This window comes from Halichoerus grypus, chromosome 12 (genome assembly GCF_964656455.1).
Source record: "Halichoerus grypus chromosome 12, mHalGry1.hap1.1, whole genome shotgun sequence".
NCBI classification, from domain to species: domain Eukaryota; kingdom Metazoa; phylum Chordata; class Mammalia; order Carnivora; family Phocidae; genus Halichoerus; species Halichoerus grypus.
Genome location: NC_135723.1, coordinates 4,540,127 through 4,826,600, shown reverse-complemented (window position 1 = coordinate 4,826,600; position 286,474 = coordinate 4,540,127). Strand labels below are relative to the sequence as shown.

The 286,474-nt window shown below is 50.3% G+C and overlaps 1 protein-coding gene and 2 long non-coding RNA genes across 12 annotated transcripts; 2 read left to right on the top strand and 1 right to left on the bottom strand.

Moving 5' to 3' along the window:
* Positions 1 to 110,678: 110,678 nt before the first annotated feature.
* GRB10 (growth factor receptor bound protein 10) lies at positions 110,679 to 285,764 on the top strand. Of its 10 annotated transcripts, XM_078059933.1 has the most exons (19): positions 110,740 to 110,877; positions 144,023 to 144,177; positions 166,056 to 166,152; positions 167,936 to 168,025; positions 194,030 to 194,120; positions 219,328 to 219,523; positions 224,799 to 224,940; positions 254,205 to 254,361; positions 259,349 to 259,464; positions 260,396 to 260,464; positions 261,531 to 261,668; positions 263,105 to 263,215; positions 267,028 to 267,126; positions 273,743 to 273,820; positions 274,667 to 274,783; positions 275,619 to 275,685; positions 275,889 to 275,976; positions 284,023 to 284,116; positions 285,244 to 285,764. In XM_078059933.1, exons 4-19 carry the CDS (start codon positions 167,975 to 167,977, stop codon positions 285,388 to 285,390), a joined length of 1,761 nt encoding a protein of 586 aa, XP_077916059.1. In that variant the 5' UTR covers positions 110,740 to 110,877; positions 144,023 to 144,177; positions 166,056 to 166,152; positions 167,936 to 167,974; the 3' UTR covers positions 285,391 to 285,764. The 10 variants fall into 10 exon arrangements, with proteins under 10 accessions (XP_077916065.1, XP_077916059.1, XP_077916062.1 ...); XM_078059936.1 differs by lacking the exons at positions 166,056 to 166,152; positions 167,936 to 168,025 and adding an exon at positions 216,144 to 216,324; XM_078059931.1 differs by lacking the exon at positions 166,056 to 166,152.
* On the bottom strand, positions 177,851 to 182,800 carry LOC118542611 (uncharacterized). Its single transcript, XR_004920681.2, has 2 exons — positions 182,634 to 182,800; positions 177,851 to 178,278 (listed from the first exon to the last, which is right to left on the bottom strand). It is a non-coding gene; the product is annotated as an uncharacterized LOC118542611 (long non-coding RNA).
* Positions 275,986 to 282,645, top strand: LOC144379710 (uncharacterized). Its single transcript, XR_013443052.1, has 2 exons — positions 275,986 to 281,166; positions 281,287 to 282,645. It is a non-coding gene; the product is annotated as an uncharacterized LOC144379710 (long non-coding RNA).
* Positions 285,765 to 286,474: the final 710 nt, after the last annotated feature.

Below are 286,474 nucleotides of genomic sequence, written 5' to 3'. Positions count from 1 at the left end.
AAGCATTGCTTGCACCATGTTGCTGGAATCAGACGAACAAAAAAGGATATAAATCAAGGTGATGAATACTGGAATAAGAACTCCCAGAAACCAGGGTTCAGCTCTTGGGTCTCTTTTAGGCTGACTGCTGTGCTCTCCCTTCTAGGAATGAAGTGTTCCTCATTATCCTGAACAATGAGACTTCCCTATATTTCAGATAGAACCCAACTTTGGGCAATACACCTCTCCCACACCAACACATAAATAATTGCTTTGATATCAGTTGTTCTAGACTTAAGATTTCATTAAGCTTTACTGCCGGTTCTCCTCTGGGGTCTTCTGATGTCCATGCAGGGGATTTCAGGGCCTCAGCATGGTTGTGTCTTCCCTGACCTCCTTTCCCCTTGACTGCAAAGATCTCTCCAGACTTTTGATATGTTGCTCACATAAACAGAGATGCTTTTGTCTGGCTACCCCCTGAAAATACCCCCTGAGAGTGACTGATTCTTACCAGTCATTTACACATGACCAAGAAGTAGTTGGCCTGAGCTATTCCTAATAGCTGGTTCTGATAGAGGTCCAGGGATAGTGCAAGTGGATTTTTGGGGTGTAGAGAGAGAAAAGCAGGGAGACACTTAAGGAGGAAAGAGGATATGGAGGGGAATTGCTGGAATCACAGACCAAACTTTGTATATTACTTTGCAAATTAGAGACAGATGGGGAAGGGGGAACTGGACAGTGTCTCTAATACTTGGTTTTATTTAAATCCCATGAGCCCTGGATGGCTATGACTGATCTGCAAATGTTTTGAGGTCCTAGAAAAATGGTATGAGTGGGTGAAGTGCCTCTCATCTGAACATGCAGACTTGACCCTCCCCTGTGGCTCAGGTGGATTCCCCCAGCCCAGGAAGCCTTTCCGATTCTCCCCCACAGAGTTGAGTACCCTCTTCTGTTCTATAGCACCCCATACTGGCCTCTGTCACTCATCTTATTTTCTTCTGTCAATTCTCTTGTGTGTCCCCTCTCCCTTGACAGACCCTTAAGAACTGAGCCATCCCAGCATCTAGCATCAATTTTATGGACGGGGGAACTGAGTACAAAGTAGGCAGAATGAGAGGGTGGGCAGGATGCAGAGATAAGAAGGAGAGATAATGCAAGAAAGCATAGCTTTTAAGTGCTTCGTTCACCTTAAAATCCCAGCAGACAGCAGGCAGATGCTGCTTTTAAAAACCACAACCTTTGGAATTTAATGATATCCAATTGAATATGCTGAGCCACCCTCAGCACCTTCATTATTTATAATGGTAAAAAAAAAAAAAAAAAAGAAAGAAAGAAAAAGAAAAAAGAAAAACCCTTCAAAATCAAATTGCACCTGATGTTCTATAGTTTGTACTTGCATCTATCTCCAAAGTGGATTTGATTAACAATCGCTACCAAATCGTGGCCTGAGCAATGCTTTGAATCTTAAGATGAGTGTAATTAAATGACTGTGTTATCCAAATCCACCTTTGAGTCATGCAATTCAGTGAGAACTAGCAACTTCTGGCAGTTGGTAGCAACAAGACAGATAAAATCAGATATTCCTGTCAAATCATGATGGCCCTCCTTAATAATTAGGAAGGGGATGAGAAAGGCTGAAACGATCAGGTTACTGAGCATGTGTAAAAGGATGAATGTACCATTGAAATTAAAGAGGCCATATGGAGCTGGGAAATTCCTAATTATACCCTTGATATTTAGCACATCAGGAAAGGGTGGAAATTCAAGTATCTTTAGCACCTAAAAAATGTTGGAGAGGGCCTTTTGCCAAGCTAAAGTGAGGTAGCCGCTGGGGCAGGCCCCCAGCATCCCTGAGGACACAAGGGTTCAGCCACCAATCCAGGAACAAGAGTGAGTGGAGAGGAGAGGCCCATTCACCTACCTGTCCACTATCTCAGCCTAGAGGCAGAGACCATATGCATTCCAGTTTGTAGCCCCAGTTGCGTGATAAGCTTGAGGGTAAGACAGAAGTCAGAGGTATGAGGATCTAGACCCATTCAGACCACCACTGACTTGAAGGACCTGCACACATCATGTGTCATTGTTGACATGCAGTGTCTTCAGTTTATGAAACGTGAAGCTAGAGCCATGAGACACCAGAAGCCAGCAGGGTTCTCTCTGGATCCCACAGTCCACATTGGGCTACTGTGTGTAGGAGCCTAAACCAACTGGTTACGGTATATGGCATGCAGGCACTGTTCTCAGCCTTTAGACACTTAACACCCACAGCAACCATATGGGTAGGTCTTCTTATTACCCCCACTTTGCAGGCAAGGAAACAGAGACACAGAGGAGTCAAGTCATTCACCCGAGTCACACAGTTATTAAATAGCACTGCTGGAACTTGGACCAGCAGTATTTGTATGGTGAAGGGGACACACTGCACATACTACAAGTTTGCTGCTTCGGCAATCCATTCAGGAGTTAAATATCCATTAAACATCCAGGATGTACAGTGCACTCTGTTAGGTCCTGGTTACACTGTGGTGAACAAAACGCAGAGATTCCTTCCTTCATGAAGCTTATAATCTTGTAAATGTGCCAACATTAAACGTGAAAGCTGCAAAAAAATATTAACTTAAAGTTTAAGAGGCAATTATAGTTCCTTCAGAGGATCCCACAGCCAGAACTGGGGCTTCAATAAGGTTTCCTGAACAAATGACACTTCACCTGAAATCTGACCCTACTGAACCAGGTAAAGAGGTGAAGGAAGGGTTTTTGGGACGTAGGGGATGTATACACAAGATCCTGAAATGAGAGGCTATTATGCTTCTGAAGGTCCCATGAGATACCCATAATCAGTGAACAGGGAGAAAGTTGTCTTGATTTAAAAAAAAAAAAAAGTGGTTGAGAGGGCTGTTTACAGAAGTAGAAAAGTAGAAGAGCCCACACATGCTGGACTTCATGGCCATATTGTATTTCAAGAATACAAGAGAAATCATAGGAAAGTTCTGAGCAGGGATTTCAACTGTGAAAATTGAGTTTGAAACTCTAGGAATCAACAGTTGTTGCCGTTATTTCATAGATGAGAAAACAGACTTATAGAAGACAAGAGACTTACCACATTAATTCTCATTGAGCTGCTAGAGAGCTGCCTTGACGGCCCTTCCCTACTGGCAATGGATAGTTTTTCTTTGTCTCTTCAGCAGATCTTCCATTCCTGTGCTCTAAAAAAGGCTGAGTTCACACAAGGAGTAGAGCACGTAACCAGCCCTGAGTCATTCAATGTATTGAAATCCTGTAGCTATAGAAATTGCTTTAGAAATAATTGCATAACATAACCCCACAGAGTCAGAGTGAATCTCAGAACTGCTTCCTGGAAAGCCTAGGTCAAAGATTTATTCTAATTCTCACAGCAAATTTAAACCTAGAATGATATGGCCCTAGAACAATTAATTGCGAATACATTGGTGGTAGGTTTTTAAAGGGCTCTAAGTCATGTTAACAAATAGTATCCATTCATTAACACCAGCAAAGATATATTATGGTTTCTACTTCATCACATAAAGGAGTACCTGATTACTCTCTTGTTATACACAACTAGAAAACTAGACAAAATGTAAGAAATTGCTTTCTGGACATTGGATAATAAGCAGCACAGAACTGTGTTTCCTGAACAACGGGGAAGAAAGAAGGTTAATCTTATCATAATCCTGTTTTTCTTTGTGGAGGAAATATTTAACTATAGCTCAGGGAGGCAGACATGAAACAGTGCCTGGCAGTCTAACTGAGTAGCAGAAACAAATTCAAGTTCAGGAAGGCCAAACCAGCTACAATTTGCAGGGCAGAGTACAAGAAAGAAGTAAGTTAAACGGAGAAAAAGTTCAGTAACTCAGAGTTAAGGACTCCTCTTAATTGTTTGACTTAATACAAATTCAAGTATGCATAAACTTCAAGAGGCCGGGCATAGAACAACTACTGAAAAAAGCACTGGGTAAGTATAAACCAAACAACTCCCAGAATTCACACAGTGCTCAGTTTTCATCAGCTAGAGTAGAAAAATCTTGATGAATACACGGAACATTCAGCAGTGATTCTGAAAGTTTTAGGACTTAGAAGTGGGACAAAAATTCAGATGTCCAGAATCTAATAAAAAAATTACTAGATACACGAAGAACAGAAAAACATGAAATATAACACCTAGTAGAAACAGAACCAGAAATGACCAAAAATTTATGTAATTAGTAGATAAGAACCCTAAAATAGCTATTGTAAATTTAAAAAATATGCTCAAAGATGTAAAGGAAAACATGAACATAATTAGGAAAGAAAAAAAAAAGACACAGGAAAGAACCAAATGGATCATCTATAGAAAAAATAAATAAAATATAGAGTAAAAATAAATCACTAGATGAGATTAAAAGTAAATCAAACACAGAAGACATAAAGAAATAAAGATCAGTGAACTTGAATAGCAATGGAAACTATTGAAGCTAAAGCAAAGAAGAAGAAAAGAAGACAGAGGAAGAGAAGGGAAAGAAGAGGAAAAAAGCTTCAGTGACCTGTGGAACAATGGCAAATGGTCTCACATATATGTCATTGGAGTTTCAGAAAGAGAGAAGAAAAAGAAAGGAACATAAACATATTTGAAGAAATAATGGCCAAAACTTATCCAAATATGATGAAAACTATATACCATAGATCCAACAATCTCAACCAACCCAAAACTAGATAAACACATACATATGCACGTGTGTGCACGCACGCACACACACACACACACAAAGTACACTATGGTTAAATTGGTTTTTAAAAATCTTAAAAGCATCCAGGAAAAAAAGAAAAGAAAACATACGTAGAAAAAAATAATTATTACAAATTTCTTGTCAGAAACTATGTAAGTCAAATGATGTAATGGCATCTTTAAAATGCTTAAAGGAAAATCAGTTCATTGTTCTAGAACACTAGAACACTCGGTGAAAATATATTTCTAAATTAAAGGTGAAATTAAGACTTTTGCAAACAAATAACACCTGAGAAAATTTGTTCACCTTCAGACTTACCCTGATATTAAAGGGATTCCCCAAGCAGAAAGAAAATGATACTAGATGGAATGTAGAGCTACACAAAGAAAGACTGCTAGTAATTTCATTTTCTCATATCAGGAGTTGCTAGGTTGTTTTTTTTTCCTAATTTGGAAAATTTCCTTAAAAGTCAATTGACTGTTTAAAGGAAAAATTATAGCAATGTCTCTTGGGATTTATAACATATATAGAGCAAAATTTCTAACAATTTAGCGTAAAGAATAGGAAAAGGGTACTAGATTATACTGCTATAAGATTCTTACATCATATATTACTTAAAGATAGACCATGCTAAAATAAATAAGTATATTGCTAAACCTAGAGCAGTGGTTCTGGATCTTCAGCATAATCTAGAATCATGTAAAGTTTCTGTTTCAGTAAATCTAGGGTATGATCCAAAAATTTGTGTTTCAAAAAAATCAGAGATTGTCAGATTGCATTAAAGATTAAGAGCCACCTAGATGTTATTTATAAGAAACACACTTTAAAGATAAAGACATAGATATATTAAAAGTAAAAAGGATGGAAAAGGCTATACCGTGCAAATACTGATCACAAGAAAGCTATATCCAACAAGGTATATTTTAGAACTAGGAATAGTATGAGGAGCCAAGCAACATCATTAGTTGATAGTGGATCAATTCACAGTGATAGGGGATCAATTCATCAAGAAGACATAGAAATCTTAAATATAGTTGTACCTGATAACAGAGTTTCAAAATACATAAAGAAAAAATTACAGAACAGAAGGGAGAAATAGACAAATTCAGGATCATAGCTGGAGGTTTCATCATTCTTCTCTCAAAAATTGAAAGAATAGATAGACATAATATCATTAGAATATAGAAAACATGGGGCGCCTGGGTGGCTCAGTCATTGGGCGTCTGCCTTCGGCTCAGGTCATGATCTCAGGATCCTGGGATTGAGCCCCGCATCGGGCTCCCTGCTCAGCGGGAAGCCTGCTTCTTCCTCTCACACCCCCCCTGCTTGTGTTCCCCCTCTTGCTGTGTCTCTCTCTGTCAAATAAATTAAAAATCATAAAAAAAAAAAAGAATATAGAAAACATGAAAAACACTATAAACTACATACGTTTCTTACAAAGGTAAAGAATCAAAATGACATTGAATTCTTAACAGCAATATCAGAGACTAAAATATCAAATTTCTTAGAATTCATTAGAATTCACCTCTATCTATAATGAAATATCTGGATTAGAGTATCCCACAAAGAACAATTTTAAAATACAAAAGCAACTGTTGAATGAGCTAAAGAATAACAACAGAATCCAGCATCTGGAAACACAAGATCTTTGCAAGAGGGGTCAAAGATTATGGTGAGCTCTCATTTGCTACAGCTTTTCCCTCATAGCTTGGGAACAGAGGCAGAGACGAAACCAAAAATGTGTCCTATTGTAGACCGATTAGTCAGGGAAGAAAAGAACTGATGTTCAAGGCTATTAAGAAGCAAAGACTTTAGGGAAGTGAGTTCCTACACAAAAGAAAATAAAAAAGAAATGAGTTTGACATTCCACATGCAATTTCCTCTAAAGGCATTTAATAACTACTAAGCTATGCGTCCTAGAACAAAACAGATCAAACCAGAACAATGACTTCTACATCAAAATATTTGGAGGTCTCCTGGAGCTAAGGAGACAAAAACCAGATTTTAGGGCCTGCCAAGGATAAAAAACACTGATAAGCATTTGAGAATCTCAAACAAGACCCAAGAAGAGTTACACCCTAAGAGGAAGGACAATATTGAAATAGGCCAGCCTATTACAAGGTGACTTGCTCATATATGATCTGTCAGCCAGAAAAAAATTAAAATGTGCCTATAGAAAGTTAACAGCTTCCAGAGCCTTGGCAAACTTTTTAAAACAATGTCCACTAGTCATTCAAATATTACTAGAAACAGATGCAAGGTGATCCCAGTATTTGAGCTAATTCATGGAATTTAAAGTAATTATGGTTGTGTTTGCAAAAATAGAGGAAATATGAAGGTTTTCACAGAACTATACTAAAATGAATGAAATAAAAATTTTAAATTTGAAAAAAACAAAAAATAAAATAAAAATTCAACCCAGAAAAGGACATCACTGAAATGAAGATAGGTTAGTAGAAAAATCCAGTTTGGGACATAGAAAAAATAAAGTATAGAATATATATATGATTTATACATGATAAATAGGTCATGTATATATGTATATTCATATTATATATATGATATATATTCATATTATATATAATTGAATATATAATATATTGACATATATTGAATATATATTGACTATATATTCATATATTATGTATATAAAATATATATAATTGAAATCTCAAACAGAAATCAGTTCTCCTCAAATTGGTCTGTATATTCAATGAAATCTCAATTGACATTCCAGTGGATTTTTTTGTGAAAATCGATAAACTGATTCCAAAATTCGTGTGCAAATGCAAAAGGCTGTAAATAACAAAGGCATTTTTTTTTTTTAAGATTTTATTTATTTGCGAGAGAGAGAATGAGAGACAGAGAGCATGAGAGGGAGGAGGGTCAGAGGGAGAAGCAGATTCCCTGCTGAGCAGGGAGCCCGATGTGGGACTCAATCCCGGGACTCCAGGATCATGACCTGAGCCGAAGGCAGTCGCTTAACCAACTGAGCCACCCAGGAGCCCAAAAAAGGCATTTTTTGAAGAAGAAAAATAAAGCCAGAGCACCAGCTAGCAAGACTTTTATAAAGCTGCATTAATTCAAATATGATATGGAGGCAAAGATAGAAAAGTGTACCAGCGGAACAAATAGAGTCCAGAAACTGATGGACACACATTTGGCTAGTAATGTACAAATGTGTCATTGCAGCGCACCACCACAAATCAGCAAAAGATAAGTAACTCAATTAAAAATGGGCAAAGTTTTGTCCAGATCCTTCACCAAAAAAAAGGTAACCAAATGATTAATAGCATATGCTAAAGGATGCAACATTATTAATTAGCAGAAAATGCAAAATAAAACCATGAGATATTAAAGAGGGCACATGTTGTAATGAACACTGGGTGTTATACGCAAATAATGAATCACCGAACACTACATCACAAACTAATGATGTACTGTATGGTGACTAACATAACACAATAAAAAAAATAAAAATAAAATAAAAACTGAATTTCCCACGCAAAAAAATGTATGCATCATCAGGGAAATCCAAATCAAAACCTCAATGAGATACCACCTCACACCAGTCAGAATGGCTAAAATTAACAAGTCAGGAAATGACAGATGTTGGCGGGGATGCGGAGAAAGGGGAACCCTCCTACACTGTTGGTGGGAATGCAAGCTGGTGCAGCCACTCTGGAAAACAGTATGGAGGTTCCTCAAAAAGTTGAAAATAGAGCTACCATATGATCCAGCAATTGCACTACTGGGTATTTACCCCAAAGATACAAAAGTAGGGACCCGAAAGGCTACGTGCACCCCGATGTTTATAGCAGCAGTGTCCACAATAGCCAAACTGTGGAAAGAGCCAAGATGTCCATCAACAGATGAATGGATAAAGAAGATGTGGTATATATATACAATGGAATATTATGGAGCCATCAAAAGGAATAAGATCTTGCCATTTGCAACGACGTGGATGGAACTGGAGGGTATTATGCTGAGCGAAATAAGTCAGAGAAAGACATGTATCATATGACCTCACTGATATGAGGAATTCTTAATCTCAGGAAACAAACTGAGGGTTGCTGGAGTGGGGGGTGGGGTGGGAGGGATGGGGTGACTGGGTGATGGACACTGGGGAGGGTATGTGTTCTGGTAAGCGCTGTGAATTGTGCAAGACTGTTGAATCTCAGATCTGTACCTCTGAAACAAATAATGCAATATATGTTAAGAAAAAAAAAAGAAGAAGAAGAATGTAGCAGGAGGGGAAGAATGAAGGGGGGGGAAATCGGAGGGGGAGAAGAACCATGAGAGACAATGGACTCTGAAAAACAAACTGAGGGTTCTAGAGGGGAGGGGGTTGGGAGGATGGGTTAGCCTGGTGATGGGTATTGAGGAGGGCACGTTCTGCATGGAGCACTGGGTGTTATGCACAAACAAGAAATCATGGAACACTATATCTAAAACTAATGATGTAATGTATGGGGATTAACATAACAATAAAAAAATTAAAAAAAAAAAAAGAATTCCTCATATCAGTGAGGTCATATGAAAAAAAAAAAATGTATGCATCAGAATGAATAAAAAAAAATTTAAACCAGGACAATACCTAGTGTTGGAAGAATATAGATAAACTGGACTACTCATTAATTGCTGATGAAAATATAAATCAGAATAATCCTTCTGGAAAACAACTTAGCAGCATCCACTACTACTCTACCAGTGCAGCCCTATCACTCAGAAAGTCCTGTGTTAGTTATATATTCAGCCAAAAATGCAGGAAATCACATACTAACAGACGTGTACAAGGATGCCTATAAAAGCTCTGCTCATTACAGCCCCAACCTGGAAACAACCCAAATGTTCATCAAAAATAGAATGGGAAAATATAGTCTGCTGAATTCATACAATGGAAAGAATAAACCCAACACGACAACATGGGTGAATATAACAAACATTTTACTGAGAGAATGAAGACATAGAATTACGTACTTACCTTATGATCCCATTAATACTTCTTTCTACAGGAGGCAAGATAACATGGTGACATGATCAGAACAAAGGTAACATTTGAGGGGAGGGATGACTTGGAGGGGATAAAACATGGCTTCTGAGGCCCTGGTAAGGTTCTAGATCCTGGTGTGGGAGAGGACCACATACGTGTCAATATTTTGTGAATAAACAGCAAGCACTACTTAGGATTTGCTATAATTACTATACAATTTCTTCAATAGAATGTTTATTACAAGTTTTTGAGAGCAATTCTTTTCCAACCCAGCATTCTCTCTCCAGACAATCCAGCAATTCTAGTTAAAAATAGAAAATAAGGTAATAGTAAGAAAATAAGCTTGCAGAGTCTCAAAAATCTTTCTATTCTTCCCTGGAACCTCTGGAAAGCCATGAGAAAATGTGTTTGACAAAATGACAGCAGAAATGAGGGTCTGGCAAGCTTGCCTGTTAAGGACCAGACAGTAAATATCTTGGGCTTTGAGACCATATTGCCTCTCCTCAACATTCAACTCTACTGTTGTAACCTCAAAGCATCCACAGACAACATACAAGCACAGGGATGGGCCTGTGCCCCAAACAAACTTTATTGACAAAAACAAGCAGGGGGCCACAGTTCTCTGACCCTTTGATTCATTCAAGAAAGAAGAGGGCAAAAGAGAAGAAATGGGAATATCAAGATAAGAGCAAAGAGAAACCCCAAGACAGAATCTGTGTAATAAATTCAGCCATCAACCAATGCATACTGGAGCAGGCCAGAGGCAAACAAGACAAGAAAATTAATAACTCCAGGAAAACAAGACTGAAGGGAAAGAAAAGTAATTATGCCCCCTCCCACCTTCCCTCCTGCTTTCTTTGCTGTTCATTTATTCAACAAATAGTTATAGTGCACATGCTAGTCTATGCACCATGGATTCAGCAGTGAGTATGGATGAAGAGGTCCCGGCTTGCACCAACTGATGTTCTAGGGGGGACAGGGATGGCCAATGGAAAAGAAACAGACAGACAGACAAGAGAAATTCCCACCGTGTTAAGGCTAGAAAGAGCTCTGTGCTCCTCTTGCCCAGAAGCCTCATCCCTACTGCTCTGTTCCAAAGTGAGGCAGAAGCACTCTGGACACAGATGTCCTCTCCCGGCCACTGCACTGAAACTTCCTACTCTGGAACTGACAAGGAGACATGCTGTCTTCTCCTGAGATGGAGAAAGAGCCTTCCCGAGTCCGCCCAGTGTGACCCAGACCAAGCAGGGACTCTGAAGGAGTTTGCTGAAGGCCAACCGTAAAGGCAGGGAAAGACAATCCAGTGTCTTGACTGGAAACGCTCCATCAGGCTGCTGGCCCCCAGCCACTCGGAGGGAGCCAGCCCACCCACCACCACCACTGGGATCAGCAGGCTCCACTGTGCCTTGGAGTCAAGCCAAATCTAAATAGGCATGTGTGGACACCAACAGAGAGCCCTGCTCAGGACACATTCCTGCAATGCACACAGCCCAGCCAGCTCCTCTTCACGGGCTTTCCTCCTCCACTGACGAAGAGGACCTGGGACCCTCCTGTCCCACCAAGTTCCTCAGAGCCTGAAAACAAACAAACAGTACCACAATATCAACACACAATATCAGGAACTTTGTAATTTAGAACAGCTTAAATCTAGATTTTGAAAGGGGCTGGAGAGTATGGATTTAATGAAATATTTCACAAATTTGAGTCAGTTTTTCCAGATGCATTGTGGTGGGCATGTTGGTTTCCTCCAGTACCCTGTCTTCATTCCTCCCACCTCACACAATTCCGACGTTCCCAGCCATGCCCTGTGGGGCATCTCGGCCCCACCCTCAATTCTAGGGCTCACTGCACTGTTAGGTAACCTAGAGGAGTTAAGCAAGTCTTGGTAAGTCAAGATAGTTGGTAAGATACAGTTAGTTATGATGTCTTGAATTTCAGATCATTTTTATGTTCAACCAGACAACTCCCTGCAATGGATTGGGAACTCTATTACTATTTTATCCACAACAAAGTTTAAACTAAGCCCAGATTGGTTAAGAAACTTGGCTAATATCAAACACGTAGTGGCGTAAGTTAAAATAAAAGGTCTTCTACATTCTTGATTTTGGGCTATTTCCACCTCTCTAATATGAGTGGCATGAGATAGGCACCATGTTTCTTATCCTCAATGTCTTGCATGGTGCCTAAAACATAGTTGGCACTCAGTGAGTATTTCCAGAAGGGAAGGGAAGGAACAGAAGGAGGAAGGAAGGAGGGAAGGAAGGAAGGAAGGAGGGAAGGAAGGAAGGAGGGAAGGAGGGAAGGAAGGAAGGAGGGAAGGAGGGAAGGAAGGAAGGAGGGAAGGAAGGAAGGAAGGAGGGAGGGAAGAGGGGAGGGAGGAAAGGCAGTTAAAAAGTTGACATCGATTTATAGGGTGAATAGTGAATCCATGGTGATTTATCCTTTAAAAATGTCTTCTCTCCAAATAGATGAAGAGATAAAGAAAATGTGGTATATATATATACAATGGAATATTATTCAACCATAAAAACCATTGCCATTGTCAATGATGTGGATGGAACTAGAGGGTATTCTGCTAAGTCAAATAAGTCAGAGAAAGACAAATACCATATGATTTCACTCCTATGTGGAATTTAAGAAACAAAACAAAGCAACAACAAGAAAAGGAGACAAATCAAAAAAACAGACTCATAGAGAACACACTGAATAGAAGATGGGGATTAAGGGGTGGTCCTGTCATGATGAGCACTAGGTGATGTATGGAAGTGTTGAATCACTGTATTGTACACCTGACACTAATGTTACACCGTATGTTAACCATACTGGAATTAAGTTTAAAACTTAATAAGCATGTCTTCTCTCCATTTTCTCTCCTCCTTCCTTATTCTTTGACAGGTGAGCTTTATCAAGTTTAAAATCTGGCAACTATTGTCAATCAAATGCTACCTTGTCTTTTCCATCATCGTCTCCCCCATTAACACCCAGAGAAGCATCCAGTTTTGAAGGAGCTTGAAGTGTTTTATCCAAAGAAAATATCTGGAAGCAACTAGAATGTCTGTCATTTGAATCTCATTGATTATTATAATTTTTTTAAGATTTATTGTATTTATTTATGAGAGAGAAAGAGAGAGAGAATGCATGCATGGAGGGGAGGGGCACAGGGAGAGGGAGGATCCCAGCAGACTCTGCACTGAGCACACAGCCCCACGCAGAGCTTGATCTCACGACCCTGAGATCCTGACCTGAGCCGAAACCAAGAGTCGGACGCTTAACTGACTGAGCCACCAAGGCACTCCTATAGTATTTTTAAGCATTTTTAAACTATGTATCATCTTGACCTTTCCCACTGTGCACCCCATTGACTGTAATTACCCAGCCAAGCCACCTGTCTTGCTAGAGCTGACTGTTACATTGGGTGGTGGGTCGGGGTTTTGATATCTATTGTTGGTAAGATCTTTAGGTTGCTGTTTGTTTAGTTGTTCTTTTTTTTTTGAGAGAGAGCATGCACGCGTGCAGTGGGTGGGGGGGAGGGGCAGAGGGAGAGGGAGAGAGAGAATCTTAAGCAGGCTCCAAGCCCAGTGCAGAGCCCAACGCAGGGCTCAATCTCACAACCCTGAGATCATGACCTGAGCTGAAACCAAGAGTCAGACGCTTAACCAACTGAGCCTCCCAGGTGCCCCCCTCGTTGTTTTACTTTGACCCATGAAAACTCAGGGTTCTTTTTATAATACGAATGGCACCTGAATAAACCTGTATGGGCCTGTCTTCAGGAAGACGGGTGCTGGGAAGGTGGTAGGAAGGCGTCTAGTGGGATGTCAGGATATGGAAATTGACCCCCTTCAATTGATTGTCCCAGGATCCTTGGAAAGGCTTCACGTAGCCCCAAGGAAACACCCAGCCAGATAGAAAGGCCAGATGGGGTGTGGATGAGGGCGGCAATGATGTGATTATAAGACTCATAACAAGGGGCGCCTGGGTGGCTCAGTCTGTTAAGCGTCTGACTCTTGGTTTCGGCTCAGTTCATGATCTCGGGGTTGGGATATGGAGCTCAGCATGGAATCTGCTTCTCCCCCTCCCTCTCCCTCTGCCCCTCCCCCCCCTCGGTGTGCTCAAATAAATAAATCTTTAAAAAAAAACTCATAACAAGCTGAGCTATTTGCTGCTTGATGATATCTGCTCTAAAAAATGCTGATTTCCTAGAGTTCAGTCTAAAAGCTCAACAAATAATTATGGTAGTCTTATTATGGGCCAAATAACAGGCTAAGAAATTTATAAAATATCCCATTTAAGAACTCCTCAAAACACCAATGGCAAGAAGTAGGTATTTCCTTCCATTTTCCAGAGGAGGAGGCAAGGCTTGCAAAAGCTGAGGAATTTGCTGCACGTGACATAGTTAGGGAGGCATAGCTCCGAATGAGAGAAAAGCATTGTGAGTATTGCTTATATTCATCCAAACACATTTGTGCATCATGTTGCTAGAGGAGGCTCATCCAAATCAGAACATTCAGCTCTCATTCTATGAACTTATAGGGAAAGAAAGAAAGGAAAAAAAGAGAAAGAAAGACAAAAATAAAAAAAAAGAACCACACACAACTTTTTCTTCTTTTTTCTTGGATAACTTTTATAATGAAAACAAGACAAACCACTTTGCAGGACTTCAACTTGACATCAGTTGAGATAACACAGGCAGGCAGAGCCGTAAAATGTGAGCTAAAACAAGAGCCATAAAAGAGATCACACTCCCTATCCTGGCAATCGTGCTGTGGGGAACAGACCTCAGAAATGACCCCAAATCTATCTGCACGGGGATGTTTATGAGATATGATTTACAAGCTGGAATTGACAAACACACCCTGCCATGAGTAATGAACACAGGCGCAGCATTTTCTAGTTGACAAAATGCATTCACACATGCCTTAATCTCTTCGGGCTGCTATCATGAAACACCACAGACCAGACCGAGTGGCTGATGCAACCAACATTTACTTCTCACAGTCCTGGAGGCCAGGAGGTCCAGGGTGCTGGTGGACGTGACGTTGGATGGGGGCCCGCTTCCTGGTTTGCTGATGGCAGCCTTCTGGTTGTCTCCTCAATTGGCAGAGAGAGAGAAAGAGAGACTCTGATAAGGGCACGAATCCCATCATGGGCTCCACCCTCATGACCTCATCGAACCCTAATTAACCTTCCAAAGGTCCCACCTCCAAACACAACACACTGGGGGTTAGGACCTTCAACATATGAGCTTCAGGAGGACACAAGCATTTGGTCCATAGCAACATCTCTGTGTCCTGACCCTCCCCAGGCCCCTGTCAGGTGTAGGTCAAGGATGAGCAACATCCCCTCCTGGTCTCAGACCAGAAGTGATACCACAATGAGGAAACGAGGTGGGGGGCGGGGAGGAGGGCAAGAGAAGCCAGGTGTATGGTGTGCTCATCTTGTTCTTGACTGTCTGAGGGGCTCTCTGAACCTTACATTATTGGGTGACCGCCGCCTGCCTCAGCACACTAGACCCACTTCTCAACATATGGTCTGGTGACATCTGGTGATTGTGGTTCAGTGTACTCCTTGGCATTTCAGGAATTTGTGTCTTTAACATTCTTCTCTTTGCCTGTGACACTCAGTGCCTGGTTAATTCCTTCTGGTACTTGAAACTGCACCCAGGTAACACCTTATCTGGAACGCCTTCCCTGGAGGACATCCTCCCTTGGGTGTGGGAACCTATAGGGTTCCTGCTGTGCTGTGAGCTAACAGAGGCTGGTTCCCTGCTTCCCCCCCGCCTCCCAGTACCCAGGGATTTCAGCTCCCATGGGGCTCTGGGATCACACTCTGTCTTGGATTTCCTCCCACTACATTGCCCCAGGGCTCCATCCTCCCTGCCCTTTTCTATCTTCCGGTATGCCCTCGGGCCCCTCACGTAGATTCATCATTTTATATACAACCTACCCTAACAGCTCCAGCCCAGAAATCTCCACGAGATCCCAGGATTCATAGCATCCCAGCGTCTAGTCAATTTCTATCCTCAAGGTCAAAACCAAACTAATTCATGTGCCTCCAAATCTGTTTTTCTACAGTCACCCCTCGTCATGGTAAGTGACAGCTGACTATCCTAATTCCTCGAGCCCCAAACCTGGAAGGCAGGGAGGCAGTGTGTGTGTGTGTGTGGGGGTAAGCCCACAGGTGGCCTGGGTTTGAGTCCTGCTCTCCTGTGAGCTGGCTGGGAGACCTTGGACACCTTTCTGGAGAGCTGGAGCGAGCTGCATCCTCAGACTTGTGTAGGAGGAGGATAACGCTGGAGCCTTCCTCTTGGGGTTCTTTTGAGGATGTAACTAATTAATATTTGAGCACTGCTCAGAGAGCTGTCTGGCACCTAGGGGGCATATAAATAAATTCATGATTATTTTTACTGTGACATCTCTCAGACCCTTGCTCTGTTAGTTTCCAGGGGCTGCTTCAAGAAATCAGCACAAATCTGGAGGCTTAAATACAGCAGACACACATTCGTCACCATTCTGAATGCCAGAAATCTGGAATCAAGCTGTAGGCAGGGCACGCTCCCTCTGGAGGCTCTAATATGAAGCTTTTTTTTTTTAAATAAGATTTTATTTATTTATTTGACAGAACGAGAGACAGAGAGCATGCACAAGCAGGGGAAGTGAGAGAAGGAGAAGCAGGCTCCCCACTGAGCAGGGAGCCCGATGTGGGGCTCGATCCCAGGACGCTGGGACAACAATCCAACCTGAAGGCAGATGCTTAACTGACTGAGCCACCCAGGTGCTCCCCTTTGGAGGATGTAGGGGAGAATCTTCCTCGCTTCTTCTGGCTTCCGGTGGCTCCTGCCATTCCTTGGCTTGTGGCGGCATCCCTCCAGTCCACACCAATGTCTTCACGTGACCCCCTCTGCTCTCTCTACCTGTGTGTCTCCTCTTTGCAACTCTTCCAAGAATGCTGGTCATTGGATTCAAGGCCTACCTGGATAATCCAAGATGAGCTCATCCTGAGATCCTTAACTATCACATTTGCAAGCATCCTTTCCAAAATGAAGTCACATTCATAAATTCCAGGGATTAGGATGTGGACGTGTTTGGGGGAGGTGGGCTTATTTGACCCACCGCACCTGCAACAATCCCGCTAGGTCCTTCAGGATCTGCTGCCAAACTAAGACAATCCAGTTGAGCCCCTCACATGCAGAGGGGAATCCCAGGTCCCCATTCCTCCCAGCAGGTGCGCATCTGGCCCCTGCAGCCTCTCCTCACTCGTGCCCCCTGCCTTGGCTTCTCCTCCCACCCATTGCCTTCCTTGGTGAACCTAAGAAACATCAGCAACATGCCCATCTCGGGGCTTTGCACTTTTTTCTATGATGATGAGCTTCCCCTGAGACCTGCCAGTCTCCCCCCTTGCTTCCTCTGGGCCACGGACCCAATGTCACTACACCCAAGAGAAGTGTTCCCTGACATCCTGTGTCATAGGATCTACCCTGGCTCTCCTTGCCTGCCTACCCTGATCTGTGTGTCTTCACGTATTTCTTAGCAGCTAACAGCATTACTGAAGTACTTTACCGTTGTTAGAAACTCGGTGAGGGCAGGGCGTTTATCACTGTACCCCAACACTTGCAAGAATCCCTCGCTCGTGGAAGGTGCTTAATCAGTTTTTGTGGAATGATTTCAACGAACACTCACATTTTCTCCTTGTCTACTTTGGACTCCCCAGTCCAGAATCACAACCGTGGCGCCCCAGCACCCTCAGTTCACCCACAGAGCCCCCACAGCTGGTCTCCCCGACCTCCCATTCTCACCTGGTGACCCTGCTTATACTTCTTTGAGGGATGAGGTGATGCGGTTGCTTCCCCCGTGACTTGACCACCCTCCTTGCCCGGGGGCCCACACTCTCTGCCTGGCCCTCTGGGACCTTACGTGGCTGGTGTGTCCCCTGCCTTGCTGCTTGCTCACCCCATCCACTTCCAGATTCTCTGGGACTTGCCTTCTTTAATATTTCCCTCTTGATCAGGAATCATGGATACCTCCCTCTCTACTGGATCATACACAGCTTCTAAACAACTCCTCTTTCAATCCCATGCTTCTTCCCTCCACCACCCACTCTTATTTACGACGACTCTTCTCAAAAGAAGTGTCTATACATGTTGTCTCTGCCTCCTAATCTTACATTTCCATTAACATACTGCAGAACGAGCTTCCACACCCCCCTCTTCACAAGGTCACCAGTGCCCTCCACTTTGCCAAATCCTTGTGGCCCCACCTCAGTGCTTACCTTACCTGGTCCTCAGCAGCTTTGGGGAGTTCACCCTCCTGCCGGGAGAGCTTCTCCCATGCCCTCCACGACGTCATGCTCACCAGCCTCTCCTTCTGACCTTTTCCATGGCCCCTCTCCTCCTCCATGGCCTCTGACTACTGCAGTAGCCCAGGAATCCAGCCCAGCCATCCCTGAGGTCTCAATGTTGACCCTCAAAATCATTTCAAAAACTTATGTGTTCTGTCTGGCAAGCTAAGTCTAATTCTATACCAAAGAAAAGCTCATAATCATGGTCTTATGCCACACGAGCATATCCTGTGGTCTGTAACTCTTTGGGGAAGGAACAGGAAGCCATGTATCGGAGGAAGTGTCCTCCCTGACACCAGAAAAGTGACTGAAACTTTCTGGGTCTTAGTTTTCTCAAGTGTGGGTTATCTTGAGGTTTTTTGTTGTTGTTGTGTTTTTTTTTTTTTCTTTATTTTAGAGGGGTGGGCAGGGGAGGAACAGAGGGAGCAGGAGACAATTTCTAGCGGACTCGGAGCAGAGCACAGACCCTGACACGGGGCTCGATCTCATGACCCTGAGATCATGACCTGAGCTGAAAACCAAGAGTAGGTCCTTTGACTGAGTCACCCATGTGCTCCTCGTGAGGTTATTTTAAAGAAAAACTTACATAACAGTTCTCAGATGCCCAGAGTCTGGCCCATTGCAAGCTAGCAAGTGCCCCTTTCCATTGTGCTTCACCTGTTTTTTTTCACTCTGCAGACCTGACCTCATCTGTGTCAGGCTCCAAACTGGATCCCCTGTTGTGACAGGAGGCACGTGCCTGTGGAGGTAGGAACTCTCACGGTGGGGTTCTCCTGCCGACTCCTGCGTGTCCCTCAATGACGGGGGAGCTGTCTGGTGACCAAGCACAGACTATGGAAGGTAAGTGAGCTGCTTCCCTTGGAGGTGGGCGACGGGGAGCAAAGCAGAAGCCGGTTTTAATCATGTGTTTGCCTCAATCTGGTCCACATGTGTGGGTCTGTTTCCACCCACCCCCAATTCCCCAACCCAGAGAGTAGGTAGTGTGTGACAAGTCTGAATGTGGCCCCTGGACATCTCCCCCACTGCCTCCTCCAAGGGCATACGTTTCGACAACTCCAATATTTGGCACTGAAATTAAGCAGTTCAACTGTGCATGACCCTGGGGGCACCCGGGTGGCTCAGTCATTTAAGCATCCGACTCTTGATCTCAGCTCAGGGCTTGATCTCAGGGTTGTGAGTTCAAGCCCCCCATTGGGCTCCACACCAGGTGTGGAATCTACTTAAAAATAAAACAAAAAACAACAACAACCAAAACTGTGCATGACCAAGGAAGAGGCATCTCCGGAAACATCCATTCATCTCTCTTTATTAAACAACATATCCATCCCTACCCTGGGTGCTGAATGCACAAAGACAAATAAGGTGAGGTCCCTCCTTACAAGAGGGGGTGGCCGAGGATGCGTGCTGAATTAGTAAATCATATCACTGCCTGTGATACATGCAGGTGTCACCTAGGGAATGGTGACCTTGCTAGCTGTGGTCAGGGAAGCCCTGCAAAAGAGGTGATATTTAAACTGGAGAGTGTCATTTTCCAGGTGGCACATGGGGGCAGAATTCTTGACAGAATTCCTGAAGTCTGAAGACAGGAGAACGAAGGAGCAGGCCCCTGAGGTCAGGAGGGCAAGGCTGCAGCGATCCAAGATTAGGAAGGCAAGAAAGGGAGCACCGGGCTGTGCATGTGCCCACGTGAGAACAAAGTCCAGACACTGAACTTCAAATGTGTCCTCAGGTGGCCCACATAGCGCTCTCCCCTTGGGTTCACGCAGCAAGAATCTGACTCATCATGAGAGCCAGAGACTTAGACTTATAGACTCCGGCTTCTAAATCCAATTCTTCCGCTAATACTTGAGCCCCCCTGCCCACCTGCAGTGACCCCAGGCACTTGGTCGAGCCAGGACAGTGTGTCTCCTTCCAGGACAGTATCAGGGTAGATCTGGCTGAAAGGGGAACTCGTGAGAGATTTGAAAGGCGGGAGCACAGCAGCGGCCATTCCTTTGAGAAGGTCATCATGTTTGGTCGTGGGGTTGGGCTGGTGCAGAGACACCCAGGACCCCCTCCCTGCCTGCTGGCCCTGCCGGCCAAGGGTGACCCCAGGCTCAGCAGCAGAAACTCGTGAAGACCGGGGGGCCAGGGCTCCCAGGGGCATCAGCACCCTGCACCTGCCCCACGAGCCCCTCGTGGCCCCCCTTGTGGACTGGGCGTGGTAATGTCCTCTTAGAATCCCCTACAGACTCCGGCCATCTGCCAGGTGCCTAACGCAGGCCCTTCCAAACCTTCACTTCTCCAGCTTCCTGCGTTTCTGGCTTGAGCCTAATTCCAGGAACAAATGCCTTATTTCCATAATGCTCAGAGCAGCTCCGCTTCCCTGGTGCACCCAGATGGACACGGGGGCTGTACCACCTGAGTTGGCACCTTTCTCCTTCTGACTGCTGGTCCCAGTTCAACTGCAATGTCTAGTGCAGTCCTTGTCCCTGATGGCCAGTCCTTCCAGATTCAAAGGTCTTCGTCCAGAGATGCTGAAGCCGAGGGTCTGGGGACGGCCTGGAAGCCTGAGTTCATTTCACCAGGCTCTCCTTGCCCCCTGCCCCCCACACCAAGTGATTCTGCAGGATACACGGGTGTTCCACATGGGCCCAGAGAGCCCAGCTCCCTGCTTTGCATCACACAGCTCAGGATGCCACACCACATCGCCTTGCTCTCATGTCGGCACCCAGCTGTGTTCCTCTGTTCCTTGTCAGCCTTCCCTTCCAGATGTTAAACAGACCCCTCACCTCTGCATCCTAGGAAGCCTTGCTGGTGTGTGGCGGTTGCAAAATACACGAGAAGATGAAGAAGGCTGGAGGGGTGGAGACCGTGAAGAAGAAGCTTGGGCCGGTCCTAGGGTGGGGTCTGGCTCTGCATCCGCCCTGCGGGGGGCGAAGGGAGGGCATTTGTGGGGCTGGGACATTTGTCCGAGTCCAGTGTCAGGGGCGGGCAGGTCACATCCGTTTCCTCATCCACCGTCCAGGAGGCCTGACTTCACGTGTGGGGAAGGAGGGCTCTTGGGGGTACGCATGTCCCTGCCTGAGCCCAGGAGCTCCAAATTGCAGGGCACCTAGCTGGGGCCTGGGTATATCCCCCACCTGGCCACTGGAGTGGCCCAGGGGGACAAAGGCCCTGGGGCAGACAGACACGCCACTCATTTTAGACAAGCCAGAGAAGTGGATCGCGGTATGTACCTCCCCTCCCCCTGACGGGGGCTGTGAGGACGTGGCGGGGGTAACAGAGCTCCACGCACCACGCCTGGCACGTGGCAGGTCAAAGTCCATTAACTTGTGGCTAAAGGCAGATACCCCAGATCAGCAGTGCCGGCTGATGGACCTACTGGGAGAACCCGGTGACTGGCATTACTCAACATTCGAGTGGAAATTTGAGGATTTCCGATTTCTGAGCTTGGACATTTCTCGAAGACTGTGGTCACTACGTGCACGGCAGGGCCTGAAGAACCGCCCTGTGTCCTCAGGCAGACACCCCCGCCCTCACCCCGATGTGCCTGATTCTCCCCAGCAGATAAGGCTGGAATGTTTCTCAGGAAATACCCGTAAGCACAGTGGAAACTGGAGTTTCTGGGCAGTCTGTGGGGTGGGTGACTCAGGGAGAGGGACAGCGGTGGCTGATGGAGCCGGGGCCGAGGGCTCCGTGGGTGTCCCCATGGCAGGGACAGGGGGGTGGGCGTCCACCAGCCGTACTGCAGAGCAGCTCTGTCCTTCCTCCTGCCCGCTCCCAGCGCAAGTGACAGGGTGGTTCCAGCCCCTCGAGCATTAGAAACAGAGCCAGGCCTCCCTGTTCCTCAGTTCAAATGTCCCATGGATTAGGAACCTGCTAAAGCAGTCGTTTGGGCTCCAGCTCCAAGCCTGTGGTGGAGGCCTGGGGTGGTACTTACTCACCATGCCGTCCCCAACGGGCCCGGTCCCTTGGAGGACAGGAGCTGTCCAGGTGAGCCCCCGCAGGTTTGGCCTTGGAGACTGGAGCTAGGACACCTTGCTCACCTCCTTTTAAAGTATCAGGCTTCTCCTTACATTTAAGTTTCCGTTTCCATGTGGCGCCATATTGTGGCCTCTATCCCAGCTGGATGGGTACAGGATGGGTCAGGCGCAGTGCTCAGTCCCCGGCCTGATGAGCAGCACAAAGGCCCCACGTGGCTGCACCTGGCGTGGCCGCCACCCACACGGCAGGGTTTGGTTGCGCCATGAAAGCCAGGGCACCTCACAAGCCGATGACTTGAGGTCCCCTCCCTGCAACAAGGCAGGTCATTGAGAAGCCCCTCCTCTCTCGTTTCGGGTATTTTGGGGCTGCTTATCTGTGGCCGCAGATGGATCCCGGTTCTGGCCAGGACTGGACTGCAGTCGGTACAAGCAGCCTCGGGACTGGGGAGACCTTGCCTGAGTTAGAGCTCAGCTGCCATCTGTTGTCCCGTGCTGTCCCATTCTCCCCAGTGATGCTGACAAAGTTGGCTGCATGGAGGCGTGGTCTGTGGACGCCCAAGCCCTGCACAGGCCAGCCAGTGTCTCTTCTCTGGGGAGAGGCAGGACCGTCCCCTCCATGGAGACCCTCTACCCCAGAGCAGCTCCCACTCTAGCTGGCATCTTGTGTGTCAGTCCCTCCCTTGGTCGATGGAAGGCAGGGTGAGCTCCCAGTAAAGCTGCTTCAGACCCTGAATACATTTTGGCAGCACATATTCACCCAGAGAGAACAGAAACAACAGGACAGGTTTCTAAAAGACCTGACTTGTGTAGAACAACCACTTTGTTATGGTCATGAATTCTTGAGCCAGGAATTCATAAAGGACATGGGTGGGGGGCAGGCTCTCCTCTGCTTCTTGATGACTAGATCCTCAGCTGGGAAATCTGGAATGACAGGGATGACTCAGGTAGCTGGCCTGGAGGGTCCCTTCCCAGATGACTCCCTCGCTCATCTGTCTGTTGTCAGCTCTAGGATCGCTGAAGGTGGGCTCCTCGGGGACCAGCACACCCACCCTCAGCCTCCCACAGGGCCCAGACTGCTCAGAGTAGGCAGCCAGTTCTGAGAGGCACATCCGGAGAGGGCTCTCTGGAGAGAACATTCAAGAAGCTGTGTGGACCTCTCCGGCCAAGCCCAGGAAGCCACCTGACACTTCTGTCTTACCTGCTGATTGAAGTGGCCACAAGGATTCTCAGACACAAGGGGAGGTTGACCCAGGCCCCACTTGCAATGAGAGGAATGCTCAAGCCACACTAGAGGACAGCGTATGGGATGACAAACACTGGTAAACCATCTTTGGGAAACATATAATCTACCACACCTTGGACCTAACAGTTTCTCCTGAGTGCAGCCCAGGAAGGACCCAGACCCAGGGCAGGGTCTTCCCTGGCTATGGGGAGAAGGGACACACATACATAAATGTCTCCACCAGCACCAAGGATGTGTCAGCTGCTTTCCCTGAAGTCTTCTTGCTGACTGCTCCAACTATAAGGTTCTGCAAACCTGCTGTATTGTCTTCCTGCTAGGGAGACACAGAAGGTCCTAGAGCTTTAAAGGTAGGGTTTTGTGTGTGTCAGGGGGTGGGGGGGAGGTGGCTCATTTTGGTTTTCAGAGTACTGAGTCCATTTCCCTTCAGAGTCAGATCAGAGTCGCCCATGTCTCTGTGTCCCCAGTGTGGCCAGGAGATGTGTGTGTAGGGGGCTTGGTTTGTGGGGCAGGTGATCAAAGAATGGGGGCTCAACCCTGAGATTAAAGTGTCAAGACTGTACCTTCCCCTCTGCCAGCAATCCCTATTGGAGCTCTAACACTTGTCACCTGAGGCTCCCGGGGGTCCAGTGTGAGAGGCTCTGGGGAGCCATGACTGGCCGTGTGTGTTTGGACTCGCCAGCTCTGGAGAAAGACAACAAGGCATTGTATGTGGATCCAGAATTGGATGCTCCCCTCCCAGAAATGTCAATTTCAGGGGAGATACGTGTGTTTACTCTTTGTGCTGGATTTCTTCCATTTGCCTCTCCAGTTCCACTCTCCTCCCTTCCCTGCGGCTCCCTTTTCAGCTCCAGGAAGCTGCAGAGGGTGGGCCACATCAGCAGACCTTCTTGCCAGGATTCCTGTCTGGTGCACACCTGCCCGAGATTAGAGGAGGAAGGAGCGTGAAGCCAGACATTTCTCCCTGGCTTCCTCCTTTTGGCCCCATCTGAAAACAGACTACAGCTGCCCTGCAGCCCCATCCAGTCTGGACCTAAGAGTGGGGAGAAGGAAAAGTCTCCTCAAGAGCAGAGCTGTGGGCAGAATGTGGCTATTCACTTCATGTGGCAAGACACGAGTTCTGGGGTACAGATGTACGTGGACCTCAAGACCTTGGCCCATAGATTAGCTAGTTGGACCAGGCCTTGGAAGGGGCAAGACTGGAAGAGTGAGGTCAAGGAATGCTGCAGTGCACGCATATCTCCATGCGTCCTGCTGACACCCACCAGAGATCACGTGTCCCAGAAGAAGCGCTCAGCTGTTGTGGGGCCTAGGGGATGCCAGTCAGGCTCTCTCCTTGGCCACCCCTCACTACACTGTGGTTCCCCCTGAATGGGGTGGTCATGAGAACAGAGTTAGCAGCTCTGCATGAGCTCAAAAGCATGAGCTCTCTCCTGAAGTCTCATAAAGTCTTGACCAGCTACAGCTAAAGCCAAATGCCCTGTCAGCAGCCAGTCTCAATGTTGGCTCTCAAAGACGCCATTCCTTTACTAAGTCCTTGAGGCCTTGAGAGAGGGGAGATGGGGATGGCAACTTAGGGAAGATTTCAGAAAGCTGTAGGTGGGGTCTACCCTTCTTTCCCAGAGAGAGATTGAGAAGCACCCTTTTGCATGTGGTCATTGTCCCTTTGAACTGTAAAAACTCTGGGATCCTGTTATAAACTTGCGTAGTCAGACTAAAGTAATCTGCTTAGTGTTTCATTTAGCTGAGTCTAGTCAAGTTTTTGAAAAAGTTATCTCCCCCTAAATAAAAAGAAGCATAAAACAATCAAAAAAAAAAAAAAAAGACGCCATTCCTTGAGGACACCAGGCTGTCAGGTAGTGAAAGGTCGATGACAGGGACACCTTCTACTCTGGAGGGATAATCAACTTGTCTTCGCCAGGAGCCTCACTGCTTTGGATGTGAGTTTGCCTTCCCTGCCTCCAGTGTCTCTGTCAGGACCACCAACTAAAGACCTACAGAGTTTTCCTTTCTCTTTTCTTTCTTTTCTTTTTTTTTTTTTGGCCAATAGAGTTTCTAATCATTTGACACGATATCCTGTACCAAGTGTTGTGGGTTGAATTGTGTCCCCTTGAAAGATGTGATGTCAATCCCCACTATCTGAAAGTGACCTTATTTTGAAATAGGGTCTTTGCTGATGTAATCAAGTTAGGAGGAGCGCCTACTCGAGTAGGGTGGACCTTAATCCAATATGGCAGCTGACCTTATGAGAAGGGGGCACACACACAGGGGACAGCCCATGTGAAGACAATGGCAGAGGTGGGAGTGATGTGTCTCCATGCCAACGAACACCAGGAACTGTTGACCACCAACCATTGTTGGCTGGCAGAGAGGCTTGGAACAGATTGTCCCTCAGAACTCCAAAAGGAGCCAATCCTGTTGACACCTGGATTTCAGATTGTGAGGGAAAATTTCTGTTGTTTGAAACTCTCTGGTTTACTTTGCTACAGCAACTCTAAGAAATCAACACACCAAGGAACCCATTTAACAGCAAAATAAATAGAACTATAAGCATGTGGTCCCAGGATCCCCTGACCTAACCACACACCCTCTACCCAGAAGCAATGGCCTGGTGGAACAGAGCCATGGCTTGTGAAAAATCCAGCCAAGGGACAAAGTCCTGTGTGAATAGGTCTCTTTTCTATAAGGCTGATCCATGTGCTGATCAATGGCCAATATATGGGGCTATGCTTGTAATAGCTAGAAGGCACACATCGGGAAAGTAAGGGAGGGAGATGGAATGGACCCTTTCACCATCTCTTCCAGGGCCACCCTTTTGGAGTTTGTGCTTCCTGCCCCGGTAAACTGAAGCTCTGCTGAGTTAGAGATCCTGATTCCAAGTGTGGAAATGCTCCACAAGGGGACATGACAGAGTAGGGAGTCCACAGGACTGGAGAGAGCAACCATCACTTGGCCATTTGGGGCTCCAGTGGAGTGCAAGGAAAGCCAGAACTTACCTTCCCAGTGGGGTAATTTGCTGGGATTGCTGTGGGAACCAGGGCTGCTGCCCCACCATGGGACAGCCTGGTATGTGTCTGGAATAGCAATTCCCATTATGGGAACCTTTGACCAGGGGGATGGGAGTTGGTAGGCAAATGTTTCTCCCACCCTCTCCCTGGATGGACTCTCCTGAGACCTGGTGGTACTTAGAGCCTCACTAAAGATGGTCTGGAGACTGAGGGAGCGGTTGCCCTTGATACAGAGTCATGGCTAGTTTGGGAATGCCTCTCCTCTCTGCCCCTCTCCTACAACTCCCTCCCCAGCGGTCTCATTCCTGCCTTCCAGGCTGGTCATCTCTAATCAATTACTAAAACTCATACTCATTAGCTTTCTCAGGGACCAGGTATAAAATGGTGAATGGGACATGACAGTTTGGGAAGTGAAGCATGTAGGAGTTAAATGTTCTGCATAGTGAGGAGGTCAGTGATTTTTATTCACATAAAATCATGTTTTCTTCACCTCCTTATTGAACTGATATTTCAGGTGTCACATTTCGAGGTGACATCATTGGCTTCTTCATTTATGTTCCCCTATACCTTGGCCACTTTTCTCTCCCTTGTCCCCACCCAGGCTTCCAGGATACTATTTCCAGCCCAAACATTGGTGACACCAAGACCCTCCTTGTCTGGTAGTTGATATAATCCTCCTCCAAGGTGGGAGGCAGGGCTGCTGGTGGGAAACGGTGCCACCTCAGGGCCATTGTGGAGGGGAGAGCCAGCCAGAGTCTCACCCGCAGCCTGTCTGGGATCCATAGGGCAGCTGGAAGCCAAAGCTCGAGCACAAGTTGTGGGGCCATAAGCTCAGGCAACCAGGGTTGTCTTCTGTCAAAGGCAACATTCCTGTCCATGGAAAGAAATGGCTTTCTCTCCTGGCCCTCCTGGGCTGGAATATGGCAGCCAACCCTATGAGCTCTGTGACCCCAGACAAGCTTCCTAGCCACCCTTCTCTGGACAGTCTTGACAGAGCTGATGTAAGCCTCAAGGAGATGATGTGCATAAAGCACCCGCACACATAAATAACTTCATAAATATTAATGTCCCTCCTCAAGCAGGAGTGAAGCTAAAATGTCAGGGAGCAATCTTCGATTGTAGGTAGAGTGCGACCAGAAACAGTGTGAATCCCCACATGTTCGACTGGACGGTGTCTGCCTTCCAGCATCATCGTGAAGATGAGCGCAGTGCATTATTAGAGTGTGTTGCCCATACCTTCCAGTAGATGCTCGTTTGCTGTTAACCAGTGGTGCGTTCTCTCAACGACCCTGCATAAAAGTGGCTCAGAAAGAACAGGGGAGCCCTGGGGCTGGCTGAACTGGCTGAGTTCCCAGAAGAACAGATTTCGGTTCTCCTCTGCCATTAGGGCCACGAGGCATCACAAGGAGCGACTGGAAAAAGGTTTGGGGGAAGTCCCCTTAGCTTCTGGACCAGGACAGCAGTGAGTGGCCCCGGGCAGGATGAAGTTCAATCGGACAGTGTGGGACCAATCCTGGCTCCACAGACTGCCAGCTGTGCACCCTTGGGGAACTTATATAATCCATTTACCCTAATGTCCTCACCTGCAAAAAACCATACTGATTTCTACCTCAGGAAGGGCATACTAATTTCTACCTCAGAAACACCAGAACAGACTGAGTTTCTGGTAGAGTGGAGGACGTATGCAGCCTCTCACAAAGAGGGCAGTGCAGTTCTGCTAGCGGATGGGGAAAATGAGCCCTGTGTGAGGTTTTGTAAAACCAAGCGCAAGGAAATGAAGATCCCTCCCAAATCCCCTCAAAAATTTCAAAATGAGTAGTTGGGAGCTTTGCACTTCCAAATTTACTCTCTAGCTCCTGCAAAGCTTAGCTGAAGTCATATGGTCCCATATCCCTTACTTAGATCCTGCAAATATGATCAGATTTTCAAGGCACTTTTGCATCCTCCAAGATGGCAAAAGACTTTTGGGAGTTTTGTGATTCACAGGTTTCCTTTAACATCTGGGGTCCCTCTGACCCCAGAGGCACCCTCCCCACCCCCCCACCCCCACCCCAGGGCTAGCCAATTCCTAAAGGCCGCAAACGACTTGTCTGCAAACACTCCTTCCTGATGGAAACCAACCAATCCCAAGTGCATAGTTCCAGCCACCTTCTTTATTGGGTTCTTGCACTCTGGGCCATGATGCCCCCCTGACCCCTGTAATCACCCTGGATCTCTGTGCCAGACCGTGGGACAGCCCCTCTGCCCCAGGACCCACTGAAATTATTCAAACTAGCCAATTCTAAACCTGCTCACTCTACCTTGCCCATCCCTACCTGTGGAAACCACAGGATGGGCTCTTGTCCGCATTTCCCTGGGCTCCCTCTGCCTCCCAGCTGACGCTGGCACCTCCCCGTATGGCCCTGCATGGTGGTACCTCCTGCTTCTTGGGAACCGTGAGTATTAACTTCTTCTTTACTGATGGTCATTTCCATGTCTGCCCGTACCTGATTAAGACAAATCCCAGATATCCCTAACATAACCTTAATTAGATTCTCTGCTCTTTAGAGACAGAAGGGCACATATGTAATTAAAATGAAACTAAGAAAACCATAATGTGGGAGTGGCTAGACTTTTCAATTACATCCTGCTTCTGAGTGCCAAATATCACCGCTGAGCTCGGGGCCTGCAGAGACCGCCGCTGTGTCCTTTGTCACCAGCCATTATCATTTCTTTTTTTTTTAAAGATTTTATTTATTTATTTGAGACAGAGAGAATGAGAGAGAGAGAGCACGTGGGAGGGGGGAGGGTCAGAGGGAGAAGCAGGCTCCCTGCCGAGCAGGGAGCCCAATGCGGGACTCGATCCAGGGACTCCAGGATCATGACCTGAGCCGAAGGCAGTCGCTTAACCAACTGAGCCACCCAGGCGCCCCAGCCATTATCATTTCTGCAGGAACACGTCCTGATGGCGTTCTGAGCCGGCTCTCCTACTGGCTGTGGGCTTCCGCAGGACCGAGTTGCGAGGTTTATTCAACTTGTGCCTTCCTGATGGCTGGTTTGGAGCCCAGCACTCCATACATCCAGAATATGTGCTTGTGAATTGAACGCTTGAATGACCACGGCTCCACCCCCAAGCCCCGAGGACACGGGTCACTGTGCTTCTAGATAAGGACGGAGCTTTAACCACAGAGTCGTTACACGCTGGTGGGTCATACTCACGAGTCAGGTGTGTCAAGGTGATTAGTAAAGTACCAAAGTTTGCAAACCAGAATGGATTTACAGTTCACCATTTCCTGAGATCCTACTGTTGACCTGCACCCCATTGCACTCTCTTGAGTGATGGCTGCTGCCTCTGGAATGTATGTAGCCTCAGATTGCTCAGGGGAGTGTGGTCCATAAGTGGGCACCATCAGTCACATTGCCATGGTGGTAAAAGGCTGAGAACCGTTGCTTTAGAGGCCATTGGCCGTGTTCTTCGTCACTGAGACAGGTGTGGACCCGAGATGGCAGAAAGGCCCAAGAACCACTGGGTTCACGTAGAATAGGCTACTTGGACACTTGGTCTTCAGCAGGGTATTTCTCATGATCGTGCTGTCGTTACTCTTCTCGATGCTCTGTAGGCTACAAGCACAACAAGGAAGAAAACTCTGAAACTGGACACAAGATTGGTGCAAGCACTGTGCACTTTGGCAAGCACTCACATGGGGTTTTCCAAAGGCTGTTTCTGTCCCTATTTACTTGCCAGATCAGCCCTTTGATTAGGACGTATCCTGAGGAAATGTATCTGAGATCCACAGGGTGAGGCCGTGGTAGATTCTAGTATCCAAGAACTAGCTGTTACCCTTTAGAACAGTTGATTACAAATGGCCTAGCATGCCAGCAAAATATTAATACCTTTGATTTCTCTGTATTGCTGTTATTTTCTTTCTGGAAACAGAATTCAAATCTTGCTTGTTTAGTAAGTCATTACTGCAATTTATTTATTTTTATTTTTTTTATTTTTTTTATTTTTTACTGCAATTTATTGATATTGCATGCTGGTGAAATTGCTTTTTGTTTAGGTTTTACGTGACTAACTTTCTAGCTCTTAAGAACACCGCTCTTATGGCAGAAAAACCTATAACACAAAGGGCTTGTGTCCCCACTGGGAAACTTCAACGGGAATCTTACCCTCTCAAGATTACGCTGACCTCATGTGTCTTGAATAAATAATGATGTAGTTCTCACTCGATTCCTGTTTTCTTTTTTATTTGTTTATTCAAGGGATATTATTGCATCTATTGATAACCCACTGTGGCTCACTGTCTTTGCCACTACTCATTGCTGAAGGGAAATAAGGTGGTGATGCTCAATTCTCTGTAGGGAAAAATTAATTTTAATTTTTGATCCATTGCAGACCAATATTTTTATAAAGTATAATAGAATCATAAAGTATAATAGAAATGAATAAAATAAAAGACCTTCAAACGATACACCCCGACTTACTATTAGATTCAATGGACATTTCATATAACTATCATTAGAACAAACATGACATAATTGCTCTAAAAGTGTCTGAGAACTTGCAGAATTTCTGCAGCTTGGAAATAGACTATTTCTGGACCAGCATGGGTGCCCGCGTTCTGAGGAGCCTGGAGGAGAGGTCCTTCTACTGACTTCCTGTCCCAGCAAACGGCAAGTCCGCGCTCCAGACCAAACCCAAGGAGCCATCTTTGGGATATTTGACTTTCTCTGGTTGGGCCTCAGTTGAAGTGAGGCAAGCATCAGTGGGGCTGTGAGTCACGAACAAGTTCTAGCCAGGAGACTTACGGTCGCAGGGGGTTTTTTGTTGGGCTTCCCGGGCTGATTGCTGCAGGTGTGGGTCAGGGTTGTGTTTTTATATACCTTGTGCCCATTGTCCCTTTGTATATTCAGTCTCAGGAGATTTGAGTGTGGGGGCAGGCAGCACAAATGAGAGTGAGTATGGTGACACAGATTTGGGGACAGAGAGGCTGGCCCAGCATTGGCAACCCCACTGGCAAGATGAGGCTGTTTGGGTGAAGAGTTTCTAAGAAGATGAGTGTTCATTTCTAAAACCATGATTGGGGCAGGGGCGCCATGATCTCTGAGTATGTATGTGTGTGGTTTGAGCAGGGAGCAGTGTTTACTAGGCAGGAGGCCTTGGTATGATGGGGAGCAGGGACAGAGAGGTACGAACAAAGGCAACAAGACAAAAGCAGTCTGAGTCTGTGATGCAGAAGCTCGGGCATTCTGGGACAAGACCACCGTCCTTGTAGTGCTTCATTCCTTATCCAGAAGACAGGGTTCCACGTGTGGGTCTAAATCCACTGCCTCCTCCAATGTGGGCAAAAATATATTGCATTGCCTCTTGGACCCACCTAATTTTGAAATTCACAATAATATGTTATGGAGTCACTGTGGATACTTTGGACCGCTCTCAGTCAATTTTTGCCAGAATCTGCTGGATCTACCATTTCCCCGGGACCCGAGGAAGGAACAAGAGGTGAAGGGGAAAAACCAGTTTTGGCAGAGGAGATAGCAAAGGCCCACGGGCATGAAGCAGTGTTGTGACTTCTGCGAGCATAAGTTGGGTGTAACTGGAGTCTAGAGTATGTGAGGAGACAGGGTGAGTCTAACAGAGCCATCCAAAACCAGATGCAAAATTGTGCCATAAAGGACATGAGCGAAGATATTGGGCTGAGCCACAGATTTTTCCAGGAAAGGACTGTGCTTTTGTATGTTCCTAAAATATTAACTTGACAGTCCAGTCCCTAGAAGTGTTAGCGACTTTTGCCAGGTGTCTGTTCTGCAGTGCTCCCTCAGCCCAGAGGATGGGCTGTAAGCCCCCATCAGCACCCCGGTGTGAACTGTTTCTCACCTCCGTGAGGATCGACAGGAAGGACACTGTGTGATGTGCAAGGACAAGGGTGGAAGGCATGATTTCCCACAGAGGAGCAAATAGGGCCACAGACAAGCTCTATATAGTCATTTGGGTCCTTTAAGCAAAAAAGAGGAATTCATTACTAAACCCAGCTGACTGGAGACAGCCAGGGCGCAGAGTATGTAACCCATTAAAGAAACAAAGACCCTTGTAAATACCCTTAAAGGCAACGGAGTTATGTTTAATTCAAATCAATTCTCTTTATCTATTCAACAAGGCTTTTTAGAAATTTCAAGATTATACTTTTAAAATCTCTGATCAACGTACTATCTGTGGAGAAATGCAACATCACTTCACTGGTAGACTACTTTCTATACTCTAGCCTTTAATTCAACTCAATTGTGCTTAATCAGAATCGACAGCAGAGAGCAGGGACTCTGGAATCACATGTACCTGCGTTTCATCGCCATGCCTCGCTCCGGGAGCTGGTCAGAAGAGCCAGCCTCTTGGAGCCTCCAGTGTCCCCTTGTGTAAAAGGAGGACAATAGGGGACTCATCCGTAGGGATCCCATGAGGGTCATGTGAGGCAATGTGCCCTACGTGCCTAATGGCCCAGTGCATTTCAACTACTCTTATTAAGGAAATTTTGCTCTGTTTTTAAGATTCTTTGCTGGCTTCCTGGTTCTGAAGTCCAGGCTTTCATTTCTATGCTAATATTCTTTCTACCACTTATAAAAGAGGTGTGTCTAAATCTCGCTACATCATTATGAAACATGGCTCACAGTAGAGTCATGTGGGTGGTAGCCAGACACTGTGTCTTTGTTTGGTCATTTAGTGATGTAACCCCTGAAAAATCCTCTCTCAGATCATTCTGTTGGGAACAGTTTCCAAGCCATTAAAATGTTTTTCTTCCAAGTCTTCCCGCGTGGCTAACAGGGGAATGGAGACAAAAATGCAGTGTCACTCAGGCTTTGCCTAAAATGAATGGAACCCTCCTCAGCAAGGCACAGTGTGAGATCCATCAGGAGGGTATAGGCTGGGTGTGGTGATGGACTTAGGGTAACCCCGAGTGACAGGGAGCAGAGAGGAGGTGTGGGAGCTTCGAGGGCCCAGGCCCTCCATCACCTTTTCCTTCTTTAGAGAGTCTTGTCACATCCTCTTCCAGTTAGAACGTAGTGACTGTGGGAAGGGGTGTCACTGACGGTCACACAGAGAACCACCGTTGAACCCGGGGAGGAAGAGCAACATGTCTCGTCTGTGAAAGAGAGATAGGACCCGAATTTGTCTGGAATAATTGAACTTGTTGTGTCAGTGAAGGTCCTATTCAAGAAAGAAAACTGGTAGGATAGATTATAGATGATTAAGAGAGAGAGAGAGAGAGAGAGAGATAAAATAGGTAGATAAATATATAGATAAGATAGATAATAGAGATAAATAGATAAAAATAGAGATAAATAGATATAAATAGATTCAAATAGAGGTAGATAGGAAACCTTTTTTCTATCTATCTGAGAATAAAAACTGATAGGATAGATTATAGATTATAGAGAGATAGATAAATAGGTAAGATAGGTAGATAGATACATAGATAAGATAGATAATAGAGATAAATATAGATAGATATAAACAGATTCAAATAGAGATAGGAAGGAAACTATGTGTTTCAAACATAATTGACATACGATGTTCTATTAGTTTCAGGTACCTGACAGTGACTGCATGTTTTTCTGCACTACCAAATGATCCCCACCTTAAGGCTAGTTGCCATCTGTCATCATACAAATATGACGATATTATCGACTACATTTCTTCTGCTCTATGTTACATTTCCATGACTTCTTTCTGGAATAACTGGAAGTTTGCTCCTCTTAATCCCAATAGCCTACCTCACCCATCGCCCCCAATGCCTCCCCACTCTGGTAACCACCAATTTGTTCTCTCTTTTTATGAGTCTGCTTCTGTTGTTCGTTTTTTTGATCCCACATATAAGCGGATTGATAGAAAACTGACCACCACATATCACACTGAGTTTAGCAAGAAAGCTCATCGAAGCCTATGAAAATAACATTTCTACCTCAAACTGCCCATTTACATCAGTGGCACCACTGAAATTCCAGTTTTATAGGTTTTTTTTCTCTTCCTGGTCCCTCAGTTATAATTTTCAAGTAGCCCACAATTCCTGCGGATTTTTCTGAGAATTATCATCCGTGTCTCCCTTTTTCTCCAATCCCATATTCTAGCCTCACGCAGACCCTGGAGCCCCAACACTGCAGCTCTGTCATGTCCTCCTCATTGGAGTCTGCTCTGGTCTCATTAACTCTGTACCAAAATAATGAAACACCTTTCCCCACATTTCTTCTCTGTGTTGACAGATCTACTAAGCCTGAGTTCCTTATCCCAACATTTTCATCCCTCCATCATTACTGACCGAACCCTTCCTGGCCTGTGGTCCTCAGAGATCCCCCTTCCCTCGTCACCAGGGGAGCATGCCTGTCCTTCCAGCTCTTTGTCTGCACTCCTGGTGGTCCTCAAGACTGCCTCCTACGGATCTCTGAGCTGGTGTCGGTTCCCCACTCTTTTTCTGTCTTATGCTGGGTGTTGAGGAGTTACCAGCAGAGCGACCACCTCACAGCAAAGTGCAAAGTTAGCGAAGTCAGATTGACAACCCAACAAGAAGTGAGTGTCTGACAAGAAGTGGGAAGGAATGAGGGAGAGTTTCCTGTCAAGTTGAACCTCATGAAATTGCTGTTTTTCTGGGTATAAAAAAACCCAAACAATCAGTTGAACATTGACAATTTCAGGTGGCATAGATGAGTCTAGAGGTGGTCCATGGAGGAGGTCGGGGGTAGAGGGCATGGGGAAGGCAGAAGGGTGCCATCCCACTGGTTCACCTCCCTGTGGCTGGAGCAGAGACCGCCACCCCTGAAACAGTGGGCATGAATGCCATGACATTCGTGGTGGAGTTGCCAGCAGGTTGTCAGGTGGAAAACTCTAAGCAGTGGTGCTGGTGTGGGGTGCAGGGACAGAGGGAAACAACCAGGTCCTTGGAGGAACTGAGCAGACAATGTGCAAAAAACAAAAACAAAAACAAAAACTAACCAACTACAACACACAATGTGCATCAATATTTAACTATTCTCCCTTTGGGGAGAGATGAGGGTTTTAGACTGCTTTTATTTACTTGCTTACCTACTCATTTCTTGCTATCAATAGGAATATGCAATGAATATCCTATATTCATGATTATTTCTTTAAAATGAGAGCCTGGAAATGAAATTGCTGGGTCCAGCCATATAAAATATGGCAAGACTGTTTGATGTACATTGTCAGTCACCCACCAGAATGTCCTGGGACATCAGCTTTGCCACGAGCCACATGTGAGGGGACCTGTTGTCTTCATCTGTTGGCAACAGGATTAGCCTTTGTCACTGTGATGAGCAAATAATAGTTTATTACTTTTTAAATGATTTTTTAATCACCAATGTGGCTGAACATTTATTTTGGACATCTGCATTTCCTTTGTAATTTTATTTTTTATAATAAAGGCAGTTTATTTAATATAGAATATGATTCCAACTTTATGCCTTTTTGAACTCCAAATTGACTAGATTAAGAAAATAAGACTGTTATCATAGATGCTGCCATAGAAAATAAGATTGCCGAGGCTGAATTCATACTAATGTTGATACTAGGTGACATGCCAAGTTCTAGATATTTCTCTCTCTCTTTGCATTTTGTTTTCATTGTGTAGAAAGCTCATCAGGAAGTTAGGATTCACCAGCTGATGTCTGGAAAATGCTTTACCATCCTTATAAAGATCCCCTGCTTTACACAATTTTATTAATTCATTTGCCCCGATGTTCAAATGGTGTATATTAAAATACACAGAGAGTGAGGATATGAGAGAGAAAGAGAGAGACAAAGACAGAGCAAGACACACATACACAGAGAGAGCAATTCTAAGAAACAGAGCATTTCCTTAGAACATCAAATCCCTGTGCTGGCCCATGTGACACATAGTGCTTGTAGAACTGTAGCTTTGCTGCCTAGATTTCTGGTTTGGTTGCTGGGATGAATATTCATCATCCATGAGCTCTATCCATCAGCACTGGCTTTTAAAGTACATCAGATGGGTCTGTAATGGCCCAGATAGGAGAGCGAAAAGTACAGGAGAGACAATTGAGCACAATTTACTTAAAGTGATTTTCCCCCTTTAGGGATTTTGTTATGTGAATTCTAACTATCAGAAAGAATGTTCTGTCTGTTGATCTGAAGTTACAAACACAGGATATTTACTCTGCAAACTGCAGGAAAGGATGAATAGAATGGAAGGGACCTGGGTAAATTTTTTGCCAAATTATAAAAATATTTGCATAAAATCATCCACCATCAACACTTTTCTCTAAAGAAATAATGGATTTAACAAGACAGAAGAGAGAGAAATTAAGGAATCTATCCCATTTACAACTGCACCAAAAACCATAAGATACCTAGGAATAAATCTAACCAAAGAGGCAAAGAATCTGTACTCAGAAAACTATAAAATACTCATGAAAGAAATTGAGGAAGACACAAAGAAATGGAAAAACGTTCCATGCTCATGGATTGGAAGAACAAATATTGTAAAGATGTCAATGCTACCTAGAGCAATCTACACATTCAATGCAATCCCCATCAAAATACCATCCACTTTTTTCAAAGAAATGGAACAAAGAATCCTAAAATTTGTATGGAACCAGAAAAGACCCCGAATAGCCAGAGGAATGTTGAAAAAGAAAAGCAAAGTTGGCGGCATCATAATTCCGGACTTCCAGCTCTATTACAAAGCTGTCATCATCAAGACAGTATGGTACTGGGACAAAAACAGACACACAGATCAATGGAACAGAATAGAGAGCCCAGAAATGGACCCTCAGCTCTATGGTCAACTCATCTTCGACAAAGCAGGAAAGAATGTCCAATGGAAAAAAGACAGTCTCTTCAACAAATGGTGTTGGGAAAATTGGACAGCCACATGCAGAAGAATGAAACTGGACCATTTCCTTACACCACACACAAAAATAGACTCCAAATGGTTGAAAGACCTCAATGTGAGACAGGAGTCCATCAAAATCCTAAAGGAGAACACAGGCAGCAACCTCTTCGACCTCAGCTGCAGCAACTTCTTCCTGGAAACATTGCCAAAGGCAAGGGAAGCAAGGGCAAAAATGAACTATTGGGACTTCATCAAGATAAAAAGCTTTTGCACAGCAAAAGAAACAGTCAACAAAACCAAAAGACAACTGACAGAATGGGAGAAGATATTTCAAATGACATATCAGATAAAGGGCTAGTATCCCAAATCTATAAAGAACTTCTTAAACTCAACACCCAAAAAACAAATGATCCAATCAAGAAATGGGCAGAAGACATGAACAGATATTTTTCCAAAGAAGACATCCAAATGGCCAACAGACACATGAAAAAGTGCTCAACATCGCTTGGCATCAGGGAAATCCAAATCAAAACCTCAATGAGATATCACCTCACACCAGTCAGAATAGCTAAAATTAACCTTGGGCAGAACCTTGAAAGAAATAAAATGAGAATTTCAGGAAGAGAATAGAAAAAAAAAAAGATCAAATCACATCAGTAATATAGACTAAAAAGTTCCCAAGGAAGAAGGGATTCATGTAAAAATTAAATAAGGACAAAGAAGAAACAGGACAATAGTAAAGATAATCAAAACAAGACAAAGAAGGGGCGCCTGGGTGGCTCAGTCGGTTAAGCATCTGCCTTCGGCTCAGGTCATGATCCCAGGGTCCTGGAATCAAGCCCCACATCAGGCTCCCTGTTCAGCAGGAAGCCTGCTTCTCCCTCTCCCACTCCCCCTGCTTGTGTTCCCTCTCTCGCTGTGTCTCTCTCTGTCAAATAAATAAACAAAATCTTAAAAAAAAAAAAAAAACAAGACAAAGAAGGTAGGGAACGAGTCAGAAAGTCATTGAAATGGAAGATACAAAGAAGATGCAGCTTCTATATGCAATTTAAGTCCCTGAAGAGGAAAAAGAAAACAGTGGAAAAGAATTACTATTTAAAACCATAACTCAATAAAACTTTCAAGAAATGAAGGAAAACCTAAATCTTTGTACTAAAAAGACCCAGCAGGTACTTGTGAAAATTGATCCAAAACCATCAGCTCTGACACATATTCTAATGAAATTATTGACTTAAAACATAAAGAAGAGAGCCCAAGGCCTCCAGGCCAAAAGATCAAATAACTTCAAGGACAATATAATTACAATTACAATATAATCATGTAGCTTAAAGGAAAAATCCAAGTCAAGCAATAATGGAGCTGCATTTTTAAGAAGTCAAGGAAGGAACATGCAGACCAAGTATTTTGTATTCAACCAAGCTATTCCTCAAATAGAATTGTAGAAAAAGATTGAAGCATGTATAAATCAGGAAATGCTATTCCCATGAAGCCTTCTTGGCTGATCTTCTAGAAGATAAGCTTCCTCTTACCAAAAGATAACCAAGGCAGACTTCGCAAGCTGTCAGGTAGTGAGCATTTAATACATTTTAATTGTAGATCTAAGCCTTAATCAAAGGGGCTGAGAAGGGGGGAGGAAAGAGGAAAGAACAATAGTCTCATTGATTGTTAGTTAAACAGATGGGAGTCAAATGAGGGGATTAAAAATGAAATTAACCAGTTAATAAAAGTTTACGCACAATACAAATGTTCTTAAATAGTAAAACTATATAAAAATAAAAGTATACAGACAAAATATCATGCAAAGAAATAACAAAGGTATTACACAATGTAATTACAACCAAAATAATATGACAGAGTTGAGACCAAGCATAATTGTCCTATTAATAATTGTGAATGGGCTTAATTGACTCATTAAAAAATATTTTAAACTTGGCTTATGAAACAAGATACAAGTCTGGTACACAAGAACCCCTCCCTTACCACCAAAAAAGTGAGTGACTCAGAAAGACTAAAAATAAAGGGATTTTCTTTTTCTACCAGGAAAATGGAAACAAGAGTGTGGAGGTTGCAATCATGAGGTCAGCAAAATATAATTCAAGCCAAGAAGCACTAAACTTGACTAATAAGGACACTTGTTGGTGTCAGGGCACTTGACTAAGGACACCGCTATTCACAAAGAAGATGTAACAGTTATGAACATCTACAGGCCAAGTAACATAGGAGACATCTTTATAAAGTGGAAACTATAGGAGGTGCAAGGAGGCAGGAACATTCTAATGTGGGAGAACCCAACACTCAATTTTAATAAAAGGCAGACCAAGTGGACAAAAAATAAGTAAGGATATAAAAGATCTAAATGACACAATCAATAGGTGGATCTTATTTACATGTCATCTTTTACATCCTTACAATAGAGAATAAACCTTTTCTTAAGCACACATGCAACACTGACCAAAATAATCATATATTAGGTTATAAAGAAAACACCATAAAGGTCCATAAGGTAGAAATATTACAACACTCTCTGATTGCAAGGTAATAAAATTAGAAATTTATCACAAAATAAACAAAAGGCTCTTCCCTCATCTACCTGGAAATTACAAAAACAAAAAATCCTTTTAGACAACTATTGGGTGAAAGGGGAAATACAAGCAGAAAGTACACAACTTCTAAAACGCAATGACAATGAAAACACTCCACATGAGAATCTAGAAGATACGCGCAAGTCGGTTACCAAAGAAATCATTGCCTTAAACACAACAATGCAAAAGAAAGAATGAAAATGAGTTTATTACATTTTCAACTCCTAAAGTTAGAAGAAGAACAATAAAGTCAACTAAATGAGAGGACAAAGAGGGGTAAAATAAAGATAAATGTGTAAATTAATGAGACAGAGAGTAGAAAACCAGTAGATTCATTGTTACATCAAAATCTTTTTAAAGAAATGAACAAAACAAACAAGGCATTAGCCAGCCTAATTGAAAAAAGGAGAGGAAGGAAAAAACACAAAATGGCATTCAAAATATGATACGACAAGAGGGAAAACAACATGGAAACAGAAGAAATTTTTAAAAATACAAAATATGATTTTATAAACCTCTATGGAAAGAAAATGAAGACCCAGATGGAATTGATAATTTTTTAGGATAGTTTGCCAAAATTGTTTGAGATTTGGCCGTATCTAAAAAAATGATGTGTGCATTTCCTTAATGACCCAGCAATCTCACCTGTAAGAATTTACCTGCAAGATACAACCCCAAGGATGCAGAAAGTACACATGCAAAAGGTGACTCATGAACCATTGTTTGTAACTGCAACTTATTTGAGACAACATAGATACACATACATAGGAAAGTCTTCAGTCTGTAGTCACAGTGGGGTACTAGGCAGCTGTAAAGACATAAGAGAATGAAGAAGAGCGCTGTGAACTGAAATGAAGTGATTTCCAAGACTGTTAAAATAAAAAAGTAAATGGATAAAGACTAGCTACAGTATGTTTCCTGTTGTGTAAAAAGGAAGGAGAACAAGAGATACACATAAATGTACTTATTTGTGCATGAAGAACTATGGAAGGGATAAACTAGAAAGTTAAGAGACAGGATAATGATGGGAGATGGGGGCGGAGCAGATGGAAAAGGACCGGGTGGTGGGCACAGCACAGAAGGAATGGGATAGTGAGTGTTGCTTTTTCTGTATTTTGGACTTTTGCAACTGTGTTAATGTTTCACACATATAATAAATTTAAAGATCAACAAAGATGTTAGAAAGCCCTAAAAGGTATACAAAGTGAAACAAATCAACTTATCGGTGTTTCAAAGTAATAACAGAACCACACTGAGAACAATAAACCAAGTAATTTTTAAATAAAGTATGTTGACTATATATCCTCAGACTGAACACAAAAAATCGCAAAGAAAGATTGAACTTTGATGGGAAGTTTGGTGTGGCTTAGTTTAACAACTAACTAAAAGGATTTTTTTTTATATTCTGGAATATTCTGAGATCAAGCAGTAAGTAAATATGTAGTAGAGAGTGGGAACTAGGTTTCTTACTGTTCAAGAAAGCAATTACAAGTGTGAATGTAGGGAGAGTTGGTATTTACTGGAGTGTAATTGAGTATTATAGTATCATGGAATCGGAAGAATCAGTAAGAATTCATGGTCTAGATTATCTGTCTGTCTCTATCATCTATCCATCTATTGATCTACCAATCTATTGATCTACTGTCATCTATCTATCTATATATTTATCTATTGATCTATCAATCTGTCATCTATCTATCATCTATCTATCATCTATCTTTCAATCTACCATCTATCTTCCCTAACTCTGTCCACTAAGAGTGAAAAGCAATGATAGTCCAGCAGCAATAATCACACTTAGTACAAAGATCTTGATTTCTAAATATATTTATCATTATAAAGAAAAAAGTCTTGGGGTGCCTCAGTGGCTCAGTCAATTAAGCATCGAACTCTTGATTTTGGTTCAGGTCACAATCTCAGGGTCATGAGATTGAGCCCCATGTCGGGCTCCATGCTCAGTGGGGAGTCTGCTTGAGATTCTCTCTCTCCCCCTCTCCTAATGCCCCTCCCCCTGCTTTCTCTCTCTCAAATAAATAAATCTTTAAAAACAAAAAAGAAAAAAAAAGTTTCCTTGGATAAATAAGTTCATTCCAGATCTGAAATTGGGAAAATGGAAGGCAAACACAGAATATCTTATTATTCAGGAAAGTAAGGAATTGCTCAAAAAATGATGGAGAAATTTCAAAAGGGTACACAGCCAGCTTTAAGAGACTCTATTGGAAAAGTGGGAACAGTTTAAAACTTAGAGTCAATGTTAGTAATGGATTATAACCTACTGAAGGAAATAAAAATCCATAAATTAATACCAATAAAAACGAGTGAATGAATGAATGAATGGATGAATGAAGGGGAGAATGGAAAAGTATTTCTTACAATAGAATAACAGTTAATGAAAGTAGAAGGAATGATGGAATTAGAATTGTAGTAATAATTGATTTAGGCAAGAATCAGGAGTGGCTAAAACTAGTGGGTAGAAGTTTTTTGAGAAACACAACATTTACATAGTCTCAAAGTGTCTTTCCACAGAATAGTTATCAATTGCAAAGGGGAAAATCTCACAACTTTACAGTAGAGAAAATTGTCAGTATGTTCCTTAGTCAGTGTGATCAAAGTCAACTTCACCAGTATTGGGACAATCTGTTGTCATGTCTTCCTGATAATATGCAATATAATAAATAAATATAGTAAGTATATGCAATATAGTGCAATATATGAGAAGGATATCATCACTTTTGTGTAATTACTGCCAAAAATGGATGATTTCGGGTCAAATTATAAAGAAACATCAGATAAATCCACTCAAGGGATATTCTATAAAATAGCAGTTTTAATATCTTTTAAAATGTTGATATCATGAGTTTGTTTCTTGGTTTATCTCTCTCTTTTTTCTTTGCTTGTTTATTTTGTTTCTCATATTCCACATATGAGTGAAATCATATGATAATTGTCTTTCTCTGACTGACTTATTTCACTTAGCATAATGCTCTCTAGATCCATCCATGTTGTTGCAAAGGGCAAGATTTCACTCTTTTTTATGGCTGTGTAATATCCCATTGTATACATCTTCTTTATCCATGCATCTATCAGTGGACACTTGGGCTGCCCATAAATCAGCTATTGTAAACATAAGGGTGCATGTATCTTTTTGAATAGTGTTTTTGTATTTTGGGGCTAAATACCCAATAGTATGATTACTACTATAGAATACACCCTGATGATCACCAGAGGGGAGGTGGGGGGGGGGGAATAGGGGATACATGAGATGGGGATTAAGGAAGGCACTTGTCATGATGAGCACAGGGTGATATTGGAAGTGTTGAATGAGACTAATATTACACTGTGTGTTAACTATATTGAAATTAAAGTAAAATACTAAAAATGTTAATACCATAAAATACAAAGCATGAGGAGTACAGATTAAGGGACTGTAAAAAGACATGGTAACTAAAATATAAGGCATGAAGATCCTGGATTAGAACCAGTACCAAAAACATTGTTTTCTCTTGCTATAAACAACATTCTTACAATTGGTGAGGCTTGAATAAGATCCACAGAATTTGTGTAAATTTCCTAATGTTTATCATGGTACTGTAGTTATGTAAGAGAATGTCTTTGTGTTTTAGGAAATACACACTAAAGTACAGGGCTAAACTAAATGCTTATTTTCAAATGGTTCAGAAAAGAGACAGAAATAATAGAAAAAAATATGTCAAAATATTAACATTCGTCCAATCTAGGTAAAGGGTATATGAGAGTTCTTTGTAGAATGGCAATTTTTACATAAGTCTGAAATTATTTTGAATGGAAAAGTTTTGAAAAATGATCAAAAGTGATTGGAAAATATGTTAAAACAACACCATGGGAGAAGATATTTACAACACATGTAACTGACAGAGGGCTTGTGTCCAGGATGTTATAAAGAGCTCTTTCAAATCAGTAAGACAATAAACAAGGTAAAAGAAAAGTGGGTAAGAAACTTGAAGTGACATTCAAAGAAGAGATGCTCAAATGACAATAAATACATGAAAAAGGATTCAACCTTATTAGTAATGAAAGAAATGTAAATTAAAATTGCCACTATACACCCACTAAAATGGTCCCATTTAAAATCCTGGCACTGGGGCCCCTGGGTGGCTCAGTCGTTAAGCGTCTGCCTTCGGCTCAGGTCATGATCCCAGGGTCCCGGGATCGAGCCCCGTATCGGGCTCCCTGCTCAGCAGGGAGCCTGCTTCTCCCTCTCCCACTCCCCCTGCTTGTGTTCCCTCTCTCGCTGTGTCTCTCTCTGTCAAATAAATAAATAAAATCTGTTAAAAAATAAAATAAAATAAAATCCTGGCACAACCAATCTCACCGAGAAGGTAGAGTACCTGGAACCCTCAGACATTGTCGATGGGTGCAAATATTGGCAAAACCACATTTGAAAAACCAACATTGTCAACTGAAGCTGAGCCTATGTGTACCTGATGCCCCAGAAAATCGACCTGAGTTACAACCCTGTAGAAATGCATTCACATGTTCACCAAAGATGTGTACAATTCACCAACGGAAGACTGGATATTTTATGGAATATGCATACAACATAATACTATTTGGCAATACAAATAAACACACCGCAAACAGGGATGAATCTCACAAACACATGAGTAAGTGGAAAAAAGCCAGACACAGAAGAACACGTAGTATAGGATTGCATATACGTAAAAGTACAAGAACAGGAGAAAATAAATGATTGTGATAGAACTAAGGGCTTGCAGCCCTTTGGGAGGAAGGAGGAGCCACTCAGCGGTTTCTTGGGTGCGGCTGATGTTCTATTTCTAGAAGCGGGAGGTGGTTACATGATTTTGCTCAGTAATTGGTAATGGGCTGAGCTGAAATTTTTGTGTTCTTCCCCCTCTTCTGTATGCGCGATATTCAGTAAAAAATTAAGAAACAGGGAAATTCATGAGACACAATAATAACAAAGGTAGCAAAAATAAGTTTTAACAAGTGATTCTGCCACAGAGGCAGGAGACTGAAGATTACGCAGGTAAAAGGCAGTCGCACCCTTTCCTCTCGTATAGCATCAATACTTAAATCAACACTGCAGATGTACTAAACATGAATTCCACCATTCAATTCTGTATCCAATGTCCAAAGGCTTCGCTGAGCTTAGGGGACATTGTAAACTCCAAAGAAAAATATCACATTAATAACGACACTTGCGGGGGGTGGGTGGAGTGAAGCCCCACATGTGGATTATACAGAGACCCCTCCCCACGATGGTGGTATAGCCAGAGAACCACCAAAATTCCATAAGCTCAGTCAGACTCGATTTGTCACATAAGGGATTTTTGTGTGTCTGTGGTGCTCCTGGCATTTTGTGACGTGCATCGATCTAAATTTTTTTCTAGAGTCTGACGCTGTTCTATTTGGTGGCATTCTTCTCCTCCGGAATGGAAAGAGGCTCCAACACCCATTTGTTATGGAAACTTTTATTTTAAAACACAGAACAGTCATTTTTCCCAGTCAATAGCTACTTCCATCAAATGACCTGTTTCTGGACTCACCAGCGTTTCCCTATCCCGTCTTCTCTAGGGTTCCTCTTCTTGCCAAAGAGAACAGTCTTTTTTTTTTTTTTTTTTATGTAGAAGAACATTCTTAATTTACTCCTTCAGATCTTAGTTGGTAAACTCTTAGTCTTTGAAAAGCAGAAAAGGTCCTGGTTTTGCACTCTCATTTGAGGAATGACCGTGTTCAAAGTTTGAAGTTGGTAATTATTCTGCCTTGGCCCCTTTGAAAATGATACTTCATTACTGCTGATTAGAAGTCTGATGGCAGGGTGTTAGAGCTTTGTGGTAATCTATTTTTTTTTTTTTAATGTGTTAGCTCAAAGATGTTCTCTTTATTTTTGGTGTTCTGCCATTTCACAGCCATGTGTGTGGGTGAGGTTTTATTTTTATTTGCCCTGGTTAGAGCTCGGAGTGAACTGCTCGAAAGATCCTGTCTTTCTACAAATCTAGAAATTTCTCAGTGATTATCTTATGAAATATTTATTTCCTGTTATTCCTTTTCTGCTCTTTTTATGAAATTTCTAAAATACATAGGGTAGTCTCTGAATCTGTCCTTTATGTCTCTTAACTGTTCTTTCCTTAAAACAAACAAAAAACCCTTTATTTCACTAGTTTGAGTTCTGGGTAAATTCTTCATTACTATTGTCCAACTGACTAATTTTCTTATAGCATCCATTTTACAATTTGTTCTAATTTTGTATTTAATATTTAAAAGTCTACATTTTTCATTTCTTAACAGTCAAACAATTTTATATCCACTGTTCTTTTTCTCACTCTATTTTTTCCCCAGTTTAGTGAGGTATAGTTTACATCACTCATTTTAAATTGGCAGGTTTTGGCAACTGTAAAGTCTTGTAACCACCACCACATGCAAGACACGAAGCCTTTCTAATAACCCGCCCCACCCCAAATTCCCCGATGCCCCTTTGTAACCAATCCATCCCGGACTCAGCCTCAGGCAACAATTACTCTGCTTTCTGTTAGTAACATTTGCCTTTTCTAGAACTTCAGAGAGAAGAAATCGTGCATTACATAGTCTTCTGCTTTTAACTTCCTTCACTCAGCATAACATTTTTATGATGCGTCCATGTTGCTATATGTATCAGTGATTTGTTCCCTTTTTAATGCTGAATGATATTCTACAGTATGGATATAACTTGTTCATTCATTCATTCATTTATTGAATAGACTCTTGGGATGATCCCAGTTTGGGGCTATTATAAACAATAGTGGTATGAACATTCACTTATGTCCTTGTGTGGACATATTTTCATTTCTCTTGGGTAAATACCTGGGAGTGGCTTTGTTGGATCAAGTGGTAAGTGTATATTTAGCTTTACAAAGCCCTGCTTAACTGCTTCCCAAAGTCGCTGCCTCATTTTACACTCTAAACATGATGTATGAGATTTCTATTTGCCCCATATCCTTGCCAACATTTGATATTGTTGGCCTTCCAAATTTTAGCCACTGCAGTGCATGTGTGTTTCCTTGCAGTTTTAATTCATGTATTTCCTGACACTTAATGATGCTTTACATGTCTTAATATATTTATTGGTTATATATATTCTGGATAAAAATCCCTTGTCAGATATATGCTTTTTCAAATGTTTTCCCCCACTCTGTAGCTTGTCTTTTCATTTTCTTAACTGTCTTTTTAAAAGCAAATTATGGGGGTGCCTGGGTGGCTCAGTTGGTTAGGCGTCCAACTCTTGATTTAGGCTCAGATCACAATATCAGGTTGTGAGATCAAGCCCCACATTGGGCTCTGTGCTGGGTGTGGAGTCTACTGAAGGATTCTCTCTCTCCCTCTCCATCTACCCCTCTCCCCGCTCATGCTCTCTCTCTCTCTCTCTCTCTCTGTCTCTCTAAAATAAATAAATAAGTCTTTAAAAAAATTAAAAAATAAAAAGCAAATTAGGAGGGCGCCTTGCTGGCTCAGTCGATGGAGCATGCGACTCTTGATTTCGGGGTTGTTAAGTTCAAGCTCCACATTGGGTGTAGAGATTACTCAAAAAAATAAAATCTTTTTTTAAAAAAAAGCAAATTATGTAACTTTGATGAAGTTTATTTTATTAATATTTTTTCCATAGCTTGACTTCTGTGTTCTCTTTAAATGAACACTGCCTAATAATACAAAGTCACGATGATTTTTCTCCTATGTATTCTTCTGGAAGCTTTATCATTTTTTTGTTGCATTTAGGTCTATGATAAATTTTACATTTATTTTTTTATTTTTTATTTTTTTTAAGATTTTATTTATTTATTTGACAGAGACACAGCGAGAGAGGGAACACAAGGGGGAGTGGGAGAGGGAAAAGCAGGCTTCCCGCTGAGCAGACAGCCCGATGCGGGCTTGATCCCAGAACTCTGGGATCATGACCTGAGCCGAAGGCAGACGCTTAATGACTGAGCCACCCAGGCACCCAATTTTACATTTATTTTTAATGTGGTCTAAGGTAAAGATCAAGGTTCATTTATTTTCATATAGATATCTAGTTGTACCAGCATCATTAGAGGTAAAGAATATTCTTTTTGGGGATGCCTGGGTGGCTCAGTTCGTGAAGCATCTGCCTTCGGCTCATGTCATGATCTCAGGGTCCTGGGATCGAGTCCCGCGACGGACTCCTTGCTCAGTGGGGAGTCTGCTTCTCCCTCTCTCTCTGCCCCTTCCCCTGCTTGTGCTCTCTGTCTCTCTCTCAAATGAATAAATAAAATCTTTTTTTTTTTTTTAAGAATATTCTTTTTGGTCACAAATCAGTTGGCCATATACGTGAGACTGGATTTCCAGACACTCTCTATTTTGTCTCTCTGATCTAGATGTATGTATGTCAATACGTTGATTCCATGCTGCCTTGAATTCTGTACTAAGTCTTGAAATTAAATAATACAAATTCTCCATTTGTTTTTCTTCTTTTTAAAAGTTAATAGGCATATGAAAAGATGAGTCATATCATATGTTATTAGGGGAATTACAGATTTAAACAACAATGAAATCCTAGGACACATCTGTTACAATGGCCAAAATCTGGAACATGGATGACACCAAATGCTGACAGGGATCTGGGGCAACAGGAACTCTCACTCACTGCTGGTGGGAATGCAAAATGGTGCAGCCACTTTGGAACACAGTCTGGCAGTTTTTAATAAAACTATACATATTCAAACCATATGATCCGGCAGTCACGCTTTTCTGTATTTACCCAAAAAAGCTAAAACATATGTTCTACCCAAAAATCTGAACACAAATGTTTGTCGCAGTTTTACTCATAACTGCCAAAACTTGGAAGCAACCAAAATTATCTTTCAGTAGGTGAATGAATAATAAAACTGTGGTACATCCAGACAATGGATGGATAATAAATGGAGTATTAGTGTGAAAAATAAATGAGTGATCAAATTTATGGAAAGACAGGTTGGAGTCTTAAATGCATGTTACTAAATAAAAGAAGCCAATCAGGAAAGGCTACATACTGTGTATGATTCCAACTATATGATATTCTGGAAAAGGAAAAACTATGGAGAAAGTAAAAGGATTGGGGTTACCAAGGGTTGTGGGGGAGGGATGAATAGGAGAAACACAGAAGATTTTTAGGGCATGAAACTACTCTGTGCGTTACTATAATGATGGACACATGTCATCATACACTTGTCCAAACTCATAGAGGGTACAACACGAGGAGTAAACCCTAATGTAAACTACGGACTTTGGGTGATAACGATGTGTCCGTGTAGGATCGTCAATTGTTAACAAATGTACCACTCTGGTAGGGGACATTGTTAGTGGGGGAATTGTGTTGGGGGGAGAATCAAATTGTGTAAAAACTCTCTGTACTTTCTGTTCAGATTTACTGTGAACCTAAAACTACTCTAAAAAATAATGTTTGTTAAAAGGGGGAAAATAAAATGGGAAAAATACGAAAAATTGTTTTGCCTATTCCAGGTGCTTTGAATTCTTACACAAATTTTAAAATCAACTTGTCAATTTCTTCAGAAAAACTTCCTAGAATTTTGATTAAGATTGCCTTAAATCTATGGGTCAATTTGGGAAGAATTGACATCCTGACCATACTGAGTCTTACAAATCATGAATATGGTCTCTCCGTTTATTTAGGACTTCTTAAATTTCCAAAGGAATGATTTTTTTTTCTCTAACAGTATGTTTCATTGATATCTGCTCTTGTTTCTATTATTAATTGATTCATGCTCTTATTTTTATTACTCCCTCATCTCTACTTATTTTGGCTTTAATTTCTCTTCTTTCTCTAATTTCTTAAGATGGAAATTTAGATCATTGATTTTAGGTCTTCCAATATAAGCAAAATTTTTCTCTAGACTGTGTTTTAGATGTATCACACAAACTTTGTGTGGTTTTTTTCATTATTTAATCCAAAATACTTTCTAATTCCTTTTCTGGCTTCTATTTTGACTCATGGGTTATTTAGAAGTATGTTGCTTAACTTCCAAATAATTGGAATTTTCTATATCTTACAGCTATTGGTTTTGAATTCTGTGATAGTAAGAAAATATACCCAGCAAGATTTCAATCTTTATAAATTTAAGCTTATCTTATGGCCCAGCAATGTTTGGCTCTGTTGAATATACCATGTGCACATGGATAATGTGTTTTGCCACTAGATATGGTATTCTACAAACATCACACAAGGTAAGACGGTTGACGGTCTTGTGCAATGCTCAGGTAGATCCTTGTATCATATCACTCGTACGCAATTGCAATCTGTGGAAAGGCCAGTCTGGTTGGATCTCACTCATCTGGTATCTACTGATTGTCTTTTTTTCTTTTTCTTTTCCTTTTCCTTTTTTTTTTTAAGATTTTATTTATTTATTTGTCAGAGAGAGAGAGAGAGACAGAGCCTGAGCAGGGGGAGGGGCAGGCAGAGGGAGAAGCGGCTCCCCGCTGAGCAAGAAGCTGGATGCGGATGCGGGAGTTGATTCCAGGACCTCTGGATCATGACCTGAGCCGCAGGCAGACGCTTAACCAACTGAGACACCCAGGCATCCCTCTTTTCTTCTTTTTAAAAAATGCATCCTATAGTCCCAATTCTTTGTTGGGCAATTTTGGTTTTTATCCTAGATATTCTGAATTTAAGTTGTGGGAACTCAGAAATACAGATTTTCTCTGATAAGTGTTCTTGCTATTGTTGTAGCAGGCAGTCAATTTGACTGCACTCTGTTTCTTGTATGGTAGCCCGACATTAGTCCAGTAATTTTGTGTGTAGCCGGGCTGCCTTTAATCTGCTCCATGCCTGTCTCTGTAGGGGTAAACCCAAGTTGTGTGCAGGGAGAAATTAGAGATTCCCCTTTCCAACTGTTTTCCTTCCAGGAGTCCTCTGCCCATCTCCTGACTCCATCAGCCACCGTGTCCACATTCAGTCCTCTGGTTCACTGGACCAGTACCCCTCCAGTGTCCCACACCATCCCAACTGCACTTCCCCACAAACTACACGTGGTGAAAACAGGGACACTCTGGAGCTTTTCCACGTGAGCATGGGCTCCCTACCAGAACCTGATGTTTCTTTTTTTTTTTTTTTTAAAGATTTTATTTATTTATTTGACAGAGAGAGAGCGAGAGCAGGAACACAAGCAGGGGGAGTGGGAGAGGGAGAAGCAGGCTTCCCGCCGAGCAGGGAGCCCGATGTGGGACTCGATCCCAGGACTCTGGGATCATGACCTGAGCCGAAGGCAGACGCTTAACGACTGAGCCACCCAGGCGCCCCAGAACCTGATGTTTCTGTTCGATCTCCGTCTCCCGGTTGACAATTGTGATCTGTGCGGAAGATTGGTCCCATGGGATCATCCTCAGTTATGCTAATGGGATCGTCCTCAGCTATGCTAATGGGATCATCCTCAGCTATGCTAATGGCATTGTTCTCAGCTATGCTAATGGGATCGTCCTCAGCTATGTAATGGGATCGTCCTCAGCTATGCTAATGGGATCGTCCTGTCCTCAGCTATGCTAGTGGGATCATCCTCAGCTATGCTAATGGAATCATCCTCAGCTATGGTAATGGGATCGTCCTCAGCTATGCTAATGAGATCGTCCTGTCCTCAGCTATGCTAATGGGATCATCCTCAGCTATGCTAATGGAATCATCCTCAGCTATGGTAATGGGATTATCCTCAGCTATGCTAATGGAATCATCCTCAGCTATGGTAATGGGATCATCCTCAGCTATGGTAATGGGATTGTTCTCAGCTATGTAATGGGATCATCCTCAGTTATGGTAATGGGATCATCCTCAGCTATGGTAGGCAGTGGAAGTCCTCTCTGTCTTTATTTCATGATTTGTGTTCATTTGATGTTTATGCTTCCTTAACTTAACTCTTGGAGCATCACGTGCATACCCACAACAAATTCTTTATTACACCACTTAAAAATTCATGTTGTATGAGGTGAATTCATGTTTTATTTTGTTGTGGTTGGCCTTTATTTTTAGCAGTACATTTCTTTACTTATTTTGGAAATTTGGTTTAGAGGCTCATTTTGAGTAGGAGATATTTTTTCCTTCTTTTCTCTCTCTTCTTTCACGTTTACTTTCTTTTCCAAGATTTTGTGGTTGCTTTAATCTGTCACTCATGTGTCCCTGGTAAAAACCAGGTCTTCTGAAGCTTTGGAGGGGCATGTCCATGGTATTGTGCTTAACACATACCGGTAGGTTTGTTTGGGGTTCTGATGTGTCGTGCTGCCCTCCAGTTTGCCATCCTAGGCTGTGGGTTCCAGTCCTAAGCCTGGCTCTGGTTTCTGTTTCCAGTGGAGGACTTTTCTTCTTTATTACTCTATAGGCACCCCATTTTCCGTCTATATGGCCTGTTTGTAGGCTCACAGCCCTTCTGACCAATGGGCTGCACGCTCTCTCCTGCATTATTATTCTACTTCTGTTCCATAGAGATGTTTGTCCCCATGATTTTTAAACTGTCTCTTTCTGCACGTTATTTATCATTCAGGAGTGGTACATTCCCTGTTTAAGTTTAGTGCACTGTGGCAATTGCTAGGGGTGGAGGAGAGGGAGGGAATGAGAAGTTCGTGTTTAATGGGTATGGACTTTCAAGGCTGGGAAAATGAAAAAAGTTCTGGAGGTAGATGTTGGTGATGGATGCACAACAGTGTGAATGTATTTAATGCTATAGAGCTGTACATTTACCAATAGTTAAAATGGTAAATTATGTGTCATGTATATTTAACCCAATTAAAAAATGGAGGGGTGCCTGGGTGGCTCAATTGGTTGAGAGTCTGACTCTTGATCTCGGCTCAGGTCTTGATCTCACAGTTGGGAGTTTGAGCCCCACACTGGGCTCTGCGCTGAGTGTGGAGCCTACTTAAAAAAAAAAAAAAAAAATGGGGAAAAAAAAGGTGTTGAATTTAATCATGACATGACCATTCAGTGATGAACAATGTTATATGGAAAACGAACATGTTTTAAAAAGCGTTCTGGAGTTAAATTAAGCAAGGTGACATAGTCACATTAAAAATGCTATTAAACTTATTAACATAACAATAAAAAATTTTTTAAAATGCTATTAAACTTGAAACAGGATTTACTGCACTATCTAGAGCAGGAATCACCTACGATGTTCTCATCAGTGTGCAGGATAAAATGTTACAAAAACAAGTAGGGCTGAACACAGGCCTCTGGAGACATCATATCATGTTTACATTCATCGATTTTTCACCCTCTGAGTGCATATTCAAGCAGTTACTAATCCACATAACTGGGCCATCTTCCCAGCCATCCTTCTTAGTCTTGTCTACAGAGATATGAGGCCCTTGTCCCAACATCTTATTGCAATCCAGATACAAAGACTTTTCTAGCAGCCTAGGGACTACATCCAAAAAGTCACGCGGTCTCCCTGTTTTTTCTGCGTGAACCCCTCTGGGCAGCTAATGGCGGCCACTTTGTTTGCTATACCCAAGTGTGGTCACAAACATTTACCAAGAGCCTGTGATGTGTAAGTCACTATTGTTGCTGCTGGGAAGACAGCATAATCCCTATCTTCAGGGGATTCCTATTGTAGTGAGTACATAAACTATCATACATAATTAACTTTGTCATCTTGATAGGATGCACTTTAGAGTCACCAACCAGTGTTTGAGAGTTCCTTCTACTTTCGTTTGTGTGTGTGTGTGTGTGTGTGTGTGTTGGGGGGTGGTCGAAACTCTGTATCCCCGAACTGTCCACATGCTGCACATGGCCTTGTATCCCCAGTTCCTTAGACCACGCCAACAGGCTCACGGATCTTTGGGACCTGCCCTACAAGTCTCTGACCCCATGACTTGCCACTTTCTCTTTTTTATCTCCTAGCTTCATTTAGATTTCCTCTTACCCATTTTATTTCTACCCAGTGTGAAGCTCTGAGTCCTTACCTGAGATGGGGCATGCAGAAGAGAGGCAGAAGCATTTTTCTCTATCAATATTAACACCAACTTCTCCATCCTTCATTTTCCTTGCTTTTTAAAAATATTTTATTTATTTGTCAGAGAGAGAGAGATTGAGAGAGAGAGAAAAAGCAGGGGGAGTAGCAGAGAGAGAGGGAGAAGCAGGCTCCCTGCTGAGTTGGGAGCCCGATGTGGGACTCCATCCCAGGACCCCGGGATCATGACCTGAACCAAAGGCAGATGCTTAACTGACTGACCCACCCAGGTGTCCCTCCTCGTTTTAAGCAACACTGAAAGCATCCCCCACCCAAGTATCCTGAATATATTTATAAGCATCAGTTCATCTTTGGCTTTAGAATTTGTGATAACACTTTTCCATCTTTTGCCCTTTAAAGGAGAAAGTGCACCAAAATAGAGATGTGGATTCTATTCTTGGCAATGCCATTTATTTGAAAAATAATTTGAAAAATTTGAATTTGAAAAATTACTCTGTTTCTGACCCTCGGGTTCCTCCTCTGTAACATGAAGATCATAATAATTATGCTAGCTACCTAAGGGTGTTAGCTTGAGGGTCAAATCACAAATGTTAAAATGACCTTTGGAAACGATGAAGGATTACAAAAATGTTACCTGTTATTTTAATAAAATTCTTCCCATTATTTAAGCTTTAGAACATAGAAATTGAAATTCACAGCAGCTCATCTGATAAATAAATAAGTCTGAATCTAATTAAAGGGTAATGTTCCGCTATTTGGATTCCTCTGCCTTTAAGACCAGGAAGGCAGGTTTCTCTATTGGCATTCTTGGCTCGGCTTTGGAGCTGTGTTTATTCTGTGCTTCATGGGGGACAATCTCAAAGACACAATATCATGGGAATTGAACTGAATCACTGGAAAATGTGATGTGAGGAAAAATAGGCAAGTACACTTTCCCGGTTGTATTTGCTCCATTTTGCCCCTTTGACAAAGTGAGCTAGAAATTAGCAAATGTAAAGTTCATGTTCAGGCCATATGATTTATTTTGAAATAACATTATACTGAATCACATCACAGGTCCCCTATCCATGACATTTAAAAGGATCTATCTTTTCGTTTTCAGAGATAAAGGCCAAAGGAAGTGCTCACAGCCTCATCTCCCCATCAGGAGCGTGATGTCCCCAGATAAGAGCAGGTCACCCCCCCAAACCCTGTCTGCATTGAGACCTACACAATGATGCAATGTGTCTAGGATTTTGTGTAATTCTCTTGGCAAGTGAAGTTCTCAGCTGTTTCAGACAATTCCTTTGGTTTGGTTTGGTTTGTGACCTTCAGTTCACCTGCAACAGGCTTCCTTATCAAAATAACTCCGCCAGGTCTCCTGCTGGTTTAATCCATGGCTCCTGCGAACGTATCACTCAATCCCATTTCTAGACATGTGGCTTCTGCTTATCTTGCTTTTCTTTTGTGCACAATAGTGGGTCCCCAACAGCAAAGGCAAGTTAGTGCAAACCTAATGGGGAGAGAATTTGTAACAGACACTCTTAAAAACCAGAGGACAAAAATCAGAGAGCGCATAAATATGAATTAAGTTCACTAAGAAGACAGGATGCTAAAAAGGATTACCGATGTCAGTTCCCATCTTAAACACGTAACAAACAATTCTGTAAAATCACTTTGTCACCATTTCTTCCTTCCCAGCAATGCTGCCAAGCCTGGCCCAGAAATTTCTATGACATATGTACCTCTAGCTTTGTTCTGATGCAGGTAATATGCATGGTACAGAGACATTCTTACCTGTGTATACGGTCTTCCATCAAAATGTTCGTATTCTGCTAGTGTTATGAATCCGAATTATTGAATCCTGCTTCTTGGGTCCCCCCGGAGGCGTAGGCTTGAATATTTGATGTCGGAATGGCCTTGAGAATTGGCTAATGCTCTCAGCATCGCCGACTCTGTGGGTAGTTCTCAATTTCCCCGGCAGCATGCTGTTCCGGCAACTCGACCCACTGCTGCGTGTCTTTAGCCAAGCGACTGAACAAGACTTAGTTTTCTTAGCAGTGAAAAGAGGGAAACTCACAGGACCCCCTTCGCGTGCTTGTTGCAAGGGCCGGAGGAGATGATGAGTGTACGGTGCGTGGCAGGCTCGGCCACACTGTGCTGCCTGTTAATTATTGTTCCCGATGAGCAGCGGCATCTCGGCCCAGTTCCATCGATGACGATTCGGCGGCAAAGGATATATTCTCAGCATCTCATGAAACCATCTCAGCCGTTTTCAGTTGCTAGGAAGATTTTATTTATTTATTCATGAGAGACAGAGAGGCAGAGGCAGAGGGAGAAGCAGGCTTCCCGCCAAGCAGGGAGCCCGATGCAGGACTTGATCCCTGGATCCCCGGATCATGATCTGAGCCCAAGACAGACGCTTGACGACTGAGCCCCCCTGGCGCCTGAGAAGCATGTCCTCTTGCCCCACTTTTTTTTTTTTTTATCTCTTCCAAGCTTGGTTTCTAAAGGCCTCTCGCCCAAGGCACCACTGCCATTAACTTCTGGTTCCAGTTTGCGTAGGGACTCTTCCCAGTTGGAGGGAACGATGTTACCTGTACTGGTGCTGAAATCCTTGTGCTTGTGGAAAAGTTACACAGAAATGGGTCCCTGTGCTTTTCTTAGGTGGAGAATTTGATGTTTGTGTTTATCTTTTTCTGTCCCCAAAAAAGTAAGATTCTTCCAGCTTATTTAACAGAAAACCTCAGCTCAGTGTGTTTAAATAATAAGGACTCTCTTTTTTTATGTGACAAGAGGTGTGGAGACAGCAGGGCCTCGGGCTTGGCTAATTCAGGGCAGAGTCAAAGATCCTTGAAAGGAAACTTTCTCCCTGGATGCCCTTCCACCTGACAGTGGCCGCAGAAGGAAGCCCCCTGAGCCTCAAGGGTGCTTAGTGATAAGGCGTTTCCAGAACAACCGAGCAAAAAGGGCCCCTCTCTTCCGCTGCAGCAGCAGCTCCAGGACCCTTTCCCGTGTGGAAGAGACATTTGGGGGGCATTTCTGCAGAGTCTGCTAAAAGCAGGCCCCCCTGGTCGCTAAGAAATCTAGTGCTGCATCTACATGGATGGGGGGAGTGGTGATGATCCAGAACAGCTGGAGAAACAGGAGACTCTCAGAGACTCGGGGCAGACCTGACGCTGTAGCTCAGGCTGACTGACCCGGCACCAACACGGAGACCCAGTGGCCCTCATGGGTCCCCGACATGGATGCAAGGACCACATAGGGCCTGGCTGACGCCAGAAGGATGCCTGCAGTCCCCTCTGCCCAGCGTGACAGGTTAGTGCGGGAGGGCAAACAGCCAGCAGTTGGAGTCATGTCGTCATTATGAAGCATGGCTCAGGCATTTTCCAACAGTCTGTTTTGACTTCTTTTACTTGGAGTTAAAAGAAGCGATTGAGATACGGCCTGAGCAGGGCCGGTCCCGGAGGCTCCGATGACATTTGGGTTGACTCTCCTGGGACCTTGTGGGACATGCAAAGAGCCTGCATTCGTCTGCACGGATCCTTCTGTGTTGTCCACACCGGCCAGGGACAACTTCCAGCTGTCAGCTCTTAGGACTGGCTGCGCCACGTTCACCGGGGGACATGGTATCACCGCCTTAGGCGTGTTGACCGTCCACCCGCGCAGGTGTCAACAGTAACAGTTGCAGGTAAGGATGTGTTCAAGCACTTCACCCAATTATGCCTTTTGTTGTTACAATCATGTAGCCAGGTAAGCGCTACTGTTAACCCATTTCACACTTGAGAAAACCGAAGCAGCAGGTGGTCGGGCAATAACTGACCCAGGGTCCCAGGGATGGTCAAACCGGCTAATCCAGTCTGTGCACTTGAGCAGTGTTTAACTCGGGCTGCACATTCAAATTGCCCGAGGAGAGGTTTCTAAATATCTGGGCCTGAATTCCCCCTCAGACTCCAGAAACCTTGATGGTGGTTGGTGGTGACGGTGGGTGGTGAGCCCCATGTGCGGTGGAGGTGAGCGGCACCGGTCTGACTCATCCGCGTCCTCTTCGGTGCCCCGTGGTTCTGCTGGCTTCCCGAGCATTCCCGCACTTAGCTTGTCTACTGGATGCTCTCAGCAGCCGACGTCAAAGCCCCAGGGAAGGGTCAGCATCTTTGCTGCCTTTTTCTCAGATGCAAGAGTGAAGTCTAAGCTAAGGCGAGTCAGCTAGAGGGAATTGCATCGGGGGAAAGAAGCACAATCACTGTGATTCTAAATCATTTTCAGGCCAATTGCAAATGCTCCTCTCTTTTCTTCATAAATTTCCTTTCTCCTTGCGATTTTTAACAAGGTCATTGGTCTTTTCTCCATTCTGTTTGAGCTTCACCCTTCATTCTACCTTTAGACTTTATTCAGGACTCGGCTTACTGTTTCATTAAAACAAAGCATGTCTCATTTCCCATTATATATTAATATCAGTATAATAGAGTTGAACTGTAAGGGTTTTTAATCATCTCACTTTTGATCATTAAATCCCATTTCAGTTCATTTATGATGTCAATAATATGAAATATAAAAGGTGCATTGCTGGAGTTCAGCCTCACAAGGAAATTACCCTCCACCATGATTTCATTTCATGGTTCCCTGTATGTTTACCCACGTCATAGATGAATAGATGTAAGTGTAGATTGTTAGAGTGCATGCAGACCCACCTCTGCAGCCCAAAACTGATTACAGAATAGATGTGTCCTGGGGGGTGGTATTGGAAGCTAGTGATCACCCCCTCTGTCAACCCAGGGTCATTTTCCTCAAGTAAGAGAAAGGAGTTGAGAAATCCTGAAGTTTTCACATTAGAGAGTATGTGGGACAAAACAATGAAAAGAAGAGAATAAGAAGGACTATTTTGTGGTAAAAGGTGAAAGGACCTGAAAATGGTTTCTGAAATATCGTACGGCTCGATCCATGAGAAGCCTGTCCAGAATTGGGAACAGTTCCTGCAGTTTCCAACGACTCTTGGATGTGGTGTCCAATAAGACGCCAGGTCTAGCGTGTAAGCGCCGCCCCCCCCCCCCAAGAGCCATACAGATGCTGTTGGGAGCAAAGCCAAAGGACAGGTAACTCTGTGTTTACTTCCTCCTCTGCTAAGGTGACTTCTGGATGGGAGTACTGGAAGTGGTGGGGTGACAGTATTTGAGTGTGGACCCTGTACCACTCGCCTCATCAGAACACGGGAGCTGTGTGGCTCGTCCATCCTTCCAATGCCGGTTCATAACACTAGTGACACCCATCCAGGAAGGGAAGCGGATGGCCCAGGGATGCATTGCTGGAACCTTCTCTGTAACCCAAAACATGCAAAATGTTCATCAGTTCCTTGGGTGGGGAAATTGAAAGCATCCTTCTTAAATGACACAAAATTAAGCTCAGGTTTTTAAAAAGTGACAACTTGAGAGTAAATACACCAAAATAAATCAAAACTGTGGAATTATTTTATGGTCCGTTTCTTATTTTTCTCTCAAATTTAAAAAATAATATTTAGTGTAATATTTTCAAAGCAAAATAAGGGAGGCCAAATAGAAAGAGGAAGAACATTTCTACCGTAGAGGAATTGATAACAGGAAATCAGCAGGCTAATCTGGGACTCCTGTCCTCATCCCAGACCCTGACTCTCTCCTGACCATGCACATCACTGCTCTGAAGACCTCAGCATGCGAGTTGGTCCCTGGAACCTTCCCAGGGGCTGCAGACACCTCTCAGCCAGGTGGTCCCCACTGAGGGCTTTGTGCCTGTATGTGGCTCAGAGTCTCTACCAGGCCAGCCCCAGCCCCATTGGGAAACCTGACCCCTCTGACATCCAACACCACGTGTCAGAGAGGGTCAGAGACACCCACACTGACAAATAACCTGCAGGATCTCTCCCTCCCTCCTTCCCACCTGACGGCAGCAGGAACCCCTTTCGCTTCCCCTCTGGAGTGACCTGCACCCGGGCTGCTGGGCTCATCCTGCTCTGTGGGGTGTAGCCAACCTGTCCACATCTCTGTGTCCTGCTGACCTTCTTCTCTGCCCAAACCTGGGTGCGGAAGTCAGAGCTGTGCCAATCCCAAGGTTAAGGTTCACAAAGGGAGGTGAAAGCCACTCCTGCTTTCTCCCATCCAGCCAGCCAGTAATAAAGGGGACGGCCCGCTGGCTCCCCACATACATTTCTCAAATGTCCACGCCCTGAAAGACGGAGGGAAAGAGGGAGGAACTGGCATCCCGGAGCTCAACCTTATCCACTCACAGACCTGCATTTCCCCCAACTTAACAGCCCACACCCATGGACACCCCTTGTACCTTGTCATGACCTCAACCACCGTACCTTGGAAACCTGAAACCATCGTATTTCTACCAATGTGATGAAGTCCCTTAATCCCTCCCTTCTCCTAGGCTCCTGTCCCTACTCAGAGGGTCTTCAGACCCCATCCTCCTCCCATATCCTCAGTCCTCTGCCTTTGCCTCCACCCCCCATCCTGTCATCTCCCACTGATCAGTGCCTTGACCTGCTCCCCCCACCAAATCCTGAGCTTCCTGAACCTGCAACCTGTGGTGTGTGCCCATATCTGGACAAGGGTACCATCCATGTCCCCTGTTGTCCCCACTCCTGGCCCCAAGCAGCAGAACCTGGCGTGGGCACGTCCCACAGACTGCACTCCGTGGGCCCTGGCCCCGGCCTGTGGTGGCCCTTCCATCACAGCCCTGGTCCCATTCCTTGTCCTGGCTGGGGGGCCAGCTCCCTCTCATTTCTCCCAGACTGTGCCATGTTCTCCAAACCTGCCAAGCTCCACTGTCCCCATTGTCAGCTGGGAGCTCTCCTCCTCTTGACAAGACAGTAAAGGCCACCATGTGGGAAAGCAGACCCTGGGCTCCTGTTCCCATGATGACGAGCCTCGAGCTTCTCCTCCTATCTACCCCTGCTTCCATTTCAGAGAAACAGGCACGTCTCCCCTGCTCAGCCAAGACCCCTGTCTTCCCAGGGACGCTTTTCTCTCTCACTTTGCTCTGATTAGCATTTATATTTGAGCTCCTCTTGCCTACTGTCTTTTCTCTATCTAACTAGAAACACTCTGAAGTCTCTCCCATTCTTTAACAAGCAAACCAAACCTGCTTTGGGCTCCAGTTTCCCATCAGTCCCCTGCCCGTATGTCTCTTTCCTTTGCCACCGAGCATCCAGCAAGACCAGATCCTGGACCGCTTGCACCTGCCCTTGTTCACATGGCCCCAGCGCTGCTCTAGAACCACTTGTCAGGAGCCACCTGGGGCCTCCCCTCACACACACAGCTCGGAACGTGTCCTGCTCAGGTCCACACTCTGTGTTTTAACTGATGGTGCCTCCTCACTACAACTGAGGATGTCTGTATTATCCACCAGCCTACCTGGGGGCCGCTCGCAGTGCGTGAGAAGCGCAGGGCCTGAGTATCCGTTGAGAGAACGCAAGGAGAAACGTGAAGGTGCTGGGGCCTCTTTCTTGAACTTGTTCCCCCTTTGGTTTCCCTGATATCATTTCCTTCTGGATTTCCTCCACTCGTTTCTTCTCAGGCTCCCTGACTGGATCCTCCCCTGTCTGCGCCTGGCGTTCTCAGCCTCCATGCCCCTTGGTGCAGGGGGTAGTCAGGTACAGGGGCCATGACAGGTGCCTGAGAGGCAAGCTCCAAACTCACCCCCACATGCCCGAGCAGTGACGGGCCACGCTGAGTCCAGGATACAAGATTGCAGTAAGAAAATGAAGTAATGGTAAACAGTGCTTAGTGCAATGCTGAGCAGCTTGTGGTGTCTCAATAAATAGGGAGGATGGAGACAATGACCCTAACGTCCCTCAATGACCCCATACACCCCCAACATCTCAGCTTCTACCCATGGTTCGAGAGCTCCCAAATGTACGTCTTTAGCACAGACTGCTCCTCTGAGCTCCAGGCCTGTAGCAAAAGTTTCTAAAACAGAGCTCACCACTTTCATCCCCCAAATTGTGCTTCCTCCTACAAGACCATTCACAGTGAATTCTACCAACATCCACCCAATTCGTGGCCAGACCAGGTAGTAAGAAAACAAACAAACAGAAGATTTAGTTCACTTATTGAAGAAATGATCAAAATAGCTATAAAAGACATTTTAGAGGCAGGACGCCTGGGTGGCTCGGTTGGTTAAGCATCTGACTCCTGATTTCAGCTCAGGTCATGATCTCAGGGTCCTGGGATCAAGCCCCACACTGGGCTCCATGCTCAGCGTAGAGTCAGCTTGAGATCCCCTCTCTCCCTCTCCCTGCTCTCTCTCTCAAATAAATAAAATCTTGAAAGAAAAAAAGACACTTTAGAGTACAGGAGAAATTTTCCTGTGGACTGGATGTTGGATTATATTTAAGATTATTGGCAATTTTCTTGTGTTATGTTGTTAGTATAGTGGTCATATAGGAGATGGTCCTTGTCCTCAGAAGATGCAGGCGGAGGCGTTCTGGGATGAAGGGCTTTGATGCCTGCAAATCTACTTTCAAATTGTTCATAAAAAAGATGTGCAAACACACACACACACACACATGCTCACACACATATATAAATGAATAAAGCAAATGTGCCAAATTCTTATAAACTGTTGAATCTGAGTGGTGAATACACAAGCGTTCATTACCGTCAACTTCAACTTTTCCGTACGCTTGATCTTTTCCATAATAAAAAATGTTGGGATAAAAAGCAGAATAAATATGTCTGAGAGGAAAGCATCTGCTGTGGTTAGCATATGTCCCCAGTGGACCAGGACTTTTCTTCCTCATTCTAGATATTATGATTTTAACCAAGCAGGAAAAATATGCAGATTTTTAAGTTTTTGGTTCCTGCTTTTAATTGGAGGTTCCATTCAGGTCAAGACAAAACCCATCGATAGACTATTCCTTATGGCAGCTACTGGGGAGGTAGATACTCCTGATCCTCTCTCACTCCCATCCGGCTTCATGCTAATGCTAGTATGTTCTTGAGGTAGGGCCAAAGGGGTGTTTTATCACTGTCATCCTTTGTTTTGTCTGTCTGTCTGTCTGTCTTTGCTGCCCATCCCAGCAGTGCCCCAGGCCCCAGCACAGGCCTACTTCCTCCTTGTTCTTGACCCTGAGCTCTTTTGTTGCTTTCAGGAATTTCTGAAACGTGCAACACACATCAGGCCTTAGTCTCCCAGAAGCTATTCTTACGAACCCACGCTTCTCTTTTATTCCCTGTGGAACATGATGCCATTTTCCTATCTTTTATTCATGTGCTATTTAAATCTGAGCTCACTAGAATTCCTTGGGCTGCCTTGCCATTCTCATTACTTGCAAGCCCCGTCCCTGACCTTTTAAGTGATTCTTATTTTTTTTTTTCAAATCGCACTAAGAGCACTTAACGTGACATCTATTCATCTTGCATAACTGAAATTTCAAACAGCATCTCTCCATTGCCCCTTCCGTAGCCCCTGGCAAGCACTCTTCTACTCTCTGTTTCTGTGAGTTTGACTGTTTTAGATTCCTCATGTAAGTGGGCTCGTGCAGCATTTCTCCTTGTGTGACCGGCTTATTTCACTCAGCATAATGTCCTGCAGGGTCATCCATGTGTTCGAGCGAGTGGGACTCATGCCCAAACCAGTGAGGAGCCAGGAGGAGATGGCATTCCAGATAAAATGCTGGGACTGGCTCCCCCACCTGTGTTCTTTCTGTTACTAATCTGGGTTCTCTTTGCCTCTCTTTCTACTTCAGCTCTGTGCTCGTCACTAAACTTCAATGTGTGTCTGACCCCCTGGCATTGAGCACAAACCTGGTCCTGCCCACCCATATTTTGAACTTGGCTCTCTCCAGTAGGCTCCATCTTAGCTCCTTTCTTTAGTGCTGGGTATCCTTGGAAGAAACTCCATACCCCCTTCCTGCTTCCAGAAGAAATCAAGCCCTGACCTACTCCCAGCTTCCACCGGGCAAGACAAGCACCACCTCTTTCTTCCCTGTCTTGCTTGAAAGGAGGAAATGAAGGACTCATATTACATATTACATACTCATGTCCTTTATCTTCTTTAAAGGGCACAGTTAGAATGGACACCCATTGAGCAAAGTCCATGGTTCACAATATGGTTCACTCTTGGTGTTGTGCATCCCATGAGTTTGGACAAAGGTATGAGGACATGTATCCATCAGTATAGTATCATACAGACTAGATTCACTGCCCTAAAAATCCTCTGTGTATCCCCTATTCATTCCTCCCCCCCGCACTGAATCTCCACAACCCCTAATCTTTTTACTGTCTCCATAGTTCTGCCTTTTCCAGAATATGGTTGGAATCATATAGCATGTAGCCCTTCCAGATTGGCTTCTTTCACTGAGCAATATTCATTTAAAGTTTCTTTGTGTCTTCTCATGGCTTGACAGCTTATTTCTTTTCAGGGATGAATACTATTTCATTGTCTGGATGTTGCACAGTTTATTATTCATTCATCCGCTGAAGGACATCTTGGTTGCTTCCAAGTGTTGGTAATTATGAATAGAGCTGCTATAAACATCATGTGCAGGTTTCTGTGTGGACATAAGTTTTTAACTTTTTTTGGGTAAATACACAATCAATCACTTGGTCATATGATATGTTTAGTTTTATGAGAAACTGCCAAACTGTCTTCCAAAGTGTCTGTGCCATTTTGCATTCCCACCAGCAATGAATGAGAGTTCCTGTTGCTCCACATCCCTGCCAGCATTTGGTGCTGTCACTGTTCTGGATTTGGGCCATCCTAATAGGTGTGTGAGGATATCTATTGTTGTTTTACTTTGCCTTTTCCTGATAACGTACAACATAGATCATCTTTCTCCATTCTTTTTTGCCACCTGTACATCTTCTTTGGTGAGGTGTCTTTTCTTATTGTTGAGTTTTAAGAGTTCCTTGTATATTTTGTTCTTATCAAATGACTATCTTTTGCAAATACTCTTTCCCAGTCTGTGGTTCATCTTCTCTTTCTCTTGACCCTGTCTTTCACAGACAGATTTTTTTATTTTAACAAAGTCTAGCTTATCAATTATTTCTTTCATGGATGATGCCTTTGGCGCTGCGTCTAAATGTCACTGCCAGACCCAAGGTCATCTGGATTTTCCCCTATGTTATCTTCCAGGAGTTTTATGGTTTCGCATTTTACATTTAGGTGTGTGATCTATTTTGAGTTATTTTGTGTGAAAAGTATAAAGTCTATGTCTAGATTCATTTTTTTTGCATGTGATGTTCAGTTGTTGCAGCACCGTTTTTTGGTAAGACTATCTTGGCTCCATTGTGTTGCCGTTGCCCCTTTGTCAAGGACCAGATGACTATATTTCTAAGAGTCTATTTCTGGGCTTTCTATTCTGTTTCATTGTTGTATTTGTTTACTCTTGCCAATATCACACTGTTGCTTTATAGTAAGTCCTGATATCAGGTAATATCAGTCCTCCATCTTTGTTCTTCTTCAATATTGTGTTGGCAATTCTGGGTCTTTTACCATCCATATAACCCTTACCACATGGTATACCTCTCCATATAAACTTTAGAATCAGCTTGTTGATATCTACAAAATAACTTGCTGGCATTTTGATTGGGATTGTGTTGAATCTATAGACCAAGTTGGGAAGAGGTGGTATCTTAACAGTATTGAGTCTCCCTATCCATAAACATGAATATCTCTCTGTTTATTTAATTTTTTAATTTTGTTTATCAGAATTTTATACATTTCATCGTATAGATCTTATACATATTTTGTTAGATTCATACCTAAATATTTCATTCGGGGGTGCTAATATGAATGCCATTGTATTTTTAATTTCAAATTCTACTTGTTTATTGTTGGTATATAGGAAAGTAATTGACTTTTGTATATTAACCTTGCATCCTACAACCTTGCTAAATCACTTATTAGTTCCAAGAGGTTTTTGTTGTTGTTGATTCTTCCAGATTTTCTACATAGACAATCATATCATCTATGAACAAAGACAGTTTTATGTTTTCCTTCCCAATCTGTGTATCTTTTATTTCCTTTTCTTGTCCTACTGCATTAGCTAGGATTTCTAGTACAATTTTCAGAAGGAGTGGGGAGAAGGGAAACCCTTTTTTTTTGTACCTCACCTTAGTGAGAAAACTCTGAGTTTCTCACCATTAAGCATGAACTTAGCTGTAGATGTTGCTGTGGTTGTTATTGTTGTTTTTAGTTCTAGGTTTTTTTGTAGATATCCTTTACCAAGTTGAGGAATTCCCCTCTATTGCTAGCTTACTGAAAGTTTTTACATGAATGGTAGATTCTGATTTTTAACATGTACTCATTTGATAAATATTATCTATGACATGCCAGGCTTTGTGCTGACAATGGGAACATAGTGGTCAAAAGAGTGACTCATTCCTTGTCTTCCCCATGCATTGGTTAAGTCATTGTGAAGTTTCCTTCACACACATCACATACATATGCTACACATGCTCCATCCGAGGGACTACCTGTTTTAATGCTAATTCCATTGTATTCCTAACAAGTAGCTCCATTTTCACAGTTCTTTTTTAAAATTATTTTTTATTTAAATTCAATTTAGTTAACATATAGTGTATTATTAATTTCAGGGGTAGAGTTTAGTGATTCATCAGATGTATATAACACCCATTGCTCATTACATCAAGTGCCCCGCTTAATGCCCATGATCCAGTTATCCCATCCTCCACCCACCTCCCTTCCAGCAACCCTCAGATTGTTTCCTATAGTTTAGAGTCTCTTATGGTTTGCCTCCCTCTCTGTTTCTATCTTCTTTTATTTTTCCTTCCCTTCCCCTATGTTCATCTGTTTTGTTTCCTAAATTCCACAGATGAGTTGAAATCATATGGTACTCCATGGTTCTTTTTAATGATGTCCAAGAACTTTTTGTCCAGCAGCAAGGTTATGGCTTTTCTTTCTGTGACATTGCCATTTTTCATTTTGTAAGTTTTCTTTTCCATAAATGTGCACTTGGGGATCTCTTGACAGACCTTATATCCCTTGCATTTATTCTCAATCCTGGCCCATGAGTATGCATTGAATTGTTAGTTTCCTGACACCTTAGTAATAGAATGATTACCATTATAGTTTCCCAGTAAATGGCTTATATTACTCTTGCCTGAAAGCCACTTCTTGCTATAATAAGACAATTTAACATGAGTGTGGGGCTCAAATAACCTTCATAGGCTTGACTGCAATTAGCTTAGCTGCAATTAGACTGAAGGTCTTTCCTCTCTGCAGTTGGATGGAGTACAGCAGGTGAGGACTAACAGTTTTTTCCCTCTCAGAACATGGATTCATCCACCTAATTCTAATATTTTGGTCACTGACTATATGCCAGGAATATTAGGGATATAGCAATAAAAATGGATAAAAAAATTTTTTAAAAATCCCTAATCTCAGGAATTTATTTTCATGGTGGAAGTAATTACAAAAACAAAATGAAAAACATATAGAAATAAAATATAGGCTATGTTAGCTAGTGATAAGTACTGTGGTGAAAAATAAAACAGGAAATGGGGACAGGGAAGGTTACTGAGAAGATGACATTTGAGCCAAAGCCCAGAGGTGTGCCATTATTGATGGGGGACATCAAAAGATGAGGGAAGAGCAAGGGTGGAGGCTAAGCAGGGGAGCTTGCCGGGCACACTCAAGGCATAGCAACATGAGGGGCAAGGTCACAGAAGTCAAGGGGTGTGAGCTTAGGAAGGGATTTATGGGCCGTTGTAAAGACTTTTGCTTCACTTCAATATGAAGGGACGCTACCAGAGGGTTTTTAGCAGGAAAAGACATGCTGTAACTGGCAATGTAATGGAACCACTCTGTTGCAGTGTAGAGAACAGACAACAGGTGAGCATGTATGGAACAGAAAGAGTGCTCATTCCTACCCAGTCTCTCAGCTCCATCCTCCATGTTTTCTGCAACACGCATTTTGGGCATGGCACCCATGCTGGAGCCTTGGGTTTCAAAGCCAAGACTTTTTTCTTCCTCTGAGCTAACACTTCCTCATGCTGGGCAGTCCCTGAACAAGGCTGTTAGCAGGGCCTAAAGAGTGCCAAAGAGGTCTTCTTGGATGGGCAGAGGGAAGGACTGACAGCTCAGTATCAACCTTACACCAGCTTTGACAAATTCTAGGCATTTCACATTTGTTATTTAATTTAATCCTCACAACAACTTAATAAAATTCAGAATGGTTGGAGATTCAATGCAGACTTTGGTGAGCAAATTCCACCCCTTTCCTCTTGGGGTCTCACTGATCTGAGTAAAAGCGTAGCACATTATTAACTTATTAAAAGTATGGGGCTCCCTTGAGAGGTAGATTAGGGGACAAAATTGGACTTCACAACTCAGTCTCCAGTTGAGACCTCAGGAGCTGACAAACCCAAGATTACCCGTTTGGTCACAGGCTAAATTAAGCCCTGCCTCAGGGGGCCAACCACAAGGTAAAGGTGGAGCCACTCATAAGCAGAAACTTCAAGCCATTAAAAATGTGCTGCAAAGGCTGTTGGGATCCCACCACTGTTATTCTCTGACTTAGGAGGAGTGCAAAGGCAACAAGGAGGAGCGAGACTCCTCTTGCTGGTCCAGAAGGGATGAGAGATGCAGGTGAGTGAAGTCAGGTTGGAGGGACATGCCGCTGCTGCTTTTAATACCCACCCTATCCGGGAGACCCCACCCCTTCTCTTTGAGATGCTCACGTTTTCGTGTGAATATGCCGAGGAGAAGAAGAGGGTCATCCCCACCTGCTGCCCTAGGCACAACATTAACTGCAGGTCAGGACAACATGTGTCTCAGTTACTGGCTGGTGGTCAGAGGTCATGAGAGCCAATGTCAGGCAGTTGCATTCTTCCAGCAATGGGCACACTACCAGAGTTCTCAGGTCTAAAGTCTCGGACCCCCAGATCGGGGAGCATAACCAGGGTCACAACAACGTGGACATCCTGACTAAGCTCTGGGAGATGAAACATTGGGCCTTCTGTGAGGGTCCCAGGTCACTGCTATGGGCTACATTGTGTTTCCCCCAAATTCATGTGTTAAAGGGCCAACCCCCAGTACCTCAGATGTGACTATCTTAAGAAATAGGATCTTTACAGAGGTAGTTAAAATGAGGTCATTAGATTGAGCTCTACTCCAGTCTGACTGGTGTCCTTATAAGAAGAGGGGATCAGGACATAGACATACACAGAGGGATGACCACAAGAGGACACGGGGCGAAGACAGCCGTCTGCACGCCCAGGAGAGGCCTCAGGAGGAACCAACTGTGCCGACAGCTGGATCTCAGACTTCTAGCTTCCACAAGTGTGACACAATAGGTGTTTTTCAAGCCGCCTGGTCTGTGGAACTTTGTTAGGGCAGTCCCACCAGACTAACACAGCCCCGTGTGACAATGATGCTCAGTAATTTGGGTTTTTAAGCAGCCTGGTGGTTCTCATACCCAAAAAGAGATGAAATCCACATCAACATGACTCAGAAATAGGGCCGTGTTTGTGCACAGGATTGTGACCATCCTTGCCGCAAGTCTGGTCTTGCGGTCGCGATATCTACTGCTGAATTTCATCCATCCAGAGCGGCCTTCCCCCTACTGGCCATGCGACTCTTCCCTCCACCATCCAGACTCTACTGGGACCCCCCCCCCATCATCATACATTTAACACGCCATGTTATGTCTTCTCTGCAACACGTAGACCCACTCAGTGTGATAAAAAGCCTCATCCTTATTCCATGACATCAAAGAATGTCTTCATCGGGGACTTATTCTTTCACTCATTCTCATTATTCATGTTTGAATCCTCTTCGATCTGTTAGAATCTGCACCTTCACAGTTACTGTTTGTGTACATGTGGCTAAATGGCACATGGGCAGCGGTCCCGACACGCTGGTATTCTGTACCCGTGGCAGACATCACTAATTGATCTGTCTTCCCCAGCCTAAGTGGCCCTGCCCATGGAGTAGAGCAGTTGAGGAAAGGGAAAAGTTCTCCACCGTCCATGGTCGGTTTGTGAGAAGAGAGTTGTGATTCACGAATCCTCATCTTCTCCTTCAGCAGACTGCAGTTTGCACTTCCGCGTGCACACGTGCACACGCTCACATGCATGCACACTGATGAGCCTGGCCTCCAGCAAGAAGATAAGCATTTTTGCTGCCTGGTGTCACTGGACTTGTCCACTGACCTTACACATGTCTCCATGATGTCTGGACTGCCAAGTGAAATTCTACCCCTCCCTGACTCCCTTTGGAAATTCCCTAATTGCCACAAGAAAAACCTGCATTCCCTCCCCAGCCCTGCCAGCCCTCAGCCTTGAGATTTCCTAATGGAAACCACTCACTTCTGTTGGAATCTCAGGGGTAATGAGCAGTCTGGGACTTGCCTTAGTAGGAAGGCAAAGCCATTGCCAAAAACGTTGTTGATGTCAACTCATGTCTTCCTCGAAGGCAGCATATGAAGGAGTTGTTTCGTGTTGACTGTCTCCTGTATATTTATTGACTGAAACATTTGAGCTGTTGCTTTTCACATTTGTAATTTTAGACCACAGATGCCTAGCATGTGTAATCATACAGCAAATCTCACATCTAATGAGAAAAATGTCAAGTATATTGTTATCCACCGTAAAAGCTGTGAAAAATATCTCCGCCATATGCAATGTGCCTTCTGCTGCTGCCTCTGTGAATTTAACTGGTAACAATATGAAATTCACAGGAGGGCAGACATTTAAAAATGAAAACTTGGTTCAACTTCCTCTTGCCTTTACAAAACCACCCCTCAAAGAAGTACAGGTCACCCCTCAAAGTTGTGCTCGCATACCTCGCCTGGATTCCTACAGCAGCCTGCTACCCCGTTTCTTGCCATTTTGTGTCTTCCCAATACATCTTCCACATTGCTGCCAGAATTATTTGCTAAAGCTTAGGCCTGGAATATGAGCCACTACTTAAAAGCCTTATGTGGCATTCCCTCTCCTCACCACTGCCAACCGGATGCTCTGTGACCCAGCCCCCTGCTCCAGGCTGTCCTCCCAGCGCCCACCCCCCATACCCTCATTCTAACCAGGCTAGGTCACTGGTTACTGACTGAACCCACCATACCTCTCCCCACACTCCATGTTGTCTCTAAAGGGCCATGTTTTTCTCTCCTCTTCTGTGCGGCAACTCCCACGTATCCTGCAACATTGACCTCAAACGTCACCTCCTCCGTGATGCCTGCCCACAGAATCAAATGGCCCTCTGTCTGTGTGCATGAGGCAATATATACCACCTCTATGGGAGGGCTCGTCATGTGGAATCCTAATGCTTTGTTACCAGCATCTTCTGTTCAACTCTGAGCTCCATGGACAGCATTGCATTATGGTTGCTCCTCATCCCAGCCCTGCCCAGCTGACCCCAGCCGCGACAGCACAGTGGCTGTCCTTCACATTGACCTGGATGATAAAACTCACTGTGGCAGGGGCAAGAATAAATGAGGTTTCTTACCCAGGAGCTTGCTGTTTGACTTTGGTGACACAAAACTTTGCCATTAGGCGGGCTGTGTTTATTTCTAGGCTGCTCTCTGTACTTTAGCTCTTTCTCCTCCTGAACAAAATAACAGCCCTGTCAGTCAGAGAGCAATTGATAGTGATAAAAATTCTGCTTTTAGACAGTGAGTTCACTTGTTCTTAAGTCATTCTTTGCCACAAACTGCAGGCTCATTATACAAGGGAAATGTGGTATCTCTGAGAAGCCACATGCTTAGAAGTTTATAATTTGCCTCGACTGATGACGAAGGTTTTCGCTGCTTGTCTGAGTGTGGCTGGGGTGGGGACGTGACAGTAAACAAAGCTTCATCTTACTCACTGGAACTGATCTATGGAAACCGGAGAGCAATACCTGTTCTCTAGACAGGCACCTACCACTTGCTTGGGGCTTTGGAGGGAAAAGGAGCAATTCTCTCCAAACAGACTCCCTGCCTCTGAGTAGGTGTTCACTGTTCAGGACACCTCATCCCCACTGACCTTGGGGCTTCCCATTGCAAAAAATAAATTCACCGTCCATGACTTTTGCCAAGAAAAATGGAACATATGGTAGAATATCGGGTTATCTCAGCAAATGCAAAGAAAGGCACATAGGCAGGCTTCAGGTGGGGATGGACCTAGGAGATGGCCAGCAGGAAATGGAATAGAGCAGCCTTTCCCTCCCCACCCTCCCCTCAACACCCACTTTGGCCAAATAAGACCATCCCTGAGGACGTAAGTTCACAAACCTCCATTCAGAGACTGACCAGACTCTCTCCATCCTACTTCTGATTCCCAAGCACTAGCATACCCTGTCAGTTTCTCTCAGGAATCTATTTTGGTCCAGGAGACAAGTGCATGTGATATACAGAGAGCCTATCCCCTCCATAGGGAGAAATGATGTGGACTCCACAGACCCCCAGTAATGGCTATCCCCTCTTATCCTCACCTTTTACCAAACCTTCTGGAGCAAATGATGGGTAGAGTCAACAGGTTTATTCTCACCTGCTCTCCATATTCAGTCATGGCTGTCTGGTTTTGGGTGAACTATGTGTCCCTTAAAGATGTCGGAATCCTAAACCCCTGTATCTCATTTGGAAGTGAAGTATCTGCAGATGTAGCCAAGTTAAGATGAAGTCATTTAGTAGGGACTTAATCCAGTATGACTGGCATCCTTATAAAAAGGGGAAATGTGGACCTAGAGCAACCAGCACATGGAGAACGCCATGTGAACATGAAGACAGATAGCCATGGAACGCCAAGGGTTGCCAGAACACCATCAGAAGCTAAGGGAGAGGCATGGAACAGGTTCTTCCTCACAGTCCTCAGAAGGACCCAACCCTGCCAGCACCTTGATACCAGACTTCTGGCCTGCAGGACTGAGAGATAGTAAATTTCTGTAGCTGAAGTCACAGCCTGTGGCATTTTGTTATGGCGGCCCTAGCAAATTAACACACTGGCCTTCAAGAAGAAGAAGCCAGGCAAGCTGGTCAGGGCAAAGGTGATCTTTCTGATGCCCCTACCACAGAAGGATAGGGAATGACTTACATTGACATAGATAGCCCCTGAATTGGAGGGAGATTTTTCCCTCCTGAAAGGACAATATAGTTGAGTTTAAGAGTACAATTAGATAGAGAGAGAGAGAGAGAGAGAGAGACTGAATGTTTGTGTTCTCCTAAAATTCATACATTGAAATCCTAATCTCCAATGTGATAGTATTTGAAGATGGGGACTTTGGGAGGTGATTAGGTCATGACGGTAGAGCCCTCACAATGGGATTAGTGCCCTTATAAAAGAGACCCTAGAGAGCTAGCTCTCCTTCCACCATGGGAGGATGCAGAAGATGGCCGTCCATGAACCAGGAAGCAGGTTCTCACCAGAAACCAAATCAACAGGGGACTTGATCTTGAAGTTCCAGCTTCCAGAACTGTAATAAATAGATGTTTTTGGGGGGTGCCTGGGTGGCTCAGTCGTTTAAGTTTCCAGCTCTTGATTTTGGCTCAGATCATGAGCTCAGGGACCTGGGATCAAGCCCTGCTGAGGGCTCTGTGCTCAGCAGGGTGTCTACCTGAGACTCTCCTCCCACTGCCCTTTCCCCCACTTGTGCTCTCCCTTTCTCTAAATAAATAAATAAATAGATAAAATCTTTAAAAAATGTTTTTTGTTTATGCCACCCAGAGTATGGTATTTTTTTTATAGCAGACCCAACAGACAAATATATATATATTTTATAATATAATAGGTTATATATTATAATATTGTACCTATATTTATATTATATATAATATATTACATATTATACATATAACATAAACACATTATATTAAAATATAAACATAAATATTATTATGTTAAAATATAAACATAAATATACACATATATTTACCAGAGAAGTCACTTAGCAATATAGAACTTCAAGGTCAAAGAAAGCTTTTTGTTTTAGACATTTTTCTTTCTCTTTTGGCAAAACTATTGGTTGGAACCTTTTGTGGAATTCCTTCTTTGTCCACAAAACAACTAAAAAAACCCAGGTTCAGGACTTCCTGTCTACTGAGCACGTGCAGTTCAGGCCGAAGCAGAAAGAGTTCTGTCTGTAATGCCCTGGAGCTGAATGTTCAGTATGGTAGCCAATGGCCACATGTGGCCATCTAAATTCCATTTCGTTAAAACTACATATTCATTCCTCATTCCTGGATTGAATGCTCATTAGCCACATGTGGCAAGAGGCCACCTAATTGCAGAGCTCAGACATAGAATATTTTCACTGATGCTGGAAGTTCTACTACATAGTACTGCTCAAGAGAAGCAAATGATGAAGCAGAAAGATGAAATTAGAACCATGACTGGGTTTCCAATTCCAGCTCTCCAGTTTCATGACCATTCACCTTAGGCAAAACATGTTATCTTTTTCATTTCTTTCCTCTCTCCGCTAAAAGAGAGAGAAAACCAGCTTCCTTACATAATAGACTTGACTTGGTAACTAAAAAAGATGTATACAATCAGTTTAGTGCAACGAATATGAACCAGGCATTATAAGTCTATAGACCAAAGACATATTGAACACATCCTCTTGGATGTGCATGGAGTGGGCAGTCAAGTAGAGAGAGAAGTTTTAAAAGAATTATATTACAGGCAGTAACAAATATACATAAGATATTAAAATAGGATGAAATGATGACACAAAGATGGAATGCTTAATTTGAGGGCAGTGCAGGAAGACTTCTGCAGGAAGACACCGTGTACAGAGCATTTCTAAAGGGGAAAGGGTTGAGGATGAATTAGAATTTTATAGGCAGAGAAGGTGCACCTGACATTTCTGGCATGAAATGCATATAATAAAAAAAAAAAAAAAAAAAAGAAATGCATATAATAAAATCCAGGTCTCTTCTCTCAGCCCACTCCTTTCCTGCAATCACTGATCTAAGCAAGAAGTGTTAAAATTTTGTTTTCCAGAACACAATATTCAAACAAAATCTTAAGTGAAAACGTAATATAAAATATGTAAAAGCAATGCTGGGGGTTCCACTTTTGGCCAATATGGAGTAATAGATATAATATTTATCCTCCTGATGAAAAAAAACAGGAAAAACAATAATAAAATATAAGAAATAACAGTTTTCAAGATGCCAGCCAACACTTAACAAAGGACAGTGATCACCAAGAGACAGGAAACAAACCAGATGAGCTCTAAAATTATAGCACACAGGGAGGGACCCAGGTATCAGAAGACCTCCCTAGTTGGAGGAGACAGGGCTGCAAGGCCAATCACAGGACAGAGTGAAGGAGGGAGAGACAGAAGACGGAGAGAGAACTCACAAGCACTGATGAGTGAATGCAGGGAAGAGATTACCTGAGGCCAGGGTAGGAACCCTTAAATGATTACAGGGAATGCTATGTGGCACCCACACAGGGAAAAGGACAGTGCCTGCTCCCCCAAGCCAGATCAGAAACCTCAAGACTCATGGGGCATTGGGTACAACAATCAGTAATAGGAAAAAATGAGAACCTAGTTAAAGCTGACCCTGGTCCTACCTAAGAAAAATCTTAAGAACAAGAACCGAAAGAACCAAATGTTTTTAATAATTTTAGTTTTCAGTAGCCTAATTTCTTCCCAGGATGAAGTTGAAGAATATTTATGACAGTACAAAAATATCAGTCCTCCACAAGGTGAAATTCACAATGTCTGCATTCTAAACAAGATTTCCAGGTATGCAAAGATGCCAGAAAATACAACTCATGATGAGGAGAAAATTCCACCAATGGCAACTGAACTGGAACACACACACATAAGAATCAGCAGACCAAGACATTAAAAGTGATTATAACTGTATTCCGTAATATTCAAAAAGTTGAATAGAGACATGGGAGAGACTTTTAAAGACCCAATTGAAGTATAATATCTGAGATAAATGATACGCTGATGGAATTAATGGCATATTAAGCATTATATAAGAAAATATCAGTGAGTAGAAAATTTCCAAAATAAAGCACTGAGAGAAAAAAAGAATAATAATTTAAAAAGATGAATGGAAGTGCACCTGGGTGGCACAATCGGTTGAGCATCCAATTCTTGGTTTCGGCTCAGGTCGTGATCTTAGGGTTGTGAGATGGAGCCCCTCATCTGGCTCCGTGGTCAGCACACTCAGCATGGAGTCTGCTTGAGTTTCTCTCTTCCTCTCCCTCTCCCACTTCCTGTGTTCTCTCTCTTTCTTGCTGTCTCTGAAATAAATAAATCTTAAAAAAAAAGATGGTGTATCAGTGCCCTACGAGACAATTCCAAGCAGCCAACATAGATCCCCGTGAACTCCTCCAAAGAGAGGACACAGAGTGTTGAAGATTTCCAGATTTTTTTAGGGAGAGGGGCAGAAGGAGAGGGAGAGAGAGAATCTGAAACAGGCTCCACTCCCAGCACAGAGCCCAACATGGGGCTTGATCTCACAACCCTGAGATCATAACCTGAGCCAAAATCAAAAGTCCAACACTTAACCAACTGAACCACCCAGGCATCCCAGAAGATCTCCAAATTCGATGTATCTATAAAGCCATAGATCCAAGAAGCTTGATGAACTTCAAGTACAAGAAAGATGAAAAATAACTAAGCCAAGGTACATCATACTCAGATTGCTTAACATCAATGATATAGGAAAAAAAAATTCTTAAAACCAGGCAGGAGGATAAAGAACATAACACAAAGAGGAACAGAGATGGGGATGACAGAATTCTTGTCAGGAAAATGTAAATGGCTAGACAATGGAATGACATTTTTAAGTATGGGGAAAATACCTGTCAATATAGAATTCTATCACCAACAAAGATAATTACTGTAAAGAAACAAAATTTAAAACTTTTCAGTTATAAAGACCTGCAAAAAAATGATACTAGATGGAAATATATATCTACACATAATAATAAACATCATCAGAAATAATAAACATGTGGGTAAATTCAAAAATGACTTTTTTCTTAATTTTTAAATATCTCTAAAAGATAACTGACTGTATGCTAAAATAATAACAATGTAGTGTGGGGTTATGACATATGTAGAAGTAAAATGTATGACAAGGACAGTTTGAAGAGCTAAGAACAGCAATGCTAATATCAGAAAAATAGAATTTAAGATAAAAATTGTCACTAGAGACAAAAAGGACATTTTATGACAAAAAGACAGATCCATAACAAATATAAACACACATAAGCCTAACAAAAAAGCTGCATAATACATGAAGCAAAGATTGAAAGAATCCCAGGAAGAAACAGACAACTCAATAATAATAATTGGGGATGTCACTGACCCACTTTCAATAATAGATCAGACACCTGACCGAAGATCAACAAGAACACAGAGACCGTGAGCCGTACTCTAGACCAACCAGACCTAACAGCCATCTGCTGAGTGCCCCACCCAACCACCAGAGCATACACATTCCACCCAAGTGCCCATCAAACATACTCCAGGGTGGACCCTATATTAGGCCATAAAATAAATCTAAATAGAATTTAAAGGATTGAAATCATGCGGAGTGTGTCTTCTGACCAAAATAGAATGCAATTAGAAATGAATAACAGATGGAAGTTTGAGAAATTCACAAATATGTGGAAAATAGACACCACATCCCTCAATAATGAATGGGCCAAAGAAGAAGTCACAAGGGAAATTAGAAAATACTTGAGGAAAGAAAATGAAAACACAATACATCAAAACTATGTGAGGCAGCTAAGTCAGTGTTTAGAGGGAGATAAGCAAACCTTTCACCTTAACACATGGAAAAATGAAGAGCAACCTAAACCCAAAGCAAGTAGAAGGAAGGAAAGAATGAAGATTGGATGGAAATCCAGTAACTGAAAGAGAGGGTAGGAAACAATTGAGAAATCAACAAAAGCAAAATTTGCTTCTTTGAATAGATCAACAAAACTGACAAACTTCTAGCTAGGCTGACCAAGAAAAAAGAGAGGAGACTGGAATTTCTACAATCATGAAGGAAAGAGCGAATACTACTACTGACCTTGGAGAACTAAAAACGATTATAAGGAAATTCTGTAAACAACTATATGCCAACAAAGTAGACATTCTAGATGAAATGGACAAATTCCTAGAAAGACACAAATTACCAGGACTGACTCCAAAAGTAGAAAATCCAATAAGCCTATAACAAACAAACAGATTGAATTAGTAGTCAGAAAACTTCCCACAAAGTAAAGTCCAGATGGCTTCACTGGTGAATTCTACCGAACATTAGAGGAAAAATTAACACTAATATTTCACAAGTCCTTACAAAAATATAGAAGAGGAGGCAACACTTCCTAAGCCATTCCATGAGACAAATATTACCCTGATACCAAAACTAGAGAAAGACATCTCAGAATATACAAAGAACTCTTAAAGACAACAACAACAAAGCCAATTTAAAAATGGGAAAAGGACGTGGATAGACATTTCTCCAAAGAAGCTCTACAAATGGCCAGTAAGCACATGAAAAGATGCTCAGCATCATTATTCATTAGGGAAATGGAAATCAAAACCACAAGGAGATACTACTTCATACCCATTAGGATGACCTTCATCGAAAACACAAACAGTGTTGGCAAGGATGTGGAGAAATTAGAACTTTCATACATTGCTGGTGGGAATGTAAAATGGTGCAATAGCCAAAAAGTTTGGCTATCCCTCAGAAAGTTAAACATAGAGATTCCAAATGGTTCAATAATGCCACTCCTAAGTATAAACCCAAAAGAAATGAAAACACATATTCACACAAAAGCTTGCACACAAATGTTTATAGCAGCATTATTCACAAGAGCCAAAAGTACAGGGTGGGGGGATGTCCATTGACTGATGAGCAGATAAACAAATTGTGGTATGTCCATACATGGGATACTAGTTGGCCACAAAAGGAATGTGGTACTGACCCATGCTACAGCATAGACGATCCTTGGATTCATTATGCTAGATGAAAGCAGCCAGACACAAAAAGCTACGTACTGTGTGATTCTATTTATATGAAATTTCCTAAACAGGCAAAACCACAGAGATGGAAAGTAGATTAGTCGCCACAAACTGGGAGAAGAAGGATAGACGGAGTGTTTGCCAATGGTTATGGGGTTTCTTTTTAGGGTGTTGAAAATGTTATGGAACTAGACAGTGGTGAGGACTGCACAATTTTGTGAATGTACCAAAAAAAAACCCCCACTGACTTGTACATTCTAAAATGGTGGATTTTATGGTCTGTGAATTCTATCTTGAGAAAACCAACCTTTTTTGAAAAGAATAGCATAAGGGCCAGAAAGAGAGAAATGAAAGTGTGCTATCGCAAGGTTCTTATATGCAGCACGTATTCTGTTATTGTTTCTTTATAGGCTTTATTTTATCCTCCTTGGTTGTCATCAATTCTATTCAGCAGTTGTGTCCGGTGTTTTCCAAGGCTACAATAGGATTGTACCTCTCTGTCCCCTTGAAATTAGTAGTGGTCACATGACTTGGGCACCTGGGGTGGTTCAGTCAGTTAACTGTCCAACTCTTGGTTTTGGCTCAGGTCATGATCTCAGGGTCATGGGATTGAGACCTGCATTCGGCTCTGCACTCAGTGGGGAGTCTCCTTAGGATTCTTTCTCTCCCTCTCCCTTTGCCCCTTCCCTTGCTCTTTCTCTCCACTCTCTCTTTCTAGTAGGTAAATAAATAAATAAAATCTTTTAAAAAAAAAGAAGTGGTCACTTGACCTGCTTTGGTGAATGAACTGGGAGCAGAGATGGCATGTGCACTTTCTTCTGGAAGCCATAAAATTAGCACATGATTGGCCACAGCCTTTTTGAAGGTGTAGGAACAGGAAGCATGTGTGGAGATGAAGCCTAGGTCAGCCTGCGTCCCTGAATGTCTCCCGTCAGCAAAGCCCCTTGCCGTGGTAGGCATGTGGTATGAGCAAGAAATTAACTTTTGTTGTGTTAAGTCATCAAGATTAGGGATTGTTACTGCATGATAACTTAACCTATCCTGACTAATGCAGCCTCCATAACAAATATTTTTTATCTTCCTTGAGTGACTTCATATTTAGTATGTTTAAAAAAATCACATAATATTTCAAAGAGTGAAAGTTTTACTATTTTTTTCCAACAAGATCCTTTTGCAGAACATTTGGAAAGTTTCCCACCCTTCTCTATTAAATAATCACATTGTAATAAGCATTTTGATGCTTACAGCTTTGTCTGCCTGCTTTGCATTATTTCCTTGGGTTATATCCCCAAGTGATATTACTGGACCAAAACATCCATAATTTTATGGATGTTGATTTGTAAATCTTTCACCTCATTACCTACAATATATGAATGTACCTGTCCCACCATGTCTTTACAAGCATTAGGGATTACTGTTTTAAATTATTAAAGGTATTCAAATTAGTGTAAAGATTCATAAAAATCTTTCTCATTTTATTTTATTTTTTTTAAAGATTTTATTTATTTGACGGAGAGAGACACAGTGAGAGAGGGAACACAAGCAGGGGGAGTGGGAGAGGGAGAAGCAGGCTCCCCGCGGAGCAGGGAGCCCAATGCGGGGCTCGATCCCAGGACCCTGCGATCATGACCTGAGCCAAAGGCAGACGCTTAACGACTGAGCCACTCAGGACCCCAAAATCTTTCTCATTTTTAACAAACCTAATACGCTAAATATATATTTGCATAAAGAGTAAGTCAAGGGGCACCTGGGTGGCTCAGTCAGTTAAGCAGGTGCCTTTGGCTCAGGTTATGATCCTGGGGTCCTGGGATCAAGCCCCGCATCGGCTCCTGCTCAGCGGGGAATCTGCTTCTCCCTCTCCCTCTGCCTCCCCCCACCCCCCGTGCTCTCTCTCTCTCTTTTGCTCACTCTCTCTCAAATACATAATCTAAAAAGAAAAGAGTAAGTCAGGGGCAATTACTGGAAACATTCTTCTCTAATGCATTTACAATATGGTATGGGGCACGGGTGTGGCTGTCTGTGAAGTGTCTTAAGTGTTGGTTAAGTGTGTGACTCTTGATTTCGGCTCAGGTCATGATCTCAGGGTCATGAGATTGAGCCCCGTGTTGGGCTCCGCACTGACTGCGGAGTCTGCTTAAGATTCTCTCTCCCCCTCTCCCTATGCCCCCACTTTTGCTCACGCACTCTCTCTCTCTCAAAAAAATAAAAAATAAAACTTTGATTTGACTCTATCAGCTTCTCCTGTGTTCAGGAGAAGTAGGAGAATTGCATTTTGACATCAATCAAGGCAGACGGGGTATAGGTTCTATGAAGGGGGGGGACTGGCAGAGGGGAGTTCTCATGCTCCACACTTCATATAAGTCAAATGCATGACTCGCTTAAAAAGCAGAGGGAGTAGCCTGGCTTGAGTGGTGGCGGGGGCACTCAAAAGAGCGTCAGGCAGAACGGAGTAGAAGACTCAAACTGTGCAGGCAGGGTGCTCTGTCCCATGAGGTCACCTCTCCCTGCCATGGTATTGGCTTCTTCCGTAGCAGGTTCTCCCACAAGGTGGGAAGATGGCCACCAGCGGACTCCCAGTTTAGCAACACAGGGAAAGCGAAAAGCTGTTGCCTCTCCATCAGGGGAGCAATCTAAAGAGAGACCCTGCTAACCCAGCTGGGCCACACACTCCTCCCCAGCAACTTCTCCTGATGCCCGCAGGAGGCAGGATGCTGGCACGGGAGAGCAAGTCCCTCGACGGAATAGGGGTGCTGGACAGGCCAAGGCAACCGAAGTCCTTCATGTCATGTATCCTCTCAGCAGTCCTACAAACTATTCATAACTGACATCAGGGAAAATTCAAGATAACCACGGAGCATCTTCTAGTAGCAAACGTAGACGCGCTTGAAAAATTAAAGAATGGACAACATCAAATGATGGAAAAACTAAGTCAATAGGAGAGACTAGACAAACCTTCCTTACAGAACTCCAGATGATAGAGGGGAGTATCTCTGTAGGTTCTTCTCCCTCTAGGAGGTGGAGCTTCATTCCCTTCCCCTTGAGTGCGGGTGGGCTCAGGGACTCACCTCCTGTGATAGGGCACAACCAGGGAAGCACCGTAACTCTACAGAGGACACACTTGGCAGGTGCCACCCTTAACCCCAGGATCAAGGTCAACCCCAGCAAGGACAAGTCATGTTGACGTCATAGACCTCATATAGGACGCGATGAGGACACTTCACCTCTGTGGGATTCATTCCAGACATCCACAGCCCAACATAATCGTGAGAAACATCAAAACACACAACGTGACAGACATCATACAAAATTCCGGACCAGCACTCCTCAAAGAGTGCATGGTCTGCCTCAAACTAGAAAAGGTTCTGCAGGTGCCATGCTGGGAACATGGAATGGCTGCCCAGCAAGAGGCTACCCAACAGCCCTTACAGATTTGTCCCCCAGGGGGATTGAAAATGATGAGACCCAAATTAAGGGAGGACATGGCAATTGCTGGCCTTGACCTAAGTGATATCCTTGCAGCCTGCCCACTCCTGGGGCTCCCTGGACAAGAGCTTCTTGGAGGCAGGTAACATGGTTTTCTATGTGTCTGCATCTCCACCAGTTTGTAGAGAGGGCTGGGTGCATGCTGGAGTTACCAGGTGCTCTGGTGCGGACTGTTACTTCTGCTCACCCCAGTAAATGATGAACGCTTATTCGCAGACTGCAATTGAAAAGGCAGAGGGGGACCAAATCCTAGGATCAAGTCCCTTGCTGCTCCTCTGCCACGTGCCACCAGGACCCTGTGCTCTCCTTCCTTCCTTCCTTCCTTCCTTCCTTCCTTCCTTCCTTCCTTCCTTCCTTCCTTCCTTCCTTCCTTCCTTTCCTTCCTTCCTTCTTCCCGCCTTCCCTCCCTTCTCTCTCTCTTCTTTCTTTTTCTTTCTTTCCTTTCTCTTTTTCTTTCTTTCTTTCTTTACTTCTTTCCTCCTTCCTTCCCTCCTTCCTTCCCTCCTTTCTTTTTCTTTCTTTCTTTTTCTTCCTTCCTTCCTTCTTTCTGCCTTCCCTCCCTTCTCTCTCTTTCCTTTTTCTTTCTTTCTCTTTCTTTCTTTCTTCCTTCTTTCCTTCCCTCCCACCTTCCCTTTCTTTCCTTCTTTCTTCCTTCCTTCTTTCCTTCCTTCCTTCCCTCCCACCTTCCCTCCTTTCTCTTTCTTTCTTTTTCTTTCTTCCTTCCTTCCTTCTTTCCGCCTTCCCTCCCTTCTCTCTCTCTTTCCTTTTTTCTTTCTTTCTTTCTTCCTTCTTTCCTTCCCTCCCACCTTCCCCCTTTCTTTCTTTCTTTCTTTACTCCTTCTTTCCTTCCTTCCCTCCCACCTTCCCTCCCTCCTTTCATTCTTCCTTCCCTCCCACCTTTCTTTCTTTCTTTTTTCTCTTTCTTTCTTTTTTTCTTTCTTTTTCTTTCTTCCTTCCTTCCTTCCTTCCCTCCCTCCCTCCCTTTCTTTCTTTCCTTCTTTCCTTCTTTCCTTCTTTCCTTCTTCCTTCCTTCCCTTTCTTTCTTTCTTTCTTTTCCTTCTCTTTCACCCCTTAAACTTTGCTAGAATTCTTCTATTGCATATGTAAAAATGCAACTATCTTTTGTCCCAAACGGTGGCAGTTGTCAGGAATACATGGGCTCATTTTGCCTCTTCCTTGGGAAGAGAAAACCTTGATTCTTCTTACCTGGAATCAGTAACAATAGAGGCCAACGCACAGTCCTCTGGACTATGTTTCCAGCGAATGAAATCAGGGATTCCGTCACAGTGGAAGTTGGGCTACCCAGTGTTCCCAGCAGATCTGGATATCCATCTTTCTTCAGTAGGGGTTTTTAAAAAGCTAGTCTCCTGGTCATGATGGAGAAATTTACTGATGTTCCTGTGAAATTCTTCCTTTGGAATTTATGCAGCAAATCACATATCGACTTATTGTCACTGGGAAGACCAAGATTTATATTCCCAAAGATAAGTAATAACCTTGACTTTGACTCAGTCAATATTTATCTCACAAGTCAATAAATGTCCAGCAATAAATTTCCACAAAGGCCAAATGACTTCTGATCCTGGGCTGTGCTCTGTACTGGGCCCCAAACATCCCTAGCAAAGTGGTGGTCAAACCCATGAGGTGTTCTCAGGGGCACTTTATCTTTAATGAAGTCTGTCTGCTTATGACAGCAGAGCTTTATCCAAATAACTTAATGTGGGTGGAAATTACAGATAATGAATCTTTTTGTCCTCTGTTCAATAGTTTTGACAAAAGAATCTTCTCCTTTGTCCAGTTTTTTATTTTTTCTTTCTTTTCTTTTTCTTTTTGGGGGGGTGGGGAAGGGCAGAGGGAGAAGGAGAGAGAGAATCTTAATCTCATGAGGCTGAGATCACGACCTGAGCCGAAATCGAGAGTCAGGTGCTTAACCGACTGAGCCACCCAGGCGCCCCAAAGGTCCAGCTTTTTCTAAAGCTGATCCCAAATGCTGACCTCAGACCCCAGCCCCAGCAGGCTGGAGGACAAGCAGGTAAAGGTAGTAGATGACACCAGTCACTTATGTGACTGTCACTGAAGACATTATCTTAGCTGCCTTTTTTAACTTCCCGAAAGCTCAAAATCTTTTTTGTTTTTGGTGTTTATTGCTCGAATGGTTTGTCACCATTTAAAACCCCAGTGTGCCCTGTGAACAGCCCAAGAGAGGTTTTGTCCCTAACTGGAAGTGACATGATGGTCGTGTCCTTACGACGGTGCTCCAGGCAACCTCCTCCTCCTCCTGCCCAACCCCCCCCCCCGTGCTCCCCCCCCCCCCCGGGTGCCTTAGGTGGAACACACAGCACAGTCTATAAGTGTGCACGCACCTACATTTCTGGTCATATGCTGACCACCCTTACTTCCTCCCTCACAGGGGGCAGACGTGGGGTGCCACCTGCCTCACAATCCTGCACTTTACGAGGACATTACAGGGGCCCAAAGGAAGCTGATGCACGGAGAAGTTATTTTCTTGTATTTCTTGATTTTCCCCCCAGTTGACTGAGATATAATTGACAAGTACCATTGTGCTGAGTTTAGGGTGGGCAAGGCAAAAACATAACATACGTGTGTACCATGAAACCATTAGCAGCAAGGTTGTAAAGGTCTGCCATCCCGCATGGTTACTGTTTTGTGCATGCGGGGTTTGTACTGTGGCTGTTTTGGTTTGGGTTGTTAGGCTAGCCTTTGAGGAATGGTCAGTCCCTTCCGTAATATCAGACGTTAAAACGGCATTCCGTCTTTTGTCTTTCATGTTAAGTCATTGAAATTTGGAATGGACCCTAATTAAGACAGTCTCTCACTGGTCCTCATGACTCAGGGTAAACATACAAGTAAAAACCTCTCCATCTAGTGCAGCACTGACTGTTAGTTCTGATTGAAAAAGATAAGAAGGAGAGGCCTAGGGGTGCCTGGGGGGTTCAGTCGGTTGGGCGTCTGCCTTCGGCTTCGGTCATGATCTCAGGGTCCTGGGATCGAGTCCTGCATTGGGCTCCCTGCTCAGCGGGAAGTCTGCTTCTCCCTCTGCCTGTGGCTTCCCCTGCTTGTGCACACGTGTGTTTTCTCTCTCCCAAATAAATAAATAATAAATAATAAAACTAAAAAAAAAGGAGAGGCCTAATCCAGAGTGGCAGGGCAGAAAACGCCTTGGCCAATACGTTTGGGAAGAAGAGCAGGTGGAGACCAGCCAGGGCAGCTGGGGGACCCTGCAAGCAGAGACATCTCTGTGACTGTCCCTGCCCGCTCAGGGGTGGCCTCCAACCCAAACTGATAAGTGGCAACAGGAAAACCACAGGACCTGAAGAGACAGGGTAACCGTAGTCCCTCCTCCCTCTGCCTGACTATAAAAGCGAGCAGACTGCCTTTGAGGGAATCTCTTCCTTGGGGAACCCCCGGAAAGCAGGCTCTGCTGTGGTGGCCGGGGTCCGACATCCTCAGATGTCAGCAGGTCCATGCGCAGCAGGCCAAGGAGCCGGTGAGCTCTGCCTGATGACCTCGGGGTGTTTGTTACGCACAGCGAAGATCCCACAGTCCACACTCAGGAGCCACACTCTCCTCTGAGGACACCTGTTTTTGTCTTCTGATTTATACCTCATTTCCTACTTCCCTCCCCTGGTCCAAGGTCCAAGAAGGGGGCTGTTTGGGGGTGCTTTCCGGCAGCCGGGGGAGGCTGCCCCCACGGAAGGGCGAGTACTCATGAGCAGCACGGGTGCGGCAGACTGAACTGAGCGGGGCGCGGGTCTGGCCGCTGGGCCTCCTGATCCTAAGGCAGGGTTTCATTTCGAGGTCCTAGAGCATCGCCTACGCCTATTAGACACACCCAAAGCAAAGGTAAGTGCAAAATAGTATTTTCCGGTTCAACAGATTTCATGATTTTGTGAGTTCCAATGGCTTTGACGCCCGTGGGCTTCCGTAAGCCTCACACATTCACGCTGGTTTCTCTGTTTCGTGTGGACTTGAGCCGTCTGTCTGGTGACAGGGAGGAGCGTGTGTGGGAGACGGTCCCCACTGTCCGCGGGAGGACAGGACACACAGCGCCGCGGGAATATGCCGGACAGTGTCATGTTACTTTCCATCGGTACTGGAGATGCTACCTTGAAATATTTATCTCTGTGCTTTTCTTTTTCCCACCTCCTTGTGCGTGACCTCTTTCTGGTCATTAGGAACATCCACATCCTTCGAGGAGGAATAGAATCATTTCAGAGCAGCTGAGAAAGGAGGCAATAAAGGAAGGGAGAGAGCGAAGGATCAATAGAGAGAAGTCTCTTATTTGTTTATCTGCGTGTGTTATTTTGTTAACAAGGATCTGAGACCCAAGGGGGAGGCTTAAAGGAAGTCAGGCAAACATGACCAAGAGAGCCCACGGCAGCCAGCTTGGGCGCTCGGCAGCATACTGGGAAGCTCATGGGTTCTCTGGGAGGCTGGAGAACCAGGTCTGGAAGCTCAGTGGCCGCAGGGAAAGCAGTCATTCCTGCTCCTCTGTGGGCAGGGACCGCCCCCCCCCCCCCCCCCCCCGGCTGCCACACTAACACCAGCCTCAGATGGCAGGAGCTTCGCTAGCTGCTGCTAGAAGCAACCCGATCTTGGGGTCTGCAGAGGATTTGATGCCTTTTCTTGTTCTCCTTCAAGTTACAGTCTCCTGCAAATGCATGTGATCGGCAGAGCCCCGGGCCCAGGTCTGCACCGGAGCTGTAAGGGAGCCCGGGAGAGAGAATCCTAGCTCCTGTCCTGGGGGCAGGTCTCCTAACATGGGAAGTTATAGGACCCACATATAGGACAGGTGGACAGGGGACCACACACAGGGCAACCATCCACCGCACCAAAATAAGAAAGGAAGAGATAGAATGGAGAGAGAAGAAGACTCCGTCCCCTGCTCAGGAACAGGCCTCTACTCCTAGGAAAATTCAAGAAGGAGGAGGGAGGAGCATGGACTTTGAGAAAGCTGGGGACAGGGGATGAATCCTGGTGCACCAGGGAGAGGGGACGCAGGTTGTCAAAAGGAAACTGGCCCTTGGGGGACCACGTGGGACAGCAGCGTGGACAGCGTGGCCCAGCAGCAAACAGAGCACAGGGGTCTTGGCATCCAGAGCCTGGGCATGCAGTGGGAAAAGAACCCACGCCAGGACTGGGGTGGGGCCAACCGCGATGAAGCCCACCCCCACTGGGTTCCTTTTGCGAATAGAATCTCACTTGGAAGACAGGCTCTTCCAAAGGAAAACACAAAAGCCAGAGTGAGAGGACAAGCAGGGAAGAGAAACAGTGATGGTGTGAAACGGAATATTACATATCCTCGAAGAGTCTTCCCACAAGCCACTTACTGATTTCAGAGGGAAAAATAATAACTTTGCAGTGGAGAGAGACAGTTGACGCCCTCTTAATCAAGAAGTCCAAGTCAACATCACTAGTGACGAGCATAGCGAAAGTATGTGCCTCCAGACAGGAGCCACAGAGAAGAACAAACATCATCGCTCCATGCTATGCTTGCCAAAAATGCAACACTGAAACCAGCAGGAGGAACCAGACAAACCCAAAGTGAAGGGCGTTCTAGGAAATAACCCACCAGTGCTGTGCAAAAAGGATCAAGGTCGCGAGAGACACAGCAAGACATAGGCCCTGAGGGCACATGACAAGTGATCCCGGGGTTGTATATCTTGCCCCAGACAATGGATATTAGTGGGAGACGTTCTGCAATTCAAATAAGGCTATAGATTACTTAGTACTATTGTATCAATGTTCACTTCGTGATTTGGACAAATGGCTTGTGGTTATATAAGATTTAGGGAAGCTGAGTGAAAAGTATATGGGAACTCTGTATGTGATTTTGGCAACTTTAGTGTAAGTCTGGGTTTATGTCAAAATCAGTTGAAATTGGTAGAAATGTACAAACTGGAACAGAAGAAGGAGAGGAGGGGAGGGGGGTGTCTACACCAGCAAGAACCACCACTGGATGGCTCTGATCGCAGGGCTCCTTCCAGCAGAGACGCCCACCTCCGCCTCTCATGACTGAGAGCCTGAGGAGGAACAGGATAGAGAAGCTGAGACCCCTCTCTTCTTGTCTGATGGAAGGACAGAGGGTTACCCCCAGGGCTCCTTTCCTTGGCTCTCTCCAGACTGAACCTCAAAGGTGACGGGGCAGCTATGACAATCATCAAATTGGCATGCTTGAACCCAAAACATTGGTGCTACTGGTGAGCTTCAGGGAGCGTGCCAGTGGGGGAGGATGTCCAGGGAGGGCAGAGGGTCTCCAGGGGAAGCCCTGCCTGTGAGCCGCACAACCAGAAACGTGGCAGGTGTATGGATAGCTGAGCTCATGGCATTTCTCCTGGCTGCCTATGGCTCGTGGGGTGCACACAAGCAGCCGGAAGGTCCTGCAGACCTGAGTGAGGGGCACAGTGCTGAAGCATCGACAGGCTGACAGGGGCCTGGAGTCATACAAAAGGTCACTGCTGACAGGCATGCAAAACCGAGCCAAGGCTTTGAGCTTCCGGGCAAGATGGAAGAACAGGGACCAGATTTAGGCACCCACCTAAACAGCTAAGAGGTTGGACTTGAGGCAGCACAGGACAGGAATCTCTGAGAAGAGGAGCAAATGAGGGGAGCTCCACAGGTGACAGAGGACACCACCTGGAGAGCTTCCAGGCATCAGTGCAGAGAGGGAAATCTCAGGCCAAGCCCAGCGGTCTCCCCGAGAGGGTGCGCGGAGCTGAGTGCACAGAACGCGGAGCTAGGGAGGACAGTGCTGCAGACGGAGGGGCGCCTTGAAGACTCGCAGAGGGCTTCCCTTGAATCTGGATGAATACTGATCAGAACACACATGAGTATAGGAAATGAACCGAAGCCAGTAAGAGAACCTACCTGAAAGGTACAGAGGAGATAATACCAGCAGTTGATAAAGAGGCAGAAATAGTCCATGCTCCCCCAAGCCAGAGTAGAACAGGTTTATTCCAGAACTGTTATTGTCTAAAAAGGAGAGAGAGGGAAAGAGCTATAGCTCTAGATAAAAAGTTGCTCTGGACCTAAGAAAGCTTTCCAATAAGCCTCAGAAATATCAAACTGTTTCTAAGTAACTTAATGGCATCACAAAACACAGGTCAAACACAGTTATAGGAATGGGAAAAAAAATCTAGCGTGTGGGGTGCCTGAGTGGCTCAGTTGGTTAAGCACCCGACTCTTGATTTCAGCTCAGGTCATGATCTCGAGGTCATGGGTCTGTGCCCCACGTCAGGCTCTGCGCTCAGCAGGGAGTCTGCTTCAGATTCTCTCTCCCTATCCCTCCCTCCCACTCACTCTCTCTCTCTTTCAAATAAATGAAATCTTTAAAAAATATATCTAGTGTGCAAGACCTACATACAATCTACAAAGTCTGCATTCAGTCAAAAATTATCATTCATGCAAAGAATCTGACAAATACTTCTCATAATGATGACAAAAATCAATTAGCGGAAACAAACCCATAATAATACAGATGATAGAATTAGTAGGGAAAAAAAACATTGAAAGACATTAACATTAACATTAAAAGGTTATTAAACCTATATCTCATATGTTCAAGAAAGTAAAAAAGATCAAGCACGCTATGGAGGGCACAAAAGATATTTTAAAAAACCCAAATCAAATTCTAGAGATGAGAAAACTCTAGATAGGACAACAGCAGGGTAGATACTTTTGCAAATAAGAAAACATGGCAAGAGAACCTACCCAAAATGAAACACAGAAACTGAGGCAAAGGGGAAAGAAGAGGCAAACGTGAGCTGTAAGAGGACATGAGTCTCACATACGTGTAATTGGGGTCAGGGAAAGGGTGGAGATATTAGGGGAGGGGAGAAAAAATATTTGAAGAAAAAATGGCTGAAAAATGTTTCAAATCTGCTGAGAACTATAAAATCACAGACTCAAGAATCTCAAAGAGCCCCAGTCATAAGCAAGATAAAGAAAATTACATGAAGGCACATCATAATCGAATTGCTTAAAGCCAGCAATAAAGAAAAATCTAAAAAGCAGTAGAGAAGAAAGGACACATCACGCACAGAGAAGCAGATCTAGGCTCCTTATCAGAAACACACAGAGAGGGGCACCTGGGAGGCTCAGTCGGTGGAGCATCTGACTCTTGATTTCAGCTCAGGTCATGACCTCAGGGTCGTGGAATCGAGCCCCACACCCGGCTCTGTGCTCAGCGTGGAGTCTGCTTGAGATTCTCTCTCCCTCTCCCTCTGCCTCTCCTCCTGCTCGCATGCTCTCTCTCTTTCTCTAAAGTAAATAAATGAATCGAAAAAGAAATAAAGAAACACAGAGATAAAGTGAGAGTAAGAGAAATACTATATGATGTCACTTAGGTGTGGGCCCTAGAAAAGCCAAACTCATAAAAACAGAGTGAGGTGGTGGTTGCCAGGGGCTAGGGTGGGAGAATAGGAGAGATGTGGTTTAAGGGGAAAAACTTGCAACTAGCAATAAACAAATCCTGAAAACCAAATGCACAGTACTGTAAGTATAGACAACAGCATAGTATCATAATCCTCAAACTTGCCAAGAGACCAGATCTTAATTATTCTCACCACAAAAGAAATAACTACATGATGCGATATGGGTGCTATGACTATAAAGACAATCGTGTTACGGTATATAAACGCATGAAATCAACAGTCATACCGCTTACATTTACACAATGTCATAAATCAAATACATCTTCTAAACAAGAAAGAAAGAAAAGAAACACCCAGTCTGGAACTACTGGAACATCTTCAAAATACTAAAAAAAGAAAAACAACAAAAACTCTCTGTGGAATTCTATGTCCAGTGAAAACATCTCTCAAAAATGAAGGCAAACAAAAACTCCCAGACATGGAAAGGTTTTCAAAGCACTCATCACAACAGACGCACAGTACAAAAAAAAAAAAAAAAAAAAAGCCCTTCCTTCAGGCAGAAGCAAAATGACAGCAAAGGAAAATGTGTGTCTACATAAAGGTATGGAAAGTTTCAGAAATAAATATGTGGGTAAATAGAAAAGACTTTTTTTCTGGTTTTTAAAAAGTCTTTAAAAGATACTTGACTGAATCAAAACAAATACAGATTAGATGTATCTCTTCTTTAAGATTTTATTTATTTATTTGAAAGAGTGAGCACACAAGCCAGGGGAGAGGCAGAGGGGGAGGGAGAAGCAGACTCCCCACTGAACAGGGAGCCCAATGCCGGACTCGATCCCAGGACCCTGAGATCATGACCTGAGCCAAAGGCAGATGCTTAACCAATGGAGCCCCCAGCTGCCCCAACAAATACAGATTTCTAATTGGGTTTCTAAAATACATAGAAGTTAAAGTCCTGACCACAGAGCCTACTTTGGGAAGGTTCTAGTAAAGGTGAAGTGCCCCAGTGTTACCTCGATATCCTCATCTTCTGGTCGGGGGAAGACTCTGCACTTGGACTTGAGGAATGTTTGAAATACTGGTTTCCTGGTGAGCTCCGGGAGTCTATGGGAAGGTCAATTACTATTTCTGAACCCATTTTTTTTTTCCCTTGTGAATTGGGGATGGCATTTTTTGACAATGCTACTCCCCGCTGGTCCACAAAGCACACTGAATCGGACTTTCCACGTCAACAAGCTTCTCATGTGAATCACACACCGTGAAGACTGGATACCAACCTGGTAATTCTCTGATAGAGGACAGAAGCTAGCGTTTTCTAAACAACACAGTGTTCTTGCTCTCAGAACTCGGCTCCTTCGGGAGCACTTTGTAGTAAGGGCCAGCATGATTTCCAGACTAGCCGATGACATCAGAGCAATTTTTAGACTTTGCTAACAGGCCTTGTAGGTGAGAGAGGAGGTCTGCTGTGTGCAGAACAATTACCGCAGAGAATGCGGGCGGTGACCAGTGGGAGGGGATGTCTGGCCGGGCTCGTGGCCGGCCTGTCTACCTATGTCCTGCCAGGTCCCAGGCATGACACTCCAGGCTTTGAGGGGTGCTTGGCACCGTGGGCGTCCGGAGCTATCTGGTGGACACTTTGCCCATCTTGCTATAGACCTGTGCCCAGCAATTCTCTATGAATTTATATGAATATATCTCTCCTCCACAGCAGAGAGGGCTAACCGTGGGAGAGAGCGTCCCCAGGGGCCAGGGGACCAGGGCAGGACCTCCCTCTGCGTGGGGGGAGCAGAAAAGAAGGTACCCATTTCTTCAGGAGGTATCGGCTGCTTCTCTTGTTTGGGGGTGCTGAGTTTCACCCCAAAGGGCCTAGGACTCAGCAGGGAGGTGCTCCAAGCTGCAGGTGAGGACTTAAGCTCACTAAGTTCCTTCCATAGTACAAGACAGAGGTCAGCCCTCTGTTCCCGTGGGGTTGCTGCTTTTCTCATGTCTGGGGAAGGACAAGAGGCCTCTGGTCACCTGAGGGTATGTGCTCAGGACCAAGGGTTGTGAGTTTCCTGGAACGTGGAGGCCCCTGTTCTTGGGGTTCCCACTGGTGCATCCTCCACAATGCATGGACAGGTCAGCTGGCTCTTTAGAACTGCCTTTGTTTTCTTTTTTTCTTTTTTAAGATTTTATTTATTTATTTGAGAGAGAGAGAGAGAGCATGAGCAATAGGGAGATGTAGAGGGAGAGGGAGAAGCAGGCTCCCCACTGAGCAGGGAGCCCAATGCGGGACTCGATCTCAGGACCCTGAGATCATGACCTGAGCCAAAGGCAGCTGCTTAACCATCTGAGCCACCCAGGGCAAAAATGTCCCTGCATTTTTATTCTTTTTCTAAAAAAAAAAAAGATTTATTTATTTATTTATTTATTTATTTGAGAAAGAGAGAGAGAGAGCTCCCATGTGTGTGTAGGGGGAGGGGCAGATGGAGAGGAAGAGAGTCTTAAGCAGACTCTGCACTGAGCACAAGCCCAACAGGGGGCTCAATCCCACAATCCTGAGATCATGACCTGAGCCAAAATCAAGATTCAGATGCCTAATGGACTCAGCCACCCAGGCACCCCTGCATTTTTATTCTTGATGGTATGTTTTCAGCCCTGGGCTATGATTCCCTTGGCCCTCCCATGCAGAGCCCAGTTCTGCAATTTGGGGTGGGGATCAAGAATCTATTTATAACAATCACCCCAGGTCATTTTTACCATCAAGCAAATTGGTGAAATGTGATGTAGAAAATCAGTTCCCACAAAACAAGACACACATTTCTTTTTAAAATCACAGGAGAGGGGCGCCTGGGTGGCTCAGATGGTTAAGCGTCTGCCTTCGGCTCAGGTCATGATCCCAGGGTCTTGGGATTGAGTCCCACATCGGGCTCCTGACTCAGCGGGGAGTCTGCTTCTTCCTCTCCCTCTGCCTCTCCCACTGCTCATGCTCTCTCTCTCTCTCTGTATCTCTGTGTCTCAAATGAATAAATAAAATCTTTAAAAAAAAAAAAATCACAGGAGAGCTTCCATCAGAATCTGTGCCCCCCCACCCCATTTCCCAGTCAGTAAGTTCGGGGTGGGGGCCTGGGTTCCCCAGTAATGCTGATCCTGCAGCTTCGGGAATCTCACTTGGAAAACAACTGATTTAGACAGTACTTTACAGTTTATAAAGCCCTTCCATGCAGCCTTTCTCATTGAAGACAGGCAACTACAGAATGGTTCAGTTAAATTTGGTTGGATTTCAGAAGGCCCGTGAACACCATCGGGAACACCGTGATAGGGCAGAAAGAGCCAGGACTTAGAATGGCTACTGTTTACTGAGCACCTCTTTGTTCCAGGCACTGTTGTAAGCACTGGGGTCAGAGAAGTAACTTGCCCAACATCGATCAGCTAGAAAGAAGATCTGAGGGGTGCCTGGGTGGCTTAGTCGGTTAAGTGCCTGACTCTTGGTTTCAGCTCAGGTCATAATGCGGGGGGGTGTGTCCTGGGATCAAGTCCTGCATCTGGCTCCCTGCTCAGCAGAGAGTCCGCTTCTCCCTCTACCTCTGCCCCTCCCGCCACTCTCTCTCTCTCTTTCTCTCAAATAAATAAAATCTTAAAAAAAAACCAAGATTTGAACCCAGACAGCGATGTTGTCTTTAATACAAATGGCAATAAAATGTATGTTACTCAAGGTACTTGTTATACAAAGCGTAAGTTCCAGATCCTGGGTTAACCCAACTTCCTTTAGTTGCAGAGAACAGAGGCTCACTCAAGCTCCTCTTAGGACAAGTCGCAAACCTGGGGGCCCGGATGGGGAAGCTGCGGGAAAGGGAGCCCTTCCTCCCTCCCTCCCTCCGGGTCCTGCACCCTCTGCCTTGGGAAGGTCTTTGCATCCCAGCAGATGTCTTGTCTTCTTTCCTTTGGTTTCCACTGCTTACTCACCTATGATCTTGGAACATGTTTTGTTGCCACACTCAGTGCAAGCCAGGTCAATCTCTCCACATTTCCCAAACAGATGCTAGAAGGCAAGAACTGGAGGGATGGGGCTCTGTGTCATGCCAGGCTACGTCACTGCCCACGCCCGGGACCGATGACGTCATTGCTCACGCCCTAGCCCCCGATTGGCTGCCGTGGGTCAGGTGACTGCCCTTGGTCCAACCAGCTGCGGCAGGGGAGAGAGAAGTAACGTCTTCGGGTAAGTCAGCATCCCAGTCGGTGTGCAATGAGTTTGTCCATTAAATGAATCAGCATGACATTGAAATTAAAAAAAAAAAAAACAATGTTGAGAGATTTCAAGCACATTTCAGCTAATTCACTCCTGGTTCCACTCAGCTCTTTCCTGTTTGCACCTGTGCATGCCGCAGAGCTGGGCGTGGTGCAGGCCCGCGGGGCCGCCCCAGGTGTGGAGTGAGGGACCACTGTCACAGGCACGACCCCGGATGCCGAGCGCTGCGGCCACACGGGCCATTTCCTCCAGGGCCGGGCGAACTGCACACTTGCACCTGACATGTCTCAATGGGTCTAAATGTGGTTTCAATAAATACCCCGAATCTGGACCAGGAAATGCATGCACAGCCTTCAGGAGGTGGACGTGCTAGGGGGAAATGCTCTCCTGAAGAGGCCCCTGTACATGGCCAGCTATTGTCACCTTCCCTCGCCAATAGCTGTGGAGCCCAGTAAAACGAGGGGCCCGGGAAATGGTCCCATTTTTCCCACAAATAGGGACATCTTTGACACTGAGTTAACCATCTGGATCATTATCACGACAGCAGCGCATTTCGGCAAAAAGCGCGTTAAGCCCTTACTCCACGCCAGATACTGGAGATAATGGTGTAGAGAGGGGCCAGATCAGGAACCCTGGAGCTCTGACGAGTAGGGGAAGAGGACAGTAAGCACAGACTCCCTGATGACAGTACAAACTTGGAGGGCACAGCAGCTGTGGGCTCCGGAGGATGGGGTATGACCTCACCGAGTCCTATACCTTCCCATCTCTAAGCCAGTGGTTCTCGGAGGCGGGTGTGGATAGAACACCCACGACTCACCCACCCCGAGTGTCGGAGTCAGTCGGCCTGCATGGGGCCCAGAATCTGCATTTGTAACACATTTGCAGGAGGTGTAGATGCTGCTTATCTGGGGACCATGCTTCGAGAAGCTTTGCTCTGGGCAGCAGAGCCTTGGGGGTCTGACTGCAAGAAAACAGGGGAGCAGCTGGGGCCCCCAAGTCTTCATGATGAGTTCCATGCTGGCCATACTGAGCTTGAAGCATGCACGGAGCACAGAGCATGCAAACAGAAATGTCTGGAAGACGGTTGAGCCGAGGCTGCTGACTGCAGCCATCAGCCCATCAGGGAACAGGGTAGCAGTGGTGTATGGAAGACTCTGGAAGAACTCTCTATCGGCTGAGAAAAGGACAGATGGCCTGGAACACCGGCAGTTGTGTGTCTGTGATGGAGAGGAGGGAGGGGGAGAGCATAAGAACCTCTGACTCCCGTTATCTCCCAGCCACCCTCTCCACCCACCCCCCTTCCATCACAGACACGCACCTGACAATCTGTCCTCAGTACTTTGCCTAATTGTGTTCACCTGAGCTTTGACAGCGCTCGGACGTTGTGCACTTGTCAGGCACCTACTCTCTGCAAGCTCTCTTTACAAGTCCCCTGTGAGCTCCCGGCCTCATCTGGCCCCACAGGTGACCCTCCTGGAGGTTCTGTAGGTCCCAGGCCAGTCCTGGCACCCTCCCTAAAGGGCAGGTGTGGGGAGGCAGTGGGCTGGGGGGAAATGGTGGGAAGGTTGGGGAGACAGCGGGCAGGTGTGGGGAGACAGTGGGTCAGTGGCGGAGATAGCGGGCAGGTGGAGGGGACAGTGGGCAGGTGGGGGGAGAGGGGGAGACTCTGGATGGTGTCACTGGAGACCACCTTCCCTGGTAGTACCTGTGCGGGAATCACCATTTATTGAAAGCACTGAGGCTTTTGTAACAGCCCATGAGTGTTGGAGACCCAAGGCCTGGACCAGGGGGGGTGGTTATGAATCCTGAAAATGGGTTGACCTCCTCCAGGATCAGCTGCAAGAAGAAGCCACACGATGATGAGAAGCAGCTAATCCAGGAGCAGCATTTCAGCCTCGGACAAATGCCTGCCTCAGGTAAACTCAGTATATACATAAGAGAGGCGGGTTCACAGGCATGTCTGGATTAACCGCACCAGCGCTCGTCTGACTCGGTCAGACCAGCTGAGCCTGGGTGCCTGGCAGGGCTGCACTCCCCCGAGGAGCTGCTGAGCTCAGACCTGATGCTGAGTAGCCAGCTTTGGTGTGGCTGTGGGAGGACTCTCCGCCCCGCCCCTCCTGCACGCTGAGCCCCAGCGGATTCAATGTGGTGGCATGCGCGCGCCAGGGCACCTGGCCCAATCCTCCCCCTGGCCACCAGGCTGACAAGAGCCCCTTGCCCAAGCGCAGGTCCCCGCACTGCGGCAGCTGTATCCCATGGCTGACGGATACGGAGTGGTGGTCACTTGGGCTGCTCCAGCTCCAAGCTCCCATGGGGGCCACTGAGCCATCCACCCAGTCTTGCTTCATCCCACCCCCTCCACAGGTGCTCCCATGGACACCTCCAACCAGTCCTGTGCACTAACAGTCACATCAGAGCCTGCCTCACCTCACCCAGGGCAGCCCGCCCACCCGCCCACAGGCTAGCCGAGGATCCGAGGTTCGGGAACCACTTCCTGGTATATACAAACGAAAACCGAAGTGCTGATGCAGAATTGCAAAATTTGTGGTGTATTTTCAATGTTTGCACTTAATGCATTAATACCTTTAGCAAAAGTAGCAAAAAAAAAATGCAATATGATTATGCTGTTCACGGGATGATGATAAAGTTTAACAAGGTATGAATGCACAGCCCCTTCTGCCCAAGACAACCTGTGAGGAAGCCTGGGGAGCCCACAGGGGAGCACAGGCAGGCTGTCCCCCCAGACCTTGCAGCACCCACAGCCTCACCCACCCGTCCTCTGATCGAAGCCTCAGCAGCAATCCCGGGCGAGGATGGCAGGAAAACCTCCTAGGGCCAGTCCTAATCAGTGGCCGGGAAAACCATGAGCCAGTTAGATGGTGATGGCTGCTACATTTTGGGAGTGGTCTGTGACACTCCCTTGGGAGATGAAGTTAAACTGAATTTGGCTCCCTTCCTGAACCCCTGCCCCATCCTGCGCCCTCCCTATAAGCCCCGACCTTTGTGAATTCGCATGGGACTCACGGGATAGCCTCAGACTGAGCCTGCTGACAAGGCAGATGGAAACCACTGGGTAACTGGCCGGTCAGTGCCGAAGGAGCCACGGAATCCTGGAGAATGCCAGCTGTGAGGGGCAGATGCGAGTGGGCAGGTGCCAGCCAGCGGGAAGGAGGGCCAAGGAGAAGCCAGGAGGTCAAGAGCAGGGCCGCACCCTCTGGGACCAGCCAGCTATCCCAGAGCTGCCTCTCCCCCTGCTACTAGGCACATTCCCATGGGACAGCTTTGTTTATGGGGACCTGAGTGAATCTTTTTTACCCTGACCCCAATAAAACAGGGGAAGGCAAACAGCAACATTCTAACGAGATATGGGAAGGAATTTTTTTTTTTTTTAAAGCAGCTTGCCCAAGGGTGTTTATTGCTCACTATTCATAGCAGCAAAAAAAATTGGAAAGACCTCAGATGCCCAAGACGTGACTGTGGAGGGGCGATTCGTAGAGAAGATGCCTGCGAGCAAGCAGCTGGATGCAGACAGAACTTGAACTCCCTCCTAGCACGTGGAGATGGACAAGTGCACATCACAAGTGTTGGGAAAAGGCAAAGGGTTATATAAGTAGTTCGCATTTTAAGTACTTTTAAGTCTTCTTGTAGGTTTGGGAGTACAAGGGAAATTTAAATGAGATGAAAGGCATTTTTCCACAGGTGGCTATAAAAAGAGATGCTCTGTGTCACCCAGCATTGCTTTCTCTCTTTTTTTCTTGGGTGTACAGTTGTACCCCCTTCTCCATGGGGGATGTGTTCTGAGACCCCCAGCGGATGACTGAAACCGAAGGTAGTACCCTACCCGACCTAGACTATGTTTTTTTCCTGTACATGTGCACCTATGGTAAAGTTTTTAATTTATAAATCAGGCACAGAGAGATGAACAGCAAAGAGATGAACAACAAAAACTAGTAATAAAATAGAACAATTATAAGACCCTACGATAGAAGTTAAGTGAACATGGTCTCTCTCAAAATATCTTGTCATCCTGCACTCACCCTTCTTGTGATGATGTGGAGTGACGAAATGCTCGTGGGATGAAATGAAGGGCAGCGAGTGACATAGACATTGTCACGTGGCACGAGGCTGCTCCTGACTTTCTGAGGATTCATCAGAGGAGGATCATTGACTTCCGGACATGGTTGAGGGGCATGACTGTCTATGTACCAACGTGAGGTCCCTTCCCTCTCCGTCTGCCTCTGAGCTGGGGGCATCACCAGGGAGCCCCACTCAGGGAGGAAGGGATGAGGGAGCCCAGCTCCAAGCTCACCCTTGCAGGCAGCCCTGCCCGGCCCTTGGACTGACCTATCAACCTAACAGGGTGGGCATGGGGACAGCCTGTTCTGTTCCATGCAGGAGGTGGAGAAGTACATTCCCTGCACGCTATCATCTGCCTTCCTGGGCTATTGTTCTGAGTGTCTCTTCTTCCCCTAGAAGGAAAGCAGCTCAGACCATCCTTGGGGATATACACCACCATGTACTGGTGCCTCACTTGGAGGGGTCATCCTCACATTTATTGATGATAATCCTCAGACACCACCCTGTGGCAATGGTGCCATTCCTTCCCCGTGTTCCGCGTGCGGGAGAGGGGCGCGGCGACGGTGCTCACTGCAGGCAAGGTTGGTCTACGCATTGCTGAGCCGCCCGCGGGTAGCAGTCATGACAAACCCAGTGCTCAGCTCACGCCCTGGGTCGGCACCTCGCCGGACACGTTAGAGACACGTTATATGATCAATGTCATCCGCTGTAGGTGGGCCCTGCTTTATGCCTGAGGACACCGAGGCTCAGTGTGGTGGGTGACTTGCCCAATACCGTGATAGATGTTCTCAGTGGCTCTTCTGGAAGACTGATTGCCTCCGTGTTGCTGGAATGGATGCATCAATCTCAAAAGACCCTCACGGGGGTGTTCGGTGACAGCCCCAACTCTTGGATCGAGTGGGGGCCCGGAATAGGTGTCCTTTGCAGTTAGCATGGGCATTTTGGCATCAAGTGCCGGAGAGATTCTTTGAGACTGTTGATGAATGTGATAGCAATGGATACGGATAACCACGTTCTCTAAAAAGGTCCCCAAAGCCAAGCGTTATTATTGTGTGCACCTACAATAGAGCATAACTGATGCCAAGGGCATTCCAAAAACACCCAGGCTCTGTCGCAGGCCGGAGCTGTCTGTGGGCACTGGAGGGGAGGGTGACAGCTCAAATTCTCAGCTGAGGACTGACGCTCCTGTCCAAACTCACCCAGTGTTTGCAGGCTTCCTCCCGTACCTTCCCTGGTGGTCCGGAAGCTTATTCCCCAGAAGAGAGCAGAGCACGTGATCACAAAGCTCTCCCTCGGTCACGGATATTCGGAATTGGCCAGAAGCTTCTGGGAGAAGGTGGCCCCTTGGTGCTGCCCCCTTCCATGCACCATCTTAGTGAACAACTCCATCAGCTGGAAAAGGAAAAACAAGAATCAGGAAAACTGAACACTGAGGATGGGTATTGGCTCTGGGGACTGAAGACGTCACAGGCGTGGGTTCCTTGTGCTCCTGCACCTGGAGGCCCACGGGGCAGCTTCCTCCTCAGCTGACCACCCTGGGAAGCTAGGAAGGCTGTCCGTGTAGTGGGGGTGCCATGCTCTCTTTCACAGCCTGTGTACCCCAAGAGAAAGCAGACTCCTTATCTAGACACCCCAGCGAACGTCCTTCCTTCACTCATCTTTGGTTCCCAATCCCACTGCTAAACCAATCCTGGCATCATTGATCACTGGGGCTGGGATTACTCTGATGACCAGACCCAGCCAAGAAGAGGCAGGCGAGCCCCCACCCCGTCCCCCGCTGTGCCATGTCTGAATTACTGACCCACAAGGTCTGCAAACATAATAAAATGGCATTTGTACTCCATCACCAAGTTTGGGGTGCCTTATTATGTAGCAATAGAACATTGAAGCACTATGCACAAAATTCAGCAAAATATAAAAACTTACGAAAACTTCCACGTAAGGTAAGAGCTATTATCCTGACTTCCTAGCCGAGGACATTGGGTTGAGACAGACTGCATAATTTTTTTGCCCCAAACCACACAACTAGTAAGGAGCATCGTTAAAGTTGGAACCGGTCTTTCTGATTCCAGAGCACAGAACCGTATACAGAGCCCCAGCCCAGTTCTCCATCTGCTACGTGCCCCCCGAGGCACTAGGACAGCTGTCTCAGTGGGTGACGATTCCCTGCTTCCAAGGCTCCCAATGGCTGCTGCAGGAAGAGTCCTCCAGCAGCTGATGCAGAGATGTACGCTTTTGGGGAGCGGCTCCCAGCTGCACCCCTTGCTGATAGCACTCCTGAAGCTGCAGCCTCCCTGGACTCTTGGGTCCCTTGGTGGTCTGCTAGCTGAGTCTGGGCAGCCATGCCTGTCAGGGGTGTTCCTGGGGCTGCCACTGCTCTGAACATGCACGGCTCCTTCAAGGGCTCTGTCGTGCCCCCAGAGTCCTGGTAAGGAAGCCTCTGTAAGAGCGTCCCTGCCATCACCGGAACTGTCCTTCCAACTAGTTACGGTGCTCAAGGATGGTCAGCATCTCAATCAGTGTAAGTGAATGTGGTGTTTGCAGACCCAGGACAGACTCCAGAGCCTCTGGTGGGCCGGTGTTCCCAGTGCTTTCAGAGTTACATCGCTTCCTGCCCTTATCCCGCCCCCTCCCCCCTGCAGACCCCTGCAGAAGCTGGGCCTCGTGGGGTCTTGTCCTAAGGGAAACCCGAGGGGGTGTTTCACGGAGGTACTCTGGGCGGACGTTCTGCCTAGACTCGTGCCCCATTTCCAGCCCCGGGTGGGTGTCTGCCTTTACGGCACACCAATCTTGACCTCCTGGTCACTTCCCCCTGGACCAAAGCCCTGTCTCATCTTTGCCTGAGCCCTGAGTACCTGCTCTGGACTTCTGTCCATGGCTGCACTGGCAGCTACCTCCATCCACCTGCCCTATGACAGACGTTCCACGGTCACCTGGAGTTTCATCACCAGGACGGTCACCCGCTTGCAAGACTCCTACCTCTGGCAGACGTTTTTGGATATTCCGCCTTGGTGCATCTGCTCTGACCTGGACCCACCGTCTCTAGGGGTGGCCCCTCCCCTTGCGTATTTCTGGGTCTGTCCATCCTGTGGGTGTCTCTGGTCTCCAGATGGTCACAATTCCCCAGCTCGCATTCCAGCCAGCTCCCCAAACTCCCTAAAAGCAGGGGGTGGATAGGGAGGGCAGGTTAAAATCCCCAACTTGAAGAGAGTGTTTAATATCTTCTTCCACACTGGATTCAGGGACACATGCCTAAGCAGATATGCCATCACATTTTATGATCCTAAAACCAATGAAAGCCCCTTTCCCAAAGAGCGAGAAGTTCACAATGTTGAAATCTAAATTGCAGGATTTTGCACCAAAGAAATCCTATTAGGTCATACACTTAAGTAACTGGGTACATGGAAAATCACACAGTGACAAGAAATGACCATGGAGACAAGAGGAACAGTTGGAGATGGTGGGACTGGGGTCAGAGAGACGTGCCTTTGAATACCAGCTCTGTTGTTAGGTGACTTTGGGAAGTCACATAGCTCTCCTGAGTCAGCTTCCTTGACTATGAGATTGGGACACTAACATTGGCCTCGAAACGGATTGCTAGGATTAACTGCACTGTGTACACAAAGTGCCTGGGACAGTATATACGGTGACGTGTGCATCAGACAGCTAATCATCTGCCAGTGGTGAGGCCGATACCTAAGAAATGTGGCTTGTTTTGAGGATGGAGGGGAAAAAGAAAGAGGAAGGAAAGATAAAAATAAAAAAATTCTCCTGGAGAAACCTGTCCTAGATAGTCATTCCATCTTTAAATTCTATGAGCGCTAAGTAAGAGTGACTCTGGGTTACACTTGCATCTGAATAAGCGAGGGATGCCTGGGGTGGCTCAGTCGGTTCAGCGTCTGGCTCTTGACGTCGGCTCAGATCATGATCTCAGGGTTATGAGATCGAGCCCTGCATCAGGCTCCATGCTGGGCATGGAACCCGCTTAAGATTCTCCCTCCCTTGAAAGGGGAACCCTCCTACACTGTTGGTGGTAATGCAAGCTGGTGCAGCCACTCTGGAAAACAGTATGGAGGTTCCTCAAAAAGTTGAAAATAGAGCTACCCTACAACCCAGCAATTGCACTACTGGGTATTTACCCCAAAGATACAAATGTAGGGATCCGAAGGGGTATGTGCACCCCGATGTTTATAGCAGCAATGTCCACAATAGCCAAACTGTGGAAAGAGCCAAGATGTCCATTGACAGACGAATGGATAAAGAAGATGGGGTATATATATACAATGGAATATTATGCAGCCATCAAAAGGAATGAAATCTTGCCATTTGCAACAACGTGGATGGAACTGGAGGGTATTATGCTGAGCGAAATAAGTCAATCAGAGAAAGACATGTATTATATGATCTCACTGATATGAGGAATTCTTAACCTCAGGAAACAAACTGAGGGTTGCTGGAGTGGTGGGGGGTGGGAGGGATAGGGTGGCTGGGTGATAGACATTGGGGAGGGTATGTGCTATGGTGAGCGCTGTGAATTATGCAACACTGTTGAATCACAGACTTGTACCTCTGAAACAAATAATGCAATATATGTTAAGAAAAAAAAAAAGAAGAAGAAGATAGCAGGAAGGGAAGAATGAAGGGGGGGAAATCGGAGGGGGAGACGAACCATGAGAGACGATGGACTCTGAAAAACAAACTGAGGGTTCTAGAGGGGAGGGGGGTGGGGGATGGGTTAGCCTGGTGATGGGTATTAAAGAGGGCATGTTCTGCATGGAGCACTGGGTGTTATACGCAAACAATGAATCATGGAACACTACATCAAAAACTAATGACGTAATGTATGGTGATTAACATAACATAATAAAAAAATAAATAAAATAAAATAAAATAAAAAGATTCTCCCTCCCTTTTGGTCTGCCCTTCCCCCACACTCTCTCTCTCTCTCTCTCTCTCTCTCTCTCTCTCTCTCAAAAAGAAAAGAAAGAAAGAGAAGAAAATGAATAAGCAAGTAAGCGAGAAAGACTCTGCCCTTTATCATGATACAGATGCTGGGCAGAGGGACAGATGGCTCGCTCCCCCAGCCTCCGCCCGGACAGGGATTCTCACCACCTCTGGCGCGGGCTGCCCGATCCCCCGGTGCGGCTCCAGGATTAGCTGTTCTTTCACTGCGTAGCCTCACAGGACGACGTGCAGGCAGATTAATCCTCTTAAACATTAAACAAGGTGTGTTAATGGTGGCAGCTTCTGCGTGCCACATCAAACATTAACCTCGCGATGCCGCCTTGCAAACAGACCTCCGCTGCCCTTCTCACCCACCGCGGACGTCATGCTCAGACTAAATCTTCAGTAGCTCTAAATGTGTTTTACCAATGAACGAGTTTCGTTCCTATTTTGGATTCTCCTATTAGCTCTGGAATGTTGGTTATTAAAACCATCCAGTGTATTGGGCTGGAAATATATTTCATTAAGTAAAGTTGGTATGATATTAGTGGTTAATTAACTTCTAATTGAGTTTAAGGGCTGACTTGACGATTTTTTTTTTTTTTTTTTTAAGTGGCTGAAAAGGAGCTCTTGTTTTAGAGGCATAACTGGGTTTGCATACCTTGGGATTCAGAACTGTGTGCTACCTGTTGGACCCTAATTCCTAGTCCTTCTAGAGGAGGTGGGGGTCTGAGCTGGTCACTGCCATACGGGCCGTGTGCTGGGGCCAGAGGTCATCCACTAACCAGCCACCCCTCTCCTGCTGGGAGAGCCTGGACCCCCAAGAGAGGGTGCCAGGTGCTGCCAGGGCTTGGGCCCATGACCATGTTTTGGCCACTGAGATGTGAGAAGAAATCTCCTGGAACCTTCTAGAATGAGGCAAGAGAGGAGAAATGTGCCCTGTCTGCCTTTGGATGCAGCCATCAGAGGACCCAGTTCTGGAGCTCCATCTGCACTGTGGTCTTCGTGGCAGTGGGGATAACCATCAGGCGAAGGCAGCAGAGGGAGCGCCCTAGGGCAGGTGGAAAGCGCCCGGGTCCTGGCTGATGGTGGCGAGCCCTGTTCTGTTCCCAACTGCTCAACACACCCGTAGGAGCACAGCATTCTTTCAGTGAAGATGGACGTGTCTTGGAAAGAGCCCCCGGAGGCGCCTGCAAAGGCTTCCTCAGTTTTCTGCCGCTTCATGATGGGGTCTTCTTGCTCCGGCCATGAGCTCTGCCTGAGTGCTCCCTCCCTCTGGGCCAGGGTCTGCTTGGTCTCCTCACAGCCCTAAGACACCCAAACAAGACTCCATGGCAGCTTGGCTGACCCTGAGGCACTCCCACTCGCTCCCGTGGCAGGGCATCGACCTCGGAGGTGACAGGGTCCTGCCCACGGGCCAGGCAACCTGGTGTTAACCCGCGTGCGCCCACGGCGAGGCCTCCTCCTCTGTGTGGCCCCAGAGGGCTGCTGCCCCGTGAGAATGGGGGCCCACGCGTGGCCAGATGTGCTGATGTTTCAAGGGAAGCAAAGACTGATTTTATGGGGGGAATTTAACAAAATTTTAATCACGGTATAGACAGCCCTCTCCCCCCGCTAAATATCACAATAGAAAATGGGTAGGTCATAACCAACTCATGTACACCAGCTTCCCCAATCTCCTGCTCTACCAAGGATCCCCGAGCCCACCTGCAGCCTGCAGCTGTTCACCTAGAACCTTCTCTCTCTACTGTCACAACCCACATCGTCCACACCAGCAAAAGTCCCCCAGCCGCTCTCCTGGCTCCACCCTGGAACCAGATGGAGCTTTCTATGACACAACTGTGATTGTCCAACTCCTCTAGATCACCAGCGGAACAGGCAAAACAAAGCAAAAACTCTGACCCTCACCTCACCACCCCTACAAAACTAACTCAGCTTGGATTATAGATCTAAACGTAGGAGCTTAAAACTGTAACACTTCCAGAAGAAAACTGTTGCAGGCCTTGGGTTAGGCAAGAGTTTCTGAGATGGGGTGCAAAAAACAAACCACAAAAGGATCATTTGATAATTTTTAACCTACAAAATTAAAAACTGCACTTTGAAAGACACTGTGGAAAAAGGAGAATGGGTGGGAGAATGTACTTGTAAAACCTGTATCTCCTAACATACTGGTATCCATAATATATAAAGAACTCTCAGAATTCAATAAGAAAGCACCAATGTGATTTTTTTAAAAAATGGGCCAAAGACATACTTCAGAAAAGAAGTATGCGTAGCGAGTAAGCTCACGCAGAAGTGTCCCACATCATTTGCCATGAGGAAAACCCCAATTAAAATCAGAACAAGATACCATGACACACCAATTGAAATGGCTAAAACTGGAAAGACTAACAATACCATGTATTGATCAAGATGCGGAACAACCCAGACATTTGTGGTGTAGGTACAACTGGTACAGATCCCTCTGAAAACAGGCTGGTGGTTTCTTATAAAGTCAAACGCATCTCATAGGACCCAGCAATCTCGCTTCTAATTATTTACCCGAGAGTAATGAAAACTTATATCCCCAGAAGAACCTGGGTAGCAGTTTTATTCGTAGTTGCCATAAACTGGGGCTTGCCCAAATTTCCATCAGCCAGTGAGTGGATGAACATCTTGAGGTAAGGGTATCTATGGATCGTATCCGGCATTAAAAAGGAACAAGCTATTGATTCATGGACCAACATAGACGAATCTGTAATGCATCATGCTAAGGGAAAGGGCCAGATAGAAAAGGCTATATACTGTCTGATTCCATTCCTATGACAATCTTTAGAAGGCAAAACTAGGAGCAAGGGGGTAGATGAGAGGCTGCCAAGAGTGGGGCGGAGGAGTGATGGCAAGGGGCCAAGAGGGAAGCTTTTTGGTGATGAAACGGGTCTTTATCTTCCCTGACATCGTAGTAACACAACTGTCTACCTTTCCAAAACCCCATGTGATTTTTCCTGAAGGTAAAATAAATCCTGATAAACCCATCTTAAGAAACGTCATTCGGGGAGCCCCTGTTTGGGGTATAGAGTCATTGGGATTCAAGCTACCTTGTGCAAAGGAGAGTTCCTAAGAAAAAATGGATTTCCATGGAAATCTAAAACAAGAGCTGCAAGTTCCCGGGGCCCAGAGAGACGGAAGAGAGAGGGCATCTATTTGGGGCTGCTATCAGCACCTCCCGTGACAAACTGAGCCCAGCGCAGCTGTTCCTCACCTGGTCTGACTGTTCCTCACTTCACACTCCCAGGTGCTGGCACTGATTGGCCCCATCCCTCCGCCCACTGGCAAATCCATGAATGGGAATCCTTGGGCCAAGGGTCACCCTCCCTCCCCAAATCAATTGGTACTCAGGGACCATGGAAATCGGGGTTGTTGGGGAAACAATGGGAAATCGGGCTGGATGGACCCAGGAGGGAAAGCTCTCCCTCCCTCTCATCACCTTTGGGATAAAATAGAAACACCTGAGCATGACAAATAATCCCCTCTTACCTTTTCCAGCCTGGTCTCTTGTCACGTCTCCTGACGCCCCCATGTCCTCCAGCCCTGTCCCCCATATCGTATAACCAAGTTTGACTACCTGGTAGATTCTTTCTCGGCTTTGGTGAGGCCCATGCCCCACCCTCCACTTAGTTCCCCCTTTGCAGAACTTACCATCTTGGGCCCTCCACGGCTCCACGGGGGCATTGTCACCACGGGGAAGCCTTCCCTGAATGCCGCTAGGCTCCCCACCTCTGTGTGCAGGGGGAGGGGGCGGCCTGTATTCATTCCTCGGGTTTAGAGGAGTCAAAGAAACACCGTGTTTGAAATATTGGTGTGCAAGCGGGTCCTGAGGGAGTCTGTCAAAAGTGCAGACCAATCCCAGAGGAGCAAACTCTATAGGGCGGGGGCTGGCCTAGGGGGTCGGCTGTGCAAACAGGTGCCTCAGGGTTCTGTGGCAAGCATGGTGATTGTATTATGATTACAGATCAATCCCCACCCCATATAGGGCTTCCCCACTCCACCTGCACTTGGGTGCTCTCCTGCAGATGGGTAAACTGAGGCTCAGAGAGGCGAGGCCCCAGACCTGTCCATAACGCTGTTGACCACAGGTTTCCAGCTCTGACTGCCAGGGACATGCCTGCATGAAGCCCCCCTCCCCCCAACCTCTGCACACAGCAGGGCCTCGCTGCCCGGCCTCACCCACGCGAGAAGGGAGGGCCACTTCTGGCCAGAGCATTTCACCGTCAGGGCGCCGCTCACCTCTTCTCTTTTCCTTTGCCAAGGCTGCTGGCTGCGTTGGAGATGGTGCCTGGGTCCCAGGGCCTATCATTCCTTTCGTCCATTCATTTGCTCTATTGATACAATTCATTCGCGAGATACTATTTTGCAGTGATGAGTTATTTCAAGGAGTGCCCGGCACTCCCCCTGCTGGGATGATACTAGGGAACAGCAAGGGGTTAGCCTTGTCCCCTGCTTACGGTCAGTGGAGGACACAGATAGTAACCAATTCCTGACTAATTATAATAGGAGTCTATCGGATTCTCTGCTTTCAGCTGAAGGAGGCTTCTAGCACATGGTTGCATAACCGAATTCCTCACTGTCACGAAATCCTGTTTTTTGTCCTGACACCTCATCGCGGCAGTGCATTTCCCCTCAGCGAAGCTCTTGAACACAAAGCCACACAGCCTGGCCCCGGGTAGGCTGGGTTCTCTAGGGTAATTTATCCACTGCATGGCTGTATCCCACTGGGGTTTCTATCCTCCTGAAATGGAGCATGTGGCCAGGGAGCATTTGGAATTTGCAGCAGGAGAAGGCACTAAGGTGCAATCTGCCCACGGAATTGGCTCGGCTCGGGGGACAGCTGTGGCATCTAGAGCTGCAACAAGAGTGACAAGTTCATGAACTTGTATCATAAAGTGATACTGAATGGGCCCTGCCCAGAAGGGAGAGGCATGCGTGGATGTCTACGCAGAGCTGGGAAATGTGGGGAATGAGGGCCTGTCCCAGGAATTCTAGGGATCGGTGTCAGCATGAAAACACTTGAGGACATTTATTTTGATCCCTTCTCAGTGAATAGTAATGTTTGAAAGCCCATCCATGTTGAGGCAGCTAAATTCGATACCTGACCCCAGACTGAAGTGTGTCTGGGAACGAGACACTATAAAGGACATTCTCAGATCCACCGGCAAAATTGGGATATGGACCTAGATTACACGCAAGGATTTTACAGTGTAAATTTATGAATTTGGTACCTATGCTAGGGTTGGGTAAGATAATATCCCTACTTTAGGAATGATGTATCAAACTATATAGGAGTAGGGACGCCTGGGTGGCTCAGTCGGTTAAGCGTCTGCCTTCGGCTCAGGTCATGATCCCAGGGTCCTGGGATCGAGTCCCACATCGGGCTCCCTGCTCCGCGAGGAGCCTGCTTCTCCCTCTGCCTCTGTCTCTCATGAATAAATAAATAAAATCTTTAAAAAAAAAAAAAAAAAAAAAAAAAAAAAAAAACAAACTATATAGGAGTAAAGGACTGCGGTGTACGGAGCTTGCCTACAAATGATGCCTAAAAAAAATACGCCTGTATATACAGGTGCTTTTTGAACATCTATAAGAGCCCCCTGCCTGTCAGGCTTTCTGAGTGGTGCGGGCATTCCTTGCTGAGCGGGGCCTTTGGCAAAGCTGTAAGATTCAAAGCTTAAAGACTTTTGAGAAGATGGCCCCAAATTGAGATTTCTCTTTAATTTTCTCTCCACCCTTTGTCTACAACAGGAGTCCTTGTGTTTAGCTCCTTCATATCATTTTCTCTAGATGTTCATCTTATGGTTTTCTGAGCTTGGAGCAAACCGTAGACGCTTTCAGGAGGCCTATTTCAGTAACGGGAATGGATGACCTTTCATTGATACACTCCGTTCCAAGGTGGGAAAAGCAGGAGCTATAAAAAGTGCCATAAAGCGTTTTGGCATAATGCTTATTCTGCACTGACCAGCTACTTGACCTTCAACAATTTATTCAACCTGGGGAAGATTCGGTTTCCTACTCTATACAGTGGGCACCTCCAAGAGGTCCAGAGTGGGGACTCAATAAGACGATTAGTGAATGTCTGGCACAAAAATGTGTGCTCAGTAAAGGTAAATTATACTGTAGCTGTTTCCACAACATCAAGACCCAGAAAAAGATGTAATTATTGTTACTATCGTACTTGTACTGTAATTTCAATTGGGGAGAGATGTTAATAACCATATCGATGATAATGCTTTCCATTAACTCAGGGGTTCCCTCGTGCCAGTCACTCTATGTAACAGCCATGACCTCATTGAACCCCCAGGACATGACCGTAGGGCAGGCGCATTAGCCCATTTCAAAGATAAGGACACTGAGGCTTGGAGGCATTAAGAAAATATGTAGGGCTTCCCCACTCCACCCGCACTTGGGTGCTCTCCCGCCGATGGGTAAACTGAGGCTCAGAGAAGCCAGGCCCCAGACCTGGCTGGCTGTGGGCGGACACTGCCCACCCCGGTTCTCCTTTCCCGGACTGGGACCGCCAGCCTGCCACGGAGTCCGGGGCAGCCGCCCCTGGTCCGTCGGGTCCTTCTTCTGCGCCCGGGGTCGAGGATTTGGACTGCACGGTTAATGCTTAGAGTTTCAAAGAATTCGTTCCCAAATTGCCTTTTGGGACGGGTCCGACGTGTCCTTCGCTGGCGCCCCAGCTTGGGCGGCCGGGATCCCGCGTTCGGGGGTACCGGGGGTGGGGGTGGGGCAGGACGCGGGATCCCGGCGCCGTAGCGCAGCGGCCCCTCCCCGCGGGTTCGGCCCCCGGCGCCCCCCCCCCCCCCCCCCCGCGCCCTGCCCTGCGCCCAGGCCGCGGCTCCGCCCGCGCTGGCGGCCGCCGAGCGGTCCGGGCTGTGGCGGCGGCGGCGGCGGCAGCGGCGGCCGCGGGAGGAGGAGCAGGAAAAGCGGCCGGGGGAGGAGGCGGAGGCGGCGGAGGCGGAGGCGGGCGGCGGCGGGCGGGGCCGCGCGAGTTTAAAGCCCAGCGAGGGGGTGGGGAGGCCGGGAGGAGGCAGGAAAGGACGCGAGCGGCGCGCCGGCGGCGAGCTCGGCTGGGAGGCCGCGGAGACCCGCGCGGAGCCCAAAGTTTGCGCGCAGCCCCTGGGCGGCGGCGCGCGGGGGCCGGGACCGCCCTGCGCGCCGCCCTCGCCCGCCCCGGCCGCGCCGAGGGTCGCCGGCGGCCACGCGGAGGCGGCCGGGAGCGGCGCCGCGGCAGGTACGGAGTTGGGCGGGGAGCGCGGCGGCAAGTTACTTTGTGGTCGGCGCGGCCGGGCCCGGCGGGCGGGCGGGCGGTCCCCGCGCCGTCATTGTCTGCGCGCGGGCCGGCCGGCCGGGGACGCCGGGCGCCGCGGGGGCGCGGCGGGCGGAAGGGCGTCGCCTCCGGGCCGGGGGCTGCGGCGGGGAGCGGGCGGTGGGCAGCGGGGAGCCGGCGGCGGGGAGCGGGCTGTGCGCGCGGCGCTCCGGGCCCGGGAGCCGAGGGGCCGGGCGGCGCCTTCCGAGCCCTCGGGTCCGACGCCGGCCGCCCGCGGGCTGGGGCTGGGCCGGGGGGCTGCGTGCGCCGGGCCCTCAGGGCCGAGGCCGCGCTCCCGGGGCCGCCCGGACGGTGGGCTGCAGGCGCCCCTGCAGCCCCGGGTGCGCCCGGCGGCCGGGGCGGTGGGGCCGGGCTCTCCGCCGGCCGGAGCGCGGCCGGGCCGCGGAATCTTTTTTTTTTTTTTTTTTTTTTGGTTCCCCTCGTGGCCCCGTTACCCGCCGCCGGGGCCTAACACCCAAGTTGTGGGCTCGCGGATCAGCCGCCCGCCAGCCGTGGAAATGTGATAAGAGCCAGACCGTTCGCAGAAGGAAATTTCTGATGCAACTCTCCGCCTTCCCTGGTCGCCTCTCCAAACGCCTGCCTTGCCGCTGCCCTCGAGCATGTGCGTTATGGAAATTAGGGGTATTCTCGACTTTTGATTGTGTTCGCCTTTTCTTGGGATTGGAAGAAACGCCGACTTTGTCATTTGCTCTGACCCAAACGGTGGGTAGCCACAGGTGACTTTGACCCGGTCCTGGATCTCCGCGACGCATTGGAAAGAAGGCTTTCTTTGCAAAGGTCGTAGCCACTTTCATTCAAGAGAGGTGCAAAGAAAAAGCCCAAACAAGTAGCGCTCGTGAGTAAATATGCATTATTGCACAACTTTCTCTGTGCCCCTGTTTACAAGGCCGGGCCCAGAACACTTTGTTTCCGAAAATGCTGATTCAGCCGTTTGCAGCCCCCGAGGTTCAGAAATGGTGCTCTATTTAACGTTTCGCTCAGTTTTACTAAGAACACATGTTGGTAGCGCAGCAACAGGCGTTGATTGGGGGTTTATGGCACAGAGCTGGTGATTTTTCGCCAGAGTGACCCAGCGTCCCCCTCTCTCTTTCCAAGAGGAGAAATAGGAAGAAGCTAGGTTTCTGTAGAGGAAGATGTGACTTACGGCAAAGGTGAGGTGTCTGGGGGTGGGTGGGGGGTATGTTATTAAGGAGAACCTGAAAGCAAATGTGTTTCCAGGAATGATTCTAAATGACTGTTTTTTTGTTTTTTCCTGTGAAAAATCTGAACTCTAGGATTACTGCACATGATACTTGAGTTGTATTGGGAACACTTGAAAGAGAAGGGCCACACAGGCCAATCCCCAGATTACAGGGAGGGAATGTGAGGACAGACAGAGTTACACACCCTGTGCGTGGCCTCTTGTAACTGAGAAGCCTAGCGCCCGATAGGCCTGTAACGTTTCACGGTGTAAGAGACTTGTTAGGAGCCTCCTTGCTTTCATCCTCGCTGCTGATCCCAGTTTTGCAGGTATGGAAACTGAGGCTCAAGAGGTTAATTGGCATGCTGGGGTCACATGGCCAGCAAATGATGGAGCTGTCACCAGGACCTAAGCTTTGGATTATTATTATTATTATTATTATTTTTCAGTCCTGTGTGTTTTATGCTTCTGCATGAGTCCATCTGCCTCTGAAAGAGAGAAGTGGCCCAGAGGAGGTTCCTCCTTCCAGCCACACATCTGGAGAAGTAGGAAGCTCTGTTACCACTCAGGGGGCTCCCCACCTTCCAGATTTCTGTCCTGTTGCCAGACCTTCCACTTCTATACATTTATTTTGGGAGGAAACTTTGATGTCAAGAGTTTGATAGGGCAAGTTCTGTTTACGGGAATTTCAACAGTGTTTTAATAAAAGCTGTGCATCCCTAGAAGTCATCAGTTGCCCTTTCGCCTGTGGTCTGTACCACTTTTGGGCCAGTGTTGGGCTGGGCAGAATGCCTTTCCTTTGTGAGCCGGGAACCCAGAGCAGGGTGGGTTCATGCCAGCTCCTTGTCTAGGGGTTTATTGGTGGTGGCCGTCAGGATCGGAACCCAGGGCACCCGCAGTGACTGCCCCACTGGAGAGAGCCGAAGTCAGAATCTGAGAGTGAGCACAGAACTTGGATTTTGACGGGGTGGCTGGTCTGAGACTTGACAAGGTACAGAAATCAAACTCCTGCTCGAACAGAGGCAGCTTTTGTGCCTTGGGCTTTGCCTCAAAGCTGTAGAAGAAATTCTGGCTTGGTATATCTGATAAAACCAAATGCTTTGAAGGTGGCCTAATTTAAGGAACCTATTTGCTTGGAATTCTATCCGTCTCTGCAGGGGAAGAAAAACCCACACAGTGGTAGGATGTTTTTGAGCAAGGGTCAGAACTCAGAGCAGAGGGGTCTGTTCCATGGGGGTGGGGGGGTGGGGGGGGAGGAAGCCGGTGCATTTGCTGTGTGCGCAAAATCCCCCTGTCTGTTTCTCAGTCTGTTAAGCCAGCGTGGAATTGCGTGGGTTTGTGGGGGAAAAAATACTTGCCTTGTCTTTGCACTTAAGTAACCAGTCGTGTTCAAAATTTAAATTAAACTTTTTCTGCTAGTGAAGATTTTTTTTTTTCTTTAACGTGTCTTTATTTTTTGCTCAACTATCGAATTATGGGAAATTATGGAAGGAATTAAGACAGTGGAGTGACTTGGTGGGTGAGGCTTGGCAGACAGGGCGCTTTGGGGATCTGGTAACCTACGTCCGAGGTCTGCGCGCTAATGGGTGTGGAACGCATCTCATCCTTGAGCGTCTGATCTGTGCTCGTATTTTAGCTGCAGGCTTCTGGGGAGCTATGTGCTCCCCGCCTTCTCCCTCTGGCGGGGACACCTATCCCTCCACTGCCCTCCCTGGCTTGGAGGAGCTTCTGAACTCCTCTCCGTGGAACAGGCTTTTGTCCCTGCTCCTGGGGGTCACGGGCCCTATTAATTAGAAGGACATGAAAGCAGGGGAGCATAAAACCGGCAGCTCCTGGAAGGGCTGACCGCTCTTCCTTAATGATGGGAAGAGAGATGGTGTGACTGTCCTTTGAGATGGCAACCCAGAGAGCCCTGTCCTGGCGTGACAGAAGGGCGTTGCAGAGGCAGAACCCTGAGCAGTTCGGACTTTCTGCTTTTGGGGTTCACCCACACCAAGGGGATCTCCCTTTTTGCCCGTGCCGTGGCGGAGATGGCCTTGAGACTAAGGGGAGCCTCGCTGGCCCTATGTCCGGGTGGAAACAGGATGCCTGCCGGGTTCATCACCACTGGATGCCACTGGCGAAACTAGAATATGATGCCTATTTTTCAGCCGTTGCATTCATATATGGACTTGACAGAGACCTTCCTTGATTGTTGAGATGCTCGATTTGAGGACTGGTTTGGGCCGGAGCCGCCAGAGTGGACGGTGTGTTTTGGCACCTCCTTTGGGAACGGGTGCCGGGGAGGAATCCCGCTCCCTTTCTGCTCTGCGCAGGGGAGTGGCCCGAGCTGACGTTCGCACGATCCCAGTTTGACCCCGGGATCTCCTCCTTCCTGGTGCTGCGAGCCTGCTGCGAGCCTGAGCAGGTTAACTAAGCTCATCGGTAAAACGAGAGCCAAAGGTGTGTTTACAGCAAGGGCTGTTGGAGTTGTGTGACCCTCCGCGTAGCGGGTGACACTCAGCGAGAGCCGGGACACGCACGTGCATACTCAGCCTTGCCTTTGAGTAGCTTGTGTGCTTGATGATCCTGCTTTCTATTAACCCACAAAGTCTGCTCGAAAGAGGCCTCCGCTTCTCATCCCTTTGCCTGCCGGTGCTTGGCGCATGTTCGCTGCACCAGACCTTGTGGAACAACGGCCCATAAGCTGCTTTGAGCACCAGTCCCTGTAAGGATCCTTTTCTGGCCTGTAACACAGCGGCGGGAGCTCCTCACTGGTGGGGTTCCAAGAGTAAAAGTGGGTGGTGGAACGTAGATCTTACCTGGGGGCAAAGCGATTGCCCCGGGTGCTAGTGAGTAGCAGCCATCCGCAGCTGGTTCCCTGGGACCAGAAGGAGAGAGGCGCAGACCGGGGAGGTGCGCACGCTCAGCTGGGCTGCAGGGTGAATGCAGGGAGACCCCTGGCCTCAGGCATGCGGGGCCAGGTGGCATCTATTCTCAGGACTCCGAGGTTGGTTGGTGTCTGGAGTCTACAGGGACACTTAGCCCGGCTGGGGCAGAAATGAGCGTGGGCCCTTGGTCCTGCCGGGCTGACCGTGCCCCTGGGAAACAGCTCTGCGCGCTGCCCGAGGGCTGTGCCGGGGGGCGGCCCTGCATCTCCCTGAGTCCTGGCTGGGTTTCCGAGCCGGGTCAATGGGCCCGGGCACCAGCCGCTGCAATCTTGCCTAGTAACGTGGGCTCCAAAAGCACTTGGCTTGGAAAGAGCTTGATGCGTGCTGGCCCTCAGCGTTGCATCATTATTGCCCTTTGGAGCAGACCTGGCAGCTGGGACCCTTCCGTGTCATTGTCACCACAAATAGAACTGCAAGGTGACCGTGCTCTGTCTGGCCCCGTCTAGAGCTATCAGGTGCACCATGCTGGGGGGCCTCTGAAAATACGGAACCATGTGTACCTTTTTTCTCGTCCTGTCACATGGGGGCCACCAGTGAGGACCTCCCGGGCTACTGACCACAAGTCGCCTGGATCCCTCCTGAGATGCTTCTCGGGGTGCAGAGACCCTGCGGGCGCTCACGTCTCTCATGAGCTGGGCCTTTGGTTTGCTTCTTTATTCTCTTGCCTGTCAGCCCTGGGAGCGTCTTCTCCCCGCCATTTTCGAGTTGAGAACGCCCCTTGATGTGCAAACTTTTCTCAGATCACGTATCTAATAGTGGTCATTTTAGGAATGCCTACGTCAAGAAGCTCATGGTGATCGGAAAGCTGCTACGAACCGGGGAACTTTTAAGTTCCGGAGTTTGTACGCTAGCCTCACGCGGACAGGAGGGCTCCTTTGGTTGAAGGACGACACCTTGCTCCAAATCTGGGGTCCGGCTTGGAGATCTTGCCACCAGGTGGGAGGTTGAGCTGAGTGATGTGGAGGCCGGCTCAGCGTCCCCTGTGGCCCGGCTGCAGGCTGTGCTGTGTTCCCCACGAGCCTTCAGGCTGCTTTTCCTAGGATGCTGTCCTCTCTCCTCCAAAATTCTGCGGACCTCATGGAAACCCGGCTAGGATGTTTCTAGAGAAATATGAAGATGAGACTGCAGCCTACATCTCCTCAGTAGTGTGTGGGAGCTTTGGAGGAAGGACAAGGCAGGACGGGGCTCCGTGCCCCCCGCTTGGACTGTGTCCACACCGCAAGCCTGGCCCTTCTCCTCACCCTGCGGCCTGCAGGGCTGTGGTGGGCGCAGGCAGCCTCCCCGGGTAGGGCCCCATCCCCTGCTCTCCTGGCCTGCCCCCATACAAGGTCCCTCCATTTGCAGTGTCCCCCGGCTTCCTAATCCCTCAGCACCCAGGACAGACCGTTGTTAAATTTAGTTGGATTTTGTAATTAGAATGATCTATGTGTATAAACAGTCAGCTCCCCAGAAGTAACCAGGCTTAGTTTTTTTCTGTACATATTTATCCATATTTCTAAGCAGATGTCTCCCATTTCTCATAGGATTCTTTGACTTCCCTGCTTGGAAGGTGAGGAGTCCCGTCCCCCGTCTGTCCCGTCCCTGCCCTGCCCTTCTACATCCTGTCTCCCCGCTGACTCTTCTGGCGAGGTGGGCTGGACCATCACGCACTGCTGATGCTCTGGGGGCTGAGCCGTGAAGCTCCCCGTGCTCACTTCCCTGTCTCTCCCGACACTGTGCTTTTTCTGGGAATGCTTTTGCACTTGCTTGGTAGTTCATGGACTTAGCACTCCCTGCCCCACCTGGAATCTTCCTTCCCCATCAACCTGGGGGTGTCCTTTGCCTTTCTCTAGGATCCCATGACTCTTTCCTCGTTTCTTCCCACAGTAGGATGGAGAACATTCCATGCTAGCTTCCAAAAATCAGGGTCCTGCCAGTTCTTGAGACGTGTGTCTGAAAACATCCTTATTCTCCTCTCAGAGATACGGGTGTCCAGGTGTAGACTCCTAAACTGGAAATCGTTTTCCCTCAAAAATTTGAAGGATGCTGCTGTCTTTAGGCAGAATGGGGTTGAGAAGGAGCCTAATCTGATTCTTGATTCTTGGTATGAAATCTTCTCAGTGGTTTTTTTTCTTTTTTCTTTTTTCCCCTTTTTTTCTTTTTTTCATGTCTAGAAGCTTCTGGGATTTTCTCTTTGTATCTTTGTTTGGAAATCCTTTGAAGAAGTGCCTTGTAGGGGGGTCTCCATCTATTGTGCGGGGTACAGCGAGGGTCCCTTCAAGCTGGAAACCCAGTTCCTTCGGGCGTGGGACATGTTTTTGAATTAATTCTTTAATTTCCTTTCTTCCGCCTTTCCCTTTCTCTCTTTCTAGAGTGGCTTTTGTTTGTTAGGCTCTGGGACTGGTTCTCCAATTACTTCTGTCTCCTGTTTTCTGTGTGTTCTGCTGTTCGAGGTTGTGCGGTATGTCAGGCTGACTTTTAATCCTTTCTATCGGATTTTAAATTTCTGTTTCAATTTTTAATCCCCAAGGACCTCTTCTCTGATTCTTTTCTTTCAGTAGACTTTGTTTTTCAGAGCAGTTTGTAGATTCACTGCAAAATTGAGCAGAAAACAGAGATTTCCTGTGTGCCCCTCCCCGCCACAGACGGCCTCCCCCACCCCCAGTGTCCCCAGCAGAGCGGGGCATTTGTCAGTGAAGCTACAGCGACACTCCGTCATCACCAAAACTGATTATTTTTATTTTAATCGCATAACATTCTTGTTTCATACATACGGTATTTGTTAAATTTTTAGGGGGGTATATTCGTTTGTTTTTTTTCTTTTTCCTATTTAGTTTCTTTCTCAAATTTTTATATTATTGTTTTAAAACTTTTCTACATATTTGTGCCTGACTTAGGCAGAAAGCAGAGCCTGTGACAGGCGAGAGCTTACAGGTGTGTTTTGTTTGGATATCCAAGCCTGGGGAAGCAGGGGTGAAGATGGGAGGGAGGCAGGAACGAGGGCGGTGTGTGACGGGTAGCTTCAGATTGTCACTGTCCCCCCATAGTCCTGGGGCTGGGGCGGGCTGGAGAGGGTTTCGTCTTCTGTTCCGTGCCCACCTCTGCCTGCTGGGCCGTGGGTGCGGGCCTGTGGCTGGTGGTGCAGGCCACGTGGGCAGGCCTTCCTCGTCCACGGGGCCTGTCGGGCCTGTGCCCTGGTGGTCGCCCCAGCAGTGGCCAGACAGGCTGAGACAGGTGAGGCTGACAGGGTGGGTCCAACCCACTCTGCTTGGCACCCCCGTCTTTCAGGTTCAAGGCTTTGCTCAGAGGTCTGGGCCCTTCTCTGCCAGCCTGCTTTCAGAGGCATCCCTGGGGAGCTGACGGTGGGCCTCAGGGAACCGCTGCCCGGCTGCCCCATTGTGTGGGGAGCCCCTGGTGCCCATGGCTCGGGACCTTCTTCCTCGTCTGGCTAGACTGTGTGCAGAAGCCTCTTTATTGCTGACGAGGTGGGCTGCTGCAGGCTCTGGGGACACTGGCAGTCCTGTGTCACCTGCCCCTGGCCCACCTGTGCCCAGCGTGGTCCCAGAGGCCCAGAGACCCGCCCGCTGCTTCTGGAAAGCAGCCCCGGTGTTCTGGTGGTGAGAGCAGGGCGTTTGCCTGGCTGATGGCTTTGGGGGAGGACATGGCTCCAGCTGGTCCTTAGACTGGAGTCAGTGCTCTTGTTTGGACCCTGCCCTTCCTGGGCCACCAGAGGTAAATGGGGGTTCTCCTTCCTGACACTTGCGGGCCTGGCTGCGCGCCTGGCTGTGTGTCTGCTTTCTGGCCGGGCGCCTGGCTCTTTTGCATCTTGGATTCAGCTTCCCCTGCTCCACTGCCTTTTAAAAGATCCCCTTCCTGTGGTCCCAGCGCAGCTGAGTGTGTGTTCAGTGGGTCATTTGGCACAGGCCCGGCTTTTCTGGATCTGCCGCCGGGCGGTTTTACCTCTTGCTCTCCCGCACGCGCCTTTAGCTGGGAGCACTGGTATTTTTTATGGGGGGCGTGGCAGAGGAGGGCCCTTCTGTCCTGTGAATCACTCCTCTTCCCCAGGAGGCTGCAGGGCCTGTGAGATCAGGCGGAGGAGTTCACCGTGGGGTTGCGAGCAGAGGGCAGGGCGTGGACGGGACCCCTGCGCCTCCTTACCGCCCTTGACTGCAGAGGTGGGCTGGGGAGTCACCACAGAGAGCAGCAGGGCAGCCTCAAGTCTGGGAAGAAAGCGGGGTTCACCCCTGCCAGTGACTTGCTCTGTGCCTGGGGCAAGTTCGTGTGTCTGCACTTTGATTTCTTCTAGAATTTCAGGGCTGGACTCTGTGCCTCAGTTTACCCTGCAGCATCTCCACCGTGGGGGTGCCCACTGTGGGCTTGAACACTTGGGTGGCGTGTGCCTCCCCTCCCAGCGGCAGCCCAGGCCATTCACGATCTGCCAGAACCGTGAGAAAGGCTCGCTGCCCATCGTTTTGGGTCGAACGCTCCACTTTTGGTCGGCTTTCATGCGGTCGACTTTAAAAAAGTCCTGAGAGCGCATGGTCCTGGTCGCCTTGGAGCCCCTCCCCGTCGGGTGAATATGCGCTGTGTCTTCGCCGAGCCCTCTGGGAGTCAGAGGATCCGAGGCCGGCCGCTCCTTCCGGGAGCTGCACTGGGTGCTTCTTCGTTTGTCTGAACACAGCGTCCCGGTGGGCTCCCCAGCTCCCTGCTCCCTTTCCTAGTGTGGGTGTGGTGGAGTGGCTCAGTGTCAGAGTCCGCCGCCAGGTGGTTCTTTCTGCCCTCCGCAGCTCCCAGCTCTTCCTGCCATGTCCCCGATAGACCGGAGGGTGGCGTGCTCGCTGGCTCTGTGGCCTCGTGTGAGTTACTTCTCGCCAGGCCGGGTCAGGGCCGGGTGTGCGCGTGCGCACGCGCGCATCCGTATCCCGGGCCTAGCGCGCAGCCCGCGCTCCGTGTGTACCCTGTTAGCTTTGTGCCTTTGGCTTCAAGAGGTAGCGTCCCCCTTCCTGCTGTTCTTGCACTGACATTCTGGAGAGGGGTGGGAGTGACCCTGGCAAAGCAGACCTGGCCGCCCCTGGTGCTCACAGCCCCCCCCGCCCGCAGGTGGAAGGAGCGGATGTGCTGTGCCGTGTCTGACTTGTGGTGGGCCTGGCATTCCTCCAGCCCAGTCTCACAGCATGGTCTCACAGGTGGATGAGGGGGATGTTGTGTTTCTGTGAGCAGTGTATGTCCTTGCCCATCAGAGTGGAGGTGGCCGCAGTGGGAGGCCATGGGGCAGTGGGAGGAGCAAGGGGTTTCTTTTGGATTGCCGTGAGGACCAGGGCTTGGGCAGTGGAGGTTCTCACTGAAGCCTTCGGGCCTGACCCGGTCACATGGGCTTTGGGGTCCCAGGTACCTGGACCAGGCTATGCTTCTCCCCCTTCTTCAGAATGCCATCCCCTTGAAGCAGAGCAGTGTGGGGCCAGACCTGTGCTATAGGGTCCTCTGGGCACATGTGAAGTGGTAGGGGAGGGTCTCATTGTATGTATTTTGGAGGCAGGGCAGTATCCCACCCTTGCCAGGATGGCTTCCTTACTTCTCCATGATAGAACACGTCAGGCTGTGTCTGTGGGTGCTAAGGACACCAGGAGCTGGTGTTCTGCATGGAAGTTCCCCGGTGGGGACGTAGCTCTGTGGCCCGTGCCCCAGCTGGTCTCCCACTCTGTGCGTTCTGCCCTGAGCCTTGTCTCCAGAGCTGTGCACTGTGCGGTCTGCGCCCTAGCCCGGTCTTCCACGCTGCGCGCTGTGCGTCCTGCGTCCCAGCCGGGTCTCCCACGCTGCGCGCTGTGCGTCCTGCATCCCAGCCCCGGTTTCCTACGCTGCACGCTGTGCGGCCTGCGCCCCAGCCGGGTCTTCCACGCTGCGCGCTGTGCGTCCTGCGTCCCAGCCGGGTCTCCCACGCTGCGCGCTGTGCGTCCTGCATCCCAGCCCCGGTTTCCTACGCTGCACGCTGTGCGGCCTGCGCCCCAGCCGGGTCTTCCACGCTGCGCGCTGTGCGTCCTGCGTCGCAGCCGGGTCTCCCACGCTGCGCGCTGTGCGTCCTGCATCCCAGCCCCGGTTTCCCACGCTGCGGGCTGTGCGTCCTGCATCCCAGCCCCGGTTTCCCACGCTGCGGGCTGTGCGTCCTGCATCCCAGCCCCGGTTTCCACGCTGCGCTCTCTGCGGCCTGCACCCCAGCCGGGTCTCCTGCGTTATGCGGCCTGCGCCCCAGCCCCGGTTTCCCACGCTGCACTCTCTGCGGCCTGCACCCCAGCCGGGTCTCCTGCGCTGTGCGGCCTGCGTCCCAGCCTCGGTTTCCCACGCTGCGCTCTCTGCGGCCTGCACCCCAGCCGGGTCTCCTGCGCTGTGCGGCCTGCATCCCAGCCCCGGTTTCCCACGCTGCACACTGTGCGGCCTGCATCCCAGCCCCGGTTTCCCACGCTGTGCACTGTGCGGCCTGCATCCCAGCCCCGGTTTCCCACGCTGCACACTGTGCGGCTTGCGTCCCAGCCGGGTTTTCTGCGCTGTGCGGCCTGCGTCCCAGCCCCGGTTTCTCACGCTGCGCTCTCTGCGGCCTGCACCCCAGCCGGGTTTTCTGCGCTGTGCGGCTTGCGTCCCAGCCCCGGTTTCCCACGCTGCGCACTGTGCGGCCTGCGTCCCAGCCCATTTTCCCACGCTGTGCGCTGTGCGTCCTGCGCCCCAGCCGGGTCTCCCATGCTGCGGGTTGTGCGGCCTGCGCCCCAGCCCCGATTTCCCACGCTGCACGCTGTGCAGCCTGCACCCCAGCTCCCCCAACCCGGGGTGCCATGCTGCGCGCCGTGCGGCCTGCGCCCGAACCCCATCTCCCACTCTGCGCGCAGCGACCCCGTGTGGTGGGTCTGGCGTAGCCAGTGCCGCACTATGGATGTGGATGCACTGGGGACCAGCCCTGCAGTGTGGCCCCGTGGTCCTCATCTGCATGCTGTCGGGGAAGGGCCAGTCCTGGGTGATCGGTAAAGGACCAGTGGTCAGCCGCTTGTTGGTCTCGCTGTGCGTTTTGGTGGCCCAGGGGCTCAGAGGGGCTGCGTGTTCTCAGAAGCGCTGCCCCCAGCCCCATCTCCTGCTGGTCCCCCGAGTCCAGGATCCTGTAGCCTCTGGGTGTTAGCTGTAAGCTGTCGGACTCGGTGTTATGTAACCGTTTCTAACTTAATTGTTTAATATGTAACAAGTAATAACTGTACCTAGATAAACCCGTCCACTATCTCTTAGCCAAGTGGTGGGCAGTGGGTGTGGGAGCCAGCTGGAGAAATGAACAGATAAGGGTTTCCAGGGGGAAACTGGACCTTTTTCTCTGCTTAGGACAGATACCGAGGCCTGCCTGGACTTCTTTTATACCTCAGCGACAATATATAGCCGGGTAGAAAAGCCCGGGATAGACACAGCTTGTCACATTGCCCCTTGCTCTCCAAATCCGCCTCCTCCCTGGAGCGAACCTATCTGACGAGTAGGGTGAGGTGTGAGATGTTGGGGAGATTTCACACGCTTGAATTAGCTTAGCCGATCGCTCCAAACACAGGTGGGACTTCCTTGCCCTCGCTCTTAGAACAATCAGATCACCTGTTTCACGCGGTGATTGCCCCTTTGATCATCTGCCATTTGTCGGTTGATGGCAGGAGTCCCTGCCAGGCTGTTGACAGAGGTTTTGTTGGAGGTGCCCACACATAGCAGCTATTGTCTGTAGAGGCTGCCGTCTGTGGGACTGGACTCCTCATTCCCCCCCCTGAGCGAGGAAGAAGCGGTCGCCTTCCCTCACGGTTCTCTGTAAGTGTGAAAGGTGCCTTCCCTCACGGTTCTCTAAGTGTGAAAGGTGGCGAGTGACAGCCGGGATTTGACGGGTGGTGGACCCGAAGTGCTGAGCCTCGGGGTCTGGTTACAAGTCACTGTGAGACCAGGCCCTGCCTTTCGTCTAATGCATGTCTCTGCTTCTGTGCCATTTGCTGTGTTGTCCCTGTGTGTAGGGGGAGAAGGTGTCACATGCCCACCCTTTAGCCTGGGACCCACGAGCTCTATGTGTTGGGTGGGGACAGGGGGTGGGCGTGGGAGAACTTGCTGGTTTTCCTCTCCTCTGGCACTCGAGAGCGTAAAGCTGGTAAAGACCCACAGAAGAAGACTTAGTCCGGATTTGGGGTGCCAGGCAGCCACACGGGGAAGCACGGTTGTGGGGGGTGTTAGTGCACAGCGGACTCAGGGGGCTCGCTGCTGTGCCCTGTGCCCCTGAAACAGGGATGGGACTCACTGCCTTGTAGGACGGGGGGGGGGGGCGTGTGCTAACTGGCGCGGGACGCAGTCCACAGCATTCGTGGTGATTTCACTATTGCTTTGATGGGAAGTTAGCGGGATTCCAGAATGGTGGAATGAAAGTGTGAGTTAGGTCGTTGCATTTTCTAAGGCTGTCAGTCACTCCTTGAGCCATCGCGGAAGCGCCACCCAGACCTGGGTTTCTGAGCTTTTCAGAGAACTTCTTTTGGATTTCTGCTGCAGTCTAATTCACTGATGCTCAACCTTGGTGGTCCCACCAAAGCCGGGCAGCCTCTTTGGGTGTGGACTCGTGATGCAGTAAAAATGCCTTAGGAAAGTCCGCGTGGACCAGAACGGGTGTACCTTCCTTTCAGATGGGAGGTGACGCCCTGATAATGCCTGGGTGGAGGGATGGCTAGGAGAGAGCAGAGTTTTTCTTTTTTTTTTTTTTTTAAAGATTTATTTATTTATTTGAGAGAGCGAGAATGAGAGAGAGAGAGAGAGAGAGAGAGTACATGAGAGGGGGGAGGGTTAGAGGGAGAAGCAGGCTCCTCGCTGAGCAGGGAGCCCGATGCGGGACTCGATCCCAGGACTCCAGGATCATGACCTGAGCCGAAGGCAGTCGCTTAACCAACTGAGCCACCCAGGTGCCCCATGAGAGCAGGGTTTTTCAAGCGGTGACCTCTGAACCTCCCCCAGGCCTTGCCCCGATCCATGAGACCTACTTGCAGAGCTGGGATCTGGAATCCCACATCTTGTAAAGCAGCCAGGTGATTCGTATGGGTCCACAGCTCGAGCAGGGATGCTTGGTTCAGAAGTCACCCCAGCTCAGGAGCAGTGTTCCGGGCTTGGGACCACCAGTTGGGTCAGAAACTTGGCAGCTCCCACCTGCCAGAATTATTGCCTAATCAGAAGGTCAAGGGCAGAGCACTGGGGGTTGGCGGTAGGGCAGTCTGAGCCCTGTGGACCCTGGGGGTCTGGGAGAGCATGTGACAGGAGGCCCTTCTTGTTTCTGTGTTTTACAAGACTTAAAAAATGCTGGCCCAGTCCCAGGGCTCCCCCAACCCCACCCACGCGGGCCACAGAAGCACGCCTGGCAGTTGACATGGCCACACATCACATCCAAAATCTACATGATGCACCGTATTTACTCCTATTTCATAGAATTCATGGGGGTTGGAAATGACTCACAGAGTCCTAACCCCTCCCAAACCTTCCAAGTACCTGAACCCTTTCCACGAAGGCTTATTCTGATGGATTCGGGAAAAATATTCCCCGTCCCTCCTCCCACGTGGAGTGGGCTTTGTTCCTCCCCAGGCTGGTAGGGGCTGCATTAGGGGGACACGGGATGCAGTGACTCCCATTAGGGGGCCAGTAGGTGCGTACTGAACCCGTTTGCTTCTCCTTTGCCTTTTGTCCTCAGTCTCCTGGGGCAGGGAGTCCAGGACTGTCCAGAACTTTCCCGGTCTGTGGGGAGCTGAGCTCCAGATGCTCCCGGCTCTAGTCTTCTATCAGGGAGGGAAGGCCGTCCTGAGCACATGGATGGGACCTCTAGGTCCCCGCCTGTGCTCTTCCTGCTCATCGCGGTTAACTTCTCTGTGGAATGGTGCTGGCCGCTCGGCTCTGGCTATTTGCCTTCACCGCCAAGGGCTGGAAGCTCTCAGCACCTGTTCGGGCGCTCAAGTGGGAGAAGGGCTGTAGGAGTGCACTGGATGGGTTTGCACGAGGACCCTGGGAGCCACTCACCCAGCAGGTGCGTGCTGCTGCCCCACTCCCCTGAGAATAGTGACGTCCCTGGAGGAAGGGACAGCGAGCAGAGGGGTGGCTCAACGATAAAGGAGTGACCCGAATGGATTTTACACTTGTTTTCCTGGAGGGAGCTGGCAAGCGTCAGTATTGACAAAGGTTCAGGATTAACAGTGTCCGAAAACTGTACTCAAACTGGAACGTGCGCGTGAGTTGCCCGGGATCTCGGGACCAGGCCCGTTCCAGCTCAGTGAGTTGGAGCCGCGCTTCATGTGCTGAGGTCTTCATACGTTTGTCCCATTCTCTCTTTGGTTTCTTTTCTAAAAATCTCTGAAAAGGCTGCTTGACCGTGTGAGAGGAGAGCTCTTATTACTCATGCTATTACTTAATCTAGGGCATCTGCCGGAAATTTTTCAGCTGTTAGCCCTCCGTGATTGTAAATGGCATTCTTAAATGAAGCGTCCACACTTTACTCCATTATTAAATATTTGCCCAGAGTCCCACTTTGACATTTACTTGGATTCTGTGGGTTTTATTCGGTGGTTTCTCTTGTGTTTCTGATGAAAGAAAAAAGTTGGAAGCCTTTGGAATCTTGCAGGGTCTGGAAGCCCTACCTGTCTTCATCGTAGGAGTGCAGGATTTGTGTCCCATTGAGCTTGTAAGCCCTAGGGCCACAAGCAGTGAGGAGAGCCCCCGCTGGTGTCCCTAGCCTGAGCTCTGCCCTCTGGGGGAAGCTAGGGCAGGGTTGTTGCTTTCTGTAAGGGCGGGTGACATGGGAGTAGCTTCTGTCTTACTCACTTGGGAGTCTGTTCTGTGTGGCAGTCTGCGCCCTGGGCACCTGCTCTTCTCCGTTCCACTTTTTGAAAAACTCCCCCACTGAAAGCTTTCCTGGGATGGTGGACCCTTTGGAATGTTTGTCTTCTTGCCTGTTCTTGTTGCTTAGCACAGGCATTGATGGAGCCCATGGGGCTTTGGACGCTGTTCCTTTGTCAGCCTTTATCAAGAGTCTCCCGTGCTTGTGATGTTGGACAGCCTTGTGCTTTCCCGAGGGCTAATCGACGCCGCAGAGCTAATATTCCTTGGCCAGATGCGCTTAGAAATGTCGGGGTAGATAAAGCTTGTTTCCCGTGGCAGAACTTTCAGAAAATTCAGTTCGACACTCCAAGGGGACGGTAAATTACGGTGGCTCCAAATTTGGTGTGGGGGGGTGGGGCACAATACACTTTTGGGCTGATTGCGTCACAGGGCTAGTCTTTTATAGAGTTCTTTATTTAAAAAAAACAAACAAACCCAGCTTTATAGAGATATAATTCACATACTACGCAGTTTACCCAATTAAATTTAAAGTGTACAAGTCAGTTACAATGAGTATATGCACAGATCTGTGCAATTAGTGTGTGTGTGTGTGTGTGTGTGTGTGTAGATACATGTAATGTATATGATACCCAGTTACTATACTCACAGGGATGTGCAACCAGCATCAGTCAGTTTTATTTTATTTATTTTTTTTTAAGAAATTTTTTTATTTATTTAGAGCGTGAGCAGGGAGAGGGAGAGGGAGAATCTCAAGCGGGCTCTATGCTGAGTGCAGAGCCTGTCCCCGGGCTTGATCCCATGACCCTGAGATCCTGACCTGAGCCGAAATCAGCAGTTGATCGCTCAACCGACTGAGCCACCCAGGCTCTCCGAGCCACCAGTCAATTTTAGAACAACTCGAGACTTCACGAGGAAGCCCCTGCTCTCTGGTTATAATTCTCATTCCGTCACCCCCGCCACCCCTCAGCAACCACTAACCTATTTTCTGTCTCTATAGATTTCCCTGTTGGGGATATGTCTACGAATGGGTTCATATGGTATGTGGTTTTTGGCTTGGCTTCTTTCATTTAGTATCATGTTTTCAAGATTCGTCCGTGTTCTGGCAGCTGTTGGTACTTCATTCCTTTTTATGGCTGAACAATATTCTCTTGTATGTATACACCATCTTTTTTGTTTATCCATTCAACTGCTGATAGGTATTTGGATTCTTCTTACCTTTTGACTTCTGCAAATAGTGCTTTTACAAACATCGGTATACAAGTACCTGTTTGAGTCCCTGCTTTCAGATTTTTTTTTTTTTTTTTTGGTGCATACCTAGATGCAGAATTGCAGGATCTTATAGTAATCCTGTTTTTAGTGTTTCTGAGGAACCGCTGTACTGTTTTCCATAGTGGCTGCACCATTTTGCGTTCCCATCTGCAGTGGGCAAGCGTTCCAGTTTCTCCATGTCCTCATCAATACTTGATATTTCCCGATTCTTTATATTTCTGCAAAATATGTTGGTGGGATTTTGATGGGAAGAGCATTGTATCTGTAGGCTGTTTGGACAGTGCTATCAAGTCTTCCAATCCATGAACACGAGGTATATTGTCTTATTACGTCTTATTCTTTGTATTCTTTTTTCTTTTTTTTAAGATTTTATTTATTTATTTGAGAGTGAGCAAGAGAGAGAGCATGAGCAGGGGAGGGACAGAGGGGGAGTGAGAAGCAGGCTCCCCACTGAGCAGGGAGCCTGACACGGGGCTTGATCCCAGGACCCCGAGATCATGACCTGAGCCGAAGGCAGATGCTTAACCGACTGAACCACCTAGGCACCCCTAGGTCTTTTTTGTATTCCTCTAGCAACATTTTATAGACTTCAGTGTTACAAGTCTTTCACCTTTGGTTAAATTTATTCCTAATTATTGTTCTTGATGCTACTGTAAATGGAATTATTTTCTTAAATTTCATTTTTGGATCGTTCATTGTATATAGAAAAACAACTTGATTTTTTATCCTATAACCTTAATGAATTTATTATTTCATTCTAATAGTTTTGTGTGTATCTGCAAACTTTATAGAGTTTTCTGCATATAAAGTCCCATCATCTGGGAATAGAGATAACTTCAGTTTTTTCTTTCCGATTTGGATACCATGTATTTATTTTTCTTGCCTAATTGCTCTGGCTAGAGTTTCCAGTACTATGTTGAATAGAAATGATGAAAGCAGGCCTCCTTGACTTAGCCTTTTTTTTTTTTTTTAAGATTTTATTTATTTGAGAGAGAGAACGAGTGAGCAGGAGCTGGGGGGAGGGACGGGGGGAGGGAGAAGCAGGCTCCCACTGAGCAGGGAGCCCACTGTGGGGCTCGATCCCAGGACTCTGATATCATGACCTGAGCCAAAAGCAGATGCCTAACTGACGGAGCCACCCAGGTGCCCCCTCCTTGACTTATTCTTGATCTTAGAGGGAAAGCTTTTACTCTATTGCTTTTGAGTCTGCTGTTGGGGATTTTTCATATGTGAAAAATTTTTTGATGGTTAGAGTTTCCTTTTGCTATCATCTGGATGTTTGGTGTCCTCCCAAAATTCATTATGTTGAAATCCTAGTAGGTGGGGGCCTTCAGGAGGTGATTAGGTCATGAGGGTGGAGCCCTCAGGAATGGGATTAGTGCTTTTGTAAAAGAGATCCCACAGAGCTCTCTAGCTTCTTCTGGCCTGTGAAGGTACAATGACAAGTCTGTGACCTGGAACAGAGCCCTCCGTCGATAATGCTGGTATGCTGCTCTTGGATTTCCAGCTTTCGGAACTGTGAACAATAAGTTTGTGTTCTTTATAAACTGCCCACCGTGTGGCACTTTGTCATAGTAGCCTGAACGGACCAAGACATCTTCTGTTCCTAGTTGAGTATAGCATGACAGAGTGATGAATTCTGTCAAGTGCTTTTTCTTTGTCAAGTGAGATGATCATGTCAGTTTTTTCCATTTATTCTATTAATGTGGTATGTTCTCTTGATTGGTTTTTGTAGGTTGAACTTTCTCTGCATTTCTTGAATAAATCCCACCGGTCAGTTGTGTCATCCTTTTAATCTACTACCGAAGTCGGTTTACCAGCGTTGCGTTTTGTTGAGGATTTTTGCATCAGCGTTCATCAGTGATACTGGTCTATAGTTTCCTTGGAGTGCGTATTTACTCATTTGACAGAAAGAAAGCGAGAGAGAACACAAGGGGGGGAGTGGCAGGCAGGAGGGAGCGGGAGAGGGAGAAGTGGGCTCCCCACTGAGCAGGGAGCCCGACACGGGACTCGATCCCAGGACCCTGAGATCATGACCGGAGCTGAAGGCAGACGCTTAACCTACTGAGCCACCCAGGCGCCCCAATTGTTAAATCTTTTGGATGAATTGACCCTATCCTCAATATAGAATGTCCTTCTTTGACTTTCTAAGAATTTTCACTTTAAGTACATTTTGGCCGATGGTGGTATAGCTATCCCACCTCTCTTTTTGTCACTGTTAACGTGAAATAATCTTTTTCCGTCTTTTCACTTGGAACCTGATTGTGTCTTTTGTTCTAAAGTGAGTCTCCTGGAAACAGCATATTGTTGGATTATGTGTCTTTATATTTTTCCATCCTGCCAATCTCTGCCTTTTGAGGATTTAATTTATTTACATTTAAATTACTGATAATGGCCATTTTGCCAATCTTTGTGTGCTTGGGGGGGCCGTGTACATCTTACAGCTTGTTGTCCTTCGTTTCTCTAGAATCTTCTCTTATAACTAATGCTCTAAGGAAGGCTGCCTCGATGTGAACGTTTGTAGAGTAAGTTATATTTAGAAGAACCTTTTACAAAGCACCGAAACTTGTATTGGTCGTTAACGGTGCTCTTGATAGCATAGTCTTGCGGTTGCTATGCTGGATAGTGGAGAGGTGTTTGCATTTTCTAGCTGACTCCAGAAACTGCTTGGACAAACATCCTGCCGCTGCTTGAGAAGGAGGGGGTGGTGGTGGATTCCTGGCACTGAGCTTACCTGGCTTGCCTCTGACCCTGCCTTTGACCCTCAGGACAACCCTGCAAGCGAGGGAGAGAGTCTTCCTTCTATGGATGGGGAAGTGGGAGACCTCCTGGTCACAGGCCTCATTCAGGGTCAAGCGGGCGTGAGTGGATGGAAGGGTTAGACTTGTCCTCACAGAGCTTTGGATCCCAAGTCCCACGTTCTTTGTTCCCCTGAGAAGGGAGAAGGGAGAGGTGGTGTGTTCCCACCAAAGGCCCACCTGCTTGAATGACTGGGGTTGTGTGTGATAAGAGGAAGGACTTCATCCACGCATGTTGTTTCTTTGCTCTCAGCATTTTAAAGATTTTATTTATTTGAGAGAGAGCGTGTGAGTGCATGAGCAGGGGCAGAGGGAGAGGGAGAAGCTGACTCCCCACTGAGCGGGGAGCCCCACATGAGGCTCGATCCCAGGACCCTGGGATCCTGACCTGAGCTGAAGGGGGACGCTTAACTGACTGAGCCACCCAGGCGTCCCACTCTCTGCATTTTAGATATCAAAGGCAAATTCATTTCACAGTGCCTGGCACATAGTAGGTCTTCAGCAAACACTTAATTTCCTTTCCCTGGGGCAGTTTTGTAGGAAAGATCCTGGGTACTTGACAGTCCCTGGTCTTGGATTCAGAATGATCTAGAAGCAGTGAGGTTCGGGAACACAGGCAATCCTATTTTGCCCTGTGCTGTCACGTGGTAATCCATCTGCCTTTGCTCTCAGGTGTGGTGGCTGCCTCCTAGTTTTGAGCGTGGCCGCCAAGGCCTTGGGTTTGGAGTGGCCTTTTGGAGGCAGGGAACTGATCTTGTACCAGGCCTCGCACGATTGTACTCCTTTTTTATTTCTCACAATGTTCGAGGTCGTTGGACGGTTACGAAGGTGGAGGTCGTCACCTGAACGGATGTACGTCTGCGTGGCCATCTCACTTAGCCTCCGTTCCTTCTGGTGTCAAGTTGACACTTGAATTCATTTGACTTTTTAGGTACCTCTCAGCGTCCGTTTGGGCCTGCAGCGGAGAGCGCGGTAGGCTCGGGGCACTGGTGTCTTTCCCCTTGCACGGTAGTGCGTCCTTATGGATAGAAATAACAGGCGTTACGAAGGCCCTTGCCCCATTTAGCAGAGTCAGTCTTACGTTCTCAGGTCAGAAATAGATCCTCTTTTCCCTTAAGCATGTGCTCAGTCCTGGGAGGTAATCCTGCAGCGGGTGAGAGAGTGGGGTGCTGTTTTCCCCGGGAGACACCGTGTCCCTCCCTGTCCCCCACAGCGTGTCCCTTCCGGCTGTGGGCTCTGATCTCCCATGTTGGACAGTTTAAACCGAAGGAGAGGAGCAGCTGGGACGAACATTACGGAGAACATGTCTGGGTGGAGATCTGTGCAGGTGCCCTGGGTGCCCTGAGCGCAGCGTCAAGTTCAGGCCCAGGTTTCTCACGGGAGAGGCGGAGGGCAGATGGTGACACTCCGCAGTGCTGGAGCCCCGGGGAGGCTGCCCATCCTGCAGAACTCTGCTAGAAAACTGGAAATACTGGACGTATGACATTTTCTCTCTGACTGTCCCTGTTTGGTGGCTTATTCAGGAGGCAGGGAAGAATGCTTCTGAATGCTTCCAGCTGTGCATCTTGCCAGAATCCCACAGGACAGGCCTTTGGGGAGCACAGTTGAGCAATTACTCTTCAGAGGTGACGACCCTTGGGCTCCCCACCTCGGATCTGCCCCCACCCCCGCCCCCAAAGGGAGTGCCCTCATTTATTTTCATGGCCCTGTCTCAGGTGAACAGTTTTGAAACCCAGTATCATTGTTCATGAAATCTTTCCTGATTGACCGAGTCTCTAAGGGCTCTTGTTCCCCAAGAGCCTTGGTTTGCTGTGTGAATGTGGTTGGTGGTGGTGCAGCCTGTCCTGGGGGCCTGTCCAAGCCCAAGTCCTGAGTGCCGGGGGAGGCCGCGGCCCCGGGGGCATCCCCCTTACCTCCTGGGGCTGCTCGGGCCGTGGAGACTGTGGGCCTCACAGGTTTGCTTCTAGGACCCGTTTCACACCCTTAAAAGTGACTGGTGACCCTACAGCGCGTGTGTTTTTGTGACCGTGCATATTGATCTTTGCTGTTGCAGAAACAAAGACACATTTACAAAATATTTATTCCTCCATAAAAAGAAGAATAAATCGGGGTTGCCTGAGTGGCTCAGTCGTTAAGCATCTGCCTTCGGCTCAGGTCATGATCCCAGGGTCCTGGGATCGAGCCCCGCATCAGGCTCCCTGCTCCGCGGGAAGCCTGCTTCTCCCTCTCCCACTCCCCCTGCTTGTATTCCCTCTCTTGCTGTGTTTCTCTTTGTCAAATAAATAAATAAAATCTTAAAAAAAAGAACAATAAATCTGTTATATGTAAACATAAAGGCTATGTCTTAAGAAAAAAATAGCTGTGTTTTCAAATAAAAAATGTAATGAGAGTGTCGTCATTTTACATTTTGTAAATCCCTTTAAGATCCGGCTTAACAGAAGGCGCCTGGGTTCTAGAACCTGCTTCTGCATTCGGTCCCACGTCCTGTGGCCTCCAGGACACCCCAGCGTGCGCTCGGGAGGGAGACGCCCTGGGTTAGTATCCTGAAGGTGGTTTTGATGTTGCCCTTGGCATGTGAGGTCGGTCAAGGTCGGGGCTCCCGTGAGAGACTGCTGCAGGTGGAGATGCAGATGCGGGGTGCGGCAGGGGTGCTGGGATGCTGGGGCCTCTGCCTGGTGAGGACCCTGTGGCTCATCTCTGTGTCTCTTGTGTCCTCTGTAGCTCAGGGACACCCTGAAGATGGCCCCTAGTTGCTGAGCACCGGATGAGGTGGGGAGCCCAGGTCTTCTGTCTTCTGGTGTATTCGTGTACTTTCTGGGGCTACGATACGGATGCGGTGGGGAGATGCTGGTGCCAGCAGCTGGTGCCCCCTCGATGTGCGTTCACTGAGGGGTCAGCTTGGGAGTGGGATGTGGATAGAAGCTCTGTGCAGCCGAGTCCAGGGCTGTGAGACGTCGTGGCGAGGGGCTGGCTGCCCAGATCGTAGGGCAGAGCTCCTGGCCACCGTCCTGTTTCCCCACGGGAAACTCAAGTGTCTGCAGAGGAATCTGAGACAGGTGTCACACCCCCCACGGGCTATAGGGCTCGAGACTGCGCCAGAAAGGGGCCCCCACTACAGATGCCAGCTGAATCCCAGGCCCCCGTACTTCTGACCAGATCAATATAGAATGGGGATGCGACCCTCTTCTTAGTTTGATAGTTTGCTAGAATGGCTCCTGGAATTCAGGAAGGCACTTTACTTATATTTGTAGGTCTGTGATAAAGGCTACAACTCAGGAACGGCCAGATGGAAGAAACACATAGAGCAAGGTGTAGGTAAAGCGGGGCACGTGGACCTTCCATGTTCTCCCCGGGGGCTCCTAGCACCCCAAAGAGCTCACCCACCTTGAAGCTCCCTCCCACCCTAAAGGATGGGGTTTTGTGGAGGTTCCGGTAGGTAGGCACAATTCATCAGCTCATTGGCCATTTGCAGTTAGCTCAGTCTCTAGCCCCTGCCCCTTCCCTGGAGGTCACTCAGCCTCTAGCCCCTGCCCCTTCCCTGGAGGTCACTCAGCCTCTAGCCCCTGCCCCTTCCCTGGAGGTCACTCAGCCTCTAGCCCCTGCCCCTTCCCTGGAGGTCACTCAGCCTCTAGCCCCTGCCCCTTCCCTGGAGGTCACTCAGCCTCTAGCCCCTGCCCCTTCCCTGGAGGTCACTCAGCCTCTAGCCCCTGCCCCTTCCCTGGAGGTCACTCAGCCTCTAGCCCCTGTCCCTTCCCTGGAGGTCACGAAGGCAGGGACAGTTCCACATCCTAACCATGCCTGGTCTTTCTGGTGACCATCCATCTCCCATCCTGAAGGTGTCAGGGGGTCCCAGCCACCTGCTTCATTTGGCCTACAAGACACTCATCACTGGAGCTTCCGGGAGTTGTAGGAGCCGTGTGCCGGGAACTGGGACAAGGACCAAATATTTGTTGACTCTACCATGCAGGTGATGCATGACAAGCCGTAGAGCATATCCAGGCTGTTGAGCACGGGTCAGCTCGGGAAGTGTGAAGGGGAGGCCGGGGACGTGAGGATTACGCGATCTCTGTTGGCAAAGGAAAAGCATTTCAGTCGCTGACGCAGGTGAAGGACAGATTCCTTCGCGGGTTCCCACGCCGGCTTCCTTCCTGTGAGGGCCCCTGTAGGGTGAGGTGGCTCCCACCTCTCTGGGCACTTGGCGTCCCAATCGTGGAAGGTAATAGAATTCTGAAAGGATTTAGATTACCTTTAGTAATTCTTATAGGAGACCTTTTTTTTTCTTTTTTAAGATTTATTTTAGAGGGAGTACGGGAAGGGGAGGGGGCAGAGGGAGACGCCGCTGAGCACAGAGCCTGTCGTGGGGCTCGATCCCACAACCCTGAGATCAGGACCTGAGCCGTAACCAAGAGTCGGACCCTGCACCGACTGAGCCACCCAGGCCCCCTACGGGAGGCCTTTTGAAGTTCCTCTGTCGTGACTGTTTTCATAGCTCGGATCACCAGGAAGAGGAGAATTGAATACTGGAGTATGAAGTGTGGGTTTCAGTTGGTGGAGCTGAGGTCTGGGTTAGCTTTCCAGTGGAAGACCCCGCCTTGTCCCCAGGACTGCATTGACGTGAGGAACACTGGAAATTTTGAGGTGCATTCACCTCTCCTAAGCGGCGGGCTCTGTGTAGCGTGGTTTGCTGGCAACAGCAACTGCCCCCCGCCCATGGTAGGTTTCTGCTCGTCTGACTGTGAGTGGGGCTCTGCTTTGTCCCTTTCCCTGTGCCTCTGGTCCCGGGGGGGCAGACTTTCCCAGACAGGAGGAGGACCTGCTCTCGGGTCAAGGATGTGTGAATAGCTGGGATTCCTTAGAGAAGTGACCAGTTGTGTAGGGCTGTTTCTCACGCGGATTAGCAACAGCTGGGCGTCCCCTGCTAGATACCTGAGGACAAGTTCACTTGGGATGGGTTTCAACATGCTCATGCCAGTTTTTGCAGAACGGATAAAAGCAGTGATTGGCCATGCATGCCACAGACTGCTTTTCTTCCCATGTTTTCCTTGCGGGGTGTGGACCAAGGCTTGGCCACGCTCCTGCATCTTGCGTCGACTGCCCCCAAGAAGCAAGGTTAGGGACCATCTTGTTGAGAGTGCTCATCAGGATGGAGGCTGTCGTGAGCACTCAGTAAATGCTTATGGAGTCAAGGAAAAAGTCATGACTTTCAGGACAAAGATAAACATGGAATGATTGTTAGAGAAGGTAACACAAGCCATTCGGTGCCTGCCCTGAACTCCTGGGCTTACAAGAGCCTTAGGATGGTGTCCCGAGGAAAATCGCCAAGTGTTGCTCGGTGATCTGCCCGTCACTGGACAACCACCTGTAAGCGGGACGAGTGATGAGAGGCCGCCCGCCCAAGGGTGTCTGTGACATAACTGCTTTGTCTGATGTTTGGAAAGCAGAAGACCTTTTCTTTTCTATTCTTTTCTTTTCTTTTCTCTTTTCTGTTTTCTTTTTTTTTCTTTTCCCTTTCCTTTCCTTTCCTTTTTTTCCTTTTCTTTCCTTTCCTTTCCTTTTTTCTTTTCTTTTTTCTTTCCTTTCCTTTTTTTCCTTTTCTCTTTTCCTTTTCTTTTTTTAAAAGATTTTATTTATTTGAGAGAGAGCAAGAGAGAGCACACAGGAGGGGGCAAAGGGCAGAAGGAGAGGGACAAGCAAGCTCCCCGCTGAGCAGGGAGCTTGACACGGGACTCATCCCAGGACCCTGAGATCATGATCTGAGCCAAAGGCAGATGCTTAACCAACTGAGTCACCCAGGCACCCCAAAGCAGAAGACTTCACCCAAATAGCTCTCACTCCCAACCCTGACATAGGAGCGGGTGCCCGAGGCCCTCCTGGCACCGATAAGGAGCCTGAGGTTCAGAGAGCATCGGGGGCGTTTCTGCCACTTGCTCAGCAGGTCTCCTGAGTCCCAGGCAGATGGAACAGGGTCAAGGGGGGCAGACGCAGGCTCCTGGCACATGACAAAGGAGTGAAGCAGTGGATGGGGAAGGACAGAAAGATGTGGCAAGTGGCAAGAGGGTAAGCTCCGTGCTGGTCACCCCGCTTGTCAGGCTGTCATGGGTTGCGTCCATGAATAGGAGATGACTGGTCCATTGCGTCCTGTCAAAGTGGGCTCACTGGGAGGTGGAATCTAAGAGATGCACCTTGATAGGATCATGTAGGAACTGTTCTTCAGGTCCTAAGATAGACTTTGAGCGTGGCCGCAAGGTCCTTGAGAGGGAACGGCTCGTGGGGGCTGCCACCCTGCGACTCTCGAGTGGAACCAGCAGGCGTGGAGGCCGGCTCTGTGTGTCTGACCAGAACATTCTGCGTTCTGCAGAGAGTCCCCGAGCCCATGTGTCCTGAGCTGGTGCCCGTGTGGCCAGAGGAGGTCCGGTTCAGGGAGGAGTGTGAGACTGTTCGGTCTTTGCAGGGTGGGGGTATTTATATCTACAGAGGCATCCCCCCCTCCCCTGCCTTGAGCGGTGTGGTGCTGGGGCCGGGCAGTCAGTACGTCGTCCACCCTTGTCTTAGTCTGCTCGGGCCTGCCCTAACGGAATAGCACAGACTGGGGGCTTAATCAGCACACATTTACTTCTCACAGTTCTGGAGGATGGGTCCAAGATCTGGCACTGGCCGATTCCCTATGTGGTGAGGGCTCCCTTCCTGGTGTGCAGGGGGCCCCTCCTCACTGTGCCTTCACACGGTGGGGGGACGGGGGGGGGGAGGGGAGGAGGGGAGGGGGAGGGTGGGGGGAGGAGCTGTTGGAAGGGCCGAGCAGGGCTTGAGAAGGGCTAAATACAAGGGGATAACTAAAGGTCACTGAAGATTCATACTGCTAGACTTGATAAAAGTAATAAAAGGTGATTAGACTGTAGCAGTTCTTTTCTGTGCCCAGATGCTGGGCCAGTTTCTGGGCTGGACAGACTCTCTGGCATCTCCCTTGTCCTTACTAGAATCTCGATTCCCTGCACTGAAGGAGCATTTTTCCTTACACATGTTTGTAACACTTTATCCCCCAAACCTAGAACCCCCAGTTGTTCCCTGCGGGGGGTATTGAGTGATACTGAGGAGGAAAGGTGATTGTCTTTCGCATGTAAGGTTCTGGAGGTGGGGGGACATGGGACCGTGGGGCGTGCCCCGTGATTTGGGCTGTTCTCGGGGTGGTGATAGGCATCCACACAAGATGACTCTGTTTCCCACAGATTTCCTCTGTGACGAGGGGCGAAATCTTAACCTGTGGTTGGTGGTGCCTCATTCAACATGACTCAAAATCACATAGCGAAGTTTCTCCACAGATAATAGGGTCTTCACTTACTTTCCTCTTTATCTTGTTGGCTTTTTTTCCTAACTTCCTGAGGGAAGAAAGAAAATGCAAAAGGAAGGAAGGAAAACAAAACAAAGAAAATAGGGGAGGCAGAGTCCTTCGCATTTCTAGAAGCTTCTGGGCTGTTCTCGGTTCATGTGACTTGCCCACAGCACTTAATGGCCTCATTGTTTTCCGCGGAGAGCTGTGATTTCTCTGGAATTCCTAGAAAGGGGAGCGGGCAGAGCCAGCCACAGGGCGAGGGAAGGAGACCGTGCTTGAGCGTCACGAGGGACTCAGGTGGGGTTTTGGGGTGAGGGGTGGGAAGGGGGGAGAAGCAGCAGGACCACTGGTCTAAAACCTGACAAAAGCACTTTTGACTAGGAAGATCAATTTTAAAATTATGTGATTCCTGTTCCTTCTTGCAAACATTCAGACCCAGAGTCTGTAGAATAGAGTGAAGGTCCCAGCTGCGCCCTCTGAGCCATCAGATTGGCCTCCCTCCCGGTCACTGATGGTCTGTGTCCTCCTGGGTCCTCTCCTGCCATTAATTCAGGTGGATTCGTGGACCTGTTTGTCACTTTCCCCTTCTGTGAGAGTATCCCCTCCCTCCTCCTCCTCCTCAGCTCCTTTCCTCCTTGATCTCTGCCTCCACCTTGGTGAAGGCTGCCTTTGGCCAGTTCTGTGAGAAGCACCTTTCGGGATTTGCATCATTTCATCCTTGCGGGAGGGAGCCGGAAGGAGAATTGAGCCCACAGAACGGCTGGATGTGTCTGTAGGGCCAGAGGAGTCCTGGGCAGAGGAGCAGGGCTGAGCAGGGTCTGGGTGCAGAGCAGGGAAGGAAGGGGAGGACATCCCAGAGGGCGGGCAGTGTCTGAGCTCCTGGAAGAGGCTGGTGGGTGAGGTGAGTGTGGGTCAGAGGGGAGGTGGGGCCCCTGGGTCGGGCGCCCGGGTCAGACTGCTGTTGGGGGGTGTCCAGGTGCATCTGAAGCCAGCTTGAGAGGGGGTGCGGGGGACAGCAGGTGCTGAGGCTGGTTCTAGGTCGGATGAGCGCAGCGGCCTGGTGTTGGCAGCAGAGAGGGGAGGAGGGTAGTGGGCCGATTTCTCATGCTCCTGTAGCCAGAGCACCTGTGCCACTGGATGGCAGGTGTGGGAGGGAGGGGTGAGGATGGGGGACTCGGTGGGTTGTGCCAAGCAGGGGAGGGGGGACAGGGACAGGTGCATTTGCCTTGCTTCCAGTTATTTTTTTCTCCCCAAGGTTTTTGCTTGCCCTTTGATTTTGCAGAGAGGGCTGGGTGTCATGAAGGAGTTGGATTTTCCTTCCTGGCTTCCAGGGTGAGAATATTGCTTAGGAAGATCTTCCTCACCCAGATTCCGTAACGTTGTTCTTCCGTGCTTTCTCTTATTATGTTTCATGATGATTAAGTCATTCATCTATCGGGAATGGTGGGCGGTGAGGATCTGCCTGTGTCTTACTGAGCACCAATAGCCCCTTATCCTGGATCTTACTTTTCCTTCTTCTATGGTCGCTCAGCTCCACCCGGATCCTGTTCCCATTCTATTGACTTCTGTGTCTGTCTCGTTCCTGTTCACCTGTCCACAGGCAAGCCGTGGGTCCCTGGCAGACCTGGGGTGTCGGCTGGGGGTGCACCCCCCCATTACCTGGGGCAGGAGCAGCGAGGGGAGGGCTTCCCTTCCCAGAAAGTGCTGTGTTTGCGCCTTGGCGTCTTCTTTCTGATTTCTTCTAGGTTCTTCACCAGAGTTTCTGGGTTTTCCTCGGGATCTGATACGTACTTCTTAAGTACGTTATTTCTGTTGCTTCTATGAATAAAACCACTTTACTGCTACACTTTTTAACTGGCTTGGTGCTGTTGCCTGAAAGACTGAGGGCGTGGGGGTCGCTCTGGGATCCCGACCTTATTAAATGCTGACAGGAGCTCGGCCTTCAGCTGGTGGTCCTGAATTTCCCCTGTAAATAACGCTGGCTTCTTAGCTTTTTCTAGACAACTTCTATGCCTGGTTTCTGTTTCGTACCTTGCTGTATCATCTAGGGGGTGACCATGGGGCTTGCTGCATCTGGGCTTGCTGGCCCTAATTTTAAGGGCAAGGTTACCAGTGCTGCCTCATTATGTAGGCCACTGGGCTGCTGGATGTTTCTGGTAGATGCTTTCATTAGGTCAAGAACGTTCCCTCTTTTACACCCCATCTCTGACCTGCAAATCAGGGGAATCCCCCCCCCACCCCCGCCCCGTTATCCTCTGTGCTTGGAATTTCAGGCCCTTATTTTGGACCGTTTTTTTTTTTTCTTCTCTAAAATAAAATGATAAAATATGCTCCAAACAATGTGATCCAAAAGAACAAAAATGAGGAGAAACGTGGCAAATGAGTGCCAAAATTTTTCTATTCTCTTCTTATCCTACAAATGCTGTTCATCAACAAAATAATAAAATAGGTGGGGCAGATTCAAATACCTGTTGGTTCAGTCCTGGCTCTTCCATTTCTTAGCTGTGGGACCTTGGGAGGTACGTACTCATCGTATCCCAGCCTTGATTTCTTCATCCCTAAAATGGGATAATGATTCTGCTTTGAAGGATTGACAGTATTTCCTTGTTCTTAAGTAAGAACCATTCATTTTTACATTTCATTATATGTCTTCTCTGTATTTACTTGTTTCAACTTAATCCTCAAAACCGTTTGATTATTGGTTATTGAGCATCTGGTGAGACGTGTGACCTATGACAGGCTGTCAATCAAGGTGGCTGTCATCGCCATCCATGGGCATCACGGCCGTCCCCTTCATCCTCGGTGGCATCAGCAGGACCATCTGGGAGAGCTGGTCAACCCCGGGATTTCAGCCCCGTGCCAGGTTGTGGAAGCTTGATGATTCGGACATGCTCTTACTAGGATGCTTCGTGGAGCACGGGATGCAAATCCGAACATTCCTGTTGGTCAGCCCCACTCTTTCTGATGAACCCTCTTGCATGTAGCTCTGTGCGGGTACCACACTATTTTAACTATTTTTGCTCTATAATTTAGTCTGAGATGAGAGTAACTCTCCCTTAATGTGCTACAATCGGTGGTCTCATGATTGATCTTGTTAGTTTTAATGCATTTAGATGGATAACTGCACCTCATTTACAAAACTAGCTTTAGTTTCCTCAATTGATTGCTTTGAAGAGCATCAAAATCTCTGAGGTTTCATCTTCCCATTTGGGAACTTCGCATGTTTCCGTTAGTCCAGGTCTCTTCCATGTCTCAGGCAAGTGGCGACGTTCTTTAGTTTACGTAGGGCTGTTCTTCTGTTCTGGGGACTGAGCTAAAACGTGCGTGTGTTGGCTGTTCACCCGTTCTCCGGGCAGTCACCGTGTCCGTGGGCGCGTGCGTTCACCCTGTCCCTTGCTGTCCCGCTGACTTTGGCTGTCGAGGGAAGTCTCCTGTGTCTTTCCTGGCGGCAGCCCCCCGTCTTGCAGCATGTCCAGTCGGGGAGGCCTCGGGCAGGGGTCCTTTGGATAGCCCATGTTTGAGCTTGCTCGGTGGCTCCTGGAAGGCCCACGGTGAGGACTGGTAGGATTGTTGGTTCTGCTTGACCGTGGAGTTGAGAACCCTGTTCTGGGCCCATGCATACATTTTGATTAAGTCAGGGCAGTTTCTGTGATGGCAGCCAGTTGGGATGGGATCCCCTGACCTGGGCCAGCTTGCCATCCCTGTGGGAGCCCCGGAGGGTCTGCTGGTGGATGGGCCATGGAGGGAGGGCCTTCCTGGGCGCGGGCCACGGAGTCCCTGCTGCATTGTGCTGAACACTTCCTGTGTGTTGGGTGGTTCGAGAGGACGATGTTGGCATTTGGGTGTGGCCACTTTCCTTTGTCCTCACATTCCGCCCTCTCGACCAGGGAGGTCACGATGGCATTTCTGGCTGCAGGAGCACCAACTAAAAGTGGTGTGAGCTGTGGAATTTTGGAATTTCGGCTTGATTTTTGCTTCTCTTTTAAAGGCTGTCCTCAGGTTCCGGCACTAGCGTTCTGACATTTTATAATGACTTTTCCTTCACTTCCATTCCATTGATCTCTTTCTCAACTAGTCTTTCTCAATTTGCTGTCACAAGTGGACTCCGCTATCCGTACAATATTGAATTTATTTTTTTTAAATTAAGGGCATTCCGTCCCCTTTTGCAAAGGCATAGACTGTTCCAGAGTGGTGCGGCCGCACACACTGAATATCCTCGTCACGGAAGGTGGGATTTGTTGAGTGTCTAAATAGTCACTGTTATGACTCTAAATATTTAGTGTGCAAAAGCTAGACCGAAGGAAAGATTAATATAAACTCTGGAAGTTTGGGAAGATATCCCAGATGCTACACAGAAATCAAGGGGTCCTTTGTTTCTGCCATACTTTGGAAGTCAGTAAAGACGTTTGGTTTTGCCCAAGTTCATGCACGTAGGATTTCAAGTTCACGTCGTGTCTGATGGGGAGCTTGCAGGGGACGCGCTGTCTTGATTGACGGGCGAAGGGTGCAGAGGGTCGGTGACTGTTCCGTGTCACCACCCCAGCAGTGGTTCCGCCGGTGTTGGTGGCAGTGGCAGTGGCCGTGGGTGCTGACGGGCTGTTGCTCACGGCGCCTGGAGGCTTGTTCGCAGCAGGGGCTCTGTGCCTCTTGCTTGGTCCTGCTGTTGATGAGGACGCATCTCAGTAGATCTGCCAGCTCACCACGTTCAGAAATCATCCTGTCTTTGTTCTGTCTGCTGGGAAGTTCAATATCCACTTTCTTAAAAATAGAAATGGTCGAAGTGGCGATGAGCTTGACAAGCAACTGCGTGTCATTTTTCTCGAGTAGTAGATGAATTTATGTTGCCCATTATAAAATAAGGCAAACCTCCCAAGCGTATGTTGCAAATTTAAAGGCCTATGCAGAAAAGACGCATTTGGAAGCAGTCATGGGGCATTTGGATCAGAATCCAGGGAAGACTAGTTTCTCTGAAAAAGATGGGAAATGTCTCAGAATTTCAGGAGCAGAGGTGTTATGTGACCAGAGTCCATTTTCCCACATTCCAGCCCTTTGTCATTTCAAAGAGCCCCATTCTTATTTGACCATTCACTTTTTTTTTTTTTTAATTTGTGGTCAACATAGCTACTAGAATTTAGAGACGTTGCACTGGACATAATTGCTGTAATCTGTTTCAGACTTGCACATTCTTTGAGAGGGTGAAAGCAGGTGCCCTTACTAAAAATGCCTTTGCATCGACGGGTGATGTTCAGTGTCGAACAGGCGCGTAATCCTGTATCCTGTGTCCCCCTTTCGGTCCTGAGAAGATCAGCATCCCGTCTGAACACCGGCAGGCTTGTGGGTGGCCAAGTGTCTAGCACCTGATCGTGGGGGAATGTGGGACGTGTCATGGTTCATATCTAGTATATTCCTTTAATATTTACCGCATGTTGGGTCCTACATCTTTACAGGCTCATTTCTTCTTAAAAGCTTTAGATGGAAGAAAAAAAAAAAAACTCTAGATGAAGATACTGTCGTTATGTTGATTTTGGAGCTGGGGACTCAGAGGCTTAGTGCCTCCCCTAGATGTCACCTGCTGAGACAGGGTGGTGTCAGGACATAAGAGGCTCTCTGGCTCCCGCGCCTGATCCCTGGCCATTGTGCTCCATGCTGGTTTTCTAGTAAGTTCTAGGTCCATGACTTCTTCCGTAGCAGGTCAGAGGCAGGGCAGGTTTATTTCCACTGTGGAGTGATCAGAAAGAATTAGTTTAGGGCTCTGTTCTCCCCACCAAGGGCACCCACGTCGCAGCCCATGGACCAGCTCAAACACAGAGGCAGCAGCTCTGATGAAGACTCTCCTGGACTCACGCTTGCTCTGTGCTGATCGCCCCACTGAGTCCCTGTGGGAGTATGTTGCATTTGACCTGTGAAGAGTCAGTGGCATTCCGATGTGATGTATTACAGTCCTCGGGGAGGTGGGCTCTCCGCGCACTGTCCTGCAGAGGAAACTGTGTCGGGGAGCGCCCAGGTGACTAAAAACTCACCTCCAAGCTCAGCCAGGCTTTGTCTTGGTCCTGACGCTGTCCTTTGAGCCTAGAGCAATCCTCCTGCTCATCCCTCAGGAAAGATGAGTTGCATGAGGGAATCAAAGCAAGTAGCCAGGATTCAAAGGGCAGGTCCACCTGCTTCTGCCCCCTCCTGTTAAACATGCGTGCACGGTGTTCCGCGGAGGCTTCTGTACCGGGGGGCTGGTACTTGGGCTGAGCTGGGGGGGGGTCTCTGTGGGGTGGGGTGAGGGCTGGAGTCTGGGAGGACCCTGGGAAGGATGTGGGCTTTGATCTGGGCTCGAAGCATGAATTACAGGTGAACTTGGCCTTGCAAGAGGGCAGAGGTCTGTGCATTTGTACCCCGCCCGCCTCGGGGGCACTTGCTTTTCCTGGGGGTGGGGGGACACGTGCAGACTGTGGCCTGGGACCCAGAGCTGCCTCCCTTGCTTCTCTGGTCTCTGGTCTCTGCAGGCATCTGTCTCTGCAGTCCGTTGACATGGCAACTAGAAGCCTGCTCCTCTTGGACTTCTTTCTCGTTCTGCTCTTTGAAGAATTTTTAAATTAAATCTCCTTGAAAAAAAAAGATATCATGTGTGTCTGTTTTAAAAGATTTTAGTCTTGGGTGCAGAGCATAAAATGCAGGTTTGCATAAGTTCCGCGTGTTCAGTGACGGCCTCTTTGACTTTCAGCTTTGGAGTTGAGTGAGCACCATGCTGAGCCGGAGCATGGAGCCGTGGGGAGTGCGGGCGCCGTGACCGTGACCGGCAGCTGGTTCTCACCTGGGTCCTCTTGGTCAAGCTGAGGCGGCTGCCAAACCACCCGAGCCCGGGCAAGCCCCTGACAGGTAAGGTCCATTGGGTTTTCACTGGTGTGTAGGATTCTCTCTTAGTAGGAGAATCGTCTGTTAAATATTGATTAAGCCGAGATCAATAAATGCTTGCCATTGCAGGCCTGGGCATAACAATGGCTCCTTTATTCTGGGGTTTCTGCAGGGAGTCTGTGCACCTGTCTCTCCGTGGCCCCTCTCCGCCCCTTTGCTCACTGGGCTGAGGTGGGTGGCCCGAGACCTCTCCTCGCTGGGCCTCAAGTGGGGCTCTGCAGACCACCCTTCATGCCCGCTGTGCACACGCCTCTCCCTCTCCAGCCCCCCTTGGTATTCTGTCAAGAGGGGGTGATGATACCTCCTGGATTGTCCTGAGACATGCATATGAGCCCTCAGAGGTTCGCAGCTGCTGTGTTTGGTAACAGGCCAGAATGGAAGCGGGGGGAGGGGGTGCGGCTCTTGACTCAGGCCTTGTTTGCCAACACCACTTGTGTGGGTCTGCCCCACCTTAGTCCTGATACTGGGGGGCCCATCAATAACGAAGGTCCGGGGCAGGTGTTGGCGCGTCCTCCCCTCAGTGCTACACCTGGGCATGGACTGTTTCTTTTGTCCCGGTCGGCTGGGGTGTGGGGATCTTATCATGCTCTCTGTGGGTGTATTAGTGGGGGAGCCGAGGCCAGAACAGTGTTCCAGCAAATGCGCCCGCTTGAGCCTTTGCTCCCAGGGAGGACGGTGGGTGTGGGAGAGTGGTCGGTCAGCTCGGGCTGCCGTAGCTAATACCCCAGCCTGGGTGGCTTGAACCACAGATGTGTATTTTGGCTCAGCTCTGGAGGCCAGAAGTCCAACATCAGGGTGTCAGCAGAGACGATTCTCCTTTAGCAGGTGGCTTTAGCCTTTCTCTCTGGCACGAAGACGGCCGCCTTCTCCCTGGTCCTAGCGTGACGGTCTCCCTTCCGTGTGCCTCTGTGTCCTAATCTCTTTTTCCTATAAGGACGTGAGTCCTCTTGGATTAAGGCCCACCTATCACCTCATCTGACCTCAATCACCCCTTTGAAGACCCTTTCTCCAAATACAGAACATTCTGAGGCTCTGGGGTTAGGGCTTCAGCATGGGAACATCTGGATTTAGCCCCTAACAGAGGGGCCCCCGGGCCGAGGAATTGGGGTCCATAGTCCTTGGGACAAGAGTGCTGGGCTTTCTCTCCAGCTTGCCCACTTTATGTGGCCTCCTTCCATGACCCTTGATGCGCTTGGGTTTTCCTAAACTGTCTACAACGCAGAACAAAAGGGTTTGAATCCCTTGATTAATTGGGTTTATTCAGCAGACCCTTCTCGAGCGTCAGCCTCGTGGTAGATGCCGAATGACATTTTACATGTCCTGTTTCAGCCTCAAAAGGTTTCGTGTTTCTTTCTCTCTGGATAGCTAGCATGACCATTGAGTTTTTATTCTGGGGTGTGGTTTTTTTCCTTCCCCTGTGAGCCCTCACAGAGAAAACGTCCCCCACACGGAGTTGGGAGTAGCTTCTGCTCCTGCTCCCCATTCCTCTGAGGCTGGCATCCCGGGAACCATGACCTCCTCAAACTTCTGCCGCCCTCCTGGAGGACCAATGCCATCAGGACGCACTGTTTGTTGCAAAACCGAGGCCCCTGACCCTCTTTGTCACAGCAGAGATGATGAAAAGGAACAGGAGTGCCCTGCGTGGCTCTTGAGGGAGGCTGCAGAAAGAAAAGTCTCGTAGGAGAATGAGCGAGAAGAGGTAGCACATCGTGCCTCATCATGGCTCCGTCCCTTCGGTGTCTGAGACCTGGGGCACAGGTGTTGGTCAGCTGCCGCTTGGCTTGGCCCTGGTTTTGCTGTCCTCGGGGCCCACACAGTTCCTGAAGTTCCGGGGGGGCAGGGTGCAGAAGGCGGCCAGTGTGGGGGGGCGATGGGTCGGGCTGATGCTCCCACCGGTGGGCAGCCATCCTGCTGGGCCCCTGTGCACCTTCCTGCTGCCTCTGGCTCAGCAAGGACCCGGGGAGCTTCCTCAAGGGTCCCTGGCGGGTCATCACAGTGCGGGAGACGCACATCCGGAAAAAGGCAAGAAGTGCCCCTGGCCGCTCCTGTCCCCACTCCTTGGATTGTCTGAGCAGCCTCCACCTCTAGTTCTTTTCTTTCCCTGTTAGCATTTGAATGCGGCTTCTCCTTCAAAGCCACGAGCCCCCGGATGCCGAGAGCCTCGCCGGGGACCTCTTGGCTCGGGCACACAATGAAACTAAGTCTCGTCTCACAGCGAATCCTCCCATTCGGGGCCTGAAATCTGATTCTCCATGGCGGCTTAGGTGTGGGGTCCGCCGGCGTGGAAGGCATGGTGGGGGGGCGTTCCTGCGTCTACCCTCCGGGAGTGGGGAGCTGGGTCTGGGGCCGTCTGTCCCCGGGCTGGTGAGTTTGAGTGCCCAGAGAGGTCAGCAGGTGTAGTGAATAAGGGGTGGATCCCTGGAGATTGCTCCAGGGAGGGAATTTCCAAAAACATTTTATTTATTTATTTTAAAGATTTTATTTATTTATTTGACAGAGAGAGACAGCGAGAGAGGGAACACAAGCAGGGGGAGTGGCAGAGGGAGAAGCAGGCTTCCCGTTGAGCAGGGAGCCCGACGCAGAGCTCGATCCCAGGACCCTGGGGATGATGACCTGAGCCAAAGGCAGACGCTTAATGACCGAGCCACCCAGGCACCCCTCCAGAAACATTTTAGCTGGAAAACCCTTTCTTGACCTGAACTCTCACATGATCTCCTCTTTTGCAGCGTGTGTGGGTCGTGATGTCCTCTTTTGCCGCATGTGTGGGTCCCATTGAGTGCTCGGGGGGCCCGGAGCCCCCTGGGTCTGGGGGATGGCTGGACAGTGGACGTGGGTGCCTTCGAGTCTTCCCTGTGGTCACTGACAGCTCTCATGATGAGCTTCTCCAGGGATGAGTCCGAGGTAGAAAGTCTTATATTTTTCTAAAAGCCAGTGTTTTTTGTTTTTTAAGATTTTATTTATTTATTTGAGAGAGAGAGCAAGTGAGCACAAGCAGGGGGAGCAGGCTTCCCGCTGAGCAGGGAGCCCGATGTGGGGCTCCATCCCAGGACCCTGAGATCATGACCTGAGCCAAAGGCAGACACTTCACCGACTGAGCCCCCAGGCGCCCCTAAAAGCCAGTTTGTATTATTCCTGGCCTCACACTGCATCCTTAGTCCTGGCCAGACAATTTCAAAAACGCACTTCCATGGGACATGCAGGGGTGCAGGTCTGTGGGCCGCGTGCACAGGCTGTTGTGCTGGGTGGTCTGGAGTGTGCGTCCTCTGCAAGGCAGTGCCGACCCCGCCGGGTGCAGGGTGGGGCTCCGTGGCGTCCTCCATGATCCCCTGCGTTAAAGAGAACAAATCTGACCCGAGTTACGCTAACTTGAACATGGCATATAACGTGTTTGACGGAAACCATTCGATCAGTTCTCGCTTTCCGGACTTTTTCTGTTCATTTGGTAAGTTCCGGAGAGCACGCATTTGGTACCAGCTACCGTACCAAACCCCGGGGGTTCAGGAAGATGCTGTGACACAGAATAAGAGGGTCTGGGAGGGACCAGTTAGTGGCCAACAGGGAAGTTAATAAATTACAGGCTTCAGTTTGGGCGGCAGCTCCGACTAGGGCACCCAGCGTCTGCATATGGGTGAGCCCGCGGTGGGAATCGTGATCCTGGAGGGATGGGGTTGTGGGCGGTCAGTGACAGTGCGGGGAGATCCGTTGGGCATTAGGGCCGCCCTCCCTCTGTTCTTCACCGTCACTGCATCCCAAGAGCCCCATATGTTTTGGGGTCGTAGCAGGAGAGAGGGAAAGATTCAGATGTCCTACTTGCCCGATTTCTGTTCTCCCACTCTTGCTCCCACGAGGCCCCAGTGGGACTGCAACTTGGTCGTCCCCTGGTCCCAGTTTCTGGTTGCTTGTGTTGCTCTCGCTGGAGAGTTTGTAGGGTGGTTGACTTGGGTCAGGGCGTCGCATCCCCAGGCCCTGTGCCCACTGCATCGCACCCTCTGCGGGGCTCATCCCCCGAGTGCGCTCTGGCCCAACAGCAGGGGCGGGCCCGCCCCCAGTGGTGCGGCTCGCACACCACCCCACGCACAGCAGGACGGCGCCTTTCTGGGCCTCCTTGGGATGCAGCCAGGGGAGGGCTACTTACTGCCGCAGCTCGTGAGACCTGCTTAGCAAGACCGGGCTCGGCGAAGGTAGAAGCCATTTCTCTACTCCGCTGTGTTGATAGGCCGTTCCTCCCCATTTACGCTCTGATCGACTCCCAGACCTTCTCGGCATCTAATTAGAAATGGAGCGACTTCTGTCTTCCTGTCTTTAAGGGCAGACAGTCCCAGTTGTGCCGCAGCTTGAGGCCAGCATCCGTGCAGAGAGATCTCGAAGGGACTGGCGTGCACACCGTGCTGTGCCTTCCTCTCTGGCCTCCTCCCGCCTTCTGGCCTCGGGAACCACACGCTTCTCTCTTTCCGCTCTCCTTCGTTGCTCCCCTGTTTCACTGTGCTTCTGCCGTCCACTCTGTGCCGAAGGCCTCCTGACGCTCTTTTGGCAGACTTGTTGTGTTCTTTCACGGAGTGCCCATGTTGTTTCTGCCTCCCGTGGGGCGCTTACCCTGGCACGCCCTGATGCTGCTGGGGCACGGACCCCGTCCCTCGCTGCGCGTGCATCGTGCGGCCCCGTATCTCTGCCCTCCGTCGAGTCCTTGCATCTGATAAACACCTGATGGCATTGTTGGCTGTGCTGGGTCTCCGCACCTTATTCCCGGAATAACGGAAGGAGGGATCTCAGGACGGAAGGAATCTAAAGCTCCCTGACCATGAGCTTGAAGGAAGAAAGAAGACCTGCTAGCACCCTGCTTGTGAGTCGCTTGGAGGTGCAGCTCTGCGGTGTCACCTGTTTCAGGAGTCTGTCATTGCCCGGGGGGGGGGGGGGCGTACTTTTATGATGGATGCTCTGAAATCCATGCCGGTTCCAACCGGAGTCCTGTCACCGCGGGTCTGCTGTTGCCTTTTCTTGTTCCGGTCGCGATGGACCTTGTTCTTGGAGTGACAGGCGATTTTCAGTTGTACTCTGGACATCTCGACTTTAGGGGGTGAGAGTCAGGGTCCTGCTTCATCTCCTTAGCAGGCAGTTTCCCCGGAGGAGGCGGTGCCCGCAGTCCGCGTGGGGCTGCGTGTCCCCTGCCTGCTGGGCCCGGCAAGTACCACCTGCGGACGGCGCCTTGTCGCGGTTCCGGGGGACGTCCACACCTTCCCAGAGCGCAGCCTCCCCGCAGCCTAGTGCAGGGGAGACCCCGCGCCCCTCTGGGCCCCCTGGGGGCAGGGTGGGGGAGTGGAGGGTGCACACGCACGGCCTCCTCACTTGTCGGGGGTCACTCCGCTCCCCCTCGACCCTGCTGGTACGGGAGGTGCGGTGAGGGGAGCAAGTGCCGACTCAGCCCACCTCTCCCTCCTTGTTCCCTTAATGCCAGGACGGATTAGAGGCAGAGCTCCCCCCGTGGCCCCTCCTGGCCATACTCCTGCAGGGGAATCGGGTCTGTTTCCGCTGGGTGGGACATTGAGATCCCCTCCCCTTTGGGCAGCGGATGCTGCCCAGGGGATCTGAGTGGGGCCCCCCCCGCCAAGTCAGGGGCTGGGTGGGCGGGGGGGAAAATGAGCCCCCACGTACCCTGCTGAGACCGGGATGGGTGGGGAGGTTTTTCTAGTGCTGTTGGCTACAGTAGGATGGCTATTGTGGACAAGGTTTTTGGTTTTGTTAGACCACCTTCCCCCTCCCCCCATCCTTTGTTTGGGGTTGGGGGCGGGCTTTCTGGAAGCTTTTCTTACCCAGGTCTGTTGGTGGTTCCTGGTTGGAGACTTCTGCAGTGCCCTGTCCGGGATCTGTGGGAAAGGGAAGCCGGGGAACTCACCCCCACGTTCTTCCTCATGCTCCGAGGCCCCCGGGCAGTGGTCCTCCTCCCTCTACCTCTCGGATGCTTCCCTTCCCTTGTTGTGTGATGTCCATCGTGGCTGGACACGGAAGTCTCCACTTTGGCTCTCGGAGCTTTCCGTCCACAGTCTTTTATTCGCACAGGGTGGTTGAATTCTTTTGGAAGAGGGCTGGAGGTTAATTATGTGGCTCCTTAGGAGGTTCAGTCACGAGATGAAAATGATTGTTGGAATTCTGTTGACACCTGAAAGAAACCCAGTGTTTGTAAAGTGAAGCAGGTGACTTCGAAGTCTTCAGCACCTAACTGCATCGGAAGAATCATGACACCTGATCAGTCACCTGTTTGTTTCATGTTGCATGTGTATCTCTTTGCCATTATTCTCCGATTTGGAACCCCAAACAGCCATTTTTTGCTATTATTTCTGTCCATCCGGGTTGGGGCAGGATCTGGTTGGCGCTCAGGGAGCCTTGTTGCCCTGGTATTGGTGATGACCAGTGTATCTGCGAGACAGGAGTTCCTCGAGAGAACCCAGATCATGTAAGAATGTTAAGTATTGACAGGTTTCTGAGAACTTTGGGTATTGGAGTACTTACGTCTAAGGTAACGGGCATTATTTCTTGAAGCTCAGTGTTTTAGAGAAGTGACAGGGCCAAAGTGAATTTGGACAGAGTGCACTGCGGGGGAAACGCAGTTACCAGGGTACTTAGGGTAAGTCATGGGGATGTCCACCCGGTAGCCCTGGATCGGGCACTGACCCGGAAACACCTCTGATGGCCAGGCTTGTGGGAAAGCACGTTTTTCCTTCCATCCCCCTCCCCAGGTTTGATCTCCTCCTGCCGAGGGCTGGGTGTCTGGCTTGGGGCCACATGCGTTCTGGGCTGGGGGAGAGCAGGTATCAGACTGGTCAGGAAGACGGTGTCCAAGGCAAGGCAAGGCAGGGGATGAAGCACCGGGAGAGCCGTCTCTCTCTTCCAGGCTGGCCGCTCTGGATGCGCGTGGATAGCACCGAGTTCTTCTTGCTGCTCGGTCTGGTCTGTGGTGTTGGGGCAAACCGTTGGGGATGCTTTCAGTCTACCCTGACCTTATTTATTTTGCTCACGTCTTCAGTGCTTGAAGATGACTCCTGGAACACAGCAGACTTACTTTTCTCCGCAGACAGCTCAGACTGGCCCGGGAAGGCCCATCCTTCCGGTCGGCAGTGAGTTATCTTGCGCTGTGGGGGTCAGTGCCGGCTGGATCTGGGGCCTGGGTGACTCGTCATCTCAGGTGTCTTTGCTCTTCTGTGAAAGTGGTCAGCGTCATGAGACCAGAACTCCTGAATCTTTGTGACGTAAAAACCTAGCTCTTCGGGCGTTGGTGCTAGACATGGCTTGACTTCACAGATGTTGGAGGGGCAGTCAGCGCAAACCTGGGTTTGATGATTGCTCTATTTCTGCTGCTGTTGGTTATTGAGATTCGTGGCTGGCATACTCTAGCGCTTCTAGATGTCTCGGCACAAGGCTGACTCTTGTCAGGCTCGACCTGTTTGCAGTCGTGGACGCTTCTGTTGCACAGCGTGGCCCAGAGATGGAAGCAGAAGGACAGTGGAGACCTTCGTGTGTGCACCTGCTTAGGTAGAAAAGAGAAAAGAGGCAGTGAGGAAACATGGGTTTTTTTTTTTTTTTTTTTTTTAGGTTTTTTGGTCTTTGGTCCTTATCCAATGACGGTGGCTCATTGAGCTTTTTAAATAGCTTTTATCTATTTGAAAATAGATTATCAATTATCAGTTATCTTTTATCTGCCACAATGTTTCTTATGGCCATCTTAGAAATTGTGCAGAGGACATTCTGCCTTGACATCTGCCAAGGGAATTCAGCTCCCGAGGTAGCAGAGGGCGCTCCTGCTAGGCTGCCTCCCTGTGCAGAGCCCCGGGGCTCCTGTGTGCGATCTGCGGGCCACATGTCGCAGCTGTCTTCGAGAAGATTCCCCATTCTTCTTTCGGGTGGGGGGGGTTGGGGCAGCCTGGTGACATGGTTCCGGAGGGAGTTGCCGGGCCAGTGGGCAAAAGGAGGATTCCTTTTCTTTGAGTTATAGTCTCAGTGAAAGAGGATGGAGGGCCATCATAACGCGCGGTGAGGTTGATGATCACAAGCTCACGCGGATTGAAGGGCTCCACGTCAAGGCTCCATGCTTGCAGAAGCAGCTGTCCTTGGTCCTGGAGACGGGACGGGCGACAGAGATGAGGGGGCGTTCCTGCAGCTCCTTCGTCCTCTTACGGCTTCGTATGCAAGCAACTTGATGTCTGTGGGTCTGGAGAGTGCGCAATGGATGTGGATGGTTCAGCGGGACGTTATTGCTTTCTTAGTTACTGCAGGTTTTAGAACCAGTGGGGGAAAGTGTTGCTCTCAAAATGACAGATCCTGAGAATTGCAAACTGCAGAAGAAAAACTCTTGGTGGTTATCTGTGGAGACCCTGGTAGTGTGGGACTAGTGTGGCCAGCATAGATACAAACCCATTTTTTTTTTAAACAGAACAGTTTTAAAATCCCATTTTACAGTTCAGACATTCAAGAATGTTGTCATGAAAATCCAAGTCTCACGTGAAAGGGGTTATTATGTGTGTTGGAGTTGGGAGATTTTTTAGCATCATCTAGGTTGTAGAGGACCGTTTTGACCTTTTTTAGGGGAGAAAGCAGGAGTTTCTAAAAAATACATGTCACCTAGCTGGTGACGAGGGACCCTGAACCTGCTCCAGGCCATGCAGCGGGGGGGGGGGGGGCAGGGCGCAGGGCGCAGGGCTTGGACGTGGCCTGGGCTCTGCTCCACATATCTCCTGCTCCTCACAAGGACACGAGAAGCAGAGCCAAGGGCTGGTGCCTGTTTCCACCTTCCTTTCAAGTTCACAGAAGCAAGAAGGACCTCATAGTAAAATACGTGGGTTTTACGGGAAGCTGAATGGTTTTACTTTCCTCCATTCCTGTGAGCCTTTAACCTGGCGATGCAGCTCTCTGGAGTGCACGAGGGATGAAGCACTGTGTTTGGTGGCCACAGTTATCCTCCTTCAGCGTCCGAGGGAAGGCCACCGTTGTCTGCAGTTCCTGGGGCTGGGTCGTGGATTTCTCGTGGCCCAACCGTGTGCATGCCTCTCTTCTTTGGAACCCAGGTCATCGGAATATGAGAAAAGACACTGCTTTGGGGTGCCTGGGTGGCTCAGTCGGTTGTGCTTCTGACTCTTGGTTTCGGCTCAGGTCACGATCTCAGGGTCATGGGATCGAGCCCCGCGTGGGGCTCTGTGCTGTGCGTGGAGTCTGCTTGAGATTCTCTTTTTCCCCTCTGCCCCCCACCCCCACTTCCTCTCTCTCTAAAAAAAGAAAAGACACGACTTCACTATGTAGCTTGTCGCCTCCGCAGAGGATCCGGCATCTTTCCCTCGGCGGTGAGTTATTCAAGTCCTACCAAGGACAGAATTTTGTCATTTTTCATCAGGAAAGACTGTTTTTCAGTTAAAGCTAATATATTTAAAGCGAACGTATTCGGGTTGTTTTGAAACATTATCAGAACCTCCTGTAGCTAAACTGTATCCAAGAGATCCAGATCTAGAGCCCGGGGGGCTCAGTCAGTGGCGCATCTGACTCTTGATCTCAGCTCAGGTCTTGATCTCGGGGTCGTGGGATCGAGCCCTGCGTCGGGCTCCATGCTGGATGTGGAGCGTAATAAAATAAATAAGTAAATAAATAAAAAATAAGAGATCCAGATCTGATGCTTGTGCAAACCTACTAACCGACCCAGCCCCGGCCTTGGTGGAGGGACATGCGGTGGCCCTGTGGATCACCTCCTCTTGCCAGCTCCCCGGTCTGATGATCACTGTTGGAGGTACCTGTGTACGTATACATATATATATACACGTCTTCTCTGGTGGACGGATGCTGAGCCATTCCCTCCGGGAGGGTAGAACTTCGTGTGTGGGGGTAGGTTTCCCAGGCGACTTGTCCTGGGTCTGGCGGGTTGGCATGGGGGCGCGCACTCTGCGTGCTAATGCAGCTCAGAAATGGGTATTTGGTGTTAGGGTCTCCGGGGCAGAGCGGTGACTGAGAGCACATCCAGAGCATCTCTGGCCAAGACGGCCTCTCCACAGCAAGAGCTGAGGGCTTCACGGGTCAGGGCTTTTTGCGAGGTGTGAATGGGTGACACACTGAATCAACAGCCTTAGAAATAAGAGTAGTTATCTGTCCCCAGTAATCAAGGTGGTGGACGGCGAGGCAGCGAGTGTGAGTGGGGCTGCGCTGCAGAATTGCCCACTTGCCGTAGCTGTGAAATTGAAGAACAGAACCGACATTTATGCTGATTAGAGCTGTCAGAAACCTCTAAACCGGGACGCACGACTCGCTTTCCCAGCCGTGTGAGGGATGGCGTTAGATCCCGGACCCTTCTCCGACACGCGCTGCCGGATTTGAGCTTTGCCACGTAGAGCGAGCAGAAGCAAGGCTCGCTCTCCTGATCTGTAGTCCATACGCGTCTGGTGCCGTGAGAGCCCAAGAAACTGGTTTACTCTGCTGAATTCACCAACGATCCCGGGAAAGCTCTGGAAGGCAGTGCAGCCTTAATGCTTTCAAGATTTAAAACCCAGTGATCATATTCACTTGTTTTTTGGATACGTAATTCCTGCGCTTGGCATGAAACTTAACAGCTCCAGAGGGCTTTCCATGAAAAATAAGTCTCTCCCCCCCAGGCCTCCCAACTGTCCTGGTTGTCACTCACCAGTGGTTTGCAGTTAAGAAGGACTCTGCAGGGAAGCAGCCTCTGTGCAGTCTAGCTGGGTTTCTCCTGGGGGGCTCCTGGGGGTTGGGGACCCCACACCCCTTCTCCAAAGCCCCAGAGCACTCTAGCTGGGTTACTTCTGGGGGGCTCCTGGGGGGGGACGCTTGGGGGTCGGGGACCCCACACCCCCTTCTCCAAAGCCCCAGAGACTGGGGTTCTTGCAATCTAGCTGGGTTACTTCTGGGGGGCTCCTGGGGGATGCTTGGGGGTCGGGGACCCCACACCCCCTTCTCCAAAGCCCCAGAGACTGGGGTTCTTGCAGTCTAGCTGGGTTACTCCTGGGGGGCTCCTGGGGGGCCCCTGGGGGTCGGGGACCCCACAGCCCCTTCTCCAAAGCCCCAGAGACCGGGGTTCTTGCAGCTCTAGCATTGGACTTGGGGGCTAATTGGGAAGGGAGGAAGCTGCAGGCCTTTTGCAAGAGTCCCAGACAGAATGAGATTAGGAGGATCTGATGCCGCCCACCCTCCATATTCATGTTTTCCCCAGAGGTTTCGGGCTGCAAATTCTCAAGCTTTCTTTAGCGGAACGTCCCCCGTCAGTGATGTGAGTTTCATTGTACGGACAGGCGCTGTACTTTGAGGTGCTGATCCGAAGGACTTGGGTTTGTGTATATTGTATGAAGTGCTTAAATCCAAGCATGGTTTTACAGACCTTCCTTAATTTTTCTGATAAAGTTGAATCACTTTCCCAACGCTTAGAGAACCGGTTTTGCAGCCAGCCAAGACAAACTCGAGGGATTTCAGCGGTGTTAACGCCACTCGTTCGTCGGTGAAGGGCGGGCTGCTGGGGCAGTAGGTCAGGGACGTGGTGGGCCATGTGGGTGGCATCATGGTCATCTTAACCTTTCTCTTTCTTTTTTTTTTTAAGATTTTATTTATTTATTTGAGAGAGAGAGTGAGCGAACACAAGCGGGGGTAGGGGCAGAGGGAGAAGCAGACTCCCCGCTGAGCAAGGAGCTCTATGTGGGGCTCGATCCCAGGACTCAGGGATCATGACCTGAGCCAAAGGTGGACGCTCAACTGACTGAGCCACCCAGGCGCCCCCGTCTTAACCTTTTTCACTTAAGTGATTCAGTCTCTTCATTTTTGTTCTCCTTTTATGTTTGGATGTGCAAAGAGCTGTTCCTTAGAAGGCACCCACAGGTGTTCAGTAATTTGTAATAATTCATACATCTCAACCGTCAAGGATTATCCTAAGTAATGACACCAGTAGTGAAAACAAAACGTTAATGAGTTAAAGGGTGTGTGTGTGTGTGTGTGTGTATGTGTCAGGGAAAGTGAGTTTTTTTTAAGAGGACCCTGATTTTAGGCCTGTGTGTAAATAATCCACATTCTAAATTTAACATTATAATGCTTTTCCTTCTCCCCCGGTGTACCCTGGTCACACAAGGTAGGATGCCCTTCTCTGCAAGAGCTTCCGATCCTTCCTTTTCTCCGACTCCTGGGCCGGCTACCCATGTGGATTCCACGGGTGTTCCCTGTCTGCGGGGTCCTGCAAACCCCCGGGCGGCCCTGGCCAGGTCATCCTCATCTTAAAGCCCGTGTCCTCATCTGTGAAGTGGGGACGGTCCCCTCACGGGTTTCCGAATTATCTGGGGCTCTGCACCAATGTGGGCTTCCTCTTGTCAACTGCACGTGTTCAGCCATCATGGCGGCCTGGGAAGGCCATCCCTTCTGGGAAGGTGGGCATGGAAAGGTGGGGTGCAGCATTCTCACGGAGTGCCTTTGCCTCTGTTTTCATGACCCGAGGCCAGTGTGGTTTTGCCCTGGTAATGCATTTATGAGGGAGGTCGTGAGGCCCCTCTGCCCATGTGTAGTCCCGGCTGTTCTCTGTGGGTACCCTAGCTCTTCTCTCGCACTATTGTTTCTTGACTTCCTCCAGTGCTGGGTACCTCGAGTCTGTTGGGTCGTTCCTTACAGGAGCCTTCGGGAACTGGGGTAGCAATCCTGTCCGGCGCTTAGCACATCACTGCACACGTGCATATTAACCCCAGCCGAGGTGGAGGCCCGTCTCTCAGACCCCAGTGCCCACGGGCTGAGGCAGCTGGAAATTCAAGATCAACGTCCAGCCTTGGCCTCTCCGACCTCGCGCGGACCAGGTCCTGTTCCCCGGGGACCCCGCATCCGAGCTCAGGACTTGGGATTTGGATTTGGGCAGAGCAGAGCTCCAGGGCTGACCGCACACTTGGCCGGTGTGGGTGACCCGAGCAAGCAGCTTCTGCTCAGCCTCCTGGCATGTCTAGTGGGAATAATTACCGTGTCTCCACGTGGATCGTTTGAGGACGCGATGCTCCACACAAGTAACGTAAGTGAGGAGCGTGGCCATCACCAAGTTCATTTCAAAATTTCGCTGGTTTTCTGTCAGCAGGCTGACCAAAGCACTGAGGTGTAAGGTACTGTGGATACTTGAATAGAATATTCCAAACAGGCCTCTTACCAAAGACAGAGAGTGTAAAGTCAAAGGTCATTCTGCTACATAGGGTCAAATCCAGACCCTTGGACCTGAAACCCTGAAGTTCGAGGTGATGAGGTCATTCTCTGCTGCAGGTCATTCTCTGCAGTTGAGTATAGCGCTTTGGTCTGCCTCCCCTCCTCCCCCCACTGCCGTGTTCTAGAAGGGATTCTATCTGCATAGGAAAAAGTAATAGATTTTTAAAAGGCAGAAAACGTACCAGGTGCAGCTTCCCTGTGGGAATCTGGCCCTTAGGATTCAGGTGTGGCCTTTTGAGGAGCTGATTATATTGTTTACTTCAGTTGTGGTAGGTTTCCCTCCCCAGCTTCCAGAATGTGACTCTTCAAAGCTTTATTGCAATTTTCTCTCAATTCTCCCCCCTCGCAAACATCATAAAAAAGGATTAATCATGTAAAGAAAAGAGACAAGAGCAGTGGTTCTCAACTTTGGGAACACAGGGAACTTGAAACAATGCCCGCATCCCCAAGATTTTATTTTCGCCGATCTGGGGTGCAGCCCAGGCACCCGAGGTTCCCCGTGGTTGGTTCCAGGCCCCAGACACAAGGGCCCCACATTCCGGGCTGGAGCATGTGTGTATGCACACGTTCCCAGGTGGTGCCCGTGCCGTCTGTCCAGGGACCCTAATTTGAAAACCATGGGACTGTGGGGTTCCGGTTAAGAGCGTGGATTTTTGGACTGAGCTTCATCCCGTCCTCGGTCACCTCTGTCTCTTTCCCATTACTGGCCCCAGGACCTTGACCACCGCACTTCATGTTACTCCTGTCAACAGTGGGGATGATCCTAGTGTGAGGGCGTGTGCGTGCGTGCGTGTGTTTGCACACATACACACACATCCCTACGTAGTCCGCTGACTGGTCTACACAAGCACGCGCGAATCATTTTTTTTTTTTTTGTCTTGACAAATTGAAATAATCAATAGTAAGAACATCCAAGTCCATTGCTTTCTTTACATGTAGGGGCAAAGGTGGTAGGAGTGTGGGTTTCAGTCTGTTTTATCTGCAGTGTTTTCTATCAGAAGGGTGTTTTTTATTTTATTTATTTTTTTAAATGATTTTATTTATTTTAGAGAGAGAGAGAGGGTGTGAGCAGGAAGGAGGGGCAGAGGGAGAGGGAGAAGCAGACTCCTTGCTGAACCAGGAGCCCAATGTGGGGCCTGATCCCAGGACCCCGGGATCACGACCTGAGCCGAAAGCAGATGCTTAACCAACTGAGCCCCCAGGTGTCCATATAAGGGTGTTTTTAAAGATTATTTTGATTTTGGTATTTATTTGTAATAAAAGTTCTAATTCTATTGACGTCTCCAAATTTATTTCTTTATTAACGTCTATAAAATTACCGTATGATTAAAACATACGGTATTCCTTTGCTTTCCCTTCGTACGTGGAGTTCTTGTTTTCAATGTGAGTTTCTTGTCGAAGTGTAGCGTTGGTCCACTTACTGTAAGCCCCCTGCATGCAGATGCTGTGTTCTTTGGAGGGTGGAGGGTGACTGTTGGCGGTTGCTAACCACACTGTGGCCGTGTGCTCTGCTGTTCGCAGTTCACGAGCATCTTACGTGGCGTCCCCGAGCTTGTCACCGCGCTTGACTTTTGTCCTGTTCTTGTGTCTCTACCCGCTCCATCTCTTTCCCTCCCTTCCTGGCTCTCTTTTTAAAGCATTTCTATTTCAGTGTGCTTTGAGTAATTTTTTTCTTAATGTTGCAATAGTTTTGAATATTATTTTGAAAAGCGCATCAGATCGTTGACATTTTTTGCTACACGTCGTCTGTTTTTGGAATAAATTGTTTCTTTTTTGAATGCTGTCTTCATCTCCTGGTTTCTATTTTCCCTTTGATGTTTGAAGTATTATGAGTTTCTTTTTATGCATTTATTATGATTTAGAATGCGAATATTCTGTTTTCAGCTCCACAAGTGACTATCTTAATATGTCATGAATGTGGGTAAATTACATTGTTCCTGGTAAAGAGCAGGGTCCCTGGCTTTTACGGAAGGGATAGTTTTCTTTGTAAAAAGTCCTACAGTGATCTAAGACTTGCAGCTTCTCTTTTTGATTTTATTTTTAAATTAAATGTTATTAGTTAGCCTGTCCACCAACAATGAAGGTAGTTAGTCCTGTTAGTGTGCAGACCTTCTGGAGTCCCCACTGTGTGCTGTCCTGGGTGCAGCAGGGCATATTCCAACTAACAAGTTCTTGAACAAGAAGGCGTTTACCAACTACAAGTGCGATAGGATTGATGTCAGGTGCTGGCCATGACCCTGGAGCAGGGTGGCGGGGCGATGAGCCGTTCACTGCCTGTGCTGGGTGTCATCCGAATATCCCAAGAGGGGGCAGTGAGGAGAAAGTCGGAAACGGACATGCCAGAGAGGACATAGTAAATTCTCTAAGGACACATACTAGATTTTCCCAGCGGTATTAAATGCACATTTTGGATTTGTGGCTGAGTAGAAATGGGAAGAGTCCATCTTGCACGGTCGGTGACTTCAGGGATGCTGGAGACGGCTAGATGTGTTAAGCAGAGGAGCTGTGTTTTTCTAAGAGTAGGTCAGAGGAGGTGACGCACGCGGGAGCTCGGGTGTTAGCCAGGGAGTGGCTGAAGTGGACTGCTGCCCTAAGCCAGGAAGTAAAGGGGTGTGGGTGGGGGGAGGTGGGGACAGAGTGGCTGATCCAGTGGGCAGCAGTCTCCATCCTGCATACCTGTGCAAGGGAAGCCCGTGAGCTTGCGGGCACTAAGTACAAACCCGAACCTGACCCTGTTTTCAGATCGTGGGTTGCATCCCATCGTCGAGCCAAGCATCAAGTTAGTAGGTCATGCACGGAGTGTTCAGTAGAGAAAACAGATCAGAAGAGGAAGCATCAGAGTGGATTGCATGGATCCTGAGCACACTGCCAAGTGTGATGCGTCAGGCGTGTCATGAGATGCGAGGGTCCTTCAGCGCACCTGTTGGCACCGTAGTCGATTTTTCTAGCATATAGAGTCATCCTGATTGGTGGGGGGCGCGCTGGACAGTTGAAATCCGCCACAAGCATAATTTGTAGTTGGTTGTGATGTGAAAGGCATATGCGTGCCAGTCTTTAGAGTCTCAGGAACGCCGAAAAAGCATTATTTGGTGCAACGTTTTAAAATTTTAAGATAGTTGTATCACTTTAATTTAGTAGAAATTTCCCTTAAAATGGAAAAACAAATAAACATGAGACAGAAAGAACAAAGGCATTGTTGAAGTTCAGCTGCTGGACCCAGAAGTGTAAATATTGACGTTGTTGAGAAAAATGTTGATTCTAGAATCAGCAAACTTTTGGCTTTGCTGGAACTATTTTTCCGAACTGTAGTCTAATAAGGAAGAAAGTTCAGGCTTCATGGTGAAGATTATTTAAATTTTTATCACAAGTTTAAAACTCCATTAAAAGAGACGGACTCTGGGGTCCCTGGGTGGCTCAGTTGGTTGAGCGTCCGACTCTTGCTTTCGGCTCAGGTCATGATGTCAGGGTTGTGAGATCGACCCCCTGCACTGGGCTCCATGCTCAGCAGGAAGTCTGTTTCCCTCTCTCTCTTTCTCTCCCTTCCTCTGTCCCTCTGCCCCACCCCCGCTCACTCGCTCTCTAAAAATGAATAAATAAAAGCTTTTTTAAAAGAAAGGATAGACTCCAATACATTATTTATAATGCATTCTGGCAATGGACAAAATTCATAGTCAAAAAGAAACCAACACAAGAAGATGACCTTATCCGTAAGCCCCTTTCCTTGAAGCAAGAAAAAAGACAACAGTCGTTGGTACAATTTCTTAGTCATTCTACAACTGTTCATGAGAACGCCTTTTATTGTGGTAGATATAAAGCTGTAATATCTACCTGCCTGTCAGGCCCTTCGTCAGGCTATGGAGCACATCATTTTGATAAATCAGCTGATGATTTGAATATGGAACTCTCTGCAAAGTGGCACAGAATGTCATCACCGCTGTACTGTTGTAGGACATTTCGAAGTGCGTTTTTTTTGTTGAGGAGCAGGATGGAGGTTGAGTCTCCACGAGAGCACAGATCACGACTGTGGTCTTCGTCTTTGTCAGGTGTGGACGGCAGGGTGGATTTACGGAGGGCTTGCCGTGGGGTTTCCATTTCACCAGTCAGACGTTTGGGTTACGCACAGTCACACAACTGAGAGGGCATGGGTGCTCAAGAGAAACCAAAATGGACAAGCCGTAAACAATTTCCAAGTGGTAGAACAAGTGTGAACAGGAAACTTGGTGGTATTTAAAAAAAAAAAGTTTGTATAAAAGTGAATTTGCAATCATTGCTTTATCCATCTTCAACTTTTATCATCCTAAGAAATTCTGCTGAATCTCATGATTGTATTAAAAAATATTTAGTGGGGCTGGGGGTGCGCCTGGGTGGCTCCATCGGTTGAGCGTTTGACTCTTGATTTCGGCTCAGGTCATGATCTCTGCATCATGAGATCGAGCCCTGCATTGGGCTGTGTGCTCAGCGGGGAGTCTGCTTGAGATTCTCTCTCTCTCCCTTTGCCTCTTCTCCCACTCTCTCTCTCTAAATGAATAAAATCTTTAAAGAAATTTAGCAGAAGTTGTTAATTTTATTAAAGGAAGCTCATTGAATAGCCATCTTTTCTGATATTTAAAAACTGGGGATAAAATATATGAAACATAAAATTTACTATTTTAGCCATTTGTAAGTGTGCAATTCAGTGGACTTAAGTACATTCACAATGTTGTGTAACCATCATGGTTATCTATTTCCAGAACTTTGTCCTCATCCCAAACAGAAACTCTGTATCCATTGAACAAACTCCCCTTCTCCTAGCCCCTGCAAACTTCTACCTCTTGTTTCTATACTAGGTGCCTCATATAAGTGAGGTCCTACAATATTTCTGCTTTGGCGACTGACTTACTTCACTTGGCGTAATGTCTTCAAGGTTCATCCATGTCGTAGCATGTATCAAAGTGTTCCTTTTCAAGGCTGAATAATATTCCATGGCATGGATATGCTACGTTTTGCTTATTCATTCATCTGTTGATGGACACTTGGGTTGTTCACACTCTTTGGCTATTGTACACAGTGCTGCTATGAACATGGGCGTACAAGGATTTGTTTGAGTCCTTGCTTCCACTTCTTTTGAGGTATATGCTTAGAAATAGGATTTCTGGAACTTATGTTAATTCTCTGGTTTTTTGAGGAGTTGTTACACTGTTTTCCACAGAGGATGCACCATTTTATATTCTCACCAGCAATGCAGAAGGGTTTCGGTTTTTCCACATCCCCACCAACACCTGTGATTTTGTGTGGCATCTCATGGTGGTTTGATTTGCGTTTCCCTAATGACTAGTCATATGGAGCATCTTTCCATGTGTTTATTGGTCATTTTTATGTTTTCCTTGGAGAAATGTCTAGTTAAGGTCCTCTGACCATTTTTGAAATTGGTGGTCTGTTTTCTTATTGTTGAGTTGTAGGTGTTCTTTATATATTCTGGATAATAATCCCTTACCCAATAAATGATTTGCAACTCTTTTGTCCTTCTCTGTGGGTTTTTCCACTCCCTCCATCGTGTCCTTCGCACAAACGTTTTTAATTTGGATGAAGTCCAGTTTGTCTTTTGTTGTCTGTGCCTTTGGTGTCTTATCCCAGAAGTCATTGTCAAATTCAACATCATGGAAACTTTTCCCTAGGTTTTCTTCTAAGAGTTTTATACTTTTATTCTTATATTTAGGTCTTAGATCCATTTGAATTAATGTTCATTGATAGTGTAAGTCAAAAGTCCAACCTCATCATTTTGCATGTGGGTATCTGATTTTCCCAGAACCATTTGTTGAAAAGACTGTCCTTTCCTCATCGAATGGTCCTGGCACCTTTGTTGAAAATCAGCCAACCATTATATATGAGGGTTTATTTCTGCACCCTTTATTCGAGTCCATTAGTCTCTATGGGTGTCCTTCTGCCATTTCACACTACCTTTATCACTGTAGCTTTGTAGTAGGTTTTGAAATCAGGAAATGTGAGTCCTCCAATTTGGTCTTCTTTTTCAAGATTTTTTTTTTGTGTGTGTGGCTATTTGGGGTCCTGTGAGAATATATATAAATTTTAGAAAGATTTTATCGATTTCTGCAACAATCCTGGAGGGAATCTGTGAGGGATTGCGTTGAATCTCTAGATTGCTTTGGGGATTATCATCATGTGAACAGTATTAAATGTTCCAAACCATGAACACAGGGTGCTTTTCTTATTTATATCTTCTTTATATTCTTACAGCAGTATTTGCAATCTTTAGTGTACGAGTCTTTTGCCTCCTTAGTTGAATATATTCCTAATTATGATTCTTGATGCTATTTTGAATGGCGTTTTCTTAATCCCCTTTTCAGATTTTTTTGTATAGAGTGTATACTGAGTATATAAAATTAGTATACAACTGATTTTAGTGTGTCGATCTTCCATCCTGCAACTTTAATGCATTTATTTGTTAGCTATAGATTGAGGGCATGTCTTAGTAATCTTTAGGGTTTTCTGTAGATAAGATCATGTCATCTGTGAACAGAGATCGTATTAGTTGCTTTCTGATTTGGGTGCCTTTTATTTCTTTTTCTTGCTCTATTGCTCTAGCTAGAACTTCCAATGCAATGTTGAGTAGAAGATGCAAAAGCCGGCACCCTCACCTTGTTTTTGATCTTAGGGAAGAGCTTTCCATCTTTCACCATTAAATACGATGTTAGCTTTGGGTTTGAGACATTTTATTAAGAGACCAGAGTTACTCTGATCTTCTTAGTGTGTCTAACTATAGTTTTCCTATCCCAAAGGAACCTACTCAACAGGGCTTATGGGCTATATATTTTTCTGGCTGAGAAGGAATCTCACTTGGTAAATACTTCCAAAGGTCATATTTAGGTAATGAAATTGGCATGTTTATGTGATATTTTTGGCACTCCAACACCCACTAAATTTGAAGCTTCAGGGGGAAGGTAACGTGTTTCCACGTGTTGAACACATCCCAGAGTTCTGGAGGCATATGAGGCCAGGCAAGCAGCAGGTGAGCAGTGAGCTGGAAGGAGTGTGGGAAACAGTGGCAGAAGGAGGTGTGGGGCAAAGGTTTAGTATGGGTGCAGAGAGGGTCCTTGAGCGGCCAGGAAGGCCCATTCTCTGCGGCAGGAAGAGGGAGCCAGGAGGCTGTGAACCCCTCCCCCAGGCCTGCAGGGATGTGGATGGAGGGGAGAAAAACAGCGTCCCAGGAAAGTGAGGCTGCAGGCTGAAGAGGTGGAAGATGTGTTTGCAGGAGGGCCCGGGGCTGGGAGGCTGTCCACGCAGACTCATCAGACCCACGCGGGCTTTGGGGAGGCCCACAGGAGACAGCACAGCGTGGTCCTGGGAGCTGGCCGTGGTTGGTTGGGGTGTATACGTCAGAGTTCTCCAGAGAAACTGAAACGTGTGTGTCTGTACAGAGATTTATCTTAAGGAATTGGCTCATGTGACTGTAGGGCTGACAAGTCTGAAGTCCGTGGGGCAGGCTGGCAGTCCGGGAACTCAAGCAGGAGTTCGCTACAGTCTTGGGGCCAAATCCCTTCTCGGGGAAACCTCAGTCTTTGCTCTTATGCCTTCCACACATTGCACGAGGCCCACGCCCATTATGGAGGGTGATCACCTTTACTCAAGTCCAGTGGTTGCAGATGTTACCCATGCCTACAGAGTACTTTTATCTGTCTATCTATCTATGATTTATTTATTTAAGAGGGAGAGCGAGCGTGCACGCGCATGTGTAGTGGGGAGGGGCAGAGGGCGAGAGAGTCTCAAGCAGACTCCATGCTCAACATGGAGCCCGACGCAGGGTTCGATCTCACCACCCTAAGATCGGGACCTGAGCCAAAACCAAGAGTTGGACGCTTAACCAACTGAGCCACACGGGTGCCCCCATGGAGTGCTTTTAGAACAGCCTCTAGGTTGGTGCTGGACGCATGAGACTCGCCACCATGGGGGCCAGGTTTGCAGGGCTGGGGGCTGCTGGCCTGGCCGGAGCCTGGAGGGAGGTGACCCGCCACAGCTGTGCCCATGCGGGGAGTGGGGTGCTCCCGCCATCTTGTTAGCCCAGCAGCCTCTTAGGGATTGTTCTTTGGTTTCTGCCCAGTTGGCTTAAAGGATCCCACACACTCGCAGGAAACATAGGGGGTTGGTAGTAAACGTTACAGGTTTAGGGCACTTCTGTTCCTTTTAGCTGAAATGACAATTTAGTAGTGTTTTTATATCTTGGGTCTGATTTAGTTTTCGAGGCCCACCAGAACAGAATAGTACCGACTGAGTGGCTCAAACAACAGAAATTTATTTTCTCATGGCTCTGGAGGCCAGAGTCTGAGCTCGAGCTGTGGGCAGGGCTGTTCCTTCCGAGGCGTCTCTTCATGGGGTGCGGATGCCTGTCTCCTCCCCATGTCTTCTTCCCACGGTCTGTGTCCCGATCTCCTCTTACAGCAGATCAGGGCCCACACTAATGCCTCGTGGGAACCTTATCACCTCTTTCAAGACCCCCCACCTCCAGATTGTGCATCCTGGGTGTTAGGGCTTCAACTTCTGAATTTTGGGGAGGACCCCGTTCAGCCCATAACTGGGCCTTACCTTGATTTCTTTGCTATTTCAGTCGATAGAATGAATATCCTGACTTTTATGCACCCATCTGATTTTAGGTTTCCCCTGGGAAGCTTCTGTGAGTCTTTGATTTCTGAATTCTGAAAACCTCAGACTGTGTCTAGAGGGAGCTTCCCTGCCGCAGGTGCGTGGGAGGTGAGGCGTGGGGCTCCGCTGGGGACAGTGCAGGAGAGGTGGGTGGTCCTGCTGGCGGCCTCCGGACACGGTGGGGCGGCCGTCCTGGAGTCCTTTTGTTTTCTTCCCGCTCTAACCGGGTGACACGATGACCTGCAGAGTCCCCTTCGTGAAACCTGCCCTGCTTGGATCCAGATGCCAAGAGCCCGGTGAAGCGGGGGCCTGACAGGCGGGCAGCGTCCACACTGGGCGTGGGCGCTGGGGCACAGGGAATGCACAGTTTACGTGGGGGGAGCGAGACCGGGAAGGTGCCTTTACAGTTCTGTGTGGCAGATGGAAAAACGGATGTAAGCCCAGCGTGGGGCCCAGGAGCCCAGAAGGGACACTGACGGAGCCATCTCGGAGCAGTGGTGATTGGTGAGAGGCAGTCTGAGAGGACTTCCTGGAGGAGGTGATCCCTGAGCTCAGTCCTACAGGGTATAGTAGGTTAGCTGGTGGCTCAAGAAAGCCTCCCGTGGCCCAGAATTAGCAATCATTCAGGGTGTCTGGGCCACCAAGGGACCGAGGGTCCAGGGTGTGCACCTCTGGGATTGGTTATGATGGGGAGCGTTCATATGCTGCCATTCCTGAACACGTTTTCACGTCTGATGATTTCTGAAGGAGAAGACACTGCCTCTGTTCCTGGAATCCACGCCCTGCTCTCTGATTACTCCTGAGATTTGGAAAGAAAGATGTATCTCGGAGAAGCTCGCTTCGTGGAAGTTTGGCAGAGCATTTTTTGTGTTCAAAGGCAAAGGGATGACCCATCCCCAGTCCAGGCCAAGCCGCTGGTCGCCCCTCACCCCAGCCTCAGAAGGGAGGGGCCTTTGTCAGACTCAGCTGGGAAACTCGGCTGCTCTGCATGCTGCAGGCCCGTGGTTTGTGCCACAGTAGATTAAAAAAAAAAGATGGACGCCTGGGTGGCTCAGTTGGTGAAGCGTCTGCCTTCGGCTCGGGTCATGATCTCGCGGTCCTGGGATTGAACCCTGAATCGGGCTCCCTGCTCCGCGGGAAGCCTGCTTCTCCCCCTGCCTCTGCCTGATGCTCTGCCTACTTGTGCTCTCTCTCTCTCTGTCAAATAAATAAAATCTTGAAAAAAAAAAAAAAAGAAAAAGACAGGATCTCTGTTTCGCGCATATTAGGAGCTCACTGTAGGAGACAGTGTGCTGTTTAGTGTAGGTGCTGGTATTCGCAGCTCACTTAGAGGTCCGGAAAGTTTCCTGTATGTTCAGAAGTCCGTTTCTGTGAATGTTATTCTCAGAGGCTGTGGTCACAGAACCGTGGCCTGCAGGGAGAGTGTGGAGCTGACCGGGGGCCCTTAGGTGCTCCTGACGGTGGTCGACCTTGCCTGTGGCCGGGACGCCCAGCATGCACACAGCCACCTTGGTGCCTCATTGGAATTGGGCTAAATCCATAATTGCCCAAGTAAGATAAAGTCTTCAGGGATTCAATATTTGTAACGAGGAAAGAGCCCGGGGGTCCCTGGGAGCTCCCGGGAAGGCGTGCGGTCAGCGCCACGGGCCAGCACCCCCTTCACCCCACGGGCCCTGGGACCACGTGGCTGGCTCCCCACGGCTCTGTAGCTGGCAGCAGCCTCCTTCTGTTAGAAGGTAAGCGGGTACCCCCATTAGTAGACACCCAGCCGAGCACCTGACCGCCCGAGGGGTGTCTAAGGGCTGCCCCCTCGGCCGCGTTGCTCTTGAACAAGCTGTGAGGAGTTCATTTTTCCTCCGGTCCAGCTTCTCACGGTCTGTCTTTGTTGTAGGCGCTGCAGATCCGTCCGTGTAACTGGAAGAAGGAGCCCATGGCTTTAGCCGGCTGCCCAGATTCCTTCTTGCGCCATCCGTACTACAAGGTATGGGGGAGCGTGGACGGCTGCCGCCCGCACGTGGTGGTGGCCCAGGCCACGGCACAAATGTAGTTAGTGACCACGACCCACTCCGTCCCTGGCAGTGTGTGCGCGAGGGCCTCTGGCATGTCCCACGGAGGATCACGCGTGGCTCCCACAGTTGTCCTCACTTTGTGCTGGGAGACCTTACCACGTGTTCTCTATGTTCGTGGCATCCTCTCTTCGAGAAGATTGTCCTTGTGGTGCGGCATTTTCTCTGACGCGCGGGAGGGGGTGTTTGGAAGGCTCAGGCGCTGTGGGGTCGTCTGCTGGGCCCCAGAGCTCCGGGTGGCGAGTGGCCGTGGTGGCTTCGGGGATGTTCACGCGGAGACACAGCATCCGGGGCTAGAAGTGGGGAGAGGGAGGTCTCTGAGCCCAGGCGCATGCAGCCTGCCTTTTGGAGATGGAGTCCTCCCCGAAAGACTGGCTCTTTTTCCCCTCCACCCACTAGCATCAGGTGGGGTTTGGTGAAGGACACGTTCAGACCCGTCCATCCAGGTTCTCGAGCTCCTCTCTCTCGGCCGCTCAGTGGGTTTGCCCTGTACGCTTCCTTCATCTTCTGAACCACGTTTGTGTTTGAACTTTTACTTGACAGTGTGGAGGGATGCTTCTGAAGGAATGCACAAGCAAGGCTTGGCCTTTTTTTTTTTTTTTAAGACTTAGAGAGAGAGCAAAAGCAGGGGGAGGGGCGGAGGGACAAGCAGGGGGGCTCCATTCCAGGACCCCGGGATCATGACCTGAGCTGAAGGCAGAGGCTTAACCGACTGAGCCCCCCAGGCGCCCCAAGCTTGTCCATCTTTATCAGTCTCTCAACACTTCAAGTACTGGTACCATCTCTCATTCAGCCTCCGTCTCTCCCCCGCAGGGCTCCCAAGGTTTGGAGGTCCTTCCCTACGCTCTACCCTTGCGCTGATACTGTTTTTCCCTCCCTTAATCTGTAGAGCCTCTCTGGCAATAGTGATGAGAATTTGCTTATGCACCACGGCTGCGGAGAGATTTTCCTTTTTAATTTTTTTTGGTGTCGAAGTGACGTGAACCTTCGAAGAGAGGCTGAAGGTTAGGAATGCCGTTTGTTGTAGCTGCTGAATTTGAGACGAGACCGAAGCCGGTCACAAGCCAGAAAAGAGAGGCAGCACCCGAGCCGAACTGCGGAGCGTGCGGGGGACAAGTGGGTCTTCTCAGTGGGTGAGCTCTGCGAGGCCCTCGGCCTTCTGCAAGGTTCATTTCTTGTTCTTAAAGGGCCTCACCCCGTTGATTAAGCTCTGTGCTGCATTCATGGCTCGTTCTCCTGTGGTCACGTAGCTTTGGCCAGTTGTCTGGGCCCAGACTGTGCCCGTCATCTGTCTTGCTGCCCTACACTTCACACCATCACTCCCAAATGGAGGGGATGGATCGGCGCCCCATACGGGAAGCTGTCCCCGCAGACGCCCCCGGGGACAGTTTGAAGGTTCCCTGCGCTGAAAGTTGGTGGAGAAGGGTCCTCTCCAGCTGGTTACAGAGCGGACCTTGAGGGCCAGACCTGATGGAGGGAAGGGTGAGGGCACCGAGTCCCTCTTGCCATCCCCCCCACCCCCGTCTTCAGTTTCCCACCGGGCCATATGGAGATGGCAGAAGCACCAGGTAGAGGTCACGCCTCACTCCCCAGACGGACGCACTGGCTGTTTGTCTTTGCTGACTCAGCTGTCCGAACCAGTTGTCCGGCGTGGTAGGCAGCCCCCGCGAGCCTCTGTCACCCCTGGAGGAAATGCTCAGTCATGCTGTTTGGTGGCTTTGATGGGACGGTCTTCCTGCCATAAAAATCCAGCAGCCAGACTTGGCAGCTCACATCCGCCGTTCCTGGAAAATCAGATGACAGTTCCAGAATTTCTCAGAAAATGGGATGATTTACAGTGAGTTCCAGCCTTGAGCAATCCGCAATTATAGCAATTAGAGAAATCTCCCAAGTTTTTATAGAGAAGAATTTCTTAAGATCGTCAACGTACGAACGGTTTTCTAATTCTAGCTGTTCACTCCGAGCTGGGGCGTGGATTAGTTACCAGGTTCGGTCAATGAGTTGCTGAGATGTAGAGCTATTTATAGACACAGAAGCACCCCAATTAGCATGCGCGTTTAATTATCCTGCTTTCCGCTGTAGGGACCGGGCCAGCGGATGGGCGTGACGGGGCCCTGGGGCTGGTGGGATAGGGGGCAAACAGCTTCACTTTTAAGATGTAGGTTTCTCCTTTAAAATATGATATTGTTATAGTTCTGTGGCCTTGTGTGTGGGGGGGGGATCTTGTAATATTCTTGTGCCTCAGTTTCCCTGCTGGTAAGAGAGGGTTAGTGATGTCCAGGTTGTGTGGGGATCGGAGCAAACACACAGAAATCGCCTGGCATGGGGGTGGCCGCATCTTGGACACCCAGCCCAGGGTACTGACGTTTCATTCCTTGGTCATCAACTGTGCCCGACACAGTGTCAGAGCTAGGAAGACAGCTTTGTATGCGGCAGGCAGATTCCCGGGGCTCATGGGTCCTAGTGGGGGAGGTGGACATGGGACAGCAGGCAAATAAGATGATTGTGAATGAGAATACGAGGCGAATAAAACAGGCCAGTGGGAGAGAGGTCAGGGAGGCCTCCCTGGAGGAAGTGCCCAGAGCCGGGGTGGAGCCCAGGTTGGACTGGGCAGGGCGCTCTCCACAGATGACAGAGGAGGAAAAGCCTAGCCTGGGGAGGCCGGGGCGGAGGTGAGACTTTGGTCAAGTAGGAATGGGGGATGCAGCCCATTGTCTGTGATTTTAAAACCCCAAAAGCTCCAGACTGAGAGGTATTCTCATTTCTCATGTCACAGCTGACCCCGACTCGACTCATCCAGAGCTGTGCCCTTTAGGGGCATAATGGCTCCATTACCAGGCCTCCCTGGCCCCTGCATTCTCTCTCTCAAATCTGAAAAGTCCTGAATTCCCACCTCCATCTAGGCTGCAGGGTTTCAAGGAAGGGATTTACACACCTGTTATGAGGTACATTTTATTTATTGACTATAAATGAAAGCAACACTATCCTTAAGAAAAAAGCAGAAAAAATAGGAAGCGTGGTGGGTTCAGGTAAAACGTGTGAACAGAACGTTGAACGGTGCTTTGGCAGCGAAATGCTCGAAAGTAAACATGATGGAGGTTATCAAGCTCACCATTGAATTTCCAGATATTTATTCTGAGTATCGAGCTTTACTTTTACAATTTTTATTCGTGATTTCTGAGTCAAAGACATGTATGTTTATGGGATGCCTGGGTGGCTCAGTCGGTTGGGCGTCTGCCTTTGGCGCAAGTCATGATCCCAGGGTCCTGGGATCGCGTCCCGTGTCGGGCTCCCTGCTCAGCGGGTAGCCTGCTTCCCCCTGCCCACCTGCAGCTCCCCCTGCTTGTGTGCTCTCCTGCTCTCTTTCGTTCAAATAAATAAATACAATCTTTAAAAACAAAACAGAACAAAAAAACCACGTAGGCTTGTCTTCGAAGTCAGCATCTGAGAGAGTGTCCCTGTGACCCCCGTGCTTAGGTGGAGGTTGGAGCAGCCTCCTGCTCGCTTCCCCTTACCTGCCACCGTCCGTCTGTAGAGCAAATTCCTACGGTCTGTCCCAGGCCCCCGTTGCTGCGTGTTGCTCCTTTGGCTCCATTTCAGTCCCGGAGCCGGAGCCTTTGGGCAGAGCTCAGGCCCTGGCAGGCGACAGCCGTGGGCCCGTCCAGCCCCCTGCCTGCTTTTCTAAATGAAGGTTTACGGGAGCAGGGCCATGCTCATTTGTTGACATCTCCGCAGTGGCTGATTTTGGGCTCAGCAGCCGAGTGGAGTGGCGTCTGGCCCTTTGCAGAAGAAGTTTGTCAACTGCTGTTTTAGGACGCTGACTTCTCCAGTGAATGCTGTGGGCCTCCTCGTGTCTGCTGGCTCGTCTTCTCATGCTCGGGGCCACGGCGACAAGATCAGAGCCCGAGCATGGGACCTCGCCTGCCAAGCACATACGGCTGGGGATGTTCTGCAGGGTCTGTGGGCGTCTGTCCTGCATCTTCTGGCAGTGTCTGGAGCACCTGGGGGATGACATCATTCCTGTTGTCTTGACTTGGGATCGGTCCCCAGAAATGAATTCCGTTCCCAAAGCCCATCTTTATCTTTTCAGCCAGACAGGGATCCTGTAGCTTCTTCATTTTTATTCTTATGCGTCCGTATCTTGGCAAAAGGACGTTTGTATCGGACTCCATTTTCTTCTAGAAATTTGTGGCTGGTGACTTCGGCTCCTCATGGCTCTCACAGTCGAGCTGGAAGGATGCAAGGATGCAGAGATCATTTGTCCCATCCCTTGTATTTATTTCATGAGAGCGTCCCAGCTGATAGGAAGTCTCCCTAGCAGTGGTTTTGCAAATCATTTCAAGTTTCAGTTCTGAATTTCATAACAACCGCTCTTTTACAGAGGTGTTTTGTGAAGTAGAGGAGGGAATTTGTACATGTGTAATGTACCATACGCTAAATAAATTCCGTGTCCACTTCTTCTCTTTACAACATCACTGTGAGAATTAGACGTAACTTAGAGTCCTCGGCACCGTGCTCGGCGCATCGAAGGCCCGCAGGAAATGAGCCATCGCTTTGATGTGACGAAGTGAGCTGCTGTCTGATTTCTTAAAGAGTGTGGATCTCATCTCCAGAAGTCGAATTATTAGGTGGTTTTGGGATACCTAGGTAAATTTGAGACTGCAGTCTTCCCAAGTCTTTGAAATCACTGCAGGATCGTCACATAAAAATAGACGGCATTTGGTTTGGAAGACCATTTTCTCGGTGATCTGGTTCCATTTACTGGAACCCGATGTAGTGAATGACCTGTTAGTAAGCAGCGTGTGTGTTTATACTTTCTGTAACTATGGAAGCCACTGAAAACTCTTCTTTTTTTTAACGGTTGGGAGTAGCGTGGCTCCTTCACTCATGTACTTACCGTGTTAGGAATGACAGGCAGACCGCGGCTGGATGTCGGGACACAGATGCCAACCCTGGGTGGGTCCATGTCAGCGGTGTGCCTTGTGGGGACCAGTGGGGACCCTGTGTCATCCCTTGACATGTCATGTGGGTTTTCAGCCCGGAGCTCACGGCTCCGTGGACAGCGGTGTGTGCGGGTTATGGGGAGAACACTGAGCACTCTGTGCTCCCGTCTTGGATCCTCCCATTTAACCTCCCGCCAGCCCTGGGAGTTGGGACCCCCATGCTGTCCCCTTTCCAGATGACACTAATGTCAGGGCAGAGAGGCCGTTGCCCCCTACTGAGTAACAGCCCTGTTTTTCCTAACGTTTGTGGCCCTGGGCGGCGTGGTCATGTCCCTGAGGCCGAGGCGGAAGGGTATTGTCAGGGAGACCTGGGTTCAGTTCTCCTCAGCGCTCCTGTGATGCACCATTTCGTTGGTATCCTCTGATCCTGCGTTTATTTCTCTCATCCTAAAACACCATGAGATAAGGGTCACTTCAATGACAACTTTGCAGTTAAAGAGAAATCCCCCAGCCCTCGTCCTTAAGTGTGGGTCAGAGGATGTTTGTATTTCAAAATGTCCAAAAGTGGGGCGCCTGGGTGGCTCAGTCGTTGGGCATCTGCCTTCAGCTCAGGTCATGATCCTGGAGTCCTGGGATCGAGCCCCGCATCGGGCTCCCTGCTCGGCGGGAAGCCTGCTTCTCCCTCTCCCACTCCCCCTGCTTGTGTTCCCTCTCTCACTGTGTCTCTCTCTATCAAATAAATAAAATCTTCAAAAAAAAAAAACCCAAAATGTCCAAAAGTAGGCAGTCTCTGAAAACCAATGAAATAGTATAAGTAAATAAATACAAATTAAAAATGTTCTAGTATATATTCAGTTTTTTTTTTTTTTTTTTAAGATTTTATTTATTTATTTGACAGAGAGAGACACAGCGAGAGAGGGAACACAAGCAGGGGGAGTGGGAGAGGGAGAAGCAGGCTTCCCGCCGAGCAGGGAGCCCGATGCGGGGCTCGATCCCAGGACTCCGGGATCATGACCTGAGCCGAAGGGAGACGCTTAACGACTGAGCCACCCAGGCGCCCCTATATTCAGTTTTTGATTGGAGAGAGACAGGCTTGTTCTGGTCTAAATGTTCTTTTCATCGCCTCTTCTCAGATAATGTCCCCCCCCTCAGGCACGGGCTTCACTTCTTCGATTTCTTCTGATGGTTCCAAGGAAATAACAATTCTAAAATCATTCTAAAAAAAGAGCTGTATTTGTTGAGGGCTTCCTATGTGTTGTGAAGTCTCGGAGGTCATCACGTCCCTGTGAGGACCACAGTGTACCCCGTTGGTGTGCTGGCATCGGGATGGCGGTGTGAGCCGGAGGCCGGCGGGCGGGGAGGCGGCAGGCAGGACTTCCTGCGCGGTGTCACGGGTGCTCAGAGCCAGGAGGATGCTCTGGTGTGTGCCGGGGTGACACGCAAGTCCTCGAGTCCCTCGTGTTTCCCTCCTAAGGCCCCTTTGGTAACAGAGCCCGTGCGTCCCATCCTGCCCACCTGCCGTGGCCCACACGCCCCTCGGCTCTTGAGGGCCCTTCCGTTGTCCCGGTTTCTGGCACGTTTTCTTGTTTCCATCCTCCTGGTTTGTCTTTCCCTCTTAAACAAAGTCATCAGCACTCCAGGTGGGTCTGGCCAGGTCAGAGCGGGGGGCTGGAGGGGGACTGCCCCACTCTCTCAGGGCATGAGAGTCTCATCAGTCACTGGAGGCCAAGATGGGCTTTCTTGTGGGGAGAGGGTCTCTCCGGGCAGGCCTCTCTGTGTTCTGGGCGACCCCAGGGGGCCCTGGTCCTGACCAGCCCATGAGCAGTAGAGAAATTGAGAGAACACGTTTAGAAATTTTATAGCAATTTGAGTGTTGAATATAGTGATAAAAATGTGGGCGTGTATTGTCCCATGTTTCAGTACTTCATTTTTATCGTGTTTTATATAAAATCGCCATGCTGGACAGACTGGTATCGATAGCGTCAGCGAACACTGCCCTCCCCCACAGGTGGGTTGGGAAGTGCTGGCTTAGGGACCTCAGGGGGTCAAGGTCACGTTTGTGGTGGTTCTGGTTTGCACTTGCCCAGTCTGGCCTCGGATGCGTGAGATTTGTACGGTGACGTTTCGTGAGGCACGGTAGGCTTCCCGAATTCACTAGACTTCATTCTGGTCAGTGGGGGGGCCGAGGGAGGACGCCGCCGTCCCCACATGCTGTGCCCGACCCGAGTCCTCCTGCCCTCCTGCGAACTGCCCGTGGCGGGCTCCTCGAAGCTCCTGGGGTCTGGGCTCGGGGGTTCACGTTAGGGGATTTTCTCTGGGCTTTCCAGCGGGACCCACCTCCCGCCTCCTGGGGCTTTACCTTGAGCAGCAGTTTGTCCTGCGTCTGTCATGGGGGCCGTGAGGCGAGGGGACAATGAGCCCGTCTGGAAGCCGGGCAGACCCGCGCTCTCGTCTGATGGTCGCACTTGACTTTTGCGAAATGGGAGCCACGGGGCCCATTTGATGGGACCGGAGGAATCCCCCGGAGTTGCCCAGGAGTGCTGAGCGCTGTGACCTGCTTGGTCCCTGAAGCCCAGAACTTTGGAGGAGACGGGCCAGGCTAGCCAAGGAGTTGGTTGTATGCTTGCAGACCACCCCCTGAAACCCGGCTGCTAAGATGCAAGCAGACTCCTTGACATTTTATGTTACTCTTTGGGCAGCGAGAAAGGGCTCAGCGTTTTCCTGACGGTTGCCCGTTGTGGGACCGCTGTCCACCCGGCTGGGCCCTCCTTTGCCTCGAATCTCTGGACATCTGCCACCAGAAGCAGCAGAGGCCGGTGCCCTTGGCCTCCGCCGGCCCCTTCTCTCTCCATCTTGCCATCCCTACCTCCGCGCCTTTGCTCAAAGTGGTTCCTCTGGCTTTGGCCCTGACGCCCCCTCCTCCCCCTGGAGCCGTGTGCATCCCCGTTTTCACTCTCACTTCAGAGCTCCCACCACTGTCTGTCCCTGTCCTCCCCGCCACCCGACGTGTGGCTCCTTGAGGACACGGGAGTCGTGTTCGCTCTCTGCTGGACCCTCCATGGTTGGCCCAGCACCTGCGAGGTGGGACGCGGCCTGCCTGCTCAGGGGTCAGAACCCTGTGGCCTCGCCCTGCCCATGTCTGGGGGCACCCTAGCCACCCGGTGTGGGGAGGGGGCAGCAGAGCAAGAAGGTGGCAGGGTGGGGGTAGGATGTGATGGTGACACTGCGAATCGGGGTTCCTTGGGGGCTGGTCCGTGTGGGGCAGCCTGGCTCTGGATGCCAGCCAGCCACTCATCGTCAACCTGCTCACCCAGTACACGTGGTTGCTGGGCCTGCCTCGTGAAGGCGGGGAGGGTTCCCTTTCCTGCGCTTGCACGTCCTGGGTGCGTGTTTCTGGGGCCCGCCGAGTGCTGTGCGCATGTTAGCCCTTTGGCCTGGGAGGCTCTGCCCGGTCTGGCCGCAGCCTACCCCTCCTGCCCACCTCGGCCCCTCTCACCCCGCCCCACTGTGGCTGTGGGGTCGTCTGTCACCTTGCCCCTGCACCTGGCCCCCCAGGTTGCGTCTTCCATGAGAGGTTTCTCCAGATCTCACGTGAACACTCCCTCTCTGCGGGGAAGGTAGCCGGGCCTCCCAAGCGGGGTCGACGGGAGTCCTGGTTTGCCCGTCGCAGACCCAGGTTCCACCTGCTGTTCTATGTGGCATGCACGCACGCCGAGCTCCAGCCACAGGTTAGGGGTCACCGTGCTCCTGCGCCCAAGCGGAGCGCCCCTTGCAGTGTCGGGAGCTGGGGGTGGAGGGGCTTGCCGACAAGATCCGATTGGGGTCTGGAAAGCAGGCTCTGGCTGCAATGTCGGGAACTCTGTCCTGTGTCTGCGGGATGTGCTCAGGCTGGAGCACAGGGGGGCCGGCGTGTCTCCTGCCCCCGTGGCCTGTTCGGTGGACGGCGGCTCCGTCCAGGGGCCGCGGCTGCTGCGTTCTCTGGCGGAGTCCAAGAGCGCGTCACAGTGCGGGGCGGGCGGACACCTGTTACTCGTGATAATATTTGAAGACTGCAGACAGGCCGTGAGATATTCGGGGGTCACGGTTTGTGAAACTTGGCGGTGAGGCGGGGCATCTCCTTCCTTCCTGTCACTGAGACGGAGGGGAAGAGGGCGTCTGTTGGGGCAGCTCGCCGGTGGATTGGGGCGCTGGGGAACTTGTGTGTTCGTTCAGCAGCGAAGACCCAAGTGCCAAGCGCACGGGCCAGCCCGCCCGCCCGCCCGCCTGCCAGCAAGTGCTGCCGTGTCCTAAACGAGCAGTAAGTGGGTTGACAGGAATCAGGCGGTAGCAACTGGTTTTTTGTTCTTTTGTTTTTTTTTTTTTTTTTTTTTTTTTAGTGATGCATTTTGGGGGAGAGAGGAACCTTAAAATGATCCCTTTTAATACAGCATGTGGGGTAGTGGAAATGGGAGCTTTTCAGCTCTGTTTACTTTCCGATTTAAGTGTTTGGTTTTGCGAGTAGGGTAGGTTTAAATTCTGTTTTGCTATTCCCGTATGATGCTTCGTTCCTACCGAATTTCCTAGCAGCATGCATGGATCCCTTTTTTGTTGCTGGTTACGTTTCCCTCCCTCTGTTCCCTGCGCCTCATTCGGCGGGTGGCGGTGGATGGGGCCGCTCACCTGCTCTTGGTGCCCAGTTACTACCCCAGCACAGAGGGGTCCCTGACTCTTCACAGCTGTGTCTTCGTCATCCTCAGCTCGGTTACTAAATATTCCTGCATGTCTGAGGGAGACCCTGAGAACGTGGCTACTGGTACCTTTTAAAGATTATTACTGTATTTTTATTAACTAGGAGGACACCAAAAAAAAAAAAGAAAAAACACCAAAAACAAAAGGGGGTGTATGAAGTAGCTATTAATTGAAGATGAGCATATTCTCAGCCTCTGCGAACCTTTCCTGTAAATGACCTTTAAAGAATAAACACGTAGCAGATTTTTAGCCGTTTCCTCTTACTGGACTTTCTGTCACTCTCTGTGCACGGTTGGTGAGTTTTTCCGGGAGAGTGATGGGAAACCTGGCCTTTCGTTTTCCGCAGGTGGATTCCCCGCCTCTGCCGGTAGCTCTCTGAGGGGTTCGAGCAGCGGGGGGACGGGCTGGGGGGTGGCGGGGTCTCCACCATCTGTTTCTGCATGCCTGGGAGCTTGCTGTCGACAGAGGGACTAGAACTGAATCGCTTGGTAGTAGGGCTTAAAAAAGAAAAAAAAAAAGAAACCATCAAAAGGAGCATAAACTCATAGGAAAAACAAGACCTTTCGTCATTGGTGGAACATTCCAGAGTGGGATAAAAGTGCAAGAAGCTAGGTCGGATGTTTATTTCCCAAGGAACGGGCTGGCCTCTGGTCTCACTGTCCAGATTCGTCATGATTAAGATGAAGATGCTGAGGGGCGCCTGGGTGGCTCAGTCTGTTAAGCCTCTGACTCTTGATTTCGGCTCAGGTCATGATCTGGGGATGGTGAGATCGAGCTGCGGGGTCGGGCTCCATGCAGGGCTTACAATTCTGCTCCTCTGCCCCTCTCCGCACCCCACTCACACACACACACTCTCTCTCTCTCTAAAAAAATTAACTTAAAAAAAAAAAGATGAAGACACTGAAATTGCCTTGTGCGGGTGGTCCTTACCCTTCCTTTTCAGGGAGCCCTTCCCTCCTCTTTTCTTTAAATTGCAGCTTCCTCCCCCACTTACCTGCTCTGTGCTTTCCTTTGATTATTCCACGGCATCACCCACTTCCATTATAAATGAGTAAATTGCATGGTGTGATTATGGTTTATTCTCTGTTTTGTCCAGATAACACATAAAGCCAAGAGGGCAGGACCTGTGCTTTAAGGGCTAACGCACTGGCCACTGAGTAGGTAGACAGTTGCTGAGCAGGTGAGTCTCTTTGAAGATTGGCTGTATTTCTCTGTTCTTAGGCAACCGAGTGGTCAGATTCCAGAGTCTCTGAAGCTGATCAGGTGCCCCGGGACTATGCCATGCTGGTAAAGATGTCAGTCCTCGATGAGCTTGAGGACGTTGATCCGTGATCACAGACATCTTTTCATTGGTTCGAGAAGCTTTCTCGGACCCGAGAGCAGTGAAAAGCAGCCTGTGCTTTCCCACCTTCCCCGGCTGATTTCCAGCGGGGGTGGGGGGGTGGGGGGGGGCGTGTATCTTAGGCTCCCACGTGCATATGAAACCTGCTTCTTACTGAGCAAATGCGTTTGGAGTCCATTTCGGTCTGTGGTCTTCTAGGACAGAAGATCAGGGGTGGAGTGCGGGTTGAGGGTGCAGACTCGTGAGTCCCCGGGCTTGACCCTGTATCCTGTGCGTGGCGCGGGACTGCACTCCATCCTCTGCCTGCCCTGCTTGCTGTGTGGTGGGGACACCACAGTCCCCTCTGAGCTACTCTGAGTCAGGGCTTCAGGGCGAGATGGGGCCGCCTGAGCCTAGGACACTGCAGTGGCCATAAGAGAAATGTGTGTCCAAGTATATTTAGAAGGCCGAGTCATCAGGATGTGGTAGCAGGGTGGAATGGAATGTGGAGCAGGAAGAGTTTGAGGCTGACTCTTCTGTCTGGCTTGAGCACCTGCCTGAGGGGCGTCTGGCTGGCTGGCTGGCTGGCTGGCCGTCACTGAAGTATTTCTGGGGACCAGTGTAATGCCAGCATTTCAAAACACAGAAGTTTCAGATGCAATTAACCTGTCTTCTCATCACCTAAAAGTAGCCTCTCTGTCCATTCACCACCCTCCTGGTCAGCCACGTGTCCAGCCTTTGAGTAGGCATGGAATGTCCTTTTCCCGGACGCTTCAGTCACCTGGTGAACACCATCGCACGAGCCTGTCCCGTCTGCTAGCCTGGCACTTGGTCTGCTGGTCTGTGACATTTGTGCAGTCTGCACCCTGAGCGTCCGTCCCTGTCTCACTGGGCTCCCTAGGGTCTGGGCCTTCCCTGGAGTGGGAGGGACCTGCTTTGTTCCCAGCAGCTCCCTTCTGGGCCTCGTTGGAACAGGGTCACGTGATGGCTCTGTTGGGACCTTATTATTCCCCCTCACAGCTCCCCCCAGGACGGGTTGGCAGGGTTGGGGTTAGTGAGTTTATGGATCAGGATTTTCAACGGATCCAGGGATCCTGTTAGGCCGGGAACAGGTGCTGAATAGCAGCGTTGTCAAACCTGTTGCGTGTTTGCTGGCCCAGGAAGGAAGTCTCTCTCTGATCTGTTGATAAGGAGCAAGGATCATGATCTAGCAGGGAGTTCTCGGGTAAAGAAATGTTTTGTGGAGAAGGCGGGGCTGTCACAGTATCTGGAGATTATCTGTGCCCGAGTGCGGTTTAAATTTGTGGCGCTTGTGTTTTCCACGCGCACGCGCACACGTACACACACGCTCCCGGCTTCTCCTGAGCACGACGCCCTGGGTCACGGGGCCGGGAGCACAAGTCTGCAGCCGGACCTTCTGTGCCGGAGGCTGGGCCCGCGTCCCTGCTGGCGGGTGACGCTGGAGTGGCCTGTCCCTTGTAGCTGCTTTCCAGGTGTGCGGGGCTGGGTGCACCTCTGAAGGAGGCCTGGAGACCCTCCTTGCTCCCCCGTACAGGGGGGTGGCTGTCTCGGGGATGGGAGGGAACTGGGGTCTGCGGCCGGAGTTTGAACACCTCATGCTGTCTCCGCAGCAAACCCTTGGAGGTGGGTGCTGTCGCCCAGTTTTCCCGTGAGGACGGAGGCCCAGACTTCTGTTGCCTTACCATGCTCAGGCTAGACACCTGGGGAGCGGAGCCGGGTTCAGCTCTGCTCTGCCTGGTCCCAAACCTGAGTCCCCTCCCCTCTGCCCACATGGGGCATGATTTAGGGGAGATCCCCCCTTGCTTTCCTCTGGGTGCTTCATTTTGGAGAGTTTCTGTGTCTTCGTGCGGGTTCTGCTACCCCCAGCCTCCCAGACCGCAGGGGAGCGGCTGGGCTGAGGGGAGAGCAGAGAGGGGGTGTGCGTCTCACCTGCGGCCAGGCCCATCCTGGGGTTGGGTTTGGTGCCCCTCAGGATCGTGCTTGCTTGCACCCTCCTGAACACGTGCGGCCTTGCTCTCCAGGCTTCTCGAGCGTTCCTGCCTTCCAGGGTCATCTCCGACGTTTGCGGGGCTCTTTCTCTCGGCGGACGTCGCCTCTCCTGAGGGACCCTGCTTTCTCTTCACGCCTGCTGGTTTGGGATTGGGTGTCAGGCGGCTGAGCACTGCGGTTTTTTGTTTCTCCTGTTTTTGTGTTGCTTTGAATATGGGGGGATTTCTAATGTGAACAGTTAGGCTTCTTCGAGGCTGTTGGTCCTTCTGAAACTTGCTTCTTTTTTTTTTTACCCGGCGTGCTGGGCCGCGCCTGCCCTCACCACGGAGGCAAGACTTTTCGGGAGCTCCGTCCCGTGTCCCACGTGTATGAGCTTTTCCACTGTGGCTGCAGGGGGACACAACCTTTGCTCCGACCTGCGTGAGCTCCAGGAGTCCTTCAGTCCTTCTGCCTGCTTCTTTCCGGTGGCTCTTGCCCTGGGCTCCAGAGTTTCCAGACGTGCTGTGTGCACGAGCCAGTACTCGGCTGACGGCTTGCCCAACGCCCCAGACAGGTCTCCCCGAAAGGTCCTCCTGCCTTGTGTTGCAGATTGTGGGCGCCCCGGGCGGCGAGTTTGTCTTTCTCAGAGATAACAGTCCTGTGCTCCCTGCTGCCCAGTGCACAAAGCCATTTCAGTGTTTTACTTATTTAAGGAGAGAGGGTCTGTTCAGTCCTTGATATTCCGTCTGGGTGGGCAGCACAGAGGTCCCCCATGCTGTTGTAGCCATGGTCCTAGGACTAGATCAGGCTCAGATCGTTTCATGTAGTATCTAGAAGCAGCCTTGGAGCCGAAAAGAAATACAGAGACCGTGTAGCCCAGAGACCTCCCTTTATTTAATTTTACTTTTTAAAAGATTTTTAAAATTTATTCGACAGAGAGAGAGATGGCGAGAGAGGGAACACAAGCGGGGGGAGCAGGAGGGGAGAAGCAGGCTTCCTGCCGAGCAGGGAGCCCGATGCGGGACTTGATCCCAGGACCCTGAGATCATGACCTGAGCCGAAGGCAGACGCTTAACAACTGAGCCACCCAGGCGCCCCGAGAACTCCCTTTATAGAGGAGGAAAAAGGCACGTAGAGGGAGTTTATTTGCTTCGAATCACGGAGTTCATCACAGTGGTGATTTATAAACATTTGGCTCATGCCACAGAAAGGATTTTCATTCATGAAGGGTGTGATGATCTGCTTCTGGTGACCCAAGCGGGGGTTGGGACCCAGCGGTCCTCCTGCCACGGGGAGGGGCTGACCCGAGTCTTGTTTGCCCGGCACCGGCAGCTCCAGGGCCAGAGAACCCAGTTCATTGTGCCCTGGGGTCTGTGCTCCTCCTTTGCTTGGTCTTAGCTACTTGCTTTGCACAAAGCTCCGTGGAAGATACCCCTCCAGTGAGCGTCACCCTGACTTGACAGCCATGACCTTCAGCGTGCTTCTAGAAGCTTCTTCCTACCCCTCCCTGCTGTCCCACCCACCCTCAGAAGACCATTGTACCTGGTTCAGGTGTGGTGTGGGAACCCGGGTGGGGTGCAGGAGGGGCTCGGGCTGGAGCTCTGGGCCAGACCCAGCTTCTTCATTCTGCCTCCAGATTCCTGGCCCGGGGCTGCCGCTCACCCCTGGCCTTCTGGCCTCCGCTCGCCAGAGAGACGGAGAAATGAGGAAGAGCCACCATCAAGGATTACATCATCGTAAACCCTGGGGCTTTTTCCTGGTCAGCCAGGACCAATGAGAGCCCTTCCCAGATTTTGAAATGTAGTTTTGAAAAAGTTCACGGAAGAGCAGCCTCTCGTCGTTCCGCTAACCAGGGGCACGTGGTGGGGGTGTGCCATGTGCTGGGGGGGCTGCGGGAGCTCTGTCCAGAACATAGTCCCGTCTCGGTGCATCCCGACGACCGCGCGCCACATGCTTTCCTGCCCGGGTGTGAGTGTGGATGTGGCACGGGGTGGTGTTGCCAAGACAAAGCTGGAAGCTTCGAGCCAACGAACTCGGGTTCATGTGTCTGCAGAGGCTTTGCGCGCCCCACTGGGGAGGCCTCAGGATTGTGACCCACATTTCAGACGAGGGAGCTCAAGCGCTGAGATGCTGAGGGATCGTCACTGGGACTTTGAACCCAATGGCCCCAGCGTCCAAGCTGTGCTGGCGTTTTGTTAACACCCTCTGCTTTGTCCTTTTTGTTTGGGTCTGTGTGTGGCCCAGGGGACTCGATTCCTTTTGCCTCCGGGAGGGGCTCAGCTCGTGGGTGGCCCTCTGGCCTGGTCCCTTGAGCCTCCGGGAAGCTCGGTACACGCAGTCATCTGTGACAGGGATGGGCCGGGGGCAGCAGGGGGAGCACCGGGCACCAGGCCCGTCTTCCAGAGCTTGGGGTCATGGTTGGCCAGAGGTCGCCAGGGTGGGGTCAGAACACATTTTATTCCATTTGGAAGTTCGTGGTTTCTTTGTCAGATTGTGCTCATTGCCCGTGTTGCATTTTGACTGATCCTCGGGAAGTACGTTGAGGACTCTGATTGTCGGCCTTATTAATTAATTAGCAGCGTAGAGATTTCCGTACTGTCTCGTTTCCCGGGCTGCTGAGCCAGGGTAGACGTTAATGTTGCCGCAGGTGCTGCTCACTGACCGTTCTAACAAATTCACGTCAGATGCGTATGTGCGCATGTTTTGGTCTCCGTTCGTTCTCCTTTCCACGAGGGCGGGGGTCCCAGAGAACAAAGCCAGTGGGCAGTGGAAAATGGGAGTGGGCGCCCAGCAATCACATGTCCTCACTGTGCTGTTTCTGCTGCCTGGACCCTGGCCCAGCTGCTGGGCCTCCCTTAGTCACCGTGTAAACGAGCCACAGGGGTCCTGGCTCCTTCCGGGAGGTGGTGGTTGGAGGAAGACAGAAGGGCATGTCGTGGGCCTGGTGCAGACGTGCTTTCATACATGGGGGGCCCTCCGTACTCCCGTCCAGACCTGCACCTGCTCTTCTGTGTTAGGTATCGTGGGGGTGGTTGTGCAGTGCTGAGTGACCCAGTCTCATCGACATTGAGTCATTGGTTCCCCCCAGGAGGGGTGGGGGATGGCTGGCGCCCTGACTCCCCCACCTGGGCTGACGGTGTGTGTGGGTGAGAACCAGCGACCCCTGCCCCGGGGGCTCCCATCCCAGAAAGCCTGGGGAAACCTGCAGTGGCCTTTGGCTTCCGCATCTTGACCGTTCTCTAGAGTTAGGGACATCCCATAGGATGACCCGAATAGCCATTAAAAAATTTAGGGGTCGGGGCGCCTGGGTGGCTCAGTCGGTAAAGCGTCCGACTCTTGATCTCAGCTCAGGTCTCGATCCCAGGCTCGGGAGTTCAAGCCCTGCATTGGGCTCCATACCCAGCATGGAACCTACTTAAAAAAAAAAAAAATTATAGCATCATTGTAGTTTTGACAGGCCGCTCGCTGGTTGTACTTAAAGTCAGTAAGTTACTGACTTTGGAGAACCATCAGCCTCGTACGAAAGCAAGCGTGGACGGTAGAATTAGTGCACAGGACATGCGGGGCCGTCACCACTATATGGAACGTTGGGCCATCATGTTACTTATTGGTTAACATTCCACGGACTTGACGTATCTGGCTCCTTTTCTGAGCCGCAGTCATTGTACTGGCCGGAACTCTGTCCCCGCTCCCCCACTAGAGCTCCTGAGACGCGACCCCTTGTGAAACTGTGGGCGTCCTGACCTCCGATCTCCAGGCCTGCCCCCGGGAGTGATCGCTGCCCGCTCTGTCCCTGGGCCAGCCTCTCTAGTCTCCTTCCCCAGAGCAAAGCCTGGGCTTAGGTACGAGCCATTTGGAGCTGGTTCCCCGGGAGGCACATCCAGAATCGAAGTCCTGGATGTAGCTCGAGGGCCTTGCAGATGCCAAGAGCTGGTTTTTCCCTTCGGGGGCTGCAGGGGAGGCGGGCGGGGTTCTGATCAGGGCCAGTCAGGGGGCAGAAGGCCTGCAAGCGATGCGGGGTTAAGGGTCGGCGGGGGGCTGAAGTCTGGAGGACCGCAGGCCGGCACAGGCAGAGCAGGGGAGAAGCAGGGAGAGGAAGGGCGGACCTGTCTGCTCTTACCAGCGCCGTGCCTGCCGGTCACCGGCAGCAGCGCGGGGAGAACACGCAGCCTGTGTTCTGGGGTTTGCGTGTCCTGTGGGGCAGATTTGAAAAGCCTGCCGTGAACCCGCCTCCCGGTGCTCGGAGGGGTGAAGGCCTTGTGGGCCTTTGTCTGAGGGGTTCCACTCGGGCAGCGTCTTTGCCTTCGTGGTGGAGCTCACTTCTACCCGCAAGCTACCACTGTTCCTGCCCGAACAGCCAGTGGGTGCGTCCACACTGCCGGACTCCTCTGACCTCCCGTGTTCGCAGGGGCCCTGACCTCCCGAGTTCGCAGGGGCCGGTGTCACGCACTGCCCTTCCGGCTTCTCTCTGGATGCGACTCGCTTCGGGAACAGAAAGCAGGCAGGAAGGCAGGCGTGCTACAAACCGAACTTGCGTTCTGTAATCCCGCATGGACGTGCGGTTGATCTGCTGTTCCCAGGTGGCCCTTTGCCCCGTCCTCAGGCTAAAGTCCCTGGTGGAGTCTTGGTGGAAGAGGAGGAGGAGGGGGGAGGGAGCAGCTGGAGGGGAGCAGGTCAGGGAGATGGAGGTCGGGGGAGGTGGCGGTAACAGCAGGATTAGTGGGCATGCGCGTGAAAATCGCAGCTTATTAATAACTTACAGTGTGCTTCACGCACATGATCGCGCCAAGTCTTCCGCACCGTCCCATGAGGTGACCCTCCCCGAGGGAGGGCTAGTGCCTTCCCCAGGCCTCTGAGCTGGTGATTTCTAGAAATCCTGGAGCTAGTGCTCTTCACCATGAGGTGAGCTGCCTCACTCATGGGGGGGGGGACGCCAGATCAAAGGACGGGAAGAAAATGGACGTGGCAAAGGCATTTTATTTTGGGAAAACCATTTGTCAAGCTGAGCAGGCTCTGGGCACGAGGTTTCTCTGTAGGGCGGGCGATGGCAATGTTCTAAATTTAGATTGTGATGGTTGTACAAATACTGTAATTACACTAACATTCGTTGGATTGTACACTTAATACGACAGGTGAAGTTCTGTTAGGTAACTGATATCTCAGTAGAACTGCTCAAAAGAAAATAAGAGATGGGTGGACTTCCTTTCTCCCTCACATTACTGAAATGGATGTTTCCATGCCTGGCGTTGTAGAGTGGGTGATCGAATTTAAAGCTAGGTGATTCATACACTACTTTTGCTCATAATGTCAAGAATCCGGGCACTTAGAGGTCGTTGTGTAGAAAGAAGTGTCTGAAGATGGTAAATACAGGGCAGTGTCGGTTCAGGTCTACGGCACTTGGGTGCGATGAGGTTTTTGTGAAAGTCTGGTGGTTTTCTCAGCGGTGGCTTTGTTCCTGCTGCGCTTGGCGTCTTACTGTTTTGGAGAAGAGGTTTTTGTTGCTCTGATGAGTGGCAGTCCAGGTATTTTCCTGTGTGACTCAGCGGCTCGTATGATACCGTCGAAATAGAAGGCAGTATTCTCCCTCCTAGATAGGAGGGCCGGCGTGCTGAGTAATTACTACAAACCTAGTAAGGTTTCATAAAAATGAGTAATTGTAGCTGGGAGTAGGCTACATGGGGAATCTTTGTCACACCCCGCTGTTCGTGTTTGGAGGTCGTAGAGGAAGACGCGCACACGGTTGACCCAGTAGGCTTTGGGCGTCAGGGAATTTGTGATATTGTAAGACAATGCTTTCCCGGTTAGAATCGTGGACTGATGCTTCGGTCATGTGTTCTTCACTAGGGCGGGAAGCTCATCGCTTAGTGGATTTTGATTCTGATTTGTTCTACGACTTTAACTGCGTTTTGTTATCAAACGACAAAAGCTTTGGTGATTGTACTTCGAGTACTGACCTTCAGAAGCCTCGGCTTGTTGTGTGTCAGAGATGGACCAGGATCCCACTGGGCGGTGGGCTGCAGGGGGCAGGAGGGGGCCGCCTGGAGGGAAAGCGAGCTGCTGGGCCCCAGAGGGTAGGGCCCGTGCCATTCTGTCCTTCCCTGCCCGACAGTGGGGTTGGCCAGGGCCGCTGCGGGCGAGGGCGTGGGGGCGCCGGGACAGCCCCATGTGGCTTTGTCTTCACCACAGCCTGAGGTGGGCGTCCCTGGGCTGTCCCTGCCCCCGCCCACAGCATTCTCATGCATGGTATTCGTGTGTGTGGGTGGTTTATCTGCATGAAGACTTCGGCTTGGAGGTTTTGATGGAACATTCTCGCTGGTTGAAGACACGTCAAACCCCCTCGTTCTGTCCTCTGTGGTGTTCATCTTTGGTTTTCTTAGCAGGGTAAAGAAGGGCGCCTTCCGTCCCTTTATTCCCCTGAAAAGGTCGTGCGCTGGGTGGAACCAAGGACACAGCCCCGACACCCACTAGAGAGACAGGTCTCTTAGGGACGCCTTGTCTTGTCCCTGCTGTTCAGGGCCTGGAACCTTTAGCTGTTGGATCAGCCCTTTGTTTAGAGCGCCTTAATTTATTCCTCCGGGCCAACATACGAAGCCGCCCGTCGGCCCCGAGGACGCCCACAGATGCATGAGGTCACACGGCTGACTGACAGGTGGCAGCCTGGGGTTGGACCCCGGAGTCTGGCCTTCCGCCGTACGCTCCCCTTTGTTCCCCGGCAGACTCCGTGCTGACCGTTACGCTCCTGTCTCATTGAAGCCCCCCACCCGCTCCCCGAGGCCCGCGTCGGTCCTGCGTTCTTAGATCGGGAAACGGCTCAAACCGCCCTGCGGACATTCTCCATCTCGAGAGCGGTGTTCCTCTTGGGCGGCTTGTGCCGTCTGGCAGCCAGCGTGGGCAATGAGGTATTCGACGGCCCCTTGCCGCCGCCGCGTGTGTGGAGTCCGGCTCCGTGGGTGCCCAGGCCGGGTCATGATGCGTCTCCTCCGCTCTTCTTGCTGGGCTCCGTGGCCTTCCTCCCAGCCGGCCCTCACCTTCACCACCTCACTGTGGGGGGGCGGAGGCGTCCCTGCCCCGCGTCTGGGGACGTCAGCGGGCAGGAGCACGCGCTGAATTAAAGAGCGCGGCGGGAGGAGGGGTAAGAGACCATTTTCATCTGGGCTGTCAGAGAAGGCTCCAGAAGGAGGTGGCTTCCCAGCGAGGCCTTGAAGATGAGTGCCTCATGCGTGTGGAGGGCAAGGGAGAGAACATTCCGGAGAGCGAAGAATCCCCGGGCAGAGCAGGATGGGGCGGCCTACCTGCTGCGAGCTGTGCGTTCTAGCTGGAGGGAAGCCAGGGTAGGAAGGCGGCCCCCCGGAATATTCAGTAGAACTGAATCACCTGGGGTGAGGTGCTCAGACTCGCCCCACCCCTGCAGTCAGGACCTTGCAGGCCCGCAGGCCTGGGAGTCTGCATTTCTCAGCAGTTCCCCCTGGAGGTCTGACCTCCCATTGATTCCTGCTACCCTGACGGCCAGGCCCACTGGGTTCAGACCCCGGCTCGAGGCACCTTTTCCGGGTGGTCTTTGAAACCTCAGGTTCTTCGTTAGCCGAGCGAGGGAGGGTCAGCACCTGCCTCCCTGGGCAGGGGTCTCACTCAGCGCGTACAGTGGGCACGCTCCTGCCAGGGGAGGAAGTGCTTCAGGGAGGGGGCTGGAGGGGTCTGAAGGAGCGAGGTGGGGGGGGCATTCATGTAACCCCCAGAAGTGTGACTCAAGAAGGAACTTTCTAGAGGAGAGCACTGCCCAGCTGGAGGAGCCGTCCCTCGTCCCCTCCCTGTGCCCCATCGCCAAGTCCTGTGGGAGCTCTGGGACCAGCATGCTGGCCCAGGCTGCCGCTGCAGGGTCATTCTCCCCACGTCCACCCCCCACGTTGCAGGGCTTAGTGTGGGTGGAAGGAAATCACTCCGCACAAGGTCATTCTACAGGGGGGCCGCTCTTCTTCGTATTAATGGAGGCTGCATTTCTGCCCTGCTCCACTGGATGCCTGCTTCTGACTTTGGAAAGTATTTCTACAGCCAAATGGATGTAGAAGTGCCCGTTTCATAATATCTGCGGCAGCACCAAATAGTGAAGTGACCAGCATAGCTAATTAAGGGCTCTTCCAGGCTCCCCGCCTTCCCTAGAGGTAGACAGCCCAGCAGTGAAGGGCTCTGGTTTACAGCAGCCTTAGCAGCGAGCAGCCACCTTGGAGAAGAATCCTGGACCCCCACCCCCAGGCCCCCAGCGAGGCCCCGGCCCTCCTGCAGAGGAGGACGCTCCATAGTGCTGCTCCTGACCCTACGGGGAGGCTCACTAACCTGGAACAGGAAACCCACCCGGACAAACAAAAAAGAGCCCCGGGAGACCACGCCGGCATAGGGACAGGCTTGTTACTCCTGTCCCAGTTTTCGTGACCCTGAGCCTGGCCAAGTGCCATTGTTTGCCTTTCAAGAGGGACCGTGTGCCTGACCTTCCCCTGCACTGGTGGTTTGCTTCTCCCCGGGCTTTATTTTACAAACACTAGCAGTTTCCTACTATTGCGTCCTTTCTCGCTTCCCAGGATAATAGGATTCTTGTCTGAAGCTTCCACCTGTTGAATTCTTTAAAGTACTTTTTTTTTTTTTTTTTTTTGACTTGGGAGTCTTATATACGAACAAACGAGCCATGCGTCGAGATTTTGTTCTTACCGCTGTAATTTGTCACGCAAACCTGTCCGATTTTGAACGGTCCTTGAGGTACAGAGCTGCCTGATGAAGTATAGGATGCCCAGTTAAATTCAGATAAACCACAAAAATGGTTTTTTGGACAAGTCCCATGCAATGCCTGAGACTGACTTAGACCCAAAATTGGTTAGTTTGTCTATCTGCAACTCAGGTTTCGCTGGACACCCTGTATTTGCATTTGCTAAATCTGGTGACAAGGTTGCCTAAATTAGGTTTGGAAGGTCCTTGTCTTCTAAATCAATGTCTCTGTGGGGTCAGGTCTGCTTGCCACTGACGAGAGGAGTGCTTAGGGACGGTGGCACGTGGAGGGGACGACGGGGTCTCGGATTTGGACTTGAGCCTGCGTAGGAGACACCCCGGGGGCTTGTCTGTTCCCAGAGAGACAGGCTGGGTGGGGCCTGAGGCACAGGGAGGCTGGACCCTTGGTTTATACTCTCCTGATGTACGTGCCATTTGATTTCAACCAGATGGTCCACAACCAGCATCCATGTCCATAATGGGTAGTAATTGCTCACTTATATGTAAGGAAATACGCCAGAAGAGAAGTTTTAATAATTTAAGCAAACCTTGAGACAATTCGAGGAGGAGGGATCCATGCAAAAGAAGCAAGAGGGGAAGTGGGTGCCAACAAAAACGTGTCGGAAGCCGTGAGGATGGAGAGCGTGGCCATGGCTTCGGGACAGGCAGATCCGTGGGACCCACGCACGAGTGTGGCCGAGGCTCAGACACGCGTGGGTATGGAGATTATAAGGTGGGATGAAGGTGACCTTCAGGCTCAGGCAGAAAGGGCAGAGTGAATGGGGGGCCAGGTAATGGTCTCACCTCTTCCCCGTCCACCAATATAAATGTCAGCGAGATGAGCGAGGAATACGTCACGTCGAAAAGAGACCAGAATAAAACATACACGGACGCTCTCCAGTTTCCTGGAGAGAGGACGAAGGCAGTCATCAATCTTGCCACGATGAACCGAGAAGGAAAGTTCAGTAAACTTGCCTACGTTGAGTTACTCTTCTGAGAATCAAAAATTTAGTTAAGACTGCAGATAGACAAGCTGGGAAAAGCATTTGCAATGGACACGAGCAAACAGTTTCTTACATGTCAAGAGCTCATCCTGGAGGAATATGGAGGCGCAAACACGAGTTTCCAGGGGGTGGAGGAAGCCCGCGTCCATGGGCCGAGTGCTTGCCTGGCCTCGGGCCCTGGCTTTGCACTTGGTGTTGTAAATAAAGCCTCCAGCAATCCCAGAGGGCGTCATCGAACCCATTTTACAGATGAGTCAGTTGAGTCAGACTCCAGAGAACTGGCCCCAAGGGGGGCTCAGCTCCCGAGGGGTGGCGGTAGGCTTGGCTTGATTGGAAAGCCCTGGTGCCCTCGGGCACTCGTCCCGCTGACCCATCAGAGAGTAGTCCAAAAGAAGAAGGACAAAGGGCTGAGAAGCTCCGGAAAATGGTCAGCTTCGGTATTTGAGACCTGCACTGAAAACCACAGGCCGAGGCCACAGTTTACCTCTGGGATTGGCAAGAAAAAATTCCAGAAAGATCACCAGTCTCGGTCTGCCACAGATATTATGAAACGGGCACTTCTCTTCTGTTTTGGGTGGAAGGGTAAACTGCGTGAACAAGATTTTGACAGTATGTATCTAAGCTCAGAGAAAAATACGTGTGAAACCTTTGGTCTAGTGGTTCAATTTCCAGGGGTCCGGAAGATAATCCGGAATAATCAGAAATGCGGACAGGGTTTTATGCACAGAGGTGTTGATTGGATTGTTAGAATGCCTTCTGAAACTTGCAACTGGCTACAAATGTGTACTAGAGTAGTTTAGAATCTGAAAAGAATACTTACCAAGGTTTTAAAATTGTATCTTGTCAAGTTCATGGGGGAGGGGGAGGCAGGACCCTGGATCATTCACACTGTGTGATTTCCATGGTGTCTAGAGGTGCTGAGTCCCCGAGAGTGCCGTCAGTTACCCTACCTACCGTCAGGGGATTCAGGCGCATTTTTATTGTACTTCTGTCTGCTCTGTTTCCAAAAATTGACCTGCTTGTTTTAAAATTTGGAAAAGAAGGAAAAAATATTTATCCCGGATGGTAAAGAGCCGATTGCATGGAGGATTGCAGAAACGAGCTGGGGTGACCTCAGAAGGAGGTGCTGCACTGCATTTGGGGGTCTGGGAGGTACCACCTCGTGCGCTGACCCTGACAGCCCAGCTCCGTCCTCAGCACCTCCGCAGGGCTCCTGGTGGGTTTGCTCTTGCCTCCAGACTCCGTGTCCTGCAAACCAGCTCCTCTCCTCTTTCCTAACCAGAAGCTTCCATTCTTCGCTAACCACCTGCTCACTGGTAGGGTATGGGTTCCCGAAGTCATGCTGCTCGCCCACCCACTGGAGCGGTCCAGGGCTTGGAAGTGCTAATGCAGATGCTTTGTTGCTGTGGGAAATTTCAGAAAGACAGGCTAAAATTCAGTAACATGTGTCATTTGATTATGAATCCATTTTTTTTAAAATCAGGATCACTTTTAACCCCCACGTGATCCAAATGTAACATACACATTCTCCATAAGTAATTCAAACATTGCACACACACGTACCACGTTGGTGCATTTTTTCTCATCTCTGGAAGAACAGACCAAAAACTGATAGGGTATCATCCAAGGGTGAAAGAAGAGAGGTTCATTTGAAGTTTTTTCTTTAAGCTTTTCTTTAGCATCTACATTCTCAGAGTTAGCAAGTATTATGTCTATGATTAAAAATCAAAAAGGAAGCTATTTTTTTGGAGAGAGACAAGCAGTGAAGACACCCTCTCACACCTTGGGGCTTGGATCCGTTTTCTTCAGATTTTCTGGGGGCAAGTGTGACTGTGGTCTCAGGGACCGAGCTCCCTTCTGCTGAGTGGTAGATGTCGGTGAGCTGACCCTTCTGGACTCTCTCCCCAGTGCCCTCGTCTCTGCTTCCCCAGCTCTAGCGAGTGCCCCCCCCCCCCCCGCACAGCATGGACCAGACCCACGTGTGTGTGCACACGCAGGTTGGCGTTCACACAGCAGAGGGAGTAGCGTATCCTCCATCCGTTTCTACAACCCCCGGCTGAGGCTCTGGACAGAGAGCCACTTGCTTGCTGGGGAGCATTCAGGTGACAGAGAGACTTGTCAAAATGAATGAACTTTTCTGAGTTTCTTGGGCTGCGTGGGTGGGAAGGCACGTGGGCTCTGAACCCCACCGCCTGGGTTCTAATACCAGGACTGCCCCTTCCCGGCAGGGGGCAGTAAGGTGGACATAACCTTCCTGTGCCTGAGTGTCCCCAGCTGTAAATTGGGAGTCCAGCCCGGCACAGCTTGGGGAATATTCCACCTGAGACAGGTGGCGGTACCAAGAGGTCCCTTTGCATAGGAAGGGATGAGGCGCCGAGTTGCCGGCTCTTTGTGCCGATAGTAGATGTCCCTTGCAGACACAGTTCTAAGACCTAATTATGGAGGTAATCCACGTGCAGTGTAAAAATCTCAGAATTTCTCAAATCTGAAAGCGAAACTTGACCTCTTTCCACCCCACGTTAATCCCTGCTAGTATTCTAAGTGCGTAAATATGAAAAGGCCCATTTTCTTTTCTTTTTCTTTTCCCACATTTTAACCTGTCTTTCATTGGCTTGATTATAATCTTCACGAAGACGTTTTTTCCCTAGAGTTGTGGAGTTGATTGTAACATTGCTGTTTTAACTTTTGCCTAAAATTTCTGTCCTCATCCTGACGTCTGAAAGAAAGAAAAAAAATGCCGCTGGGCCCTTCTGCTTTGTAGAGGGGGCCAATTATAAAGCAGTCTCTGGATGTTTCCGTACCAGATAACAGACCGCCTAGGGCTTGATTACCAGTAATTGTTGCAGAAAATGCATGTGCTCTGTGGAATGCTAATTATTTATATTTCGTGCTCAAATCCAACAGTTGATAATAATTCTTTTTGAATTGCTATTCAGGCAAAGCAATTTAAGCCGGAGACCTAGAGTAACTTCTCTTCTGATGCCCTTGATAAGCAGGTGGCCCCTTTCCACGATTAACTTCCCTTATACGGTGTATTTTAAACAACCGACGTTTAAAAACCAAGAAGGTGAATACAGTGAAGTAAGAAGTTGAGGAAGAAGGACATGCAGGGGAGGGTGGATGTGGACAAGAGTGAAGTGCTTGCTTTGACCAAAGCCTTTGTGCTCCCGCCTTTTCCAGGACCAGGTGGAACAGACGCCCCCCCTCAGTCCACGAGATCTGGCAGGACCTGGCTTCCCTGCCCCGCCGGACCGGCTCACGAATCACCAGGGTAAGGAAGGACAAAAATGTGGTGGCACGGATGCCATAAGCCCCCCCGCAGCTTTGCCACGGTGCTGGGACTCCGTATTCTGCGAAACTGTTCTTGGCACTCACGTGAGAAGGTTCTGACCTTGGCTCTTTTCCTCTTGTAAGGAAAACAAATTCTTAAACAGAAAAAAAAACAAAGCAACAAAACGTGGTTGCGATATCTTGATACACAGGCATCCCCTCCTTTTTGAAAGTTTGTTTCACGCTACTCTGCTTTCACGAAAGACCTACCTTAGTACCTGTTTTTTGCTCACCTAAAGAAATCCAGAGGATTTCCGCTTTTAGAAAGAAAGACTCAGCGTTGCTTTTGGGACACCTGGGTGGCTCGTTGGGTTAAGCATCTGCCTTCGGCTCAGGTCATGATCCCAGGGTCCTGGGATCGAGTCCCACATCGGGCTCCCTGCTTGGCAGGAAGCCTGCTTCTCCCTCTTCCTGCTGCTCCCCCTGCTTGTGCTCTCTCTCTCTCTCACAAATAAACAACATACTAAACAAAAAAAAAAAAAAAAAAAGGAAGGAAGAAAGACTCAGCATTGCTTTTGCAGAGAGCCATTCTAGAGGCAGCGGGTGCTGAGCAGGACGGTGGCCCTGCCAAGCCCCTTCCCCCTGAGCTGCGCTCAGCATTTCAGCATCCAGCGTCAGAGCTGTGAGCACCTGCTGTTTATCTCCAGGTCTTTTGTTCATCCGTTATCAGAGGAGGCTGAGACAGGTGGTTTTTGGCTCTTGGAACGCTCCCCAAATTTGTCCTATGAATTAATGGTAATTGCTTCTTTGTCTTACACCGTTTCGGCTTCGGAAAGGTTTCACAGGAACGCTGAGCTCCAAATAGCGAGGGGAAACCTGTATTTCTGTTCCGTGAGCCAACCGCAGTGAGCAGAACTTCAGAATCAGTTCCACATGAGTTCTCTCAGGATGCAACATGAAGGGAACCTGACGTTACCTGTCGGGGGCTCCTCCATGGTGCAGTCCTCTTGATGTTGGCGTGTGTATATTTGCACTCAGGCTAGTTTTGTGTGTCTGTGCTCTTCGTAGTTCTCTGCCTTGCTATGATTCTATTCCTGTTCTATTAATTTCTGATGGGATCATCATGGGAAAGAAAGGACAGGGGTTAAAAGCAAATTAGGTCCAACGGTGCACGCGTTGTTAAGGGGGGGGTTAGGGAGCAGCCTGGGAAGGGAAGCAGTCTGACTGGGGGAGGGGTCAGGAAAAATGCCCACAGCTCAGCTCATGGTTTGGACTACTGGAGAGGTTAAGTACAATACATTGTAGGCCTTAGAGCTGGAAGGCATTAGGATAATAGGATTTTTAAAATGGCTTAATCAGAAAGAGGTTGAAATTTAGCAAAAAATAAGAGCTGGGAGCTTCCCATGAAGTCAAAGATCTGTTTTCTCAAGTGTTAGAAGCCGTGTCAGACAGTTGGGATTTTCTGTGTCGAGCATAATGTCAGGGTCATCTTTGAGAACCCTTGAACAAGAAAGAAACCCGATTTGTTAATATTGGCTTTGCAACTTAGGAACATTTTAATTGATTACATTTCACTGATTACTAGGGGTCTCATTTAAACTGAAATAATCGAAGTTTGGGTAGTAATGTTCATATAAAAATCTACGTTGATGCTTTAATCCAAAAGTTAGAAAAAAAATTACATGGAAAGAACTTTTTAAAGCTTAACGCTTGGGACACCTGGGTGGCTCAGTCAGTTAAGTGTCCACCTTCGGCTCAGGTCATGATCCCAGGATCCTGGGATCGAGCCCCACATTGGGCTCCCTGCTCAGCGGGGAACCTGCTTCTCCTTCTCTCTCTGCTTCTTCCCTGCTTGTGTTCTCTCTCTCTCTCTGTTAAATAAATAAGAATTTTAATAAATAAATAAGTAAATCTTAAAGCTTTTTTAAGGTTTAAAACTAAGATGTACATTCAAGTATCCCATGGATTTCACAGCTGCTCGGTGAGTGGCCGTGAGGGTTGAGCACGGAAGGTGGAGCGGGCTTCATGCAGAACAGAGCGGATTCCCTTCCTTGCTCCAGTTACACGCCGGCTGCTGAAGCTGAGAATCGGGCACGTCCCAGCACCTGAAGCAGGGCCAAAGGGAACGAGTGAATGCGTCTCCACCTGTGACCTCGAACACCTTTCCCTCCAATCCTCAATAACTCTGCACACGTTGCATGTAGAACAGGGAAAACAGAAGGACTCATGCAGGCTGGGCCACGGGCCAGATATTTTTAGAGAGTGAGCAGTGCCCGTGCTTATTTCCACCGGGCGATAGAAGACACCAGCAACAGAGGGCAGTTCAGATCGGGGAGCCAGGCATGGCTGGCGGGGCCCAGGCAGCCTTCCGAGAGACAGCAGTGGTGCTGGGCACCCTGCTCCATCCCCAAACCGGGGTGGGGGCAGAGCACAAGCCAGCCCCAAAGAGTCTGCAAACTGAAGTCCCTACACCCTGAGAAACACAGCCACCAGAATCACCAGACCGCTGCTTTCCGCATGCAGCGAAGATGGGTCTGACCATGGCTTTGAAGGAAGTGTGCGTGTCCTGCTCAGGGAGGTGGATGAAAGCACGGTGTCCTAAAGGACAAACCGAAATGCAGTGGGGCGACTGGGGGGGGGGGGGGTTGGTTCCATGTTTTAGAAGTGAAATATATAGTTATTGGCATTTTCAAAGTTCCGGATTCAGTCTAAGGAGAATTAATGAGTTGGCATCAGCTCCTAATGGCACAGAGAGACCTGGGAAACGCGAGCGGGCCATTGGACACGCACACTCACATGTCCTGGAGCGTGCGGGGGGGGGGGGGGGGGGGGGATTTGAAGAGAGCCTGGTGGGAATTGGCCAGAACTGGACAGTCAGTCCCCAGAGGGGGCTCAAAGAACCAAGAGGAAAAGGGAAGACTAATCCACATTGGGAAGCATCTAGGAAGATTCCAGAAATCCAAGGCAAAGAGAAGGTCTGCGGCGAAAATGCAGACTTCGCAGTGCCTGAAGGACCTTCGGACGGGCAGCCCACGCGTGCCCAGCAAGTGCCAGGGGCTAACGCGGGTGTTCTCAAAGCGCTGCAGGGAAGGCGACCGTCCGTCTGCCGGTTCACACCAACACGAACTGAAAGCGAAAGAAAGCTTTTTCAGGCAAAGATTGAGAAAATTTGTTACTGTCAGTCTTCTCTGAAAGATTTATTGAAAGTTGTACTTTAGAAAGATCGTGAATGCCTTGCAAAGCGGCGAGTAGGGGACACAGTAATGCACAGAGAAAGGGACGACATGTCACAAGGTCAATTCCATATGAATTGTTAAACGAAGGTTAAACTGAACTTCCGGTAATTAGACGCCCTGAGCGTGTGTGTGTGTGTGTGTGTGTGTGTGTGTGTGTGTTGAGGTTTGTTCTCTGCGTGGTTATATCATAATACCATTTTAGGGTTTTTTCCACGAGCAATTATATAATAAGACTCAGGAGAAGTAGAACGTAAAACAATTTGAGACTGCATTAGAAAAAATGTACACTTAGTTATGTATTCTAAAGATTTTATTTATTTGAGAGAGAGAGAGTGGGGGGGGCAGAGGGAGAGAGAGAATCTCAAACGTGGAGCCTGACACGGGGCTCGATCTCATGACCCTGAGATCATGACCTGAGCCGAAACTAAGAGTCAGATGCTCAACCAACTGAGCCACCCAGGCTTAGTTACGTATTTTAAAATCTTAGTTGCAACTAAAATATTGACTGTAATTACTGAAACAATACGCGTACATAGTTTCTAATCTAGCAGAAAAAGATATAAGGGAATCTATATTTAATAAAAACAACCAACATCAATAGAAAAGGAAGAGAAACAAGATGTGAAAAATAAAAAGGATGTCAGGTAGAAAATACAAAATATGTCAGAGTCATTCCAATTGTATCTGTAACAGTATTAACAGGCCCGGATTAGTAGAAACGTAGATCCCTGCACCCAACAGACTCTTGATTCTTTTCTAAAATCTGTGTAGCTTTTTGAAAAGTCAGCCGTGTATGGGAAACTGCACTAAATTTTATTTTATGTTTTAAATTTATTTTTTTGCACTAAATTTGAAGCAGTCTATTTCATGCAAGCCACGTTCTTCGATCCAGAGTCAGTAAAATTGGAAATCAACAGAAAAAGTTCAAAACGCAAACACATAAACATGTGCGTGGAAACTTTAAAACACACCGTTGCCCCACTCGTGGATTACAGTGGAAGTCACAATGAAAGTATCAGTCATTTAGAATTGAGTGAAAAATGCGTGTACTGCAGGTAGAAAATTGTTTAAAGTGTTCAAGACTCCATTTGTAATCTTGGCAGAAAAATGGAAATTAGGAGCATGACAAATGAAGAATGCTAAGGAATGTAGAGGAAATAGTTACAAAAACTGAGATCAGAAATTACGGGAATGATGAAGAAAGTATTGATAGGTGGGAACAAAACCAAAACCCAGTCCTTTGTAAAATCTACCAAAACTGCAAACCTTCAGCACAGACACTCTTGAGGAAGATGGGCGCACAGGAAAACCACGTGGAGAGCATGCCAGGGAGTTCAAACAATAACACAAGAAAACCATGAGCAAGTTCATCCCTGTGACTGTGCAAATACGAGGGAAATGGAGAATGGATCGCAAAAACAAAATGGCAACACACAAGGCTGACAAGGATGTTGGAGCCACAAGAACTCTCATTTGCTGTCGGTGGGAATGCAAAATGGCACAGGTGTTTTGGAGGGCAGTTTGTCAGTTTCAGACTGAGCCTGCTCTGACCATACGATCCAGCAGTCACGCGCCTTCGCTGTTACCCAGAAGAGCTGAAATCTTATGTCCACACAGAAGCCTGCCTACACAGGGATGTGCATGGCTGCTTTATTCATAACTGCCAAAAAGCTTGGAAGCAACCATGACGTCCTTCATTAGAAGAACGGATAAATAAGCTCGTCCATCCAGACAATGCAGCGCTAAGAAGAAATGAGCTATCAAGTCACAGAAAGATGGGGAGGAAGCTGGGATGCATAGTCCTGTGTGGAAGAAGCCAGTGTGAAAAGTCGACAGGCAGTAGGATTCCAAGTCTGTGACGTTCTGGAAAAGGAAAAACTGTGGAGACAGTAATGAGACCAGTGGTTGCCAGGGTGGCAATGGAAAAACATGACTAGGCAGAGCAGGGAGGATTTAGAGTGGTGGCAATATTGTGTATGATGTCATAAGGATGGATGTATTTGTCCAAACCCATGGAACGTTCAACACCAAGACTGAACCCTAAGGTCAGCTATGGACTTTGGCCGGTTATATGTCAGCATCTGTGGTTTAAAAAAAAAAAAAAAAGTACCATTCTAGTGAGTGAAGTTGATCATGAGCAAGGCCACGCTTGTAGGAGAGCATTGGGTATATGGGAAATCTCCATCCCCTCCTCTAAAACTGCTCTAAACAAATAAAGTCTTAAAAAAAAAAACAAAAAACACAAAACCCCTGATCCCTAGAGATTACCTAAAAAACTAACCTAGAGATTACCTAGGAAAACCAAGACTATTTCTCCTGTACAGTGAATGCATCTGGAATATTCTGACAGAATGTATAGCTCTGTGAGTGGTGTGGACAGCTCTCAAAAGTTTCAGGTACAGAATTCGGAAGAAATAAGGAGGAAGAGTTGAAAGAGGAAAGCAAAGTGAAAATAATAATTCGACTCCTGGCAAAATACAAAATCTTAATAAGGAGTTAAGTGGCAGAATGGAGTCTATAATCCGGTACCATCGCCTCAAAAATGCTTGGGGTTTTGCAGATGTGAGTGTCACAAAACCTTCAAGGAGCAAATCATTGCTCCTTTTACACGAGCTGTCGGAGAGGTAGAGACCAGAGCCTCGACTCATCTTACCATGCTCTGTAGCTCTGCAGGAGACAGCACAAGAAATCCCCATATGGGCTATTTCACGTGATCATACAACCGTGTAAAGCGGTAGTCAGATTTACCCCTTTGCCTTAAATTAAACATCAAACAAATGTTATGACCAAGTTGGGTTCGTTATAATCATGCAAGGATGCTTTACCAACGTTAGATGGTGAAGGCGTTGACACATTGAAAGATTGAAGGGGGAAAAGTGATATCTCACCAGCGACCACGAGAATATACACAATTCTCCGCTCACATAATACAGAACAGATGAAGAGAGCAAAACCCTGGCTAAGCCGGAACTTTAGGAAACCTCCGTAACCTGTCACAAGTGTACAGCATCCACCATACACACAGAATAATATTAGTCATGTCTGTGAAAACACAGACTCACACCCAAGTGTAAGTTGCTGCTGAAGGACATAAAAAAGACATAAACAATTGGAGCGCTCTTCCGTGATGGTGAATCAGAAGACTTAACTAGCAAAGATGTCGCATATTATCAAATTTGTCTTTAAATTTAATGCACGTGCGGCCACACTTTGCAGTTTTGGTATGATTTGTCAGATGGCTCCTAACTTTGTCTTTAAGATTTTATTTTTAAGTCATCGCTATATCCAGTGTGGGACTCAAACCCACAACCCTGAGATCAGGAGTCACTGGTCAACCGACTGCCAGCCACGTGCCCCAGATGGCTCATAAGGAATGATAACAAAGCTTCTTTAGGAGCCATCACAATTAGGAAAGCGTGTTAATGATTCAAGGACGCATTGACCTGAGGACCAGAATAGACGTGTCATAAAGAGCCCCACACATTTATGGAAACTCGGTGCAGCTCGGAGAAGTCCCAGCAGAGCAGCGAGGACCCACGGGGCTGGGTGCGGGGAGGGGCGGAGGGGAACTGGAACCCTGCCCCCATCCTATCCTTAATCATCAGTTTCAGGCCAGTTCAATCACTACAAGTAGAAAACAGCATTTTCTAAAAACTTACTCAAATAAGAATGAGTCATGAGAATCCTTGTGCCCTCAGGCTAAGAAAGAATTTCCTCAGTAAGACTCAGCACCACTGTAAAGGAAAAATGGTGTTTGAGGACACGGCAGATACACATCTGTGCAGGGGCACAGCGGCCTTCCAAACACGAACCTGCACACTCCGGCTGGGACAAATCATTGCGCTGCATTTAGCACGCAGACTATTAGGAGCCTCGGTTTATTTTTAAAAGCCCTCTAAGTAAGAGAAACAAAGTAGGAAAACTGGCAGAAGGCACGCAGGGGAAAGCATGCTGTGTGTGCTTGGACCACGGACACTCATGGCACATGGGAAATGTGGCGACAGAGCTGGACAAGGCAGTGGCCGAGGCTCGAGGTCTGGGATTGGGCTAGGAAGGCACACCTCCCTCTGTCAAGTGTGTCCAAATGCCACCTGCTCTTCTCTGCCTGTGGCGCCCCCAGCCCCGGGTCTGGACTGAGTGGGCTTGGGGGTTGCAGGAACCCCCCACCCCCATCCCCCGACCCTGCGGGGCCCTCCTCCCTGCCTCTCCGAGCCTCCCCTTCCCCACTTTGCATCTGACACCAGGTTCGAGCTCGGGTTCCTCTTAACAAGATGCCCTGGGCCCACAGGACAGAATCTGACAAAGGTCCGGGGCTGTTCTCTGCCTCCTGTGATCTGCAGGGCCCCCTCGGATGCTCTGATTAGAGGCCTGAAGGTTTGCTCCATTGTTTGAGGTCGACTTGGCTGGTTCTTTGCAGGGGACCCGGTGTTTAAAACAAAAGGCTCACTGTGACTTTCCTTGACCTGTTCTTTCTCTCTGGCAGAGAGGATTTAGTGCTCTCGTGTTTATTAGCTTGTTCCAACGTAAGCAGCTTATTTTTGTGTGATAGTCGTCGCAATGCTTCAGGCATCTCCCAGCCACACACTGCAGGAAGGGTTGCATTTTCCTTTAAAAGTTGGTGGTTTTATAATAGCTAGAATTGCTCTTGACAGTTTTTTACAGATATGTTTTTATTGTGGTAAAATATACATGACATCAAATTGATCATTTTAACTGTCGTTAAGTGCACAGTTCCGTGGCGTTCGTTATAGTCATGGTGTTGGGCAGTTATTAGCACCATCTATTTCAAAAACTTTTGTATCGCCCAAACAGAAAGTCTGTATGTATGAAAGCAATAATCCCCAACCCCACCAGCTCTTGGTAACCTCTACGCTACTGTCCCTGTGATTTTGCGTCTTCTAGTTACTTGACGGATGTGGAATCCAATACTATTTCTTCTTTGTGTCTGGCTTATTTCACTGAGCACGGTCTTCGAGGTTCATCCTCATTATAGCGTGTATCCCAGTTTCATTCCTTCTGTGACTGATCCTCCTCTGCAGTGCACACGCATTGCGTGTTGGTCCGTCCGTCCGTCCGTGTGCACCGGGCTGCGTCCACCCACAGCTCCCGGGAATGGTGCAGCGGGAGACAACAGGTGTACGGTACCTGTTGGAGTCCCTGCTCTCAGGACCTTTGGGTCTATACTTAGGGATGGAATTAGTAACACAGTCATTCTGGGTTTAGCTTTCTTTTGACTGTATTTTTGATAACGTGAGGTTTCAGAGGATTGTGGTTTCTTGAAGTTTGGTCTTTTCTCATTTTATGTTTTTTATTTTTTTAAAGATTTTATTTATTCGTCAGAGAGAGAGCACAAGCAGGGGGAGCAGCAGACAGAGGGAGAAGCAGGCTCCCCGTGGAGCAGGGAGCCCAATGTGGGACTTGATCCCAGGACCGTGGGACTTGATCCCAGGACCCCGGGATCATGACCCGAGCAGGAGGCAGATGCTTAACCAACTGAGCCACCCAGGTGCCCCAGAAACAGCTTGTTTAAAATGGAAAAGACCAGGGCACCTGGGTGGCTCAGTCGTTAAGCGTCTGCCTTCAGCTCAGGTCATGATCCCAGGGTCCTGGGATCGAGCCCAACGTTGGGCTTCCTGCTCAGTGGGGAGCCTGCTTCTCCCTCTGCCTATCCTCCCTGCTCATGTTCTCTCTCTCTCTCAAATAAATAAATAAATCTTAAAAAAAAAAAAAAAAGCTGTTTCTGTTGGCTCTTCCTGCCTGCCACTGAGGCTGAGCTCTGTGGTTGTTTGTGTGCGTGTCCATTTCGGGACCGAGGTCCGTTTGGAGACAGGAATGTGTGAGCATCACAGAGAAGCCTCCCAAGATGGATTGCAGACATTGTCCATGGCGCCCGGAGTCATACATCCAGGGACCCGGGGCTCCCGTGGAGACACCAGACTCCAGCACTTGGCTTGGATAATCTGTTTGCCAAGTGGAAGAGACCAGAGTTAGAAAAGAAGGTCAGTAGAGAAGATGAGGGGTTTTTTATCTTCCCCTGCAGGGATCCTTGGCCAATGTCACAGATGTTGGGGGTGGCCAGGCTCGGGGCCAGATATTTCTTGGCTCTTGTTTCTTCCAGTGGTGGCACCCCGTGACCGTGGGCAACTTAGGAACCACGTTATGGTTTAGATTCTCCAATAGCAAATACCCATCTCGCATAAGTATGGTGAAAAACACCAATAGGACAGTGATAACTTGGAGTCCCGTGCTAAAACCTCCCATGTGTCTTCTGTGTTTTCCGTGGAGTTGTTAGAGCTGCAGATCGGGAAACTGAGCCAGGGATGTTTGGTAACTTGCCCAAAGGGACTGAGAGGTCACTCAGTGCTCAAATTGGAATCGAAGCGATGTCCGTGCATCTTCACATTTGGAGGTAATTTAGGGGACTCTTGTAGCATGCACCTGTTGTATAAGCTGTTACGAGTAAGTGTTACTTTATGGACCGCATTTCCCCCTTTCTCCTGAGATCGTGCGTTTCTTGAGTAGAAGAACCGTGTCTTACTTATGCTGAAGGTTCTGCTCTGGTGCCTTGCTCATACTTGTTTCTAATAGATCATTTCTTAAGGAATTCCTGAACGCACATGCCATAGATGCACTTGTGGGTTCCCGAAAGGTCCTGAGTTCCCACCCCTACCCTCCAGGAGGGAGGCTCTGGTAATTCCAGGTGACCAAAGACCTTCCCTTCCCATGGTGCCATTTAAGGGGTGTCAGGAGCATTTGAGGTGGGATGAGAGAGGACGAAACCAGAAAGTTAGCTGGCAAGACTCCTGTCGATTGTAGCTTTTGGACCCAGCTCCTGTCATAGTTCATTGGATGTCCATCTTTTACTATATTATCCATGAGAACATCATCAACATTTTACCTGCTTTACACATGCACGCATGCGCGCACACACATCAAAGTAACTCTTATTTTCTTAGCATTCTGCCCTCATAGGGAAACGATGCTGTCCCCTAAAGATAAAGTCCTTTTTTGATGTGTTCAACAGAATCCTGAATAGTAACGAATATTGGCCTCTGGTTGGATATTGAAGCCGACGTTGAGTATGATTTTGATTTCCTTCACCCTCCCACCATGCCTAAACACCTTTTCTTAGGGCTGAGATGGCAAAAAACTAGGAGGAAAACCATCCATAATTGTTCTCCCACAGAGTGACATCTTTCTGCCTTTTGGAAAACGAAATGCATTCAGGCCACGTCTAAGTATTGCGTTTGCCCACGTGATTAATGCTGCTTCTGCAGTATCCGTTCAAATGACAATATCACAGACCTTCAGAAAGGAAGGCCATGGTTTCTTGCCTCTGTCCTCTGTTTCGTACCTGTTTAGGTGACTTCCTTGTTATAAAAACAGGTTCTTCACCTGTTAACCAGTGAATCCAACTAACTGTGCTATGCGGTGGGCACTCTCGTTATCCCGTATTTGCAGGGGAGGAAACTGAGGCCCAGAGGTCAGAAGAGTCACCCAGATCACCCCCTGCGGAGTGGCAGAGCCCAGTTTGGCCCCGGCCGGTGGGCTCCGACCCCCTTGGCCTCTCGAGTTACCCCCCGTCCTCCAGGGTCTGCTTGTGCCTTCCTGTCCTTCCGACTCCTCAGAGTTTTCAGTGCGTCAAAATGAGATTTTTGAGGTAGGGGCTGAGTTTTCCTTGTCCTCGGAAGCAGCCAAATAGGTTGGATCCCCTGCAGCCTCCTCCCCTATCCTGGACCTGTGCCCGCTCCATCCTTTGCACTCGGAAGAGTATCTGTCTCCGTGAGGAAGACAGAACAAAAAGCCATTGAGGCACCTGCTCGCTCCATTTTTCCCAGAGTCAGGCAAACCTTGGACCTCCCCATTCCCGGTTCCCCGTTGGCACGGAAACATTCCATGTCACCCTTTGTGATCCCCGGGTCTCAGCTCTTACGGCTCACTTCCCTGATGCTCAGATGGCTCATGCCATGCTGACCTGTTTCCTTTTAGTGGATCATTGGACCCCATTAATGTTTCACGTTTCCTTCGCTGTCAGGATGCTCACCGCTCGTAGAGGGCTTTATCCCCGTGAGTCCTGTGTTCCTCCAGCCTGTTGGCTTTTCTTACTTTTGCTCCTCACTTTTCCTGTTTCTTACATTCGTTTGACATATATCTGTTGCTTGTCTAGGCCATGCCAGTCCCAGGGGACACAGCAGTGCACAGCGAGGTTTTAATATATTGGCCATAGAACACACGGACCTTTGCGTCCATCCAAAGAAGTATCAATCCATTTTTGGAAGCGGTGGGTACAACTTAGATATAATTCAGTATTAAGATCAGTGATGAAAGAGTATCCTTAGGTCTCCCTTAGGTAGAGAACCAGAATACGCTCTCTCCTAAAGTCTAATATGCTTTTCCGCATTATATTACGACTTACCTAAATTAACTTTTTTTTTTTTAACCCTCAGTTAACCAGCCCTTGCAGGTGAATATTTTTTAGAATGAGTTATTTTTCTTTTACGATGCTAAACCCTATCCCCGAAGGCAGATCGCAAGCTGGAGGTTTTCATAAGGAAAGCGAGCCACCGTCCCTGCTGCCTTCAGAAGTCCGTTAACAAGTTTGCCGCTGTCGCTTCTCTTGCCACGGCTGATGTTAGATACGCCCTGCCGTGAATTGCTCCCATCTCTGAGCAGGTTCTCCAGACTCCTGGTTCTTACCTGTGGGCAGGCACTGTATGCACACATCTGGCTAAACCTCTCTGGGATCCTCCGACGAGCTGACGTTTCAGTGGGTTAAATAGTTGGGCGCCGGCAGGGCAGCTAGGAGCCCGCCTGCTGGCTCCCGGCGCCGTCCACCGCTTCCCATGGAACATGCCAGGGAGTGGTAAGTGACACCCACGTGACACCCACCAATTCTGCATTTGGTTCTGACCGGGAGAGACTCTACTAAGTCCTGACCTTTCCTGGGGGTGGGCGCACGGACCGGAGGAGATGGGGGCACAGGCTGATGGTCCTTCCATCGCTGTGGGTGTATTTTATAAAAATAATGCTGGACACCGAATCATATTCCCCACTGACTGTGCCCTCTGCCCATTATCTGTGAAGCTGCTGTTTTTATTCTGAACACAGCCTGGGCACACCATTCTGTTTGTCCAGACACCTTGGGGCCCTTCCATCACTGTAGGTGACGCGCACTGACCCCCATGCTGTCACCTCCTTCCTGGATGCCCCCCACTGCCCGTTGAATAAGTTGCTTCCCCTTGGATCTTCTCTTGCAGTTTTTTTTTTTTTCTTTTTTTTCCCTCCTGAAAACTCACACTTTGTTTTGTTTTATAGTTTGTCAAGTTCGTGTCTGTCTTTCCCATTTCTTTCTAGGCTCCTTGAGACCGGGGATCACGTTTTCGTTTTTAATCTTTGGGGGAAAAAAAAAAACTAAAAAGAATGTTGGAGTTTTAGGCTCACCGGGGTAGGAACTGAGGGTCCACCAGTAGCTGTGAGACTCCGGGTGTGTATTTTCACCTCTCTGAGCCTCGGTTTTCTAATCTGTGGAATGGGCGTGATAGCATGCAGCTCATGGCTGTGGTGTAAGGATTGTGTAAGCGATCCCAGCGAATGTTCTTGTACTGCGCCCCCTCCCCCTGCCCCCTGCACACTCTGTCTCTCTGAATTACTCTTTGACCAGCACGCAGGGCAGTGGACATAGCAGACAAGGAAAGTTTGTTCAAGGGGATACCGAATCACGCTCTGTCAAGGGCTAAGTGCTCCTTGGAGATGCGAGCAGGGGGTCCATGACTTGAGAAACATACCCTACTTCTCATCTTCCCTCTGGAAATGGAGCTCTTCCCAGTGCAGAGCCCAGCTGCCCACCAAGCCCCACTCCTCCCGTTCCAGTGTTTCTGTGGGCAACGCCATGTGGAGCGAGGGGGGGACTTAGGATGTATGAAGCCGTGTCTTCTCCTAGGAAGCTCAGCTGCATCCATGGTGGGCCAGGGAAGCCAGAGAGACTGGCATGGAGGAAGAGTGTGCTTTCAGAGGGAGAGAGATTTCTCACGGCGGGGATGCCCCAAGTGTACTTCCTGGTTGGGGACAGAATTGCATCCTGTGACCTCAGGGATGACCTGGTAGGCCTGACAGGGTCAGGCAGGCTCACACAGGCACGGCTCTGGCCTGCTGGGTAATGCTTCCTGCACGGTCCCCATGCCTGGACACGTGTCCTCCCTTGTTGGAATTAGTCTGGCATTTATCCACCTGGTGGCCTGTGTGTCACCTGCCTGGTGGGCCTTTTTCCAAGGAACAGCCACCAGAGGGTTTGGGAAGGCTGCCTGGCTGGCTTTCTAGAAAATTCGACAGCTGGATTTATGCAGGCTGCTGACTCCATTGTTTAGGTATTCAGTGCCAATTTACTAAGCACCTATTATGCGCCAGGTGCGGAGTTAGTGAAGCCAAAGTGAAAGAACATGAAGCTCCAGTCTTCTAGAAACTCAAGTTTAGTGAGGGAAAAAAAAAAACAAAATTAAAATGTAAGAAGGAGGCAACATGTCCAGCTTCGGAGGTGGACAGCCCTGGATCGGACTCTGCACCCCACGTCTGGAGAGCTGAGACGCCCTGCCTCAGTATCCCCAGCTGAAATCTGTGAAAATACCTACTTGTCTGGTTTGGCAAGAGGAGGAGAAACAGCTTGGGCTGTGGAGGGACCTGGCCCAGGACCTGGCGCTTTCTGGGTGTTCAGGAAGTGGGAGCTGTTGTTCATCAACATCATCATCATCATCATCAACAGAGAGAACAGAAATCAGACCCATGGCCTCCCCTCCTTCGCGTGCCCAGCCTGCAAGCATCCCTTTTTCTTCTGGGGCATTCATCAGAACATACCGCTTCACTTCTCTCAATTGAAAAATAGTTTTCAAAAAGAATAATAAGCCTCGGTTAGGACCTCCCTCCGTTCCTTCCCTGACCCAACTCCAAAAAACTGGATTCAGAATGAATCCGGGTGAGTCTCAGGAGGCTGTTTTCACAAACCAAAGCCGCCCGGGTGCTCCCGCTCCTCGCTGATCGGGTTCAAGGGGGACGCCTCCAGATTCGCAGAGCCCGCCTGCTTCATGCGGAGCGTCCCGTCTTTCCGGCGAAACCCCATTTCCCCCCACATCCTGGAAAGCCAGCCCCTCTCCTGGGCATTTCAGTTCCGGGAGCTGTGCCATTTCTTGGAATCGCCCAGGACGTTCTCCTGGAATGACTTTCCCCATCCCAAGGCCTTGGAAATTGGGCGCTTCTTAGAGCTGAATGCCCTCTAGATGACGGTCTTGCCTGTAAACAGAGATCTCGTTTTAAAATTCTCCTCTTCTGCCAGGAGTGAGCAGAACCACATGAGGAGTGTGTCTGGTCTCTGGGACGCTTTTCTGGTTTGGCCACTCCGTCAGCTGTGCCAAGGTTCTCTTCGTCCGACGACACAGACCGCGCCCCATGCTGCTGTCACCCCACGCCTGTCCCTGTCCTCTCTTGCAAGATGTTCAGTCCTGGGTGGGATTCCCTCCTCTTGGCTGGAGGTCACCGCTTCCTGTAAGGAGCTTGCGCTTGCTTTCTTCACGATGTCACCTCTGCTGGTCCTTCCCTCACTTCCCACTGCTCGGGAGCAGGTTCAGCATCTCCTGTGGAGGGACTCATTCTGCCAGAGGTAGTAAAATGTCATCTCCTCCCCTGCTACTTTGTTTCCCAGGGAAATCCTTTCCCAAAGCGGGTTGGAAAGACGTGGTTACATTCAGGTGGCGGGGACTCCTGTCTCTTTTGTTAACGTCTGCATTTCCAGTACCTGGAACGATGACAGATAGTAGTTGGTGCTCGGTACCTGTTTGTCGAATGAATGGATCTTACACTTACAGAGTTAAAATCATGGAAACAGAGCGTTAATGTAGAACGGGGTAATAGAGACTCCCCGGTGTCTAATTTGCCTTTAAAAATTTGCCTTTTTTGAAAGGGCAGTGCTAGCGAACGGGTGGACTTTGGGACTATGACCTGGATTTTTCCTTTTCAAGTCCAGTGTTCTTGGACTAATATTTTTAGGATTGATGGCAAGTGAGAACCTTCCAGAATGACCGGCTGTTTACGTAGTTTCTGGCGTCCAGCGTCTCCCTGCTTTATGATGTAATGGAAGAATTAGGGGTCTGGACCAGAAGTCTGGAGAAGAAACACGGTAAATCGCGAAAGAGAAAGATGCAATTAATTCTGTCTTTTTTGAGTGATATTTTGTGGGCATGTTTCTGTTCTCCCCTTCCCGCCTCCCAATTGTCTTCTAATAGTACAAATAGAGATTGCACTACTGAGTCTGTGCTTTTTTCTGTAACGTGTAGCTGAGGTCCTTGGTCCTTGCAGGGCGGGCTGTGACTTCTCTGGAGTGGAAAATTCTTTTCTTGTGTTGTATATTCCCACGCACGGAACACCACAGTCTTGGGTGCTTTCTGGGCGCTTCCTTGCGACCGTGAGGCAGGCCACAGTCGAAGACAGAAGGGAAGTTTGTAGACTTTCTCTTTCTAGGCGGTCTTCACCGGTCATTGGATTCCAGTTCTAGAATTACTGCGAATGGAGTCACGGAACGAAATGAGTGGCTTCCCCCCCTTTTGGGCGGCGTTGCGGAGGGGAGGAATAGAGTCATTTGACACTTCTCTAAAACATGGATTAAACAGCTGAATCTCACTGGAATCAAAGTCCAGTGATAGCGATTAATCATTATCTTAACTTCTTTTGCTTGTTTGCTTTGGTGGTAGAAGCAGTGCCTTCTGGCCGCCGGGCTATCTATCTGCCCTCGGTTCGGGGATCTGCCCTGGACTTTGTGGTTTACCCTTCTCCCCGCCCCCCCACCCCCCGGAGGATTGCAGTATTCTGGGCGTCCCATGGCCCTGGTGGTGAGAAGGAGGAATCGGTCAGGCCGGGGAGACATGGCCCAGCCTCCCTCCCTGGCAGCCGTTACTGTCAGCATCCTGGGCCCCTTCTAGCCCTGGCCACGAGCTGCTCTGGGGAGGTGTGGGAGGAGCTGTTGGCACAGCTGGAAGGAATCGTGGGCTCCCTGTGTTTCTGCATGTTCTGTCCACTTGTGGTGGAGCTTTGCACGAGCCGTCGTAAGATGCACACCTTATCACAAGATGAATACCGGTGGGTGGGGACGGCTCCCCATCGCGTGGTCCACAGGATTGGTGGAGAAGCATACATATTTGTACCGAGACCTACTGTCTGTTAGGAAGTGGGGTCCGTGGTTAGTGCAACTTAGGAAATGAGCAGCCTGGTGCTGGACCTTCCCAAGCCGGTCTTCCTGGGGTTACCCAGTGAGTCACCTGGGAAGCCAGCCCCAGGGGTCCCCGCATCGCCCGCCAGCCTCCGTGGCCTAGAGATGTCCCAGTTCTTGTTTTGCCTCCTGACTAGGTCCGGACACCCATCTTGTTGATGGAATATTTCTCTTCTGGAAGTGACCCTTCCTTGACTCCTCTCCCCAGCTAGACGCCTGTCCCTGCTGGCTGCCCTGGGCCCCATTCCGCATCGGCCCCCAGGAGCCCGCCCCTGTGCTGGCCACCAGGAGTGGTGTCCACACTGTCCCCTCGGCCCCGGTCATGGAGGAAGCTGCGTGTGAGCGCGCATGCCAGCGCCGTGGGGGGTGGCCTGGGCTGGAGGACTGCCGTCTAGACACATGACCATCACAGCAGGCTGGCATGGCCGAGGGTGCCCTTGTCACAAAAGCACTTTGACCCTCCTGAAAGAAAGGGGATCTGCGTTCTCACTGGGCGTTTTCACCAGCAGCTGTGGGACCTTGACCCCATTGAACATCAGCTTGTCTCACTGCTAAGTCAGTGTTATCGTACCTGTCATTACCTTACAGATTAAACTCAGTGATGTGAAGTGGAGGGGCACGTGATAAGCACTTGATGATTGCGGTCCTTAGTGGTGATAACCACTAATTTGCATGTGCACACACAGCTCAGACGTCGGGCCACCCGGCCACCATGTGGCACGCACACTGAATTACCACTGCTTTGGGCCTCGCTTTGCCTAGCCGTGAGGTGCGAAGTTGCCGCCTCTTAATTTCTGAGACCCTTTGGAGTTCTTCAGCTTTCCACGGGATAGCGAGGAGAAGTTGTGTGGGTGTGCTCGAGCTCTGTGACCCAGGCCGCAGAGTCTGCAGATCGTTTAGGATCTTCCCTGACACCACTGTGCTCGGGGGGCCTGGGGACTGTGCTCAGGAGCAGGAAGACCAGCGCACGGTGATTCACTGGGTTCAAAGCTGCGGCTCGCGTACTGGGAAGGACGGGGAGCAGGGTGCGGCGAGGCGGGCTGCGAATGCATAACGTCTTTCCAGTGTTTGTCTTCAAGGTTCGGAAGAGCCCGTGAACTTGAATACATTAGCCACCCAGCCAGTCTTTCGAGTCCTTCCTGGCCGGAGGTGTGTGGGCTAATCTGGCAGTCATTTGGTCACGGACTAGTTTCTGGTGTCAGGGTTTGGGGATTGTAGGAATCCTCCCTCCTTCTGCGAGGAACTTACAGTTTCAGCAACTCTCTCCTGTGATACTGATTTTTCTCCATCCGAGGCTAACCCGGGTGCATTCAGGGAAGGAACATGCTTTGGGCCCGGGATTGGGTTTGCGGGCTTGCGACTCTGCATAGACCCGCTAAGTGCTGACCAGAGCCCAGCAGCAGCAAAAAGTGTAGGCGGGGCTCCTTTTCGAGGGCACATATATGGTTGTAATGAAACACACACACACACACACACACACACACACACACACAGATTCTTCCAGTTGTTGAAATAATCAGCTTGTTTGATACGTACTTTCACAATTCATAGACACTGTGTCAGTTGCGATTGTCTGGGGGAGGGCAGGTGGAGTGGAGAGCACTATTTCCCACAAAGGTTGGAAAATGAAGTTTCTCCTATAGACGCGCGGAAAGGTCAGGAGATGTGAGCATATGGCCGAAGCTGTGTGTGTATTTATATGTATATGCCAGACGGATCCTTCCAGGGATTTTATTTCGTGTTTCAAATCCTGCCTGCCTATAGTAACCACTACAATAAAGCTTTGTTGGATGTATTTTTTCAGATGACAGGATTTGAAAGTTGCCCGTGTACTTGGAGGGGTGGTCAGGTGATCTGTTCGGTTTTTTGAGTATCTAACTATCAAGAATACGAGTAGGGGCATACTCTAACTCCAGTGTAACGCCTGATTTTCTTACTCTGCTTACTTAAGCCTAGCAGTACCGATTAAAAATTAAATCCTTGTGGCTGGATTCTGTGAAAGGAGAAGATTAATTGGTGTGCAGAAGGTATGTCAATCGAATGTTGAGTTCTGTCTGCACGAGGTTTAAATGGCTTAGAGGTCGACAAACATAGTTTGCCAGGTGAGCATGGTTTAGGTTGAAAACACCGTTGCAGGCTGGACCTCTTGTTCCTGTCCAGATAGAAAGGTGTAAGAGCGTTGGCCTTTCCGCGTGTTCGGGACTTTTCGGCTATAGCACTGTATGTAAAGAGAGCTTCCCTTTTCCTCTCTGTGCTGACCCAGCACTTCTGCACCCCAGACGTGCGGGCTTTCTTTCCACATCAAGCATTCTCTGACACCAGCTGGGTGTGTCCTACGATGCCGTTTCATTCTGACACGACCTGCTTGGTTCCGTTACTAGGGCAGTCTGCAGAACTCAGGCAGAGAGTTTACTAGTTAGAGTACTCGTTTATTATAAAGGATGCAGCTCAGGAACAGTCAGGCGGCAGAGAGGCATGGAGCGAGATATGGGGACGGCGTTCGGGGCTTCCGTGCCCGGCACACCACTTCCCAGCGCCTCTATGTGTTGACCTACCCAGAGGCTCTCCAAACCCTGGGGGTTAGCGTTTTTTATATAGGTGCTTCACTACATAGGCATGATGGCTTACATCATTGGCCACTGGTGATTAACTCGACCTCCAGCCCCTGTCTCCTCTTCCCCGAGGTCGGGGAGTGGGGCTGAGCCTCCCAACCCTCTAGTCCCACTGTTGGTCCCCCTGGCAACCAGCCCCCATCCCATGGTTATCTGGTGGCTTCCCCCGAAGCACCTGATTAATACAAACTCAGGTGTGGTTGAAAGGGACTTGTAGGGGCGCCTGGGTGGCTCAGTCGGTGAAGTGTCTGCCTTTGGCTCAGGTCATGATCTCAGGGTCCTGGGATCGAGCCCCGCTTTGGGCTCCCTGCTCAGCGGGGAGTCTGCTTCTCCCTCTCCCTCTGCCGCTCCCCCTGCTTGTGTGCACATGCACTCTCGCGCTCTTTCTCTGTCAAATAAAATCTTAAAAAAAAAAAAGAAAGAAAGAAAGAAAAGTGCTTGTAATGAATAACAGAATGTTATATATCACAGAAGATGATCCTTTCACCTTTATGAAAGCTCCGGAGCTATTTCAGGAACCAAAAAAGACCAAATAGTAGAACAAAAGATGCTCGCGTTGCTCTTAGAGCTTAGGACATTATAAGGATCTTAGGCACTGTGTGCCAGGATCATAAAGAAGGCCAAGATAACTGTTTCCTATTCTGTCCCAACCTCACCAGTGCCATCGACCTTTTCCTTTTTTTTTTTTCCTGCTCTTAATAATCTATTACTGTCTGGGGTTTTAGCATCTTAAGCAAGGCTGCTGGGCCCCATCTCATCAGGAGCGTCCCTTCTGTATGAAGATGGGAGGAGGCAGGCAGACGGTGTGTGGTAACAGGTGCTCACGTGGGTCTGGGAAGAACGGACAGTCCATACGTGTATCCTGAGCACGTCGGGCAAATAGCATTTCTCTGAGGCAGAGTCAGTGTCCTGTTTCCTGTCTGTTCGAGGGGACACCGTGTGGTGCAGAGGGCCCAGCAGGGTGCAGTGAGGGGGGCCAGGCGGGGCCAGAAGTGGGAGCCTCGCCTCTAACTCACGCTCTCCTCCACGCCCGCGGTCCGCCGGTGAGCGCCCGGCTGCCTCCTGGCTTGGCTTATGGAAGATATCCACCCCGAATCATCGAGGAGCCAAACGCGAGCTTGTTTCACTGAGTTTAGGTCTATTTTAGAAGTGAAGCAGCTTCTGTTTGCTCGAGGCAGTGAGGCCAGGGGCACACGTGAGTTTGCGATCAGATGAGCTACCCAAATATTTGGGACAAAAGTCAGCATCATTGTGGGACTTGGGTTATTTGAGGAAAGCCAAATAACTGTTAATAACTGGATTTGCAGCCGTGTCGTTTGACCTGTGTCTGGGCCGCAGACGCGTCCTCCTGAGCCCGTGTGACGTGAAACCGTGTACGTGAAATTGTTTTCCCTTCCCCCTCCGTGCACCTTCCAGGGGTACAGTCTCACGGGAAATATTTTGGCATCAAGTCTGTACTGAGCAGACACGTCTTAGCACCCATTTCCAGAAGCATCTGCCTCGTTCGCGCCCGCTGTGTTTGCTTCTCCGCAGAAGGGCTCTCACGGGTGGGTGGCAATCCACGCAGGGGAGGCGCGGAGCCGTCCGCACCCGACGGGATGCACAGGATGCGAGCCATTCCAAGCGTTTCTGCAGGAACTGACAGTCACCTCAGTAAAGTCTTGGTGACTTCTGTAATATCATAGTGCAGTACTATTTTTTTTTTTTAAGATTTCATGTATTTATTTGAGAGAGAGGCAGAGAGAGGGGAGAAGCAAACTCCCGCTGAGCCAGGAGCCTGATGCGGGGCTCCATCTCAGGACCCCGAGATCATGACCTGAGCCGAAATCAAGAGTAGGACGCTTAACTGACTGAGCCACCCAGGCACCCCAGTGTAGTATGTTTTAAAAGAATGTGATGGAGAGGGATGCGTGGGTGGCTTAGTAGATTAAGCATCTCACTTCGGCTCAGGTCATGATCCCAGGGTCCTGGGATCGAGCCCCACATCGGGCTCCCTGCTCCACGGGGAGTCTGCTTCTCCCTCTGCCTGCCGCTCCCCCTGCTTGTGCTCTCTCTTTCTGACAAATAAATAAATAAAATCTTAAAAAAAAAAGACCGTGATGGATAAATGTCTTCCTTGGAATCAGTCCTTTAAGACCCCTGCTTGGAAGATCCCATTATTAGTCCTTACTAGAGTTTAACAGAGTTTAAGGAAAATCCTGACTGGTTCATTCCTTTCAGAAGGGGGTGAAAGTATGTTGAGGACGCACATTGCATTTATCGTCTGGGGTCTTTATACTTCACCGTCAGACTGACTCTCAGTAATGTCAGAGTTACTTCCCATTCCCGAAAGCTCACTGGCCTGACTGCAGACAGGGTGACCCAGGTGGGAGTGACCTGGCCGGCCCCGAGAAGGAGCGGAAGGGCAGGACGGAAGACACCGCGGGCCGCCTCTGTGGACACCGCCAGGGGCTTCCGTAGGGAAAGGCTAACTCCAGTGAAAACCCACCCGGAGGGCCAACACATGGCATGGTCTCAGAAGAAATCTGTCAGAGAGCGAGCCTGTTTGTCCGGGGGTGGCCAGTGTCTTCTGCTGGGTTTTCTCCTGGTTTTGAGGACGTGTGAGCGGCAGCTGGGTGAAACCCCACCGGGCCCGTGGCGCCCCTCGGCCCGCCTGCCCGTGGCATCCCGCCCCAGCTGGGCGTGACCCGAGGCTGACTCGGGAACTGCCGTGAGTTCTGGCCTTCACCCCACACTGACGTAAATGGTCCATTGGGAGAAATACTGGGTTGTTCACAGGATGAGTGGGGGCAGCATAGACTTAACTGTCTTACAGAGCTCAAATCAGGCGACTGTTATGGGCAGCTAAATAGGAGTGTAGGACACATCCTAGAACTTCCCTGAAGCCCCAGACTTGTGAGTGTCCCTGCTGAGTGTTGCTTCCTCAGTTTGCAGATGAGGACAGGAGACAAGAGGACAACGGTGTGTGCGTACCTCTCCCTCCGGGAGTCCGGATTTTCCATGAGCCCCACTCGGCCTGCTCACCTCCCTGTCCCCGAACTCTGAGCAAGACTTCTGCCTGCTGACTCTGGCGTTGTCCTTCATGATAGATTAGTTATTGATCACATGGTAATTATGAATTATTAATTCAGCACTTTGGTCCTTTTACTGTCTGGCCACGGGATTAATCTTTGACTCTTTATAACCCAATCTAGTCAGCATCTTTCCTCCTCCCGCACAGGCCCGGAGACATGCGGGGCCCTGCTCACAGGTTTCAAGTCAGGAGGTGGGTCCATGTCCACACCTCCCACCCCCGTCTACTCTGCTCAGACAACTCTCACTGGTCTTGGTTCCTGCCGTTTCAGAAGCATCGGCTCCTCTCTTGTTGGTCCATCTGTCTGCAGGACCCAGTGGGATCCATCTGAAGCCCACTGGGTATAACGTCCCGTGTCCAGGCCTCTCTCAGACCCCAGCCCCGGCATCGTTGCCTGGAGGGTCAAGAAGCCGGGGGTCCATAGCTTTTCTGCTCCTGCCTCAATCTTCCCGCAGCTGTTCTCCACCCCCACCCCACCCCCAGCCGACCACACGCCCTCCCTAGCTGTAGCCATGGGGCCACACGCGCCCCCAGACCCTCCGTCCCTTTGGCATCCATGCCAGGCATCCTTCCTCAGGCAGGTTTTTGTCGCTGTTCTGCTTTGCTCTGTCTTCTTGGGCCCTTTTGCCTCATGAGACGGGGAAGCCGAAGCAAAGGCATCCAGGCCGTGTGTGTGGAGAGTGGGAGAGGCAGGGAGGGCAAGTTTCGGAAATGTCTGCGAGCTCGTGCATTGAGCACACACCTGGTGAGGTCAAACTGGTGGCTGCAAAGATTGTTTTCAGATTTGAGGTTCGCTATTTCACGCTTGTGTGTGATCGTGGGCAAGGTGCTCGACCCCCGCAGGTCTGTTCCTCAGCTGTTAAACCAGTTAGTGGTCCCTGGTTTATATTGTGTTGTAGGTATCAGTGCAATGGGTGTACTGAGTAACATCTACCCCGTGCTCACCATATGCCAGGCTCTGTTATGAAACGGGGTGATGACCAGCCTCCTCCTGTCACCCCCCTGCGGGCAGCTCCATTGCGAACCCCGTGTCGGGGTTGTGGGCCGAGAAGTAGAAAGCTGAGCCTCGGGTCCTGGGTGTGGAGCCCATAGCAAGAGCAGGGCTGCGGTGGGCAAGTTCTTGGCGGGTGACTTCTCTGCTCTGCCTTCTTGCCGGTAGGGGCTTGGGGCCCTGGCTTGGCGAGGGTCGAGCTGTCTCGGGCCCCGAGCCCGTCGTGCTGAGTGGGTGTCACGTAGGAGCAGGTGGGCCTGTGGGTGACTTGACTTGCAAAGCGCTCCGGTAGGGTGGGTCTCGTTCACGGTTGCCATGTTGTGAAAAGTGACAGAGCTGAAAATGCACAGAAGGGGGCAGTGCTGTTGGGTTGCAGTGGGTTACAAATAAGAGAAACTAACTCAAGAGTAGCTTCAGCACGCGATTGTAGGGACTGTGCTTTACGGAGCTCCCGGCCAGACCACGGCCTGGCCGTAGGGGGGTTGCGAGCCGAGCCCCGCCGGGCTGCTCGGAGCCCCAGGCTCTGTCTCTGCCCCGGGCCCCAGCCGCTCCCACATCTCCAAGGGTGCTGGCTTGTACCCTGCACGGTGTATAGTCAGGATTCTCCGGAGAAACAGAACCAATGGGATGTGCGTTTGTGGGTATACGGGGGGGGGGGGGGGGGGGGGCGTTTTAAGGAACTTGCTCACCTGACTGTGCAGATGCAAGTCCAACATCTGCAGGGGAGCCAGCAGGCTGGGGACCCAGGGAGGAGTTGCAGTTCAAGTCTGGAGGCAGAATTCTTCCCTCCTTGGGGACTGTAGCCTTTTTTTTCTTAAAAGCCTTCAACTGATCGGACGAGGCCCACCCACATTATGGAGGGCAGTCTGTCTTACTCAGAGTCTACTGATTTAAATGTTACTCTCGTCTAAAGAATACTTCACAGAGGGGAGCCTGGGTGGTACAGGCAGGTAAGCATCTGACTTCGGTTTCCACTCAGCTCATGATCTCAGGGCCTCGAGAGCAAGCCCCACATCCAGCTCTGTGCTCAGCAGGGTCTGCTTAAGACTCTCCCTACCCCTCCCCACTGTGTGCTCACTCTCTCTTTCTCAAAATAAATCTTAAAAAAAAAAAAAAAACCTTCACAGAAACATCTGGAATCCTGTTTGACCAAATATCTGCATCCTGGCCAAGCTGATAACGTCAAAGTTCCCATGAGTCTCTAGGGCACACCTCCTTTGTTTTCTGTCCTTCCCCCTGACATTGTCTGTGCTTCTGTCTCTGCGTCTGTCAGGCCTTTTTCTGTGACCAGGCCTGCCCTGCTCTCAGGCCAGTCGAAGGCAGAGGAGGGCGCCTGGAGGTCAGCAGGTGCACGTTCCATCAGCCTCCGCCTGTGAGCCCGTCCGCGCAGCTTGGCCCTCCTGGAGCCCTGAGCAGGCCGAGGCCTCTGTCCGTGTCAGGTGCCGCTCTGTTCCTGTGTCCCTCTTTCGCTTCTAGAGTTTCTGGGAAGGGAGAAGTCCCGCTTCATCTAGTTAGGGCTCGATGTCCACCTGTTGTGGTCTGGCCAACTGAGGCCGGCGCAGCGGGGGCATCGCGCTGGGTGGCCCACCCACGCTGAGGGGTCCGGGAGCTAGGCAGGAGCCAACTGAGGCCGGCGCGGCGGGGGCATCGCGCTGGGGGGCCCACCCGCGCCGAGGGGTCCGGGAGCTAGGCAGGGACCAACTGAGGCCGGCGCGGCGGGGGCATCGCGCTGGGTGGCCCACCCGCGCCGAGGGGTCTGGGAGCTGGGCAGGGGCCCAGAGCTGTGTCCTGTCCGCCGGCCGTGGAAGTGCGGCTGGGCCGCAGTTACCGAGCTGCCTGTGAGCGTCAACCAGTCCTGACACACGTGCTGGTGCGGGTCCTTAGGGGACGTACGCTCTCAGTCATGCTCCCCCGCCTTCACCGGGTCGTGTGAACTGTTGTGGGTTTGGGGACCTGATCCCCAAGATGCCCGTGTGCTTGCCCCCCCGCCCGCTGCTGCTAAAGTTCTGCTCTGTTCTGTTTTCCCGCTGTTGCCGCGCACGCCCAGAGGATGACGTAGACCTGGAGGCCCTGGTGAACGACGTGAACGCGTCGCTGGAGAGTTTGTACCCGGCCCGTGGCATGCAGTCGGAGACGGTGCCCCTGCTGCAGAACGGCCAGCACGCCCGCGGCCAGCCGCCAGCCTCGGGAACAAGGGCCCTGCAGGCGCAGCGTTCCCAGCCCGTGCACATCCTCGCCGTCAGGTGGGACCCCCGGCCTGGAGGGGCTCGGGTCTGAGGGTGCAGACACAGCACTGCCCTCTGCTCGGTCCAGCTCGGCCCCACGGGCTGGGACGTGGTGTCCGGGTCAGCTCTGACGACGTCCACGGAGCACCTGCTCGGTGCCGCGGGAGGGAGGTCCTCGTGAGAGAATGTGCTGGACGTAACAAGGGGCATCCCCCGGGGGATTCACTGGAAATTCTGGGGCTGGCGGGAGGGGCTTCTGGAAGCAGGCGGGGGGGTTCCTTGCAGGTGGCACATCTCTGATTTGGGTGTCAAGGGGTGAGTTGGAGCTGGGGGGGAGAAGAGATCCCTGTTGTCGAAAGTGGCCAGATTTCCTCCCTCTTTATGGCGGAACGATACTCCGTTTACATACTGCGTTTATCCATTCATCCGCTGATGGGCGGCACGGACAGCATGCTAAGTAACCAAGCCTGCCACAGAAGGACAGATGCCATGTGATTGCACGTCGGGGACGCATCTAAGGTGGTCAGACTCTGAGAAGCAGAGAGTGGGAGTGGTGGAGGCCGGGGGCCGGGAAATAGGGGACAGCGCGTCCCGAGTGTTGGTTCTACGAGGTGAGCAAGTCCTAGGGATCTCCCGCAGCACAGAGCCCTCAAGTCCCAGTACTGTGGTGTAGACCGAGAACCTTGCTGAGAGGGAGGAGCCTCAACGATCACAATAGAGAGCGGGGACAGGGCGTTGGCAGGTCGTGGGTGTGTCTGGCAAGCGAGACTGGTGATGGGACCTACCTGTGCTAATGTCACCGTCGTAGACATTACATGTTGATCACACCTCAGCGGAAGGGTGTAAACAAAAGATGACCCCGACAGGTCAGGGCCACATCCCGAAGGCCTTTGTGAGCCATTCTGGGGGAGAGACGGGGAAGGATCTGAAGAGGCGAGCGAGGAGATTGGGTTTAGGTTTTGGCAGATCATTCTGGCAGCCTGGTGTCCGGGGAGGTGGCGGGATAGGGCACGGCCGACCTGGAGGCTGTTTCAGCCTAGAGATGGTGGTGTCCTGACCCTGATAAAGAGGGGGACGGACGGGAGTTGTGAGCACCTGAATTTTGGAGGGGGAGGGACGGAGTGTTGAGTGTGTCTCGAGTGCCTGGGAGATGGGCAGACAGGGGTGCTGATGGGCAGACAGGGGTGCTGAAGGCATCGTGGACCTCCTGAGGGGAGAGGTTTGTGAAATCGAGCTGAGAAGCTCTCCGTGGCCGCCGCCCGGTCCCTGTGGGCCCTGGAAGTTTTCAAATGAGGATGGAGGGAAGGGAGGGGGCGAGGGACCGAGGCCTCCCTGCCTCCCTGCCTCCCTGCCTTCCTGGGCTTTCTGGTGTGAGGCTGGTGGTGCCCTCCTTCTTGGGCCTCTGTCAGGCTGGGGTGCCCCTGGCTGTTCCTTCCTAGCACTGCATCTTCTGGGGAATCTCACTTCCTTTCCTTGGGGTCGGGGTGGGGAGGGGGTCCTTTTTGCTTCCAGAAACTTCTATAAGGCTCTTTCTGGTCTGACATCCCCAGTGTTCTGCAGGCAGGTAAGCCTCTTGCCCAAGGTAGCCGGCTCTGTCCCGGGCGGCAGAATAAGCACAGAGCCGTCTGCAGGGGTGGTCGCCTGCCTCTGGGCTCCTGGCCTTTCCCTACCTCCCCCCTCCTGGTGTTTTCCCCCCACTCTGCTTTCTGGAGCATCACCCCTGTGTTCTTGGCCCCTGCGGAGCTCAGTCTGGAAGGAGACCTCGCTCTTTTCTCCCAGGCGCTTCTCTGGGCCTGGGGTCTGTCAGTCACGCATCCAGGGAAGCCTTGCGTGGGGGCCCCTGGGAAGATGGGGACACAGCCCGCACAGCGACCGTGCCCAGAGCTGAGTCAGGGCAGAGGATGGACAAGAAGGCCCGGACCGGTGAGTGGCCCGGAGCCCTTGAGCCTCAGGTTCAGGCCAGATTCAGCCCTCGGCCGTGGGGGTGCCTGTCCTAAGTCCCATGGGGGTGCATGGGGCGGGTGTGCACCAGACGCTCTCCCTGAGGCAGAGTGGACACTGGGCCGCAGGCCTCACCTCTCCTCACTTCTCTTGCAGGAGTAGCATTGTTTCTTACCTTCAAGTGCACTTAAAAAATGGGGTGACCGATACGGGGCACACAAAGATTTATTTTGTAAGGGAGGCCTTATGTTGAGCACTTCCCGTGCGTGCTGAGCACTTCCTCTGTGTAGTCTCTGTTGAATCCTCATTTGTTAGCTGGGACGATGGCCACCATGGCCCTCGAGGTGGGTGGTGTGGTGGCCCTCTGTGCCCAGGTGACAAAACTGAGGCCCTGGGGGTAGGGACTGGCCCACGTCTGGTGAGTGGGTAGTCCGGATGCAAACCCAGCCTGAGATGCCCCGAGGAGCTCAAGACCAACTGGGCCCGGTGCTGTGGGGCGACCCACGGAGTGGGGTGTGGAGCATCGACGGAGACAGGTGCAGAGTAGAAGCTGGGGAAGGCAGAGAGGGCTTCCTGGAAGAGGCTACCATTGGGTCCGATCCTGATCCTGAAGGAGTGGACTGCAGGGACAGCGGAGGGCAGTGGGTGTGTTCCAGCCGGGCAGACGGCAGAGCACGGGCCTGCCATTCTCCTCCCCATCCCCAACCCCCGACGTTCCTGCACCTTCGCCCCCTTTCCACGTCTCGATTTGTAACAGTGGAGGGACGCAGCCTCCAGAACGGGGACTGTCTCCAGCTCCGTGTAATGTCCCTTAGTTTTGCCTCGGACGGTACGTGTGAACTGCTATAAAGCCGACGCGGGACTCTTTTTTTTTTCCTTTTAATTTTTAAGAATAATTTACTGACTTGAAACTCACGTAACATACAATTAACCACTTACAGTGTACAATCGAGGCATTTTTAGTACTCTTTTGGGGTTGTGTTCCCAGCACCTCTACCTAGTTCTAGAAGGTTCCCACCCCTCCAGAGGAAAGCCCCTCCCCATTCCGCAGTGTGTCCACGCCGCCCCTTCGCACGGCCCCGGCAACCACCCACCTGCTTTCCTGTTGCTGCGGATTTACCTGTTCTGGCTGTTTCCAGCAGAAGGGAATCCTTGTTCACCGAGCATAACGTCTGGGTTTTTGTTTTTTTTTTAATAAGGACTTATTTTTGAAAGGTGAGTTTTAGGTTCATAGCATGCCTGAGAGAAATTCAGAATATTTCCCGTACTCCCCATGCGCACACGCATGGCCTCCTGCACTGTCCACGTCCCCCAGCAGGTGGTACGTTTGGGACAACGTTTGACAAGCCCGCGAGGCCGTGTCGGCACCCAGGGCCCCTGTCAGTGTCGTACGTCCTGTGGGTGTGGACGGACGCGTAATGACACGAGTCCATGCTGATACTACCATACAGGATAGTCTCACTGCCCTAAACAACGTGGTTTTTAACATTTTTCACAACAGCCTATTCAGAGAAGCTTCTGCTAACGTGTAGGGCGTCAGAATGTTGGCATCTTGTAGATCATAAAACTCGGTGCTTCAGGCTAGTCACTGGCTCGGGGGCGTCTTGGGGCTGGAATATAGTCACAGCAGGCCTGGCCCCATCTCCCCTTCTCTGGCTGTCTGGGACAAGGGACCGCCTGTCGGCCGGACACTTGGCCACGACAGAGGCTGGTACGGGAAGGGTGGCGTTTCTTAACCGCGCACATCCACATTCTGGTATGTCTCTCGAGCCGCTAGAGAAGAGCCGTCCCGCACCCCAGCACGGACCTCCTTCCTGCCGTGGGAGCGGGCGCGCCGTTCGTGGGCGCGTCCTGGTCCCCAGGTAAAGGGCCGGACAGGTCCCTCCGGCATCAGGATCAGTCGGTAAACAGAGAGCCTGTAAAGTGATCCCGGAACATTTCTCTAGTGGCAAAACTCCCAAGAAAGCGACTGATCATTAATTTAGTTGAATTGTCAAAGGAGTTCAGAAATTCTTGGAAGGTCCAGTCAACGCAAGGGCTTTCTGAGGCGTAGTGTCCGCAGGCACCAGGAATGCTGAGCGGTCGCTCAGGCTGTGCTCCCTTCCCGTGGGGGGGCGTCCGGGCCCCCAGGAGAGCCTAGCAGTGTGGAGAGGAGGCCACCAGCAGAGCCCTGCGGACAGGAAGCAGAGGGGCGCTTTGCAGTTGTCTCTGCTTTGACCTTGAACTTGATTCTTCTGCTGTTTTTGTAATTGCATCTGATTCATCTCACTGGGTGTGTTTGGCTTAGTTGTAGGACAAGTGGATTTTGCGTTCTTGGCAGGAAATGCCCCAGAAGTGGGCAGCGTGGTGCACGCTCTGCGGTGGCCCTCAGCGCTGCGAAGTGGGGTCCTGTGGGGTGTTTCTGAGGACACACAAACACGGGCTTTTGTGCTCTGGGGAGGTGGCGACATGGAGCACTTAGCTCCAGCGCACTCAGCGATCAACCACCTTGTAGAAACAAGCATTCGTTCCACGATGCAGATGAGGACACACGAAGCCTCTTCTGCTTTTATGTGTTTGGAGAAGTGACCACATCAAGGGCACTGGGGATGGTGATTCTCCTGAAAATGCTCTTACAAAACCTCTTCGCACATCCGTGTTTGGAGAGAGCACCTGGTACGGGCCCTGCGCGGAGCATCGTTTGCCATGTAAGCGCGGTCGCGGTGCTCCTCGCCCCCGGATGTTTAATGAGTGAGGGAATCTGGACCCTTTTGAGTCTGAGAATGGCAGCTTTAAAAAAAAAAAAACAAGAAGACTTTTCGTCCCTGTGTCATACACATGACATAAGATTGACCATCTCTGCTGTGTCGAAGTGAACCAGTGCTCAGTGTTGTGTATACTTACGGTGTTGTGTATGTATCTCTAGGACTGGCTCAGCTTGCGGAAAAACTCTGCCCATGACCCAGAAGCTCCCCACGCCCCTCGCCCCAGTGCCCGGCAGTGACCATTGTCCTAGCTAGGAGCTCGGCGACCCCAGGTGCCTCAGAGAGGTGGAATCTCACAAGATCTGTCACCCAGCACCATGTCCTCAGGGTTCATCCCAGCTGCAGCGCGTGTCAGAGTTCCCTTCCTCGGGCGGCCGAGTCGTGCCCCCTTGTGTGGATGGCCCACGTTTGTGTGTCTGTTCACGCATCCATGCACGCTTGGGTTGGACTGTTGTGATGCAGCGTGCTGTGACCCCGGGATCCAGGTTATCTATTTGAGCCCCTCTTTAGTTTTTTGGGGCACATCTCCAGACGTGGGATTGCTGGATCGCGTCGGCGGGGGGTGGTGACAGCAAACTATTAATGAGCGGTTGTGTCTCTCTTCCCAGACGCCTGCAGGAAGAAGACCAGCAGCTCAGAACCTCGTCTCTGCCGGCCATCCCCAACCCTTTCCCTGAGCTCTGCGGCCCCGGGAGCCCGCCGGTGCTGACGCGGGGCTCCTTACCTCCAAGCCAGGCAGCTGCGAAGCAGGTGAGCACGCGCCCCTGGTTCGAGCGCCAGGCCGCCTGGCTGTGGGGTCAGGATGGATGTGCTGGCTCATTCCTTTGGGAAGAAGGGAGGGGAAGTGTGTGGGATCTTTTGTCTTCCTTCTTTTCCTCTTGCTACTGTCCTTTGACTTTATGAAACTTTTTGATTTATTGGCCAGAATTCCATTTGTTAAGTTAGGGATGTATCTATGTGTTTTAGAAAGACTCTCATACAAATGATAAAAAGTAACAATTTGGTCCTTAAGGATGAATGTTAGTCCTCTGACAAAATTCCCCCCCACCACATGGTCTTCCCTGGCCGGGATCTCTGGGTAAATGAGGTGTTTCTCAGGCACCCGAACTTCCGCATAGTTGAAGAGTTTCCCTAAGATAGTCTTGGTCTGGAATAGGATCTGTGCAAGGCAGAAAAACTTGACCCAGAAGACGACAGCCACCTTTTTAAACTAAGAGTTTCTACCTTGAAAGTAAGACTGTGCACTGGGTATCAAAGAGCCATTGTCCTCCGGGAGGAAACTGGGACGCGGAGAGCATCGGTAACTTAACCCAAGGTCAAATCGTCATTAATCAGCTTGTCAGAGAAACAGGCTGGCGGCTGTCCCTCCAGGTTGGCTTGGCCTGGGCCACAGCGGGTTGCAGGCTGGGGAGGGAGACTCAGTCACGCCGTGGTGTGCGCGCTGGTGGCATAAATATAGTAATGATGACAGGAACATCTTCTGACGTTCACGGAATGATCTCTAGAGGCCAGGCACCGTTCTACGAAGTTTCCATGTTTTATGTATTTATTTGTTCATTTATTCCTCAAAACACCCCTAAGGGTTAGATATAAATTTTATCTCCATTTCCCAGTTGGGAAACTGAAGCCCAGCTGTAAGTGGTGGGGTTGGGTGGGACCCCAGAGTGAGCATGGGGGGGGACGGGACCCCAGAGTGAGCTTGGGGGGGGGACGGGACCCCAGAGTGAGCGTGGGGGGGGACGGGACCCCAGAGTGAGCGTGGGGGGGGACGGGACCCCAGAGTGAGCGTGGGGGGGACGGGACCCCAGAATGAGCGTGGGCGGGACGGGACCCCAGAGTGAGCGTGGGGGGGAATGGGACCCTAGAGTGAGCAGCAGTCCTGTTGTACCTGACAGTAGGATCCAGAGCCTCTGATTTTAGCCATTAAACTAGTGTTTCCTGGGATCTTGATGGTCTTTATTGTCTGTAGGTGTATTTCAGAACTTTGCCTTTTCTACTGGAATCTCTCTCTTTTATTCCGTCTGCACTTTGCTGTCCCCACCTGTGGGGACACCCACCATTCCCTTTCCTCTACAAACCCCCGACCCTGCACCATGCCCGTCCACGCTTGAGGAGGGAGGCATGTCCTCTCGTCCTGCCGGCCCCTGAGCAGGGCTGCTCCCTTTCTGAGCTCATGCCTCCGGGATGGGCGGCCTGGTCCCGCCATCAGCACTTAGAAGGTGAGGTAAGTGTCCCTGTCCGGGAGCCAGTGCTGGCTGGGCTACAGTTCTTTGTCACATGCCTCCAGGACATCTGGGATGTCTGCCTCCCTGGTGACCTTCTGCTTCAAATAAGGGTCTAGACAGGCTGTCTGTGGATTGGTCGCCGAGCCTGTTTACAGCCTTACCCACCCTAAAATAAGACCAGGAAAATTTTATCTGGCTCTCGCCGCGCTTGGCTGGAAAGCGGGCCTCCACCCCCACGGACTGTCCAAGTCTGTAAGCAGAATCCGGAAACTCAAGAATTTTGCGTGCTGTTTTTCTTGGGAGCAGAGCGTTGGCCCTGGTGTCTGCCTTCCCGTTGCCCCGTTCCCCCCTCCCCCCCCCCAGCCCGCGGGCTGTCCTGGTGGAGAGTCCACGGTCTCGTCGGGTTTTACCCGCCTCCGAGGGTCGCTGGTCATCCACGCCAGACTCTGACCTCTGATCTCGGGAGCCATGGGTCGTTGCTGCTGCTGCCGGGGGCCGGCCCCCCAGCCTGTGATAGCGTGGCTGCCGATGGCCACAGGAGTTTGGGCCCCTTCGCCCTGCTAGCCCGCTCTGCTTTCTCCCTTCACGCCAAGTCCGAGGGGGCAGCTGGGCCTGCGTCCAGGCATGTTCTCCTGAGGTGGTAAAACGTGCTCCGTGTGGGCCCCTCACGCCGCCTCGTTCACTGGACAGCACGTGGTCAGCTGGGAAAAGAAGAAAGCCTCTTACTTCTTGGGAAGGCCGTTCGCTCGGGACAGCGAGGCCGTCAGAAGAAGCCTCTTTCTGCCCGCGAGTCCGAAGGGGAGGCAGGAGCGGAGGGAGGCTTGAGCAGCCATGCACAGGGACCCTGTTCCCGCCTGAGACACTGCGTGCCCCACCGCGTTCTTCCCGGACCCCCCCTTGCAGACAGGCCAGCAGCCTTCCTTCCAGCTCCCTGGGTGACCTCCTGCCGTGACCCTCGCTGGCTGCTCGCCGTGGTGTCCGCGCACCCCAGCTCCGGGGAGCCGCCGCCGTGATGCGGCGGGGTGCATGGGCATCCTGCTCAGCACGGCGCGCCCCCCCCCCCCCCGGGAGGACACCCACGTGATGGGACAGCCCGCGGAGGATGGCAGGTGCACTGCTGAGGTCGCAGGCTCGTGGGGGTGTCGTTCTGTCGCCTGTCCGGCGCGGCTCCTCTGTGGACGTGTGAGCTGCAGGCCGGCCACCGGGAAGGATGGGGGACCCTCCGTGGCTGCCCCACATCCTCCCGCCAGGGCATCCGCGGGATGCAGATGTGCCTGGTCAGGCTGTGGAAGTCCTCTCGCGCCAACCCCACCATGGCCCGTCCTTGCCTGAGCCGACCCGAGTCTGCACAGCGGGAGTGATGTTGTGGGCTGTGTGTGCCCCCCGAGAGTTCACGTGGCAGCCCCACCCCCGCGGGGAGGGGGTAGATGAGGTGGTAGAGGGGGAACCCTGATCTCGGGCTCGCGGCCTCCGGAGCTGTGAGGAGTACCTGCTCTGTGAGCCTTCCTCGGGTGGTGCTGCGTTATGGTGGCCTGAGCCCCTGGAGAACGGAGAGTAGCGTCCTGGCTCCCCCCCCGCCCCCCCACCAGAAGCCGTAACCAGGTCGAAGTGACCGTCCCTGCCTGGATTTGAAATCAGAGTGGCCAGGGGCCACTGACAGCCCACCGGTCCTTTCTGCCAGGCTCTGCCTTCCCGCCCCTTAGATCTGGGGTCCTGACTCTGCTGCCCCCATGTCGGTTCCCTGGCTCTCACCATAAAGGGGCAGAGCTGTGGTGCTCCCCACCCCCACTCCTGCCCCCACCGTGCCCCCACAGAAGCAGCATGGGACTGGTGACCTCGGTCTCACCGTGGTTCCATGCCTGCGTAGGTGGGTGGCACCTGCCCTGCCCCTGCTCCCAGCCCGACCAGCCTGAGCCTGGGGGAAAACTTGAGTCTGCAGCCTGGCAGGTGGATCCTGATCAGGAGTTGCTGGGAATGTCACGCACGCCTGGAGCCCGCAAACCCAGTGCACCCAGCGACAGCAGCGTCTCTCCCTCCTGTGGGGTCCTCCCAGGCTTGCGGGGGTTTCAGTCTTGTGAGGAGTTCGAGGGGTCGCCTGTCTTAGACTCAAGCTTCTCAGGTGTTCTGCCTATTTTATTGTGTTACATGAATTTTAAAGCAACAGCATTTGGTTTGTTTGTGAATATTTCATTTTTGTTTTTTAGTTTTTTCGATTTTATTTATTTGAGATGGTGGTGGGGGGAGAGAGAGAGCGCGAGCATAGAAAGCAGACTCCCGGCTGAGCAGGACCCCGGGATCACGACCTGGGCCAAAGGCAGACGCTTAACCGACTGAGCCCTCCCAAGCGCCCCTGCTTGTTAATATTTTAAACCAGAGTCTACTGACTGGCATTTAGCTTTATGGTCTCGTCAGTAATGAGAGCACGTGTGGACTTCTTCATCTGTGTGCGGTAAAAAATAGTCATGAAGGGTGGTTTGTGTTGGGAGAAACACCGCCTCTGCCCCGTGAGAGTCAGGAACCGGTGGCTCCAGCTTTATGTGGAGTTTCCCCGGCGTACTCTAAACCGGTGAGTGACTCGTATCTGAAGGTACAGCTTCGGTGAAGGACATCGTTCCATTGCTTCCGGAGCGACAAGTAACTCATCTGAGTGACTTAATGAAGTTGTTTAGTGACATCTCATCACATATTTACCAGAAGTACCGATGCCTGAGAATTTCTTTGAGTGATGACATTCTTTCCCCTAGAGGGTCATGAAATTAAATCCGTGTCAGAGAGTGAATTTTTGTGGTAAAAATCAGCAAGGCATTTTTAACTGCTTGGTGACTCATTTGGAAAAGACAGGCTGTCACATGGGTCAGGGCGACTGTTAGACATGGATCATGAGCCGTGAGACCGAGCTTCAGGCCTCAGTCCCATCCTGTGGTCTAGACAGTGTCTTCGAGGGTCTCCGGCGACGTTCCCTTTGCTCTCGGTGCCGCGCGGACCCAGAGAACGTTGGTCTGTCTGTGTGTCTTGCTAAGCCAAGTGTGTCAGACCCTCTGGAATATTCTCTTCGAGTCACGACTGTCGTGTAGTCTGCCTGCACTTGGGTGCAGCGTGCATTTATCTGACAGCAACTATGAGTGCCTACTGTGTACCTGGCCCAGTGCCGGTGATAAGGGTCCAACAGAGGGGTGCAGCGCCTACCCTCTGACCCGCAGAGGCCAGGGCATGCCCTTGAGCTTCAGCCAGAGCCTAGAAACTGGAGGGAGGCACAGCGCTCTTGGCTGATGGGAGCTGGCTCGTCTTTCTGGCCAGACCGTTGGAATCGAGGATGTGACCTTCCTGTGTGCCCGGAGCCAGGCCGGGGGTGCAGCATGGGGAGTGGGGAGGCGCCCAGGGGCTGGAGGGGAGGCTGGGAGAGTTTGGGGCCTGGCCCAGGGGATCAGAGGCGAATGCCTGACGCTCTTCCCTTCGAGGGACACTGGCAGGCGTGTTGAGGCTCCGGGCACAGCCTCGGCCCCCGTCACTGCCCTAGAACGTCGGAGGAGAGGGGAGGTGAGTACAGGCACTGCTCTCCTCCTGGGGTGCCGGGTCACCAGCTGTGCACCTGGGGACAGCTGACCCCACAGGCTCTTCCCACAGGCATGCCCAGGCCCGGTGCGCTAGGCCTCGCCCTCCCATTTTAGCCACGACTCCTCTCAGGGGCCTCCGAGGTCGGGCAGGAGGTGTCGCTGAATGGGGAGGCCCGGTGGCTGCAGACCCTGGCTGTCTCGCCCCTCGGGAGAGCGGGCTGCCCCGGGCACCGCCACCAGCTCGAATGGAGGCGCCCTCGCCCCTTCCAGAAGCTTCCCTCCTGCCAGCCCCAGGACGGACCCCAGCCCTTCTCTCCGATCCTCCCTCTCAAGAGGCAGGGAGCAGGGAGCCCTTCGAATGAGTGCTTTACGTGAGCCGACAGCAGAAAATCGAAGGAATCAGGAGCGCACGTGGATCACGCAGGGAATCTGTGAAGTGGCAACGGCTGGGTTAGATGCCTACAAGGTCTAACGAGTTTGTCCAGACGGGGGTCACTAGAAGGCGCGAGAAGTAACTCCTCCAAGCTCCGGGATGCACAAGGAGGAGGCCTCGGATGAATCGGATGACACTGGACGGGCGGTCTCCTGCAGGTCCCGAGACACTCTACCAGGAAGGCCCTGGTCGTGTTGCTTGGCTTCTCTCTCGTGGTGGTTACCCTGCAGGTGCCTTTAGATGCAAGAAACCCGGGGCCCGAGTGGCTTCTGTTGTGAGGACATCTACTCTGTCATACCAGCGGGCCTAGAGGAGGGGAGACTGCCGCCCAGGCAACCTTGCTGTGTGTCGAGGAACCTGTGGCGTCTCTCGCAATCCTGGCTGGCCAGGCTCGTGCACGCACTGGCCGCCGAGCCAGGGGCCCGGCGTTGTTAAGTGGTGGAGGGAGAAACTGAGGCACTGTGTGGCGTGTACCAACCCAGCAGGATGGAGTGAGTTGGGCCGTGGGGCTGGAAGCAGGACCCTCTGCTGGGGAGGCTCTTAGAAAGATCTTTATTTCCGAATTTATCGCGTGCCTTAGTAGCTCGATGGAAACTTCTGGAAGGCCGTGTCAAGGATGGCCTTTCCTCGCAGCCAGTGAAGGCTTCCACGGAGCTCCCCGGTGCCTTATTTCAGCAGTTTTCTTCATTTGTTATTCAAACACAATTAATAGCCCATTTAACCCCATTTCTAACAGGGCATGAACATTGTCGCAGCTCCAACCTACTCTTCTCCTTTTGTTTACTTTTAAAAATTAATTTTCTGGAACTGAATTAATTGCCCTGCATAGGGTTCTGCACATTACTAATGATCAAAAGTGGGCCTCCTGAGGCTTTAACTACCATTTAATGAATGTGCTGCTACATTAGAGTGTCTTTGGCGAGAAAAACGAGCTTCCGTGGCCAAGTGCAGTTAACGCCGTGGAATGCGCCAGTGTGGACACGCCATGCTTCCTGCTTCTCCCACCGGGGCCGGGCGTCGTCCCGGAGCCCAGCGCCTTCTCGTCAGCCTCCACCCGGAAGCCCCAGCCCACGCCACGCAAGCCCTCTTTTCCTTAGCGCCTCCAGAACGTGCCTGTGTCACCTTTCTGGGGCCTTCAGGGATCAGAACACATACCGGAACCGAGGTCACAGGGACACATCACCCGAGTGCTGGAGTCTGAGTGGGGCACAGAGTGGGGTGAATGGTGCACTTTGGACACTCAGGACAGTTGTAGGGTCGTCCTGGGACCGGAGCCCAGGAGAGCAGTGCTTGGGCCCCCAGTGGGACAGAGAAGACACTGGTGTCCGATGACAGTCCCTTTACCAGCGCGAGGGTCTGCCTGCACACGTCAGCTCATCCCTGCTGTTCTCTAAGGTAAAGCCGTCTTTACTCAGTGTCCCTCAAACCGGTTTCCCCGGGCGCCTGGGTGGCTCAGTCGGTGAAGCGTCTGCCTTCGGCTCAGGTCATGATCCCACGGTCCTGGGATTGAGTCCCGGATGGGGCTCCCTGCTTGGCGGGGAGTCCACTTCTCCCTCTCCCTCTTCTGCTCCCCCCGCCCCCCCCCCAGCCTGTGCTTGCTCGCTCTCTCAAATAAAATCTTTAAAAAAAAACCCGGTTTCCTTTTCTGTCCTGCCTTCACTCCCTGTCGGGCTCCACCCCTGCCCCTCCTCTTGAATGGGGGGACGTCACCCACTTTCTGGCTCTTTGCCCATCCCACCTCCAGTCAGTCCCGTGGCTTCCCTGGAAAATTTCCTGGAGAAGGAATATAAACTGACTTTGCAGGTTTTCTAAAATGTCGAGTCTGCAAATGAGGTTTCACTCACCATCCCTGGAGCGGTTCAGTCAACGAAGAGATTTTTGGTGTTTCTTGGTGGACTCCGGGGCCGCGCATGGTAGCCCTGTCTCTCCGCTTCTGCTGCGAGGTCTCTGAGGCCCGCCCCACCCCTGGTGCCTCTGGGAAGGCCTGGCCCTCCGCTGTCACAGGGGCTGGCGTTCCTCGTCATCGTGTCACGGAGCAGCTGTGACATGTCCTGTCCACTGAGTGGGCTCACGCTTGAAGCCCACGGGCTTCCCGGCATGCTACAGCAACGCTCCGCACAAACAGGGATACGCCTCGCTAAGCCACGTTTATGTGACATTTTCTTCCTTCTGAGGGGACGTGTGGACTCGACCAAACCAAGCGAGCAGAGCCCACGAGCAACATACATCCCATCGACTCTGTCCTTTCTGCCACGGAAGGCTCCGGGAGCTGCGATGCTCCGGTTGGCACCTGTCCCCGTGGTCGTGGGTGGGGTGCTGCGTCAGCAGGCTCTGAGGCAGGGCGCCCTCGGGGAATCGGGTAGTGGGACGGAGATGCGCTAACAAGCGTGTTCCCGCACCACGGATTGGCTCATCCTTGCGAATCTGTGCGAGGACCAGAGGCACGGGGGCCCAATGGCAGCCCTGAGTCGTGTTCGCGAGTTTCCGTGGCTGCTATGACCGTGGCCCCGTGCACCAGCCCGGGTCTCAGTAACACGGAGGCTGCGAAGTGTGTCTCCCCGGGGGATGGGTCCCCCGTCAGTCCTCCTGGATCGGAGCCCTTTGTCATGGAGCAGCGGCTGGCTTTTCTGGTGTCCGGCCTCCCCTTGAACCTTGCTGAGCTGACGGAGAGCCTTGTGCTTGCTCTTCTCACCCGGGCTTTCTGGAATCCTCCTGACCTGAGTCCTGAGAAGGAAGCATGCAGGTCTGTGAACGTTGGGGAGGATCGCATTCCGTCACCATCTCGGAGATTCACATCTCATGCCAGGTTTTGGAGGCTCTGAAAATTCCTACAGGGAAGAAAGCCCACCGACAGGAGGCAGCCTAGAGCTTGCCAGACGTTTCTGATCCCAGAGCCACTTTCTCCACGACACACTTCCCACGGAAGACTCCGTGTACCTTTCCCCCAAATCTAAGAGCAGGAAGTGATACTCCTTGGCCAGCAGATCCGTTAATTCTTGCTACTGCTACTGTTTGCAAGTTTCACGAGGAGCAGGGGAAATTAGAAAATGGACTTTTGGCCCCACGTGTTTACTCTCACTGACAGCTCTGTCGTTAATGCCCAGGAGTGCCCTCCTCGTCCTCGCTTGCGTTCATGTTTCAAACCTCGGCTCATCCGGCGGGATAAAGCTGGCACGTCCGTGGAATGCGGGCCTCTGTGCCTCAGGAATGCCCGTAACCAGTCACGGGGGACGTGTGGTTCCGTTGGGCACTGTCCAAGTGCATCCTTACCTTGCGGGTCGAGATAAAGTGTTTTATGACCTCATGAAGGTGAGAGTGCGCGTCAGACCTCTGGGTCTCAGGAGAGGCCGTTGCACAATGTTGTAAACACTTTCTGACCAGTGGCCTTCCACACAAAGGATATTTCAGCCGTCTGAAAAGACAAATCCAACTATTTCCATCTGCCCGCGGTTTGGTTCCATTCCCGCCCCGCTGCGTGTGTGTGGTTTTTTTTTTTTTTTTTTTTTTAAAGATTTTATTTATTTGAGAGAGAGCACAAGCAGGGGGAAGAGGGAGAGGGAGAAACAGGGTCCCCGCTGAGCAGGGAGCCCGACGTGGGACTCGACCCCAGGACCCTGGGATCATCAGCTGAGCCGAAGGCAGATGCTTCACCAGCTGAGCCCCCCTGGGAGCCCTATCCTCTGTGTGTGTTTTTATCTGGTTTCAGCCAAGGTAGATATAATTTTATATGTGCTTTTGTTAAATATGCCGAGTTTTCTGTCTCTTTTCCTGGTTCTTTCGAACAGGCTCCTCGAAGCTGGTATTTATCTGCGCCACACTTCCTCGGCTGTGCCTGGTTGTTTGCGTGGCTTCCCAGTTGTCTGTGCTCTAGAGAACGCTTTCTTGAATGGCGGTGCTGTGGTTTTTGTCAGATTTTGAATTCTTCCCCTCAGGGAAGTTTCCAGAAGCTAGATTCCTAGTCCAAGATCATGAGTGTTTTATAGCTCTGGATACATGTTGTGGTATCAGTTTGCGAGGGGCTATTTATTTTGATGATTACATTCAGGGTAGAGTGAGTTTCAGGAGTTCTGAGCCCTGTCCCCGCACCAGAGCCGTCGCCACACCGGACAGCCCCCTGTGCTCTCTGGTGGGCGAGGAGCTTGGGGGCTCCTCATGGCAGCCCACGGTGGCCCTGGGTGGGCAGTGGGTGCTAGGCCTGGGGCCAGCCAAGCCGACACAGGCCTGCCCCCAGGAGCCCACAACCTGGTATGCGAGACAGATGCTGGCTAGTCCGCAGGGACTGTGAGACTGTGTGACCTGGACATTGCCCTGTGCGGGGAAGCTACGAGCTAGCCTCCCGTCAGGATGGAAGGATGAGAAGCCATTCGTTGGCTTGAAGGACAGAGAATGTTCCAGAGGGAAGGAGGGAGGGCCATTCACAAAGGGCCTGGATATTAGCGCCTAACTTCTGCTAAGAATTCCATCCCAAGTGCAAAAGAGACTCCACCACGTGTCCGATCGAGGGATGCAGAGCAGATTTGCATTTTGAGGAGGTTCCCTGTGGTTTGCGGTCCTCAGGATGGGCCACACTGGGGGTGTCAGGGGCTCGGCCACTGCTCACGCAGGCTCGGGAGCTGATGGCCTTCTGGACGAGGGCCAAGGTGCTGAGGTTGGAGAGAACAGGCTGGGTTTGAGCAAAAGCCCCAGGATTTAGTGATTTCTTGCTCTCCCTTAGTTGTCCTGGTCCTTGTGGCAACTGGCAGTTCTGATTTTCCTCCTTTAAAAGTGAGTCCACCCTAGAGCTCTGATCTTGGCTTCTAAATTTCATTCTCCACTGAAAGGGTGCTGAGCAAGCACTTAAAGAGGAGGCAAGAGATCCCAGAAAACTAACTGTCCAGATGACAGACTGAAGAGCTAGGAAAACCGAATGTAGCTTGTGGTCCTGGATGATGGGATCCTGAACCCCGAAATACTTTTGTCTTTTCTAAAAAGGACATTGGTGGGACTTTGGCTGAATTTGAAGGAAATATCTAAATCCGCTATTAGGTAGTGTATTGATGGAATTTCCTGGTTTTGATCGTGGTCCTGTGGTTATATGAGTGTTGTTTTTAGGAAGCACACGCTGAGCTATGTCGGGGGAGAGGGGCCAGCTGTCTGCAGCTCACCCTGACGGACAGCTACGGAAGGAGAATATGATAAAGCAGATGGGGCAGATGTCAGTATTGGGGAACCTAGATGAAGAATATATGGGAAATTGTGATACCACATTCTGTAGATTTTCGGCAAGCCTAAAATTTTCTCAAGATAAAATGATGAAGAAAGAGAAATCCTGTTTAAAACCAAAAATAACGCCTCCTCTGTGGACAGATTTTTTCAGTGTACTTTCCCCAACAGGACAAACAGCCTAGAAAACATGAGACGTGCGCACACCACACAATTCTCCATCGTTTACACAACCTCACCTTTCAGTGCACGCCTCCGGGAAGCATAATGCAGGTGCACCCCGGTTGAGCTGTCTGCTGGCCAGCGATCTGGGAGGGTCTGCCCGGAGACACCGGACTGCCTACCCCAGGAGCCGCACTTCCAGTAGGGAAGTTGATCAAGAATGCGCTGCTTCTCCTCTCTTTTTCCCCCTTCTTTTCAAAAGAAATGGAAGGAATATCCTTAAGTTTGTTGGCAGAAAGTGCCAAGTGGATTTGTCTGTTCGGAGCTCCACTTCGATGTGGATAAGCTTCATCCAAGGGAAGGAAATTCCCAAAGCTTCAGACTTGGAGCCTCAAACTGTGGACGGTTCCCAAGCAGATGAATGTGAAGCAATGAATAGACCCTGTTTCCTCAAAGGCAGTGCCCGCTCCGTGATTATGCTGTTGGCCGAGTTTCTATCCGGGTCCGTACCGCTCAGGGCTCAAGAACCCGCAGGGACATGATCTTGCTGTAATTATGTCTGCGCCCCTGTGAGCCTGATGTGGAGATATGCCCCCTTGTGATCTTTTAAGTTTGGGTGGATTTTTAGGGCGGTCTCGCGGGGGTTTGATAGGTGGGCTCTGTCAAGTGTGCGGGACTAAACAAACACGTGTTCTACCAGGCAGGTGGACTGCTGTGTGGTCCAGGGTGGGGAGGAGCCATGGACTTCTGAGAGCTGGGCCTGCCTTCCTCCTGGGGCCCCGCCTTCCTCCTCGGGCCCCGCCTTCCTCCTGGGGCCCCGCCTTCCTCCTGGGGCCCCGCCTTCCTCCCTCCTGGGGCCCCGCCTTCCTCCCTCCTGGGGCCCCGCCTTCCTCCCTCCTGGGGCCCCGCCTTCCTCCTGGGGCCCCGCCTTCCTCCCTCCTGGGGCCCCAACTTCCTCCTGGGGCCCCGCCTTCCTCCCTCCTGGGGCCCCGCCTTCCTCCCTCCTGGGGCCCCGCCTCCCTCCTGGGGCCCCGCCTCCCTCCTGGGGCCCCGCCTCCCTCCCTCCTGGGGCCCCGCCTCCCTCCCTCCTGGGGCCCCGCCTTCCTCCCTCCTGGGGCCCCGCCTTCCTCCCTCCTGGGGCCCCGCCTTCCTCCCTCCTGGGGCCCCGCCTTCCTCCCTCCTGGGGCCTCGCCCTTCTTCTCCAGACTGGAAACCTACGCGGATCCCAAGCTCTGTGCAGGGTGGGTCTCTCTTTTCATTTGTCCCGGTCCCAGGGTGGGGGTGCCAGCGGGCTGCCATGGGGGGCCACCCATGCAGGTTAGCTCCTGCTGGCCACCAGTGCCCCGGAGGACACTGCGGAGGAGGGGGCCCTGGAGCAGTTGGGGCAGAGTTTGAAGTAGGCCCTGGGATATGGTGCACCGTGGTCGCTGACCCCCATAACCCATTACACGAGAGGAAGAAAAGCCGTATTTCCTTAAGACTGCAGTCTGTATACCAAGAGCATAACTGGTGAGCAGCTCTGGATGTGTGAGGTCATGAGACTCTGAATTCTGTTGCTGAAGGCAGAATGCACGTATGGGTCCTTGGAGAATCCAGGGGAGATCTCATTGCTGATCATCGTGAGTCATACGTTAAGTCTGGCGCAATAGCCAAGACAGAAGGCACAGACAGAAGGGGATGGGTAAGGAAGAACTTGAGAGGAAACTTCACATCTACATGAGGACTGGTGTCCGTTTGAGTCAATCTCACCGTATGATGATTTTGAGTTATTTTTAGGGTGGTATTGGTTGTTAAGACATAGCAGAAGTCTCGGAATCCATTTCGTCCGTCCCACTGTGGGATTGTCGGGTCTCCAGACACACATCCGTGTCTGTGGTTTCCCTGGTCTCAGGGGACACGGGTGTTCTCTGGTGGCCCCAAAGACATTCTTCTCATGGGCAACCGGCTCTGTGACCCAGATCCCCTGAAGGCCCCCCAGCTCTTGTTCTGTATCCATCCTCAGAGTCATCGGAGTTGCCCTAATAAAGGGCAAGTGGCTTCTGTACGAACAGATGTTGTACTAGATGACTGTCCCAAAGACGAGAAGAACCGGGCACAGGTGGGGATGTGGTAACTGCCGCCCAGCGGGCCAGGCCTCGGGCTTGACACGACGTCTCCGGAACCTGCCATGTGTATGCTCTTCTATCCTCTGCGTCCTAGAGGCCCCTCTCCTTCCTCTTACGGATGGCACGTTTGTTTTAGCAGTTTGGTGGTCTAGCGTCTTAGCCACCGAATCAGCCAGAAGCCTGATTTGCCACTAGGAGTGCACATCCATTCACTTGGCCTTTTCAGACCTTGGAATCCGAACCACCTAGTGTTTTCAGGACAGGTGGGGGCCCTTCCAAGAGGAGACAGCCCATGGTCAGAGGAGCGGGTGTGTCAGGCGGCAAAGGGGTCCAGCCCTGCAGATGGCTTGGGTTTAGTGGGAACACAGAAGGGGCCGTCCGGATTCGGTCTTTCAGTGGTGACTGCTTCCCTCCCTTGGGAGGGTGATTTTGATGTTAGAAAACATGTTTTGCTGTCATAAAAGCCACGCGGTTCTGGTTTCAGAATGGAGAGACGGTTCTGTGCTCTGGAATGCGTACCCAGGGGCAGAGCCCAAGCCTGCCAGAGGTAGCATAGGGTGTGCATGGAGGATGCATGGTGCTGGGACAGTTAGCTATGTTCGGAGGAAGAGTGGCGTTAGGGTCTTCCACTCTACTGCACGCCATTATGGGTGGAAGTGTGCGTGTCCCCCAACCCCCACTCATAGGTGGAAGTCCTGAAGCCCCCAGCATCTCAGGATGTGACGTGCAGAAATAGAGTTGTTGGAGCCCTCATCACTTTAGAGGAGGTCACACTGGAGGAGGTGAGCCAATCCAGGATGACTGGTGTCCTTATAGAAAGGGAAAATTGGGGAGGGGGGCGCCTGGGTGGCTCAGTTGGTTAAGCATCCGACTTTTGGTTTCGGCTCAGGTTGTGGTCTCAGGGTCGTGGGATCGAGCCCTCTGTCAGGCTCGGTGCTGAGCAAGGAGTCTGCTGGAGGTTCTCTCTCCCATCCTCTGCCCTTCCCTCCGCCTGCTCGTGTGCACTCTCTCTCTAAAATAAATAAGTAAATCTTTTTATTTAAACAATGAAAGTAATGTCATACGTAAATATTAAGCTGTGGACGAGCCGCGAAAAAATATCTGGAATACTTACATTTGCATTATCCTAAGTAAAGAGCTGTTATGAATCAATAAGGAAAAGGTACATCATCTCTCTCTCTTCCTCAGTCTCTTTTCTTTCAAGGATTCTCCCACTGCCAATTCACTCACTACTCCTGAGTGGAAAACAACTTTTCACAGCTTTTCTTTCCTCTTCTGACATCACACCTGGTAACCTTGCCTCGGGTTTAAGAGAGAGGAGCTGTTACCAAAGAAAACTAACTCCTCCATCCACCTGCTTCTGGACCCACCTGCCTGCCTTCCTGGCCACGTGGACTTGCCCCTGCATTCATGGCCAGCCCCCGTTCATGGCCAGCACCCCCTTCTGGTCTTCGCGAGGACGGTGCTGCTGCCATCACCCCTTCTGTGTCCTCCGTCATCAGACTCGCCTTGGTCCCTGGATCACTCCATTGGCATCTAGATAAGCCCCAGCTCCCGGACCTCACAGGGGGACCCTCCCTCTGTTTGCATTGCTCTCCAGCCCTGGCCCAGCCATGGGACTCAGTGTCCCTACTCTCTCCCCTCAGCACTCCCCGTCAGGCTTTCGGTTCCACTGGTTCCCTGAAATGAATCTTCTCAAGGACGTGAGACCTACGCCTGGTCACAGCCAACAGTCAGGTTTCAGTGGCATCTGTGATAATATCCCTGCAACACGGGGCATGGGCTTGTTTCTCCAGCTTCTGTGGGCCCCGCCTTCCCATCCCCTCCTCTCTCTACCCCATCATCCCTGCTGTCGGGACCACTGTGCCTGGAGGGCCCTTGGCTGTCTCTGTTCCTCGTGCTCTCCGGCAGCGTACTTGCCCTAAGTGATGTCACCCCAGCGCTAGGGCCATCTGGGTGCTCCCAGCACCCACATGCGAGCAGAGCCTGCCCACTGCTCTGCATCCTGCTCTCTTTCCTGCACTGCACCCTGGTGGTCACGGCCCCTGTCGTAGCTTCCCACCCGTCTGCATGCAGATAGCCCAGGTCTGGGTTCTCCTCCAAGTCTCCCCAAGCCCCAGACTTGTGTTTCCAGCCCCGATTTGGCTTCTCCATGTGAATGCCTATGAGGCACTTCATACTCAACGGGGCCAAACTTGGCCTCCGACAAGGTCCTGCCCGGCTGCCCCGTGCGAATCTCCGAATTCCTTCCTTACCCACCCTGTCACCTTCCACCAACCACAGCTGGATGGCCTCTCCTGGTTCCTTTCCTGAGACCCAGGTCTCATGTTGCTTCCTGCCCTGCACTCTAGTTTGATGGGTCTCCCAGTTGCTGTCCCCACCCAACGTCCTCACCCACACAGCACTGGAACGACCCTTTTAAAATTGTCCCACATGGCGTCTTTGGTGCAGTGACTTCGTATTTCAGGGTAAAGGACACAGTCGTCCCGGCTGCCTGCCAGGATGCCCTTCCAGTCTCCCCACTGGGCCCCCTCGCTTTCATTCCAGCAGGTGACACCCTGGGTTTTGCTTCTCTTTTGTTGTCTGTCTCCCCACTTGAGTGAAGGATCGTGAGGTCGGGATTTAGTCTAAGCACCGCATCCCCAGCACCCAGATACCTGGCGAGGAGAAGGTGCACAGGGAATACCCACCATGGATGGTGATGACAGAAACCCACCCTCGTGCAGGCAGACCTGAAATGTCTGGAGAGGTTTCAACCCATTGAAGGCAGGCCTTAAAAATAGGTTTTTCAGCTGTGGATTACCTGTGAGGCTCCATGTTGCATTCTAAGTTTGATTGCCCCTAGAAAGCAAATCTTTTTGCTGTTGTTACTCATGGAAATCCCACTTGCAATTCTGTAGCGTTGATTATTTTGATCTCTGTTGCACGTTTCAAAATGTGATTAGAGTGTATCCTACCTCTATAACAAAGGTTTCCATCTCCAGGCTGATGGATCCTCAGCGGGTTTTTGTTGATTTCTTTTTTGTTGATTTCATTTTGCTGAGGCTCCTGGGAGGACTCCCACCGCCAAGAGTGAGAACCTTTTGCTCATTGAGCCTAAATGAGCTCCCTTATGTGAAAAGGCGTAGTTCTTCTTCTGCTCGCCCCATTCCACATCTTTTAAATTCATGGCACTTTATTTAGACATGTTTATGGTGCCAGAAGACCTGCCTGGCCAGCTGGGAGCCGTACGCATGCCATCCCTCCCCTCCCCCCCCCCCCCCCCCCCCCGGTGTTCTGAACCCAAGATTGGTCTTTGGATCTTTAATCTTGTTGATCCAAGAGCCATCCTGTCCCTGGCCTCCCTACAAACTGAGTGCATTCGAGGCTCACTTCCCCCCAACAGGTGTTCACGGGGAAGCATCCCTCCCACCGCATTCCTCCTTTTCCAAAGAAGCTGATTCATTCTGTGGGCACGGGAGCACTGGCAGATTCCACATTGAAAGCAGAGTTAAAGGGTGGGACTCCATTGGCCACGACTTGTTACCACTTCATCTGTGCCCAGCCAGGGAACAAAAACAAAACAAAACAAAAAAACAAGCCAGGAAACTGTAATTCCTTTAAATTATAAAAGTAATCCGTGGTCACGGTAAAAGCAAAAAGTGAAACTCACACGGTGCAAGATCGCATAGGATAAAAAGATCGCTTTCTCTGTCCGTGACCTTGTTCTGCACAGATGGGCAGTTATGTGTCTGTCTCAGCTCAGGGCCTACGGGCATTGTCACATCCTCCCCCAAAGCCTCTCGGTGCGCTGTTACACAAAGGTACCATCATTTATCTAAGCTCCTTGTAATGGTTTGCAACTCACTCTTCTTACAAACTGAAGCTGAAATGAACATTCTCGGACATAGACCTTTGGTCAGTTAATGGCTGGGTAGGTGGGTGGGTGGATAGATGACACCGAGGTGCACCGGTGATAGATAAATGATTGAGCACTGATAGAAAAGCAGATAGATGGTAGATTCCCAGCAGTGTAATTGCTGGATCAAAAGATTTATGTGTTCATGGCTACATGTACGTGCATGTAAAATTCATTTTTATAGCCATCGTCAAAGGGCGATCTGTCCCTTACAATAAAATGCGAAGGCACCAGCCTTGGCCATTCTCCTGGTTCAGGTACAGAATAATCCGGGACAGGCGTCCCGTACCACTGGTCCCCCTTGCCAAGTCACTGTCCCCAGTGATGAAGGCAGACTCCCAGGCCGTCCATCATTTTGATTGGCTGTTTCTGTAGCTTCCAGGAACTGCAGAAGACATCTGAGGGCAAAGGGACAGACCTGAAGAGAGGGGTCATTGGCTTTCCTACCCGCCCTGTCTGAGACCTTGACTGTTGGAGGGCGGATTAAGGTGTGCCCCTGCCACGTTCAGATGCTTACTCTTTTTGGTGTTTGGTGGAACCTTTTGTTTTTCTGGGTTTAGAGGGGTTATGGCCACCTGCAGTGTTCTGGCTTACGTGTCATTCCTGTGGATCCGTGGTCGCCCAGGAAGTAAGTGGTGCCGGTGAATGTTCTGCTTTCTAAGAGAACTCGTTACTAACTCTTGGCAATAATTAGTATTTTTATAATCCTGTAATCGCAGCTAATGGTACATAAGCTTCCTTGCCCCAAAAGAAGGCATTCCAGGTGGTATAAACCATACGCAAAGCAGATGTGTTTTGGAGACGAGCTGGGATTTTGAGGGTGACGTTATATCTAGAGATACATTTTCTTGACTGTTATAATTGACTGGAAACGTAGCCCCCGGCGGCAGCCCCCCTCTGTGAATCTTCAGTGGTGGCTCTTGCCTTCTGGGTCCTCGGGACCTGGAGGGGGCCTGGAGACCGTGGTCCTTTGTGATTGCTTCGCCATTCAGGACTCGCGCTCGGCTTCTCAGAACTCACTGTTATCTGAGCTTCGGTCAGTCTGCATGTCTTCCCTCCCCCGCAGCTCCGCCCAGACCCCAGTCGGCCTTTCCCCCAGATTCCCCTGTCCTGTCCCAGCAGCCGTGTCCCCGCCTTCCTGCCTCACCAGCGTACCCACCCAGCTGTAGCAGAGGGGACAGCTGCGTGCAGGCTGATACCCTGCCCTTGCTGACATGGTGTTGCTGCTCTGGGGGTCACAGCTGGCCCCAGAGACCATGCTGGTGGCTGCCTTGTCCCAAATTACGGGAACACCAGCCCTGCTTGCCCATAGGCTGAGGCAAGACTTTTTCTGAAACCAGGGGACAATAAATAAATTATACACATCCTATGTTGGCCTAAAAGTCGACCCATCACGCTTGAAGAGGTTCAGATCGTTTTGGGGAGCCCCTTTGGATGGGCAGCCTGACCTGCCTGATACAAGAGGGAGAAGGAGATCGTTGGGGAGATGGCTGAGCTTGGGAATTGCGTGGCCACCGAGCAAAGGGCGCGGGTGCGGGCACGGCCCCGTGACGGTCTGCTCCTTGGGCCTCCCTGGGCAGATTCTGGGGCCCGTCCCCATGGGCGGACCTAACAGAGCGCCACCTTCGCGCACGGGCTATTTGGCTCAGCCAACCCCAATAGTGAGCAAACCCCTCAGTGCAGCCTGTTCTGGATCTTAAACGTCCTGCATCTGAAATATGCCTCAGGACAGAGGCTGAATGGAAAAGGAGTAGGGATGCCACTGGGAAGATGAGAACACAAGGACTGTCTGTCATCCTCATGACCTGGAGCTCTGTGGGTGACAGTCGACAGTGTGGTAAGACGCTAGCCAAGTGGTGAGTGAAAGGAGGGGGTCACGCGTCATGACTCTCACACGGGATTTGTTTTAAATTTCATTTTGGAATAAGTTCAAACTTATAGAGGAGTTGTAGTAATAATGCAAAGAACTCTGGTCGATCGTGTTCCCTGAATCCTAATTGGTAATGTTTTACACATTTTAGAGATTTATTTTTTTATTTTAGGAGGGGGGGTTGAGGCAGAGGGAGAGGAGAGGAAGACTCTCAAGCATACTCCCCACTAAGCACAGAGCCCGACATGGGGCTTGATCCAATGACCCGTGAGATCATGACCTGAGTCCAAACCAAGAGTTGGACACTTAACCCCCAGGCGCCCTGCCACGTTTTACATTGTTTTCACATCGCCCGTACGTGTATATATATATATATGCACGCAGATCTGGTGGGCTTAGAGGCGTCAGCCCCCCGTGCAGTTGAAAATCAAGTATAACTGTTGAGTCCCCCAAAACTTAACTACCACCAGCCTGTCATTGACAGGCTCACTGACAACATGAAGGATAGATTAACGTGTATTCTGTGCTGTACTCTGCCAATATAAAGCAAGCTAGAGAAGAGAAGATGTGATTGGGAAAATCATAAGGAAGAGAAACACATTTGCAGTGCTGTGCTGGATTCATATTAAAAAAAATTCACAGATAAGCGGATCCACATGGTTCAAACCCACGTTGTCAAAAGGTCTGCGGTGTGCGTGTTTAGATACCCACACACTGCTCTTCTCTTCTCTTCTCTGAATCATTTGAGTCTGATTTGTAGACATTGAGTCCTTTCTTTACTCCTATAAAGGCCTCTATGTCTCTTTCCTAAAAACGGAGCACAGCACGGAATCCTTAGCATCAGCCACGTGCATGTATCCAGTCTGCAGACCATGTCACCTTTCTCGGTTGTCCTTCTAATGTTCTTGATGGCCGTCTTCCTTCCTGGTTCGTGACCAGTTTTCTTCCATCCTGGTTCGTGACCAGTACAGGACCACCGTTCTCGTTAGGCTGTGTCTCTGTTAGTTACTGAAGGACGCCCTTGGCACATGGGGGGGCTCCCGTGGGACCCCATCAGGTTGTATGTGTGTGAAGACCACAGAAAGAGAGTCTATATCCTCCCCCAGGCTTCATCTCAGGAAGCTCCTGATGTTGGTTGGTCCGATCAACACTGGGGTTGAGCTTAATTGCTCGGCTAAGATATCTTCTGCGGAATGTGTCCGTGGTAAAGTTACTGTTCTTCCCTCCGTCATGAGGAGGTAATTTTTTCTTTAATATTTCATTTATTTGTCAGAGAGAAAGAGCACAAATGGGGGAGAAGCACAGGCAGAGGGAGAAGCAGACTCCCCACTGAGCAGGGAGCCTGATGCGGGGCTCGATCCCAGGACCCCGGGATCATGACCTGAGCCGAAGGCAGACGCTTAACCCACTGAGCCACCCAGGTGCCCCGGAAGAACTTTTTGAAGGGCGATAATTCGAGACTGGATTAACTTGCTTTTCTCCATCGGGCTTCCCTTCACTGGTTTTATTGCGTATTGATGACTCTTGGCTGATTCTTCTATCATTCTGCATTGATCAGGTGGAATTCTCCTGTTAGAACATGTGTTCCTTTCTCTTCCATGTACTTACGTGTGTGTGTGTATTTGTCTGTGAGGACACGTTATTTTATCCCATGGCTCACAGCCCTGACTCCCGGTGTTCATTTAGAGACTCCTATTGCCCCATTGGGGCTTGGACATGTCCCCGTCAATGTACTCGCTCGCTTCTTGGGACAAGATGTCCCGTGCTCTGCAATCAGGGATGTTTGGGACTGCATAGTCCGTTGTTGTGAGGGCCTGTCCTGAGCCTCACAGGATGTTTAGCGGCATCTCTGGTCTCTCCCCACAGGACGCCAGCACCCCCCACACACCTGTTTGACAACCACAACGTCTCCAACGTTGCCAAGTGTCCCTTGGGCAGCAGAATCCACTCCTGCCGGTCCCAACTGGGAAGCACTAAGGAAAAGGAGTATTGCTTCCTTTGTTGAATGTTTCGGTCGGTCAGAGAGATCTAGTTCACTTCCTCAAGTAAATGAGGCAGAAGAAGCCTTATAATCTTTATTTCTTCTAGCAACACAAGGCTAAAGGAGTGTTGAGGCTCTCGTCTATGAAGAATTTGGAGCCCACACAGTAGACGGGAATAGTGAGGTGAACCCCTATGTGCCCCTCAGCCTGCTCCAGCCACACCCCGATTGACTGCCCCCCGATCTGCTGTTTTGACCAGAATCTCATGTCGAAATAGCACTTATTTGTAAACATTTTACAATATTTCTGGTTCTGTAGAAGATCGTGAACTTTTTTTTTTTTACCACAATCGTCATCACTCCTGATTCCTTAATATCATAAAAAAAAAAAAAAATTAAATGTTCAAATCAGAATTGCATTTACACTGCGTGTGTGTGGTCCCAGTGCCCCTGAAAGACAGCGCTGCCCTGGGAAGGGCTCGGCTCCAGGAGCTGGCTCCCACGGAGGCTCCGGTCCGGAAGCAGGCGCCCAGCCCCGGCTGCACCGCAGGCCCCAGCTCGGTACTCAGGCTGCGCGGGTTCCTGCCCACCCTGAGCTGGTCACCAGGCCTCCTAGAGGTCACCCCCGCTGCCCCCACCCCACCTCACGGGGGGGGTAGTGGGGGGGTGGTTTCTGTTCTCCGGCACCGTCATGGCCTTCTTCCCTGTGGGCTCCAGCTTCTTGGAATGCAAACAAACTCCTAATTCCTGGGATTTCCACCACTTAAACTTGAGATAAAGTCTTTAGAGCAGAAGTTTGGGATGAGCTCTTTCTGTGCAAATGCTTTCCCTTTGTGGGTTGGCGCAGCAGGGTGATCTAGGCACGTGGTGCCCCCCAGAAGAACACAGGTCAGACAGGATCTGTCTGGAATGATCCTTTACTGAGTGTGTGCTCTGCACACGAGGGAGTTATAAGCACCCCCCCATGTGACACCCAGCGTAAGCCGTGTGATGACTGTCCCCCGGCTGTGACAGTGAGGGTGTTGATGGTCAGGGCAGGGGGGGGGCTCATGCAGCAATGGGAGGGAGAGTCTGAATCCAGGACTGGCAGGTTCCAAAGTTCATGCTCTCACTGTGGAGCCAGAAATCCTCTGCCTGATTGATGCTTCTAGACAGTGTGGGGTGTGGGCGCTGGGGGAACTGGGATGTCCCGGGGAGTGGGGACTGCACCGAGAACGTGCTTCATAACCATTTCTTAAGTGGGGGGCTGAGTGGACTTGTACCTGGTCCCATTCTGTCCTTAACAAATCCAGTTTTAGGGAACAGCATTCTACCAAACACATGGGTCAGTCGTCTCTGCTGTTGGGAATGTTTCTGTTATTAGAGATGTATTTTAATAAAGCTTGACCTCCGGGTGCCTGGGTTAAGCATCCGACTCTTGGTTTCGGCTTAGGTCATGATCTCAGGGTCCTGAGATCAAGCCCCGCATCGGGCTTTGCGCTCAGGACAGAATCTGCTTGAGATTCTCTCTCCCTCTCCCTCTGCCCCTCCCCTGTGCATGTGCGCGCTCTCTCTCTCTCTCCCCCCCACCAAAATAAATAAGCCTTTTAAAAAAAAATAAAGCCTGACTTCTAGTGATGTATCCTGAGAAAATAGACACACACACTGAGACTCACGTAGGAAGATGGGCCAAGCAGCGCAGTCGGTGAGCGTGAAAGACTCGAAACCGCCCACGTGGACAGCTGTCAGGACAGCACCGTGGTCCCCACGGCCACGTGGACAGACACCTCGCGGGCGCTGAAACATCAGAGAAGTGTAGTGCCCTGGAGATATTTACAATGTAACCTGAAGCTGACCAGCCTGATTGCAAAACTCTGTCCTGTGATCCTAACTATGTCAGTGTGTCTATTTATAAATATGTGTGCAAAAGAATACTAGAAGGGCACATTCTAGAATTTTAACTGATAGGGGAATTGTCGGTGATTCTCAGATTTTTTTCTTTTGTCCCTTACTATTTTTAAACGTTACAATGAAAACTTATTTTTATGATAAAAAAAAAAAACTAGTATCTCTGGGGGGGTGTGTGTACGTGTTGGGAATTTCTACTTTACGTGGCCCCGCCCCTCCCACCCTCACATGTCCTGGGGGCGGCTGATGTTGTCCTTATGCACAGGAAAGAGAGTGGGTTCCCCCAAGTCGACTCCACCGTGAATAGACTCCTCTTCCTTTGGAGATCTAAGTGACCTGCCCCTCACAGAGCTCCTGTATGTGTCCTTGCTGGTCCTTGCAGTGCTGGGCACAGGTGGCCAGGCACCTGTCACCATTGTGGGGCTCTCAGAGTGCAAGGACTGGCGTCCCCCCCTGTGCGCCGCCGCTCGCCCCAGCTCGTGATCCCTGGTCCTGGAAACCAGAGGGGAGCCTACAGACAAGGAGGCCTGGTGTAAGGGGGAGGGAAGGTGTGAACGAGTCACCAGCAAAGCGTCTCACTGAGTGGAAGAGGCCATGCTTTCCAGTGGAGGGCCTCGCTGGATTTTTTCTGAGCAGGGAGAAAACGGAGTGTGGCAGAAAGTTCCACAGGCGACACTTCCCCAGGGCTCCCTCCCGGGGCGGCCGAGCAGGTGCGCAGGGCAGAACCAGAATGGTGAAGGAGCTGTGGCCCTGCTCCCCTAGGAGAGGAGGAGAGGCAAGCCGACATTCCCATGACAACAGCAGTGGGGCCTCCTGATTGGTGGGGACCTGGGTAGGAGCCCTTGCGTGAAGCTGGCGGACTGCTTGGTGCCACCACTGTGTTACACGCGGGGAAGCCGAGGCCCAGCTTCGCTCGGCGCCCAACACTTGGGATCCCTGCGCTGTCTTCAGTCCACCAAAGGAGGGTTGCATCTTTGCTAAAATAGCTTTGATTTCAGTTTTTGACAGAATGATATCACTTTATCAGTATTGCCTTTGTCAAAGTCATAGGCTACACGTATCCATTCGAAGAAGAAGAAATACAGATGAGCAAGTCAAGTCTTCCAAATGGTCTGTCTGGTTTGAAATAGAGGCATAAAGGTGGGCCACCCTGTGCTTTGAATCTTGTCACCCGCCTCTCGGGCTGATGAGAGCCATTCAAGGAGGGGAGTCCGCTGGGGGACCCTGAAATCTGTGGTTGACTTTTGAGAACTATTTGATGCATTGTTTTATTTTTTTAAAGATTTTTACTTATTTATTTATTTATTTGAGAGAGAGTGAGAGAGAGAACAGGATCCAGGGGGTTATGGGGGAGAAGCAGAAGCTGAGCAGGGAGCCCGATGCAGGACTCGATCCCAGGACCCTGGGATCATAACCTGAGCTGAAGGCAGACACTTAACCGACTGAGCCACCCAGGCGCCCCTCAATGAGTTGTTTTTAGAATGTTAACTCCTTTAGAAAGGATTTGCAAGGACTGAAAATATTTTTTCATTGAAACTTGGAAGTCAACAGATTATAATGCAGATTTCTTTTAAAGTAAGTTTGACTCGGTTTCATTGAACAGGATTATTATGTACGTTCTTATTACCTCGAATAGAGCCATATAATTAATGGAGCAGTTTCGGTTATCGTACTTTATATCTCAAAGTGGAACCCTTAACTTAGAACAGAATTGGAAAAAATTGTTAGGTTTACGTTATTTTTCACTAAAATTCATCTAGCCTAACCCTGGTTCTGCCCCAGTCTGAACTGAATTTAATTTCCTCCAGACTTACTATAACTGCCCGATTAGGGGGCTTCAGGGCACACGAGAATCAGAAGCCTTTTCATGTCGCTCCTAGGAGGCCACGGATCCCTCATGGCAGGGAAGCTTCTCCAGGGTTGGGAAGCATCTTGCCGGCAAAGAAGCAAAGCGAAACAGAGCAGATGCCCTGGGTTCAGGTTGGGGCTCCAGCAGTTTCCATTTGCCGGACGCTGGGCAAGCCATTCTGCATTACTGAGACTCGCCTCCCTCATCTGGTTCGGGGACGGTGACACCTGCCTCGGAGGGCGTTCGTGTTGGGCCCCAGCATGGCTGCTGCGTTGGGCGGAGCCCCCCACCTGCCCAGGCAACAGGTGTGGCCCTCCGGGGGGCCGTCCACCTGCCTGGCCACGGCTGGCTTTCCCACTTTCCTCCCTGTGGTCCCAGACCGGACGGGGTGCCATCAGCACAGCCCACTTCCTGTCCCTGGCGGTCCTTGGACTACAGCCTGACTTGTCCATAAGTGTTAACCCTCCCAGTATTGACAAGAAACTTCAGAAGTTTCTGAAAAGCTCAGCTTACGTCCTCACTTTGGAAAATGCATTGAAAGTGGACCTAGGAGAGCTCAGAGCTAAGAAGTCGGTTGATGGAAGGTAAAGAAGGAAGACAAAGTGGGCCTGGGAGCTCCTCACTCAGAACCCTCCCCTCCCTTCTCTGATGGCTTCTGTGCCAGAGTTTGGGCCCCCCTCAGCTCTGCTCAGTTCATGCACCCTGAGAGGGCTGACCTTCAGGGCATCCTACACTGTGGACGGCGCTGGGGGTGAAGAACTGAAAGTAGCCCATTTTCGGGGCGCCTGGGTGGCTCAGTTGGTTAAGCGGCTGCCTTCAGCTCAGGTCATGATCCCAGGGTCCTGGGATCGAGCCCCGCATCAGGCTCCCTGCTCCGCGGGAAGCCTGCTTCTCCCTCTCCCACTCCCCCTGCTTGTGTTCTTTCTCTAGCTGTCTCTCTCTGTCAGTTAAATAAATAAATAAAATCTTTAAAAAAAGAAAGCCCATTTTCTATCTTTCCAGGCTGGTCTGGGCCAAAGTGAAGGCCTTCTCAACTCAGTAGGAGATTTTGAGCCTGTAAGTCAGCCAGCAAGGTGTGCCCGGTGCATGAAGGAGAGCGAGATGGACAGGGAGGTGACCCCCACGGCCCACCTGTTGGGGACCCGGGGCCAGAAGCCAGGCTCCCCAGAGTGCAGATTGGAGCCATGGGGCCGTGTCACCTCCACCCTGATGGTTCCCAAACTCCTTCCTTTTGGTCTGCTTCTCGGTCTGTGCAGGGAGTGTATAAAAAGTGACAGCAGGGCTCTGGGAATGCCGGAATGTTCTATTACCACTCCAGGGCTTTTTTCACAGGCCGCGGTGCCCAGCGGTCAGGGGCTGGGCGGCCTGACGGAGCATTCCTGCCCCCGCTACCTCTGCAGAGAAAGCGCCTCATGCTATTGCCGTAATTGTGTCCTCTTTAATATTACCATTTTATTTTTAAAAGCAATGAGCTACTTAGTTTCTTTTGCAACAGAGAGGAGGAAATTGAGGATTCAGGATTCAGCGGTTGGCTTTTCCTACTGAATTGTCCCCGCTGCATCTCACCTGTCACGAGGCTTGTATTCCCAGATTCGAAAGCCTGAGTCTGGGTCCGGGTGGCCCCCTTCCCTGGTGTCTGCAGCCTTCAGACGGAGCCTGCCTCATTCCTGGCTCCATTTCCGGTGCAAGCACACCCCCAGGGGGCAAGTGCAGGGGCCTGAGACCTTTCCAAGGGGGCTCTCCTTAGCCTGAGCCGGGCCTGCACTGTGAGGTCAGTGTTACTCACAAATTCCCATTTCACAGATGAGGAGACTGAGGCACGGGGCCACTGTGCCAGGTTCCCGCAGCTAGTTAGCAATGAAGCCAGACTGCAGCCCAGTCTGATTCTAGAGCCCCCCCGCCCCCAGTTTGACATGGGAGGTCGTAAATGGTGCTCTAACATCCTTATAGCAAACACTGTGCATTGCACTTGTGATCGACTCCCCAAGCAGTGCTCATGGCACAGAGGGGAAAGTGAGTCTCACCTGCCTGAGGTCACAGGGGCTGGGGCCACGGGGCTGCACTCCAAGTTCACCCCCATCCCGGCATTACCGAGAGCTGTACGTTCCCTGGACAGGCTGTACCCCGGGAAAGCACAGGCCCACGGGAGGACTCTCCTCCTGGCTGAACCGTGGGCGGGGGGGGGGGGGGGGCAGAGACCCTGGCCTGCTCGCCGTGGAGAAGCTTCTGCGTCGCGCCCTGTATGAGACGCTTGAATGTCCATGCATCGAGGGAGGCTCAGCCTGCTCCCTGCAGCCCTTGCCCCAGGCTGAGATCTCACATCCTAATTTGCTTCTAGAATGAGCCCCGGCACCGCCCAGGTGGTCACTGAAAAGGTACCTCGCGGTGCTAGATGCCCCTCAACTGCCGGCTTCAGGAGGCACGGTGGAAGGTGACCAACCACGACGGAGCATTTCTCTTTGTGCCTTAGTATTCGCTCAAGTCCTCTCCTGTGTAGCCCCGGACACGTGCCCCACCTGAGCCTGCCGCCACGGGTAACGGCTTCTTGCCTTTCCGTCTTAGGGGTCTGTGACGTCGCCGGCCTGCAGGCTCTGCTGTGTTTGGGAGGTGGCCGGGGCAGGGCGGCCGGTGTGGGCTCCGAGCTCCTGCCCCTGGAGCCCGGTCTGTGTCTGCCCCTGCCCCTGGCCTGTCAGCCCGGCCTGTGCTGGGAATCCGAAAGCCGTGGACTTGGCCGTGAGACAAAAAGCACATCTTAGCTTTTAATACTGAGACTATAAATAGACCTCTGGGGGGGGCGGCTGTGAGTGGCAGGGAGGGGAGAGCGAGTTTACAGAAAAATGCATTCGGGCCAGGAAGAAGATTAAATACCGGGGCCAGACCTGATTTGGGGCAGGGAAATTGATAAACAGACTTCAACGTGATCGAAGTGTTCTAGAGAAGCTGACGATTGTAATCCGGGAGAAACTCCCCCCACGCTGAGCAAAGAGGAAGCTCAGGAGCACACTGGGTTTGGCAGAGGACATGGTAGACTGCACAATTAGTGTATTTCTAAGGAATTATCTGGACCCAGTTGTACTTTCTAAATTCGTTTCTCTTTCATATTAATGCATTGTTTTGTGGGGTTTTTTTGTTGTTTTTTTGGTTTTTTTTTTGGAAATTTGGACCTACAAACAAAAAGACCTATTTTCATTGTTTAAATTAAATGTCACTTTTATGGAGTCCCTCGTGTCAGCTGTACTTGAATATTTAATTTGTTTCGTGGAAGTATAACTTCTGTCGAGCGAAATGTGAACTTCCGGAAAGAGATGAGTAGGTTTCTATAAAAATGCATGTGAGTGGCAAGCTTGTCCCTCAGTCCTGATTGGCTCCCCTGGGGATTTCTACGGGGTGGCTGAGAGGGGGCCGGCAGGGGTGATGACAGCAGGGACAGGCCTCGTGGGACTGCACGATCCCCATTCCTGCTCCTGCGTTCACTCCTTGCAACAGGGACTTGACCCCACAACTCGCCCTCTCCCGCCGGACAACATTTGCACCTGGGAAAAGGAGTTTGCACCTGGGGAAAGGGACAGAGAGGGGATAAGAGAGCTGCAGACACTTGGTCAGGACCCGCTGACATTCAGAGGCCGCCGAGCTGTGGACACAGATTTCTGGGACACTTGGCAGACAGGCCTGGATTCTGAGCACACGTGTGCTCGGGCTCTGGGCGTCCCGCGTTTCGTTTCTCTGTCACGGGAACACGGGGAGCAGGGCTTTCTCAGGCCAACAAGCTCCGCACTGAAGTGGGGAGCCCTTTGGGGCCCGATTGCATCCGGCCCAGGGAGTGACCGGAGTGGTCTGTCCCGTGTGGCTTGATTTACAACCTAGCAGCCCTGCGGCCGCTTCCCCGCCTGCCCGGAGACAGCCCTCCCTGCCCGCCCAGCTCCCCGCTCCCCGCACCTCTGCACAGCCCACTACTTCTGGGGCAGCCCGGGAGGGGCCCAGCCCGGCAGGGACAGTGGAAGAGCCGGGGACAGACTCCCGTTCAGGAGACTGTCTCAATTTAAAATGCCATCTTGTTCCTCTGACTGCTTTTTCCATGCTGTTGAGGTAAGGTGGTTTTTGGTTTTGTTTTTAAAGCATCCCACGTTCCCCCAGAGGCTGCATCCCTATCGCTCTGTCGCTGGGGCAGAGGATATTTATGATCCCGGGGATTTCTGCTTGACTGTCCTTTTACCCGGGAACATGTCATTCGTGGTGGCTTTGAACGGTACCAGGGAAATGAAGCTGGCTTGTCATTCTGTAGCCGGGGGGGAATGGGGGCCAAAGAATTTTGTGTGACTATGTTCCTACTCTGCCCCGTCCTTTCAGTATTTTAAATTTCAGCAGATTCATACTTACTCGTGTCGACTCTCCCTGAGCCTTAGTGAACTGATCTGTGTGTGTGTGTGCAGGGGGGTGACGGGGCGCCGGCCGCTGCACCCCAGACCCTGGGAACAGACAGCAGGTGGACTCATCAGAAGTTAGGATGTGGGTCGCTCCATTTGTCTGTGCAGTTGGTCCCGCTATGAAATGTCCAGCCCCGAGACCACCAGCGGTATTTGACACGCGTTCTGGCACTTCCTGAGACAGGTGGCTGGGGGGCAGCTCATCCGCTCCGGCCTGGCCATGCGCCCTGTGTGCCCTGAGGTGTCCTGGCATCTCAAGAACTTCCTGCCGTAACCCTGCATGCCCCGCCACGGCGGGCCGCTGCTTGCTGCTTGGAAGGACGGAACGCTGCCGTGTTTACCTTTTCTGTTGGATCTCGATGCAGCATTTATTCCTGGAAAACCCAAGTGGCTCATCTGTAAGCATGCCCTTTGTATGTTGCAGGATGTGAGAGTCTTCAGTGAGGACGGGACGAGCAGAGTGGTGGAGATTGCTGCAGACATGACGGCCAGGGACCTCTGTCAGCTCCTGGTTTACAGAAGTCACTGTGTGGACGACAATAGCTGGACGCTCGTGGAGCACCACCCTCACCTGGGGCTAGGTAGGGAGCGCGCTGGGGGGCCCGGTGTGCGGCCCACGGAGCCCCTGCCCCGACAGCGAGACGTCTGCGTGCCGTCCCCTCTCTGCTGCACCTGTTTCTCCTGCCTCCCTCCCAGCGTGTCCCCCGCCAGCTGCTTCCAGAAGCTCGCTCCGGGAGGGCGGGAGCGCCGTTCCCCAGCGCGCACACACAGCAGGAAGGTTCTCTCTGTGATTTGGTTGGAGAAGCGGCCGTGGCAGGTGCTCGGGGCCTGGTGCACAGCCACGGTCTGGAGAGGGCAGCCTGGCGGGGCTTGTGGGGTCAGCTGGGGAGCACCGTCCTGGGATCACCGCGCAAACAGCAGTTCACCCGCGTCGCGGGAGTGGGGTGCTGCGCTGACGGCCTGCAGAAGTTGGAGCGTTCTGGTGTATCTCTGGGCTGGTTCACGGTGTTCTCACTGAGCACACACGCGTGCCTGTGTCCTGTGTAGAGGGCAAGAGGGTATTTTGAAATAGGTGCCGTTTACAGAACTTACAGAGATATGGGAGTTTTGTGGGGTTTCTTGCTCAGGTGGTCTGTCTCAGGTCAAGAAGCTTTTCAGACTTCTGTTGAAATCCTTAGCGGATAATGTGTGGTGCTTACAAAATCACAGGCACGCACTTAAAGCCAGAATTTTCTCCGAATCCACAACTGTATGTCTTCCACGTGCTGAAGGAGAAAAACTATCACAGAGTTCTTCCCGTGGTTCTGAACTTTTCTCCTGGACCTTTCTGGAAGATTAAGAGATCAAGTTTAAACTTCCAGGTCTGGAATATTCATGTAACGAAATAGTGTTCTTTCCAATGATGTCATACAGTCCAAGCCTAAACACTGCTACGTAACTGAGTCGGCGTTGTTTTGTTTTAAGGTTTTATTTGTTTTTTTGTTAGAGAGTGAGCGTGCACAAGGTGGCTCCCCACTGAGCAGGAGCCTGATGCGGGGCTCGATCCCAGGACCCTGGGATCATGACCTGAGCCAAAGGCAGACGCTTAACGACTGAGCCACCCAGGCGCCCCGAGTTGGCGTTGTTTTAAGTTACTGTAGCAGCAGGTGACCCCGTTGGCAAGCTCCGGTTTGGGACACCCACGAATGGATCCTACGCTGATCTGATGGGGCCACCAGCAGCATCTGCTGATGCACACATAACTGGGAAATTAAACAATAGTTACAACCCTGCAGCGTGTATGGACGCGTACACATGCCAAGCATGCATTTATACACATATATACGTACATGCATACGTGCACACACAGAACGGACTTCAAAGACACAGCTCTGGACTTGGACCCAATATGAATATTCTGGAAGCCTGTTCAAAAGTCTGAATACTCTTAATTTGAAAGGAATTATAGAAAGGCCTTCTGCAGATACCGTAATATAGGAATATGTTTGTCCACACCAAAAGCACGTATAAAATGGGGACGGATACACTCAAAAAAATTGAACATACAAAGACTGTAGGAAGATTCACATATTTTTTGTGGTAGCTGTTGATTTCTCGAACATCATGCCAGAGATAAAGAATTTCTATACAGCAAAACTTCAGAAATCATCACCCACATGAAAAAGAATTTATTCTGAGAAACTCGTGGAAGAAATACACGTGCACACTCAATATTCTTTTTTTTAAATTTAATTTAATTTTATTATGTTAGTCGCCATACAATACATCATTAGTTTTTTGATGTAGTGTTCCACGATTCCTCCATGCAGAGGGCACACACAGTATTTTTAGGGATACGATAGTTTTCTCTTTTATTCCATATTTTTCTTATTCACGGATGGACTTAACATACTCTAAAGGGGATAATTTTTTTTCTAAGATTCTATTTATTTGAGAGAGTGTCAGCCTTGAATCCCTGCGATCAGGCGTGAGTGCGCTCGCCTGGGGCAGAATTCTTTAAGGGATGATGTTCTGGGGGCGCTTCTGGGTTCTGGCACGCAGTCAGGTGACCCCCCACTCTCGGGCAGAGCCGTCCAGCCCCACGTCCCCAGTTACAGACAGGACCCTCTGGAAAGTCGCTTTCCCTGTTGTGCGTTGGGGCTGCTCTGGGGACCTGCACATACACGAGGCCTGCGGTTCGGGCGCCAGGCAGACGCGCCTCGGATCTGGAAAGCTGATACTAGGCAGACAGTCGCCCCCGATAACTGAGGCATAAGTGAGCTAATTCCAATGGCACTTTGAGCCTATGTGTAGCCTTAGAATTGAGGATTTCAAGGCACAATGACTACCCTGATCTTCGCAGGTAAAATATTAGAGCCTTAGCGATGTTAAACTTTTCCCAGCCAGGAGTGACGATTGGGAAAAGGTGGTTTTGTTTGCACTAGCTGAAGACCACACATGGGTGCGTGTGGTTGCGGCCCTCGGCGGCCCCCGTGGGCGGGGGGCATCATACTCGGGGGGGAGCAGGGCAGAGGTGCCGGCTGGTGCTCGGCGGGCAGTGTCTGTGGCTGGTGGGAATGTTCCCGCCCTGTCTGAGCCATGCTGCTCTCACAGCCCGGTTAGTGCCTTTCTTCAGCCCCAGCGTCAGCTCCTGAAGTCACTTAGCCACTCGAGGCCCTTTGACAGGTTGGGGCAGAGCCCTTAGTGATGGACGGTCTTAGGGCAGCTGGCCCGTGCCTCGTGACTCCCAGCTCTGGCTGTGGATGTGATCTCTTCTTATGTCAGCGAGACCCACACGTCGTGCCCGTTGGGGGTGCGGGTCTTGGCCTCGGTCTTTTGTGTCGAGCTCTCAGCCTTTCGAACACTGTCCCTGACCGAGTCCACTCAGCGGCCACCGGGGCCAGCCGTGGGGGCCAGGCGGTGCGGACGGGGCGCACACGGTCCTGCCGTCCGCCCCGAGCACGTGAGCGGCGAGGCTCCAGAGGGCTCCCTTCCGCCGGGAGGCCTGCACCTGGGGGGCACGTCGGGATACCTGACAGCAGCTGTGTCAGGTGAACAAACGATTTTTTTAAAGGGATTTTGTAAAACTGTTAACTGGGGCGTGCAGACGGCATCCTGGTGCCCCCGTGGCATTGACAGTGTGACTGCAGGTGAGCTGCATCCCCAGGAGGGCGGGGGCGCCCCCACCCAGGGCCTGGGGGACCACAGGCACCAAGCCAGATGAGCAGGGAGCCCGGTCAACGTGGAGCACGGTGACGGGAAGACAGCTCCCGGGAAGTCCGGGGATTTGGGGAATTCTGTTGTTGCGAGAATTAGGTTGCAGCCCTCCAGGAAGAAGCCTGAGCTCTCTGTTCGGGCCGTTGACAGCGTAGTGTGTGTACCTGGCCAGGTGAGAGAGGCGCGGCAGTCACCCTCTGGAGGACCTGGCCGCAGCAGGGACGCTGCCATCCAGACGTGCCTACAGGTGTCAAAGGACAAACAGCCGCCGTGCTCAGCCCTTGGTGCTCAGAAGGGCCTTCGAGGGCTGACCTTTCCCGTCTCTGTCTCCCTGTCGTGCCAGCCGAAAGGCACCGGAATGCTGCTTGTTGGGCGTGCGCAGACGTCGGGGTTGTTTTCCGTGGTATCTCCCCCTCGACTTTGTTCGCAGTCCCCAGTCCCGCAGAGCCCCGAGCCGCTGTACAAGCGTGCTGACGGCCGGCTCTGCTCCCTGCGGTGGCCGGGCCGTGCGGTGAGGCCCAGGCGCGGGGCCGCAAGGCGGGACGCTGCCGCGAGCCGGGGCGGGCGGCTCAGGCTTCTGCCAAGGACTCGCGTGTCCGCGCCACATTTTAAGGCAAATATCTGCCCTTTTGAGTTGTGTGATCTGTAACCCTTTTGCGTGTGGAGTAGGGTGGTGGCGTAGATGCCGGATTTGGTGTCAAAACGTGGAAAAAATACGAATCCCCTTTGAGGAGTGTCCGACTCTTCCATTTGTACAAAAAAAATCCTTTGGGATTTTTGATGAAATGTCGCTTTCCGTTGTGATTATAGGAAGCTGATGGATGGCAACGGGTTGTTTAATAGACTCACCCAAGGTCGTTTGAAAATACCTGTTTTTGGAATCATAGGGCAAGTGAGAACTGGAGAAAAAGACTTTGAGCTGAAGTTGGCGGAGTGGCTTTTTCACAGCTGGGAAAAGTGGTGCGTGGACATCCAGTGGCAGACGGGGGTCTCTGGGAAGGGGGTCACACACAGTCTTCCTGAGCCCCCTGCTGGCCCAGGCTCTGGGCCCCTGCGGGCTGGAGAAGGGGAGCCACCTGTGGGTACCTGAGCCCCCCCGGGTGGCACCGGAGTGGAGGAACACACCCCTTTCAGGGCGTATGGGTTCCCTGCTCCCCTCTGCCCGGCCGCCTGGGCCCAGTCTGTGCGCATCTGTCCCGGGATCTTGCCTCGGTGGGAGGGACGTGGGGAGGCTGGAGGACAGAGGTCTGTGCACGTGTGCGTGTGTGCCCCTCAGAGCTGCTCCCTCCCCACGGGTCCCCCGCAGCTTCCTCACGACCCTGTGCAGAGGGAACGCTCTGCTTTGGAACGCGGCATCGGCTCGTGGTCACTTAGGTCGCTATAACCCCGCTGGTCTATTTTTCCTTATTTTATCTGGTGAAAAATTTCAGGTTTGTGAACCAACCATCAGCCGGTTTGGGGTGCTTGGCTTTTGTCCCTATACCTACAGAAATGGTTTTTTCTGACTAAACTTCAGAACAGAAGTCACTGATTCAGTTTTGCACCAGAAAATCCGTTTTAAATGAATGCCAACCTGAGCCAGTCCCCTTTTCTGAAAGTAAAGGCAGGGGTCGCGATCTCGCGCTCAAGCCGAGCATGGCTCCTCCCTCCGTCGTGGGGACACGCGGGGCAGGGTCGTGGGTCCCTTGTTGCCGGCAGATTCCCTCGCAGCCAGAAGCAGGCGAGCCTGTTCGTGGCTCTCGGCCGGCACCAGGCGTGGCCCTGGACCTCCTCTGAGCTCGCAGCGCGTGAAGAGGAACGGGTCGTCAGTGGGGGAAGCCACCTTGCATGTTCTACCTGTGTCTTCTCACACGTACGTTTTTTCTTCTGCAGAAAGGTACCTGGAAGATCATGAGCTGGTGGTCCAGGTGGAGAGTACCATGGCAAGCGAAAGCAAGTTTTTATTTAGGAAGAATTACGCAAAATACGAGTTTTTCAAAAATCCTACGGTGAGAGTTCTTACCTCTTTTGGCTCGGGGTTTGGGACTCTTGCAGTCTTGGGGTTGATACTTGGGATCAGTAGCAGCAGAGGATAACGTAACTGAGGTGGACGTAGGGGGCGGCAGAAGGGTTGAGAATCCGGGTTGCTGTCCCTTGGAGCTGTCCTTGCTCAGACCCGGTCTCTGATGCTTAACTAAATGCCTTTGTGTAGTGGCCAGAGGTAACGGGGTGGTTTTCCACGGTAGCAGAGGGAAAGGGGGTTAGCCTCTGAGTCGGGAGAGATGAGGGGTGGGTTTTTCAGTTATATCAAAAGTTCATGGTTAAATTGGAACAAATCGGTTCAATATGCAGCAGAATAAAAGCTCATTGCTCTCTGCAAATAGCAAATAATACTTTGTGGTTCGTGGAAGAATGAGTTTCCAGGCACGTTGGGCTAGATCTTTCTTTCCTTTTTATTTTTCTGGGGGGTGGTGGGGGGAGCACGTATCCTGTGACCTGTCAGGATCGGGAGCCTCCCGCTGCCCTACCATGCGCTCCTGTCCTGAGGCATGAGGCCGAGCCGTTGTGACGTGAGCAGAAGACCCACCGTCAACTTCTGGCTCGGTGGTTTAGCTGCTTTTTTATTTGAAAGTAAGAGATTTGATAACTGATTTTGCGTAACACCGTGTGGCGACCCTCAGCCTTGGTGCACGCTGAGAGACACGAATCCACGTTAAACGTGATAGATACTCCAACCTCAAACTCGCCATTTAAGGAAACATGGCAACTTTGGAAGTAGGCGTTTCCACCGTGGGGTAGGGGAGGACGAAGGAGCGTCATTTTAAATACAGATGGACGTCCGTGTGCCTGTTAGGAATGTTTTTAATACTGGCATCCCCGTAAGGCTGCTTTTCCCCACTTTTAAACTAACTTAATGGATTTGTTTTCCCATTTCCTTAGAATTTCTTCCCAGAGCAGATGGTTACTTGGTGCCAACAGTCAAACGGCGGTCACAACCAGCTTTTGCAGGTACGGGGCAAGAAAGTGTTTCTGGGTGGACATTCTCTCGTGCTGAGGTGGCAGCTCCCCAAAACCTTGACGGGGTTGCATTCTTCGTCACGTCCTAGCCTTGGCTCCTGACGGGGTGTAGAGTACCCAGAAATAAAGGTTGACTTGGGAAACGTGTGTGCAGCCAGGCTCCTTCGAAGCGAAACAAGCACTTGTGAACAGGATAAGCTTCCTCCGAGCTAGAAGCAGCGTGAGCAGAAGGGCGGGAGAGAGAAGCCACAGACTGGCGCGTTCTCCTCCAGGCTCCCGGCTCCTCCGGAGCTCGGGTCCCAGGTCAGGCCGCCGCCCTGGGGATTTCTGCACAGAGACCGAGCCCCCTTACTGTGAAAAAGGATTGGGCTGCCATTATACCTTTTAAAAGGGAGCAGAGTGTACATTAAAATTAGTTATCTATCTGTCTTCGTTGTCCCTCTGCCTTCTGAAGTCTGTTCGCGAAAACCTGGCCCTTTCCCAGCCCCTCCCCATGGGGGGCCCGCTCCAGCCTCGCTCCCAGACCTGGCTCTTGACCTCGGTTTCCCGAGAAAGGTGTGCTGCACGAGGGAGGGGTCAGCTGGGACAGCGGCGTCACCCAGGCATTCCTGGAGAGATCCATCAGCTCACTTCTCTGTGGAGGGCGACTCGGTGAAAGTGACGTGCTTGGTCTCAGTCCACACTGCTCCCAGCGCTTCCTGTCACCCTAAGGCTGATGATGAGGCTGCATGTTTTATGGAAACCCGGGAGAAAGGGCAGGGCCCTTAACCCTACCGTCTTATAGGGAAATCTGTGACGTCCCGTTTTTTGTCAGCGTTAAGGAAGGTCCATTGGCTCACGTGTGCTTGAAGACTCATGATGTTTCCTGCACACCAATTTACGTGGGGTTTTAAGATTTTTGAAAGGAAAACTTAACATTTGAAAATGCTTGGTTTGACCGGAAAAGAGTATTTTTGTAATTCAGACGATGTCCAGATGTCCGCGATGGCAGCCAGATGCACCTGCTCTCGTCCTCCCCTCCTTAGCAACATCTGACGCTGATGCATCTCTTCCACAGAACTTCCTGAACTCCAGTAGTTGTCCTGAAATCCAGGGGTTTTTGCACGTGAAGGAGCTGGGGAGGAAGTCGTGGAGAAAGCTGTACGTGTGTTTGCGGAGATCAGGCCTTTATTGCTCCACGAAGGGGGCGTCAAAGGTGGGTTTAAAAGCCACCACTAGGCCGGGGGCCTTCAGAGTGGATGCAGCTTCCCTTGAAAATGCACATCTGGGTCCCCCGAGATTATGATAACTGGTTAAGCTACGTCCGAGTTCCTGGTCCGCTGGCCTCCCTCGGAAACCAGGCGACAGCCCAGACCCACGGGCCTCCGTGCAGCCCCGGCCCCCTCTGTGGCTTGGGAGAAGGGCCTCCTTGGCGGCCTGAGTCCCTGAAGGATGCTGACTCAGTTCCCCTAGTTTGGAAGTTAGCATCGAAGCTGGCTGTGAGACGGCTGATAGACTGTTGCCAAGCTAGTACGCGTTATCGTAGATACTCCTGGGAAGAGGTTGGAGTTGTGCGTGTATTTCCAGTGAGAAGAGCAGGTGCGAAACGGAAAATACAGCTGCAGGCCTCCAAAGAGAGCTAGGGCGTTGGGGGCTCACCTTGCTGGTTGGTGTCCTTGCACACAACTGCTTGCACACTGTTCTCGTGATGTGTGAGCACACCCTGCAGCGGGAGAGGGCCCCGCAGACCATGGCCAGGCGTGCATCATTCCTGCCGGGACAGACGAGGGAGGGCCCGGTGGGACCCCAGGTGAGGGTGCTGAGGGCCAGGCCACCTTCCAGCCACTCTGGGCGGTCAGCGGCTGTCCTTCGTGAGCCGGGGACAAGGGGCGTGGGCAGGTGGAATAGCTTCCATCTGGGACGGGGAGGGACGGGCAGGGACGGGCAACTTGATTTCCTGACTGCCCAGCACCCTCGTAGATGCTGACCCCAGAGCAGGAAGCAGAACTGGGACGATGGAGGCTTAGGGACAAGGATGGGGCAGGCTGTCGGTGGGAGAACTGCAGGACGTCTGGACTCTGCACACCAGGGCAGCAGACTTGGTGCGGGCCGAACATTGCAGCGTGCTCTTCACTTTGAACGTTAGGCTCCAGACGTTCTCCTCGTTTTCACTTTGAATGTTTGGTTAGGGGGCTTTGATATGGCAGAATCTCAAACACGTTGTCACAGTGTGGTTTTTTGTTTGTTTTTTTAAGGATTTTATTTATTTATTAGAGAAAGAGAGCACAAGCAGGGGGAGGGACACAGGCAGAGGGAGAAGCAGGCTTCCCGCTGAGCAGGGAGCCCCAAATGGGGCTCGACCCCAGGACCCCGGGATCATGACCTGAGCCGAAGGCAGATCCTTATCCAGCGGAGCCACCCAGGCACCCCTGTTGTCACGGTCGTGGGAGGTGGGTTTTCTTGGCGAGGGCTGGGTGCATTTGGGCTAATTTAGCGCTGATTTCATAGGACGGTTCCACCCGTGGACCGTCAGAGGGGAAGGCACGCACAGTGTGCACAGACTGCCCTCTGTTGACGAGTACGTGCAAGCACCTGCCATCTGCCGTGCTTGGGAAGTTCTCCCCTGTGAAGCTGAATCCCCCCTTTCCACAGGAGCCCCGACACCTGCAGCTGCTCGGGGGCTTGGAGGAGAGCAGCGTCTTCTCTCTGATCGCCGGCAGGAAGCAGTACGGCGCCCCCACCGACTACGGCTTCTGCATAAAGGTACCACACCCCTGCCCTGTCTGGGGGCTGCCGCTCCTGATGGCATCCCACCGGGACTTGGGAATGAAACCGTAAACTCCTTTCTTGCTGCTGGGGTTGTTTGGGTTATTTTCTAACGGAAACACCGGTTCACGGTGGATTGATTCATTCCTGGTTGCTCACAACGTGTCGATCCCTGAGTAGCTAGCAACTTGGGGAGAAGCAGAGGACGTGATGGGCGGTATGTGTCGATGGGCTCCGTGGCTTAGTGACTTAGTGTCACTTGGGTGGCCTCTAGGGTACTGAGAGCTGACACTTTCCATATGGGCTTCCAGCCCCCAGGACGATGGCTGTGCCCCCTGCCCTGCCTCTGTGCACACGTGTGTGAGAGCACGTGCTCACGCATATTTCCACACATGCACATACCTACACGATCGCACAGATGTGCACACATACATAGGCTCATACACATACACACACCCGCACACATGTGCATACCTACATGAATACAAGGAGATGCACACACGTGCACACGCACACACGTGCACAGATCTTCATGAATACAAGGACATGCACACACGGGCACACGTGCACACATGCACAGATCTCCATGAATACAAGGACATGCACACACATGCGCACACATGCACAGATCTCCATGAATACAAGGAGATGCATACACACGCGTGCACGTGCACACATACACAGATCTCCATGAGTACAAGGAGATGCACACACACGTGCACACATACACAGATCTCCATGAATACAAGGAGGTGCACACACACGTGCACACATGCACAGATCTCCATGAATACAAGGAGATGCACACACGCGCGCGCACGTGCACACATGCACAGATCTCCATGAATACAAGGACATGCACGCACATGCGCACACATGCACACATGCACAGATCTCCATGAATACAAGGAGAGGCACACACACGTGCACACGTGCACACATGCACAGATCTCCGTGAATACAAGGACATGCACACACGCGCGCACACATACACAGATCTCCATGAATACAAGGACATGCACACACACGTGTGCACATGCACACATGCACAGATCTCCATGAATACAAGGAGATACACACACATGCGCACACATACACAGATCTCCATGAATACAAGGAGATGCACACATGCGCGCACGTGCACACACGCACAGATCTCCGTGAATACAAGGAGATGCACACACGCACGCACGGGCACACACGCACAGATCTCCGTGAATACAAGGAGATGCACACACACGCGCGCACGTGCACACGTACACAGATCTCCGTGAATACAAGGAGATGCACACACATGTGCACACGTGCACAATGCACAGATCTATGTGAATACAAGGAAATGTACATACACGCGCACACGTGCACGCATACACATATCTCCATGAATACAAGGAGATGCACACACACGTGCACACATGCACAGATCTCCATGAATACAAGGAGATGCACACACATGCGCACACGTGCACACATGCACACCTCTGCGTGAATAAAGACATGCACACACATGCGCACACGTGCACACATACACAGATCTCCATGAATACAAGGACATGCACACACACGTGCACACATGCACAGATCTCCATAAATACAAGGACATGCACACACACGCACACGTGCACACATACACAGAACTCCATGAATACAAGCAGATGCACACACGCACACGTGCACACATGCACAGATCTCCATGAATGCAAGGACATCGCACACACGCGCACACATGCACACATGCACAGATCTCCATAAATACAAGGACATGCACACACACGCGTGCACGTGCACACATACACAGATCTCCGTGAATATAAGGACATGCACACGCACACATGCACACGTACACAGATCTCCGTGAATACAAGGAGATGCACACACATGCGCGCACGTGCACACGTGCACAGATCTCCGTGAATACAAGCAGATACACGCACACGCGCGCACGAGCACACATGCACAGATCTCCGTGAATACAAGGATATGCACACACGCACGCACGTGCGCACGTGCACACGTGCACAGATCTCCGTGAATACAAGCAGATGCACACACGCGCGCGCACGTGCACACATGCACAGATCTCCGTGAATACAAGGAGATGCACACACGCGCGCACGTGCACACATGCACAGATCTCCGTGAATACAAGGAGATGCACACACGCGCGGGCACGTGCACACATGCACAGATCTCCGTGAATACAAGGAGATGCACACACGCGCACACGTGCACAAGCACAGATCTCCTTGAATACAAGGACATGCACACACACGTGCACACATACGCAGATCTCCATGAATACAAGGAGATGCACACACATGTGCACACATGCACAGATCTCCATGAATACAAGGAGATGCACACACATGCGCACACGTGCACACATGCACACCTCTGCGTGAATAAAGGACGTGCACACACGCGCACACGTGTACACATATGCAGATCTCCATGAATACAAGGACATGCACACACGCGCACACGTGCACACATACACAGATCTCCATGAATAGAAGGAGATGCACACACACGCGCGCACATGCACACCTCTGCATGAATAAAGGACATGCACACACACGCGCACACGTGCACACATCTGCATGAATACAAGGACATGCACGCACATGGGCACACGTGCACATATCTGCATGAATACAAGGACATGCACACACACGTGCGCACATGCACACCTCTGCATGAATATGAGGACATGCACACACATGCATACATGTTCACACACACCCTTGTGCACAGGGCCCACTCTCCCCTGGTGAGGCCGTGTTGATGGTGGTCATGGTCACGGTCACGGTGGAGGCTATTTACTGCATGCTCACTGCACACAAAGTGCTCCACTAAGGGCTCGCTCTCCGTCCCCTTACTGCATCTTTCCAGGTGCTCATAGGAGCCGAAGCAGCCCCATTGCTCACATCCAGTCACCAGCGAGTGTGCTTGGAGTCCCCCAGCCGGGCTGACTTCTGAGCCAGGGCTCCACCCCAACCCGAGGAGAGGTCAGGGAGCAGGGGGCATGCTGCTCCCTAAAATACCAGCTTGTACTTGACCTGGTGAAGCTTCTTGGGGTTGCAAGTAGCAGGAGCCCTAGGACCCGAGGTGCACAGGAAAGCAGGATGAGGGTGGCCTCTGGGGGCCTGGGGGCCATTGGAGCCCAGGTGGCCAGTGCCCCCCCCTTCCCACCAGCCCCCACCTGCAGCGCTTCTCCCCCATCGCCAGGTAAACCCTGCGTCTGCATCGGGGCACCTGCCATCCCTCTACAGTGGCCTGTGTGACAGTGACCCCCGCCTGCTCCAGGCTGCTTGCCCCCCAAATTCCCCTTCTCGGGGGTGGCGCCGGCCTCACTCTTTGGACCTTCCATGGGTCCGTCCTTGGGGCCACTCAGATACGCCACAGGCCCTGATCCCCTCGAGGGCTTCTCCCCTCACTGGCTGAGCCCCGCAGGGGCCCTTCCTCAGCCGCCACCTCAGTCTTCCTGGGAGGCAACCAGACATCTTTTCTTCCTTAACTCCGGGCCCGGCTCTCCGGTTGAATCCAACTTTACCCGCACAGACCTAGGTACCCCCTTGTCCCCGTGGCACCCACCGCCTTCCCTTGTGAGAGTTTGTCTCCCCGAGGTCCCCCTGTTGGGGGCTGGCCGAGCACTCGTGCCTACACCCAACCCAGGCTGGTCCGTGCCCCGCGGAGGAAGCACCCTCTCTGGTCGCGCCCTGCCAGCCATCTGGTGCACGCCAGGCCCAGCCCTGCCCACCACGGGCTCACTGTGTCGCACTCACTGAGTCGTCTCTGACCTCCTGTAGCCAAACAAAGTCAGGAACGAGACGAAAGAGCTGCGGTTGCTGTGTGCCGAAGACGAGCAAGGCCGAACGTGCTGGATGACGGCGTGCAGGCTCCTCAAGGTATGCGGCGTCCTGTGTGTGTGCTGCGCGCATCTCTTCGTGGAGAGCCCTCCCCATGGCCCGCCAGCCCCGTGCGCCCGCACGTCTTTCCAAACGGTCTCAGAAGCTTCTCACCAGGCTTCGTGTTAGAAAGGTCAGAGCCGGCTTCCGGCCTCGGCACCTGACCTTCAGGGACGTGGTGTTTCTCCCACCGAATGCCAGGAGCACCCCAGCCAGTTGAGACAACCGAAACCGTCTCCAGACGTGACCAGATGTCCCCGGGGTGGGGGTGGTGCATGGAAGCGGGGGACTGTGCTGGGTGAGAGCCCGTGGTCCAGAGAAATAGGAAGAGAAAGCCCAGACCGGGAGACAGGGAGAGACAGCAAACAGTCCGTCAGGAGGGTTAATGCTTTCCGAGACTGAGCATCAGACTCTAGCTTCCCGAAAAGCCGGGGCCCCGAGGGAAACGTGGCACGCCGTGCAGCCCACCATGGGGCCCGATGGACATGGCATCTCCTGCCGACACATTCTTAAAGGGGTCTGTTGCACAGAACCTCACACGGGAAGGTGCCCTCGGCAGCAGCTCACGGTGACTGCCAAGGTGTTTCCTGTGGTAGAGGCTCGTGTAACAGCAGAGAACGCCTCACTTCTGCGTTCCCACGAGATGTCCCTTTGTGCACATCCGTGCGCCACGTGGTTGCAGTTTCTTATGTATATAAGGCCCGTGGGCATTGCACGGTAATTGCGCACGCTGGTTGTGCAAGATGAACGGTGAGGGGTCAGGAGGAGAAGTTGGTTTGGTCAGCTGTGGCCGAGGCATCTCTTTACGAAAACCCCAGCCTTCACCGAAGCTTTCAGCGGGGCAGAGAGTCAGGGCGGAGCCCCCTAGAGAAACGGACGCACGGAAGGAGGCGTAGCTCACACGACCCTTTGGAGATGCCAGAGGGCACAGGCTCCAAGGACGGGCATCCTGTAAGCCTCTCCTTCCCAGAACTGTGCCTTGTTTGATTTTTGCTGCCGATAAAACAAAGAAGGGTTAAGCGTAAAATGTTCTGATTTCGTAATCAGGGAGTGTTGGTACAGGACGTCGGCGACTCCTTTACAAGCCCGCTTCAGAAGTAGGGGATGGCCATTCAGAGGAGTACTCCTCGGTGACACAAAGAACGAGGTTCTCTCTGGAGTATGTTGTGGGAAAATTTCCAGGACGTATTATTAAGAATTAAAAAGCGAAGTGCTACCTTTGTTGTAGGAGCAAGGAAAGGAGAAGCTAAAACGCGTCAGTGCGTTTGCCGGTGTGCACGTGAGCCCTCGGTGAGACTGCTGGGGGGGAGGGCGGGCACGGACCCGCACACGGGGGCGGATGTGGCACGGACGTCTTGACTGGTTTCTGTATGTGATTTTCTGGATCTGCGGATACGTAGTCTATTGGAAAAAGCAGAAAAGGAAGTGGGAGCACATCTGTGACACCCATGGGTTTGGTGCTTTGGGGTAGCACACGGTAAATCCAGGTAGCGAGGTCTCCCCCTCGGCTTCACGCGTGAGGAAGCAGGGCCGGCGGGACAGGACAGGACGGGACTCTCCTTGGGCGCTGGTGTAACAGGACCGGGAGCAGGGAGGGAAATGCACAGAACAAGCAATGACAGTAACATCCAACTTTGTCATTAGCGCCAACAGGAATGTGTCCCATCGGGTGTTAGTGTATTGGGAACGTTCGTGAGCACTTGCTGTCGGCTGGGCTGCTCATCACTTCTAACCTGCGGCCCCCTCCCCGTCGTCATCCTCACTGGACCGATGGCAGATCTGCAGCCCATTGCGTCCTGCCCGGGGGGCCGGGGCTGGGCGGTGCTGGTATGCGGCACAGTCAGCTCCAGAGCCACCCTCCGTGACAGCCAGCAGGAAGGGGACGCCCGTCCACGTCTGCACGTGGCCCCGTTGCCTCCAATCAGCCCCAGACCCCACATCCCAAAGTGCCATTCCCGAAGGAGGTGGGGGACCTGGACCCAACGGCCACCAGTGCGGTCGTGACGGGCTCTGGGCCAGTGTAAGATGACGCAGAAGCTGAGTTGCCTTCGGTCCCAGCTGGTTAGTAACGCGCGAGGTGTCTTGCCGCCACCGAGCAGGCTGATGGACCTCATCCCACGTGAGACTTCCTTACTTCGCCCTCCTCCCCTCACTGTCCCGTCTCAAACGGTCTTGGTCTCAGAGCGGGAAGCATAATCAGAAGACCATAGCCCCTTGCCTTGCAACCCGATGTTACCTTCAGAATGGGGTGTATTTTCTTCCAGGGGTCAGGGCCATTTGAAGCCACGGGGAGACCTTATAAAGTGCCTTCTGTTCTCTCAGCCCAGCTCCTGGATGTGAGCATAGACTCAGGTCCCTCATCTGTCCGTCTCCCTGACAGGGGACCTGACCGGGAGAAGGTCCATCCGTCCGCCCTCCCTGCACTTGCTCCGTGCCGAGTCTCGGTCTGGACGTCATCTTGCCTGGTGCCCCCCCAACATCCTCTTGGAGAGCCAGGACTGCCTGGCGCTCAGAACATAATAGATGCTCAGAAAAATTGAGCTGAATGACAGCAGGAATCACCCAAACTCATGTGTTCAGCTGTGACCCTTTCTTTTTTGACGCTCTTCCTCCCTCTCGTCCGCCGGGTGTCCTGGGCAAGGCTGGCCTTGACCCAGGGCCGGCGGGGTCAGGGGGTGGGGGCTTGGACCTCAGAGAGTCTGGGTCTCGGGCCGGAGTCCCAGGGGTCTTGCCTGCGCACACTAAGGAGACGCTGGGCTGCACCTTTTCATGGTTGATTGGAGGTCTTGTAGGTACTAAGTGATGGCAGGTCCCCCGAGCTTGAGCCCTAGACTGTCCTATTCCCCAGAAGGGGGTCAGACGGACGTGTCCTCACGTTGCCTTTCTGCTGGCCCCGGTGTATCCAGGAGTCCCTCCCGAGTGATGGATAATCCTGCAGTGGCAGTTTGCGTTGTCTTAAAATCCCAGGGCTTGTTGGAGAGGAACACCTTATTTTGAATTAACCAAGGACCTTTCTGTGCCTCTAAGTGCCGTCACAGGTATTCCTTAGAGAGGAGCTTGAGCCTGTGTAGGAGCAGATGGGCACTGCAGTCCTCAGATACGCTCGGGGGATAACGCCGGCAGGCGGTACGTGCTGCTGTTCCGCGGTCCTTCCGATTACGTGGTTTGTACGTAATTTTGTAGCCACGGGGCGCTGTGGAGGGAGCATATTAGCTCCTCCGCCCCCTTCTAGAAGTTTCTGAAACTGCCGTAGAAATCCCTCCCCAGCAGGGGGGCGTGGCTTCACGAGCGCGGGTTTCTGTGCGGGAGACTTGCTGTAGCCACGCACCAGCACACGTGCGTGCAGGTTCCATGTCCCTCAGAGACCGTCGCCCCCTGCACACTGTCCCCCGAGAACCCGCTCGGGTTTCCTGTGTGTTAATAACCGAGTAGCACTGCTGCTTGTTTGTACGCCTCCCGCAAGACCGTAGCTCCCTCACGGTCAAGCACAGCTGCACTCGCGTTGTGTTCCTGGAGCTGAGCCTGGCACCATGAACGATGACCCTAAACCCGGGTGCGGTCTTGGCCCAAGGAAATAAGCTTCTGTCTCGCTTAAGAATGTAAATGTTAAATGTTCAAGTCCATTCCAGGAGAAAGGGCGCGGCGGCGTGCTCTGTAAGTCACCGTGTGCACCACGCATACCCGTACGACATCACGTGGGGGGGCTGTCTCGGAACATGGGGCACGTTGAGTCTGCGTAGAGCCGAGAGGCCCGTTCTCCTTAATGTGGGACCGTCTCTGCGGTCCCTCTACAGACAGAAGCCCAACATCAGCTGTCACTCACCTTCCTTCTTTGAGAAAGCGTCCGAGAGCGTCGCATCCAAGCAGATGGCAATAGGAAATAAGAAACATTTTGCCAAAACGGGGCGGATAATTCTGTGGCCACGCGTTCTTCTATTCAAGCAACCGAAGGAAGCGTAAAGGAAAAAGATTGGTTGGACCATAAGTATCTCTTTAAAACCCACTCACCTAAAATAAAAAGGAAAATAATATTAAGTAATGGGCACTGTAGGTTGTGTATGGAGGGTAAATAATCTAAAAACTGTCAAGGGCTCGTACCAATAACACTACCACCCTGAAGGCTGGAGTATTCATTTGTAAGTGGGAAAAACAAGAATTCCTAGTCGTGGAGCTGCAAAAACTAAGTGTCGGAAAGAGACAATTTCTTTGATAATTAAGGCAAAAATAATATTTAAAGACTACAGTGCAAGTAAAACACAGTTTGATACCTGCTTAAAGACAAGCTAGTTAGATGGTTCGTGGGTCAAGGACGAGTCCTTTGGCTGAATTATTGGAACGGAGAGCGGTCTTGGGGCCGTCCTGAACAGGGTGTGTGCGTGTGTATGTGTGTGTGTCTGGGGGGGTGCCTTTTCCCTTCTTTTTCTTTAGCCTTAATTTGATTTTTCTGTAATGTTTTGAAAGGGATCCTGACGTCATTGCTGTTAAGCCTTACATTTTCAACTGTGTTTCAGACTAAAACGTTGCCTCCAGTTTAGTTGCTGTTGGTCATGTTTGTATAATTATTCGATTCGGAGTATTTGTACGTACACGTGTGTGCGTGCACACCACACACACACATATCTGCTTAGATGAATACACACGTGCACACATACACGTGCAGGTGCGTGTTATTAGGTCACACAAGTTTAGAATAGTTACGTCTCCTTGACATCGATTCTTTGGTCCTTCCGAAATTGCTCTATTATCTGCATCAGCGCTGCCCGCCCCGCAGTCTTATCCACCTGACGTTACTATACGTACGTCAGTGTGTTCTCAAGTGGTGTTCACACGGTTTTTCTCCTTCTCTCTGTATTTCTGCCTTTCCGGGTCCTCGTGTTCAGGGTGCGTCTCTGACAAACATCGTGTAATCGTATCTTCTCTGATCATCCTCATGTTCTAATTGGCATATTTGTTGGGAAAGATATCCTTCAGTGGATTATTAATATTTGTGCTTAAGTCTGCCATTTGCTGTTTATTTTCAGTTTGTCCCACCAGCCTGTATTCTTCTTTTTCTCCATTTAAAAAAAATTGTTTTTGGCAGGGGAAGACTCATCAGTTAGTTTTATTTCTACTTTTCACCCCCGTCCACATCATTTCTCTCTTTCCTGGTAGTCACCCTGCTGTCACCGTGTGCATCTTCCCCTCGCCAGACCCCAGCGTGCCCAGGTGGCCCCACCGCATCTGGGCCGGTGCGAGGAGCCTTCGAAGTATCTCGTCCTAGACTTTAGTTCTTCCCGTTTCTTAAGCCACTTGAGACCTAGAAGAGACTCTGTTGTTATTTGAATTCCCTGCACGTCTGCACTGCTTCTTTCCTGGATTTGCGTTCTTCTCAGGGACCAGGGACATGCGCAGAGTTCTCCCAGCGTGGAACTGTGTTCTGTCTCACCTCCACTGTTGAGGGAACTGTCCGCGGACCATGGGGTCCCTTCTGCCCACCGCCCCCAGTTCCACTGCCTTCTCTCCGCGTGTCCTTAGAACTCAGCTGTCCTCCACTTGGGGCTTCTTTGACCATGACATGTGCTCTTCCCCACTTGTGTTTGTCTCTCTGTCTCTGTTTTCCGCGGTCGAGCTGGGATGTGCCGGGATGTGGGTTTCTCCCTGGTAGCCGGCCCCTGGATTCTGTAGCCTGCTGGCTTTCCATCCGTTCTGGAAAATGCTTGGCCAGTAGCTCACCGGTGTTTCTGGCAGCCCGTGCCCCATCTTCTGGGAGCATCAGCACACGCATGGTAGACCTCTTGGTGGTATTCCAACACGTCCGTTCCAGATACTAGAGGATACCCTGTAGGGTTGGGGCTGGAAATGAGTTACCTCTTGATAACTGTGTCTCCTCGCTCCACCTTCTTTCCCATGTGGGCGAGTGGGGGACCAGGGTGCAGGCGGGGCGGGTACAAGTATGCGGGGCTCTGCTTTTCGCCCGGGCACAGGAAGCGTGGATCACTGGTGGGAACAGGCTGTGTACATTCGAATCCAGAGCCCTTACTTTACCATGACCTTGAGCGACTTGCTTCACTTCCCTGTTCCATCTGTTCCTTGTAAAATGGGGATAAAGGACACGTTTCCTAACGTGTAGAGTAGTAAATGAAATAAAGCGCTTGGATCAGTACTCGGCCCGTAGCAGCATTCAGTAAGGTTAACTGTGGTGCTCGATCTTTTTTATTTTTTTAGAGACTATTTATTTAAGACAGAGCGAGCAGAAGCAGGGGGAGTGGCAGGCAGAGGGAGAAGCAGGCTCCCCGCTGAGCCCGATGCGGGACTCGATCCCAGGCCCCTGAGATCATGACCTGGGCTGAAGGCAGACACTTAACCGACCGAGCCCCCCCAGGCGCCCCTCGATCTTACTACTACGTTGTCACTTGCCTGCTTGTCCCTTGCCCCCCCAGTGTGAGCAAGCTAGTTAGCCGCTCGTGTCCACGGGGGGCAGGCATGCAGGAGCGAGGCTGTGCGCTCACAGTGGCAGCTAGGGTCATCCCTCCCTGTTCTGTGCTCTGCGCGGTCCTTCCCTGCACGGGTCTGCCGCGTTCCGGGGCTTGGGGGGCTCCCGGGGCCCCGGCGGCTGACTCTGACCTTCCCCCTGCAGTACGGGATGCTACTGTACCAGAACTTCAGGATCCCGCCACCGCGGAAGGCCTTGCTCCCCTCCTTCTCCACGCCAGTGGTGAGTACAGCTGCGGCGTCCAGAAGGCGGGCTCCTTCCCAGCATCACAGCTGAGCGCGGGTTGTTTCAGGAGAGGTTGTCCCCAGAAGCCGCGGAATGGGCCTGTGCGTGCTGCCCGGTCCCCTGCAGGGAGACGGGTTTGTCTGGTCAGCAGTGTGACTGCTGGGGACGGATCCTGCACCCTTCAGGGCGTGGCTCTGCTCAGGTGCTCAGGGACTGTCGCCAGCCACGTCCGGTTCGCCCGGGTCGCCCGTGGCCCTGTGGGCACGGGAGACCGTTAGGCTGGAGCCTTCCCTGGTGGGAACTGAGAGCTGGCAGCAAGTGTCCTTGTTCTCAGGACATACTCGACTTCCCAAACGTGCAGGAACCCTTCGTCCTCTCAAAACACGACCCTGATGCTCCTCCACGTCTGTTCCTGGGAGAGGCCAGGTGTCCACAGGGAGGGTCCGCGTGTCGCCCTGAACGGACCTCCTGGGGAGGGACTGGGTGGCTGCTGAGGGCTGAGCTCCCCCTAGCGTTTCCGCTTCTGTGACGTGATCCAGTAGAGGCTGGGGGCCTCCGAGGGACCCCACTGCCCAAGCCCGGCGGCACCCCACGGCCTCCAGTGGCATTTGGATGCCACCAGGGGACTGGAGCGTTTCTTATTCCCCTCAAGAGAAATCAAAGCCATCTTTAGTTCAAGGGCTCTCCTGCCACCGAATTTCCACCCGAACCTTAGAGTGGGGGTCGGGACGACCCCGTCACCCCTTCTCCTGGCCATCTTTAGGATGGGTTTGCACCAACTTTCCTGAGTGCCGCGGGGGCCTGGTTCCCTCCACTTTAAGAACTTGTGGCCTTTCCTTCCAGCGCAGCGTCTCTGAGAACTCCCTCGTGGCGATGGATTTTTCTGGGCAAACAGGAAGAGTGATCGAGAATCCGGCCGAAGCCCAGAGCGCAGCCCTGGAGGAAGGCCACGCCTGGAGGGTAAGGCCATAGCCAGTCCCGTGGACGGGCCCTCTTGGGGGGGGCATGCCCCCCCCACTGGTCTCCCAGAAGAATGGCCCTGTGGGTGCCGTCGGGGGGGATGAGGTGCTGGGGAGGGGGGAGGGTGGCATCTGAGTCTCAGCTCAGGGCTCCTCCACGTTCCCGGCACACACGTCCCCCACTGGCTCCCGTGGGAGGAGCAGGGCAGGAGCAGAGCCCTCTGGCCTCGTGGCTCCCGCACAGAGCTGCTCCCGCTGGTGGGTGGTCAGTGGCCGTGTGTGGACAGCGCGGAGCCCACCCACCCTGATGAGGCCGGCAGGCGCTCACGTCGTGGCTCGACCACTAACCAGCTTCGTGGCCTCGGACAGTCTCTTCCCTCGGAGGTTCCTGCTCCTGACCTCCCAGCGGGAAGAGTGTCACCCTGATTTCAAATTCTCTGAGGTTTACAGAGAACGTGCAAAACCTGAGCCTGCCGCTGTGGTTCAGAGAGTTCCCCGAACCGTAGCTTCAGAGTGGGTTGGGAAAGAACGGCCCCACAGCCTGGGGACGCTGTAGGCCAGTGTTTCCGTGGAGAAGCTCATGCCTGTCTCCCAGAACTTACCAGCAGTTCTCACCGTGTGTCTTCTGTGTGCTTCAGTCCTGGGATCATCCAGATTCTCCAGATGCCCTTGTTGTCACAACTGCGGTCAGGCGGGGGCAGGCTCCGCTGGCTGTCCCTGCACAGCTAGGGGCGCCGTCAGCCCGGCCAGGCCTCCCCGCCACGTGTGTGTCCCCGGTGGCCAGTGGCCCGTGTCGCTGTGCTGTCTTAGCGCTCACACGGGCATTTCTTCCGCAGAAGCGAAGCACACGGATGAATATCCTAGGCAGCCAAAGTCCTCTCCACCCTTCTACCCTAAGTACAGGTAAGTGCAGCATGGCGGCCCGATCCTTCGAGAAGTAAGGCAGACGAAACCGCGCCCATCCGTCCTGGAGCTTCCCCAGACCGCCCGGGCCCAGCGTGCGCCAGGAGAGGTGTAGCCGTGGGAACCGGGGCCCCGCGCTGATCGCCGGTTTGCTGTACCTTCGGCGAAGCCAATCTAGCCTCCTTCTCTCTTCCCTCCCGCAGTGATTCATAGGACGCAGCACTGGTTTCATGGCAGGATCTCCAGGGAGGAGTCCCACCGGATCATTAAGCAGCAGGGGCTGGTGGACGGGTAAGGAAGCGCCGGCCTGGAGAGCGGGCATCTGCCGAGGTGATGTTGTGCTGGGCGCACGTTCTGTCTGGTTTCTCAGTGATTCTGGGGGGTGGGCAGTCGTTAGAGCCTCGGTTTAAAGAGGAGAGAATGTCGGGGCGCCGGGGTGGCTCAGTTGTTAAGCGTCTGTCTGCCTTTGGCTCAGGTCATGATCCCAGGGTGCTGGGATCGAGCCCTGCGTCGGGCTCCCTGCTCCGCGGGGAGTCTGCTTCTCCCTCTCCCACTCCCTGCTTGTGTTCCCTTTCTCTCTTTCTGTCAAATAAATAAAATCTTAAAAAAACGTAAAGAGGAGAGACTGTGGCTCAGGCTCAGTGTGGTGTAGGGCGGGCTCAGCTAGCCAGGGGCCAAAGGGGGATTGCAACCCATTCTGTCCATACTCCGTCTATTACCAACTTCCGCCTTTTTGTTGCAGTTCAGAGGGCCCGAGAGCACAAGCCGGTTATTTTCCATACTTCCCATATTTTTCAGCAAGGCAGGGGCAAACGGAAGAAAAATGTTTTTGTTTACATTTTATCGGGTAGCTTTTGCTGAGAACAAACAACCCCAAACCTTCGTGGCTTTAGGCCACAGAGCTGGGTCATTTCTCGCAGTTGGAGTCGGTGGAGCGTGTCCTCACCTGGGCCAGCTCGGCTGGGGTGGGTGTGGCTGTTGGCTGCGGAGATGGGGCGACTGGGTGTGGGTGCCAGCCAGCTAGCCTGGGGACACTCCCGCCATGGTGGTCACGGGTCCCAGGAGTAAGAGAGATCAAACCCCGATGCACAGGACCTTCTCAGAGCTAATACCCCATCGGCCAGAGCACGCCCCACAGCCTTGCTCCCAGGGCCATGGGAAGGGCTGCCCAGGGACCTGGATGCAGACCTGTGTCCTGCCTCCCCGCTCCCAGCAGGAGGCGCACTCTGGTTTTCCTGCCCTTCATCTGTTAAACGTTTTGCTATAGAAATTTAAAGATTTACCCAGGAAAGAAGAGGATAGTGAGCCCCCACGTAATCCTTGTCTGGTTTTGACAGTTTGCTAATTTTAGTTTGTCTGTGTCCCTTCCCAAGTGATTGGCTCCTCCACATCCCCTTCTCCTTCTGGAAGATTTTAGGGTAAATCCCAGACATTCTAAATTTTTACCAGTAAACATAGTGTGTCTCTAAAACATAAAGACCCTTGTCTTCTGACACAACCACAAAATCACTGTTACTCTTAACGAAATAAGCAAGAATTCCTTAATATCATCTAAAATCCAGTCTGGGTTCAAATTTCCCTAATTGCTGTGAAAAGAAAAAAAAAAATCCTTTAAATCAAGTTGGTTCAAGTCAGGACCGACAGGTTGCATTTGGTTGATAGGTCTCTTGAGTGTCCTCAGATATGATGGTCTCCCTCTGCTTCCCTTCTCTTCCTCTTATTCGCCTGTTATTAGTTGAAGTAGTGGGTGAGTTCCTAGCCGCAAACGTAGCTAAATGCTTGACTTTTCCCTCAAGTGAGAGGGTCAGCTTGGAGAAGAATGATTTGGTCTTCTACCACCTTCCCGTAGTGACAAATGAGCTGTTGTTCGTTTCAACTATGATTATGTACTTAGATTCTTAAGCATTGGACTTACTTCGGTCAAAACTTACTACTTTTGATGCTCAGCATGCCCTCCCTTTGGCCAACAGGACTTGTTCGAGTTGGTCCCTGAGTTCTTTGGACCCACCACGAGCAGTGTTGGATTCCATGTGCGATGGGAGAACGTTCGGCTCCCGTGAACGTTTCTCTTCAGGGCCTCATTCTTTCTAGTGGGAAATGGTGTCTGGACACCACAACCTATAGGCCTTCTCCAGGGACAGAGTTAGGACATAGGCTTTTTTTTTATGGTGAAAAAGAAAAGTTTGAAACCCTTTCTTTGCAGGGTTCACACTGATAAACGGCCAGATCAGCTGGAAGAGTACAGGGTTTTTACCTTGATTTGACTGTATTTCTCTTCTCTTACTCCGAAAATCTTACTAAAGACATAATCATTTGTAAATACTTATTTTCCCCTCTGTCTTATCACATCTGGAAAATATTCATGCGGTCCTTGTAATCCTGAAGGCACGTTCCAGGCAGGTCGTGGTCAAGCACCATGGTTAAAGTCTTTCCTCTCTGGGGTTCTGACAGCAAAGCATCGTGCAGTCCGTGAGGTTCATTTGTCTCCGTTTGCTTTTGATTTTTGTCAGTGGATCTGATTTGTTTTCCCTTCGGCTTAATGCTTCCCGTTGAATTCTATAAAACACTCCCCTGGTTCGAAAGTCAGAACAGTGAAACCAGGCAGATGCCCTGCGGACTCTCCTCTGCCCCCTGCAACTCCCCCACGATCGGAACCCATTTCGTGGGGTCTGTTCATCCTCCCGTTGTTTTCGGTTTGAAGGTAAGCAGAGCGTTTCTGCCTCCTGTTGGGCCCCCCCGAAACACAGGTACAGCGCCGAGTGTCAGCTGCACCTGCTGTGGGAGGGTCCCCGAGCCGCCGGCGGGGGTCTGCCCCGTCTCGTGCTCAGCGTTGCCGAGATGACGGTGGAACACCTGGGGCCATCGCTTCATATTCCGGCTGGTGTCTCTGCTGGTGGTCCCCAGACATGTGGGCGACGGCTTCCCCACGGCCCCGCAGGCTGCGAGGGGGCGTCCGTCTTTCTCATCTGCCATTGGGGAGGCCAAGCCTCTTTCCAAAAAGTAAGACCTCGGGCCTTTCTTCTTTTTGGCCATTCTGAAAACTGTCTTTATATATTTTGCCCAATGTTCTCCATCTGTTTTTTTGCGAACATTCTTCTTCCTACGTCATCATGTGGCGTTCTGACTTTGCTTATGGCTTGTGTTTGTTTCCTGTTTGGTTTGGGTTATACGGACTTTTTTTTTTTTTTTGAAGGGGTTCTACAGACTTCTTAACATAAATTTTATGTGGGCACATTTATCCTTCGTGTCCCTTTTCCTTCTGGATTTTTTTTAACGTAAATTTTACGTGGGCACATTTATCCTTCGTGTCCCTTTTCCTTCTGGATTTTTGAGTCCTTGTCATGTTTTGGCCGTTCCGAAATCATAAAGGAGTTTCTTCCTGTTCTGTTCTAGGACTCACATTGTTTCTCTTCTTTCCCCCTGTCTTTGTTCTTCGCCTTTTCTGTCCATGTGTCTGTTTTCGTTTGTCTAGATCCCAGATACATTCAGAACGTATTCATCCTGGGATGCTGTGTAAACAATGAGTCCTATTTATTTTTTCTATGTGGCTATAACCTTGTTCCAAATTTACTTATTTGAAAGGTCACCCGTATCCTGCAACAGTCCTTTGCTACAGCATTAGAAACGAATCCGTTTGCCGCCGTGAGCCGCATCAGAAGGGAGCCCCACGGTGCTCTGAGGATGTCACCACGATGGCCACAGTGTCCGTTCCAAGGAAGCCTAGCGGTTCCCTTGCCAGGGGGCTTCATAGTGCCCACAAAAGTGAAGGTTCCAGAGCGGGTGGGATTTGGTGTCGTGGCCACTCGTGTCCCTCCCGGGGCCCAGGGCAGTGATGGTGGCACCTGCGTCCCTCTGGAGTGGGCGGGACCTCGGAGGCCATGTGGGGACGTGTGTGATCGGAGGAGGCTCCCCTGTGATTCCCAGACGAGGCCCAGCCAGGCCCACTCTGCCTTAAAGGGGCGGCCCCAGTGCATGGGGGCGGTGCAATCGTTCAGCACAGTCAGGCCACTAAATTGTGTGTCTGCATCTGTTTTGTTTTGTTTTTTAAGATTTTATTTATTTATTTGAGAGACACAACACGAACCGGGGGTAGAGGCAGAGGGAGAGGGAGAAGCAGAAGCAGGCTCCCCGCTGAGCAGGGAGCCAAATGCAGAACTCAATCCCAGGACCCTGAGAGCATGACCTGAGCCGAAGGCAGATGCTTCACAGACTGAGTCCCCCAGGTGCCCCATGTTGGCACCTGTTTAAAAAAAAAAAAAAAAATGCTTGTCTTTCACCACTTCCTAGAATCCTTATTGGCAAGGTTTCTGTCCTTTCAGGCTTGGAGACGAGGATATGTGTCACCTCTGTCACCTTTCCTCCTACAAAGCAGCCCTCCTGCTGGCATCTGCCCCATTAATAAGCAGGGGTTTCTCTCTGGCATAATCTTTAGTCCCGATGTCAGGCTGGCGAAAACGAGAATCAGGATAATGGGACCCATTCAGGTGTCACAGTGAGGCCAGACTTCCGTTAATTCCTGGGCACTTAGGGAGGAAATGTGTTGGGAAAACAAGGTAAATGAAATAATCAATTCCTAATCTTGACTGATCCCTGCAGAGAGATAATGAAGGGAAACCAATTTAGAGAGTCCAGCAACGCAGAGAAAATGACTGAAAGTCAGCCCTAGCCTCAAATGACATAGGGAGTCAGGAAAAGGGGCTGGAAGGAGACAACGGAGCCTGGAGTCGATCCGAGAGAGGTCTTTGAAATCCCCGGTATCCAGGTGCCCTGAAATCGCTGCCCACCTCCTTCCCCTCTTGCACCCACAGCCCATCCCACAGCCTGGAGGAGGAGGATTCTGCCAATCTAGGGCAGATCTAGTTCTGTGGTTTCCTCTGTGAAATACCCCCCGATGGCTTACGTCCTCTCCTGCAGCATTTCCTGCTCTGTCCCCCACCCTCCCCACCCTGGCCTTGCTCACACTCGGGTCTGGCCCCACCCGCCCCTCTGCGGCCCCCAGTTCCCAGCTCTGTGCTGTTGGTGAGCTCAGACGAGCACGCCACTCCTCTGCTGGGTGGAAGGAAACTTCTTTGTCGAGATTTGAGTTCTCTGCAGCGTTTCCACCCCTCACCCACCCCCCCATGGCAGAGAGAGGGGTCCTGTCCCAGGGCTAACCCAGCGCCCCCATCAGCGCCATAACAGGGCTCGCCAGCCATGGAGGGACCGTCCGTACACACCTCCTCAGATTTTACCCGTGGCCCTGTTGATCCTGGAAGCCAGGGTTCGTCCGTGATAAAGGCTGGCTGTGTGACCCTGGGGAATTTGCTTAACTTCTCTGTGCCCCGCTTCCCTCAGCTTGAAATGAGCACAATGACAGGGTCACTGTGGGGACTAAAGGAGTTGACGCGTGCGCAGAGCCTCACTCGGGACCCTGAGCCGTGTTGCTCCGTGGACCACTGTCAGCCCCCAGCACAGGCCCCTCTCTGCCTCAGGAGCCCGCCGGTGAGCACATTTGCAAGAGCTCCCCCCATATGCGGTCCTCACCGCTTTCCTTCCTGTGCTGCGTTCCAGATTCTTTCTTTTTTTTCTTTTTTTAAAGACTTTTATTTATTTATTTGCCAGAGAGAGAACGAGAGTGAGAGAGAGAGGGAACACAAGCAGGGGCAGAAGCAGGCTTCCCGCTGAGCAGGGAGCCCGATGCGGGGCTCGATCCCAGGACCCTGAGATCATGACCTGAGCCGAAGGCAGACGCTTCACCCACTGAGCCACCCAGGCCACCCCTGTGTTCCAGATTTCTTGACCTGGCCGCGTCACCAGGCACATGCGGTCCTCCTGGGACCTGTCCCTGCAGACGTCCCTTGGGCCATCAGCGGGTCTCTGCGGTTTGTGGATGGCGATCCTGTGGGTCCTGCGCTGTCGTGAATGGCTCCGTGTCCTCGGCAGCCAGGCTCCTCATCGGGCTGCTGGACGGGTGTTAACGTGCCGCGCAGCCCCGGGCGGAGAAGGCCAATCATGGAGCTGATCGGTGGCAGTTCAGGGAGTCCTGCGAACTCCTGAGCCACACGCTTTTCAGCCCACAGGCTCCTCCGAGTTAGTAATCTTTGCAGACAGCCAACCATTGGTCATGACCTCGAAATCCCAAGCATTTGGGGAGGCCTCAGCACTTGCCAGGGTCCTGCCCTGGAGGGAGGCTGCCAGGCAGAGCCTTCCTGCCACTCTGGCTCCTCCGGGGTCACGTTCAGCTGCTGTATGCACCTGTCTTCAGCAGGCAATGGCCGGGAGCTAACTAAGGTGACAGCAGAGACAGGGACAGACCAGCCTTTCCTGTCACACAGCCTGGTGTCCAGGGAGCTCCCGGGTTTCTGCTGGAATGGTGGCTTCTTTGGAATGAAATAACCCAGAAGGCAGATCTTTGTGGAAGACAACTGAGGCGTGTGGCTCTGCCCAGGAGTGGAGGGAGACCCCACCTGCCCCTCGAGGGGCTGCGTGGCAGACGCCCCACACCTACCCCCCACGTGGGGCCTGCGATTCTTAGCGCTGCCCGCCTCCCCTGCCCCACGAGTCGTGGGACTCCGTTTTCCCAGACGGTGTTTGGAAAAACCTACCTCCTGGAACGCTGGAGCGAAGGGGTGTGTGGTCACGCAGGATTGGAAAACCCTGTGCTCGAGCCCCTAGGCGCCCACGGTGGATATTCCCATTTAAAGGCACTGAGAAGCCCTGTAGTAAAATAAAACCCCCGTCCGCCTTTTTCATACAGGACTTTGCCATCCCGGGTAGCTGCTTTCCGTCTTAACAGTAGAGTCCAGAAGCAGAGGACGGCGCCGGTGACGGTCGTTTGGTTTGAACACGGCTCTTTGTCACATGGATTCTGGTGTGGGGGCTTTTTCCTCTTCCTTTCCCAGGGACACCTGGCCCTACTTCATTGTGCTATTTGGATTTTTATGTACTTTTTATCCTGAAATAAATTCACATTGTGGGAAAGTTGCTAAGTCATATAATGAACTTCTATGTGCATTTTCTCAGATAACCTAGCTGTCAACATCGGGGCTTGTTTGCTTTATCATAGGCTCCTTCCCTCCCTCCCTCCCTCCTTTTTTTGTCTGAACCCTTTGGGAGGAAAGTTACAGAGAGCATGAGGTCCCTTGTATCCTGTTTATTTCAGTAGAAAATTTGTAAGACCAAGGACTTCTCTTCCATAACCATAGTCCCGTTGTAAAAATCAGGAAGTAGGGGCGCCTGGGTGGCTCAGTCAGGTAAGCGTCTGCCTTGGGCTCAGGTCATGATCAGGGTCCTGGGATCGAGTCCCGTGTCAGGCTCCCGGCTCAGCCTGCTTCTCCCTCTGCCTCTGTGCCTGCCGCCTGCTTTCGCACGCTCTGTCTCCTCTGTCTTTAATAAATAGATTAGATAGATAAAACCTTTATTAAAAAATTGGGAAGTGAACATCCATGTGGTTCTGATCCCAAATGCACACACTTATTCCGGTGCTGCCAGTGGTTCTGATTACAGCCTTCGTGGAAAAAGAAAACATCTTAATTCTAAATACGTCTATGGGGGCGCGTCTCTTTAGGTTTTGTCCTTCGTGGACACTTGTTATGCGAAGAAGCCAGTTATTACAGGGTGCACCTCGGCTGGGGCGCGTCCGGGGGCTCGGGGCTCGGCCGGGTCATCACTTTGCAGGAGAGGACGTGGAGTCCCCACGTTCAAGGGGACGTTCGAGTCCCCCTCTCGAACACTCGGTGGTGAGGACATCGGCGGGTTTCTCTGATGGACAGTCGCTGTGTTTCCCTTTGAAATAAATAAGTACCAGAGGGGTGATGGTTTGAGAATGAAATACTCTGTTTCTCATTCGCTCCCGTTGACGACCTTGTCCTTAATGGGGACAACCCACGGCGGTTGCTAAACAGTTGCGCACCCATCGTTCCTTCCTGTTTGTTTAGCTGCCCTTCTGCTCTGAGGAAGAGCTCTTTCTTCTCCTCTCTTAATGTACTTGCTTGTTTATTTATAATATTGGTGTTTACTCACAGATTCTTGTCTTTTTCTCTGGGTTCTAGTCTGCCCCTTTTGATAGTTACTGTGGTGCTGCATCCTGGGTCATGACGCTTTGAACTTTGAACTTGAGGACTTTGCAGCACACGTTGTCCAGCCGCTTCGTATCCTTGCCCGGCCGTGGCCCCAGAGCTCTTTCAGTGGAGAATGACAGATACCTGTCCCCAGGCGTCCTGAACCGTCGTGGCTGCGCAAGCAGGGAAATGTGCATGTGTGTGTGTGAGTGTGTGAGTGTGCGTGCAGATAGACAAACGCACATCTCAAGCCTGGATTTTAAAAATGTACAGTCAGCTGATTTTTTTCCATCCCCAGGCTTTTTCTCCTCCGAGACAGCCAGAGCAATCCAAAGGCTTTTGTGCTCACACTCTGTCACCATCAGAAAATTAAAAATTTCCAGATCTTACCTGTAAGTATTGATAACTTCTCACTGAGCCTTGTTGTTGTTTCCTGGGTTTATTCTGAATGCAATTTTCAAATCCTAAATGAACCAAACTACAGGTCGTTAAATATCAGACAGGTCCAAGCTGACCGGAGAGATGCTTCCCAGAGTCCCTTAAGAGGTTTGTTCTTTGAAATTGGGAACACACCTCCCAGAATGCACCATTCAGGTGGGGGGTAACATACACAAAGTTGACATCAGATGTTTCCCATAATTAACTGATATGGTCTGCAGGTCATAACGTTCCTGAAATGTTTTCTGTGGGGCCCAAACCCGGGCCATGTTCTGCCTAGAGAGGGTGGTGAGGTCTTCTCCCCTCAGAGATCCTCTGTCCGGTAGCAAAGGAAAGCTCCGGAAGGCTCGGTGTAACCAAAGGCACCTGTTTCACACTGTTGAACCTGCTGTTTGTGAAGCTTGCTTGAGCCCAGGACTTTGGCGTCTCAGGAATCCCGCAGGGACAGAGCGGGAGGAGCCCAGGGCAGTCCGGTTAGCTCTTCTGGTGCCTTCCAGCTACGTCCCGATGATGCCCTCACTCTGCCCGTGACCCTGGGCCAGGCTTCCCAGACTCCCACCCCCACGTTGTTATTATCGACACAGATGTCCTCGTTCCTCTTAGCCTCAAATCAAATGAAAACCTGTTTTATGGCGGGCAGCATGGGTAATGCCCATCCTCCCAAATAACCCCAAATTCTGGAAGCATCAGAGGGATAGTAATTGGAGACTTGAGAGCAACAGGACTTGAAAACGGGGTGCGCTGGTGCCTCCGGCTGTATTTTGGAGTCTGGAAGCTTTTCTGAGTTTATTAATCAGGAGAGGTTTCAAACCAACCTGCTCCATCCTCACCCTTTCACACCGCACTGCAGTCCTTGAACTCACCATTCTCCGGGTTCAGACCGGCCTTAGGAATGTTGCTCCTTCTGGAAGCTACCGTGGGGTCCCTCCATTTTGATGGAAGTAGCTACCCAACATGGCAGGACCTGGGAAAACACTTTCCGTACCTGCCCTCGCCGCTCCATTGCAGTGACCCCGTAGTCGCGCTCTTTGTCCCCAAGGGTGTGGCCCCTAACTCGGCGAGTGTTCTTGTGTCCCTCCAGTGCGAGGATGATGGGCAGATGTTCTTCAGCCTTGATGACGGGAACACCAAATTCTCTGACCTGATCCAGCTCGTTGACTTTTACCAGCTCAACAAAGGAGTCCTACCTTGCAAACTCAAGCACCACTGCATCCGAGTGGCCTTATGACCTCACATTGACTCTTGGCTGAAGACGGGAGGAAGCTGACACTGGAACGGGGACGGGGGTGGGGGGAGGGGGTTTGTGCGTCGCCAAGGACCCGCGTCTGTTCTGCACCCCGGGGAGCGGGGTCCGTCAGGGCCCACCCACCAGGATGGACTCGGGGCTGGACTCGAGGAACGATTTGCTGCTGCAGAGTCCACGGGCCCGTCCCCTCCGTGCCGGCCAGGTTCGGGGAGGCGGGAGAGCGCGAACGCATATTGGAGGAAAAAAACGGGATCGATCGTCCTCGCTGGGCCACGTAGGAACGAGAACCGGAGACACGTAATTGGAAATGAACTCTTGCCCTGGAATAATCTTGACAATTAAAACTGATATGTTTACTTTTTTGTATCGATCACTTTTTGCACTCCTTCTTTGTTTTCAATGTTGCTCTCAGCCCCGGTAGGAGGGGGTGCGGCTCTCCCGTGTGCACGCGGGACGCAGGGACTGTGGCCAGGGGGCAGACTCCAGAGACTGAACCCGGGCCCCCAGGGGTTTCCAGAGGGTGGTGCCCACCCTGTGCGGGTGACCGGAGGTGGATTCATTCGGCTCCCAGGTTACATACCACCCTCAGCCTGCCCCAGGATACTTGAAGTGCTTTGTTTTTTTCTTTTTTTTTTTCAATAAAAGGTGTCATCTGTGGTAGGCATTGGGCCCGTGGTGTGGACGCAGCCAGGTACCCGCTGCCGTGTGCACAGATGCTCCCTACACCTGTTACAGGTGAGCCCCCCACTGTTCAGGAGGCCCGGGTGCTCTGGAAAGCTCGCTGGCCCGCGGCACGGCAGGGCTGAGTGGCCTCGCTGCTAGCTGGACGTGGGGAGCATCGCTGGGACCCCCCCGAAGCGCCCAGTGTCCACCGCCCCCTCTCAGCCTGTTCAGAGCGATCGCTGCCTTACCCCTCACCCCCCACAGTGGCTTGGGGCCTTTCCCGGCTCTTCTCCCTCCAGGGGTTAAAGGCCCTAAAAGGAAAATGGCCCCTGCTTGGCTGCCAGTGGTGGCCCGCAGGTTTCCATGGTGATAACGACGTGAACGTTGGAAAGGGCACGTCTGC

Bases quoted from the DNA above. Each gene is read 5' to 3' on its own strand.
- GRB10 (XM_078059930.1), top strand. From the start codon at position 147,085: ATGATGAGCTTCTCCAGGGATGAGTCCGAG. The intron at 168,026-194,029 runs GTATGGGGGAGC...CGCCTTTTCCAG, and splicing joins TGCGCCATCCGTACTACAAG to GACCAGGTGGAACAGACGCC. The intron at 259,465-260,395 runs GTGAGAGTTCTT...CCATTTCCTTAG, and splicing joins AGTTTTTCAAAAATCCTACG to AATTTCTTCCCAGAGCAGAT.